This window comes from Ursus arctos, unplaced genomic scaffold (genome assembly GCF_023065955.2).
Source record: "Ursus arctos isolate Adak ecotype North America unplaced genomic scaffold, UrsArc2.0 scaffold_11, whole genome shotgun sequence".
Lineage (NCBI taxonomy): Eukaryota > Metazoa > Chordata > Mammalia > Carnivora > Ursidae > Ursus > Ursus arctos.
In genome coordinates this window covers 5,184,394-5,472,751 of record NW_026622775.1, presented here as the reverse complement: position 1 = coordinate 5,472,751, position 288,358 = coordinate 5,184,394, and the positions used below count along the sequence as shown (strand labels likewise).

Below are 288,358 nucleotides of genomic sequence, written 5' to 3'. Positions count from 1 at the left end.
CTGACTGTGCCACGCAGGTGTCCCCTAGTCCAGCCACTCCTAACCCACTTCTATTCTCCTAATCTAAGTAATTCAGCTGCACTAACATGAGGAAACCTAGGGACCAAGAATGGCTCTGATTTTGGACAAAATATTCATCCTCTGGATGCTGGTTTCCTTCTCTGAAGAGGGCTGTACCAGATGGCTTCGAAGGTGTCTTTTGACTCAAAGATAGTATGTACTGTGATTGGCAGTGGATTGCCAATTGCAGTTTGTTGTTCATCTCCTGAAAGGAACAAATCACCGCATTTTATAAGGAATCATGGAAAGCCAACTCCAACATTCTTTGTCACCAAAATAGGAAAACGAGGCCCATAGACAAAAGGTATCCCAGTGGCAGAACAGACTGAGACCCAAATCTCTTGATGTGTTGTCAGATACGTCTACAACGGGCTGTTAAGCACACTTGTCAAATCTCCTACTGAAAATGGAAGTCTGGCATAAACTAAGAGGTGGAGTCAAAGGTCCCCTTCTCTCCGTTCTTATTGCTCCTTGCTAATATTTCTTCTACCACTTACCGCATTGCATTGTAGTTAGTTGAGTGCAGGTTTGAGCATACACATAGAGTCAAGCATGCTCACCCCCACTTATGCACACTTAGATTTTGAACTCTTAGAGGACTTTGTCCACTCCAAAGTGTTTTACCCATGGTAGACACCCCATAAATATTTGCTGGATGTCACCCATGAAATGCTTCTAGGAGAATGTATGAAAAGCTGGGGGTGGGGCGCCTGGGTGGCTCAGTCATTAAGCGTCTGCCTTCGGCTCAGGGCGTGATCCTGGCGTTCTGGGATCGAGCCCCATGTCAGGCTCCTCCGCTGGGAGCCTGCTTCTTCCTCTCCCACTCCCCCTGCTTGTGTTCCCTCTCTCGTTGGCTGTCTCTTTCTCTGTCAAATAAATAAATAATCTGAAAAAAAAAAAAAAAGAGAGAGAGAGAAAGAAAGAGAAAGAAAAGCTGGGGGTACCAACAATTTACTCTTCCTCTATTCCCTTTCTACTCCCTTTCCAGATTTTGCTCCAGTAGCCCATAAACATAAACCATTGGTACATACATGAAGATAACAGTACAGCCCTATTATTGGAGGCACAGTAATCTAAGCCTACAGGACACCTTGGTGATGCTGGATTAGCAAATAAGGTTTGGGCTTAGACCAAAACGAGGCTTCGTGCTTCCTCCTTTCTTCCTCAGGAGCCACTGGGATGAAGAGCTAGATGGACAAAGATACTACGAGAATGGAGGACCGCAAACTGCCTTGACAGCCATCCTGGTGAGTACAGGGCAGACAGGTGGGTCTGTCTCCTTCCTAGCCTGGATGTGCACATCAGATAAGACCAGACACCATGGAGAATATCTGGTCCTGACCCATCCATGAGGTGGGGGCAGGCTCAGGTATGTAAGGCTGCTGCCTACAACTAGGACCCAGTTGACACTTGACTTTCACATTAGCAGTCCCCCTTTGAAAAAGAGACTTAAAGAAAGAGAGGGAAAAAAGTGAAAAAAGGAGAAAAAAATACCAAAAGGGCTCATGATAATACCTCCTTACATGAAAATATCAAGATAGAAAAACAAGCTTCCAGGGCACCTGAGTGGCTCGGTTAAGAGTCTGCCTTCTGCTCAGGTCATGATCTCAGGGATCCTGGGATGCAGCCCCACAGGGCAGGCTCCCTGCTCAGTGGGGACTCTGCTTCTCCCTCTCCCTCTGCCCCTCTCCAATATTCATGCTGTCTCTCGCTCTCTCTCAAATAAATAAATAAAATCTTTATTAAAAAAAGAAAGAAAAACAAAATTTCTCCTTTTGAGAATGAAACAATAATTTAAATTGTGAAGAATTTAAATCAAATAAAAAGAAAATCTTTAGAAAAAAATGAAAGAACAAAATTTCTCCCCTTGAGAATGAAACAGTTATTTAAATTGTGAAGAATTTAAATCAAATAAAAAATAAAATCCTTTTTTAACAGACTACTACATAAATGTTTGAATTGGTTTTACAAAATAAAAGTTACTGAGAGTTCTTGGATGATTTGAATGAACCCATTATAAATTTTTAATTAGTTTAAATACATATTTTCCTTTATAGAAATAATACATAATTATGCCAGAAAATTTGGAAAATATAAAAACACAGCAAGAGGGAAAAAATTAATTGCTCATAGTCCCAACTGTCTGGAGGCAACAACTAATAACAAATGTATTTCTTTCTGCGTATTTTTTAGAGTTGTGATCATATCATATAAATGTAAATTTTAATTTAAAAAATAACATGTTTTCTGATGATAAAAGTAATATGCATTCATTATAAAAAAAAATTCTTGGGGCACCTGGGTGGCTCAGTAGGTTAAGCATCTGCCTTCGGCTCAGGTCATGATCCTGGGGTCCTGGGATCGAGTCCCACGTTGGGCTCCCTGCTCAGTGGGGAGTCTGCTTCTCCCTCTCTTCCCCCCACCACTGCCTTGCTCATGCTCTCTCTCTCTCTAAAATAAATAAAATCTTTAAAAAAAAATTCTTGACAAATACAGAAAATAAAAATTCCTCTAAAGTCCACAATTTGTAGGTTATGTTACTTTATATAAAAAGGAAATGAAACGTGAACACATCTGTGCCAAAGTTTTGCTTTACAAAGCTCTTACAGAAGTCCCTGATTTTGAATCTTCGAAGAAATCGTAGTAAAAGTTACACTTCTCAGGTAAGCCTCTCTGTTATTTTAAGATAAGTTCATGTACTTCTAAGGTATATGGTAAGGTAAATTTGCTTTCTCACAGGAAATTATCCTGAAAACCTTTAGACGCATCACTTCTTCAAATCTCTTAAATCCATTGTCTACACAATGCACCCCGAAGGAGGTGAAGATTATTTCCGGCTCAGCGCCAAGGTCCTAGTGGTTTCTCTGGGCTCTCATCAGTTAAGATTAGAGCCAGAGATGGGAGGGTTTTAGAACTAAAATTTAGACACACAACTTTACTTGAATCACAGCTAATAACATCAGTTAGACATCGCCTAGAAGCACTAGTGCGGCGGTCTCAACCTCAGCTCTGCATTACATAATCACCTGGGGAGATTTTAAAATCATGAATAGGTAGGCCCAGACCAATGAAATCAGAATCTCTGGGGACTGGCATCAGCATTTTAAAAAACAGGCGATTCCCATGTACATTCAAGGTTGGGAATTTTGCTTTAGGGAGAAAACATTGCACTTTTACCCCCAATAATGCTTAGAATGTGTAGAATGTCTTTCACATAGATGGCCATGCACTTGTCCCACAGTGTAGGTTAGAACTAACCAGAAACCTTAAGGCATATTTTTTGATTTAGAATTATATTATTTTTTAACTAAGTTAATTCACAAAAAAATTAATTCACCAAAATTTTGGATTAATCTGCTGTCTACTTCACATCATGCATAGATTAAAACTGCATGTAAATTAAAAACTTCACAGTAAAATACAGCTATAAAAAGTTCAGGAGAACATTAGGAGAATATATATGCAATTTGAAGAAAAGGAGGAGGACTTTTTAAGTACAGTAATAAGGCCAGAAACCGTAAGGGTGAATATGAACTGATTTAACTACACAGCAATATAAAACTTCTCTAGGCAAAACACTATAAATAAAGCTAAACAGCATATGAAAAGCAAGGGAAAAATATTTGCAATATGTATAGCAGAAATACAGTTAATATCCTTAATATTTAAATATTCTTACAAATTAAAAAGGTGAAGATCAATCCAATAGAAAAATGTCAAAAATAAACTGTTCACAAAGGACCAAACAACCAAAATATATGAGCAGATACGTGTTCAGTCTCAGCAAGAAAAAATTAATTCAAATTGAAATAATAAATGTTTGGCCATTTATCGGACTGCAAGGAGGCCTTGATTCTCTTGGTGGGGGAAATAACTCCAAAATATCCTCTATCCAGATTCACCAGTTGTTAACATTCTGCCACAGTTGCATCATCGATGTCTTGCTCTTTCCAAATACATATTGAAGAATAGGTTGCATCCATCATAACATCATGCCCCTTTACTCCTCAATTTGACATGTGCATCTCTATTTTAATCTTTTATTATCCTTTGTTAGAATTTATTTTCTGCCGTCAAGCAAAAAGTTAATAATTTAGCTCATACTTCTTAAGTGCAAGTGGATATCAGAGCCATAAAACTATCCAAGAGAATCCTTGGTCATCATGAAATACCTATTAAGCAACCCTATAGGACACCTAGCAAATTGACAGAGGTGGTCGCTGCCTTCTGAGAGTTTGGCCTCTGAAACGTGACTACAATCAACACATTTGTAGCCATACATCAGGAACTCTATTTGAATTCCAAGACAGTACTAGAGGGCCAGTTTATGAAGGAGCAAGCTGCCTTGCATGCACGTAAGCACACACACGCTAGATGCACACGCATATGCAAGGAAGCCAGGAAGCTGGGACACACCCGTTGAGCAATGCTTTGAAAACTAAAACCCCAGGTGTCCAATTTTACAAATGTGCAAATTGCTAAAGTGAAACAAGATTCTGCTAAGGGTAAAAAGATACCAGGATTGGCAAGAGTGTGTGAGGAGGTCGGGGAAGGAGTCCTGAGGAAAGAGAATTCAATGAATGTTGAGTTTGTAAGTATTTTCCTGGGCTGAGGAAACTACTCCATTTGTCCAGAAGAAAGAGAATCAGCTGCTGTGTTTGGGCATTGGCTATAGATACAGTGTGTTGGGACATATGGCACAGATCATGTTTAAACAAATACCAAAAATGCCTGCCTAAAGTGGTTGTATTCTAATAATACATTTGCACCATTGAATTCTATCTAAGGATGCACCTTAATTGCATTAATATCAAAAACAATTTTCAATTTTTCATTACTTCCTAAGCATTAGTCTTCCCCAACAAACTAAGGAACCCGATTTAACCACTTACATTCACTGAAGTTCTGTTCTTTCTTACGGTACGTGCTGAATATGTGAAAAATGATTATAATCATAAACTCTGCCAACCTGAACAAAATAGTTTCATTCCAAATTTCTATCTATAATTCAGAGACGGGGCTTTAGCAGGGTTTTCATTTCCTACCTTCATTCTGATCTTTGATCTATCCTGCATTGTTTTTTATTTTTCTTACTTTGAAACAATTTCAAACTCATAAGAAGTTACAAGTGAACTCCAAAATATCCTTTATCCAGGTTCACCAATTAACATTTTGCCACATTTACACTATCAACCTCTTGCTCTTTCGAAATGTCTACGGAAGTGTGGGTGCATACGTCATGATAAATCATGCCCCTTAACTCCTCAGCATTACGTGTGCATCCCTTAAGAACACGAGTTTTGACTTTATTCCCTTACATGACTTCAGTACAGTTATTAAATTCAAAATATTTAACATTGATATAACACTTTTACCTAATTATCCTTATCCCAATTTCACCAGGTATGTCCTTTATACTTTTTCTCTCTTCAAAGAGTCCAGGGTCCAGTCCAGGATAATATATTGCATTTAGTTGTTATTTAGTCTTTAGTCTCCATTAATCTGGAGCAATTTGTCAGTCTTTCTTTATCTTTAATGACATAAGTACTTTTAAAGAATACAACTCAGTTATTTTCAAGAGTGTTCCTCAATTTGGGCTAGTCTACTGTTCTCTTGTAAAGTTCTGTTTATTAAGGGTACCTTGGTGGCTCGGCCAGTTAAGCCTCTGCCTTCAGCTCAGCTCCTGATCCCGGGGTCCTGGGATCGAGCCCCACGTTGGGTTCCCTGCTCAGCGGGGAACCTGCTTCTCTCTCTCTCTCTCTTTTTCAAATAGATAAAATCTTAAAAAAAAAAAAAAAGATTCTGTTTATTGCATCCCCAGACAGAATACTATATAAGTGAAACTGTGCCATTCTTAGGAAATCATATATCAGGGCAGGTTATGTCTGTTGCCCCCTTACCAGTGATATTAATTTTCTTTTCCCAATGGTTTGTTCTACAGTGGATACTATATAGTTATTATTTTCCCATTATTTGCAGTAATGTGCAGTCTGTGAGGAGACATTTGGAAAACCATGCAAATATCCTGATTCTCCTCAAACTTTTCCCCCTAGATTCGTCATTCATTGGTGATTCTTGCTCAAACCAATCTTCAGACTGATGATTACAAAATGGTGATTTTCCATCTCATGATTTATCAATCTGCTTTCTGCTATATGGAAGAGCCCATCTATCTATCTATCTACCTACCTACATACTTCCCTACCTACCTACCTACCTAGCTACCTGTCTGCTATATACTAACTATGGATTGACCCACGGATTTCTATTTTACTTACTGGTTTATAATTGATTACTGTCTTTACTTATTTTTATGCTCAAATTGCCCCAGGTTTAGCCAGGAGAAGAACCTGCGAAGTGGTTTTAAGGGGCTTTTGACATTACCCATCACTTTTTTTGAGAACTTCTTTATATTCTGACAAGATAAGATGCTTCTGGTTCAACTCTTACCTTCCTTACCACAGTCTTGAAATTAGCTATTTCCCCAAGGAATGTTCCTTTCAGTGGGGAATGGTATTTAGAAGGCAAGATTTGGTGCTAGATGTGCTGATTACTATTGGAGTGTAATTGCTTATAGCTGGTTCAAAAGGCAGAAAGCTAGAAGAGGCAAACGTATGCAGATGGATGGATGGATGGATAGATAGATAGATAGATAGATAGATAGATAGATAGATAGATAGATAGGCAAGGATATGAAATAATAAGTTCATACCTTCAATTCCAAATTTCAATCCACCCCACCAGGTTTTTCCTTCCCTTTCTTTTCCGCATATTTGTATCTCCCTGTGCAGTAAAAATCCTGGCTTCCAAGAACATCAAGCCATTCACTCAGCTCTTATGCCTACAATGCATATTCCTTTTAAATTATCATTATCATATTAGATATTAGTGTTATAATTGCTTTGTAAAAAGAGTTTGAAAATTTTCCTTCATTTTTTCTGAAGCGGTTTAAGTAGCACTAAAATGGTCTCTTTTGGAGAATTCCCTTATGGTATCATCTGGGCCCAGTGACTTTTGTGGGACAGTTCCTTGACAGCTTCTTTTAACTCTATTATAACTGCTCTGCTTATGCTTTCTATCGATACTTGGGTCCATTTCGGTAAATTTTATTTTCCTATGAAATGATGCATTTCATCTAGGTTTTCTAATTTATTTACATATTTGTATGCAAAGTAGTCTTCTGATCTTTAAAATTTTCTGTGTATCAGTAGCTATTTCTCTTTTGTCATTTTATGTTGTATATTTGTGCTTTATCTCTTTTTAAAATTAATTTTCTTAGTGGTTCATCTCTTTTGTTGATTTTTTTCCAAAAGAACAGAATTTGATTTATTTGATTTCCTGTTTTTCTATTTTCTGCCTCATTATTGTCTACTTCTGCCTTTATTATTTGCTTCCTTAAGCTTCTTTTTGCTTACTTTTTTGCTCTTTTTCTAATTTGGTGGGGAAATTTAATTTATTTATTTGTATTGACATATATATCTGCTACTACGAATATTCTGATTGCTTTTTAAAAGTGTCTTGATTTTTATATATAGAATTTTAAATTATCCCTATTTTTCAGAAATTCTGAAACTTCTCATATTATAGCTTTCACCAAGATTTGTTTATAGTTTTGTTTTTTAATGTCTAGGTGCGAGGTTCTACTTGCTGGATTGTTGATGATGGCCATACATTTTTTACACACTTCTATTGACAGGTGGGGTCTATTTACCTCCCCCCTTGATTTATGGATTGGGCTGTAACTACTTAGATCAAGAGAATATGTTGTTCTGAGTGTATCTTTTAAGAGGACTGTCAGTTTCCTCCTTGATGTTTTGAATCCCTGAACCATCACATAGGAGTCTGACAACTCAGCGACAGAGATCATGTGCAGAGGCCCTGAAACTATGCAGAGAAGGGAGAGACCCATCTAAATCCAGCCCTCCACTGTCCCCACCAGCACACAGACATGTGAGTAGAGAAGCAATCTTGGAGGTGTGTTCTTCAGCCTCAGCCATCCCAGCTGACCTGATAGCATCAGAAATGAACAACCCAGCTAAGCTCTTTCCAAATTCCTCCCAGACAAAATCATGTGCAAAATATGCTTTAAACCACTAAACCTCTTAGGAAAAGGGGAAAATAGCTTTTATCTTCTATAGCCTTAAAGGGTAGCTTAACTGTTTGAAAGATTCCTGGTTTGCATTTTCTTTCCCCTGAGTTTCCTCAAAAAGCAGTGCTGCTGTATATTGTTTAGTATGTTGTTTTTCAGAAGTCTGATGACTACATAATTTTCTTAACCTTAGATGTAATTTGACCTTTTTGCTTGGAAACCCGAAGGATATTTTTCTTTGGCTTTAAAAACAAATAGTTTTAATCTTTCTCTAGTCCGAGTCTTGCTATTTTTTTTTTTGTTTTGTTTTCTTTTTTATTTTCACTTGGCTTTTAGAAAGGCATGCATTTTGTTTTTGTTGTTTTAAAGGGTCTTTTATAGTGCTTTTAATTCTCTTCTTTCCTACTTAACATTTTACTATCTGGTCTGTAATTTTTAAATAGTATCCTCTGACTTCCACTTATTATTTATATAGCAGGCAACTAATCTTCTACTCTCCTATTTCTCTCTTCCTTCTCCCATTTTTTATTTGCATTCTTTCTACTCTCCGTTTGTACACTGTTCACATACAATTCTTCCACTCATGTACCCACTCTTGCTTTAGTCTTTGCTCTACAATTAAATGTATTAAATGATCAATGTCAGTGCATTTGCTTTAATTTTCCCCTTCTTGCTTCTTTCTTTTCTCTTAATACCATGTCTTTGGTGAGTACCACTTTTCTCTAGCTCCTTCTCTCCTAGAAGCATTGCTTTTCCAAGGCTTCCAACTTTGGCCGCACTCACTTTCATGCCTCCTCCCTGTAGCTCACGCTGAAACTACCAAGTCTCAGACGTGAGGTCCATATATTTGCCTTTCATTTTCTGGTGATTTTGGCTTTGCTTTAAATATACTCTCAGCTCTCTTCTTTCTTGCAGTCCTTTAACACTTCCTTCTCCTGCTCTCTGTACTCACCAGTTTGCAGCAATGGCAGGACATTCATTGGAATTTGAATTTTACTTCTTTTGCAGGCATTTTGTAGTTCACAGTATTCTCAAAACTTGCTGCTCTTCTCTAGGGACTAAATTGTGCTTATAAATTGTACCAAAATAATCCATAAACATTGGGGGAGGGGAATTCCCTGAATAATTTAGAAGTAAATCATCAATGTTATATCCTAAGCCAAAGAGAAAAAAATTACAATAACTCTTTCACCCAATGACTTAATTGAAATTAACTGCATAAAAAGAAAACAACATCAACATATGCACTGTTTAAACAAATCAAGAATCAGATGTTTGTATACAAAATGAACTTTATTCTAAATGAAACAAAAAAGCGGCTACTCAGAAATAAAAATATTAGCATTCTCTTTCCACTAAAACCAATGAATAAACTTTCATTAATATTTCTTTCCCTCTGCTAGAGTCCCAATGACTAAGCAGAGGACTTTTAGTCTACAGTGTCCTTCAGTGTCCCTTCTGTATCATCCCTGACTCTTGGAATATCCATGAATGTCCTGAGTAATACTATTGCAATATGCCTTTCTATATTGTTTTCTAACTCTGGTTGTTACCAAGAAAGATGGTTGGTTGGTTGGTTGGTTGGTTGGTTGGTTGGTTTTTTTAATGTGAAGCCAATCTTCTTTGTAATTCCAATACTGCTTCTACATCCACTTCATAGAACAGTGTTTCTCAGAGTCTTCACCTCACCTGCATCCTTCCCATGGGTTGAGTGTCAAAATGCAGCTTCCAGGGCCCCAGTCTGCTGAATCCAAATTTCTACCTGCAGAAGCTGTAGCCTCCATTTTAACAACCTAAGCAGATGTTCCTCAGCACCGTGCTCTGGGACAACATTTAGTGCCAGGTGCTGCACTACACGTCTGGTCTCCTCATAGTCTATGCTCTAGGTTCTTAACCCTTTCTTGTATGGTAAAGTTTCCAGATGCTTGGTGATCTTAGTTCTCTTCCTATGGATACTCCATAGTTTATCAAGGTCCCTATTAAATTTGGCACCCAAAATTAAATTTGCTCCCATAAAAATGGTTTATTAATGCAGAGCGTAGAGGGACTGTTACCTTTCTTGATCTATCTACTACTTATATTAATTTAATGCTACCATACTTAGCAATTACGTAACTCTGTTGGTTCATAGAATGAATGGAATCATTCTAAATCTAAATTAAAAATCTCAAGTCATAGTTTTTTTTTATCACTTGAACATCCATATTTGTGCCAATTTAAATGCACATTTTTACACTTATCCCTGTTAGATTTAATTCTGTTAATATGCCATCTTATTAGGATCCTTTTCAAGATTTGGTGTCTTATCTATCATATAAATGCATTCATTGGTGGCTTTATTCAGCATGAAATAGCCTCTAATAGAGAGCCGTAGTTCTCTGTTTTTCACCCTATTCCATTTAAGGTTTTTATGATTGATTTGGATGAAGATAAGCAGAGCATCTCAGGGGAATATGTGCCAAAGTATTCAAAGGCACAGAGATGCCAATTTTTACAAAAAAGGAAGGAAGGAAGGAAGGAAGGAAGGAAGGAAGGAAGGAAGGAAGGAAGGAAGGAAAAGAAAGGAAAGAAAAGGAAAAGAAAAGAAAAGAAAAGAAAAGAAAAGAAAAGAAAAAATTAGAGAATTATTTTATATTTTTAAAAAATATGAAATAGAGTAGAAATTCACATGGTTTTTAATTAAGACAAAATAATTCAGAGAAATGTCTCTCTTTTGGCAGCCACTTAGGATGATTGCCCTGGTTTCCCAGATGTTTACTTTCCCCTTCCATTAGGAATATTCTGTGGAGAAGTTTGAGAAGCACCAACATATATACCCTGTCTATTTTCATGTCCTCCGCCAAGCTGAGAAGTCTATGTTCATCCAGTTGTTTACAAAAATGCTAAATAGGGGAAAGGCACCCTAACAAACACTTTCTCGTGTTACTTAAAGCCGTTACTAGACATTTTTGAGAGGAAGCAACACTTATTACTCCATCAAGGCAAAACAAATAACAATAGGTAGCTACTATTTGATTTTCAAGCAGTCCTTTGATCTATCTGCCTAGTAGCCTCATAAAAAATAAGCCATACTGGTTTATTAAAGCTTCTCCTTAGTTGACATTTGTTGGCTGCTAATGGCCATAACATTCATTGCTGCACGCTCAAAAACAAGGCTTTTAACAAACTGTTGTCAGTTCTGCATGCATGAATCAAGTTGCCTATAATTTCCAGAACCCACCCTGTTCTCCTCTTCAAAAGTAAAGATGAAAGTTAGTCATTTATGGTCTGTGGTATTTTCTCCTATTTGCCATGACTTTTCAAAGACTACTAAACAGTAGCTCTGAGATTATGGCTGAAAATTCTGTTACCACCCTGGCAATTTATCTGGCCTCTTTTAAAATATCCTGGAGTTAGTTTACTAATCCCTTACCTGTCTTGGGCTAAAATTTTCACTTTTCATGGTTTCTTCTCCATATTCATTTGAAAAACCCATTTAGAAAAGAGAAGAAAAAGTAGGAGTTGAATGATTCTGCTACTTCTTTGATATACTTTCTCTTATCGTCTCTAAACAGTAGACTTATTATTTCCTTCTTTTTAACAACAACAACAACAGCAAAAGCCTTCCAGTTCCTTCTGGTCAACTTTACCATATTTTTGATCCTCAGTTTTTTGGGAGCCTTAGTTTATGGCACTTTCTTTCTTTCTTTCTTTTTTTTTTTTTAAGATTTTATTTATTTATTTGATGGAGAGAGACAGCCAGCGAGAGAGGGAACACAAGCAGGGGGAGTGGGAGAGGAAGAAGCAGGCTCCCAGCGGAGGAGCCCGATGCAGGGCTCAATCCCAGGACTCTGGGATCATGCCCTGAGCCGAAGGCAGACGCTTAACAAGTGAGCCACCCAGGCGCCCCTATGGCACTTTCATAACAGACTTGCTACACCTCTACCTTCATCCTTGATTACTCTTCCTTCTTTATATCTTCTACATATATTATTTAAACTTTAAGATGAGTAGACAGCCATCCAACTTTCCTGAGCTGTCTCCTGTTTTATTTAAATTATTTCACAATTATTCAGCTAGAAGTTTTTGGGTTTTTAAAATCTCCCTTTGTTAGCCATAATCCCTTTTTGAGACTCAAGTCTGTGGGTCAAAAATTTTTTGTCTATGAACTTTTTGTAAATTTTCCCAAAGTCCAGGGCACTGTCTGACTCTGGAGTCCAGGGTTTTCTTTTGTGGCCATCATAAACCATGAGCTTGGAGTTCTCAACATTTTTTATGTCATTGCACATCATTTATGATAGTCTCCCATGTGACACACCCTCACCATTTACCCAAGTTTTACACACCTCAGATATATCTTGTCTGGAAGTAAAACATTGTGATCATATTTAACTGTCACATATTTTGGGTATATGTCGGTTCTGATCGCGCTCTACAATGCTGGTGGCGACATTGATAAACAGGCTTGGATTATGTAGACTTCTGTGCTACTTGCTACATCCGCCTTTTCCTCCCACTCAGGACAGCATACTTGTAAGAACGTAGGAACAATATCATTGACTACCCTCAAATGTATGTATTTTTAGAAAGACGCTGAATTACAATTTTAGTTCTTTCACCATTAATAACACATCCTTGGGACTCACTTCATGGGCCAAGACCATGAAGCTGAAGATGACAGAAGTACTTTCTCCCCTCCACACCAGCAACTCGCTTTTCCTCATTGGTCCTCACTTGATTTTGGTTATGAGGGCAGTGAGTAACTTACCGCATCAGGGTGGGCCGAGTCCCCTTTCTTACCTGGTAACCCTCCTTGGTACAGTGTGGGTGCCACTTGCCTCAGTCGTCCGTAACATTGTCCTGTTGTCATTGTTTCTAATGTAGTAGTGCTTTGGCAGTCTGTTTATATGAACCTTTTAAATATGGCAGTGAATTCCATGATGTCTTTATAGTAAAGAAATTCAAGTTTTTGCGATCTTTTAATTTAAAATAAGTTGATCCCAACAGAATTTGAAGCTAGACACAAAATTGTCTGTAAAAGATATTTTTCTAACAACTCTTAACAATGCATACTGAATTTAAAACTGTTAGATGATGAGACAATGCACTCAGTGATGAAAGCACCAAGGACAAACAGGCTGGAAAGGAAAGAGAAGGAAAGGAGAGGAAATTATACAAGAGGGGGACATGTGGGCGTTTTGGACAGGCCATCCGTCCACGCTGGTCACCTCCTAATACACAGAATGTGTCTAAACTAGAATTCTTTTTCCTTTTTAATTAAGAGCCATTTGGGATGAAGGATTTTTCATTGTCCAGCTCCTTGTATTACAATATCCACACTGTGTTACATTAAAGCCAATCTATTGCTTATGCAAAATATAGGATTTTCTTATAACTTACTTCTCAGAGTATTTCAAGACTCCTGACATACCTTAATAAATCTGTTCTGTAATCCAAAGTCTCCAATGTAAAGATAATATAATCTTTAGTAAAGGTGGTGATAAACTTTTTTTTAAAAAAACCTAAATTTTATGTATGAAGCCCCTTTCCTATTTATGTGCCCCACTCCAGTTCAATTTCCCTGATGTTTTTTACCTAGAAAATTTGCCCAAATTAATCCATTGAGGCTGCTCTTCAAAATCCTAAAACATCCTTTTCAGATCTAAAAAAGACTTTCAAAGTTCTTCCCTTTAGCCAGGAAATCACAATATAACACGGCAAAAGACAAACAGCTTAGCTGTGGTCCTTTGGCTACCTGAATATCTTATACAAAGCAGAAGGGAAAAAAAGAAATGAAGAAAAGAAGAGGGAGGGAGAGAAGAAGAAGGGGGGGGAGAGAAGAGTAAATATCACGATATTAAAGAGATTGTTTCAAAATGAGCACTTATTTTTTTTAAAAGATCCATACAGTCTGTTAGCAAATGTATTAGGATGCAATGGTTACTATTTTTAGAATTGACCTTACTATTTTCATGATCCTCTTTTTAAACTTCTTTTTGCTAATACCTATATTTCTAAGAATAAAGGAAAATTTTTTCTTACAATATTAATACAACTGTACAGTCTTGTAATGCATAATGGTACCAAGAGTTGGAGCCCTCCCTCTCCATTGGGTTGGATTTAACGTTAGTGAATGCAAAATTCTGCACTTTCTCTTGCCCACCAGGCAACGGCAGTAAATACCCACAGCAAATGTCATAAAGCACTTCAAACATGATGAACATCAAGGCTTACCTGGTTATACTAATCTTTCTTCACTTCCCAGAAAAACTATCCTTTTAAAATTCAGACTTCACTTTTTTACAACTATTCTCACATGAATTTATTTTTAAGAACAAAACATTACCCTAAAACATACTATTAACTTATTAAGCACTACCCCAAAAATTATTTCTGTGGCATCTTCCACACAACAAAAATCAAGACTATTCAGAAGTTGCATGGTCAGTCATTTTTAAGTAATCTCTATACCCTATGTGGGGCTCGAACTTACAACTCCAAGATCAAGAGTTGCAGGCTCTCCTGACTGAGCCAGCCAGGTGCCCCTCACATGGTATTTTTTAAGCACAATTAAAAGCACTCCATTTGTGATTTCCATAGAGAATGTGAGGGTCTGAACAAAGTCATCCAAGCAGACCGTCAGCTGTATCCTCAGATCCTTAATTGCATGGAAGAAATTTTGTGGAGTTCACATATACCTAAGCCGTAAAACCTTAGCAATAATACTCGGGCCTCGAAACTTCACTTTTAAAAGTCACCTGAGATTCCACACTTGACCTAGAACAAAGCAGCAATTTTTCTGAATCATCTCTGTGCCTTCGCGTCCAAAGGTCCCCTACACTTTGAGACCTGGGGAACAGGGTCTCAAATTGGATATACGTTTCCTTTGCCAGATCATCTTCCCAGAAGGATTCTGACCTACATTGCAGTTTACAAACTTTGTACAACAGGAAAAAAATCAATGGCAAGACAACAACACAGGCAGTACCGCTCACGATGACAAGGAAAGACACTTGAGGATCACCTTCTTCTTTAACTCTGTCAGTAGAAAAGGTAATACATTGGTCTTTCTGGGGAGACGCTCCTTTCGGACAGACACATGCTATGTATTGCCCGCCAGGCTCCAAGCCATCTATGGTTGCTCGGTTCTTGCTGGAGTCTGCATGCAGCAGCAGCAGGTCCTTGTCACCGTACTTGGAGTACAATACGGTCATCTCAGGCTTACGCGTGGTGTTGACGATGTTCCACATCAAAGTCACACTCTCCTCAGTCTCACCGACTACCCTGAGATTTTCTATCGTGGCGTTCTTTTCCATTGGCGTCGCTTGATCCACCGACGCCAACTCTTCTTTTTTACTTGCCCCAGCTGAGGAAAGCTTACTTCCACCCATCTCCACCTTTAAATTTCTTTTCCCATCTGGGTGGAGCTGGAGTGACTGCTGGCTGGCCATGGTGGGGCTTATTGAAATTCTTGTGCTTAAAGTTGGGGCTGAAGAAACGATGGAGGAGAGGAAAGGAGATGAGGAGAAGAAAGCAGTGGAGGGAGGAGGTGAAGTAGAAGTAGAAAGAAAAATGGAAGAAGCAGGGGAGGAAGGGGAGGAAAAAGGCCAGGGAGATGACAATGAACCAGGTACAGATGTAGCTTTAGATCCTGGCTGGACTTCTTCCTCAGGGTGATCTCCAATTCTTTCAGAGGTATCTGATGATATGGTGGTCGTGACGACACCTACCACTGTCACAGTAACCACAGCTTCTGACATTCCAGCCAAATTTTTGGCCTTACATTTGTAATCTCCAGCATCCTTGTAAGAAATGCCTGTCAAGCTTATTATGGACCATCTGACTCCTTCCCCTGGAGATTCCTGAATTACTGTAAGGGGAAAAAAAAAAAAAAGAAAAAAATATATATATATACACACACATACACATGCACACGGGGAAAAAGAGGAAACTCAAGCAGCATGCTAACTGATCTGATATAACTGGTTGTATATGCATCCCTTTCACATAAACCAAGAGGGAAATGACACACTATCACCAGTCTCTGATGGCAGGTGATAGTTTGTACATTATCTACATGAAGGTCTAGGACATGCCAAGTACCATGAGGTCTGTATGGGGAATGGTATTTTAAAAAGACACAAGGCTATGAATTGGGAGACTTGGTTTTAGTAAATGTTTGTCCACTGATTAGTATGTGATTTCAGACAAGTCAGTTAGCATCTTTAGGCCTCTGTTTCTATATTTTAAAAATAAGGGGATAAGACAAAGTGGTCTCAGAGATGCTCTCCAATTTCAATTCACTGTGGTCCTATAAAATGGTTATTACAAGATCTTACTTAACTATTTCCCCAAATATCTTTTCATTGTAATAACATGCTATCTGTCTACATAACCAGATGGCCTAGCAGATCAATTTCTGGCATAGAGGAGTCATAATTAATATTCTCAGTCTTTCATTTCATATTTAATCTAGATAAATTAGTAAACCATGGATTCTTTTATTTGTAGAATAATATATAGTTTTTGCAAAATGGAATTTTACTTTCCTAAACACTAAAATCTACCGTATTACCATTCTGTCTTGACTTCTGAAGCTTTCTGATGAATAATAATGTACTAAGCAGTATCCTAGTATCCCCAAATTTAACTTACTACCTTTAGCTGTGGGCCATTTACTATCTATTTTTTAAAATATTAGGCCTTGGCTGTTTCTTACTCCATCAGGTTTCATTATTTTTACTTTGATTTACATTTAGTTTTAAGGAGTTTTTTTTTTTTTTTTGAAGATTTTATTTATTTATTTGACAGAGAGACAGCCAGCAAGAGAGGGAACACAAGCAGGGGGAGTGGGAGAGGGAGAAGCAGGTTCCCAGTGGAGGAGCCTGATGTGGGGCTCAATCCCAGAACGCCGGGATCACGCCCTGAGCCAAAGGCAGACGCTTAACGACTGAGCCACCCAGGTGCCCCACGTTTTAAGGAGTTTTTCAAATATATCACGTTAATTCTTCAGAATATCACTATTGAAACTAAGGCCAAAAGCACTGAGTTGGTCATAGTAGGATCTAAAAAGTCTATGTAACCAATATTTCTAAAAATTATACCTTTTGCCTCATGATAAGGTTTGTGGGTAATTTATTATTTAAATAATCATTCAGAAATGAGAAACTTGTATGAAAATCTTTTCTAGGAAAACTGTAATAGTTATACATTTTAAAGTGAGCCATATCCAAGATGATGCAGCAAGACAAAGGGCCTTATTTGCAATCATCCATCCCCTGCATCATGTTGTTTTCTATCAAAAAAAAAAAAATCAGATCGTCTGATTTCATCTGTGTAGTTAGATAAACTGAGGAAAATATTAACCAATAAGATGAACCTTTCAAATTCCTTTCACCCAATAATCTTGGCGTATTTTATTAGAATTAACTAGCCAGTTTTGGGGGCACCTTGGTGGTTCAGTTGGTTAAGTGCCTGCCTTTGGCTCACACCGTGATCTCAAGGTCCTAGAATCAAGCCCCGCATTGGGCTCCCTGCTCAGTAGGGAGTCAGCTTCTCCCTCTCTCTGCCCCTCCCCATGCTCATGCTCTCCCTGTCTCTCTCTCAAATAAATAAATAAAATCTTAAAAAAAAAAAAAGGAAAAAAGAAAATACCTGTATAGTTAACTGGTGAGCTGTCAGACCTGCTCCATGTGAGCTGTGGGGTAGGGTAGCCAGTCGCATCACACCGCAGCAGAACATTACTGCCCAGAGCGGATGTGATCTGGGTGGCTGAGGTCATCACAGACGGCTTCAGGCAATGCTCCAGCTCAGCCCGCTGAAACAAAATCCCGGTCAGGCGCTCAGGCTCACTACAGATCATTAGTGGGTCAAGAAGCACCACAGTAGGGTCAGCAACTTTCGACAACTCGATCATTTTGGAAATGTGACAGTCGCAGAACCAAGGGTTGTCCTGCAGACCTAAACCAGAAGGGAGGAAATGATTGATAAAAGTTATTCTGTTGACTTCAGTTTACATCACAGCCTCTTGGGCAAGCAGGTGTCTGCACTGTCTCCCTAAAAACAGAAGTGCTTTGAGAGATGAAGTGGAGTCACCTCCCTGTCAGTTTTGCCCTGCAGTTTGGCTGCCTGAATGAACATAGCCTCTCAGTTCAGATCATTAATGATTAGCCCACATTTACTGAGCATTTACTCGGGACAAGGCTCTGTTCTAAGCACTTATCTATATTTCATTTAATCCCAAAAATCCTATGAGGAAAAAGATTACTATCCCCATTTTAAAAATGAAGAAGGTGAGATACAGAGAAATCAAATGATTTGAACGAGGGCATATAGCTTAATCAGCATCCGAGCCAAGGTTTTAATCCAAGTACCATAGAATACTAGAAATACACGGCTAGAGATATTTCCAGGGTGCTAGGAAAGTACTCATATTATTGTAAATATTGGAGGGTGTAGATAGGCACCTAATTCAGACTGCACTATGTCATGGTTTTGTGTGATTTGAAGACCTATGAAGGTAGTACAAGTTCTGTGTAGCAAAAGTATAGAGTGACATGCAGGCAATGTCAGGACATTAGACTGGAGACGGGCATAGGCTAGAACAGAGCTTGGTATGAATGTCATACGTAGTGGCCAAGAAGGTGCACTGCTCAAATCCCCCTTCAAGAGAGAATTGTCAGCAAGGAATACAGTTAGCAGACAGCCTCCAGTTGTAGGACTGCCTCCCTCAGCTTTTGAACTGTTAGCAGAAGTACGTTGGCCTTCAAGGGGACTGTCAGTGATAGCTTTCAAGGAAAGTGAGGAAAATGTAACTATTGGAAACTAGAGGAAAGGAGACCCTTTGATGGAGTGGCAGAAAGTAGAGAAACACTGTCACCTGTGGTTCACATGGAAAATATAAAGTGCACTCAATTAAACGAATGTTCTCGCTAAGGATATTTCCACACCGAGTGCTGAGAGTGCTACCTGGCATCTTCCTGTTGCTCATGGTAAAATGGAAATGACAGACAACAGCTAAAGGAAGAACTGTTAAAGAGAAAGGAGCTGAAACTTGCTGGGTTCAATAATAAAACTGAACATTAAAAAAATAAATAATTAAAAAATAAAACAAAAACAAAAAAACCCTGCTTTCTTACTCTCAGCCTCTCCAAAGTTCTCAAACTAAGGAAAGGGCTTCTGAGCAAAAATCAAATCCAGGGAGGGTGAAACCATAAAATTATTTGCCAAGATCCCAAAAAGATCTAAGACGGTGCTTCAGAGCCCTTGGCAGACAAAAGTCTCTCTAAGGATGTTAAGGGTAATGATGTCCCACGGCAGCCTCACGTAAAGCCCAAGGTTGCAAGGGATTTATCTCAGAAAGTTTTGTGGTTGTGGCTTTTTACTAAGAGAGTGGATTATACATTGATCCATGAGAAAAGACAGAACTGCAATTTTAGAAAATGCTAACCATGTTGAAAGATGTAACCGTTCATTCATAAATTCTATTTACATCTATTTTTGTTTTAATATAAATTTCTATTTGTGTCTATTTTTATTATAATAGCACTTCATGATTGGTTCATATTTTTCTGCCAGTATTGGTAAAGTCTTACTGGGTTTTTTTTTTATCTTCTATCTTAGAAATTTCATTTCTTCTGTGGGTGAATTACCTTGAACTTCTTCTTCTTACATTTAGTCCTGTGAATCTGTCACCAGTCTCTAATATCCAACTTGCCAGCAAACGTCAAATCCATTCTGTCATGTAATAATTAGTATGGGGATAAAATTTTTGTTCTCAAAACACTTGTTATGCTAGATTTTTGCTTTATAAGATAATAACAAAACAAGTTGACGGTTATTGATTGTTTCCTATGTGGCAAATATTGTACTTTGTCAGGAATTGTAAAGGGTCTAAGTTTTATCCTACTTTAGAATGACCAACACCTCCCAGTTGGCAGAAGACACAAGACTCCTGGTCAGAGATGGAGGATAGTTCACAGCTCTGGAGGAAGACCTTATCTTCATTATACTGGACAGTTAACATGCCTACCATTTCTCTGGAGGGAGACATATCTTTACTTTCCAAAGCAGTTCTGTACACAAGCATCCTTAAAAAGATAGTTCAGGACAAAAGGCCATCAGTGACTGCCTCTGCTCAGAAGACATGCAGAAATGGGAGAGGCCATGGAAAATATTATCTTCCAGCAGTGCTAAGCATGCTAAAGGATTTGTCTCCCTCAGTCCTGACAATAGCATGAGGTAGATAATATTAGTATCATCCTATTTTAAAGAGGAAAAAGTCAACACTGAGAGGGGTTAAGGGCTCTGCCTGTGGTCACACAACTGGATATAGTCAGGATTTGAACCTTGGTATCCGGATTTTAAAGCTTTCATTCTCAAGTTTTATATGTCTTATACTGACCTCAGGAAGCTAGTATGATTCTTTTGAGTTTCACATCAGAGGGCACTAAAGCACAAAGAGATTACTGCCTTGATTTTTGTAAGTAGCTTAGAGTCCTGACTAAGTCCCAGATGTTTCAGCTTCTAATCTAATATTCCTTCCACCATAACCCATTTCATCACCTAAAAACATCTAGAGCCATGGGTGGCAGCTATGAGTGCTGTTATCTATAAACACATGTCAAAGCAGTGATGTCTGGAGCACAAAGGTCTACGTAGGGAAAGATCCAAGAACTGTAACATTAACAGTTTTATTCATGTTTTGAAACTGTCACAAACATGTGTTAAAGCTGAAAGAAAAAAATTTTAAAGATATATTTATTTGAGAGAGAAAAAAGAGTGCATGCGAGCAGGAAGAGGGGCAGAGACAGAGGAAGAGAGAATCTCAGCAGACTCCCCACGATCAGGGAGCCCAATGCTAGGGCTCCATCTTACAACCCTGAGATCATGACCTGAGCTGAAATCAAGAGTTGGACACTTAACCGAGCAAGCCACCCAGGTGCCCTTGAAATAAAATTCTTTTAAAAATTAATCCAACTGGTAATGTCTCAAAGTTATATCAAGCAGGAAAATATTTTTAAATCCTCAAAAATGTGTTTATTCTAGCTTTGAAACATCAAGGTCAAAGGCACAACTTTTAAAACCTGAATAGTAACAGTGACCTGAGTGTTGAGCCCATTCATCAACTGTTTTTTTTTTTCTTTTGAGGACAAAGGTATAAGAATTCCCAGAAGTTAAACTGTTATTTGTACTGCATTCCTTCAAGGCAGCATACCAACCACAATCACAGTAATTTGCACTAATTAATTTAGTTCATATAACTACTCTTGGATAGGGGCAAATCAACTTTGCCTTTTTCTTTTCTAAAAGGATAATGTTTTCCATACATCACAGTAGTTGAATTAAATGGCTAATTGTGTGAAAAGTTAGCAATAAATTCCTGTACAAAAGTAATTCTGCAGACTATAAGCTTTTGAAAGCAAAAACCATGCTTTGGTCAGTTTTGTGGTGGCAGTGGCATTTAACAAATCGGGGGGAAGTAAAGTCTTTTCGACAAATGGTGGGGGAACAACTGGACATCTGCTTGGAAAAAAACCTCAACCCCTACCTCACACGTTTTGAGACGGACCACAGTCATAAGCATAAAACCCAAGAATATTAAAGCCAGAAATTGAATATAAAAGTTAAAACTATGAGGAAAATAGAATCTCTGTGACTTGTAGGTAGGCAAATATTTCTTAGATGAGACACACAAAGCACTAACTATAAAAGAAAAAACTGAAGAATCAGATGTCATTAAAATTTAAAACTTTCTTACTAAAGACACCATGAAGAAAATTAATAAATCACAAATTTGGAGGAAATATCAATAACAATATAACTGACAAAAGGCTTGTATTCAATAATAAAAAAAAAACTTCAAAAAATTATATATTGGCATAAAGGAATATAGCAATGACCAATAACCCAATGAAAGCATGGTCAACACCATTAGTCATCAGGGAAATGCAACTTAAAATCACAATGTCAAATCACTCCCTGACCCATCACTTCCAGGAATGGCTGAAATGAAAAAATCTGACAACATCAGATGTTGGTGAGGATATGGAGCAAGTAGACTGTTGTACAGTACTAGTGGGAGTGTACAGTGGTACAACATCTTTGGAAAACTGGCAGTTTCTTAAAAAGATATATAGCCATCCTATGACCTAGCAATTTGAAGCCTAGGAATTTATCCAAGAGAAATGAAAATATGTGCTACGAAAAGCTTTGCACAAGAATGTGAACAGCAGCTTAATTAGTAATAGCTAAAGACTGGTAACCAACCACCCATGTGTCCAAAAACAGGAGAAAGGATGAACAATTCATATTTGTAAAAATGAAAATGACTCAGCAGAAGGAGCTACCCATTCATGCAATGACGTGGATGAATCTCAAAAACAGTAATGCTAGGGGCGCCTGGGTGGCACAGCGGTTAAGCGTCTGCCTTCGGCTCAGGGCGTGATCCCGGCGTTATGGGATCGAGCCCCACGTCAGGCTCTTCCGCTATGAGCCTGCTTCTTCCTCTCCCACTCCCCCTGCTTGTGTTCCCTCTCTCGCTGGCTGTCTCTCTCTCTGTCGAATAAATAAATAAAATCTTAAAAAAAAAAAAAAAACAACAGTAATGCTAAACGAAGGAAGCCAGGCACAAGGGCCGTCTTACATGATTCCGTTTACGTACAATTCTAGGGCAGATAAAATTAACCTACTGCGATGAAATGAAAACAGTGGTTGCTTGAAATGGAGGAAATTGATTGAGAAGGGGCGCAGGGGAACTTCCCAGCGTGATGAAATTATTCCATATCTTCGTGAGGGTGTGGGTTTCATGTGGGTGTATCATTTATCATCATTTACTAAGCTGTCCACTTAAGATCCACGGTATACAAATTATACCTCAACTCCTCAATTTAGAAAAGGTTTAAAAAACAAAAGAATGATCTCTCTGGAGATACACTAAACTTGAAGCTTGTCTTTGCCTCTTCACCAGCTGTAAAAAACAAGTAATAATCACAGACCCGCTCTATGGCATTGTCCTGAAGGCTGGGATACTGCCAGGGAGTCCTCAGAAGAGCACCTGGCAAGGAGTTAACTATGTGAATTTATCTCCTCTGTGCCTAGAAAAGAACAGGCATATCAACAGGGATTGAGGAGTGTTTGTTGAATTAAATTAATGCCATTTTAGAAAAATATTGTGCGAATACTCGTGTGGCTACTCCCCTTCAGGTAAATTTTTATTCTGAACAGGAAAAGAATTCATGTTTGCAGTTGAGCAAATCTGAGTACCAGTAAAAAGCACCCAAAAAAGCATTTTACGCCCTCTCCTACTGCAAGCTTTTTCCAAGACAAAGAGTGTTGGGCCTTACAGAGTCTGGCTGTGTAAATATTTGTGTATTCCTGAGGAAGAGGCCATGGAAATTTACCTGTATTGCAAATAAAAAATCCAATCTAGTTTCACACTTCGTTTAAATGTTTACTTGCAGGACATTAGTTTATGTTTGTATGATAATTAGAGGACAATTTTATTAAGTTGATATTTTTACTCATGTAGAAAAGAGGAGTAATGGAAAAGCCTCTTCCTGATTTTTTTAAAATAGATACATGACTGAAAGAGATCAGTAATGTATATATGAGGAAAAGAACTCTGGTATTATTACATACAGTACCTTGCATTACAAAGGAGTGGGGAACAGCATGAGTTCTGGAGCCAAACCACCTGTATTCATAGCCCAGCTCCATCACTGCATGATGAGTAAATTTGGGCACGTGGCTTAATGTGTGTCTCAATTCTTCTTCTATAAAATGGGGGTGAAATGATACTTACCACAAGGTTAACATGAGACCGGAAGAAGTTATATCTTTCAAGTATGAGAACTAGCTTTGGGCCTGAGTAAGCACTCCATTAATATTAGCTATTACCATTATTGTTACAAACAGAACTTCCATCTGCTAACAATAATAAACACAGGACACCAACAAATGAAAGCAGAATATATTCCACTATAATAATAGAAAAGTAAATTCTACAGGGTATCTGGAAAGATAGAATTGATACAGTTAAACACTGAGTTCTAGAAAAGCTAGAACTTGTTTTCATCACCATATTTTAATGATGAAATTGGAAGACTCAAATATAGGTAAAATAACAGAAAAAGCCAAAATTTCTTCTTTGTAAGACTCTCCCATCTCAGTCTCAGCTGTTCTAAAATCATAACCTTAGAGACTCTTCACCTCATATTCTAAAGAACTGTCACATAAACTATCTCATAATATTCTCATTACAGTCCTATGAGCAAGAGGGAGCAAGTCCTCCTAACTGCATTTTCCAGATGAGAAACCTGAGTTTTCTGTGTGAGATTCACATACGTGAGCTGGTCTTCTTTAAGAGGAGAGCACTTCTTTTCCCTTTCATTACATAGCAGGCATGGCTTTGCTAAGATCAGCTGCCACATAGGACTGGTCATGTTTCAAAATATCTTTTGTTATTTGTTATCATGATTATCATTATTATAAAAGCAATGGATGATCAATGCAGAACATTTTGAAAATGTAGGATACTGAAAGGAAGTTCCCTCACCCCAAGAGGACAGTTAACCAGCTAGTGTATTTTTCAGTCTTTTTCTTTGCACATTTTAAAATAGTTATGATCGTGTACAATTACACACCCTGCTTTTTAAATTTAATGTTATACCAAAGGCATTTTCATGTTACGCCTTTAAAGAATCTGCTTTTGAAGAATCTGAACCCTATAACATAGATAAAGCTGTTTATCTCCGTGGACAGTGAAATTTCATAACCCTTTCCATTTCATCCCTAAATTTTTATCCAGATTTAACTCACAATAGAAAAATATTAATGTCCTCTAAATCAATTCTTTATAGTGATATTAGCAATATTAGCGACTAATCAGAGAGCTGTTAACAGCAATTCGGTAATTTGATTTTATTTTCTACTATATATCTCCTTTTGGTAAATCTGAAGAAACTTAGAAGAACGTGTAGAGAAACAGAATCTCAATATTTAAATTAAGACAATTTCTAGCTATTAATCATAAGGTCTACATTAGTGGCTAAAATAGAGTAAATAAATACTACAGTATAGGCTTGCATGGTGCCTGTCACGGTGTGCATAATAAGAAGGACCCCACAACTATCATTAAATTAATGGTTTTTTCCCTAACACCGTACAATACTTCTTTTATTCTCTGATAAAAATGGCTGAAGCACTAGATAAGCAGTAGGCAAACATAAAATAGGTATAGAATAAAAAATTACATGGTTTTTCCTCTTTCTATCTGGTTCTTATCACTCATACTTTTAGTCTCATAGGCACCAAGATGCATTTACATTTCAACAAAAGCAATGCTAAAATCATCTAAGTGCTGCCATGGCATTTTCCTTTTTATCAAAAAAAATTGCAAAGTTATCTTTATTTTATTTATACTTTACAGCAAATATTTGAGGATGTGATATTAGTCAGTAGGGCTTCCTGGCACAAATTTAGCATCGAGTTGCTTCTCGCACCAAAAGGCTTATAAGTCACTTCACTGGCCAAACACTCAGTTCTTCCATCCTGAGAAATACAACCTCTTCCATGGCCCCGATGGGCATAACGAATAAATGGACAACACAGCCTTACTGGGTGAACAAGAATTTAGTAGGAGATCAAATTGATTGATCACAGCCTTAGGCTTGTGTCTCACACAAAAGTGCGAGAGGCCGCACTGCCCACAAGTACCCCTGAGAAGTGTCTCAGTTCACTGATTTCAATCTGCAACCGTATATACTGGGCATTCGCCATGTGCAGAGTGCCATGCAAAACACTGTGGGAAGATTCGAGAAAAGGAAGAGAGAGACTTACTGGAAGGAGTTTACACTTTAAGAACCCAAGACAAATAGCCAGAGAACCTAAACAAACTCAAGATCAAAGTCTACAAAACAAACCACAGCTACACTAATCCATTAGAAGATTGTCTTCATTTCTTTTTAGATTAAGAAAATCTGGAAGCTATTCTCCCTAAGTAATAAAACCACTGCCACCTCATAAAGATGCCAGTGTCCCCCTTCCATTCCTGGAGAGCCTGATGAAGGGTTGTACAGAGAACAGATCAGGTTGATTGTGGCAGAGCATGGAGCACTGATGTGCTCTCAGAATCAGGGCAGGTTGGTAGATTTTATTACTCAGCCCCAGACTAACAGCAGCATTAGTCTCCCAGTTTATGAGGCTCTCTTGTTTGCTCCAACACACACACACACACACACACACACACACACTGCTGCTCTCCAGCGCACGCACAGAGCCATTACACCTTACAAAGGGTAAACAGGTGAACTGACCTAGGTCAACCGACAAAGTGCCATCCCATCAAAAGTGCAAGTACAGAGTAGAAGCCAAATTCAATACATATGAAAAGACCAGACAACTGAAGGCATGCAAAACAAAATCTCTGGACCCGAGAGGCCCAGAGGCTTCTGAGCTTACCGAGAATGACTCTTCGCGGTGTAAGGTTCAGGCTTCGTGATGATGTCGTAAGTAAGTGGGACCAGCTCTCCAGGAAATCTGGTGGTAGTGTGGTTAGCCTGTTGCTTGATAAATCCAAGTAGGCAAGGTTCTTCAGATACCTGACCACCTCGTTTGGCACACTGGTTATTCTGTTGTTGTGCAAATCCAGGGTCCTCAGATGGGGCATGTCCCGCAGAGATGCCCAAGGGAAAGCAGCCAGAGAATTTCCATCCAAGCGCAACTCATGCAGCTGCTTTAGGTTGTAAAAGCTGCTGGCATCAAGGCTGGCCACGGAATTACAAGTCACCCAGAGGTACTGGAGCTCCTCCAGGTAGTAGAAGGCCTCTGCGGGGATCCTGCGGATGACAGTCTTCTCTATACGCAGCTTCACGGTGTCCACGGGGAAGTTCACGGGGACCTCGTTCATATCCAGGTCATTACATAGCACCGACCTAGTGTCACAAGAGCAATGGAAGGAAACCTGCTTTCCAAGACCCATGTGAAAAAATAATACTTGAAACATGCATCAGTTTTTCATTTCCTACTGGTTTTCACAAAATAATTGTTCAGCCTGACTGACCTATTCATAATTCATCATCATCTTCTTCTTCCAGATTGAATCATATGAAATGGTCATTTTTGTAGGTTAAAAGTGATCAAATATCAGCAGTTTCATGTGGTTCAACCTAATACAGACAGAGCTCTTTATGTGTCAGGCCCTGCAACACACATCACACCCACCTCGTTTCAGCAGCAGCAGCCCTATCAGGTAGATACTGGGTGAAAGTAAAGGCACAAGCTCTGGGGTCAGGCTGATCTTGGTTCAGATCTAAGTTCTGCCACTTCCTCTGTGGCCATGAAAAGCCACTTCACCAATCCCTCAACTTCATTTTCCCATATGGCACTGTTAGGATGATAATTGAAATGGATATAAAGTTTTATACCTTCCTGGCACATAATAGGCATTTAGGGGCTGTTTGCTATTTTTATCATCAATCTCATTTTTACAGAGAAGACAAGTGAGGCCCACCAACACCAGGTAACTGCCCAAGGTCACACAGCTAGTGGGTTACACAGCCGTCTTTCAAAACCACACCTGTGCAGCTCCAAAGTACACACTCTTAACCTCTTTAGGAAATGGCCTGTTTTTTTTTTTAATCCCCTGTTGAAGTTGTAAATTGATCATTTTTAAGAAGATAATTTAATTTTAAACAGGAAGGGAGGGAGGGAAGAAGGAGAAAGAGCGAGTATTCATACTAGATGCTTAAAGTTGAACTCTATTCTAATAATGTAACCGGAGCATTACTTTCAGCCTAAGGAATAAATCAGAAACTGCGAGTTTATTCCTTTTACCACTCACTAACTGAAGTGACCTTGAATAAGTCACATCGTGATCTTGTTTAGTGGCACGTGTAAAACTGGCATAGAAAAACAAGCCTGTCCCATGTGTGGGTGTAAAGTATGAAGAATCAGAGAATTTAGATTTATTTTAACCTGAAAAAAGACTCTATTTATCTCTCATTATATACTCACCCCCACTGGATTGCTGAAAATGGACAGTAAAAATTTTGCAAAGCATAGTCTAAAATGTATAATGTATAAATACATTATATGTATAAATATATTATACTTGTTGTACATAATAACAATGAAACAGCCATTCAGTAAAAACACATGACATTAAATCAGTGAATTTCAAAAGGGTATAATGTGAAGAGAGGTAGGGTATAATGACAGGGTCCTTTCCTTTCTGTAACTTGGGAGATGGCCCTAGGGAATCATTGGAATTCTCTAGGAACACCTCTTATTCTTCATCTCAATTCTGTATGACAAATTCCATTGCTGCTTTATACGGGAATGATCTTGTTTCTACTCTTTAGGTCAGCATTCCAGTGTGATGGAAGAAAGCCTACACAGGAAGCTGAAAGACCTTATCACTAGTCCCTGCAGCTCATGCTGTGACCTTGGACAAGTCATTTAATCTCTGTATGGTTGTGTTTCTTTGTCTATAAAATGACAGCAGTCGAACTAGATAATTTCTAGAGTCCTTGCCAGGCATAATATGCTATAGTTTTTATAAAATCCATCAGTAATGGGGCCATCACCAAGAAAAAAACATTTCTGTGACTGTTTTCTCAAAAGTACCCAGTCCTGAGTCATTAACTGCTTCATATCTTTTGCCAAATAGGCTTTAATTTGTTACATTGTCCTCTTTGTCTTAAACTACCTAGTAAATATCTCAAAAAGATATCATGAGTTGGTTAAGTAAAGTTCATACAATAAGACAAACTATTCAAAAATATGTTTTAATTGTCATTATTTGTTTAAAGTTGTAAGACATACATTGGGAGATTCTTTTAACAAATTATTTTCTGTAAGAGGCTCACTGTTCACTTCAACCAAGTCACAAAATAATCTTATTTTTCTATTAAATATCCTCTCCAGGGGCACCTGGGTGGCTCAGTCCGTTAAGCGTCTGCCTTCAGCTCAGGTCATGATCTCAGGGTCCTGGGATCGAGTCCTGCAACAGGCTCCCTGCTCAGTGGAGAGTCTGTTTCTCCCCCTCCCACCCCCACCCCCTACTCGTGCTCTCTCTCGCTTTCTTTCTCAAATAAATAAATAAAATCTTTAATAAATAAATAAATATCCTCTCCAAAAAAAAAAATCAAGTTCTACCATGTTTAGCTAACAAAAGTCCTGATTTGCCTTTAACCTCTATCTCAAAGGATTCACCTATATTGTAAGTATGTAATTATTCTCAATTCACAGGTAGATGTTAAAGCACCGCAGAGGGTGACTAACTTCTGTGAGGCCCCTCAGTATCTGCAACAGACAGGGCTGATCCGCATCTTTCAAACTTTTCTTTGTCAACTCCAAAACTTAAAATGAAAAATCTTAATTATGAACCTCTGTAATTTCACTCTTGTGATTTTCCTTCCTACTTTTTAAAATCTATCTAGTTGGCATGAGTAACCCTCAAAATGAAATGGGAAATCAGGGAAGCAAATCATCTGGGTATGTCAAGTACCTCCTGAACAGCCCTCCCTCCTGGGCTTGCTTTCTATAAACAAGCTGAGCTGGCCACACTCATTTCAGTGGTTTGACCTTGTGAAAGGGACATGTTGTTAATATGAGTGCAACAGATACTTTTGTAATACAGAATGTGTTTGAGAGTCTCAAATAATTTGAGGGGCTTTTAAAAGCTAAACTGCTCAAAATGAAAACAATGGAGTGGGCAACCAGTATTAACACAATGAAGTTAAAGCTTTTGTAAATTAAACCGTCTCTCCTCTGATACCTGGCCAACAATTTGCTTTCAAAATAAGGCTGTCTAGTTGGAGTCCTTTTCCTTAGAATCATTAGAACACTTAGTAGCAAGGAGAGGAGCATACCTTGATCCTGTGCCGTCATTTCTGCCATGATAATCGCAGGTGCACTGTGAAGGACATGAACAGCTCACTCCCTCCAAAAAGCTAATAAGTACAATGCACAGACATGCTGAGAGACGCATCGCTCCTTCTAGAGGTTATTTGAACAAAAAGTAAAACCTAAATCCTAAGCTTCAGAAACAGGTGTGCCAGGAATACAAACTGCCATTTAGTAATAGCAGATTACATGGGATTAGCTGAGATCTGTAGTTACTTAACCTTCAAGTGTATTTTACAGGGGATCAATCAACCTAGCCTTTGAATATGGTTCTAGCAAAGTAACACGTTCTAAGGAAAATGAAAATCAAGCACATGTCAAGAAAATTTCAATAGGTGCCCATATCCAGATTTGCAAGGAAATGCCTAATAAGTCCTTTTTCTATGGATGTAATTGCTACTATATCTTGAAGATACACTTAATGTTAAAAATAACTCAGTCTTTTAGCAGATGCTAGAAAATACTGCAGATTATTTATAACCTTATAAATTTTGGTTTTTTGCATTTATGATCTCCAAAAACGAAGTAAACAAAATCAAGTACCTAGATTTTTTTTTTTAAGATTTTATTTATTTATTTGACAGAGATAGAGACAGCCAGCGAGAGAGGGAACACAAGCACGGGGAGTGGGAGAGGAAGAAGCAGGCTCCCAGCGGAGGAGCCTGACGTGGGGGTCGAGCCCCGTAACGCCGGGATCACGCCCTGAGCCGAAGGCAGACGCTTAACCGCTGTGCCACCCAGGCGCCCCAAGTACCTAGATTTTTTTTAAGCAAAATGCTTCAATCCACCACTGAGTGTCAGGACTAAGACTCTGCTCTCCCAGGTTACTTCAGAGCAGTGTAAGGCTTATCCCAGAAGTTTGTTAGTAATGAAAGCCGTGATCTCTGTTCAAGAATATATTTTATTCTAAATTAGTTTCTCAATACAGACATCAAGCCATATCTGAAGATCAACTGTCATTTCTTTTAGCAAAATTAGGCTCTATCAGAAAATAAAAAATAAATTCAATCATTAAAAACTACCTCCATATATATAAGACGGAAAATCCTCATGGCAATTGACAGTCAAGGATTTAGGTTTTATACACATACACACACACACACACACACACACATATATTACATATATCTGGGCATATCAAATACCTCCTGATTGGCCCTGCTCAATAACACGCACATATATATATATATATGTAATTTAATCTTGTTATTGTATTGGGTGGTTCTATCAACAATCTTTAAACCGAAAACCTTTTCAAAAGAAAGTCAAATCTATAAAAATAAGAATATTATGGGAAATGTTATTTAAAATTGATAGGATGCTTATAGAAACAATAAAGTCAGAAAAATTTGCTCAATTAAAATAAAATACTGCAGATTTTAAATGTCCACTATTTAAACAATGGTTATTTAAAACAACAAATACATGAGACTACAAATGCATTCAACATTCAACAATTTTTTTTTATTGAGTGCCTACCATATGCCAGGCAAAATGCATCTACCTGCTAAGGATACATCAAAGAACAAGCATACAGCTATCAATGGACATAAAGTTTCAGTTAAGCAAGACAATATGTTCTACAGATCTGTTGTACACTAAGTTAACATTACTATACTGTACACTTAAAAAGTAGTTAAGAGGATAGATCCATGTTGTGTTCTTGCCACAATAAAATAAATTTCAGACAAAGAAAATAGGAAAAAGAGAACAAATATACAAAACCCCCCCTTTGATTAAATTAATTCTAGTGGCAAATATGTGGAAATACATATACAGAAAAATGTTAATTAAAAATGCAGAATACAGGGGCGCCTGGGTGGCGCAGTCGTTAAGCTTCTGCCTTCGGCTCAGGCGTGATCCCGGCGTTCCGGGATCGAGTCCCACATCGGGCTCCTCTGCTGGGAGCCTGCTTCTTCCTCTTCTACTCCCCCTGCTTGTGTTCCCTCTCTCGCTGGCTGTCTCTCTGTCACATAAATAAATAAAATCTTTAAAAAAAAAAAAAATAAAAATAAAAAATAAAAATGCAGAATACATAATAATATGCACAGAGATTATATTGCTATATAAAGTATATATGTGCATCAACTAATGTGAGTTAGAAGCAATAGTGTTTAATATTTTTGCTAAATAGTAGAAGTTAATAATTATATTACAATTTTAAAAGTGTGAAATGCTAAAAATGTTTTCCATCTAGCTAGGAACATCCAACAAACTCATTTCAGTAATTTAGTTATTGAAGACTATTATTATTATTATTATTAATTTTTTTTACATTTTCACTATTTATTGAAATTTGTCTAATTATGGAATTAATATATAATCATTATGGGGGATTTGGAAACTGTAAAATGCACAAAGAAAAAAACTAAATCATCTTCAATCTCATCATCCAGACATAATCTGTAAAAACATTTTGACGTGTTTCCTTCTCATCTTTTTTTCTGTTTTTACATCATGCCCTCCTTAAATTTTTTAATCTTGATTTTATTTTCTTTTGAAATTGTGAGTGCTTCACACGCGGTTATGTTATTTGAAAACATATTTTATACTAAGCCAATCAGCAAACATTTAGGAGGGAGCCACATACTCTTCTAGTTACTTAGGGTACAGCAGTTAAAGAAAGAGTCCCTGCGCTTGTTTTGTAGTGAGGGAAAACAATCTGATACACAATCTGATAATAAGTAAGTATTATTAATTTATTTTAACATTAAAATAGTGGCTACTTCTGGTCTAATGGAGAGCCCAGGCAAGTTACCAGGTCATTGATACAGTGTAATGAACACCATGATTGGGAGAAAGGGAATGGGCCTTAATCTCATCAAAGGCAATGACAGTAAGTTTACATGAAGGAAATAAACAATCACTACAATAGCTATCCCACAAACAGAAGAACTAGGAGCTACACTTGAGGAATTTAGGGTCTAATAAGACAATAATCTATGTCTGCCTCTGATCTAAACAGGATCATATTTAAAATAAAATGGAAACACTGGGGAAAAAAGTAAATAAAATATTTTGATACTGTGTACTTTTCCTCTTATTTCAGTTTCTTCCAGAAGCCAGCGGATTTTGAGATACATCCATTGGTAAAACGCTCGTCACGGGCATTGCTTGGTGAGTCTGACATTTGAACATAGCAAACATTGCCTTCCGAAATCTACAGTAAGAAAGGGGAAATCTGGCATTATCCTATAATGACTTGGAACTTTTAAAGCATTTTCAAATACGGCTGAGATGCCTCTACTGCTAACTGATATCTCCAAATAAATTTTTGCCTCCAACTTTAACATCTCCCGTTAAGAACATTCATACATGTATAAAGTATACGGTACAGTTAAAGACAGTTTTGCACCACTGATTATAAACATTGAAGACACTTAATAAAAATCAATAATTATGTCTGTTTAAGATGACATTTCAAACGTCAGTTACAATTTACTTGAACTAAGGATGTGTATTTCACACATTTGTTCTTCTGAGCAAAGGTCAGTTGAAATTAAGGGAGTTTGAGAATGACTAATCTTTCCAAAAGAACTGCCAGTAGACTCTGAATGTAAAATATGTTCTTTATTCTTCTTATGTGATCTTTTTAGTCTTAAAAGTTTTTATGTTTCTTTGTATACCTGTAGCTAAAGCTGCTCTCCCAAACATGTGCATAAAATACGAACGTTTGCATTTCAGGATCAAATTACCTGGCCCCTACTGAGATTTTTTTGGATCAAATATTTATAAGGACGATAAATTGGTTATTCCATCTTTCGGCAGTAACAGGAAGTAAAATAATCTAGGCTTCACTGAGGAGACAGAAATCTTCGCTGAGTTCCAACAAAGGGAGAAGGAAGGATTCTTTGTTACCCTGAATGACTACATACTCCTGAAGCCCTTTTATTTTAGCACTGAGTCTTTCTCTTGCATTTGAATATCTCTTTCTAATAAATATGCAACTATACCACCCACTTATGGAACCCAACACTGCCTTCCTCACCTTGTCCATTTTCTGATAATAGAACCAGTCTTTTCTTTGGAAAATCAATTCCATGTATTGGGGAGGGGGGTAACCATGAGAACTAAGCTGAGCCCACCAACCACCTTCCGGCAGCTTTTCTTCCAGAAAGCCATCCGAGATGAAACTCGAATTTGGGGAGGCTTAGCTGGTAGAACTTGGGTCTTGGGTTGCTGTAATCATCTCACCTCCACATGGGAAGAGGCTATCACAGAACTAGAGCTCTAGGCATTTAAAGGCCTAGATGCTTCTCCAGTTGCATGAGCCAAATAATTTTTACAATAGTTTAAAGTGAGTTTCTGTCACTTACCTCCCCAAAAATCTTTTTAAGATTATTTCTATATCCATGTTTTTTATTTAAAAGCTTTTTAAACATTACTTACTTTTTGTTAGCAACCACGTAAATACAGGGATTGTAGAACGTAGAAGATTTTGCAAATAGCGGAGCTATGATGGCCATTGAGGGAGGAATCTTCTTTGGGTCACCAAAAGAAGCCCATAAGCACACGATGGAGTAAGGGGACCACGCCACCAGAAACATAAGTATCATTATCACAGACATCTGTAAAGTAAATCAATATTTGGCAAACCCAATATCTAAAATATTGAAATAGCTAAAATATTTAAAATAGCATGAAAAATTATCTAGATCAGAATTTGAATAAGTTTACGTTGTTGATGACATAGAGGAAAAACTGAACTTTTCCAAACCTTGTTGTAGTTCGCTTGTGTGCCTCAAGTCCTCTATGATAATAAGAGCTTGTTAAATGGATAGAACATTGTACAAATGTAAAGAATGTCCTCTTTCTTTTAGTTTGCTAGAGAAGAATACAAAAGCTGGCTTTGATAAGAAGCAGATGAAAACCCACTCCTAACCCATTTCTAATAATTGTGCTATGGACTGCTGGCATTGTGCTTTTTCCCATAATTATATGTTAATCTAAAAAATAACTTTCTAACTTTCTAAATTCAACCTGGAAAAAAACAAAATCCTATATTGAGTTCATTGTATTCTAATACAGACAATTTGAGGCCGATGTGTATGTACAGTGCAGATAGTTTTGCAAAGAAGTTTTGCATCTTGTTTAAATAAAAAATTATAATTTTTACATTGTTCTTTATTGATTGTCCACTAAAATGATGAAAAAGAAGTTTAAAAAGATAAAACCCCAGGAGTGCCTGGGTGGCTCAGTAGGTTAAGTGTCTGCCTCCTGCCTCAGGTCATGATTCGGGGGTCCTGGGATTGAGCCCCCAGTATGTGGGGCTCCCTGCTCAGCAGGCGGTCTGCTGCTTCTTGTCCCTCTGCCCCTCCACCATGTTCATTCTCTTTCTCTCTCTCTCAAGTAAATAAATAATATCTTTTAAAAAAAGGATAAAAACCCATAAGGATTGAGAATCACAGATTAGACAATAGCTTTGTAAAAATTAAAACTGAATAACCACTGGACAAGCAGCAAATAACTTATCAGATGCAAGAATAATTTAAAAATAAATTTAAAAAATTTTTAAAAAGCCAGCAGTGAGGGAAAACTAAATACAGATGAATCCATTTCACAGAGCTACATTAAGTCCCTGGAATTGGAGGTAACAAGCTAGCTCTGAATGTGGGGCTGCACATGGAACTTAAAATAGCAGAGCTCACTGAAATCTGCAAAAAGCAGCAATTAGATTTCTGATTCCCCTCACCACTCAGCCGGGCAACTCCCTTTCCTCTCCCCAGAAGAATCCAGAGGTTCAGTGTAAGAGGCAGGAAACTAGAAGGCACTGGGCTCAGCTGAGACCTAGAGCACTGTACTAGAAAGAGGGGTGCTGCATGCCGTCCCCTCCCTGCTCTGAGCCATGAGCGTCTGGGAAAAAAGACTTGTGCTTCCCACTCAGGAACATGAAAGGGTCTTCTGGAAAATTGACCAGCCCAGAAGAAAATACATGGAGATACAGAGCATTAGGAACACCCCCAAAGGAACATCCGAATGAGGATGCTCAGAGCTTACAATCAGCTTTTTAGTGCGTCACTCTTAAATATGCAGAAGACAGTCATTGACCACCAGACATTGAGGAAACAAACTGACAAGCAGAGACAAAAATGGGGTGTGTGTGTGTGTGTGTGTGTGTGTGTGTGTGTGTGTGTATAAAATGGCATATTACTCAGCCATAAAAAATGAAGTCTTGCCATTTGTAACAGCATGGATGGACTTAGAGGGTATTATGCTAAGTGAAATAAGTCAGCAGAGAAAGATAAATACCACATGATTTCATTTATATGTGGAATCTAAGAAACAAAACAAATGAACAGACAGAAAATGGAAATACACTCATAAATACAGAGAACTGGTGGTTGTCAGAGGGGGAATGGGCATAGGGGGATGGCAAAATAGGTGAAGGGAATTAAGTAGTACAAACTTCCAGCTATAAAATAAATAAGTCATAGGGATGAAAAGTGCAGCATAGGGAATATAGTTAATAATATTGTAATAACATTGTACAGTGACAGAGGGTAGCTACAATTATTGTGGTGAACGTTGTGTAATGTGGAGAATCATTGAATCACTATGTTGTACACTTGAAACTAATATAACACTGTATGTCGACTATACTTCAATAATAATTTTTTTTAAAAAAGATACCCAAAAAAGTAGTGCAGAAATTCAGGGGAAACAAAAACTATGTGATAAACAGAAGGAAAATGTAAATATGTACATAATACCATCACAGAAAGGAGAGAAGATATACATTCATAAAATAAGAAGAGGCTATTGGAAAGGAGTAGAGGGTGTAAAATTAACTTTTTATCTATAAAACTGTTTTTATCCTTTACCGTATCTGAAAAAGAAAGGGCGGAAAGTTAAAAATGCAACAGCAAGGTTGAATGATGTGGTTAGCCAGGATTGGGGTAATGAGGTAAGTCATGCAAGCACAGGGTCAGATCCTGTCTTTATTTAAAATTTTATATTTTGTTCAATATGGGTTTTTAAACTAATTTTTATTTAAAATCAATTAATTAACATATAGTGCATTATCAGTTTCAGAGGTAGAGTTTAGTGATTCATCAGTTGCATATAACACCCAGTGCTCATTACATCAAGTGTCCTCCTTAATGTCCATCACCCAGTTCCCCCATCCTCCACCAGTTCCCCTCCAGCAACCCTTAGTTGTTTCCTAGAGTTATGAGCCTCTTCTGGTTTGTCTCTCTCTCTCTCTGATGTGACATTAAATCTGATTTTTAAAAAATACTACATTAACTACTTTGTTTCTTGGTGCCTATTTAAATTTTGCACCCAAGGCTTGAGCCTCACTTTTCTCACCCAATCCCAGACCTGGACATGGTTGAGGAAATCTTGCAGAAAGTAGAAACAAAAACAAGCAAAGTCCAAGACAGGGACAACATAAGAGAGAAAATTTAAGAAAATTAGAAGATACCTCCAGGAGATTCAATTAAAAAAAAAAAATATTCCAGAAAAAACAAAACATGGAAAGGAAATCACCAGAGAAATAATACAAGAAACCTCCCAGGAGGGGAAGACTTGACTCTTCATGTTGAAAGCATTCACCAAGTACCTAGAATATGGGTGAATAAAGAGCCCCCCTCAAGGTGCATGAGCACGAAATTCCAGAAAACTGGAGACACAGAGATGATCTTTCAAGCTTCCAGAGAGAACACATAGAACACTACAAAGGGTAAGGCACCATAATGCTGTCAGCATTAGCAATAGCAACACTGAAAGCTAGGAGACTCTAGAGCAATGCCTTCAAAATTCTTTGAAAATCATTGTTCTACTTAAAATTCCATGTGAGGCAAAGAGCCAAATATGATCATAGAATTAAGACATTTTCAGGCAACAAAATTTTTAAAATCTACCTCCCTATAACCTCAGAAATCTACTTGAGAATGTGCTCCACCAAATGTGAGCGAGTAAGCAAAAAAAAAAAGGAAGATATGCAAGCCAGAAAACAGGCGATCCAACCCAGGAGAGAGGCCACAGGCATTCCCAGCTGTCAATAGGAGATCCAAGGATGCCGGCAATGTTCTTAGAGAAGGGCCAGTGGAGACCAAGATGCTTGAGAGTGCCAGAAGGGACGGTGCCAAGAAAAGGATAAAGTCCATTAGTCTCTGGTGCATTTGAAAATACTGGGAGGAGGTTGGCACTTCTGGTGGGGAGTTTAGAGATGAATTAGTGACCACACACAGAACTGTAAGCAAACAAAACTGTGGGGGTTGGGGAGGACAGAGGGGGAGCAGAAGAGGGGACTGAGAGGAGGAAGAGAAAGAAAGAAAATGAATGATTAACCCCAAAAGAAAAAAATTTATTAAAAAATACAAATCACAGAATCCTACAGAGATCAGCAATAAACAACAGTTAGTTACAATAAGGTACAATAATGTAATCAAATATTAACATTATGCTGACAAGATGAAGAGAGAGAAAGGTTGGGATGGAGGAGTAGGAAAGATGGTGTAAGAGAAATAAATTCTCACTACCCATGGTAGGAAATCAAGAGTAATAACAAACAAAAGTATCCAAAACAGCAGATAAACACATCATTTAGAAATATGGAGACAAACACAAGAAAAAGAGCCAGAGAGTAAGAATCAGGTGTTGGGGAGAGGTGATTGTAATATGGACCACATATGTGTAAAAGCTCCATTTCAAAAACATTTTAAGGATTTTAATGTCTTACCTTTGTTACATCTACCTGATCTGACCAATCTCTGTTGAGGTACTCAGTGCAGTTTCTAGTGGTATGACATTTAATGGATCGAGTGACATGGTAATAGCAGTAAAACATCACTGTCAAAGGCACAATAAAATTTACCGCAATAACTGTCATCGTGAAAGAAACAAAAGATCTGAAAATAAAAAAAAAAGGGAATCATTAAATAACTACTTGTTTAATGTGCTGAATAGGGGAAAGGAAACAGGACAATAATTAAAAATAATCCTGGCACCGTTCACCAGTCACTATATAGTAGTGTATATAAGTAGTGTATATAAGTAGTGTATATAAGTATATAAGTAGCTTAGGAAGGATATTTAATTGGTTCATTTAGACTAGGGGTTGGCAGACTGCAGCCTATGGGCCACACCCAGTCTGTCGTCTGCCTTTGTAAATTAAATTTTATCGGAACTACATTCATTTACATACTGCCTACAGCTGCTTTCACAGGCAGGGTTGAACAATTATAACAGACACAGTCTTGTCTGTAAAGCCTAAAATATTTTCTTGTTGACCCTTTACAGAAAGTTTAAGATTTAGATTTAGTTTGAGAGGTAGAAATTTTGTTTTTCTAAGTCACCTTTCATTTTCTTTAACAAACTAAGTTACCCTCTTTTCCCTGGTAAATACAAAAGAGTATCACTAAGGACCAAGCAGATACTTGCGGTGACTGTGCCTTTGCTGTGTCATTTCAGCTTTATCACCAGATCATCCTGAAAAGATAGTAGGGAGTCAGCCTGAGCTTTCGGCTTTCAGCAGAGCCGCATGCTGTCTAGTGATACTAACACTCCGCTTTCCCTTTCAGATTCTACCCCTGAGATACCAATAGTGATGGGTGCTCTGTACCCACTTTGCTGCCACAGGAGAGAGAGGATGGAGGAGGGTAAGGGGAACAAGGTTGCTGGATGGCCTTCACTTGCAAACAAGCATAATTCGTTGCTAGAATCACAGCATCACTACCAAGAAAGCACTCGGCCACACTCCGTATGGAAAACATTTGATCTGAGCTTAAATTTGAAATGATGAGAAAATGTCTACATTAGAAGCATTTGATTATAAAATGAAAATGTGTCTCTTACACATCATTTTTCCGCCAGTTTATGGTACAGGTAGCCCCGGTAGGATCTGGGGCATAACTAGCCCAACCTATGATAGGCATCAAAGCCCAAAAGAGACCATTGAGCCAGGCCCCCAGAATCATGCTGATATAAGTGTTGGTGGTCATTCTTCTTCCTATTAACAAACAGATGAAATATTAGCATCATTTGCCACTGATGGAATTCATATCTTCACTTTGTTTTTTCTTCTTCACTTTAACTGATTATTCAAAGTTGTTGTCAAGTGGATTCTTTCTTTACAAAGCCCTTCAGTTCACTCAGAGCCTTCTACAAGAATTCATATTCAGAAAAGGAAAAAAAAGGCATTTAAGCCAGCAGCTGAATGATAAAAAGGATCAGCCAGAGGAGAAGCAGGGAGAAGCACTCTCCAGGCCTATGGAAACAGCATTTACAAAGATCCCGAAGTGAGAAAGGCCCAGGTCAGTACCCCAAAGTGAGGGGGCCCTAGCCAAAGCAGGAAAGATAGCCAGGGGCCAGACCACACAGAGCCTTGGAGGTTGTGCTGTGAAATTTGCATTTTATTCTAAGTATCATAGGAAATCATTGAAACTTTTGAACAAGAATTGTCAGAGAAATAAGACTCACTATGTTTGCAACTCATTACATTTATATTTTAAAGAGAATGTGTGTTGAGTGGTCCTTAGGCAAGAAATGGATTCATTGAGGACGTTGAGAGAAGTGCTTTACCTGTGTCAGGACTACAGATGGTCAGGTATCGATCCATGGCCACAACAGTGAGTAATCCAATACTTGCCATTCCAAAAAAGATATTCAATCCAGCATAAATCTAAAAATAAAAATTGAAAAGAATACACCATTCATACCCTCCCAAGAGACATTTACATTTTTATTCCATGGCTAGAATACATTTTAAGTACACTGAATATTTTTTACTTTAATAATTTTAGAATATATTTTCCATTGCCATATTGTAACTGGCTTATTAAAGACATTTATGGAAAGTGTTTTAGGTCTTCATTAATTAAAATAAACTTTTTTAAAACTTTAAGACTTAAAGTAAAACTTCTATACAACTATGTTTTATTCTATAAACATAGTGCAAAAACAAACCATAATTAGGTGCAGTGCATATAACTAACAAAATACTAGTGTTCACAAGATAGACAATTCAACAAGAGGAAAAGACAAACAGGAAATGGGCTATTAACACAAGAGGAAACCTGAATGTTTATGATAATAAGATATAAACCACAATACATATTCAAAGAACTGTAAATCATAAGATACCATTTTACACCCATTAAAATGATAAAAAATTAAAAGTCTGACAATCCCAAGCGTTGGAGAGAATGTGGAATAATGCAAGTTCTCTAATTGCCATACCCATTTTGGAAAGCAATTTGGCCACATCTGATGAAATTGAAGATGAATATTCTCTGCAGCCCAACCATCCTTCTCCTAAGCCATATGTTTAAAGAAATTCTTACATATTGTAGGAGACCTAAGAATGCTTATTGAAGCCTTGTTTGTGACCAAAAACAAATGGGAATAAATGCTTACTAACAGAAAAATGAATACATTGGGGTATGTTCATAAAATGAAATTACCATGTAGCAGTTAAAATGAGTGACTTACAGCTACATCCATCAACATGGATACACTTCAAAAACATAGTATCATATAATAAGAGTGCATCATATAAACAATATACTATTTATACAGAATTTAAAATATCCAGACAGTTTAGTTTATGTGCAGGTAAATATGTACTAAGATAGAGAAACATTCATGGAAGAGAAGGGAGATTGGGGATAGTATGCAATGGCCTTCAACAGTATTTTTCAAGTTTTATATCTTTTTTTTTTAAGATTTTATTTATTTATTTGCGAGAAAGAGCACATGCGCCCACGCACGCACGAGCAGGAGGGGAAGACTCTCAATCAGACTCTGCACTGAGCGCGGAGCCAACGCGGGGCTCGAGCCCACGACCCTGAGATCATGACCTGAGCCTAAGCAAGAGTAGGTCCCTTAACCGACTGACCCATGCAGGTGCCCCTCAAGTTTTTGATCTTTAAAAAGCAAAACAACCTGAGGCACATATTGCAAAACATTAAGATTTGACAAAACCAGGTTGTACATACATGAGTATTCATTATCCTATTACTCATTTTATTCTCTATAATTTTATAGCTTAAAACAGTAAGCTGTTTTAAAAACTCAGGCCAAAAGTCATATCTGCCTACTATCCTAATATGCATTGATATTAATATATTTCCTTGTCAGTAAAAATAATAATGGCTATAATTAATAACAAGTCCATTGGAGGACTCTCCATAGGGGGGAGAAACTGGTAGCTTAACTACATTACTTAGAAATTATGCTGTTGTCATTAAATAGTTTATTGTTTCCAATGAAAACAGGATATTTCTTTTTGAATTTGCAATATGCAAGATTTTTGAATATGCAGAATATTCAGATTAGCTGAATGCTAATTTTTTGGTTTTTTCCTTTGGGTTAGGGAAATTACAAAATTTCAAAAATATAATGAATGCTACTGATGTCATTTCTCTTATTTAGTAATATATTTCCCAGTCACTTCTGAAGCTATTTTCAGTAAGAGCACTTTATCTATTATCCTACATGAACTTATTTGATTGAAACCCTTGGTATTTCTTTTATTAGACATTTAAATTTATCTCCGTTTAATAGTTTATTTTGCTTTCATTACCGAGATCTCCAATACCTGGCATCCTGCATATCCAAATTTCCAGCTTCCGTGCAGATCTGAAGCTGCTGACATGGGGTATCCAATGCCACTGACCCCTATATCAGTAACAGCCAGGTTAATGATAATTGCATTTGTGGGGGTCCGAAGTTCCTTGTACTTAATGAAGATGCTCAGAACTATTAGGTTGCTGAAAATACTTATTATACCTGAAAACATATACAAAAAAAAAATCTGTTTAATTTGAATGTTTAAAAGTAGTATCAAAATTAAATATTTAAGCCCCTTCAACAACATAGCAAATCCATTTTAGTTCATTTATTTGAGAAGCTCCAATGGTTCTTAAAACTGGTTGTAATATCTTCCTAGCCCTTCTGTGAAATAGAAATAATAAAATGAAAACAAAGAATCTACCAATTGCATACAGAGCACTGAAGGCAGGTTTTAATGTCCTCACTGTTAATCATTCTGCCCTTGAAATTCCTCCCCTGTCTTTCATGATTTTTAAGACATATGTATGACCATACCATCTCTTTTGGCAGTCTAACTTTCTCCTCCTCCTCCCTGAGACCTGAGGCTTTTCTTTCTCTACAGTTTCCTTTCTCAACCCTCAACTATCATTCCACCCTAACAGCTCTTCTGTCACCTTCCAGCCCTGACCCATGCTTCACTTGCATATCCCTCTTCATTCAACTCTTTGCCATTAAACATTTACTAGGGATCTACCATGTGTAAGATCATATGACTGTTCCAATATTTCTGGAAACTCAGCATGTCCAAATCTGAGTACCTCATTCAGTGTACACACACACGCACACACACATGCCCCTGCAGAAGGCACACTGCAAGGGCTGACTGTCCAGAAAGGGGATCAGGCTGGCTTTTAGGGACATTGAGAAGCCTCCCAGGTGACACCTTCCTAGTCCAGTTTCCACAGTCTGGGATCTGACTCTTAGCCTTGGGGGTCCAGAAACTCCTTGTTGTCAATGCCCTGGAACGGGCTGGACTCAGGTAGATAGATGACTGAACTTCATAATCAGAATGGCAGTGTATTAATATACAATGAGTAGTATTGTTGAATGAACTGGACACTCACGTCAGCCCAGTTAACAACCTCTACATGCTGCAAAGAATGCCTAAATTTCCTATAAGTCGCATGTGGGTCATACGAGGTTCTAACAGTGCGGGTGTGAGCAGCCCCCAACAATTGTGGAGAGGGAAGGTTTCCAAGCACCAGCACACCAAAGGATCAGCTGAGGAAGAACTTCTATTACATCTTGGCACCTCCGTCAAAACTTCCTTTTAGCAGCCTGTGACACTAGTCTTCCAGATTCCTATTCTTTCCCGTCCGTCCTGCTGGCAGAACAAGCTGGCTACAACATAGAATTAGCCATGTTTCTTCTCAGAACTCCAATACTCTCCACTGGCTGTGGGATAAAAGCCCACATGTCCCAACGTGATATCCAGGTTTTCCCTCAATCTGTTTTCACCTTCTCTAAGCAAATTTCCGCACTTGCCAAACAAGCCCTCCATTCTAATTATTTATCAAATACACAGGGCTTGCTGTAAATTTTGACTCTTATTTCTCCCACTTGGAACACCCTATTTTTTCCCTGTACCTATACGAATGCTACCCATCCTTCAAAGTTCTATTCAAGCCCAGCTCTGCCCTAGAGCCTTTCCGTACCCACAGTATTCTCCCTCTCTAAATTCCCGGAGTGCTTGCTTATATTATACATTATTCATCTTACGTGATGCTATATTTAACTTTTAGGTAATCCTAGTCTTCTCATCTAGATTTCAGGTTCCTAATGACTTCTGTGTTCTATGAATATGTGGCATATAGCAGATTTATTTAATAAACAGACCACAACTAAAACTCGTATTGTTTAATTTCTATTATTCCTGCAAAGCATAAGTAAGGCACAGTGATAGCAAATTTGGTGATTCTTTGGCTCTATTTTTAATTTTTTATTTTTAACTAATCTCTACATCCCACATGGGGCTAGAACTCACAACCCCGAGATCAAGAGTCACATGCTGTACCAACTGAGCCAGCCAGGTGTCCCCTCTTTGGCTCTAATTTTAGCACCAAGTATTGTAGCATGAATACAAGAAGTACTCCCAAAAGCTTAATGAATTGAAGAATCTTTCTAAGCTAACTACAAATTTGATGATTTTAAGTCAGATAAAACATAGTGCAGGAAGTTGTTGCTTACCAAGTACACAACCAGAATAAAGTAACTATACTTTGGGGGAGCTCTTAGCTATAATGGGGGGTATGAGGTAAACAATTTGGCCTTTTCCTCTACTCATTTTCAGCAGCTATCTCAAGCTCTCTGCTCTATTTTCCTAACTGCAGGTATTTTCTAATAAGTAAACAATAGGTCATTTGTTAGGTCTAAATTAATTTCCTCTTGGCTTCTGTGACTTTCTTATGATCTCTTGGCAGATCCTACTTCAATCTACACCCTGGTCTTTCTTTCTCCACCTCTACCTTATTAAATATGTGCATTGTCCCAGCTTCTTAGACCCTCTTTCTTTTCACATTGACCACGTAATCTGTGATTTCATACATAGGCTATATGCTGTTCCTTTCCAGATTGATCTCAAAATTCAAACCCACGTGTCCAGCTTTTTACTGGACATCTCTCACACCGAACTCAGAGACTTTTCTCCTCTTTCCTCAAACCTGTTTTTTCCCACATGTATTCCTATCTTGGTGAAAAGCTTCAGGGCGCCTGGGTGGCTCAGTCATTAAGCATCTGCCTTCGGCTCAGGGCGTGATCCCAGAGTCCTGGGATGGAGCCGCACATCGGGCTCCTCCGCTGGGAGCCTGCTTCTTCCTCTCCCACTCCCCCTGCTTGTGTTCCCTCTCTCGCTGGCTGTCTAAAAAAAAAAAAAAAGAAAGAAAGAAAGAAAAGCTTCACCATCTAGCCACAGAAGCCCCCAAATAGAAAATTTGTCATCTTCGACGCTCCCTTTCCTTCTCCCTCAATTGCCACATCCAACCATCGATTCTAACTTCTGGCTTTTGAATATGTCTACTTCTATCCCCATCGCCACTTCTCCCTCCTCGATCCTTCTTAATCACACAGGGGCCTCCTACGTGGTCTCTTAGCTACTACTATAGCATGTTTCTAAAATGCAAATGGAATCATGTCATTCAGTGACTTATCTCCTTTATGACTTAGGCGATCCTTCATTACCTGATACACAGCCTCCTCTGCAGCCTAATATTTCTTACCCTTCGCTTTACAATTCATCCATAACAAATGTATTTCAGATCCTCAACTTACCATGTCCTTTTGCCTCCCAGCCTTACCTGGAGAAAGAGAGAGTGCTCAAGCTGGTAAAAGTTTGTAAGAGCTAAAATCTAAGAGAAATATTAAATTGAAAATTAAATTTTAAACAAAAAATCTAGAAAGCTCTTGGTAAAAGTAACAAATGAAATAAATGCTTTAACTAAATTCTTCTTCTCATAGCTTTGGTTTTGATTTGCAAATGTAAGTGGGTTTTATTAAAGGGGGGAAACTAGGGGACCTAAAGAACAATAAATCTTTCAACAGAAGCATAAAGAGGTTAGATATGCTCCCTTCAGCTTATCTACCAAAACCACAAATAACACATACCCAAGATACTCTTTAATAAAACTGACCCTTGAGGTTACATGAGGGCTCTAGAATCAAAATGCCTGAGTTCAATTCCTGGCATAGCTACTTAGTAGATGTGTGTGTTGGGTAAGTTACTTAAACTCCTCATCTATATAAATGGGGAAGATAAAATTAATTCACTTACTGACTTCATGTAAGGATGGATTATTCTGTATGTGTAAGTATTTAGAACAGTGCAAGTATTCAGATAACAGGGGCACCTGGGTGGCACAGTGGTTAAGCGTCTGCCTTCGGTTCAGGGCGTGATCCTAGAGTTATGGGATCGAGCCCCACATCGGGCTCCTCCGCTATGAGCCTGCCTCTTCCTCTCCCACTCCCCCTGCTTGTGTTCCCTCTCTCGCTGGCTGTCTCTATCTCTGTCAAATAAATAAATAAAAATTTTAAAAAAAAGTATTCAAATAACAATAGCAGTGGTATTGCTGCTGCTGCTGGTCGTCACAGTAGTGGTCGTAAAATTCCTATTATTGTTACTGCTACGGGCATGAGAACAGGGAGAACAATTTTTTTTTTTTTAAGATTTTATTTATTTCTTTAAGAGAGAGAGACAGAGAGCACAAGCAGGGGGAGAGGCAGAGGGAGAGAGAGAAGCAGACTTCCTGCTGAGCTGGGAGCCCCACATGAGACTTGATTTCAGGACAGAGATCATGACCTGAGCCAAAGGCAGACACTTAACCATCTGAGCCACCCAGGTGCCCCCATTTCTTAACAAGAAATTTTCTTCGCATGCCACTTCTGTAAACAGATAAAAAAAAAAGACAGCTTTTGTCAGTCATCTACAAAACTAAAGTTTGTATACAAAGTATTTCTGTGTAGTTGTAATAAGATTTTCTCTTTAACTAGCACATTGTTTTTTCATATTTTTTTTAAAGATTTTTATTTATTTATTCGACAGAGATAGAGACAGCCAGCGAGAGAGGGAACACAAGCAGGGGGAGTGGGAGAGGGAGAAGCAGGCTCATAGCGGAGGAGCCTGATGTGGGGCTCGATCCCATAACGCCGGGATCACGCCCTGAGCCGAAGGCAGACCCTCAACCGCTGCGCCACCCAGGCGCCCCTGTTTTTTCATATTGTTGCAACAACAAAAATAAAAAAAAAACAGAACTTGTCCAGTACTTACCATACAGAGGTACTCAAGTGAACAAGTTAGCATTTCACAAAATTTACAAAAATCAACTGAAGAACCACAATTTCTAGCACAGAAGTAATTGTGAATTATAGGGAAACTAAGCAACTATGAAGAATAAACTGAGTACAGTAGGATTTGTGATACTTTTCACTCCACATTTGAATATATTTGAGAATTTCATAAGTCAATCCAAAAATGACAATAACCCAATATAACAGTTACTTCTAAAACTCATTAAATAGCATAAAGTTGGAAATGAAGTGACTGCTTATAAAAATTATACAATTCAACGTATACATTAGAAAGATAGACAACTGCTATTTCGTTTCCCCCCATCCCTTTTTTCCAGTAAACATGCCTTTATTTTAATCCAGTATATATCAATGAGTGTGTACCCGTGGGGATAAAGAAACAAGTGTTGTCCAACACCCACTGTATGTGTCGTTTAGGTCACTTAATTTTACTCTTCTCAACAATCTTGACAGTTATCTTATTGTTATCCTGTTTTCAGATAAAAAAATGGACGAACAAAAAGCTGAAGGAACTTGTTCCCTGTTGCAAAGATAAGATACAAAAAGATGACCTCCAAAGCTCAGGAGTTTTCCAATACAGCATATTCTGGAGATGAGCTGAATTTTCAAACTCTATCCTCAGTGACAATAGAGTCTGCTCTTTTTACAACTTTAATTTTCTTTCCAAGACCTTTCCATCTTAACTAGATTCCAACACCAAAGACTATGAACGGTATATATGAGAATAGTAAAGGACATAAAAATACATTTTGCCATGGTACACACTCTTCCCAATAAAAACCTGACAATGTAATAACCAAATATATGGATGATTACAAAAGAATTATTTTATAGAAAACTTTTCTCAGCCCCACTTCACTACTGCTAGTGTTTTGTTTTTTTACTGTTACATTGTTTTTCAAGATTCAAATAACTTGTGGCATTAACCACCATTAACAATGCCTTCATTTATCCTTTCACCTATATTCTCTTACTATACGGCCAAGAAATAGGGCAAGTATTATTACCCCTATTTGCCACACAAAGGAAAGGAAAAGTGACTTCTTGGCCAACAATATGGAACTTGAAACATCTCTGAACCCAAGCTTTTTCTACTACCTTATACTGAAAACCTTTGCTTTTCTTCACCCATTCGAAAACAAAATAACAGCTAAAGGAGTAAACATCCATACCTGCTGTGATCAAGTAAGCTGCAACAATATTGTGTTCAGTCCGTGAAAAGACAGAGCCATCTTCATTTTTAGAGTCTGTACTGTTGTCTAAATTAGTCCTTAGCATTTTGGAGGGAAGAAATTGAGACAGCCTTCATAATGAGCCTTCAATAATTATGAAATATTTTTAAGAACCAATGAAGGAAGAACTTCCAGAACCAATCATTTCCACTTACAGACCTCAAAGAAGGGCCTTTTCATAGAGGCCCTCCCTTAAAAACTTAATTGGGCTGGAGAGAAAAGGATTTTAATTCTCAGAACAAGGAAAAAGCTTATTAACAAAATGAAGAGAAATACCAAGCACCACACATTTTAAACAATTGGGGCATCAGTCCTGTACCTAAGGAGATTATCAAGTGCACAGCTCCCATTCAAACAATAAACAAACTCAAAATCAGCAGGAGCTGACTTAACTGATTGCTGCTAGAAATCAGTTATGAAATTAAGAACCAGCCTTGGTCACCTGAAACTTTTCAGACTAAGGTCCCTGCTTCCTGCTGAGCCTTTCAGGTTTTTCCCTTTGTTTCTTTTTCCATAACAATTTGAATAATCAGACATAAACAGAAGTAATCTCCTTCCATCCTTCCAAATCTCACTTCCTTAAAGGTAGTAGTATTTTTTGGTGAATATCTTCTCTGTTTTTCTTTGCTTATACAAACATATATTCATACTAGGATTTGAGGTTTCTCCCACTTTTTTTTTCTTTTCAGCAAAAATGGGGATATGCATATATAATATCATTCTGCAACTTGTTTTCCCTTAAAGCCACATCATAAATTCTAGGCCAATAAACCTAAGTCAAACTTATTAACAGCTTGTATTTCATAGCATAGATATATATGATCTACTTCATAGCTCACCTTACTTAATTTACCCTGTGCTTTGATATGCCCAAGTAATTATCAGATAATAACAATCATAGCATGTATCAGCGAAGAATCTGGATTCAATCATTCATCTTGTAAGGTACAGAGCAATTCTAATATTCTGGATCATCTTGTAATAACCCAAAAAGTAGTTATAGAAACGGGTTATAATCTAGCATGAAAAATGTTAGAATAGGATATCCCTACCACCTTCCCCCATATTCTTTATGTCATGTAATATTACTAAAATCTGCTTCTTCTCAAGTTATTTTCCAAAATCAGTAACTTCAAAGAAATGCTAGATGCCCCAGTTAACAGTGTAAACATGTAACAGAACCACTAGAGGGCTATATTTACCCACTTGATTTAATTTTATAACTCTCAGAATGGCGCAGCAGGACAGGACCCAAGATGATCCTTTGCCTCAATTCTTCCAGCTTTGTATAAAATGCAGTTGAGGGGTGCCTGGGTGGCTCAGTTGGTTAAGCGTCTGCCTTCAGTTCAGGTCATGGTCCCAAGGTCCTGGGATAGAGCCCCAGGTCTTCGCTTCCTGCTCAATGGGAAGCCTACTTTTCCCTCTCCTTCTGCCCCCCACCCCCACCACTCGTGTTCTCTCTCTCAAATAAATAAAATCTTTTTTTAAAAAATTGAAAAATAAAATAAAATAAAATGAAGTTAAGCCAGGTTGATCTGTCCCAGATCTTATAGCTACCAGTACTCAAAATTTTATAAATGTAAATGCTCCAGAGTATTTATATTAGGAAAGTGAATCTCATCAGTCCAGTATCAAAATATTTTCAAATGAGCCTAAAGCAATTAACATAACCCCTAAGAGGAATCCTCCCTTTTAAAAAAAAAATCTCTCGGTTGTTGGGTTTTAAGTTTTGTTTTTTGCATTCAGTATGTAGAATAAAACACAAATTGTGTTTTCTTTGGTTCATAGGTTCACATTCCCTTTATACCTAGTTGTGGCATCCATTTAAATTTTCTAGAAAATAAGAACTAAAGAAAAATAATTCCAAATTTATCTGCTGTAGATAAAAGCTTAAAGGTATGAATGTGGTAAGTACATTCAAACTACTTTTTCATGCTTCCTTCACGATTGAGACAGAAAAGCTGTACTGGGATGAGGCTTAGAATACTAAGAAATAGAACTAGAAGCATATCAATGTTTACATATAGCTCACAATTCTTTAATCTGATAAACTTCAGCTGGCCTAAAAATCCTTTTATAACTCCTCCCAATTTTCCAAGCATATCAGGAAATACTGTTTGTATTCCACTAAACTGTTTAATTACTATAGCAACAAGTACATTTTTAACATGGTGCAAGCAATCAAGATGTTACTCAGTTAACAACTCAAAAGATTTAATATGTGACTAGTCACCAAGGTATCTTTTACAAAGGAACTCAGTATATTTACTACACCACGGTACCAAATTCATTGTTAGGCTCCCTAAACATGTGAACTTGATTCAAAACTGAATGTCCCAAAGGAAACCCAGAAAGAACTACTGTAAGGAAGAAAAGGGGAAAATAAGATCTGAAAGTAAATGTGTAAAGATAACCAATGACCAACAGATATACCTAAGGTTAAAGGGGAAACCTTCAAATAGTTTGTCTACCGACCTACACATTGCTTCCATCATAGCCATTTGAGACTTTTTTACATGTCAAAGAAAGTGTAGGACAGTTGCACTATTATTTGTCCTTTGCACAGTGCCATCATCACCCCTCTAGTTCTATGTCTCTCACAAACCAAGAGTAGAAACTCTAGTTGTAACTCTCAACCCAATTTCAACCCAACATTTCTAAAAAATCAAATAGCCTCCCTTCCCAAGTCGTAAAAGCACAACCACTTCTTCCTGTGAAAAAGTAATTTTTAACATATTTGTTCATCATATGTATTTATGGCCACATATTAATTCCACTGCAATTCCATCAATCAAAGAAGATAAGTAAAACCCAAATTACTGACACAGACAATACTATATGCTACTCAAACAAGCATTCAAGAGTTAACCAAGTATTAATATTAGGTATAGCATGCTAGAAAATTTAAGGAAAGATAATGGAAATGTCATTTTTTCTGAGAACAAATACGTGTGGGGGGGGGGGGCGGAAATCAATGGCAGGGAAATGGTCCCATGATCACGGTATTCTAACTTGCTATCATAGTTACTTCTTGATACTACATTAGCAGTGGAGATCAAAAATCAATTTCATTTGTAACATCCCTACCTAGGAATCTGAACAAATACTTATTTATAATGAATAACATCTTTTTTTTTCTTATGATAAATAACATCTTAAACCTTCAGTTTCTTTAAAAAAGTAAAATAAAACATTCAATAAAACTTTCAAGATTCCATCTATGTTGACTGAGAATTGAATGTTTCTCCAGAAATTTCTTGAACTTCACACTTCTCACATGAACAGGGCTGTTCCAACTTTAACAGATTCATAATCAACACTAAAATTTGCTAATCAGTTATTAATTGCAACCTAAGAAACTGCTTTACTAACTCTTATGTACACAAGTGAAATGCAATAAAAGGTGCTACTGTTTTCATATACAAAAGGCAAAGATTTTGAAAGGAGGTGTTAATTTATCAATAACAGTAAAGTATTGTTCCACTAACCTACTTTCTTTAAAGATCAGTTATATATGTAAACAAACCATTTTTTCTATCTGAAATCCACTGAGTTTAAGCTTAGGAGTTCCTTTTAACTTCAAAAATAGCTGTAAACAATAAACACAGCTGCTCTGTTATAACTTAAAGAAATAAAACACTTTATTTTAAAAATTCCAAGTATGCTTCAAATGAAAACTGCCCATTTATTAAGCACCCACAGAGTTCCAAACATTTTACAAAACATTAAAACATTTGTTCACACTCTTTTAGAGCAAAATCGCCTATTCTGGTGCACTCGTTTCTGCACGGCATTGACATCTTAGTTCCACTATCAGAAAATGACCAGTTCTTCGAGACTTGCTCAAGAATCAAGTTTCTGATCCATAGAAGAAGATCATGTAGGAAGTTCTCTGTCAGCTGTTACACTTAATGTCCTCTTCCTGATTAAGAGAAAATGAAAGTATTAAGGCTATAGAAAATAAATTTTTAATAGCACTATACCCAAAATCTCAGATTTAAAATCAGCATTAGTTCTCATACTGTTCAGACAACCAATTTACCAAATTTAACTGTCATTCATATTAGACCTTTTTATTTTTCAAATTAATATGGCAAAACAAATTAGAAGCAGATGAAAAAATTCAAAGGGAAAAGCAAGAAAGTTATATAAAATACAGCTATAAATTAGGCTAAAGCAAAGAACACCATGGTGTTCTATATACTCAGGAAACCGAAATAAGACTGAATAAACATTTAAAATGGTAGATAATACCAATTCAGAAATTCAGTGATTCAAAAATGTTTTTTTCACACTCACCTCTGAAACCACCACCACCCCTTCCTCCTCTGAAGCCTCCACCTCCTCTTCCACCTCTGAAACCACCTAAAAATAAAGGAAATGTTTATAAAATTACTGTAGCCTATCCTATTCTGATAAGCCTAACACCCTAGATTACCACTTTTTAGACAAGTATTCTGTTTTAATGAATTACAAAAGCTCGTTACTTTAAAGTTCCATTTAGCCCTACTGTTAAGTGTAGGAGTACCTCAACTTTTGCTTAATTACTTTTTTGACTGGACTAAGGCTTTTAATCCAAGGGCAGCAGATGGGGGAGTGAATTTTTTTCAATGTTATATATGAGACTGAATATAGAATGGGAATGAGGGGGGAATCTCATGAGATTCTCAAAACTATTTAATAGACATATATTCAGATTTCTTAAAGAGATTATCTCCTAGCTATCTGGACCTAAAAAAAGCACATTTAGAATGAAACAATTAAATTGAGAAAAGCAAAGGTGAAAACAGAGTTCTCTCTCCTTTCTGTTTTAGTAAAAGAAGATACCCAACCAATTTTCGGCTCCCCTGCCTAACCACTTAGGCTCTGCCATCATCCTGTCACCCACCCACCCCACCACTACTCACAGATCCAGGCGTACACAATGCTACACCGCACCTTATCCCCAACCCTGTTCATCATCTAACCGCCCAAAATGATGAATGTACCAAAACTCTGAGGAAATACATGTATCAAAATGCTGAAATCAAAGCAACAAATTTATTGGGAAGTCTCTGACATGACATCAGAAAACAGGGTTTTATTTTTAGACTGCCAATTGTTTGATTAGGGCAAATTAACTTTTGTAAGCCTCCCATTTCCTCATCTAAAAGAAGGCTACGAACTATCTCATAAGGTTTTACTGAATATTAAAAGAATACTGACCAGCTCTCAGCATATAATCAACACCCAGTAATATTAACTAAAAAAGTAAATTCAGTCAAGATAATCTTATACTTTATAAAACACTCAACAAAACATGAACAACCCCAAAGAGATAAAATCCCTCAAAATTATACTTTATTAGATTTTTTAAAAAATAAGCTATTGAAACTGAGCATTATTACCATGGCAATCTGCCAAGATTTGAAAATAGCCTTTCTAAAAAATAAATAAATAAATAAACATAAAGGAGTTTTGCCTACATAAAAAATTAAATTGTACTGTATGAACTGGTGCGATTTTGAAATCTCATTAGAAAATTTCCCCCAAAGGTAACTTACCACCTCTACCACCTCTGCCACCTCCTCCTCTTCCGCCTCCTCGACCTCCCCTGCCACCACCTCTTGGAGGTCCCTTCTCACCTGGAGGTCGAGGTAAAAACCTCTGCAGTGGTAGCAGTTTATATGGGTCTATATAAAACTGGAAGTAAAACAGAAACAATTAGTGTGATGACTTAGGAAGCAGTACAGTATAATCATTAAGAATCCACACACTAGACTCAAAACTGCTTGGGTTCAAATCCCAACCCTACTAACTACTGTGTAGCAGTGGGCAGAGACCTAATTTCTTTGTGCCTTAGTTTTCTGATCTATCAAATGAGGAGAATAAAGTACCTACCCCACAGTCTTTGTTAAGGTCAAAAGAGTAATGTATACAAAGCACTTAAACTTGGCACACAGTAAGCAATACAGGCATACAAATAAAAACCAAGACCAATTCAATCTCATTTCTCTTATTTATAAATAGATATCTTCCAAAAATTAACTACCTTTTCACTCAATAGAATTGCCCTAAAATGAAAGCTATTAAAAATTTAACATTAAAATTCAAAAAGAAGCACAGACATACTAGTGATTTCAAAACCTGAAAAAGGATCAGATCAGTAACTATTTGCTGAACATATAAAGTAGTAAGGGATATGCGTAAACTAAGCCCATTCTATTATTTGGGATTAAAGAGGTTATTTTTCATAATAATGAAACATAATGGGGTATATTTCACAATTTTACATAAAACACACATAAGGAGTTTCAAATGATGATGTATTACTTACAAGAAGATGTCTGAATCCCCCTTTAGATACTACTTTATCACGGATCCCCCTTCAGAGCCCATTCTCTCAAAAATATTGTCTAGCTCTGCACTGCCCAATATGGCAGCCACTAGCCACATGTGGCTATTTAATTAACAATTAAAAATTCAGTTCCTGGGTTACATTAGCCACATTTCAGGTGCTCAAGAGCTACAAATAGTTAGTGGCTACTGTACCAGGAAGGTATTTCCATCATTACAGAAAATTCAATTAGACACCCTAGGCTGGATAAGGAAGACCTGAACCTGAACAGTGAATCTAGAAACGGGGAGAGGTAGAATGTACCAATTTAGCATCCATGATAAAAAATACTAAATAATAAATCCACAGGGGAGCCTGGGTGCCTCAGTCAGCTAAGCATCTACCTTTGGCTCAGGTCATGATCTCAGGGTCCTGGAACAAGTCCCCACATCGAGCTCCCCGCTCAGCCAGGAGTCTGCGTCTCCCTCTCCCTCTGAACACCCCCCCCCCCACTCCTGCTCTCTCTCACTCACTCTCAAATAAATAAATAGATAAATAAATAAATAAAATCTTTAAAAAAATAATAAATCCTCAAATAAATAATACTGTGAGAAAAGACAGTCGTCCAGATCAAATTTAAGTGGCTATCACAGGCAAATTCTTTTTTTCACATCACTAAATGAGAAGTCTGGCTCTCAGGCCCACCTGAAGCAGTTCAGTTGCCCAGTGGGTACTTGCCAGGGTTTCTACAGCCAGTAGCAGCCATATACCAGCAACAAGGCACTGTCCCCATCTCATCTCCTATTCCAGTCTGGGTTCTGGTCCCAGCACTCCACTGGCTCCATGACCGTTTGCCCTCCCTGTTGCTAAATGCAAAGAACACTCTGCAGCAGCATTTTGCCACAACTGAGCATTTCCTTCTCCTGACTTTGGTGATAATCACTTTTATGAAACTCTCCTGGTTTGCCTCCTCCTTTATTGGTGTTACTTATCAGTCTCCAAAGGATATATAAATTTAGGAGGTATCCTAAAGCTCTTTTTCTCATTCTTTCTTCCTAGACTGTACCATATACTGTCTGTACAATGACAACTTCCAATTCCATCTCTAATCCTGGTTCTTCCTTTGAGCTCCTAACTATGTGAATATCTCATAAGTGCTTCAAACTCAATATGTCTAAAACTGAATTCACCATCTTCCCCCAGTTGCCTTCTTCTCCGGTATTTCCCATTTCGGTACATGATGACACCATCCACAAAGATGTTGAAATCAGACATCTGAAAGATGGTGATTTTTTTTTTTTTAAGATTTTATTTATTTATTTGAGAGAGAGCATGAGCAGCGGGAGGGGAGAAGCAGGCTCCCACTGAACAGGGAGCCAGCCATGGGGCTCAATCCCAGGACCCTGGGATCACAACCTGAACTGAAGGCAGACGGTTTACTTACTGAGCCATCCAGGCATCCCAGATGGTGATATTTTTAACTGCAACTGCTAATCCACTACCAAGACCTATTAATGCTACTTCCTGTTATCTCTCAAAAATCCATCCACTTTTCTCCATTTCCACTGTCAGTATTACCCTAGTCCAAAATATCATCTCTTCCAGGACTAATGCAAGTCTTCGACCCGGCCCCTTCATATACAGTACTAACCCCTTTCCAAAGTGCTCTTTTATTTTTCCAGTGCTCTTTTTAAATATACCTTAACCGTATTTATCCTAATATTTAAAAACAAAACTAAAACTAAAGTCTAAACTGTTTCCCATGAGCTGAAGGTCTTAAGTAATCCATCCCCTGCCTACCTCCTCTAGTCTTTCCTAAGTGTTCTATGTCCAAGCTATACTTCTGCCTTTTTCAGATCCTTAAATTGGCTGTCCCAAAGACTTGCACAAACTGTTTTCTCTACTTGCAATGTGCTTCCCACCTCTAGTTCCCAAGTGCTAGCCTAACTACATCAAAATTATCCAGGAGCTTGCCTTTTTACAATTGAATCCTAATCCCTATCTAAGACTTACTGGCTCAAATTTCTAAGAGTGGGACCAAGAAATACATGACCTTAAAAGCTCCCCCAGATATTCTGATGAGCAACAAGGTTTGGGAACCTAGTCAACTTTCAGGTCTCAGCTTCTAGTTCACTTCCTCCAAAATCCATTATAACAAATTTGGTCCCACTACTAACATTCTCATAGCAATCTGTATTTCTCCTTCACAGCATGTATCATAATGTTATTGAAATATTTGTGAAATCATTTAATGTCTGACTTCTCCCAAATTAATGTTTCATAGCTTAATGTTTTACTTAGAATGTTTGGTCATGTAAACTTTCCAGTAAGAGTTTTACATAAACTAAAAAACATAGCAGTTATAAAATTTGCTAATAAATACTTATTTTTAAATAAATATTAAATAAATTACTTTTAAAGATCAGTAAGTTCAACATCTAAAGTACAGAACATCTCAATTTAAGAGCTTCATTAGTGATACACTGGGGGAGTCTCAAGTACTCTAAGTAGCACTGTCCTAAGGAAGGTCATTCACTTATAAAAACAAAGAGCCTAGTTATCATCAGCTTGACTCACCTTCTGCAGTTTTTTAAAGGAAGATGCCTTCATATTTTCTGACAATTTAACAGAAAAATACTATTAGTTATATTAAGGAATAAGCAATAAGATCAAAGAAGGTAACCTTCTGAATTCAAATGTAATTTTAAAAACAAAGTTATATGGGAATACTTAGGAAAAGAAATGAGTTTCCAAGGAAAAATGAAGTTTTTGTTTTTAAAACTTCTAATTCCACACTATTCCAGTGGCATCATCATAATCAAAGCAAAGCACCTTAATCCTGTAGCACTTATCCAAATGGCAATCACTTATAAAACCTTCAAAAAAGGAAGTCACTCTTATAGGGTCTTTCTTTTCAATATATGGAAATACATTCTCTCTTGATTCTCCTTTATGGTCCAATCTTGGCAGTACTCTGTCCAATTTAATGAAACAGGAAATCTAATTAAATCAAGACTTAGCTACAGAAAAAGCAAATGGTAACCTTCCAATGAGATCACTGGGTCTTCTAATTAAAAAGGATACAAAATCTCTAAGTTGTCCAAATATTTCATCCACTTTACCAATTTGTTCTTTGTTCTCTAAATAAACTGGAGCATTGAAATAAGGCACCTTATTTTCGTCTGTAGTACATTTACAAACTATGTCATCTTCACAGGGATGCAGGAACTCTCCTAATACTGAAATATGACAAGAAAATGTTAAAATATAAAACAATTTCAAATGATATTGACCAACATCATCTGGAAGCTTTCTTCTTGGATACTTGGGATTTCACTTTATCTGTTCTCCTCCGAGACCAAAAAAAAAAAAAAAAGCTGAAAACTCCACACTAGCTATGTGACCTGGGGTAAGATTCTTATCTCTCTGCTTCAGTGTCCTCGTCTTTAATAAGGGCTAATAACAGTACCAACACCTAACATACAGTATTATGAGGAATAAACACAATAATATTGCCGAGTGCTTGGAAAAATGCCTGGCACATTAAGACCAACCTATAACAGCTGTTTTATTATAACAATAACTATTTTTATTAAACACCATGCTTACACTCTACTGTCTCTTTTCGTTTCCCCAGTCCCTAACTGTAAGTCAGTCTTTGTTCTCCTTTTTTTCCTCCCCTTTTATAACTTCCCACTACCACCTCTTCACCAATGACTCTTCACTCTTTTTCAGGGAAGTGTGCAATCTCAAAATAACTACCTTTATTTCTGACTGTTACCCCAAACTAAAATACTCATCACATCCCTGCAAAACCAATTTATCCCTATCACCCAGGCTCAAAGCCTGGAACCTTTTATTCCCAAGTCTTAGCCAAGTGCTACTGAATTTGTTTCTACTGAAATCTCTCCCCCATCAAACCCTTCCTTCTTTTTTCTCACTTCCACCACCCTCACCAAGCATCATGCATGGACTGTGGATGCCTGTGGCCTAGGACCTATGACTCTAACCATTACACTCTTCAAATCATGTTGCATACTGATCAAACCTCATCTTTATATTAAACTCTCTTCATCCTTTCTCCTTTTTGATATAGGTTTCTACTGTCAAATCTGTCTCACTTTCCATGACTTCCATCCCACCTCATTGATAATTACTTCAAATCTACTCTAATTAGGCCTTTTTCCCTCTGTAGTTTCCCTTCCAAGCAGTTTTTTTCACACTTCTCTTACTTATGAATAGCAATTGAGAGCATGGGCTTTGGAGTCAGAAAACTTGACTTTGTATCTCAAACTGATCACTTATTACTATGATCCCACCAAAGAAACTCAACTCTCAATCACAGTTTTCTTACCTGTAAAACGGGAACAATAGGAGTAAACACACAATATTACCTACTTAATAACTTCCTTTCAGCCCAAGCTCAATTCCCACCTCCATGACGCACTCTAAGTGTTCTTTTGCTTTCTTGATCTTCCCTTTACATTACAACACTACTTTAAGTCAGTTTACAGCATCTCTAGACCTGATTCCCCAACCAAGCAGCAACTTCCGTATGAGAGCTGCTACAGTTATCCTTCAGTACGTAATCCCCGAACTTAAACAAACCCACAGCCTCCGCCCCCCCGAGCAGGCTAAGCTTTCAAGCCGACATACAAACTACATGTTCCGGAGGTCCTTGGTCCTGGCCTTTGTTAAAGCCTCCGCGGCCACCTCCTCGTCCAAATCCTCCTCTGCCGCCACCGCCGCCTCTGAAATTACCGCCTCCACCTCGAAAGTGGTTGTTGCTGCCGCCGCGATTGAAGCCGCCACCTCGATTAAAGCCCCCCCGACCTCCGCCTCGAAAAGACATGCTTACTCTACCTGGTGAGAAAAAACAGGCGTACCTTTTGGTCATTGTGGCCTCTGGGTACATCACGTAACCCCTCTGAGCCACGGTCAGAACACCATACAGGGGAACAGTAATAAGTACAGCAACCTTGCCATCTCACGCACGGCCAAGCCGCCAGAGACGAACCCGAAGGGTGAGGAGTGTCACCTCCCCAGAGCCCTGTGCGCGCTGACCGACCACTCACCAGATTCGTCGCACCCGGTTAGCACCTCCTCCCCCAGCAGGCAGCAAGGTCTTCACACCGCATTCCCTTCCTTCCTCCCTCCCTCCCGCAGCTGGGTTCCGCGTCCAGCCATTCTCCGATCCTTCTGCTCCCTACCACAACTCACCCGCGCCACGTGCACCGTCCGCCCCGCGACGCACACCCACTCGCCCGGTACTTCCGCCGTACACGAGCCTCCTCGGCCGCCGTACCCGCACACCGTGAGGGCGGGGGCAACGACAAGAAACTCGGACAACTGGTTTGCAAAAAAGCCAGTCACCGGCAGAACCCGCGACACTGTCGCCTTTCCAAAACAGCCTTCAGCGCTGGAACAGCAGCAATATTAACTTCAAACACTAGCTCACGACACTCAGGTCAACTTGCCTACGCCTCCGTAGGAAATGACGTATAATGGTGGCGTCCTTTCAATCAAGAAGTTGCAGGAAGTGCCGCCGCGGTGTTGCCCTGGGAGATGGCTGGCGTTAGTGAACACCCCCTCCTCCCCTCCTGGGGACCTGGCGGTTCTCGGGGGCTGGTGACTGGCCGTGAGCCTTGGCTTTTCAGGCTGCAAAACTGTCTCGTCGTTTGTCAATTCCTTGCCAGCCGCAGCAACGGTGCTGCCCACATCTCTGAGGAGTTTTCAGCTGGGCTCTGCCCGGAGATGGATCTGGTGGCGTCTGCAACCCAGTGCAAGGGCTTCCTGCGTTCTTTTGAGCGCTTGTTTCTCCCGGACCTTTGGAAGAATGCACGATTGTGAGCTGAACTGTGCCTGTCCTCTCCTATGGTTTCACCAGTTAAAGGAAGAAAAAAATGCGTGTATGTGTGTACTTTCCTTTAAAAATATTTTTTCTTTAAAAGTATTTTATGCGACAAAAAGCCAAAAATATTTTTTATCTTTTGCACCAAATAGTTTACTCAACTTGTCAAGTGCTTTTTTTTTTTTTTTACACGTTTTAATTAAATAATCTCTACACCCAACGTGGGGGCTCCAACCAGCAACCGAGAGATGAAGAGTGGCAGGCTCTTCCGACTGAGCCAGCCAGGCGCTCCTGTCCAGTACGTTTTTAGCCCTGACAGGCTCTGGACCATCTATGCCAGAAGCCCCTCTTCCCCTTCTTTCTTTAAGCCCTTGATATCTAATTTCAGCTTCCAGTGAAATTTCTCTTCCAAAGAAAGCTAGTGATCGGTTTGTTAAATTTGGTTGGTCTCTTTTACACCAGAATCTTTAGAGACCTTACCTTGGTATTTGACACAGTCGACCGCTTCTTTGGAAGGGCAGAGATTGGTATCTACTTCAGAGGGCCGTTTTGATTCGGAAAGAACTTTGTAAACTTCACTATGAAATACTAGAAATCACAATATGTCCTCTACACTAATGTATAAGTTTCTTGAGAAAGCCCCTAACAATTCTACCTATAAAAGGAACTTGATAAATGTATTTTTTATTCAGATTTGGTAAATGTACTTTAAATTCTGTGCATCATATAGAAAATTACTCATAACTTCCCTGCTCTATTTTGCTTTGCTTCATCTAACTTTTATGTTCAGTGTTTAGCTCCATTTGGTGTCCACTATGATGAAATCAGTGAAATTTTATAAGACCTTCAGGAATATCTGGTCCCCCTTTATTTTACTTACTGTCCATAAGGATCTGACATTGAAAGAAGTGAAGCAACTTCTCCAGGCAGTTAGAGGAACAAAGTAGAACTGAAGATTCTCGGAGTCTTTGGTCCTTTTCTGTCCCCACCCCCCAACTCTTACTCTTCCCAAATTGTGCATCATTCCAGTTCCCTGTGAGCCCTCATGGTAACCTCATATTCTTGGTTTCTGAATCTTTGGACTCAGACCTTTGAGCACTCTCCTCTATCATTGTTATCACCATCCCCACTCCAGCCTTGACTGGTCTCTTCTAGCCAAAGCTATCAATTTCTGTTAGTTCCTTGGAAGATAGCTTTGTGCTGTCATTACAGGCATCCTGTTGTCACTACCACACTTCCTTGTGTTAATTCCTACCCTAAATCACTCAATACAATCTACAAAAATTCAAAAGCCCAGAAATAGTAACAAAGAACTACAACATTCTGTCGCATTCAGAGCATCTTTATTGCTTCAAAATAAATGCTTCCGTGTAACTTTTCTTCCATCTGTACTGCATGTGATGACATACCGACCTAACTTAAACGGTTTACTCATACTGTAGCCATCCTCAAGACCTCAAATAGCTCCCCACATCCTTTGGCAACAAGTCTAAAGTAAAATCTCTGCATTGATTAGGTCCTCTATGTGACTAATACCCTTTAGCAATAAGTCTAAAGTAAAATCTCTCCATTGTTAGGTCCTCTATGTGATTAATTTTATTTCCTTCCAATGTTGTACACTATCCCTCTGCTTAATCAGACAAGCACCATTGCCTTGCTTCTCTTTCTCTGTTGTTGTCATGTACTTTCTGCTTAGAAAAATTTCATTTCCCATATACCAGACCAGCTTTTTGTCTTTTTTATCCTGGAGGAACTCTTAAAATAGTTTTCATGTGTTGGAAACCCCTGCATAAAAATGTTGCGAGTGTGTGGGGGTGTGTGTATGTATTTATATATATAATAGACATATATATATATATATATGATCAAGTTGTAGACATAATGATCCAATAATAATTGTCAGTGCTCTTTTTTTTAAACTGTGGTAAAATACACATAACAAACTTTACCATATTAATCATTTTTAAGTGTATAGTTCAGTGGTTTACACTGTTGTGCAACTCATTGTTATTTTGAGTAGAAAATGATGTTTTTCTGTGAATCTATTTCTTTTTCCAACTTATTAGCTATTTTCCCCTCCTCACAAAGATTATCAATTGTGATGCAAATTTTTTAAAAATATTTTATTTATTTATTTGAGAGAGAGCACATGCAGGGGGAGCTGCAGAGTGAGAGGGAGAAGCAGGGTCCCCACTGATCAGGGAGCCTAACATGGGGCTGGACATGGAGCTGGATCCCAGTACTCTGGGATCACAACCAGAGCAGAAGGCAGACGTTCAACCCACTGAGCCACCCAGGTGCCCCAGTTGTAATGCAAATTAAGTAGGAGAAGAAACTTCCATTTTTCCTTTAATTTAGTTAAGGTTGCAAATTGGTTTTAATGAATGTTAAGCTCTTTTTATAGGCCTATATTTGGATAAAAGTGTTATTTTTGAAGTGAAAAAATAATGAAATTTACCTATTTAGTATGAAATCTTTTCTTGTCTTTTGCTGTGTATATCCTCAATTCTGAGTCGATCTTGAAACTGGCATACACAGATTTCATTTTCAACTAAAGTAAGATAATTTCTGTCTTTGTTCTTAATGCTTATTATCAGACAAGATAAAGCTTGCTCACATAAGTAAGAAGTGAAAAGTACAGTAAAATGTTTATTACTTTCCTATGAATGGTAGAATGCTTTTCTTTTACAGAAATCCAGAACTTATAGAAGGGCAAATCAGTAAATTTCATCTTACGTTTATTATCATTAATTTGCAAAATTCTTCCTCTTTCAGAGTCAGGTGCTCAGACTGAGAAGATTCAAAGAAAGGATTCCTTATTCAGTCATACACAATCCACTTGTGTTGAAGTGGAGGGAAAATACTGTTTAGTTTAGTTCTACAATTCCCTGAGGTGGTTTGGTCTCAACTTGAGACTTGAAATTTCCTCACTAAGTGCAAGCGGCAGTGGAAACCTCTAGATTTCTTTCTGCCATGTGATTTTTTCCAAAATTTTGATTTCCATTTAAAACCAAGAATCTTGTCACTTGAAATCAAAATATTTTCTCCAAGCCCTTGAATATACTCAACTAATTCAACTAGTTCATGTGATGAAAAAATGTCTACTAAGTAGGCTAGTTTCTGCAGCCCTTCTTGATCTTCAAAGCATCTGGCAAAACCTAGCCTACCATGTTCTTGGAATTATTACCACAGTTCACTTTTCAGCTCAAACATCCTGTTAAGAACCAAAATCTGTATTAGTTTCTCTTACTGTCTAACAAATTTCCCCAACACTTAGTGGCTTAAGACAATAAATGTTTTGTGTAATCTCTGTAGGTCAGAAATTCAAGAAGCAGCTCAGGTAGGTGGTTCTGGCTCAGAGTCTCTTAAGGTCTCAGTCAAGATCTTGCCTGGGGCCATTGTCACCTGGAGGCACAACTGGGGATGGAGGATCAGTTTCTAATGTGGCTCACTCACGTGTCTAGCAAGCTAATGCTTTCTATTGCCACCACATGGGCCTTTTACAGAGTACTTAAGTATTCTCATGACATGGCAGCTGGCTTCCCCTACAACAAATGATATCCTAAGCCATAGGATTTTATGCATGTGGCAGAAGATTTATGTGGTCTTTGTCTAGGTTTTCAGTTTCTTAAACATTGCTCAGTGAACTAGTCTTGGATAAGTTTAGGCATTTCTTTTTTTTTTTTTTAAGATTTTTTTATTTTATTTTATGGGGTTCCTGGGTGGCTCAGTCGATTAAGTGTCTGACTTCAGCTCAGGTCATGATCTCAGGGTCCTGAGATCAACCCCCCCCCACCTCCATCAGGCTACCTGCTCAGGAAAATCTTAAGATTTTATTTATTTATTTGAGAGAGAGAGAAAGTAAGAGCAGGGTGAGGGGCAGAGGGAGAATCTCCAGCAGACTCCTCCTGAGTGAGGAGCCTGACTGGGGGCTCAATCCCAGGACCAGTTCATGACCTGAGCCGAAATCAAGAGTTGGACACTTGTTCATGACCTGAGCCGAAATCAAGAGTTGGACACTTAACCGACTGAGCCTCCAGGCACTCCAAGTTTAGGTATTTCTGTAGCATCATCCCAAATTTTTTTCATTTCGGCTCCAGAAATTTCTGACATCAGCATATCTCTGGAAAGAAAGCAGTGTATTGTGACTATATCAGGATTTTCTTTTTTGTAAGAATGAACACTCTTAAGGAGCAATGTTCAAATCAGTGGGGCACCATCAGTGCAGATGCCAATGCACTTCCTTCCAGATGTACCTTTTGTTCTAAATACAAAGACAAAACAGTAAATGTATCTTGGTCTTTGCTTGTTTAGGGTAGCATTGTATAGCAGAAAAATTCCCTTGAATTTCACCACAATTTATGTATCTTGCAAGTGGTACCATATGTTGAAATTTGTTGATTCATCAATCTGGAAAAGTTGCTTTTTGGTTTATTACACAAAATCTCTGCATCATGTGACATGTCGCTAATTACATCTATTTATCACACTTAGGGAGTAAAGCCTCTTTAGTTTCTAATGTCTTATCCCAGCATTTTACTCTCTAAATTTACATACTAGGGTTGTGTGGTTCCTACCAACTCGGGATTTTTCCATTTTTAGTCAGAAAGTTCTGCTACTTAACAATTTACTTTCTGGATTTTTATTGAAGGTAAATCTTTTACTCTGGGGTTCCCAAGACCATTTTAAATTGTTTGCTCCTTTTTAAAAAAAAATTTTTATTGGGGCACCTGGGTGGCACAGCAGTTAGGCATCTACCTTCGGCTCAGGGCGTGATCCTGGCATTACGGGATCGAGTCCCACATCAGGCTCCTCTGCTATGAGCCTGCTTCTTCCTCTCCCACTCCTTCTTCCTCTCCCACTCCTCTCCCACTCCTGCTTGTGTTCCCTCTCTTGCTGGCTGTCTCTATCTCTGTCGAATAAATAAAATCTTTAAAAAAAAATTTTTTTTATTTCTTCTAAAGATTTTATTTATTTGTCAGAGAGAGCACAAGCAGGGGGAGGGAAGAGGGAGAAGCAGGCTCCCCACTGAGCAGGGAGCCCTATGCGGGACTTGATCCCAGGACCCTGGGATCATGACCTGGGCCGAAGGCCGATGCTTAAGCTGACTGAGCCACCCAGGTGCCCCTATTTGCTCCTTTTTAAGTGTCTTTTCAATTTTGCTGGAGCCATGGCTGTATTTATAAGTTATGATTCTTCAGTATTAATGTTATCGGAATTACCTAGGCCTAGACTTCTCTCCTACCTCCCACTTCATCTTTAAAATCACCACATTGGACTCTAAGTTGTGTTTGTAAAACAGGTGCTAATAAAGTGTAAAACGAACAAACTAAACAAGGAAATCACAAAAGGAAAATGAAATCTTTTATAATTCACTCTTAACCAACAAGCTCCATGTTTTGCAATATTTACAGAATTACAAAACAACAAGGCATCTGAGTCATAACACTTACAAAGTCTTTCTTTAGAATTTACTCCTTGATTTTTGTTATCATATCGGGAAGGCTTGTTTGCTCTCACGTAACTGTGGGTAAGGAGAGGCTGGGGGAGAATAAGGAGAGGGAGGGAGAAGCTGATGCCATCAACCTATCACTCCCCTCTCAATACAATTCAGCGCTCACCAATTATCAATAGCATGCCCTATCTCACATGAAAAACTGAGAGTGGACTCAATCAAATGGACGTAGTCATACAGATACTGCCACATAGCTGAACAACCTCTAGCAACATTACTAACAGAGCTGCTTGATCAGTAGTCATTACTGAAAGTACTGGCATTGCATGGAGAAGGAAATTCAAAAAAAATTTAAAAATTTCCCCTTTCTTTTCTGGAACTCCTAGTAACTTCTTACAGAGCCCCTAATGGCATCTGCAACACCCCAACTGAGAAATCTACACTAGACTCTAAGATCCTAAGGAGAGGACACTACATCTTATTTGTTTTGGTATCCTAAGCATTTAGCACAGTGCCTATTAAAAACAAACAGGGGCGCCTGGGTGGCTCAGTCTGCCTTTGGCTCAGGGCGTGATCCCGGCGTTCTGGGATCAAGCCCCACATCAGGCTCCTCCACTGGGAGCCTGCTTCTTCCTCTCCCACTCCCCCTGCTTGTGTTTCCTCTCTTGCTGGCTGTCTCTCTGTCAAATACATAAATAAAATCTTTAAAAAAACAAACAAAAAACTGATGCCCAGTATTTGTTGACTGAACTGAACTCTATAATTTGAATTTCTGCCCATCCATTAAGATTGTGCTTGTCAACAAATGACTACAGAATAATGGACAAAGAGATTATCAAAGAAATGGAGGGGAAAAAAGAGGATAGAAATACAGCATGATGATAAGATACAAGATCTAAGAAGGCATACATCCATTTGTGCTACTGAAAAGTTAGGAAATCTAATTAAAATACTTGGTAAGGAGATATTCTGAACAACAGAGAGGAGAAAGAGAGCTGAAAAACCTTATACTGGAACAAAATTTTAGAAGGACTAGGCCACAGTTGACTATAAATTGGAAACATTAATATGAATTCATGACTTTTTTTTTTTAAGATTTTACTTATTTGTTTGAGAGAGAGAGAGCAGGAGCAGGGGGAAGAGGCAGAGGGAGAGGGAAAGGGAGAAGCAGACTCCCCACTGAGCAGGGAGCCCAATACAGGGCTCGATCTCAGGACCCTGGGATCATGACCTGAGCCAAAGGTGGATGCTTAACCTGACTGAGCCACCCAGGTGCCGTGACTTTCTTTTGTAAAATTATTTTTATTAAAATTTCAAACATAAAAGTTCATAGTACAACGAACATCTATGTACCCATAATTCAGTTTCGACAATTACCAGCCTTTTGCAAATCTTATTTCATCTATCCCTTCATTACTACATATATAATATATATTATTATAAATTATACATATAAACTTATTTATAAAATATTTTATTTTTAAAATAAAAATTTATACTTCTAAAATACTTTATTATTTTATAATTATGAATTACTATAAATATATATATATATTTTTTTTTTTTTGCTGGAGTATTTTGTGGTAAGCCCCACATAACATTTCACCCATAAATCTCCAACAGAGGACTTTTTAAACGTGTGCAATACCATTATCACACCTAACTAAAGTAATAATTCCTTAGTATCAGCTAATAACAGTCCATGTAGGATTTTCCCTAATTATTTCAAACTGTCTATTAACAGTTGCTTTGAGCAAGTAAAGATCCAAGCTATGCCTATGCATTTCATTTGACTGATACATCTCTAGGTCTCTTATTCTTGATCAGTTTCCTCCCCTAATTTTTTTCATGGCATGTATTTGTTGAAGAAACTGAATCTTTTATCTCATAGTATTTTCTAAGCTCTTGGTGGTATAAACCATGTTTCTCTATCCTCTATTTCCTATAAACTGGTAGTTAACTGGTAGTGAGATCTGGAAAATTGATTACGTTCAAAGTTCAATTTTTTTTTTTTTTTTTGCAAGGGTATTTCATGTTTGCCACACGAGGAGGCACTTGGCATCCAGTTGTCTCTCTTGGCAATAGTAAGATTAATCAGTGGGATCAGTGTATCAGCCTAATTTGTCTACTAGAAAGTTCCCTCCCAGCTTTTCACCTAATGGTTTTAGCAACAACTGATGATGATCACCCAGATTTATTGGTTTATAAGTGGTTACAAAGTGGTGGTGATAGGCTGATTTTATCATTCCTTCTGCAGTTAGCTGAGATAAAGAACTTTCCCTCATTTTCGAATATTTATTTTTATTTCAATCCTTTGTTATCATTATTGTTTTTCAAGTGCTTAAATTGCTTCATCTTTGACTCGTGAGAGACCCTTCAAGTTGGGTCCTGTCTTTTATTACTACTCACTAGCCTCTAATAGCTTTCTTGCTTTCTGACACAAGATGTCTTTATCTGACTTATATGTTTCCTGCCTCAGCCCTTTCTCCAAGGAGCCCTTGCTTCTTTTAGTGAGAAATAGTATATAAAGAACATGATCTGGGTACAGTGGGGTGGTTTTTGCTTCTGGATTATCATAACTTCTAGGCATTATCGGTGAACACAGATAGGAGGTATATACTTTTAGAAAGAAAAAATCATGGTTCACACTGAAATTTTCAATTCAAAGACTGCAATGTTTTTGCTTCTTTGATTTCAAACTTTTGTCTCTTCTACCCTTTAATTATGACATTAACCTAATTACTTATTTACTTGAGCCTACAGACAATTGTTTGTGTGTGTGTGTGCATAAAATAGTTGTCAAGTGTTGATGTTATTATTTACAGACTGCTGAATCCTATTTAAGATTTTGTTTATATCAATTTGCTGATATTTTGTTTACAATTTTTGCACCCATAGTCATAGGCGAGGTTGATCTTTCTTTTTCTTGTGCCGTACATTCTGGTTGTGTAAATCCTTAACAGGATCTCTGTGGATGATGGTGCAGGAGAGGGGCAGGGTAGGATGTGAGGTCTCAGGAGCTTGCGCATGGCTTAGTTTTCAAATGCAGAGATTTCCTGAACCCCATGAAGTTGTATATACCTGGAATGTTTCTTTGTTTCTCCTGCCCCACTATCCATTCAGGAAGTGCTAAGTTAGAACATGATGGGCAGAGAGCCTTCTGCAGACTTTATCCTAGAGCAGATGCTGAAATAAGTTATCCCAAGAATGGGGTACTGGCTCAGGGCACCTGGCTGGCTCAGCTAGTAGAGCATGCAACTCTTGGTCTTGGGGTTTTGAGTTCAAGCCCCACATTGGGTGTAAAGATTACTTAAAAATAAAATTTTAAAAAAAGAATGTACTGGCTCAGCTGTTCTGACCTTTCTCTAATTGATCACCTCGTCCTTCACTTCTCTCAGATTTCCATTATCTCTGTTTCTTTTGTGGTCTCCCTTATTTTGGATACCTCATTGTCACCTGTGTAACTTTTCTTAAACTTTGTTAAGTTTTGCAGTTAATCTCGCCCTCTCTATTGTACATCTTCAGTAATTCTTCAGTGTTTATATCGTATTGATGGAATCCCTCTTCAGTTTTTGATGGTGCAATGGAATTATTTTTGTTTATTTTTTATTTTTAAAAAAGTTGAGACAGAGAGAGAGAGCACAAGTGAGGAGGGGGCTCAGAGGGCGAGGGAGAAGCAAATTCCCCACTGAGCAGAGAGCCCAACGCGGGGTTGGATCCCAGGACCCTGAGATCATGACCTGAGCAGAAGGCAGACACTTAATTGACTGAGCCACCCAGGTGCCCCGGAATTATTTTTATTTTTATATTTATTCTCCTTGACATGTTAGGAGGGAAGAGATACAAACTAACTATACAGAATGTCAGTCATTATGAACCATCCATTACATTTCCTTTTTAATTGCTGACAGATTAGGAAAGTCATTATCTTCTATTGATTTTGTATCCAGTCGTTTTAATAACTTTGACATTAGGTCCAATACTTTTTTAAGTACTTTTTTCTAAGTAGACAGTCATTTCATCTACAAATAATGGCAGTTTTGTCTCTTCCACTCCAATATTTATGATTTTTCATGTTGATTGCCTCCAGCAACAACAACAGTATTGAAATACAGCATCTTTGATTTTTCTGGGTTTGCCTCTAGTGTTTCACCACTGTATATGGTGTTAACTGTTGGTTTCTACCCTTTATCAGGTTAGTGATATTTGTTCTTTTTCTAGATTGCTCACTTTTTAAAAATCAAGAGTTTATGTTAAACTCATATCAGATATCTTTTCCATATCTTATGATATAATTATGCAGATTATCTTATTTAATCTATCATTTTAATTAATTAAAGATTTTAATATACTGAATTGCATTAATAGATATCCTAGTGCTGTATATCCCTGTATATTTTTTAAATGCTCCCCACTTGGTCATTATATTGTTTTTAATATACTGTGGTTTATAATGTATAATTTGCTAATATTTTATTTAGGATCATTGCATATATGGGAATAATTAATTATAATTATTAGCTTATATATTTCTTTCAGAGGCCTGTCTTACCAGTTTTGGGTAAGAGTATCAGAGTATTGCTAATAAATTGGAGGGCTTTCCATCTTTTCCTGTGTTCTGGAAAAGTTTAAATAACAGAAGAATGATCTTTCTTAAAAGAGTTAGTAAAATAAAATCTTTAAAAAAAAAAAAATAGGGGCACCTGGCTGGCTCAGTCAGTAGAGTGTGCAACTCTTGATCTCAGGGTTGTAAGTTCAAGCTCCCTGTTGTGTGTAGAGATTACTTAAAAATAAAATCTTAAAAAAAAAGAGTTAATAAAACTTAGTGTTTGGGGGGGTTAAAATCTTTAACTTTTCTATTTCTCCTTAGCTATTAATTTATTTGAATTTTCTACCTCTTCCTGAGTAAATTCTGATCATTTTATTTTCCTTGAAATTTTCATCTAGATCTTCAGATTATTTGATAAGTTGCACATGTTCTTATCACTCAAGGTTCTAAGTGACAAGCCACCAAACCAACTCTGGCTGACTTTAGTAGAAGAAAATTCATTTGGAAGATTATAGGATATTCACATAATGACAGGAGGCTAAGAAACTAGGCTTAAGAACTGAGGATAGTCACTCAGGAAGGTGAAAAGAATGACAAGAAACTTGTGTTACAACTAACAGCTAAACCATCTGACCTGTATGCTGCTTTTGCTGCTGCTGCTGCTTCAAACATTGCATGATGTTTGAAAAAGAACCACTGAGAGAATTACAATAGAAAACCCTGGGGTTCTGGAGCAAAGCCATGAATTATCTGCAGCAGATAAATATACTCTTTTTGAGAAACAACTGTGTACTAGTGGACCCTGGTAAACCTGGAATTACTGAATATTGAACACTATATCACCATGTGACCAGAAATGCCCATTGTGAGCCAGGTCTTAACAGACCCACAAAACCTAAGGTTGAGGGGTGCCTGGGTGGCTCAGTCGTTAAGCATCTGCCTTCGGCTCAGGGTGTGATCCTGGCATTCTGGGATCGAGCCCCGCATCAGGTTCCTCCGCTGGGAGCCTGCTTCTTCCTCTCCCACTCCCCCTGCTTGTGTTCCTTTTCTTGCTGGCTGTCTCTCTCCCTGTCAAATAAAAAAAAAACACAAAAAAACAAAACAAAAAAAACACCTAAGGTTGAGCAGGCCTAGCAAAAACGTATTATAAAATGGAAGTATTGCATCCAGAACCAAATACAACCCCGACCCCTCCCCACTTAATCCAAACTGTTGCACCCAAGTCCTTCCCTCAGCTCACACTTCTGGCTCTATAAGGAATGTGGTATGACCAGGAGGAGGGAAAAATGTGTTTGGTGTACAGGTGGGTTGGCTCAGTATGTAGGTACAAGCTGAAAGTAGACAGCAGCCGCAATACAGCCAAACTTAGGAGTGGTTTTAGAAGACAGTGCTAAGGGAAAGTCTTCACAATGGGCAGAGCTTCATATAATACACCTCCACTTTGTGTGGAAAAATCAGTGGCCCAAGACTAGACTGTATGTGGAATCATGGGCGATAGTGATTGCCTGACTATCTTTTTTCTTAGAATATAAAGTATTCAAGGATTAAGAACAAGAAGATCTGGGGTAGAAACATGTGGATGTACATAGAGGAGTGGGAATGAAGTATAGAAATATTTGTATCACTAGCAAACATCCGCCCAGAGAAAAGATACTAAATAACCAACAAAATGACTCAGCCAATTGATGGGCCCCTGAAGATTTATTTATCTGATGCCATCAACAAATGTCCAATCTGAAAGCAACAGAGACTAATGCGGTGTCCACATGAAGGCACAATTCATCAAGGATACCAACTAGCTACTTGTTGGTAAGTTGACACAGTTGGTCCTTTCAATCTTAAAAGGGCCAGTGGTACATTCTCACAGAAATAGATACACATCCCAGGTTAAGGTGTGCCTCTCTTGCCTGCAGTGCCTTAGCTGGGATCATACTCCAAAGGATTTCAGTGTATTTAATCTTTCAACATCCTGTCGGACAAGGGGACCCACCTGACAGCAAAGGAGATGTGAGAGTGGGTCAGTGACTATGGTCATATCACGTACTGCACCACCTGAAAGCTGGCAGCCCTACGGAGCATTGGAACAGCCTGCTGAATACAGAAGTGAGGTGCCATTTAAAGGCAATACTCCGGGGACTGGGTGCTGTCCTCCAGGAAGCAATCTATGCATTGAATCAAAGACTTTCATTTAACGTTGTATCCCCAATACAGAGAAGATGGAGGTCTGGGAGCCAAGGAATAGAAGCAGAATGACCACACATACTGTCACTCCCAGTGATTAGCTGGGAGCTTTGTGCTTCCTGTCTCCACAACTGGAGACTTTGCAGACTTAGGGATCTTGTTCCCCAAAGGAAGCATACTTTTGTCAGGAGGCACAGCAAGAATCCCAATGAATGAAGCTAAGCCTTCTGCCTTATGTACATCGATTGGGCTTCTTGTGTCTAGGGACCATCAAGAAAGAAGAGGAGTCACCATGTGCACAGGGATAACTGACCCTGCTCACTTAGAGGAAGTGGGGCTGCTGTTATATAATGAGGGAAAGGAGGAGTATGTATGGAACCATATGAGCTCCTTGGGTGCCTCTTGTGACAGTAAAAGGCTAAGAACAGCAACTATGGTCTGAGAAGGATATGTAACCAGGGGCTCCAGGAAGTTTGTGAGTCATGACATTAGGGGAACAACTGAGGCTGGCCGAGGTGAAAGGAATCTATAATGGACAGGAAAGAGAGAATGAGTATCAACTGCAGCCTCAAGATCCACTACAAGGGCCAGGGCTATAGTTTTTCTTACCACTTCCATCTTCTAAATTTTCCCTCGGGAAGAAAGGCCTCCTGCGATTTTGAAAGCCACTCTCAGAGCATATATGGAAAGTAGATCTCAGAGGTGCAAATGGTGGACTCTGAAAGACAAGGAGATGAGTTTCCCAGATCCCACTTCATGGAAGGTTTTGCTGCCCTAGCTGTGAAAAGTATGAGCAGCAGACACTTCTGATGGCAACTAAATGTCAGATCCTTCAGGGTCGGCCTCAGCTATGGAGAATGGCCTCACCTAAGGGGATGCCTTTCCTGGGCAACCCACACCAGGTGACTGAGCAAGGCAGGATGTCACGGTCTAGCCATTTCTGCCTGACTCAGAGACATTTGACAGTCCACACTCACTCCAGAGCTCCCCGTGAGTTGACCGGGGCTTTGTTAAACCTGCATTGCAGTCTCACTTTTCTCCCTGCTCACTCCTGCTTCTCCTCCCTTCTTTTCACAGGCGTTAATTTCTAATAAGTACCTTGTACCGCCAACTCTGTCTCACGTCTGCTTCAGGAGAACCCCACAAAGTTGATCACAGCATAAACGAAGCACAGTAAAGGTACTGTTTTGTTGAGGATTTCTAATGTATTCATCACAGCCTTCAATATCATATACTTTGACTTCTTAGCTCCTCATCTCCAAACTTAATGGAAAAACCATAATTTTATTTTACCAAAAACATAAGAAATTTTCTTCCAGTGTGGTTTCTGTCTTCCCTAGAAAACAGAATTGAGGCATTGTCTAGTAACAAAGTGGGGAAAATCGGTTTCCTCTGGAGGAAACATACTCCCTATTGGTCACCTCCCTCAGCTATTTACTGGGAAGGCCTTTTTTGGTTTCAGTTACGGTAAAGCTCTGGATTTTAGCCAAATTCTCTGAGTTCAAAAGTACAAAGCTCTTTAGGAGACTTGCTCTTTCTAAATGTTTTTTCAAAGGTTAAAAATTAAATTTCAAAAGAATACCCAGGCTGGGGAAGAGAGACAGACCCTGAGAGTGTCCAACATGAAGCTTGCTCATGTTATTTTGTTATATTTGTGCTTCTGCATAAGTTTTTGCAAGGTAAGTAACTCAATATTTATGTAGTCTATTTTAAGTAGATTTTTAAATATGATAAAAATGTAAGCAAAATCTTAAAGACATGGGGAAGGGAGGAAAAAATAAAATAAGATGAAATCAGAGAGAGAGAGACAAACCTTTAGAGACTCTTAACTACAGGAAACAAACTAAGGGTTGATGGAGGGTAGGTGGGTAGAGGGATGGGGTAACTGGGTGATGGGTATTAAGGAGGGCACTTGATATAATGAGCACTGGGGGTTATATGTAACTGATGAATCACTGAACTCCACCTCTGAAACAATACACTATATTGAATTTAAATAAAATTTAAAAGAATTAATAAATAAATTAAAAGTAAAAAAAGAAATCTTAAAGATATTATTTTGGGGGCGCCTGGGTGGCACAGCAGTTAAGCGTCTGCCTTCGGCTCAGGGCGTGATCCCGGCGTTATGGGATCGAGCCCCACATCAGGCTTCTCTGCTAGGAGACTGCTTCTTCCTCTCCCCCTGCTTGTGTTCCCTCTCTCGCTGGCTGTCTCTCTCTCTGTCAAATAAATAAATAAAATCTTAAAAAAAAAAAAAAAGATATTATTTTGACTCAGAGGTTACATAGTTCAGATACTAACAGTGGCAGTATATAGTCAGTAACAAAGATTTTATGTTAATATCTTGATGAAAGAGTTTTAAGAAATTGCTTTTTTCATGTGCTCTTATCTGTGCATAGAAATTGAACTGAATGAGAATTTTACTAATATAGATCTGTAATTTATAGTAACCATATTAAATAAAAAAATATTTACCAAACTCCTTCTACATGCAAGGTATAATTCTGGGCAAAAAGCATGTCTGATCTCTTCCTCCAATACCCTTTGGTACAGTTGTAGAAAGATGACATAAACATGACAAGGAGGAAACAATAAGCGAGATTTAAATAACTTTTGAGAAGGAGCTGTTGCAAGACATTTAATTCCCAAAAATATTACAAATATCATGTGCCAAGGGACTTTAATGAGAGGGAAAATCCCTTTCTGCTAAGAGGTCAGGAAGAGTTTATGGACCAAGTGGGATTTGAGCTGGATTCATAATTCTGGATTAGTGTAAAGTAACAGAGTGATTGCCACCCTTTTCAGCCTGGAAAAGTAGCAAGTGCCATGGTAGAAGGATAATAAAGCACTAGTCTTCTCCAGGTGAATAAATCCATTTGATTAGAATGGAAACTTTGTGGGGAACTTGGGCAGTCAAAATTGATATGACAGATTACAGCCAGGTTGGAAGGTCATCTATTAAGGTTAGATAGGCTTAAGATATTTTAGATAATTATTGATGATTGCCTACTTTTGTGATCAAAGCATTTTGAAACAGGATTACAAAAACTGTTTCTCTGAATGCCAGCTTAGAGAAGCAAATATTTAAAGAAAACTGCCTTAGTAATGAGAATTACTTACTTTAAGTTTCCTGTAACTTCTAAAATACATGTGCAATGCTTGTAACAGAGAACAAATGGAAATAAACTAAGTGCTCATTGATAAGAAATTTATTAAATTATTGTACATCTATAAATGAACTGTCATGCAGCTATTAAAATGACGCATTTTATATTTATTGAGAAAAAAACCCTTACTAAAATCTTATTTTTGTTAAAGAAGAAAATATACACACATTTATTTGTGTACACATACACACATACACAAATTCGCACATATAGCTTCTCATATAAACAGCAATTTAAAAGTTCCTGGAGGGTATATATCAAATAGGTACCAGATGGCATCTCAGGTAGTGAGATTACTGGTGATTTTTATATTATGTTTTATACATTTATGAATTTTCAGAATTCAGAAATTCTGTTTTATTCATTCATTTTTTTAAATATGAAATAAATGTGTGTTACTTTAGAATAAGAAAAAATTTGTTTTTGAGGAAAAGCCATTTCAGCCACATTTTTGATTCCCAGACCAAAAACAATCAAAAACAAAACAAAATAGTATTTTTCACTTACAGAAAGAGCCTCTTTTACTGAATAATCATCCAATAATAAAGTTGTCTTCTTTCCTTTAAAAAACAGCATTTTGTAGGAATTGTCATATTTGTGAAAATTTCAGAACTTCTTAAAATATTAGTTTATAAAAGAAAATGGAATGCTGAGAGATAACCATTTTTAAATGGAAGTTACCACAGACACAACGTAAATGTGTTCAAAGAAGTTTTAAAATGTCTCTACATTTTCTAAATGAAATAAAATATGTACATCTGGGAGAAATTTTTGTTATTTTGAAAGCTGGGACCACATTTCCCTCTAAGGAATAAAAGTCCTATGCCCTTTTTATATCAAAACTTTTTGATGGACTTATTTGAAGATGGATTATGTCAATGGCAGGAGTGAACTGGCAGTGAGATAGACTTAGGTTGTTCTGAATAGTGAAATAAGAATTCTGGTTTTGCTGCCCAGACATAGAGATAAGGGGACTCAGGTTTCTCTGGGAGATGAAACCAGAACACAGAGGGATTGGCTGCTGTATTAACAACCAAGGTCTATTAAAGGTAGGGAAGCCAAATGTTGCATTCAATATGGTTATTTACTACTGTGAGAGTGTTGTGCTGTAACATAAACCCTGACTAAACCCTTAAATTTTTATTTACCCTAAAAGTTTATTACAAACTTGGTTATATCAGTAATATTTTGGAAAGAAAGAACTAGGGTGATGTTCAGCAGAGTGATGAGATGATGTAAAGACAATATGCACAGGAAGCAAAATGCAATGCAGAGTGAGGTCAGCAAAAATGGCAGAGTAGGCAAATCCAAACACTGGTCTTTACAGACACACACACACACACACACACACACACACACAAATCATGCAGACTGTCAGAACCAGCTTTGTCAGGGCGCAGTTATTAATCAAAGGCCTACAGCATCCAAATGAACACTGAATGAAGGAAGGGAAACTTAAAATGGTAGGAAAGCTTTGTGGGATTTCTACTTTCCCTTGCCCTACCCTGTCCCCAGTTCAGTGACAGTCTTGAAGATGGCAATCCACATGTGGACCTCTTGTTCCTAGCTCTAGAAGGAGCAGAGCAGACTTTATTTAAAAAGAATGGTGTTTGTCTGTTCTAACCTGCCTGGGGGATACTGGAAAGACTGATCAAACATATTTGTCTTTGTTTTGCCTAACTCAGAACTCACTCAGAGTGCAAAGACTGGGCATTCCTCAAAAACATTGTGAGGCAGGGATGCCTGGGTGGCTCAGTTGGTTAAGTATCTGCCTTTGGCTTGGGTCTTGATCCCAGGGTCCCAGCATCAAGTCCCACACTGGCTTCCTTGCTCAGTGGGGAGCCTGCTTCTCCCTCTGCCCGCTGCTTCCCCAGCTTGCGCTCTCTCCCTCTCTCTGACAAATAAATAAATAAAATCTTAAATAACAAAACAAAACAAAAAACCATCGTGAGGCACCAAACAACCTACAGCTACCTGGGACAAAAGATTACACTGAGACAAAGAGTAGAGTGCCAAAGCTTGGGAGGAAAATTTAGGGAGAGAGTTTCCATGGAAAATTAGACCATTCAAAAGTCCCTGTGAATACTTGGGAATTTAAAAAGCAACACACATGCCCAGGGCAGGATGCATGCTCAGAAAAGTTCTAAGACCCTAAGGCTACACGTCTAGATGATCTCTAGGCTCAGTGCAAGCATGAAGTGAAGGCTAAGAGAGAATTGAAAATGGCCTGGCCAAGTGTTGAAGGGGTACTCAAGCACAGAGCCGATTTGCAAAGTCTAGAAGAGGTTTTTTGTTGTTGATTTGAGGAGTTTCTTATTCTTTTTATTTTATTTCTTTCTCCTCTCTTCCTTTCCCTTTCCCCTTCCCTTTTCCTTTCCCTTTCCCTTCAGCTTTCTCTCTCTCTCTCATTCAAAGAAATATTTGTCTAAACACTAGCTGAGCGCAAGGTAAAGGAACAGAAACTTCAGAAACCACACATGACAAAAAACAAACTTTACAAAAATAGTTTAGATAACTCACTAAACAAACAAACAGCTACAGTCTACGGCAAGGAAGAAAAGCCAACCTTGAGGGGATGGAAAAATCTTATTTCAAGAGTTACTACATTGTAATATTCAAAATGTCTAGTTTTAACAAAAAATTATGAAGCATGCAAGGAAACAAGAAAATATGGTCCATTCACAGGAGAAATTAACAGAAATGAGGAAGAACAGACTTTGGGCTTTCTAGACAAAGACTTTAAATAAACTATCTTAACTGCATTCAAAGAGCTAAAGGAAACCAGGAGAATGATGTATGACCAAATACAATATCAATGAAGAGACAGAAATCATTAAAATAATCAGAAATTCTGGAGCTGAGAAGTATGACAGAAATGAAAAACTCACTAGAGTTTTAATAACAGATTTGGGCAGGCAGAAGAGTAAGTGAACTTGACGATTAGTCAATTAAATTATCCAGTTTGAAGAGCAGAAAGAAAAAAATTAATGAGAAACTAACAGAGGTTAAGACTTGTGAGACACCATTAAGAACACCAAAATATACATAATAGAAACCTCAGAAGAGGAGAGAACAGGTTAGAGAGAATATTTGAAGAAATAATAGCCAAAAACTTCCCAAATTTGAAAAAATATATGAATCTACAGATTTAGGAAGCTTACCATCCCCCAAGAAGATAATGCAAAGAAATCCACACCAAGACACATCATAATGAAATTCTTAAAAGCCAAGGAACAAGACAGAATATCTTGAAAGCAGCAAGAGAAAAGCAACTCGTCATGGACAAGAAATTTTCAATAAGATTAGAAGGGTATTTCTCATTAGAAACCATGGAGGCATGAAGAAGAGAGTGCGATGATATTTTTAAAGTGCTGAAAGAAAAGACTGTCAATTAGGAATTCTATATTGAACAAAACTATCCTTTAAAAATGAAAAAGAAATTAATACATTTTCAGATAAACAAAAGCTGACAGAGTTAGTTACTTGTAGATAGGAAATTCACTCTCAGATAGTCCTGCAGCCTGAACAAAAATATGCTAGACAGTAACTGGAAGCCATAAGAAGAAATAAAGAAATTCAATAATGATAACTATGTAGGTAAATACAAAAGTCAGTGTGATTTTATTTTTTTATTTTTGGTTTGTAACTCCTCTTTTTATTTCACATGATTTAGAAGAAGAGTGTATAAAAATAATTATAAATCTATGTTAACATGCATACAATGCATAAAGATGTAATGTGTGACCATAACAACATAAAAAGGGGGATGGACCTATATAAGAGCAGGGTTAAAAACTGCTCTTGAAGTTAGGTTGGTATCAATCCAAACTAGATAGCCATACATTTAAGATGTTAAGTATAATCCCCATGTCAACCACAAAAAAAAAAAAAAAAAAAAAAAAAAAAAATCTTAAAAATATACAGAAAAAACATGAGAAGAAAATCAAAACAGTTCACTACAAACAAATCAACTAAACACAAAAGAAATCAGTAATGGAAGACATAAAGAACAATAAAGTTATAATACATACAGAGAACAAATTGCAAAATGGCAAAAGTAAGGCCTTCCTTATAAACAACTTAAATGTAAGTGGGTTAAATTAATGAAAGGCAAAATTGGCAGAATTTATTTTTTGAAAAACTAACCATGGTCCAACTATATGCTGTCTATAAGAGATTCACTTTAGATCCAAAGACAAAAATAGATTGAAGGTGAAAGGATGGAAAACAATATTCCATGAAATAGTAACCAAAAGGGAACTGGAAGTGACAACACCAATATCAGATAAAATTAACCTTAATTTTGTCTTGCTATGAGAGACAAAGAAGAACATTAGATATTGACCAAAGTGTTCATTTAAAATATATATTTATAAACATATACACCCCAAACAGTAGAGCCCAAAATATATGAGGTAATGACATAATTGAAGGGAAGAAGAGAATTCTATAATAATAATTGGAGACTTCTATATCCCAATATCCATAATGGATAGAAAATCTAGACAGAAGATTACTAAGAAAATAGAGGATTTTAATAGCACTATAAAACCTAACAACTAGACATATAGGGCACTACACCCAACAGAAGCAGAATACAGATTTTTTTTTCAAGTGCACATAGAACATTCTTCAGCATAGGCCATATGTTAGGCACAGAACATGTCTCAATAAATTTTAAAATATTGAAATCATAAATAGCTCCTCTAAAGATAATGGAATAAAGCTAGAAATAAGTAACAGAAGGGAAACTGGAAAATTCATAAATACGTGGAAATTAAACAACATACTCTTAAACAACCAGTGGTCAAAGAAATCACAGAGTATATTAGAAAATATTTAGAAATGAATGAAAGCAATAATACAACATATCAAAACATAAGAGATGTGGCAAAAGCAGTTCTCACAGGAAATTTATAGCAGTAGATGCCTACATTAAAAAAGAACAAAGATCCTTAATAAAAAAAACCTAACCTTATACCTTAAAAGAACCAGAAAAAGAAGAGCAAGCTAAATCCAAAGCTAGGAATAGCACGGAAATAAAGATAAATGGGGAGTTTTTATCATGAACAGATACTGAATTTCGCCAAATGCTTTGTATTTCTGTGATGTTGGTAATTATTTCTGTTTCATTTCTGATTTTATTTATTTGGTCCTCCATTTTTCTTGTGAGTCTGGCTGAAGGTTTATCAATTTTGTTTATCTTTTCAAAGAGCCAACTCTTGGTTTTATTGAACTTTTCTATTTTTTAGTCTCTATTTCATTTATTTCTGCTTTGATCTTTATTATTTCCTTCCACCAACTTTGGGCTTTGTTTGTTCTTTTTCTAGTTCCTTCAGGTGTAAGATTAGATTGTTTATTTGAAATTTTTCTTGTTTCTTGAGGTAGGTTGGCATTGCTATAAATTTCCCTCTTAAAGCTGCCTTTGCTGTATCCCAAAGATTCTGGACCATTATGTCTTCATTTTCATTTGTCTCCATGTATTTTTTTTATTTCCTCTTTGATTTCTTCACTGATTCATTGGTTGTTTAGTAGCATGTGGTTTAGCCTTTAAAAAAAAGAAGAGGAAGATGGTGAAGAAGAAGAGAAAGAAGAAGAAGGAGGAGGAGGAGGAGAAGGGGGAGGGGGAGGAGGAGGAAAGAATGTAGATGGAAAAAATAAATAGTAAGATAATAAAATCAATTAAACTAAAAGTTGGTTCTTTGAAAAGATCAACTAAATTGACAAACCGTAGCTAGACTGACAAAAAAAGAGATGCAAATAAAATCAGAAAGTGAAGACATCACAGAAATCAAAAGAATGAGAGTTCTACGAACAATTATATGCCAACAAATTAGATAACCTAAACGAGTGGACAGATTCCTACAAACACACACATTACCAAAATTGAATCAAGAAGAAATAGTAAATCTGAACAGACATATAACAAGAGTTGACTCAGTAATTTAAAAAAATTTTCATCAAAGAAATGTTCAGTATCAGATGGCTTCATTGGTAAATTCTACTAAACATTGAAAGAAGAATTAACACTAATTCTTCTCTAACTCTTCCTTCAAAAAAGAAAAGGAGTGAATACTTCATAATTCATTTTATGAGTCCAAACTACTCTGACAACAAAGTCAAAGATACCACAAGAAAAGGTACAAAGCAGAGGTAAAAGCTACTGTCTTCACTGATCTCCCCCTCATATCAAATATTCCCAGAGATCTCCAGTATTCATCATTCCTTTCTGTAGGTCCAAATTTCCATCCAGCATAATTCTCCTTCTGCCTGAAGGACTTTTTTTTTTTGTAACTTTTCTTGTAAGGCAGATATACTGGTGATTAATTTTTCAGCTTTTGTGTCTAAAGAGGTTGTTATTTGCCTTGAACTTTTAATGATATTTTTGTTAGGTATAGAAGTATAAATCGACAGATCCTCCACCCCACCCCCCGGCCAGTAATTTTTAACCGTTGTCCACTATCTTCTGACTTGCATTAGTGATGAGACCTCTACTATCACACTTACCTTTGTTCCTTTGCTAATGTGTTTCTTCTCTCTGGCTCTTTTGAAGATTTTCCTTTTATCACTGGTATTTGAACAATTTGAATATGATATGCCTTAATGGAGTTTCCTTCATGGTTCTTTTGCTTGGGGTTCATTCAGCTTGTTGGAACTGCGGATTTATATTTTTCATCAAATTTAGAAAAATTGTTAGCCGTTATTACTTCAAATACATTTTTTGTTCCTGTCTCACTCACTTCCTTTGGAACTCCAATTACACGTATACCATGCCACTTGAATTTGTTCCACAGCTTGCTCATACTCTGTTTGATAAATCTTTAGGTTTTCTATTCTTTTCTTCTGCCAAGTCTTACCTGTCGTTAGTTCCATCCAGTATATGTTTTTATCTCAAATATTGTAGTTTTCAACTCTAGAAGTTCAATTTGGATCTCATATATTTTTCATGTTTCTGCTTAACCCTCTAAGCATATGGATGCAGTTATAATAAATATTTGAATATCCTTACCTGCTAATTCTAAAATCTATGCTAGCGTTCTGGGTGAATTTCAATTGATTTTTCTCATTATGAGTCATATTTTGCTGCATCTTTGCATGCCTAGTATTCTTTATTGGATGTCAGATGTTATGAATTTTACTCTGCTGGATGCTGAGTATTTTTGTATCCTTATAAATATTCTTGAACTTTGTTCTGAGATGTAATTAAGTTACTGAAAACAGTTTGATCCTTTCAGGTCTTGGCTTTAAGCATTTTTACATAGGACCAGAGTAGTACTCAGTCCAGGACTAATTATTCCACCCTACTGAGGCAAGATCCTTCCATGTACACTTCCAAAAGCCCCACGAATCACAAGTGATGTGAACAAGCACTATTCATGGCCTTGTTTGAATGTGGGCCCTGTCACCTAGAATTCTTTTCGGGTGGTTCTTTTCCCAGTCTGCAGTAGTTTCTTCACAGCCACGTGCTGATGAATACTCACGAACACTCAGAGGGCATCTGCTAAGGAGCTCCAACGTTCCCCTTCTATTCCACTCACTTCTTTCCAATACTCGATTCTGAGAGCTATAGCTGCTTTGGTCTCCTCAGACTCTCAGATCTGTCTCCTCAGCTCAGGTAGTCCCTTGGGCTCAGCGCAAGTTCCCTCTCTCTGCACCACAGTCTTGGCACTCTCAAGGCAATCAAATGGAACAATTATATAGCTTCTTCATTTACTTCTCAACTCTTAGGAATCACTACCCTTCTTCGCCTGATGTCCAGTATCTTGAAAATCATTGCTTTCTATATTTTGTGCATTTCATGGTTGTTTTAGGCTGAAAGGTAAATCTGGTGCCTATTATTCAATCTTGACTGGAAGCAGAAGAATTCCTATTTAATTTACTTTTAATTAGTTTTAATTTAGATAGCCACATTTGGCTAGTGGCTCTTGTATTAGTACAGTTAACAATTGCTGGGGTGACTGAGATTGAGTTTTTAAAGTACAAATGTAAACTTCAAATGGGCATTTTTTAAAAATGTATCCTTTAGTAGATGTATTATAAGTTTAAGCTAATTCAGTCAACTCTCAGATCAGCCCTGATAAAGGCAGTCTCATATACTTTATGCATTGGAATTGTTCAAGCTCATTTAGGTACAGCTCCTGTCTCCAAACTCTCTGTTATCACATTTTTCTGAATGTAAATAGATTCAAAATAAACAGTGTTGTCACAGTGAATTATAAGGATGAAGGGATGAAGAAACAAGTTGAGTTTTCAGTTTTTTCACTCTAATGGCCATTTGGAATTTTTATTTTTAAAATATAAAATAGTAAATCAGTGCAGACCCGAAGGTGTGCCAAGTGCAAACAATAGTACATACGGGACATATTTGACCAAATTTGAATACTGTCTTTAAAATGAAACGTATTCTTTGTTATCCTTGTATTTAATTGTTCTTAAGCTGCAATATTATTGGGACGCCTGGATGGCTCAGTCAGTGAAGCATCTGCCTTCCGCTCAGGTCATGATCTCAGGGTCCTGGGATTGAACCCCATGTCCTGTTCCCTGCTCAGTGGGGAGCCTGCTTCTCCCTCTCCCTCTGCTGCTCCCCCCTCCCTTCCACTTGTGTGCTCTCATTCTCACTGTCTCTTAAATAAATAAATAAATAAATAAATAAATAAATAAATAAAATCTTTTTAAAAACCTGCAAAATTATTATTCATTAGTGTAACAGACCTATATATAGGTATAATTTTTTCCTTTTTCCTTAAATACATTTATGTAGTTAAAAATATCTGTTTTTCCTTATTTGTACTGTATTGTATTTTTTACCTTTATATTTTATAAGCATGGTTTTATATATATGTGAATTTCAATGAAAGAAAATGTTTGCTGTGTACATTTTTCTATATAATTTATTGTTCATTTCTCTCATGGTTTTTATTGAAAATAATTTTGTTGTGTGGGGTAATGTTTTAAAAGTATCTGTTCTGGGGCTGCCTGGGTGGCTCAGTTGAGCATTAAGACTCTTGGTTTCCACTCATGTCATGATCTCAGGGTAGTGAGACTGAGCCTGGCTTTGGGCTCCACGCTGGTGCTCACGCAGAGTCAGTTTGAGATTCTCTCTCTCTCGCCCTCCCCTCCGCTTGCACTCTCGCTCTCTCAAAGATAAAATCTTTTTTTTAAAAAAAAGTATCTGTTCTGTGTGTCAAATACACTAGACTGCACATTGATAAATAGATGAACAATTTTTTGCAACTCATATTCCAAAGTGCTGGTTTCTTTAACATATAGAGTTCCTACAAAAAACAAAACAAAACAAAAAAGCCAAACAAACAAAAAAACGAGACAACAATCCAGTATACATCAGCAAAAGATATGGTCAGTGCAAGGAGAAAGAAAGAAAGATCTCTCTTCATGTTTGAGCATATCGAAAGATGTTCAACCTCACTCATTGGGGAAAACTGCAAATAAAACTATACTCTGATAACATTTTTATATACCAAATTGGCAAAGATAAAAATGTTTAGTGAGGTATATGTTCTATGGTCAAGATTATGGGAAATGGGCACTGTCATATATTGATGATGAGCATACAAAGGAAAACCACCTCTATAGAGAGAAACTCTAGGCAATACCTTTCAAAGTTAAAACTGCTAATTTTTTTATTCAGCAATTACACAATTTCAGGTAAGTACTGACATATATGTGGAAAATGATGTGTATCATATAAAAAGATTTGCTATAACATTGGTTATAATAACAAAACATTAGAAAGGACCACTGGTTACATATTGTACTGGTGTTGGGGGGCAGAGTTAGAAAATAAAACATGGGCTCACATACAATGATAATGTCCAGAAAGATTCACAAAGAACTATTAAATGGTTGACTCTGAAGTTGGCCTGGGTAGGTTAAGGGAAAAAAGGCAATATGCTTTTTACAAGTACCCTTTTGAACCTGTTTGTAATATTCCTTTGAGTTTCCTATTTTTTAAAACTTAATTAAAAATGAAAACAACAACAAAATTTCAGCGACCTTACCTTCATAATAAAAAACAAGACCAATAAACAAGGCCAATGATTTTTTTTTAATCTCTGAGGCAAAAGTAATGGATTTGACCCCAAAGCAGTATTCCCAATTTTTTAAGAACAGGGTATAAGTGCCCACCCTACCTGCGCACACCATACAGCCATTTTCCTACCATTTCCAGCAACAACATACTGGTCCTGGGACAAATGGGATAGTTATTTAAAAAAAATAAAACAAAAAACAACAATAACAAAATTCTTTACATTAATTAAAGCAATTCATCATTTTGTATTAGTAAAGAAACATTACTTTTTTATCTGAATAGAATGGCTGCTGGTTAAGTATCTGGTTGTTGGGGTATCAGAGCATGACTTTATATCAGAAACAGGTATAACACAAGATGGACAGATCCAAGAAGAGGAAAAAATTATAGACGAAAGTTGCTAGCAAAGACCAGGATGAGAAGAAACTGAGGCCACAGGGGTCCTAAAACTCTTCCAATGGAAAGACTTCCCATTTGGTTGTTAACTTTCAGGATATGAGCTGTTTATTCACTTCTGGAAGACAGACAAAATTCTATATTGTTTACTCTTTTTGAATCTTTCCCATTTTTTTCCCTCAGTGTTTTCCAGGGAAATGATGATTATACCAGTTAATGGTATAATAATAAAATCACCATAAAATCTCAGTGGCATAAAACTTTATTTAGTATACTAGTCTGCAGGTTGGCTGGTGATCAGCTGACCTAAGCTGGGCTCAGCTAGAGTGGTTCTTCTTTGCTAGCCTGGCCATGTTCTTCTCATAGCCATGGCAGAGAAGCAAAAGGACAAACCCAATTGGACAAATACTTTCCAATCTCTTGTGTCACATCTGCTGACTTCCTATTAATGAAAGCAAGTCACATGGCCAGACCCAGGATCTAGAGTTAAGAAAATACACCCTGCCCCCAGTGAGAAGCACAGCAAAGGACTGGAATGCAGGGAGGGTGGAACTGGGGCCACTTGCAATCCACCACAGTTACCATCATACTTGCATTTCTATAGGGTCTTAAATGTTTATTTGTGTTTTCCCATGTATTTTTCATTTGATCCTTAGAACAGCTCTGTGAGAATATTATTTTTATTTTCCACATATAGAAGAACAGAATCAGAAAGTAAAGTCATTTACCCAAGATCACATGGCTACTTAGCCGTAGAATGGGGCAGTGGAGGCCTTTTCTGTGCTTTGGTCATAGTTGATCATTCTTTTTTCTTTGTTTATAGGACACAGATGAAAAACAAAAACGACGGACAAAGACAACACAGGTAAAGCTATACAGCTGTATACTGGGGCGAATAGGAGATTGTTCCTTGTTTTCTAATTACCAACCATCTATCTAAAATTGTGTCATTGTAGTGGTGCCTAGAACAAAAAGACAAAATTCACATCAAAATAATCACTACATCATTGCAGATACCAAGGAAAGGGCCAAAACAAACAAAACAAACCCATATACACAAAAAAGCAACAGTAACTAAAGGACTTGAGTCATGTTTTGTAGATGAGTAGACTATAGTCATAACTGCTAAAAATTTTTGAACATGTGCTTCTAGTATATATGAATGTATTTATTAATAAATAATGAATACACTGCTATATAAATAATGCACCTTAAAAACAAATATAATTTTAAGCACATAAATAATCTTTTATAATTTTCATCAGTCTTAATGGAATAATGTCATTAAACACACTTCATTATTTTTAAAATTTTTCCTTTGATTTAATGGCATATTAGCTGCAAAAGATACTTTAGAAAGAGCAACATACACAATAAACACATAGAGGAGGTTCCTCATTAATGATATTAGATATAAATCTATATTTCAAATACTCATTTTAATACTACTAATTGGGGGGCAGGGCTGACTTCCTGTCATATCTAATTAACTCTTCATTGTTTTTAACCCCATGATGTGGCTGACGAACAGTTTCTACTGGGGTAAGAAGTGTAGACTCTGCCATTTGCTTTTCCACTGGTGTTGCATTTTGGCATTATTTTCAGTCCAGCATTCATTTCACTGTACGAATCTTTAAACCACTCGCCCACTTGTGATGATTATTTTAGCTAAAACTAAATCATATAATCCCTAATCAGCACATGTATATGGTTCTCCATCCTAAAACAAAAACCCTCTGTTGACTCAATATCCGCTTCCAATTATCACCCCATTTCTCTGTGCCCCTTTACGTCTAAACTCTCAAAAATTTGCTACGCTCAGTTTCTCTTTTTCCATTGTTTCTTGAACCCATTCAGGCTCGAGTTCCCACCATTCCACCAAAATTACATTTTTCAAGGTCACCATTTAACTAGAGAAGCATTAGACACAGCTGCTGGTCACTCCTTCCTTCTCTTTGCCTCTGTACACCATTTTCTATTTATTTGTCTTTTACTTCACTGACCACATCTTCTCATCTCCTTTACAAATTCTTTATCATCTGCCCAACTTCTAAGTATTGGAGGGCTCACACCCTCCAGCGGCTTTATATTTCATTCAGAGAATAAGCTGGTCTTTATAGTAACTTATAATAAGGTCCTATATGATCAATCGCCCATCGATCCAGTTCTCTGACCTCATCTCCTCCTGTTCTCCTCCAGCCTCTTACTCCCCCCCAGCTACACCTGCTCCCTAGACCAAGAGCACATCAAATATTCTTCTCCCCTACAGACTGGGCTCATTTTTCTGACCATGACCATACCTCACATCTAGATACCTGCCTGGCTTGCTCACTCACCTTCATATGTCTGCTCCAGGTAAACCTTCCCCAAAGCTTTCCCTGACAATTCTATACAGAATAGCAGTCTTCCCCTCACTCTCCCCAATCTCTATCTCTCTTACCCTGCATAGCATTCGTCACCTTATGTTATACTATGTGTTTATTCTCTATTCATTCTTGTCTGTCTTCTACTAGAAATGTAAGCTCTAAGACTTTGTGCAGTTCAATCTTGTATCTGTAGGACCTAGAACAGTGCCTGGCACATAGTAAGCTCTCAGTAAATATTGAATTAATATGTTATGAGTGCAGGCACACATGCCGATCCATATTTGAATATTATTAGTAAGGATTAATTTCTTCCTACTTTTTTGATAAAACAAATTAATATAATTTCTGTTATTTTACCCACCTGATTATCTTCACACTCCCAGAGTATACGTAACCCACTTTAAAAGTTATTGGTCAACAGAAGTGGTTCTCAGTCTTTGGGAGCATAAGAATCTTTATGGAACTTGTTTAAGCTACAGATTTCAAGGTCTTTCCCTAGAGACCAGAAGATCTATCGTTTGGATTCAAGAATCTGCATTTACAAGATGATTCACCTTAGGTGGTTTTCATACAGATGGTCTAGGGCCACAATTGGAAATACCTGATCCATGTATTTGGTAGGTCTTTTATAGCTTGTTACTCCAGGCTAAATAAAAATGAAAAACACTTCTTTAGCATGCTTCAATCAACTCACACATAGCTCACACACAGAATGATTTAGGTCCCATACTTTCTAGATAAGTGGTTCTCCAGATTTGGGATTATGAAGACTATCTAGATATCAATAGCTATGTATATCTAGATACCTAGCCTATATTACACAGTAACCAATTCCAAAATCTCAGTGGCTTCACACTACAGAAGTTAATTTTTACTCATGCAAAGTCCACTGTGGGTCTGGGTGACTCTCTAGGAAACCCGTCCTCCATGTGTTGGCCCAACATTGTGGGCTGCTTTGGTTCTATGGTATCTCTGCAACACATGTCTCCATGATCACCATGTCAGGACAGGTCATTGAGCATGGGCAATTACATGCTTCCACCTGAAACCATTACATGTTCCTTCAGCTTACATTCCATTGGCCAAAGCAAATTACCACCATGTCCAACCTCAGCAAGGAATACAATCTTCCCATTGGCCTGGAAGTAGAGCAAAATAAGATTTTAGTAAACAGTGTTAATGTTTACCTCGAAGATAAACATTAAGAAAGCTTTTGATCCATCACCCCATCTTATACCATCAACCACATACATAATAGCAACTGTTGTTTTAGTATCTGTTATTGTGGGTGGGAAGTGACAATGTCTATATAATTTCAGTGATGATTTAAATAATTTTTCTTATTAGTCTTAGTAGCATCTATATACATTGGAAAGATGAGTTTACATAAATGTATGAGGTATAATTTATAATCTGTTTCAGGCAGACTGGAATACAAATGCATTTACAAACCCCTTTAAAAACATCTTTAGAGATCATCAGCCCACTACTCTAGGCATTGAGGACCCATAGACACACGTAACTCCTCCAGTCCCCTCAGCATTAAAGCCCGCTGTTTTACACAGCAGATAAACAAAGCTTACTCTTCTGTCCCTAGCTACGGCCCCACAATAACTTTCTAGCTAGCTCGCATTTGGTTATAGCCATTGTCGACAGCCACTGTGTTGGTGTTAGCCATTACCATCAACCTGAAATTCAAAATGTAACACTACTATAAAATTGATTCCAACTTACAATGAAAAGTTGTAAGAATAGAAAAGTGCTTAATTTCTAAGGCAATCTCCTCCACCATTCCCTGATTATACCTTCTCCTATATCTTCCTCAATTGTGTTTCAACAATATTGCTCCCTTTCTCTTAAAGCTTCAGTGTTCCCGACTCTGTTAGATCCCTGATCTTAGCCTGTAGTTATTATGAAATCTCCTATGTCCTAACAACCACAAATTCTCTCTTTATTCTGGATCCCTTTATGCTACTATCCCATCCATTTTCCTTCAAAGCCTAATGCTCAATTTTTCCTCCACTGAAAGCATACTGATATTCTTTTTTGTTTAATTATGTTTATCAAATTAATCCATGTGTATAGTTTACAAAGGCAAATAAGGCTTAAAACCATGGTAATACTAAAAATATTTAACAACGGATTGGGCATAGATACTGACCACTCAGGTAAGATCATGAATCAATTATCTTTGTTTATAAAATACCCTTATCATACCCATCACCCATCCTCACCATGATTCTCTCCATCCAGAGACAACCACTTTCAAGTCATTGCTGTTTTTTCTATTTTTTTTCTTCAGCTATTTATATCAGATTCCTTTATAATAAGTTTATACTAACATTTATTTTAAACAATTGCCTGGATTTTTAGTCACTCCATCTTCTTCAAAAGTACTAATTCCTAAACTTTTCTGGGGTTCTGTGGGGTGAATTTGCTTTATTCTTATGACCTTTCCTCATCAGGCCTCTCAGTTCCCTCTGGTCTGCTGAATCCATTACCACCAGCCCTTCTGCTTTCCAATTTTGGTAACACCTCAAGTCTGTAGTCCTCTTTTGCTGGGTGGACTGCAGAGAACTCCGGCCCTGAAGCCTTGACGCAACCCATCCATCTTACCAGCCATCTTGGGCCTGTCTGGTTTAATCTGGCTTCTTGTGGCTTTGTTTTGGAATGCTGCCAGGACAGGCCCCTGACTTTCCTGATAGCTGGCCATAACTTCTTTGCTGGCCTCCAGGCATCCTGTTAGAGCCCAACTGATTTCCTGTAACAGTCTCCCCATTCGCTTTCGTGTATTGGTTATACCTTATTTAAAAAAAAAAAATTCTTTTACCCTCATTTTAGTGGGGCTTGGGGAGAAAGCAGAGATTTTTTTTTTTTTTACAGATATATTTATTTATTTGAGAGAGAGCGAGCATGAGCAGGAGGGGAAGAGGGAGAAGGAGAGAGAAACTCAAACAGACTCTGCACTGAGCACAGAGCCCCATGAAGGGCTTGATCTCATGATTCTGAGATCATAACCTTAGCCAAAACCAAGAGTCAGACACTTAACCAGCTGAGCCACCCAGGTGCCCTGGAAGCAGAGACTTTTTTTTTTTTTTTAATTTTTTTAAAGGTTTTATTTATTTATTTGACAGAGAGAGAGACAGCCAGTGAGAGAGGGAACACAAGCAGGGGTAGTGGGAGAGGGAGAAGCAGGCTCCCAGCGGAGCAGAGAGCCCGATGCGGGGCTCGATCCCAGGACACTGGGATCACGCGCTGGGCAGAAGGCAGACGCTTAACGACTGAGCCACCCAGAGACTTTTTTAAAGCCTGTGTTCGGTCTCCCACATCAAAGCACAAGGGCAATCAAAACGGCTACCCTATACTTCTGCTTCCATTTTTTCATTTCCCATTCTGGCCTCAACTCACCCAGGTCTGGTTTCTGCCTCCAACACTTAGCTAACACTACTTCTTTGAAAAGTCCCAATGATCTTTGTTCATCTAATTCAGTGGCCCTTTTACAGCCTCATTCTCTGAAGCTCACTGCAGCATTAGACACATGGAGCAAAGGACGCCTCTCTGGTTGGGAAGCAAATTCTCTTTTACTTGTTCCACATCTTCAGCTCCTTACATGTAAATTCTCCTCCATGTTCTGTGTTTGCTGGGCGTTTTTTCACCATTCAATGAATACCAGGTCCACCACACCCCTTAAAGCAGATTTGAGCTGGGAAAAAGAAGCAGCTTTCACCTGAAATGAAAATCAGAGTTTCAATGATTACAGAGAACTGGACATTGCCATTGTTGTTATATAACTGTTCCTGGACTAAAAGTCTTGGTTTTTTGTTTTTGCACTAATCTAAGAATGACTGAAAAGTTATGACACTTGCCCATGTTTCTGTCCAAAGAGCAAGAAGAAAATGGCACCTCAGAAAGGGTTTAAAGGGATAAAGGCTGGAAAGAATCTAGTTGTTTTCTACTTGCACCCAGTTGGAATGTCTCTCCTTCAATACAAGGGGGATACGTAGAAGGGTGACAGTGCCTGCTGTCAGGGTAATTACAATCTTCTCAGTGAAAGATATAGGAGCTAAGTAATTACAAAAATTTCAACTCTAATTAAAGTGCCACAAAAGAGGTACATGGAACCATGGAAAGTATGTGAGTGGCAGATTTCTTTAAAGATCAGCGTGTCAAAAGCCAGTGTAGTGAATGACCGATTTGTCAAATTTTCTTGTTTCTGTGGCTATTTAATAAAGTTTACTGATAAGCATATTAGATGGAATGACTTTCAAACTTATGCAAAATTTTGCATCGTTTTAATTGATTGGCTTTTGTTTGTTTTCATGGCAGCATTTAAAGATTGTCCAACTTGTTTCTGCCCCCACTGGCTGTTATTGCAGCTGGAGGACACTGAGAAAGAGATGGGGGCTTGTTGCCCGGGGCTGGGGAGACTAAAGGACAAGACACTCATCCTCCAGACGGGCCAGCCAGGGGATGGAGACAGCACTGGCTTTCCACAACTCACTTTTGACCCAATTGGTCTGTTGCCAGCCCTCCACCTATTTCCCCTGGATTCCTGCAAGTCTAATTGGCCTCCTGTCTATCTGGTCTGATCTCCACGATCTTCCTCAAATGCATATTTGCTTCTTTGCTTAAAGTGGCTCTCCCCAGGACCTGCTCTCTTATCCTCCACCAGCCTCCCTTTCTGTTCTCTAGCCTCAACAAGCCTGCTGTTCTCTTTCTTACAGTCCTGCCAAAAGTGCCTACCCACCACCACCTCTGCCAGTGACTTCTGCTAAGCACCTTCAGAACTCAGCCCAGATTAGCTCTTTCTGGAAATGTCCCAGAGCCTCCTAGTCGGGCCAGGACCCAGAGCACTGTCCTGATGGCATCTCCAGCCCATCTCTATCAGAGACATTGTCAGTTAGGCTTGCATGTCTCTCTTTGGGTTCAATAGGGAGTTTTATGCCTCTGGTCCTAGCCTTAGGCCATTCTCTGGCACAGAATGGTGCGTACTAACTCATTTACTGAGTTAACTAATAAATGAGCTAATAATCTGTCTTCCAAGCTTTAGACACATACCAGATATCCCCTTCTCCACAAAGTGCTTCCAGATGCGTGTCCTTCAGACACTTCATACTCAACAGGTCCCAAACCAAATTCATAATAGCATTATACATCTTCACTATCACTCAACCTCAAAACCTAGGACCCACCTTCAACCCAACTTGGATTAAATTGTCCAATCCTATTGCTTTTGCTTGCTTGAGTGTCTTTCCAAACCATTTTCATACTCCACTCCTACTACTTCTTACCAGTTTCCCGACCAGTGACCACCCCATTTGAAGCATATGAAACCCTATATGCCCATCAGTTGGAATGGCTCATGATTCCCTAAATACATTCTGCACCCTCCCTCCTGTGTTTTGCTAGCTCCAGCCCTCTGCTAGCATCTGTCCTTCCTCACCTTGCTCAAATACTACCACTTCCATGAGGCCTTTTTAAATTCCCCTAAATAGATAAGTAAATAAATAAATACCCCTAGGAAGACTAACTCCCTTCCACTCTGGTTCTCCAAGAGTACTGTGTTGTATTTGTACCACTGCGATATCAGTTACCACAATCTGCCTTGTACCCCGGTTATTATGTTTCTGTCTTAGTGCCTAGATATCAAGCCCTTGGAAGACAAAGCCCACATACGTTCATCTTAGAGAAACTTTATACACAGTAGGAGTTTAACAAATGGTTTTGCATTTATTAATAAAATTAACCAATTTCACTCATCAATTCATTCCACAGGACTATATTTAGCACCAATTTTATTACTTCTTAACATGACTTAGGAGATTCATTGACTTCTTCCAAGGCAGATCTTTATGTTGGCTTTAAGATCATAATAGCTCCCATTGACCTCATGCCTAGTACCTGTCAACCATTATATGTATGTAATTTCTAATCCTTGAAGTAACCTTGCAAAATAAAAGACATTACCCCATTTTCCAGATGAGAAAACACACATTTCATGAGGGTAAGTAACTTACCCAAGGACATGTAACTGTAAGTACCCAAGCTAGGACTAGAAGTCAGGTTTGTGATTCTGAAAGCCACTACACCACATCATCTCACCTGTACTGTGTGGTAGGTAAGTTTGTTTTGTTCCTTTCCTTCACTTAGTCAACTTCAAAAAGAAGATTTTAGTTTGTTATGTTTGTTTTGTGTTTTACAGCTTTCTTTGGTATCACACACACCTCAAAAGGATCTGGTAGATAAAAAGTGCTTAACTGAAAAACACACACATCTCTCCTGCAAGAAAGTCTTCTGCCAACCATGGCAGAAATGCATCGACGGGACCTGTATTTGTAAACTCCCTTATCAGTGCCCAAAGAATGGCACCTTAGTGTGTTCAACTAACGGGAAAACCTACCCAACTTACTGTCAGCAGAAGAGTTTCGAATGTCTTCGTCCGGAGGCAAAGTTTTTAAATAGAGGAGCATGCAGAGCTGAAGGTAGGAAAAGCCTAGTTGAACCTATGATGTGAGAAGGAAATTGTTTACCATACTTTCTATTAGAAAATAATTTTGCTATGAAATGTTATGATGCCAATTCAAAATTCCTGTCTAGACCCTCAATTGTAATTGTGGTAATAACTAAAGAAATTAGAGTCACCAGAATATAGCCAGCCTTTGAGTCCACTGCACAAGGCCCTGAGGCCAGTCCCTCCCCTCAGTGCCTGTGCCACCCTCTGCTGCCCAGCCCTTCAAAATTATCCCCACCGTCACTTCTACTTGGCTAGCAGAACTATTCCTAGAGCCATTGAGTTGGTTCAGAACCCAGTGAACAAGTCTTTACATGAGATCAATCCTGATATGGAGCAGCATTTCTGGACCTCCAGCTTCAATAATTTCTTCCAGCATCCATCCCATCAGCCCCTATCCCTAGGGAGCCCCAAACCCATTGGCCCTGATCTAACGGGAGCTCAGGCCATTACTGACCTGGGACATTACTGACCTAGGTCATGCTCTTACCTAGCAAACTTGGCACATCAGATGAAAGAGCTTGTCTACACTCCATCCAGGTTCCTAATGCAGTGAGGAGGCTGGGATGCTAGTAGGTGAATTTGTGGAGTGGTTAAGGTTAGGAATCCCACTGTCAGATTGAGTGGCAAGCCCCTCCACCCCACCTCGGTTATTGACAAGCTATGTGACTGGCAGACCGCATTTTCCACATCTGTAAAATGTGAATAACACTAGTTCCTAACTCATAAGACCCTCATGAAAATTAAATAAAATGATGAATGTAAAGATCTTCACATAGTGTTTCACACACAGAAAGAGCTCATGAAATTTTAGCTATGACAGCAAGCCTCAGGCTTATCTTCTGGTATCAATTATCACAGGGACTTCATGAACTGATAAAAAAACACTCAAAACTTCTCCTTTTTAAAGATTTATTTATTTATTTGAGAGAGAGAGAGAGCATAGGTGGGGAGGGACAGAGGGAGAGGGAGAGAAAAACTCAGAGTCCATGCTCAGTGAAGAGCCTGACCTGGGGCTCAATCTCACAATCCTGAGATCACGACCTGAGCTGAAACCAAGAGTCAGGTGCTCAACCAACTGTGCCACCCAGGTGCCCCAAAACATTCTTTTTAAAGGTATCATGACATATGCTGACACACAGTACCTAAATATCTGTGTGATGCTGAGTGAAGAGGTTGAGGCACTGGGGAACAGGAAAAGGAGAGCTCCCTACTGCCTGTTGGAAAGGAGGGAAGCAATAATGGAGATTATTTTGTCAGTGGCAGACTTTTGTTCTCTTGAGGCATTAAATGCCTTAAATATATGAGAATACGTATAACTTTTTTACATTGTAATTATTTGTTTGGCTTACTTTGAGGAGCACACACTTGGGAGTGAGATCAATATGGTAGCTTCCAATTCCTGGCTTCCCCACTGGAGCGAGCAACTTAACCTCATGTGTAAAAATGGAGGATAAATATCAGTGTAGTCTTCACAGGGTTGCTTTGTGAAATAATTGCTTACTGTTGTTAAAATTTTCATGGTGTTCAAAGTTAATTTGAAATTATCTCTTTTGTTATTTTAAAGGCTTTTCATCAGGAGCAAAAAGGTGAATGCCTAAATATTGCTCATTCTTTTGGTTTTTTTAAATTTTAGCGCAATTTAATGTTTCCGTAAAGTATGGAAATACCACTTCGGAAGGAATTGTTGAAGTAAAACTTGTAGAACAAGATAAGAAAATGTTCATATGTAAAAAACCCTGGAGCATGGCGGAGGCTAATGTAGCCTGTCTTGACCTTGGATTTCAACAGTGAGTGCTTGTTGTCAGTGGATTTTCCCAGGATTCGTTTTATTGTTTCAACTATTTGCTTTTTTGTTTTTTTAAGATAAAATTTCTTTTTTTTTAAGATTTTATTTATTTATTTGACAGACAGTGAAAGAGCACAAGCAAGGGGAACAGAAGAGGGAGAAGCAGACTCCCCACTGAGCAGGGAGGCTAACGCAGGGCTTGATCCCAGGACCCTGGGATCATGAATTGAGCCAGAGGCAGATGCTTAACTGACTGAGCCACCCAGGCACCCCAACTATTTGCTTTTTGATTACCCAATCTTTCTCTGCCTTAATTTCCTCATATGTAACCCGAGAATATTAACACCCTGCCTCATAGCCCTGTTACGAGGATTAACTATGTTCATGCGTCACTAGCACTTGGAACACCATTGAGCACAGAGCACCTGTAAGTTTGTTGAAGTATCTGGATATGAATCCTTTGCAGTTCCAGAAAGTTGTAAATATGTTCATTACTATCTATCTCTGCTTGTCTGTAGTCATGTCCACTTTTTCATACCTAATATTATCTATGCCTTCTCTCTTTTTTTCTTGATCTACCTTGAAGAGATCTATTTGACTGTGTTTTTGATTTCTATATTTTATATGTAAATTGTCTCTTGTTCCTTTCTTTCAACCTTATTAAGGTTTTGTTGTTCCCTTTGGCTCTCTCTCTTCTTTTCTCTATTGTATTTTTCCTAATTCCTTGAATTGAATGCTTACTTAACTCATCGATTTACAACTTTTCTTGTTTTCTAATATAAGCATTTAAGGTACAAATCTCCCAGGTAATGCTTCATCTGCATGCCATAAATCTCAGTGGCATAAAAGGAGTGTTTTATTTATTGTTCAATTTGAAATATTTTTTAATTTTCAGTATAATTTCATTTTTTGATTTAGAAGTTTCTTTTTTACTTTCCTAATGAATATATATTTGCTTTTAGTTAGCTTTTTGTTATAGATTTCTTATTTAATTGTACTGTGGTAAGAGAATGGTCTCTATATGATGACAATTGTTTAAATATTCATTGACACTTGCTTTTTGCTGAATATATATTATTTTTTATTTATTTTTTAATATTTTTTATTATGTTAGTCACCATACAGTACATCCCCAGTGTGCTGAGTATATTTTAAATGTTTCACGTGCGTTCTATATAATAAATGTGCTGTCCATTAAAATAAGTAAGCTTGTTAACTGCTTTGTTCAAACCTTTTCCTACTTATTTACTCACAAGCTTTCTATGTCTTTATCTGTTAAATGTGTCCTTTATAAACAGCACGTATCTAGGTTTTTTTTTTTTAATCCAATATGACAACTGTCTGAAGAGCTTAGTCCATTTACGTTATTGTGATTATTTACATTATTGAACTTATTTTCTCTATCTTACTTTAGTATTATTATTTACCCTGCTTTTTCTGTGTACTTGTTTTTCCTTTTCTAATTTCTGTTGGGTTTAATAAAGTTGTATTTTTTAATCCCCCAGCCCCTTCTACTTGGTGTGTAAATTATATACATCCTATTTCTGTTCCTTTAGTGGTTATCTTCACATTTATACCATGAATTCTTGACTTAGGAAGTCCTTACCCTCTTAGGAATAATATAAGGAACGTCATTATTTCTACCAAGTTTCCAGTATTTAGTTCCCCATTATTTTTATATATCCCTGCAGTGAATTACTATCATTATATAATAAGCAATCATTATTACTGCTGCTCAGCCAGTGCTCGCTCAGATTTATTTCATGTTTACCAACATCTTGGTTTGTTGCTGCTTGCTGCATCTCTCAATTTTATTCTGAATTCAGTTTCCTTCTTCCTAAACCACATCTGCTAGTAGTTCATTAGTGAGAGTATCTTATTAAATTGAGCCACAAGACATTTGTGATTTTTGACAGTTTGTGACCTACAACCTATAATTCAATCTAATGGGAAACTCTCTCAGTCTTTGATCTCTCAGTATTTTGCTCTTATCATATTTTGTAGGAGCTCATGGACAGAGTTCTCTTATTTTATTTTATTTTACTTATTTATTTTTAAGGATTTTATTTATTTATTTGAGAGAGAATGACAGAGATCACAGAGGGTGAGGGAGAAGCAGACTCCCTACTGAACAGAGAGCCCCACCCAGGGCTCGATCCGAAGACCCTGGGATCATGACCTGAGCCAAAGGTAGACGCTCAACTGACTGAGCCACCCAGGAGCCCCCAGACTTCTCTTATTTTAGCCAGTGGGTATTTTCCTTACTTCTTTAAGACCTCATTGAGCCACTTGTTGGGCTCCCTGCTCAGCTGGGAGTCTGCTTCTCTCTCTCTCCCTCCGCTCCCCCCTTGCCTGCTCGTGCTCTCCCTCTCAAATAAATAAAATCTTAAAAAAAGAAGAAGAAGAACTTATTGAAAGCATTTTATCTAATAATTTTAGAAAGTTTTAAATTGAGAGGTTTTTTTCAAATTATTTACCTGTCATATTGCCCCAGTGGCTCTCATTTGTTCTCATATTTTGATGCTGTTTGGCACAGTTTTATGACTCCTTTTTATCATCATTATTGATCTGAAATCATTAAAAATGCCTTTCTTATTCCCTTTAATTGTTTTCATTTTGCCTTTCATTATAATTGATCTAATATTTATATTGCCATTATTGCTTTGTTATTGTTTATATTTACCTGATGCATCTTTACTCAACTTCTTATTTTTAACACCATTTCCTCCATTTCCTTCTAAACAGAAGCAGAGAGCAATTGAATGTTCTAGAAGAATAGTTTACTGTAACTCATCATCTCTAGGCTATTGAGTCATAGAGGGAGCACAAATTCTGAACAAATTGAGAAGTCCAAGCAATGGCATATAGATGCCAAAATATCACCTTAATACTGTCAAGGCTGAATTGAGGACATGGCTTGGCATAAAAACAAAATGAACCTGCTAGAATTAAACCAACTTAACCTCCCAAATTCTAAGCAATAATGGGGTCATCCAGGTAAGCCTTACAGCATGAGGCATGTGAAGAGGTCCCCAAAAGGAAAGATAGAAAAGGTGAGCTAACCTTGCCTGATTTATAATTCCCAAATTCCCTGATCAATTATTCACTCCCTTTCCTTGAGCAAAAAGGAATTAAGAGATGGAGAGAAGCCAAGAATGATGCATCTCAGGTTGGAAGGAAACACCAGGAGTGTGGAAGAAGGAGTTCTCCTTAACAAGAAACAGAGAAGAGGAAACAAATATTTGCTGAGTGTTTGCCACGTTTGAGCTTCGGCTAGCCAGTTTAAATTGATTGTTTTAATTAATCTTTACAAAACTAGCTGAGATTATCATATTCCCTTTTACAGGTGAAGATACTGAGGCTCAGAGAACTTAAGCATCTTGTTCAATGTATCACTCAAATGTAGAAAATCAGACGAGATTACTTTAGTTCCTTTCCTCCTACACTAAGGTTATATATGCAAAGTACTAAACATTCTACCCTAGTGTCTCACTTATTCTATTTGTAGAGGTGCTTATGATATTCAGAAACAGTTTGAGATTCCTGAAAATCTCTCTATGAATTCCACCGAATGTCTCCAAGTGCATTGTCGAGGATTAGAGACGAGTTTGGCTGAATGTACTTTTACTAAGAGAAGAACTAGAAATGACCAGGATTTCGCTGGTGTGGTTTGCTACACACAGAATGCAGGTTGGTAGAGTACTTGCCTGAAACTTCAAAGCTTCCTTCCAAATTGTTTATTGCACACCACGTCTGTAGTAAACAAACAAATGATAGATACTCAGTTGCAATAATAGAGGCAAAATCATTTTTTGGGCTTTAGAACCTAAATTGGTGCCTTTCCTCTGTTGTACCTTTTTGCATTCAAATATTACTTCTCTTCAGGTTCTTTTACGGGGAGCAAAGTTGCCTGACTCCTCTTTGCTTGCTGAAACGTCTGGATTAAAGTTAATATAACAAACATAAGTAACACGAGCATCAGAAGAAGCCTCAATATCTCCTATGAGAGGTCCGGCCTACACACTTCAAAATGTCTTTAAAATATTTAAGTGACCACAATCTCAAGACAGTCATGGCACTTTTCTCCTTGGTCCTGACATGGGAATATTTTAGTCATACATATGGTTTTAAAGGCTAATGCCTTTTTTTGGTGCTAAAAAACAAAAAGTACCATCAAAATATAAATGGCACTGCCCAAGTAAGTCATGGCATGGAAGTGAGGATCTGTGCAGTAGCACGAAAGGAATGGTTGAGCACCCGTGTTTGCTGACGTGAGCAAGGGCCCGTGATCCCTGAGCCCTCTCCTCCAGCCTCAGCAAGTACAGACCTCCACAGTAAATACCGTTTTTCAGAGATAACGAAAGGGCCTCCACAAACCAGCTTTGCCATTTATTTTCCTTATCAACCATACATGTTGTGTTGATGCTACCAATACGTTTTTTATCATTTTCTATTTGATGCCTGACTTTATCTTACTGTCCTCATTATTCCAAATGGGATCAAGATGTCACCTACAACTCTGTAAATAAATTTCACAGAGAGAATTCCCAATTTACAGCTCCTCCAGCGAATGACTCCTTTCACTGTGTGAATGGGAAATACATTCCTCAAAAGCGAACCTGTAATGGTATCAACGATTGTGGAGACCAGAGTGACGAACTGTGCTGCACAGGTAGTAGAAGACCGCCCCTGCATTTCGGACTCTGTCTTAGTGGATTTTAAATATGAAAAAATAAAAATAAAAACCTTCTTCTATTTATGTTTGTGTAGGATGCCAAGGCAAAGGTTTCTTCTGTAAATCTGGTGTTTGTATTCCAAGCAAATATAAGTGCAATGGTGAGCTGGATTGCATTACAGGAGAAGATGAAATTGGTTGTGAAGGTAATTAAGGTTTTGTGTTATGTTTTTCCATTACTTGATCTGGGGACTGTGAAACTTTCTTTTAGGTAAATTGTAATCTGAAGTGAGTTTAGGAGAGTGTTAGCAGTAAGAGTACGATTGAGTGGGCATTCGAAGAACTGTGGAGTGTTCTTCTCTCATATTTTCATTTATTAAATACATTCATCATTTCAGAAATTTTATTAGAAAAGCTCCCACATAACAAAAAATAGATTATTAGAATGAGCCAATATGTGCCTCTCTCTCAGCTTGAACAATTATCAATATTTTGCCAGTCTTGTTCAGCTTGTTTGAGTATTTTAAAGCACATTTGAGATATTATGTCACTTCACCTATATACATTTCTAATGATACAAACACTTAATACATACACAATATACTCTCATTAGTATACCTAATAATAATAATAATAATTCCCTAACCCTGCTTAAGAACAGCCCATGTTCAAGTTTTCCCAACTGTCTCAAAAGTATTTTTTAAAAGATTTTATTTATTTATTTGAGAGAGAGAGAGTGAGCCAGAGGGAGAGGGGGAGATAATCTGAAGCCAACTCCAAGCTGAGCCCAGAGCCCTATGTGGGGCTTGATCCCACAACTATGAGATCATGACCAGAGCTGAAACCAAGTCATCGGATGCTTAACTGACTGATCCACTAGGCACCCCTCTCAAAAATGTCCTTTTAGAACAATGTGTTTGAATTAGGCTCCAAAAGAATCTAACATTGTATTTGATTATTAAGTTTTTAAAGTATCTTTTATTCTTTAAGAGTTACCCACCTGGAAACACAATGGTCCAATATCTTTGGGACACAGCAAAAGCAGTTCTAAGAGGGAAGTTTATACCAATTCAGGCCAATCTCAAGAAAGAAGAAAAATCCCAAATAAATAATATAACATTATACCTAAAGGAACTAGAAAAGGAAGAACCGAAAAGGCCCAAAGTTAGTAAAAGGAAGGAATTAATAAAGATTAGAATAGAAATAAATGAAATAGAGACTCAATTAAATTAAATTAAATTAAATTAAAAATACCAATGAAACCAAGAGTTGGTTCTTTGAAAAGATAAACAAAATTGATAATCTTTAGCTAGAGCCATTGAAATAAAAAAAAAAGTAGAGTCAAATAAATAAAATAAGAAATGAAAAAGGCAGAGGAACTGACACCACAGAAATGCAAAGGATTATAAGAGACTGTTATGAAAATGATATGGCAACAAATTGGACAACCTAAAAGAAACTGATAAATTCTTAGAGAAATACAATTTTCCAAAGCTGAATCAGGAATAAATAGAAAATCTGAACAGGCCAATTACTAGTAATGAAATTGAATTGGTAATAAAAAAAGCTCCCAACAAACAAAAGTTCAGTACCAAACGGCTTCACAGGTTAATTCTAACAAACACTTAAAAAAGAGCCAATACCTATTCTTCTACAACTATTCCAAAAAGGAAGAGGAAGGAAAACATCCAAATTCATTCTGCGAGGCCAGCATTACCCTGATACCAAAATTAGACAAAGACACTACAAAAAAAGAAAATTATACATCAATATCCCTAATGAACAAACCAAATTCAACAATACATTAAAAGGATCATTCACCATGATCAAGTGTCAGGGATGCAAGAATGGTTCAATATCCTCTAATCAATCAGTGTGATATATCAAATTAACAAAATGAAGGATAAAACATATTATCATCACAATAGATTCAAAATAAGAATTTGGGGGTGCCTGGGTGGCACAGTCATTAAGCATCTGCCGTCAGCTCAGGGCGTAATCCCAGTGTCTGGGATCGAGCCCCACGTCAGGCTCCTCCACTAGGAGCCTCCTTCTTCCTCTCCCACTCCCCCTGCTTGTGTTCCCTCTCTCACTGGCTGTCTCTGTCAAATAAATAAAAAATTTAAAAATCTTTTTTAAAAATTACAAAATAAGAATTTGACAAAATTCAATATACATTCATGATAAAAACTCTCAACCAAGTGGGTTTAGAGGGAACATACCTCAACATACTAAAGGCCATATATGACAAACCTACAGCTAACATCATACTCAATGGTGAAAATCTGAAAGCTTTTCCTGTAAGCTCAGGAACAAGACAAGGATGTCCACTATTGTCACTTTCGTTCAACATAGTACTGGAGTCCTAACAATCAGGAAAGGAAGGAAGGAAGGAAGGAAGGAAGGAAGGAAGGAAGGAAGGAAGGAAGGGAGGGAGGGAGGGAGGGAGGAAGGAAGGAAAGAAAGAAAGAAAAGAAAGAAGAAAGAGAAAGAATTTAAATTTGTAAGGAAAAAATAAAACTGTCACCATTTGCAAATGACATGATACTTTACATAGAAACTCTAGGGGTGTCTGTGTGGCTCAGTCAGTTGGGCATCCAACTCTTGGTTTAGGCTCAGGTCATGGTCTCATGATCATGGGTCTTGAGATTGGTCTTGAGATGAATTCCTGCATCAGGCTCTGCACTCAGTGGGGAATCTACTTGAAGATTCTCTCCCTCTACCCCTCCCTCTCCCTCATACAAATAAATAAATCTTTTTTAAAAAGAAGAAAACTAAAGACTCCACAAAAGAAACTATAAGAACTAATAAATGAATTCAGTAAAATTGCAGGATACAAAGTTAACATTCAGATAGCAGTTGTGTTTCTATATACTAGTAACAAACCATCAGAGAAATAAATTAAGATAACAATCCCATTTACAATTTCACCAAAGGAATAAAATACCTAGGAATAAATTTAATCAAGGAGGTAAAAGACTTACACTCTGAAAACTATAAGACATTGATGAAAGAAATTTAAAGTGATACAAATAAATGGAAAAATATACCATGTTCATGGATTGGGTGAACAGATATTTTTTAAATGTCCATACTACCCAAAGTAATCTACAGATTTAACACAATCCCTCAAAATATCAATAGTATTTTTCACAGACCTAGAGCAAAGAATCCTAAAATTTGTATGGAACCACAAAAGACCCTGAATAGCCAAAGCAATCTTGAGAAAGAAGAACAAAACTGGACATACCACAATCCTATATTTCAAGATATACTACAAAGCTATAGTAATCAAACAGTATGGTACTGGCACAAAAGCAGACACACAGATCAATAGAACAGGATAGAAAGTCCACAACTAAATTGATGCTTACATGGTCAATTAACCTACAACAAAGGAGGCAAGAATAAACAATCTAGAAAAGACAGTCTCTTCAATAAATGGTGTTGGGAAAGCTGGAAATGTACATTCAAAAAAATGAAACTGGACCACTTTCTTACACTATACACAAAAATAAACTCAAAATGGATTAAAGACCTAAATGTATTTTAATTAATTGAATTTAAATTAAAAAAATAAACACCTAAATGTGAGACCTGAAACCATAAGACTCCTAAAAAAGAACATAAGCAGTAATCTCTTGGATGCCAGCTTTAGCAACATTTTTCTAGATATATCTCCTCAGGTGAGGGAAACAAAAGCAAAAATAAACTATTGGGACTACAACAAAATAAAAAGCTTTTGCAGAGCAGAGAAAACCATCAACAAAATAAATACGTGACCTATTGAGTGGGAGAAGATATTTGTGAATGATATATCTGATAGGGGGTTAATATCCAAAATATATAAAAACTTATACAACTCATTACACACACACACACACACACACATTAATTTGATTAATAAATGGGCAGAGGACTGAATAGACATTTGTCCAAAGAAGACATACAGATGGCCAACAGACACATGAAAAGATACTCAACATCCCTAATCAGGGAGATGCGAATAAAAACCACAGTGAGGTATCACCTCACACGAGTCAGCATGGCTGATATCAAAAAGACAAGAAATAATAAGTGTCAGCGAAGATGTGGAGAAAAGGGAACCCTTATGCACTGTTATGGGAATGTAAGCTGATGCAGCCACTATGGAAAACAGTATGGAGGTTTCTCAAAAAAAAAATTTTATATATATATATATATATGTGTGTGTGTGTGTATTTATAACTACCATATGATCCAGCAATTCCACTACTGGGTATTTACCCAAAGAAAACAAAAACACAAATGCAAAAAGGATATATGCACCTCTATGTTTATTGCAGCATGATTTACGGTAGCCAAGATATGGAAGTAACCTAGGTGTCCAATGACAAATGAATGGATAAAGAAGATGTGACACACACACACACACACACACACACACTCACACACACACTCACTCACAGAGGAATATGACTCAGGTCATAAAAAAGAATGACATTTTACCATTTGCAACAACATGATAAACCTAGAAAGTTTTATACTGAGTGAAATAAGTCAGAGAACTACAAATACCATATGATTTCACTTATATGTGGAATTTTTAAAAAACGAATGAACAAACAAAGAAAAGCAGAGACAGATATGTAAATACAGAGAACAAACTGGTGGCTGCCAGAGTGGGGTACGTGGGGAGGATGGGGGAATTAGTTGAAGGAGATTAAGAAGTACAGACTTCCAGTTATAAAATAAGTAAGCCATGGGGATGAAAAGTACAGCATATAGAGTATAGCCAATAATAGTGTAACGATGTTGCACAATGACACATAGTAACTACACTTATTGTGGTCAGCGTTGCATAATATATAGAATTGTTGAATCATGAGGTCATACACCTGAAACTAATATAACATTGTATATCAACTATATTTCAATTTTAAAAATGTTACCTATCGGGGCACCTGGGTGGCTCAGCCATTAAGTGTCTGCCTTCGGCTCAGGTCATGATCCCAGAAGGGATGGAGCCCCGTGTAGGGCTCCCTGCTCAGCGGGAAGCCTGCTTCTCCCTCTCCCACTCCCCCTGCTGGTGTTCCCTCTCTTGCTGTGTCTCTCTCTGTCAAATAAATAAAATTTTTAAAAAATTTAAAAAGTTACCTACTCATCCACCCCCAATTTTTTTCATGCCATTCATTTTTAGAGAAACTTGGTCATTTGCCTACAGGATGTTCCTTATTCTGGATTTATAGAGATTTGATTAGATACAAAGTTCAATATTTTAGGCAAGAATTCTTGATGGGTAGTGCTGTGTCCTTTCTATTACATAAAATGCCATGTTCCCTGGGTATGGCACTACTAACGATGCTTCAATTGGTCACTGGATCAGCTTGATCTTTCCTTTAAAAAGTTCCCCCACAACGTTTCATCTTAATGGTTTTTAGTAACCTCTGTGATTATTGCCTAGTCCAATTTGTCAATAGGAACTATAAGATGGTGATTTCTAATTCAGCATTCCTTCTTCATTTATTAACTGGTTTTCTATAGAGAAGAACTTTCCCTCATCAACTATTTTGTTTCCATGAAATGCAATTTGTAGTAGAAAGGAAGCATAGTTTTTAATTTTTTCCCTCTACTTACCAAGTTTCAAAGCAATGAGTTGATGCTCTCTGTGGTTTGGTGCTCATTGGAAAACCTCTGATGGTAAAAATATTTACTAGGTACCTACTCTGTGTCATACAGACTGACTTCTTGCTTACATCAATGCTTTCTCGAAGTTATTATATTCATTGATTTACTCAATGAATATTTATTAAGTTATTACTATGTGGGCCTGGCCCACATAGTTCTTGAAACAGAATCTAATTATTTTTATATCCCAAATGTGCCTTACAGGTAAGCATTAAATACGTGGTGGAGATATATATGAACAAATGAATTGATAATAATTACATTTTGCCGTTGCTTGGTATTATTTGACTCTACCGAAGTCTTGTTTAATTTCCCATAGACATCAGTTCTTAAATGTAAAAACACACTTTTTAGGATCTCAGATCATATTATTTCTTTTGGAATTTATATAAGCAGTTGAGCAAAATACTTTTATGTCCATTAAATATAGTTAAAACCTTAGTAAAGAGAGGAGAGAGAGAGAAACTTCCAAATGTTTTTTAGGAAGGAAGACAGTAAGTCATGACTCTTGCCAGTGAAGCTTGAGAGTCATTTCCTCCCAGTTTCACTGAGATAGAATTGACATACAACAATGTATATAAGTTTAAGGTGTGCAGCATAATGACTTGACACACATATATTGAGACGATGACTACAGTACGTTTAGTTTAACATCGTCATGTCATACAGTCACAATATTTTTTTCTTTGTGATGAGAACGTTTAGGATTTACTCCCTTAGCAACTTTCAGGTATACCATACAGCAATGGTAACTGTCGTCACCGTGCTGTACAGGACACCCGGTCACCGTGCTGTACAGGACACCCGGTCACCGTGCTGTACAGGACACCCGCAGCACTTACTGATCCGGAAGTTTGTACCTTTTGACCACGTTCACCTAATTCCCTACCCCCACCCCTGCCCCTAGTAATCACAAATCTGATCTCTTTTTCTATGAGTTTGTTTTGTTAGATTCCACATATAAGTGAGATCATCCAGCATTTGTCTTCCTGTGAAGCTCTACAGTTGATTTCACTTTTTCAGTACAATGATATTTGGGGTTTCTTCTCCTTCTCCTCCTCCTCTTCTGTCCCTTTTCCCTCCCTCTCCTCCTTCTCCTGATTCAAAACTCTAAAGAACAGAATATTAGCCTGTCAGGGAAAAAACCCCCACTGCCAGGGGGTAACTATAATATATTTTATTATAACTATAACATTAAATCAACGTCTTGAATCCATATCAAAAGTACATTTACTCGCTATCATTGTTACTTCAGTTTACCCTTGTTTAGACTGAGTACCACTTTTTGTATTTCGGTAGTGGGTCTAATTCTTCCCTTTCTAAGCAACAGCAAATGAGAGAAGAGATGTAAAATAAAAATATTAGTATATTCACTGATCTTTCAGTGACAGATCAGAATCACTAAGCCAAAGGAAGTTTGGAGTATAACTTGATTTCATGTATCCTGGAAAGCCCACCTTTTATAAATAGAAGTTTAAAAGAGTTATAAATTTTATATAACTGTATAGTAAATTTGCTGTCTGTATGTGTTCAGATATATCCAAAGATACATCTCTTTATAAAACTCAAGTAAAAATTATTTCCTTGCTGTAGTGAAATTGGTGAGTGTTTAAATGCAATATGAAACATCTCTTATATAGTATTGAAAATCAAAGAAAGATGACATACTGTGATTCCCTTTAATCTTTGTAAAAAATTAAGTTGTACTATTTCTGAGATATTAATGATTCGTGTATATTTTATCCAGGTGAATGTTATTTCTTTGCTAGAGTGAGTGTTTTGTTTTGTTTTGTTTTTAGGAACTAGACATCCTGAAATTAAAGGCCATCCTGAAATTAAAGGTAAATCCATTTTTATAATAGAAAATTTATAGTACAGAATTGAAAACAAGGATAAGGTATTATACTTATATGTATAATATCATTGATATGGTATACATTTTTCTCAAAAATTATCCTTTGCTGTGCTGAATTTTTGTGTTTTTTACATGTGGTTCAAGGTAAAAGTTTTATAAAATTCTTGGAATATTGCAGAATTGAAGCAGAACAAAGCTACTGCTGTCTTCTTATATATATATTTTAAAGATTTATTTATTTTAGGGAGAGAGAGAGAGAGAGTGTGTGTGTGTGTGTGTGTGTGTGTGTGAGAGAGAGAGAGAGAGAGAGAGAGAGTGAACTGGGGGAGGGGCATGGGGAGAGGGGGAGGCTTGTTCTCATGATCCTGAGATCATGACCTGAACGGAAATCAAGAGTCAGAGGCTTAACCGACTGAGCCACCCAGGCATCCCTCTTCTTATATTTTAATGTAGCTATTAATTGCACGTGATATGACCACATGTTAGCAATAACTCAGCTTTCACTTTAGTTTAGGCAGAGAGGCCTTTTTAATGTCAGCTCAGTACCCTTTCAGTCAGTGTTAGTAACTGTTCCCTACCTTACGTAAGGACTTTGTGAATCACAGTTGAAAAAGAAGCTTTCCTTCTCTGACCCAAGCATTTTGCCTATTCTAAATGCAGAAAACCACAGCACCATGAGTCTCACCATTCGCTTGTACCAACAGACACCTCTTATTGGTATCTGCAAAATTTCTACATAGTTCGGCCTGAGCCTTCACAATTACCTAGGTATAGAAAGGAAATACGATGGTGTGCTTTGAGGATTTGTACTGTCCTTTTTAAACAGGACAGGTTTTGAGGTGCCTGGGTGGCTCGGTGGGTTAAGCATCCAACTCTTGATTTTGGCTTAAGTCATGATCTCAAGATAGTGAGATCAAGCCCGTGTCCATGGAGCCTGATTAAGATTCTTTCTCTCCCTCGGCCCCTCCCCCACTTGTGCGCGCCCGTGCATGTGTGTGCCTGTGAGCTTTCTCTCTCTCTCTCTCTCTCTCTCTCTCATCAATCAGTCAATCAATCGAGGACAGGTTTTAAGATAGAAAATTATAATCAAAGTTTAAATAATTTTAAGTATTTAATTTTTATTATAAACACAACCATAAACGTTGGAACTTTTTGTTTTATTATAGAAAAAACAGAATTTTTGACTGCTAATATGGATGAAGGTAAATTAACATTATTCCTTTTTACTAGTGCTTCCCTGGTTTACATCTGCATTTTAATGTTGTGTGTGTATTTATGTATGTGTGTATATAAATTAATTCAAGCAACAATTACCTTTGCTATCAATGTAAATAGAAAAAAATTACATTATTCTTCTCCTTATCACTTTTAAGAAAAACAAACACAAATGTTTCTTGGGAACTGCTTTTAAAAATGGGTTAATTCACAAGGCTAATTTTGAAGTGAAAATATTTTAGACCTCCATAACATTTTTTTATTTGCTATGAGCTTTGTCAAGTCAGTTTTGTCAAAAACAACCAGATTTCGAGCATAACCCATGACATATATTTTGCAATAAAAAGATACTAGACTTTACTTGAACTAACTGGTTCTTTTTCAATGTTTTAAACCATGATAACAGAAGGTCTGTGAAGATCTGTATCCCGGCCAGTTGTGCACTAAGAGCCAAATTAAATTAAAGTATTAAGTCCCTGAGGAGACAGTAATTAATAAGAGTTTTTGGGTCAGACAGACTTGTGTTACATCCTGACTCGGTTATTTATTAACTGTGTAACCTTAGGTGAGTAACTTAACCTCAGCAACAAATTGGGAATAAAATAGCTCCCTGTTTTAGGGGGAATTTAAGCTGAAGTTCACATCAGACTCTCTTCTAATTGCCAGGCCTCAAAATCAATTAACAATTTTTTTCATCAGGCAGTGAGTGAAAGATTTAGATTTTTGAAGATACAAACATCAGTCCAAAGAGATTTTCACCAAAGGCCCTTTATTTTCTGCTCAATGTAGTGCTGGTTTTCAGACAGTGTCCAAGCTGTTTCCACGGTCCTCAGCAGATGAGGTCTGTCTTCTTTTAAAGGTCCAAGCACCAATTTAAAACTTACCACCACACTCTTCCCCCAACCCAGTTCTCAGAATGGGTAGGACAAAATAAACAACCAAAAACCCATCCATATTCACACAAGACTTCTCTCCCTTAAGGACCTACGTCCTTCTTATATGCCCAAAGTAATTGACAGTGATATTAATTTTCCTTTCTCATTTGGGGCTAAGAAGCAAGTTCATAAAAATATTCATGATGTGAAGGGGCGCCTGGGTAACGCAGTCGTTAAAGCGTCTGCCTTCCGCTCAGGGTGTGATCCCGGCATTCCGGGATCGAGCCCCACATCAGGCTCCTCTGCTGGGAGCCTGCTTCTTCCTCTCTCACTCGCCTGCTCTGTACCCTCTCTCACTGGCTGTCTCTCTGTCACATAAATAAATAAAATCTTTTAAAAAAAAATATTCGTGATGTGCTAAAATAGAAAGAATAAGGAAAAATCTTATATTTTTACTTTCTTTCTTTTTCACGAATTCTTTTGCCAATTTACATCGCAAGCCTTACTCAGCCACGTGTCTCTGTGTCAAGGGTGCCACATTTAAATGCTCACAGAGGAAGCAAATATCATCCGTGTCAAGTGACGAGAAAATACCCCCTCGCCCACTGATCCTGGATTGTCCCGGATTGTCCTGGATCCTGGCACATTACCTCTCAGGGTTAATATGATGATTGAATGAAATAAACTACATACAATGTATTTAGCACGGGGACTGACACAGAAAGTGCTCAAATGTTAACATCATTAATGTTAATATTATTGAAAAGAATTCCATATGAACAGCCTCTGTAAAGTAAAAACTATGAAAGGGAGAGGATATAGGTGCCCATATTGTCAGCTCGTTCTGATGATTTCTGAATGAGACCCTCATCCTGACTATGCCTGGCCATGTGACATCTTTTATCTATCTGCCAAAGCCTGATAAATGTTTAACCCTTCCGTTAGCCTCTTTCTGCCACCAGTATACCTTTAGGCAGAACTTCAGAGAATCAAGCCAATTTTCATATTAAGCCAGAATTTTTAAACAAGGTCAATAATACCAATTAGCATCTAAAATAATTTATTAATCAATTCAGCCTGTTTTGTTTTAGCAATGAACTTGCTGGTTTTGTGGCATAAATAATGAAGAAGCAATGGGTTTAAAAATCATAATGATACGATCTCTTCCTTTCTTGAAGAAAGAAAATGGATAAAGTCGTTTCTCCCTAAAGTGTCCTGTGGAGTTACAAACAGCGTGCCCATTCGAAGGAAACGAGTCGTAGGAGGAAAGCCAGCATACATGGTAAACGTGTTACTTCCCAGGAGCAGTCCAAGTTTGAGAAACAAAGAAAGGTGGGGAGATATGTAATAAGAGACTGGGACTCTTGCAATGGACATACCTTAGGGCTACCTGTCTATCACTGTCTGGTAGAATGGCAGTGACCACACTAATGTCTCTTACAGGGAGACTTCCCATGGCAGGTGGCAATTAAGGAAAATGAGAAAATCAAATGTGGAGGAATTTATATCGGAGGGTGTTGGATTGTAACTGCTGCACACTGTGTCAGGTAAAAAATGTTTCTGAAAAGATTCTGGATTCCCTGAAATAATGAAAGTGGGTAATAGAGAGTAGAGACTGTGGCAGATGATAGATAAAAACATGTGACAAATTCCACTCTCTTGACAGCCAAATCCCCTCCAATATTCATGATCGGAACCCCAGAGGCCATCCCCCCAGACCAAATTATGATCCCAGATGGCAAAGTCTGATCAAATCCGTAGGTACCAAGTTGTCACATGGCTCATTTGCATGATGAGAAAGCAAGTAGATACTACCTACGTTTTTGTGGAGTTAAGACCAAACTGTTAAGAAGAGTTTGTGACTGAAAAGTTTATAGAGTTGATACTGACCTTGCATTTTCTCTGGTCTCACTTCAACAAGGATGTTGTTTAAAGAGCCTCGTGCATTTAAAGGCTTCAGATGCACAAATCTTTTCTGCCCCTTCCACGTACCATTAAATGTATTTGCTATGTGTTCCAGACAGTAAAGGAACTGCTCAAAGCTTGGCGCTGCTTGTCTCACCGGCTGCTCCAGCTGGCCTGCTCGTCTTCGGCATAAGTGCATCACAGATGTCTCTTCTTCGCATAAGGAGACCAGTCATATGGGATTAGAGCTCACTTAGGGCCTTATTTAAACTTCATGACCTCTTTAAAGACTATTTCCAAATCTAGTCATGTTGGGGGTTAGGTCTTCAACATATGAATTTTAGGGGAACGCAAGTCAGTTCATATCAGTGGCTAAAGGGCAATACCCAAAAGCTGATGATAACAAGTTAAGGGGGGCTGGAGGCCAGACTTTGGGATTCCAGCCTCAGTTCTGATCTTTAGAGTGAATGAAACGTCATTTGCTGAGTGCCTCTTACAGACCAGATAATGTGTGTGGCACTTTCACATATGTTATTTTGTTTTCATATTCTTTACAGCCCTAAGAGGTAAATATTAGTCTTCCCATTTTGTGGATTAGCAGACTGAGACTGAGAAGTTACATAACTCGGCTAAAGTTGCACTCCTAGTCAGCAGCAGAAACATAGTTGTCGGTACCATCTGTCACCACACAAAGCTTTTACAATATTATTGACTATATTCTCTACGCTGTATGTTACATCCCCTTGGTTTATTTACTTTATAACTAGAAGTTTGTACTTCCTAATCTTCTTCACCTATTTTGTCCACTTCTCAGCTCCTCCCCCTTTATCTATGAATCTGTTTCTGTTTTGTTTTTTCATTTGTTTTGTGTTTTAGAATCCACACATGAGTGAAATCATATGGTATTTGTCTTTCCCTGTCTGACTTATTTTAACCTAGCATAATACTCTCTAGATCCATCCATGTTGTTGCAAATGGCAAGATCTCATTCTTTTTTATGGCTGAAAAATATTCTATTGTATACATACATCACATCTTCTTTATCCATTTATCTATTGATAGACGCTTAGGTTGCTTCCATATCTTAGTTATTATAAATAATGCTGCAATGAACATAGGAGTGCATATATGCCTTTAAATTGGTTTTCATTTTCTTTGGGTAAATACCCAGAAGCAGAATTGCTGGGTCATAGGGTAGTCCTATTTTTAATTTTTTGAGGAACCTCCATACTGTTTTCCTTAGTGGCTGCACCAATTTACATTCCCACCAACACTGCACAAGTGTTCTCTTTTCTTGGTATCCTGACCAACACTTGTTATTTCTTATCTTTCTGATACTAGTCATTCTGATGGTTTTCATTCGCACCTCCCTGATGATTAGGGATGTTGAGCATCTTTTCATGTGTCTGTTGACCATCTGTGTGTCTTTGTATGTCTTCTTTGGAAAAATGTCTATTCAAGCACTCTGCCCATCTTTTAATTGCATTATTTTTTATATTAAGTTATGTAAGTTATATATATACACATATATTAGATATACATACATACATAGATATTAACTCCTTGTCAGATTAATGATTGGCAAATTTCTTCTTCCATTCAGTAGGTTCTCTCTTTGTTTTGTTGACAGTTTCCTTCATTGTACAAAAGGTTTTTAGTTTAATATAATCCCATGTTTATTTTAGCTTTTATATTCTTAGCTCCTTTGTCATAGATTAATTGACCATATGTATGTGTGAGATTTTTTCTGGGCTCTCTACACTATTCCATCGATCTATGTGTCTGTTTTCAGGACAGCATCATAATGTGTTGATTATTAAAGCTTTGTAGTGTAGTTCAAAATCAGGGAATTTGATACTTCCAGCTTTGTTCTTCTTTCTCAAGATTGCTGTGGCTATTTGGGGTCTTTTGTGGTTCCATACAAAGTTCAGGATTCTTTGTTCTAGTTCTATGAAAAATGTTTTGGTAAAAAAATTTGCATTAAATGTGTAGATTGCTCAGGGTAGAATAGACATTTTAACAATATTGGTTCTTCCAATCCACATGGAATATCTTTCCATTTATTTGTGTCTTTCCAATTTCTTTCATCAATGTCCTATAGTCTTTCACTTCCTTAAATTTATTCCTAGGTGTTTTATTCTTTTTGGTGCAATTGTAGAAAGAATTATTTTTATTCTGACAGTTCATTATTAATGTATAGAAACGATATCTGTATGTTAATTTTGTATCCTGTGATTTTACCAAATTCATTTATTAATTCTAATAGTTTTCCGGTGGAGTCTTCAGAGTTTTCTGTATATATTATCATGCCATCAGCAAATAGTGACAGTTTTACTTCTTCCTTATCAATTTGGATGCCTTTTATTTCTTTTCTTTTTTTGTTTTTGTTTTTTGGGTTTTTTTGTTTGTTTGTTTGTTTGTTTTTGGTCTGATTGTTGCAGCTAGGACTTCCAGTACTATGTGGGATAAAAGTGGCAAGAGTGGGCTTCCTTGTCTTGCTTCTGAACTTAGGGGAAAACTTTCACCAGTGTGTATGATGTTAACTGTGGATTTGTCATGTGTAGCCTTTATTATGCTGAAGTACCTTTCTTCTATATCCACTTTGTTGAGAGTTTTTATCATAAGTAGATATTGAGTTTTCTTTCCTGCATCTTTTGAGCTGATCATATGATTTTTATCCTTTGTTTTATTAATATGGTGTATCATATTGATTGATTTGTAGATGTTAAGCCATCTTTGTATCCCTGGAATAAATTCCACTTGATCATAGTGAACAATCCTTTTAATGTACTGTTGAATTCAGTTTCCTAATATTTTGTTGATGATCTTTGCATCTATGTTTATCAGAGATACTGGTGTGTAGTTTTCTTTTCCTGTAGTGTCTTTGCCTGGCTTTGGTATCAAGATAATGCTGGCCTCATAGAATGAATCTGGACGTGTTCCTTCCTCTGCAATTTTTTGGAGCAATTTAAGAAGGATACGTGCTAACTCTTTATATATTTGGCAGAATTCACTTATGAAGCTGTCTAGTCTTGAATTTTTGTGTATTGTAAGTTTTTAAGTTACTGGTTTAATTTCATTACTTGTAATCAGTCTATTCAGATTTTCTATTTCTTCAGGGGCACCTGGGTGGCACAGCGGTTAAGTGTCTGCCTTTGGCTCAGGGCGTGATCCCGGCGTTATGAGATCGAGCCCCACATCAGACTCCTCTGCTGTGAGCCTGCTTCTTCCTCTCCCACTCCCCCTGCTTGTGTTCCCTCTCTTGCTGGCTGTCTCTATCTCTGTCAAATAAATAAATAAAATCTTTAAAAAAAAGATTTTCTATTTCTTCATGATTCGGTTTTGGGATGTTTATGTTTTTAGGAATTTATCCATTTCTTTTAGGTTTTCCACTTTGTTGGTGTATAGTTGTTCATAGTAATCTCTTATAACCATTTCTATTTCTGTGGCGTGAGTTGTAACTTCTCTTTTGTTTCTGATTTTATTTATTTAGGCTCTCTTTTTCTTGGTGAGTCTGGCTAGAAGTTTATCAAATTTTTTATCTTTTAAAAAATCTGCTTTTAGGGGCGCCTGCGTGGCTCAGTCGTTAAGCCTGCTTCTTCCTCTCCCACTCCCCCTGCTTGTGTTCCCTCTCTCGCTGGCTGTCTCTCTCTGTCAAATAAATAAATAAAAGAATCAATGGTTGCTTTTTTTTAAAAAAAGATCTGTTTTTAGTTCTATTGGTCTTTTTCTATTTTTTCCCTCCAATTCATTTATTTATACTCTAATCTTTGTTATTTCCTTTCTTCTACTAACATTGGCCTCTGTTCTTTTTGTAGTGCTTTTAGGTGTAAGGTTAGATGGCTTATTTGAGATTTCTCTTGTTTCTTTAGGTAGACCTCTATTACTATGAACTTCCTAGAACTGTTTTGGCTGCATCCCATAGATTTTTGGACTGTTGTGTTTCCATTTTCATTTGTGTCAAAGTGTTTTTTAATTTTTTTCTCCTTGGTTTTTCATTGACCTGTTGGCTGTTTAGTAACATAATGTTTAGCCTCCATGTGTTTGTGTTTTTTCCAGTTTTCTTCTTGTAATTGATTTCTAGTTTCATACTTATGTGGTCAGAAGAGAAGCTTGATATGATTTCTATCTTCTTGAGTATATTAAGACTTGTCTTGTGGCCGAATATATGATATACTCTGGAAAACATTCCTGTGTGCTTGAAAAGAATGTGTATTCTGTAGTTTTTAGATAAAATGTTCTCTATATATCTATTAAGTCCATCCGGTCTAATGTATCACTTAAAGCCAATGTTTCCTTATTCATTTCTGTCTGATTGCTCTATCCATTGATATAAGTGGTATATTAAAGTCCCCTACTATTATTGTATTCCTGTATCTTTCTTTATGTATGTTAATACTTGCTTTATATATTTAGGTGCTCCTATGTTGGGTGCATAAATCTTTATAAATGTTATATCCTCTTCTTGAAGTTACCTTTTATCATTATGTAATGCTCTTCTTTATCTTCTGTTACAGTCTTTGTTTTAAAGTCTCTTGTCTTTTGTCTCTTGTGAGTATTGCTGCACCAGCTTTCTTTTTGTTTCCATTTGCATGGAACATCTTTTTCCATCCCCTCACTTTCAGTCTGTGTGTGTCTTTAGATCTGAAGTGAGTCTCATAAGCAGCATGTAGATGAGTCTTGGTTTCAACCCATTCAGCCACTCGATGTCTTTCAGTTGATGCATGTAATTAATTTACATGTAATTATCGATAGGTATGTACTTATTGCCATTTTGTTAATTGTTTATTGGTTGTTTTATGGTTCTTCTCTGTTCCTTTCTTATTCTCTGCATCTCTTCCATTGTGGCTTGATGGTTTTCTTTAGTTTTATGTTTGGGTTCTTTTGTCTTTACTTTTGCATATCTATTGTAGGTTTTTGGTCTGTGGTTGCCATGAGGCGCATCTATATTCACCCGCATACATAGCAGTCTCTCTCTCTTCCCATACACACAGCTGATAGTCACAAGTTTGAACACATTCTAAAAGCACTACATTTTTTTACTCCCTCCCTCATATTTTAAGTTTTTGATGTCTTAAGTAAGAAGATGTATCTTTTTATTATGTGTACCCCTTAACTGCTCATTTTTGTTATAGTTGATTCTACTATTTTTGTCTTTTAACCTTCATATTAACTTTGCAAGTAGCCAATTTACTTTACTGCTTTTACTATATATTTACCTATATCAGTAAGTTTTTTTTTTTCTTTCATATATTTCCTTATTTCTAGTTATGGCTTTAACATTTTTCATAAGATCAGTTTAGTGGTGATGAACTTCAGCTTTTTCTTGTCTGGGAAATTCTTTATCTCTTCTTCAACCCTGAATGATAATCTTGCCAAATAATGCATTCTTGGTTATAAGCTTTTCCTTTTCAGCACTTTAAATATATCCTGCTACTCCCTTTTGGCCTGCAAAGTCTGCTGAAAAATCAGCTGATAGTCTTACGAGATTTCCCTTGTTTGTAACTTTTTGTTCTTCTCTTACTGCTTTTAAGATTTTCTCTTTATCTTTAACTTTCGCCATTTTAATTATAATATGCCTTGGTATGGATCTCTTTGGGTTCATCTTGTTTTGGGACTTTCGGTGCTTTCTGGACCTGGGTGTCTGTTTCCTTCCCCAGGTTAAGAAAGTTTTCAACTATTATTTCTTCAAAGAAGTTTTCTGCCCACCTCTATTTCTCTTCTCCTCTGTGGACCCCTAAAATGTGAATATTAGTATACTTGATGTTGTCCAAGGTCCCTTAAACTACGTGTTTTTTTTATTATTATTTTTCTTTTTGCTGTTCTACTTGGGTAATTTCCACGATTCTGTCTTCCAGATCTCTGATCTGTTCTTATGGATCATCTAATTTGCTACTGATTTCCTCTAGAGTATTTTTTGGTTCAGTTATTGTATTCTTTAGCTCTGTGACTTCTTTTTAGTTCTTTCTTATATTTTTCAACTCTTGGTTGAAGATTTCACTGTGTTCCTCTGTTCTTCTCCCAAGTTCAGTGAGCATCTTTATGACCATTACTTTGAACTCTTTATCAGGTAAATTACTTACTTCCATTTCATTAGGGTTTTTTTTTTAACCCCTGGGGTTATATCTTGTTCGTTCTTTTATTTGGAACATATTCCTCTGTCTCCTGATTTTGTTTGACTTCCTCTGTTTCTGTGAATTAGGCAGAGCAGCTACCTTTCCCAGTCTTGAAGGAGTGGTCCTGTGTACATGCTTCCCTATGTAGACTGTGTGTGCTGGAGGCTTTGGTTGACCGGCCAAAGTGGGAGCCAGCATGGACCAGGGGGTCTTAGGGCATGCTACACTGAGGCCACCCTACAGAAACAGCTGGAGTGGGAGTGGGCATGGGTCTGGGGGTCCCAGGGTGCTCCATGCTGGAACCACCTGGCTGGAAAGCTGGAGCTGGAACTGGCCTGGGTCAGCAGGTTCCAGGGTGTTCTGCACCAGGGCCACTATGGCAGGCTAACTGGAGCTGGGGCAGGCAGGCTGGGGCACTCCACATAGGGAGTGCCCTGGTGGGATGGCTGGAGCTGAAGCAGGTGCAGGCTGGAGGTGTCCTGGAGTACTTTCTACCTGGGCCACTTTGGTGTGATGGCTGGAGATATAGTAGGCACAAACAGGGGGTATCTGAATGTGCACTGTATTGGGACAGCCTCAGTGAGATAGCTGGAGATGGGATGGGTGCCGGCAGGGGCCCACCTGAGGGGGATGGCTGGAGCTGTTAGGGCTAGGAATCTGGGGTTACTGAGACTATAGCCCAGCCAGAGTGTCTGGTCCCTGCTCCCATCTGTGCTATCAAGGTGGAGGGGAACTATAGACAATGGCACTCACCAGCGCAACATCAAGTCTGGAGTTCCCATCATTACCATGTCTCTGTCTCTCCTGCCATTCTCTGTGTGGTCCCCCTGTTGTTGCTGTGCAGAAGCTGTTCAGTTAGCCTCCCGTTCTTCTTCAGGAGGCATCGCTCTATATGTAGGTGTAGATTTGGTGTGTCCGCGGGATAAGGTGAGTCCAGGGTGTTCCTGCACTGCCACTGTGGACCACCACTCTCAGTAGTCTTAATCTACGTTGTTCCTATTTGTTTAATGCATATTCTCATGCATTTTGGTGGAAGGAAGTGCCTACTTCTTCCTCAGAAAGGCAGAAGATGTCAGACACTTCTTTGCCAGGCTCGTTTGCTTCTAGAGTATCTAAACAACATTTTTAACATGGCCCCTTAGGCTCCATATGATCTGACCCCTAATTACCTTTGCCAATTTCATCTTTCCCCACAGCTTCAGCTCTTGCTCTCTGCTGTACGTGCTGTGGACTTCTTTCAGTTACTCATGTGCACCTTGCTCCCTGTTGCGGAGAGATCTTCATATGTTATTTCTCATGCCTGAAATGATTTTTCCTACCCTGTTTCTCTAGTTAGTGCTACTCTTTACTCAGATCTTAGCTCAGTCTTCACTTCCTCAGAGAATCTTCCCTGACTCCCTTAAATAAAGCCTTCTTGATAAGTTCTCAGAACCCCGTGGGCTGTTCATTCCTCACTTTACACAGTAGAATACATATCTTCATTATTGTCATTATCCATTTAATACTGCATCTTTCCCTAGATCCTGAGCTCTATGAAGGCAGGAACTATTTCTGATTTTGTTCATGTCTATATCCTGGTGGCTAGCACAGTGCCTGGTCATAGTAGGTGCATACTAAGTATTGGTTAGTAAATTGAATGAATAAACAGAGTTAACCTTTAAACAATATTCAGGACCTCTGATCCTAAAAAAAAAAAACAAAATTAATATGATGCACAGCATTCTTGGAATATTAAGTGTAAATAAAAGCATCCTGAATACCTTCTTGGTTCCTAGAACAACACCGTTTAACTGTTAGGTGATTACCTGAGAAAATGATGGTAAATGCCAATTTGCTGGAAACCATGAGGTAAAAATTAGTATGAAAATTGAGTGAAGCATAAGAACAAGCAATATTTAGCTCATTAACCATTTCAACTAAATTTTAAAACAGCAAATATATGCCAGGTACAATGCTGGATGCAGGCATCTATCCACAGATTAATTAGACCCCATCTTTTTTTTTTTAAGATTTTATTTATTTATTTGACAGAGAGAGAGATAGCCAGTGAGAAAGGGAACACAAGCAGGGGGAGTGGGAGAGGAAGAAGCAGGCTTCCAGCAGAGGAGCCTGATGTGGGGCTCGATCCCATAATGCCGGGATCACACCCTGAGCTGAAAGCAGACGCTTAACTGAGCCACCCAGGCGCCCCATAGACCCCATCTTTGACCTCCAGGAGCACAGTCCAACAGGAAGAAGGGCTTGTGAGCAAGTAAATACAATGCAATGTTAAGATGAAGTCAGTCTTAAACACAGGATAATGACTGCTATGGTCTCCACCCTGAGAACCTCTGGGGTTGGCAGAGTAATGAGAATGTGTGTCCTGATTTCCCTATTCCCTCAACCACATTTCTGGCTACATGCTTTCTGGTCTCTGCTTGAACACCTTCAGTGACGGTACTCTCACTCCAGAGGTAGCCAACTCGTTCCACTTCTGGGCATCTCTGGTTGTTAGTGAGTTCTTTATGTCCCTGGTATTGAGCAATTAGATGGATTATTCCTCTTTTCATTTACCCACTGACTTTAATTCTACCCCATAAATGTAATCACACTGCTACATGACAGCAAGAATTTTTAAAAAAAAAATCTAGAAAAAGGAAGAAAGTCCTTTAAAAGGGAAGATATAAAGATAAAGCATCAGATGTTCATATTTATAGTTGGTATTTTTCCTCAATATATCTTATCTCTCTTTTCCTTTCTGTTATAGCGTCAGTAAAATGTACCATTACCAAATATGGACATCATTCCTAAGTACGTTAAGACCTGACAAAGACGTAATTGTTCACTACGTAAAGCAAATTTTTATTCATGAAAAGTACAACGGAACCACCTATGAAAATGACATAGCTTTGATTGAATTGAAAAAACACGCAAACCGAAAAGAATGTGTGCTGAATAATTCCATCCCTGTCTGTGTCCCCTGGTCTTCATATCTATTCCGACCTAACGACAAATGCACTATTTCTGGCTGGGGTCGAGAAAAAGGTATATGTTTTAAAATTTGTTAGTCAGAATCCAGGGGTTGAAATAAATGGGAATAGAAATGGATAGGAGCTAATTTCCTAGTACTCGGGGAGAAACATAGCATCAAATCCAGAAAAATGAGCATTCAGTCAGGGCTAGTTTCATGGGCGTGAGACCTGTGCCATTGCCCAACATCCCAGGCTCCAAAGGGCCCCTTGCTTAGCATACTGCCCTGCTGTCATCATCATGAAGTTCTTAATAATTTTTGCCTCAGCCCCCATCTCACATTTTTATTTTTCACTGGGCCCTGAAAATTATGCAGCTGACCCTGATCCAGAGTTTCTAAGGACAGCTACGCTCTGTGACCTTGAAGCGTACATTGAGGGGTAACCATTTACACACACACACACACACACACACACACACAAAAGTAGAGTGACAGGGGAACATATATAGCAATGATTTTCTGGATTTGTTAGAGAGACATGGATGGAAGATAAAATGGCTTTCAAAGCAATAGTCAAAGTATGGGTGAGTCAGTAATCCCACCACCCTCTGCTATCTCCTCCCCTCCCCCATTCTCCTTGCCCCACCCTCTCCATCACATCCCACAAAGAGGAAGAAAACATAAAGAATTATTTCTTGAGCTTCTAAGGAGACTTGAGGTGAACCTTTGTATGGATAAGCTATGTAGACACTTAGGGACAAATTATTAGAAAAACTGGCTAAATAAGAAGTTAAATTAGAATTAAATTAGCCAAAGCTTTTGCCTTTATCTTGAAGCATTGGCTTTGAAATTTAGCTTCCTTTTGACTTCCTACATTCTCTTTGTAAATAACTTCACTATGTTGGTCTTATAGACTCATACTCCAACACATTATTTAAAATTGCCAGATGGAAAAGTATAAAATATGTGTATAAATTAACCCAGATTTGTAGTATGTTTGAATACCCAAGACTAAATTTTATTAGTAACTAGTTTATCCGGAATGCATTATGTCCTTACATTTGTTCCTCTTAAAAAAAGTTTATTACGTACATTTACAAGTATACAGAAGAATAGAGATAAAAGTATAATAAACCTACTTATTCATCACCCAGTTTCTGATTATCAACCCTCTACCATTCTCATTTTATCTCTCTGAATCAATCACAATCTCAATAAGATAATTAGGAAGGGTTATTTATAAAGGGATTAATTACAGGGATGTGGATAGGGGGTTGGGGAACCACAGGGGCTATGCAGCAAACCGGGACCAACAGTACCAGAACATCCTCTCTGAAATCCGAAGATGTGAGGGGAAGAAGTGACCAAGAGAAAGAGACTCGGTAGAGCACTGAGAGAAGCAATGACTTTGGATTGAAGGTTACAGCCAACCCCAATCTCGTTATCCTCTCTTCTTACCCCCCCTTCTTCTGCTGGGGTTTTATGTTGAAAACCAGAGGCTAAGAGATTCCTACTGAGGCAATCCCTCAGATCAGGCTCTTTGGGCAGGGGGCAGGGCATTGAAGGGTGGAGAATGGATCTGAAGAACAATTGGGAGCTGTTAAACATATTCCCTCTACCCCACACATTTTTTTTTTCTGGAGCATAGATATATGTCCATGAATATTCCAGTAGATATCTTTACCAGGTAAGGACTTAAAAAACAAAAATAAAAGCAAAAACACAATGCCATTCATACACAACAAAATGAAAGTGATCCCACACTATCATCTAATAACCATCCCGTGTTTAGTATTCCTCAAGTATTTACAAAATATATTTACAGTCAGGATTATTTCCATTGGGATCCAAAGTCTGCACATTGCATTTGGTGGCTATTTTTCTTAAATCTTTTTAAATCTAGATCAGTTACCCCTTCCTTTTATTTAAAATGTATTTAATAAGGAAACTGGGTCATTCTTATTTTGGAATTTTCACACCTTGAATTTGGCTGATTGTATCCTTGATGTGGTATTTCACATGTTCTTTTTTTTTTTATTATTTAAGCTTTTATTTATTTATTTGACAGAGAGAGACAGCGAGAGAGGGAACACAAGCAGGGGGAGTGGGAGAGGGAGAAGCAGGCTTCCTGCCAAGCAGGGAGCCCAATGCAGGGCTCGATCCCAGGACCCTCGGATCATGACTGAGCTGAAGGCAGACGCTAAACGGCTGAGCCATCCGGGCGCCCCTTCACATGTTCTTCTATTCCATGTATTTCCTATAAACTGGTAGATATGTTCTTATGCATTGTTTTACTTGTTAATCAAATATAGTTTAACACATTTCTTGAGCCCTTACTGTCCTTGCAAGATAGTAATGCTAATGTGCTAGGATTTCACTGATGAAAAGTATGGACCAGGGCAACAAGGAGTATAGAGGTTACAAGACTTGAGAGACAAAGACAAGTTCTCAAGGACTTACAGTACAGAGGAGCCATCAGATGTGAATGCCACCATTGGACAGCAGAATGTGACAGGTGCCTCAAGAAATATACAAAACAATGGGGTGCCTGGGTGGCTCAGTCGGTTAAGTGTCCAGCTGTTGATTTTGGCTCACATCGTGATCTCAGGGTTGTGGGATCTAGCCCCGCATCAGACTCTGTTCTGAGCATGGAGCCTGCTTGAGAGTCTCTCTCTCCTTCTTCCTCTGCCCCTCCCCACTCACACTCCCCCTTTAAAAAAGAAAGAAAAAAGAGGAAGTATATAAAACAAGAGTTTAAGGGAGGGAGAAATCTCCTGAGCCAATAAAAATTGTTCACACGGTATAGGAGTTCCCAGTTTTTAAAGGCTTCCCCGGAGTTAGAAGAAATGATAAATTACTAATTAAAAAAAAAAAAAACTCTCAACCTGAGAAGGTAACATCTTAAAACTAACTTGAAGGAGAAAAAAAGAAACTCTTTCCTTGTTTGCCCTATACTTTGGTGGATTTTTGTCTCCCCCTGCTTCTCAGAAGAGAAGAATATTAGTTTTACAGTTTACTACGTACCCACTACAGTGCTAGGGTCTGAGGAAGTGTCCTCTCAAGACACCAGAAGCCTCTGTCCCCTGAGAGTTTATACATTAAGTGAGGGGGTAAGTCATTTGGCATAAGATGTGTAGTGTATAATTGGATTATGGAGTTCATGGATGAATTAATTACATAAATATTTATTAAGCAACTACTCTGTGCCAGCATGAGGCTGGGTGCTAACATAGCAATCCACCCATCAGGTCCAGTCCTTGCCCTCCTAGAGCATAAAAATTGCTGAAAGCTTGGGGAAAAGGTGGAGGGGAGATGGGGCAAAGACTCACTCCTTATACCCAAGACATTTCACCCCATATTCTTACGTTTTTCTCATCTTCCTGGACTGTCGATCAGCAGCAGTATCTGCCCCTTCTCTCTCCTTAGATGAAAAACATTCAAGCTCCACATCTCTAATTCAAATGAAATCCTAAATCCTCTTTCGAATCACTTAGGAGATGAACTTCTTCAGACACACAAAAACGCATACAGACTGATAACTTCATATGTATTTTCTTCATTTAACTTCTTATATTAAAAGGACGTTTTCACTCTAACAAGCACTTTCAAGGAAATCCAGGATGTAAGATGATAGGAGCTATTCATGTGAGAAAATGCTGATCACTGACTCCTACCCAGCTCCCTCCCCTAGACTCAGCAATCAGAGGGGAGGGGGTTTATCTTGTTCATCTCAGAGCAGCTAGGTCTCTGAAGTGAAAATGACTTCAGTCAGGAATGTGTTCAGAAACGCTCCCTTAACTATTTTTAGCAAGACAATAGGAGAAACAGGGCATAGGAGCAGCGTGTGATTAAATATGCTAATGAACTCTCCTCAAAAGTTGATTTATGTGTTAAGGAATATATAGAATCTTCTCTGTGCCTCCTGGTTTACTGAATGATGAGAGTATTTATTTAGATTTCTCATTTGTGACTTCTAAATGTGTGCGTGTTCTCTCCCTTTGCTTAGATAACCAAAAAGTCCATTTACTTCAGTGGGGTGAAGTTACCCTACTCCACAACTGCTCCAGGTATTATCCGGGTCGCTATTTTGAAAAAGAAATGGAATGCGCAGGTAAGCCCGGAGTGGTTTCTCTAAGCTCTGTACCTATACCCCCGACCCAACACCTCTTCTCCTCGCCAAACCCGCCCCCTCACCCCTCGCTCTGCGCCCTGGGCCCTTGCATCGGACCTCCTGGCTGGAGCTTCCCTTGCCCTAGCTCAGTCCCTCCTGCTAATACAAAGAGGAAAGATCTTCCTTACTCCACGGTATAGCAGGGTGACTAAAAGCACAGACTCTGGAACCAGGCTGCGTGGGTTTATATCCCGGTGTTTACCAGTTACGACTCACTGACCTTGAACAGCGTTCCCCATCTGCAAAATTGGGGATCTTCATAAATAAGGAAACTGAGGTACAGGGCAGTTACATAAATTTCCCAAATACAGACAAGACATGGCAGATCCAGCATCAAAACCCAAACTTAAATGATCTCATTTCAGACGCATCCGCTTGGAAGTAAATCCTCCCTCCTCAGCAATCCCGTGGCACTTTTTATGACCCCTGCCACCGTCCTTTACTATCAGAGTGGTGCTAGTGCCCCTAGCTCATGTTGCAGGCTCGCAGGGTTTGCACGTCAGAGTGGAAGAAGGAATCTCGCGGACACAACAGGGTGAAGTGAAGTGAAAGTTTATTAAGTGAAGGTGAGAGCAGAAAGGAAAGAAAAGCTCCCTGGAGTGAGAGGGGTCAGGGAATGGGTTGCCACGGAGGCCCTTAGTGGCGGGTTATTGAGAACTGACCTGGAAGCTTGTGGCCTTGAGATTCTTGTGTCTTGGTTTGTTCCCTTATCTCTTGTTTCGCTCTGTCTCAGCGTCTCCAGAGCCCAGTCAGGGGAGTCAGGGCCTCCTATCTCTCCCGTCTGGACCTTAACCCCTTCCCTAATCCTGGGACAGACCCTGTGGGCAGAAAGAGCTGTCTGAGATTGTGAGGAATGGCTGATTGTGTCCTTTCTAATTAGTGGGGGTGAGGCATAGTGTGAGTCTCCAGGGAATCTGGAAGCAAGCCTTTCAGGACCTTGAGGGGCCAGCTGCTGCCGAGATAAGCTTACTTTGAACATTAAGGCACTAAGGCAGCCACCAGTACCTTGAGGAGGGTCACGCTCTGCATGTCGCAGTACCTATCAGTGGGCTGTGAACTGTAAGGAGATTTTCATGTAAGCTACATTTCTTTTGCCTTTGTTTCCCACATTACTAACACAGCTCCAACAGTTCACTTATGGTGGTGACGCAAAGGCAGGGAACCAGCCAGGGTAATGCATTTACAATGCTTTACTAGAACCATTTATAAATAGTGTATTCCAGAAAAAGGCAAAGTTATTGACATCCTATAACTTTTGGGATCAGTGAGTTAAAAACCTTAGAAAGTCCTAAGAGTGAGAAGAAAGGAAACAGACCATCCCCTGTGCCCTCCCTTCTTAAATGGAGTTCCGGATGACAGAGGACAAAACGGGAGAATAGTACAAAACCCACCAGGAGTCAGTTATCACAGTTAAGAGGAAAAGCTCAGAAGATCTGCCTGCCTGAGTTCAAGTCCAACCTCTGCCACTTAGTAGCTGTATGACCTTGGATAAATTAGTTAACCTCTCCGTGCCTTATTTGTCTCGTATGAAAATAAGGATAATAATGATACTTATCTCATAGGGTTGTGGTTTAGGATTAAAACAATGAATGACTAATACATATTAAGCCCTCAGTAAGCACGAAGTTTTTCCATTATTTTCCCACTTAGCATTGGATGCTACTTTCAGATTGCAATCTCGTCAGAGTATAAACTTGCATGAAACAGAGGAAGCGCGGGAAGCACTCACTAAATATGGAGAATGAGCAGAAGACAAAGGGCTTCCCAACCTGCACCTCTCCACCTCGGTGGGGCCAGCAGGGCCCTGAGAGGGAAAGTACGCCTTATTTCCGGTTAGCGAAGTGTGAGAAAGCCAACGTTGGTACACCCCTTGGTGGAGGAGACAGGAAGTCGGCATGGCAGCCTCGACAAACAGAAGTACATGTGTGATTTTCTTCTTCCTTTGTCTTGTTCAGGTACAGATGACGGTTCCATCGATGCCTGTAAAGGGGACTCCGGAGGTCCCTTAGTCTGTAAGGATGTCAACAATGTGACTTATGTTTGGGGTGTTGTGAGTTGGGGTGAAAACTGCGGAAGACCAGAGTACCCAGGTGTCTACACCAAAGTGGCCAGTTATTTTGACTGGATTAGCCACCACGTGGGAAGGTCTCTTATTTCTCAGTACAATGTATAAAATTGTGATCTCTCTCTTCTGCTCTTTTTCTCTTGGTAGTTGGATTTTAGTTGAAATGATACTGCATAATTAGTACTTCCCTAGGAAAAAAATAATAAAGCACGTTTTATTGGATATTTTTAAAGGTCTCTGCTAAACTTCTTCCATATCGGAACTTTGCTGTATAATTATCAAAGAAATACTTGAGTCGGGCATACATACTTTATTTATTAGAAAATGTGATTAAGTTATCTCTTTTTACAGGAAGGATATATTGATTATGCTAAAGGTTTTGCTAGTTGAATGACACTGGATTCACATAAGCTTGTGTTCAAACCCCAGTTCTACCATCTACTAATTACTTGGCCCCGGACAATTTACTATCTTTGGGTCTTATTTTCTACCTTTAAAATGGAAACTAGAATTTTGCAAAAATGAAACCGCATACTAAATAAAATGTTTGCATAGTACCTGTCACAGGAAAATAACTGACCTCACGGCTCTTGTCCCATTTCTCTGCTTTTTAAAGTATTAAAAGTTCTCTTGAAAGATTTGTCTTTGGTTCCCCATTTCAAAAGTCCTCCTTGACCCTCCCTTTAAACTCTCCACAGATACTGCCACACAACCACTGACCTCCTCGGTGTCAAACCCACAGTCACTTAGCTACTCTCTTCTCCCCTGCCTAGCAGCAGTAGACACAGTCCGCCCCTCAGGACATCACACTCTGCCTGGCCCACTGCCTCCCTGGCCGCTCTCAGCCTCCTTCCCAGTCTCTTCCTTCTGGCCATTCCTTTCACATTGTGCTTTCCCTAGTGATCTTACCTAGAGTCCGTTCTAAATCCCACCCGCAGTCCAATGCCCCACCAATCCATATCTCCAGCCCTAATCTTCCTAAATCCCAGACTTGTATTTCACTGAGCACTTAACATCTCCATCTGGACATCTAACAGCATTTCAAAAGAAACATAGCCAATGCAAAATGGCCCTTTCTTTATCCAGGTCCTCCCTTCTTAGTAAATGGCATATACTCAGGGCTCTCCTGTGGACCCACTGCACGGTAGGCACCAGTGTCTTTCTATCATGTGACCCTACTTTAATCTCAGCATAGCACTTGCCATCATGCAACATGTCCTGTTCTCATTGGTTTGTCTACTTCTTCGCCACGATGCTCACCCACTACTGCCCTCTATGTACTACACTGTAGGACACGAGAGAAGAGAGACTGTCTTCCTTCTGTCTGCCCCCTTAGCACTTGGCTCATAGGAGGTGCACAGTGAATAAACGTAGCTGCTTTTATTATGATGATTTAAAATGCAGCTATCATCATTCTGAAGACTGAGGTATATTTTTCACATAAATATTACCTTCAATACCTGGGGTTCAGTCCTGGATAAAGCCCAGTTGTTTTAATAAGAGAAATGTCCATTTCTATGTATATTCCAAAGTAGCTAACTGCTCAGATTTTTTTTCCTTTTTAAAAAATATTGGTAACGGGGCGCCTGGGTGGCACAGCGGTTAAGCGTCTGCCTTCGGCTCAGGGCGTGATCCCGGCGTTATGGGATCGAGCCCCACATCAGGCTCCTCCGCTATGAGCCTGCTTCTTCCTCTCCCACTTCCCCTGCTTGTGTTCCCTCTCTCGCTGGCTGTCTCTCTCTCTGTCGAATAAATAAATAAAATCTTTAAAAAAATAAATAAATAAATAATAAAAAATATTGGTAACATATGCATACATTTTTTTTAACTGCTTTAAGTATTTTGAAGGGCACAGTTTAGGAGCATTAAGTACGTTCCCCTTGTTGTGCAACCACACTGTCTCCAAAAAGTTGTTCATCTTCCCAAACTGAAATTCTGTGCCCTTTACACACTAACTCCTCCTCCCCTCCCATGCTGCCCAGATTTGTAATGCCTTTTATCATTGAATGCAAGAGAGTATTTGGTCATCTATGGCTGTGTAAGAAAGAACCCTCACATATTTATTTAAATAACCATTGTTTATTATTTTGCTCACATGTCTGGGGATTGACTGGGCTCAGCTGGCCATTTCTTCCATCCTCTGGTGTAGTTGCTATCAGACAGGGAGGGCTGGGGAAGGGTCATCTTGAAGGCCTCACTCACGCGTCTGGTGCTTGGGCTGACAGAACTCAAACACCTGGGGCTTCTCGGGCTTCTCTCTCTATGTGGTCGTCTCCACTTGGGCTCCCAACATGGGGACTCAGGGGCACTAGAGTCTTACGTAACAGCTGACAAACCAGAATAGCCTTTATAAACCCAGCCTTGGAAGTCATTTAGCCTCGCTTCCATCACAAGACCTGACCAGATTGAGGGGAGGAACTATAATCCATCTCTTGATGGGAGGGGTGTCAAAAAATCTGTGGCATGTTTTAAAACCTCCACCATGTCCTGGCCCAGCAAACCTGGACGCCCGGGTATGAGCACGAAGGGCTGCAAGCTGGGAGAAGGTAGCGTCGTGGCCCTTGAAGAGCCAAGCCAGTCTGCATGGTGACCTGGGACCTGGAGGCTTCACAGCTGAGTGGACCAGAATCGGGGCTTGAAGAGTGAAGAGCCAGCTTCTCCGTAGTGACTCCATGTGACAGAAACAGGAACAGCAGGAGTGAGATGACTGGACTCCAGGGTTCTCTCAGTCAAGAGGTCTACATAAGGGCTCCTGGCTGCAGAACACAGAAGCCAATCTAATTGGTTTAATGCAAGAAAAAAAAAAAAGATGTGTTCCAAGATACTATGCAGTTCACAGAATCTCCGGGACAGCCGGTGAATTGGCTGTGCATCTGGGGGTAGCGCTCAAAGAGCACTGCAGGACTCCTTATCAGAGACCACCACTGCCGCAGCTCGGGTCCCAGGCTCCATGCAGAGGCTGCACACTGGGCACTACTGCTGGGCCCTCCGCCACTCCTGCTGCTGTGAGTTAGCATGATGTTTCCTGAAGGTGGTCAACAAACAGAGCTCGCTAGACGTGGAGCGCTGCCATCATCTTGTATCGACCCTGGCCTCAGAGCTCACTATCCTATGAGGGAGACAGAGAAAATTATAAAGCTGCACTTTGCCAGGGATGACGGAGAGGAAAGCTCACGGGAGACTCATAAACCAATCTGAAGTGTCAAAGAAAGCCCCCCCAGAAGTGAGCTTAATGTGAATTCCAGAAGACATTTCCAGGCAGATGTAAATGCAAAGGCTTGAGGGGCCAACCAACCACGAAAGGGGACAGAGAGCAGTGCAGCACGACGGCGGGGGTGCCCAGGGTGCAACTGACATGCTGGAGAGGGAGAAAAGGACAGATCAGAGAGGGCTTCATGCCAAAGAGTTGGGACCACCGAAAGACTTTGGAAAGCTCCCCCTGGAGGCATCGAGGAAGATGTATTGGAGGGGGTGAGATGGGGTAGGAAAGACATTGAAGAGACTATTGGAGCAATCCAAATGAAAAATGACGAAGGGAGAAACTATAGCAGGGCACTTTTAAAGAGGATGGCACTGATCCCAGATATATTAAGGGCTGAAATAGATGGCAGCTGGGGACAGAAGAGAGGACAGGGCACTAGGGAGAGGGATAGGAGTCTAGAATAACTCCCAAGTTTTCCCTTGGATAATGAGATGATTGCTGTTGCCATTAATTGAAGAAATAAAGGAAACAGAGAAAGAGAAGCAGGTTTCATTAGTTAAGGATATTTTGAAGCTGTGAGGTCTATGGGAGCCTAGGAAAGATGTGTATAGCATGCAGTAGGAAATATGTCAGAGGTTTGGAAGTAGCAGAAACCCACCCTAGAGAAACCACACATCTGAATTTATCCTGATGGTCTAAAACCCTGCAGTCGTACCCAAGTGTGTTCCTTTCCATCCTGTCCAGCGCATCCTCTCTGTATGCCTAGTAATCTTACATTCTACCCACAAAGATCCCTTGAAAACCTCTTCCCTGATGGCTGTGCTTTGACTGTTGTGTTCCCCAAAAACTCATGTTGAAATCCAGTGTGATGTATTAGGAAGTGGGGTCTTTGGGAGATACTTAGGTCATGAGGGTGGAGGCCTTATGATTGGGATCAGTATTTTATAAAAGAAACCCCAGAAATTCCACCCCTCTTCCATCATGTGAGGACACAGAGAGATGTCAGTCGTCTGCACACTGGAAGAGAGCCCTACCCAGAACCTGACCACTCCAGCACCCTGATCCTGGACCTCCAGCGTCTAAAAGTGTGAGAAATAAACTTCTGCTGTTTATAAGTCACCTAGTCTGTGGTACTTTGTTACAGCAGCCCAAACAGACTAAAACACTGATCAACTTTGCCTGATAGAACATCTAAAATGGCAAGCCGTTATCTTCAATATAACACGGAACCAGCCCACGCTTACAGACCTAGCGTAGCCATCTTTTGTCCTTCACTTTGTCCCCGGTTTGCAAGCTATTCATGCTATTAATTTTTTTATTTTTTTAAAGGCAGAGGCTGGAAACACTTATTTCCCCTTGATTTGAGCCCTTTTTAGAAACCAATGTTCCAGCCTTCTGCCTTAACACTGGCCAAAGACTGATCATTATGGCTGGAATGGTTTCACCACTTGGCACTTATTTTCATCTCAATAACACTGCTCAGGCCATTTGCTGAGACATTGGAAAAGACTAAAAAATAGAAACTGCCCTTGATCATTTGTATTTTGTTGATTTTGTGTTGTTTCAAATAACACAGAGGATTCTCCTCTCCAAGCATTGAGTTAATATGTTACATTAAACCCAATACATTTGGCATTCTTACTCATTAATATCATCATGTTCCTTATGTCCATGACAGTGAAGAGACCATTTGGGGTTTCCAGATGATGTATCTGACTGATTATGCTTATAACTGGACTGGAAAGCTCTGTAGAGAAAACACAGCCTAGGGACTCCTGGGTGGCTCAGTCAGTTAAGCGTCTGCCTTCGGCTCAGGTCATGATCCCAGGGTCCTGGAGTGGAGCCCTGCATCAGACTCCCTGCTCAGTGGGGAGCCTGCTTCTTCCTCTCCCACTGCCCCTCCCCCTGTATGCTCTCTCTCTGTCAAATAAATAAATGAAATCTTTTAAACAAAACAAAAACACAGCCTAGTCTCAGCCACCTAGAAGATCCCATTCCAAGGCACATGTATCATGCAGACAAGAATCTGCATACATACAGCATATTTTATATTTTCATAATTTTGTTTGAATAGAGGAAAATTCCTCTTCCTTTTTTTTTCTCCTCTCACTACAAGTATGTCTTGTCCCCAGTGTTCCACTGAAACTTTTCTTGTGAAGTTCACTGTGACCTCCATGTTATTAAATTCAGTAATCAATATCAGGTCCTCATCTGCCTCCATACCAACCAAATCGGTGGTTCTGCTTTTCTTAGACCCACTGCAATAAAGCACTCTCTTCCTGCATTTGATGCCCCTTCTGAGCCTCTTTTGCCACTTCTTAGTTCCTCAACCTCCTACGACTTAGACTTCATTCTGCTTCTCCACACACACACTTTTTAGAGGATCTCTTCTAGTCCCGTGGCTTTAAAAGTCATTTCAATGCTGATGACTTCCAAATAAATTTCTAGTCCTTATCCCACCTCTGAACTACAAATTCAAAATAAGCTTCTCAAACATGGTATGTCTGAAATTAATGTCCTAAATTTTCCCTGAAATCTGCTCCTTCTGGAATCCTCCCCATTTCATTTTGTGAGAACTCACTATCCTAAGTGCTAAAGCCAAAACCTCAATGTCATTGATTCGTATACCATATACCATACTCAATCCAATAGTAATTCCTGTTGGCTCTACCACTAAGTTCTATCTAGAATATGACCACTTTCGCACCTCCACTGCTCCTTCCCTGGGCCAAGTCATAATGATGTCTTACCTGGTTCATTACATCCTAACTGGCTTCCTGGCTTCAGCTCCTGCACATCCACAAAGTATATCTAGACAACCTCGCCATTTTCTAGCAGGAAAGACCTGGAAGTTGTGGGTTTGCAAGCAATAGTGTCTGTCACAAGGAGCCCTGCATTTTTATTTTGTACTGAGCCCTGCAAGTTATGTAGCTGGTCCTGTAGTCAATGCCAAACTCTAGTATCTAGCAGCAGGAATTATGGGGGAAAAGTGAATCTTGGAATTACTGCAGCAGAACAACAAATATCTAATGATTGAATATGAAGTGAAATGTAAAAATAAAACTTAGAATCTTGTTTTCTGGAAAGATGGTGGTGATTCCTTTGGGGAACACAGTGGAAAAGGAAATTTGTTTCAGAGAAAATGAGAACAACTCTCTTAGTCCAAAGAACTGGAGTTTGAGAATTTAATCCCTAAAGAGAGATGAAACAGAGAAGACTAAATCTGAATCCTCAGAGCAGAGGCTGTAGTTAAGGCATAAGAAATTAGATGAGATCACCAAGGAGTAAATGTATAGAGGAAAGGCAAAAGGGAGACCCTTTGGGGCTTCAGTAACTGTGGGTTGGAATCAGGTTACTACATTCTCTTTTGTTGTGGAAGATTTACTCACGTATCTCTGAAGACTTGAAAGAACCAAACCTAGTTTAAGGGTTTGGGTGGTGGAATTAGGTGGGACCTCAGAGGTAATCTAATTCAACCCCCACACTTCAGAGATGAGAAAACCAATGTTCCAAAAAACTTTAAAAAATTCGATGTTCTCTTTTCTCAATGTTTTGAAATGTGCTGTCCAAAAATGAAGGAAAAAAAGTCTTTGGCATCTCATGAAGGTAGGAATAGCCCCCAGTTTGACTGGATACTGACTCCTCTGTACTTCGACTCCTTCACCTTAAAAGGCGGACAATACCTGCAGGGCACAGGTCTCCCCTTCCTCCATTGTGGTAGGTAGATCACAGCCCAAGGGCACCTGGTGAGGGTTGCAGCATGGGGTTGGGCTACATCTGTCTGCGTCTGCCAGGAGGGATTCCTTTTTCTGTTTCTAACTCACCTAAACTCTGCATCCCTGTAAAGTGGTGTTCTGAATGTGAGATGGTGTATGTGGAGTACATGACACAGAGTAAGTTCTCAATAAAGAGGGATATAATTCTTAGCAACTCTTTAGTGCACATTTATTATACTTATGGAGCTGGTAACAAACACAAAACGCCAAACTAGAATTTATTGGTAATTTTAATAAGGAAAGACGCATCTATTCCCAACACTTGCAATACTGCCCTGGATCTTACTATAAAATTCTTGGAAATTTCCGGGATACAATATAACGAGATATTTATAGCTCTGGTAAAGAACTACTGCAATTATTATTTAAGGATTCTGCACAGCGCAGGGGAAAAAATACTGAGAAACATCACCGGCTATCAAATTACAAAATATGGTGAGCAGAAAAACAGTGATTTTCAATTAAGATTTTTTTTTTTAAACTATTCAAGTGTAGAGTACCCTGTCTTCCTTCTCAAGAAAGAAAACACAGTTTTTATTGTCAAACCATTTTCTTCTTCCAGAATTTCTAAGTGAGGATCTAGCTTATGCCCGTCAGTCAGGCACCACCCCGCCCTTGGGTCGACGGGTCTGGTTCCTGCTCGCCGCCGCGGGTCCAACGGCGAGTACGCGCGGAGGTGAGATCCGGAGTCCGGTCCACGTCTCACGCAGAACCGCGTTTTCAAACCGAAACTTAGCTGGACCCCTCGCAGCTCGCCCTGTTAAGGGGCGACGGGAACTCATTTCTCCCACGGCGTCCACACCCAGAAAAGCTTGTCGCTACGGACGGGGGGCGGGGGGGTGGCAATTGCTAGGCTGGCCCTGACAGGTCAGGGGCACTCTTCACTTGGCTGCCCCCTCAGGCAGTACTAACTAGAGCCCGGGCGGAGGGGCGCCGCCGGCACTGCCTAGGCGTGAAGGTCGCCGCCATCACCCCACGCTCCCGCTACGCCGGCCTCTGACGCACCACGCTGGCGCGCAGGCGCACAGTAGGGGCCGCGGGCCCGGGCCAGCGCGTGCGCCAGGCCGCGCGTCTTCGCGACGGCGCCGCCTCCCGGCCAGAGCGCCCAAAAGGCGGAGAGGGCCCGCCTCCCAGCGCGGAAGGAGGCGTGGGCATGGAACCGGCTGGGGACGCCGAGCCCCGGGCTGGCGCCGCTGCTTAGGGCGCCCCGTGGGCTCCGTGGGGGCACGGCCCGGTGCTGCGCGGATGGCCCTGCTCCCGCGGCCCGCGCTCGCCTTCGTCCTCCTCCTCTTGCTGTCCGCCGCTCTCAGGTGCCAGGAGCAGGCCCAGACCACCGACTGGCGGGCCACCCTGAAGACCATCCGGAACGGCGTTCACAAGATAGACACGTACCTGAACGCCGCCTTGGACCTCCTGGGAGGCGAGGATGGGCTCTGCCAGTATAAGTGCAATGACGGTGAGAGGGAGCCCAGGCCCTGCGAGGCCCTCGCTTTCAGGGTGTTGCGGGGACAGAGATAGTGGAGGTGTGGGATGCAAGGCAGACCTTGACGTTGTCCTGTGTCCTCTAGCTGTGGAAAAACTTAACCGCTGCTAGAGTCTTACCATTTTTGTGATTGAGCAATCAGGTTAGAAGTTCGCACCACTATTGTTAGAATATAAAAGGTCACCCGACGGTGTACTCCCCGTTCTGTTTTCATTGCTTTTGAATTACTACCTTTTCTTCTCTCTTCTTTTCTTTTGCTATTGCACGAAGTTGCCTCAGGACTCTGTGACGTACGCATCATGGGAATGGAGTGGAACAGACCGGTTTTAGCCCTATATTTTAGCGCCCTTAGTCAGCCGAATGTGCAGAATATACAGAGAATTTTAATCATGACGTTTTACCTTTCTCAAGAATTGCTTTTAATTTTTTTTTTTCCTGCGGAGCTACAGAAAATAAATTGCGACCTTTGTACAGACTTTTGGTGTACTCTATTGTTGAGAAAGAGTTCCGATAACTCTTCTAGAAATTGTCTGTAATGACTTGATAGGAATTTTCTTTCCTTGGATATCAGTGACGCCTCCTCTCCATTGTTGGTTAATACCAATATAATTGTTTTGATTTACTTTTCATATTTTTGAACTTTAATTCTTTTTTAATCTGAGAACTTGTTTGGTGGCATTGTTGGTAATAATAAACTCAGTGTCTTAGCAGAGATCTTTCTTTTCAAGCACTTGCTTTTTTTTTTTTTTGAGTGTTTAAATATTGTAGCAGCTCAGATAAAGTACTCAGGCTTTTCTTTGGAAATTCAAAATGTTAAGGCTTTGGGAGATCATGTTTCCAATTAAGAGTAGACAAAGTCGGGACCTACTTCATTTAATGCTTGGCAGCTTAAAGTAATGGGGAACTCAGTGACTAATGGTAAAACCAGATTGCATGTAGGTGAATTTAAAAGAAATTTGTGTCATGTAAAACTGTGATGCCACTTGCTGCCTGTAATTCTCAAAATAATTTCTAGTTTTATGTTAATGGAGGTAAAGAATGAGCCATATCTCATATGCTATGAAGTGCTAAGTGTTTCCTTCCTAAATTTATGCCTAGATGTTACCACCAGTATGCAATCGGGAAGGATGTTTTTGTCCTTGTAGAGCTTGTTAGGAGGAATAAGTGAATTATTTGAAAATTAAATGGTTGCCTTTCCTGAGGCAGATGTCATAATTTTACTTAGTCATCCCCATTCATTATACAAATATTTGAGTGCCTGTTACGTCTCAAGTGTTCCACCAATTGGAGATTCAGCAGTAAACAAAACAGACAAAATTCCTGTCCATGGAGCTTACATTTTGGTGGGGAGAGTCAGTAAACTAAAAAACAAGTAAAATAAACCAAATATACACTATATGTAGGTCTGAAGTATGCCAGTGTTTTGAGAACACGAGTAAAAACAGCAGTCTCAGTGTTGGGAGGCAGTTCATTCATTTAAATAGGTTGTTCAGGGAAGGTCTCAGTGATAAGATGGCATTTGAGAAGAAATCTGAAAATGCTGAAGGTGACGCTCTGATGACCTGGGGATAAAACCCTCCAGGCAGAGGGAATGGCCAGTGTGAAGGACTGAGAAGAAAGGCCAGTCAAGGATGACTCTGAAGATTTTGGCCTGAGCCAAAGGAAGGATGTAGTTGCCATTTACTGAGATAGGAAAGGCTTAGAAGGAGCAGTCTTCTTTAACTTCTGATGAGTCAGGGGTGCTAGAGTTTATTTACATTTAAAATAGCTCTGAAGTGGAATGAATACTGTTCCTATTATAAAGATTATTTTAATCTTTTGTTTTACTTAACCTTGTTTATCTTTAACAAGACTCTGTAAATTTACCATGTGGAGTCTCAAGCAAGACCTCCAGGATAAAATGTGCAAATGAACTTGAGAATTTAGGAAATGGTATGCTTCGGTGAACATCGTTTTGTGACTTAGTAAATGCTGTCTGCTCATAGGACTGTGGTTCCAAGTCACCGTGTTGATAATGCCAACATAATGAAAATAGTTCTTTAATAGCTATTATTTGAGAAGTCTCCCTGGAACACTGTTTCAGCCTTTCCCTGATTTTGGAATGCGAGTGATCAAATCAGAACCAAACAGAAACCGACAAATCCCAAAGCTAGAGGAGCATGGCAGTTAAGGGGTGTTTAATAGTTGCAGTAAAGAGGTAGCAGTAAAGAGGTAAAGAGAGCTTAAAAAAAGACTTGGTGGTAGGGAGAGTGTGATCAGATTAAAGGGCACACACTTGTTGCATTCGGTTATCTCTGGTTTATCAAAAGAATTGGCTTTATGGAGACTTGCTCCCTTCTGGGCACTGTCGTCCCTCGGGTGGGAACAACGCATTACTGAGATTGAAGTAAAGTTACTTAGGGTAGTAAATTAGATGGTTGCTATTTTTTTTCTTAATTTTTTTCTCCCTGACAGCAAAGAAGATTTGAGAAAGAAAACTTCCTGATTTCTTTTGAAAAATAGAAAACAAAATTGGCTTGTAAAAAGTTTTAGATTTATGAATAAGTAGCTCATTCAGTGATTTATGTTTTAACAGGATCCCTTTAGCTGTTGTGCAAAGGATAAAAAGAGTCCATGGAGGTGGGAGAGCAAGAATGGAAGCAGAGTGACAGGTGTAGGAATTCAGACAAAAGATGGAGGTGGTTTTGTCTAGGTTCATAGCAAGAAAGATGGTGAGAAGTGGTTGGATTTGGGGATATATTTTGAAGGAAGAGCCTGAAGGATTTGCTGATAGCTTGGAAGGAAGGTGTGATTAGGGTAAAAAAACGATTCCAAAGTTTTTGGCCTAAATGATTAGAAGGATGGGGGTGCCATTAACTGTAATAGGGCAGACCGTGGAAAAAAGTCACTAGGAAAAAAGAATAGCATATCTGTATGCTTTTGAGAACGATGCAGCAGAGAGTAAAAACACTGTCGAGGGAGAAATGAAGGAGGATTATTGGAGTCAGGTCCTTAGGTAAGTGAGAGGCGTGGGTCCCAGCGCATAAATAGATTGGCCAAGAGCACAGATGGCCTGTCCCTGTTACTATAGGAACAGGGTAGAGGATACGGGCACCGATGCTGATTAGGTGGATAGATGTCCCGAGTTCTTTTCTGATTGCCACAGTTTTCTCAGTGAATTAGGAATCAGGGTCATCAGCCGAGAGCAAAGATGGGAATGGAAGTGTTGGAGATTTGAGGAAAATAGGAGTAGCACAAGGGCCCTCCGCAGATTAAATCATGAATTAAAATCTCAAGTGTTTGGGAAAGCAGGTTTGGATTCTATGCTGCATTTCCTGTAAAGCACAGTACTAAGATCTTTGACCCAACAGCCTTCCCTTTCTGTTTCTCATATGCTTCAGTGTCATTCATGTGAAGGAAATGGGTCTGTGTTGGAAGTATTTACATCAAATTAAAAAAAAAAAAAATACGTAGAAAAGATCTGTCGTTATGTCAGTCCAGGCACATCTTTAGATTTTATCTGTCCATACAGATTTAGATAAAACATCAAGAAAGGAGCATTTGCCTAAGTCAAAAAGTAGAATCAGTGAATAGTATTTCCATTAGTCGTACCCAGTGGGTTTGGTTTGTTTTTTAAATTCTTTTTGTCTCATTTTTTTCTTAGCTTTCTGTATTTGCTTATGAATTTTAGGGGGTAGTGGCTCTGATACATCATGGATTTTGGGTTGACTTTGATGTTGCTTCTTCTGTTATTCAGTGTTTGCTTGCTTTATGTATTAGTCTGTTCAGACTCCTGTAACGAAATACCATACACTGGGTGATTTAAACAGCAGGAATTTATTTCTTACAGTTTTGGAGGCTGGAAAGTTCAAGATCAAGGTCTGGCCAGCACTGTTCTGTAGTGAAGTTTCTCTTCCTGGCTTGCGGACAACTAACTGCCTTCTTACTGTGTCCTTACATGGTTGGGAGTGGGAGAAGCAAGTTCTCTGGTGTCTCTTCCTTGCCCTACTCTCATGACCTTGTCTATACCTAATTACCTCCCAAAGGCCCCAACACCAAATCCATTGGGAGTTAGGGCTTCAACATAGGAATTTGGGGCGGACACAGTTCAGTTCATAGCACTTTGCAAAAATTGGCACCCAGCAGAAATGCTAATTTTTTTTTAATGTTTAGCAGCTTACAGCACCATTTACAACAACATTTAAAATAATATTAATATATTTATAATTTTTGGAGTGTATAGCAACTTTCTATATAACTTGTCTTGCTCAGAAATAGTAATTTCAATTTAAAGGTGAATTTAGAACTTCAAAACACTTTAAAAGGTTTTAGGAAATCTGTTATTTCCCAGTTTTCTGGGGCTTTTTGTGTTTTGGGGGGGTGCTTTTTGTTTTTTGTTTGTTATAGATAAAGAATAATTTCAGGTAGGAATTTTCCCCATTTTTTTAATCCAGTAATTCCACAGGGGCCTACTGTGTGCCAGGCGTCTTCTAGGTGAGCAAGACAAAGTTCCTGTCCTCATAGAAACTGGCTATTATGTTAATTTGGTCAATGAATGTTAGAAAGAAGAATAAAACCAACCAAGGGTATATGGAATGGTTATGGAAGGGAAGGGGCACTATTTTAGATGGAGTGAGCAAGGAAGGCCTCTCTGATGAAGTGACATTAGCAGGTTCTTCAAAAGCCAAACAAAAACCAGACACATGCCCCCTTTCCACTTATGCTGGGGAAACAATTTTATCAGCATTTATTTTGTGGTGTTATTATTCAGTAGTTCACCTGCGGTAGATGTTGGTTCTCACTGCATTTTGTCAGTTTCACTTCTAGGAGTAGTTTTAGACACTAGCTCTGTTTGAAACATCTGCCTCCCCCATTGTCGCACCTCCATTTTCAGGTTTGCTGACACATTTGCTTCTGTACCATCTCTGTTCCTCTTCATTCTCCTGTAGCAGGCAGGGCCTGTTTTGGTTTGGTGTTTCTCCCTGACTTCACTTGTTTCTGATCATTCTCCCACTCAAAGGTAATTATCTTTTACAAAATGAGAAAATACTTATGTTAATACATACATATGCAGACGCCTATGTATCATTGTCATTACACACACCAGAATGTTAAGAAGTGTTTTATAGACTCAAAATTAGAAGAAAATCCATAGATTAATATAAAATACAAAGGAAGGGAAAAATAGAAGTACTCCTGTAGTATAAATATTAGAATATTGAGGGAAGCATCTTCCCAGAAAAAAAAAAAAAAGTAGACACTTGAGATTAGAAACCCACATGCCTTTAAAACTCTAGGCCCATATCAGTTGTCTGAGAGAGATAATCTTTGATTCTCATGGAAAAGGGATAGGTGCCAGAAATCTGGAGACTGGCAGATGGGGAATATACAGGGTATCCAAAAAGTTGAAAACAGGATAAACAGTATGTTAGTTACATTTTCAAGTAATGTGCCCAATATGTGTTGCTTCAACCTTCAGATACCGTTTTAGGTGATACATTTCTAAATTGAGAGCAATGAGTCCAGTCATTAACCTGAAAAATACGTTTAGTAAGTACACTGCTTTTCCCATTTCCAGACTTTTTGAGTACTCTTTGCCTTAATTATTGTACTTTTTTCAGATTAAAAACTCAACCCATTGCTTAATGTCTATTGCTAGATGAGTTTCTAAACATTTTACTGTTGATTGTTAAAAACCCCTGACAAGAGAGCATTGTGATGAGGCTTCAAGGAACTAGAATGGCTCCCCCAAAATATCATGCCAATCCAGCCTCCCTCCCATTCAGTGAAGAGATTTCTAGTGTGGTAGGACAAAGAAAACCATAAAGCAGATGGCAAGTTTCTCATGATACTCTCATGAGAAATGTAGGCTGGATAAAACTTGATTTAAATGACATCACAACTGGTTGAGTGGTCTACCCAAAATGTTGGGTTGATGACTTCATCGCTGCTTATAGAGAGGGCTTATTTATGGCAAGGTGTTGCAGACCTCTGCCTTGGTTAATATCTGTGTCTCAAGTTTGTAAATGTCTGGGAGCAACAAGTAACACGGGGTGAATAGCTCTAAATTTAAACTGTGCTGAACAGTCTTGAATGATGAGCTAAAACTAACAAGACAGAATTTCACAATCTAATATTTAGGCTCAAATTTTGAAATGTAGAAGTGCTGAGTCTCCAGCAGTAGCTAGAGTTTATTTTAGAAAGAACTGGTGGTTTTTTCCTACTGTCTGATGTGTCTTAGCACTGAGACGCAGCTAAAATATATGCTAACAATCTTAGGCTCTATTAATAAAAGTACTTTGTCTACTTCAAAATAGGCCCATCACACCTACTGGTGTTCAGTTTGGGATGGCACATTTTAAAGAGATGTGAGAAACTAGAAGTGATCAGTCTTTGGAGGTTGATTAATACTCGCCAAACTCAAAGGAGACTGAAGGATAAGCAGCAGTACCAGTTTATTTTTGAGTATGAGAATTGCCACGGGATTTGCCTTCCAAGTCACCTTCTCATTCATTCATTCATCAACAAATACTTATTGAGAACATAACCATATGCTGGGCACTGTTCGAGGCTTTGAAGGTACGAAACAAATTCCTTCCGTCACGGAGTTTTTATTTTAGTATGGGGGGTCAGATAATAAATAAGTAGGTTAATAATATAATATATTTGATGGTTATGTGTGCTACAAATGGTGTGGTCAGAGAAGGTGAAGGAATAACTAGGTACCAGCGGGAAGAGCATCCACGTAGAAGAACAGCGGGTTTGGTGGCACTAAGGCAGGAGCAGACTTAGATGTCAGTGGAACAACGAAGAGGTGGGATGTGATGGAATGAAGTGAGGAAGAAAGGAAGAGAGGAGAGAGAACAGTAAGGAGATGAGGTCAGAGAAGTCATGGTGTGTTGTGTGGGGTGCAGATGATACCGAGTTCATAGGCATTGGAAGAATTTTGGCTTGTATTCTGAATAAGGTGAGAAGCCATTGGAGGAGTTTTGGCAGAAGAAAAACTTATCTTACATATTTTAATAGGATCACTCAGGGTTGGTGTTGAGAATAGACGATGGCTGGAGGTGGTGTGGGGTGCTGTGGAGTGGGGAAAGCGGAGTAGGGAGACATTAGGAGATTATGGCAATAATCCGTGGTGGCTTGGAGCAGGATGGTAGCAGTGGAGTTGGGAAGAAGTGATGAGATTCTGAATATTTTGAAGGTAGAGTCAGCAGGACATGCTGTGGAAATGGATGTGGGATATAAGAAAATGAGAGAGTTGAAGATGGCTAAGGTTTTTTCCTGAGCACCAGGAATGTTGGAGTTACTTTTATCTGTGAAGACAGGACTATGGATGGAGCAGGTTTGGGGATGAATGCCAGGAGGTACCTCTTAAGTCTGAGGTGCCCATTAGACATCCAGGTGGTTAGTGTATCCTCCCTCGGTGGGCCCTTTAAAAAGTGGAAAGCAAATCGTAAACAGTTTTCTTAAGAATGAATGACCAAAAGCAGGAGTTGAAGGATCACAGTGACTCATCTGTGACAGCTTGAGGTATGTACCTTCATATTCCAAGGGCCCCGAAACAACCATGCTTCTTGGACAGTGCTGGGGAAACAAGACCAACTTCTGTCATTGGCCTCCTCATTCCTCGATCCATCATACCGTTCTCTTCGTCCGTGGTTCTTCAGACTGGGCAGAGAGGCTAACGCTGTGTATCTTCATGAGGTTATCCTCTCTTTAGGCTCTAGTTCCTCACTGCAGCAGAGCGTGTGAGGCTTAGCAACTCACTTAAACCATTTTTAGATCCTTACTTGAGTGTGTTACTTATTTTGATGGTTGATTACTGGAAGGGTTGCTTTTTTTTCCCCCTCACTTTACTTTTGGAGGGTAAACTTATCTTTATTTAAGTCTTCTAGTAATAAATATTGGTTGACTGAAAGTTGGTGGATACTTTATGTTTTTCCTAAGTAAGGAACTATGGGGAGATATTTGGGATAACAAGAGATGTTTTACTTTTAGAATTGAAGATAAATGGTAGTCCCAAATGTTGGAAGGATTATCAGGTGAAATAGGTAATTGGCTTGTTTTGTGTTCCCCAGGGGTAGAGGATTGCTCATAGCAAAACAGGAAAGAATTTAACAGTTGGTGCCATTCCACAGTGGAATAGGCTGTTTCTTGATACTGTAAGAGGATTGTGGGAAACAAGAGAAAGTAGGTGACTGTTTGCTATCTTGAAGTGATTTGTATATTTCATGAGGAGAGAGATTTTTGAAGTACTTTGCAGCAGTTAAGATTGCTGAGATAATGTCATCTTTCTCCTTGTTCCTGAACCATTGGTGCTATTAGGGAGAATAGAACTGGAGTAATATGGTTCACCAAGCTATCTTTATTCCTGACGTTTTTCCTTAGCTGGCAAAGAAGTATATTTGTGAAATAGTTGGGTGGAGTCCGGGCTAGAATGTGTGGTCCTGTAATGTCTTATAATGGCGTTAAGGCGATTAAATGTTCCTTGGATGACCTTGTCTTCCTTAGATTTAAGCTCTATGAGTAACCTGGTTAGCTAATGGTTATTGACGTTTGCGTGCAGCGGAGTATTGGCTGAAGGTTGGGAAGATACAGTTCTTGCCCTGTAAATTCTTAACCAAAAAATGTAAGTGTTAGGATGTACAGGGGAACAGGGTGGATTTATCTTTCATACATATGGACCCGGTCTGGCATATAACCTCTGAAATCTCCTGAAGTCCAGAGTAAGCTTTTATATGTTTTGTATGGTATAAGCTTAGAATAAAGACATTCACTTATGTCAGTACCCAAATATTAAATATTTCCAAGGCTAGTCTAGTAGTACATCATAGACCTTTTTGCATGTTTTTAATCATATGATACCGTTTATATTTTATAGGATCTAAGCCTTTCCCGCGTTACGGTTATAAACTCTCCCCGCCGAATGGCTGTGGCTCTCCACTGTTTGGTGTTCACGTAAATATACTGTTTTCTTACTTGAGAAGCTTTATGACCAGTAGGCTATGTAGTACTCTTTTTTTTTTTTTAATTTATTTATTAAAGCGAGCATGCACAAGTGGGGGTGGGGAGGGGCAGAGAGAGAGGGAAAGAGAATCTCAAGCAGACTCCCTGCTGAGTGTGGAGCCCAGCGAGCAGCTCAGCCCTGAGATCATGACCTGGGCCAAAATCAAGAGCTGGACACTCAGCCGACCGAGCCACCCAGGCGCCCCAACTATGTAGTGCTCTTAATAATGCAGGCTGTCAGTGTGTTCTCAGGGTCACAAATAATTTTGCTTGTTGTAATGGTAATTAGGTTTATTATATTCTTTTATAGCTAAAACACATTTAATAAGTCCTAACAAAACTAAATGGAATAAAATTCACGTTTTATTTTTTAATCTTGTAGATGTTAATACTATTGAAAAGACATTTCCTCATGTCACAAACATGGTTTAAAAATTTGGAGTATAGAAGTAATGCTACTTACGATGAAAAAGTACAGATAAAGCTTAATATTTTCTATATTAAAGCAAAGGTAAGGAAGATAGCTGTGTGTTTTTTGTAGGTGAAGCTGAATCTGAGCCCACCGTTGTGGGAAAAAAAATGTTTATGAGTGATTCCTGGACGCAAGCGTTTTGCATATAAAGTTATTTAAACCAGTTAAAGATAAGTTATAGATTTGAAGGAACAGTATCTTTAGGGAATGGATACTTAGAGTCGAACCACAATAACATAAAATGTAAGTTGTAGGAGCTTTAAAGTTTTCAGTGATATTTCATATAAAGTACATTTTATAGGGGGAGGGGAATAAAATACTTTGGAATGTCCAAACATCAGTCTTTGCTCTTAGCCTGACCTGTCTGTTTTTAAAACTATGTTTTGTGTTTTGGACAGTTGGAAGTTACATTTGTTACCAGCAGGTAACTGTGAATATTGCAAAATAGGGAGTTCTGAGGCATGGCTGAGAGGGAGAGAACATGGGTGCATGCGGGTGAGTGATGGGCAGACGTATAAATAACATGGAAAACATTTGTAAACAGAAATGGATTTGGGAAATTACACAGCAGTCATCGTCCTTGATTTCTAAGTCTACCTGAATGCAGTACTTCAGAGAAGTTTTGAATTTCATCAACAATAATCCATTCAAATGCCTCTTTCAGCTTAATATTGGCATCCCTTCCCTGACAAAGTGCTGCAACCAACACGACAGGTGCTATGAGACCTGTGGCAAAAGCAAGAACGACTGCGATGAGGAATTCCAGTACTGCCTGTCTAAGATCTGCCGGGATGTGCAGAAGACACTAGGACTAGCTCAGCATGTCCAGGGTAAGGAGGATCTGGCGGGATGGAGACGAGAGCAGTTGGTCAAGTTTTATTGACTGCTTTATGTTTCAGTATAGGATTTACTGCTAGAAATCTTTCGCTATGTATTACTGTACCTGTTGTGACACAGCCCCTTCAGTTTTCTGAGATGAGGAGTCATGGATTTTGTCATCTCAAATGATCTGTAGTCATGGAAGCAAAAAGTGTTAGGAAACCTTGGGGAGAGGGTATGCGAGGCAGAAAAGAGTTCACCCAAGATCTTGTGCCCTGTAGTCTCTCTCTAATTATCCAGAGCCTAAAGTTTGAAATCCTGGATCCAGTGATTTTAAGGGTATAACATATGATTCAGAGTGGGAAGTTCTAGAAGATTTGAGCTTTAACTCTGTCTCCTCATATGTATCTGTGTCAGGAGGGTCTCCAAAAGCACCCCCAGGTTTGCTAGGAGGCCTCACAGGATTCAGCATATAGTCATACTCAGAGTGAAGGGATACAGAGCAAAGTCAGCAAAGGGTAAAGGTGCATCAGTGTCCTCATTATAAAATAATACCCATCTCATAGAGGTCTCATAAAGATACAATAAAATATTTGTGGAAATACAAATCACTGTACAATTACTAGAAGTTACAAAATCTTTTCTCTGTCAAGCTGAAGTATTTATCATACGTTGAAATCGGAAGACAAGGTGCAAGAAAGGAAACTATAGATTTTTAAGCATTTTTCATAAGAAACTGTGCTAGCTATTTTAGGTATGTTTTCCTCAATGTTCACAAACCTAAAGAAGTTAGGTAGTGGTATACTCATTTTTCAAGGAAGGAAACGGAGGTTCAAAGAAGTAACTTGTCCTAAATTGCATTCTTCTGATTTTAAAACCTGTGTTCTCTCTACTGCAGTATTCCCCAAGCACTGTCATAGGTCTGATTGTGAATTCCTAGTTATAACTGTCAAGGAAGAAGTCTCTGCTCCAGGGGCAGCTTGAACTCTCAGCCTCTGAATCCCTTTGCCTGCTTGCGGCTGAGGCAGACTAGTTGCACAGCGGAAGTGTACGTGGATGTATTTCCTGTCTTCTGATCTAAGGACATACTAATGTGGCTAAATGATGAGCCAATTTCCTTGCAGTGCCCTACTGAATAATTATAGCCTTTACACTTCTGTGGTGGTTGTGTTCCTTAACGGCACAGCCTTTTGGAGAACTTTGAAAATGTCAAGATTTTGCAATGAATAGTTTCTTCCTTAACTTGAGTATTTGAAACTGGAAGTATTTGGACAACTAAAAGCTACTCTGTGCTGTGTCTCTGGAAGTGAAGTGTATGAAGACAATCTCACCTGGCTGTTCCAGGCTTCTTAGAATAAGAAAAGTAAATCCATTATCTTTTTTACAGTCCTAAAAAAAATTTCCAACCCTGCCAGAGGAAAAATACTGTTGATTCCTAGGTCTCCCTTCCCAGGCTAAATTGGGGTATTGAGAAAAAGAGAGAGACTGGGGTTCATTTACCTTAAGCATCTTAAATGATGTGTGATCAGTTCTTAGAAGTCATTGGCCATAATTAAATGTTTTGAAGTTTCTCTGTTTTTAACCTTTATTTTTTCTATACCTAAACATCTTTCCTTGAAATGCAAAATTTAGAGTGTTCTAAGGCATCTTTATTAGTGGTATTTTTCAGATAAAAGGAAAAGTAACAGTGATGAGCTAATCAGTGTTACTGAGAGAGACTCGTTTGCCTAGTAGAAAAAAATTGGGTTGAACAGTTGCGAGCAAACAAAAAAGTAGATACATGCTCAAGATGCCGACACTAAAAGTCTGTATGCATGTGCTTCTGGCCTGTGAGGCTTTGGGAGGACGTTGACGTAACATGTTTACGTGCCCACCGAGGATGTGCTTGACACGGTGCTGTAACATGTAACGTATGTGGAGGGAGCGCGGTGCTTTGCGGTTGCTCAGCAGTAACAGCACTTGCTTACTCTGCAGCCTGTGAGACGACAGTGGAGCTCTTGTTCGACAGTGTTCTGCACCTAGGCTGCAAACCCTATCTGGACAGCCAACGAGCCGCTTGCAGGTGTCGCTACGAAGAAAAGAGTGATCTTTAAAGAAGATGCTGACAGTTGATGACAGCAGATAAGGACAGAAGGATATAGCCTTTAACAAAGAACTGCTGTTTTTACAGCATAAAGCTGCCTTATTTTTGTGAAAGGATTATTTTAAGACTTTTATTTTGACATTAAAACTAAACTAAAGAAAAAAAGGGGGAGGTGATCTTCCTGGACCTTGCTTACCTTCGTGTACCAAATTGTCTTGACCAATCTCAGAAAGAGGTGCATGTTAAGGGGAGAATATTTTAAAAGAAGGAGTCTGTAACTCAGTTTTCACAACTGTATTTACCAAAACAATGAGGTCAAATGTAAAATTGATTACAAGGTATGTTGAATATCATCTTATTTGGAAATACGGGAAAATCTTCACTTAGAAGTATATGTTTACTTTAAAATTTTAAATATACATTTATTCCTGGAAAGATCTGTTTTTTCTGTGTTTTAATTAACACATAATATACTATTTTCCTGTAGCCCATTGAGCATATGAATAAGTCTCACTTCTGTTAATGACAAGACTAGTTACAAGGACAAGGTTTCCATGTCTCTTTTTCTTATAAAATTGGAACTATCAGCTGGTGGCCTGTTAGGACCCAAAACCAGGATATCTAGGTATTATGTAATGTGTCTAGAGGGTGACATGAACAAAATTCAGAAGCACAGTCACTCCCATTTTATGAACCATTCCTATGACAAATACCATATTTTGCTGTAACCTTTGCCTAAGTTGAAGAAAAGATGGATTTCACGAGACAAATGAAAAGTTATCTTGCATACACATTAGCGCATTATGTGCTGCTCTGCTTTGGTGTTTATTCCCTAGCACTTGGTCCTCATACTAGATTCAGGTATATTTTTAGAAGTCTGTAACCTTTTCCTAATAGTGGTCTTAATAAATATTGTTCTTGATACTTTTTTTTTTTTAAGTCTTAACTGTGGAGTCAAAAGGGATGGTAAAGCAAGATACAAAGAACTATCTTTTGTAGATTTCTTATTTACATTGAAAATTATTCGGAAACGTTTACAGGAAATCCCAGGACCTCAGCTGCTTCTGAAAATGTCTGTGGGTGCTGAAAGTTTCTCCGCCCTTTGGGAAGCGCAGCTATAGTCCTCTACTGCTGTTCGCCTACCACTGGCTGTTGGCTTTCCCTAGCCTAGGATCCCAAGCCATAGATAGCTTTTGAGTAACCTATAGCCTAAGTTGTTAAGATAAACTGCTTGGGATATCAGAGGACAGCCACAGGAGAAGTGGTTCTTTTTAATCCTTACAGGCAGAAGTGGGCAGAGAGAAAACTGTGTTCTGGGGAAAGGGCCACATTCCTAATTTTGAGTAGATATCGTTTGTTAAAAACCTAATAACTTCCCAAACTGAGATGACGGAGCTTTTCTGCTAAGAGATGTGTCCTCTATGAGACAGGGCAAGTGTATCCCTGTGACTAATAAGCAAACTGGGCTCTAACTTAAATGTTGGGAACCCTTGGGGCGCCTGGGTGGCACAGTCGTTAAGCGTCTGCCTTCGGCTCAGGGCGTGATCCCAGCGTTCTGGGATCGAGCCCCACATCAGGCTTCTCTGCTAGGAGCCTGCTTCTTCCTCTCCCACTCCCCCTGCTTGTGTTCCCTCTCTCGCTGGCTGTCTCTCTCTGTCAAATAAATAAATAATCTTTAAAAATGTTGGGAACCCTAAATTGATACTTTTCAGACTTTTTAAAAGGTAACAGTTTTATAAGCCATTATCCATATTTAATCTTTATCAGTATTTACCATTGAAATACTTGACCAGGTAACTCTAAACTTACAATAAATTCATGGATTTTCTTGGCAGGATTGGCTTTCTCAAGAGGACAGACTCGGAATTCTATAAAACATTTAATTCACGGTCATAAATTATATACAAAGATCAGTAGAAGCTGTTCTTATATGTTAAGATTTTTATCTTGGAATCATTTTAGATTTACAGAAAAGTTGCAAAGATAATACAGGTTGCTGTGTACTCCTTACCCCTAATGTTGATATTTTACAGAACCGTGAAGCATTTGTTAGGAAACCAACACTGGTGATTGCTGTTAACTCTAGACTTCGTTTGGATTGTACTGGTTTTTCCACCGATGTCGTTTTTCTTTTCCAGGATCCAACCTAGGATGCCACATTGCGTTTAGTCATTATGTCTGATAAGCCTCTGGTCTGTGATGGTTCTGCAGGCTTGTTTTCCAAAATCTTGACAGTTCTGAGGAGTACTGGTCAGGTGTATTGTAGAATGCCCCTCAATTTGGGCTTGTCTGATGTTTCCCTCATAATTGGACTGGGGTTATGGATATTTAAGAAAGAAAACCACAGAGGTGTTGAAGGGTTCCTCTCATCAAATCATATCAGTAGTTGAATGTTAATCAGCTTGGTGTGTTAACTCTGAACACTTGGTTAGGGTAGTGTCTGTCAGGTTTCTCCACGGTAAAGTTCCTGTTTTTCCCTTTCCATACTCTGTTCTCTGGAAGCCAGTCCCCAAGTCAATCTGTGGGGGGTGGGCAAGATTCTGTTCCACATCCTGGAAGGGGGAGTATCTTTATATAGTACTTGGGATTTTTCTGTAAGAAGGATTTGTTTCCTTACCCCTCCCATTTATTCAATTATTTATATTGGTATGGACTCATGTATATTTCTTTTTGACTTTGGGTAATGTTTATTTTATTGCTCAGATTGTTCCAGCTCGGCTGTTGGAAGTTATGTCAGGTTGGCTCCTGTATGTCTCTAATATGCCCCCATCCTTTTGATTTTTGAGCACTTCCATACTTTCTGGCAAGAAAGCAGGAATGTTGCTCTGGGCTCATCATGTGTATTTCCAGCACTAGAATCAGCTTCTCCAAAGAGCACTGGTTCCTGTTATTGGAGAATGGTTTCTGGTGGAACTTAGAAACCAGTATCTGGGTGCTGGATGTGCTCGTTGCTATTGGGGTGTCACTGCTGCTAGACCCTCCCAGCAAACAGCTAGGAAGTATGTGTGTATGTTAACCCGTGTACACGTACAACCTATAATGATCTCTGTGTGTGTGTATTTTTGTTAAGCTGAACGTGCGTTCTTACTCATGTCTTCGCTTGAATCGTGTACCGCAGGGCATGTATGTAGATTTTGAGAATGGTATTTTCTCTATCCGTAGAATAAATTCATAAAAAAACAAGCAAAAAGAAAACCCCAAAACTAGCTTTTAGTAGCTCTCTGCAAGAAATACAATACTGATATTTTAAAATAAAACTGTATTGCCTTCAAATAATGCTTATGTCTTTAAAACCTTTTAACACACTTCTAGCAACAGAAAAGGCTGTGTTCACTTCATAGGTGGAGAAACTGAGGCACCAAGAAGCTCTAAGGAAGACAGAATTGAAATACAAGGACAAAAGCAAATGAAACACAGCTGGAACAGGCTTTCCTTCAGTGAACCTGTAAACTCTACTAGTAATATTAATTAAAAAGTTGTTTATTAGCTTCTAATTTTCCCTACGATGAAAAACTGGTATTTCTGTCAGTATTTATAGAAGTACAAGATTATCAAGAAATCAAAATATATTATTTTATACTGGTACAAAACAAGAATAACATCTAACAAAATGAGGACAGTGGAGTCTATAAAAACCATGTAGTAGACCGACTTCAGTGACTGTGGAGTAGAATGAAACCTATTAGGTAAGATTCTTCCACATGTATTTCGTTGCATTGTTCAGATTCACAGGTACTGCTCGTAGTATATTCATTCAGGTTGTGTATAATGACTGGTTACAATAACTGAAGTTGCCCTTTTAGTTTGCTGTTTTTCCTCATGGCTTAACCTTAAAAAACCAGCCATCTGCTCACATCATAAAAGCAAGAATGAGTTGGTGTAACCAGTATATAAAAAATAACTAAAACTGGATCAGTAGTATCCTCTTGGCATACAAGCCACAGTGATGTTAGGATTTTTTGCCTCAGGCTTACAGGTTTCCAAAACATCCTTCCAAGTCTCCTTGCTGACAACTTTACAAACCTTTTTTGTTGGCTTCAACTTTTCTTAAGTGTAGGAATCAGGATTATAGAAATCTAAAATTTCTGTGATTTATATAGGGTAACCAGAAGGTTTAGTGGGGTAAGCTGGAAAAAAAAGCGACCAAAATTGAGGATTATCTCTGAATTTTATTCTATAGGTTTCATTTCTAGGATAGGTGACAGCTAAGACCTTCAGTTTCAGTAAGTTCTGTGACAGTGACGTTCAAGCCCTCTGTCAAGTAACTTTCAGTCTTTAGGGTATCTTACTTTAATAATATGGATTTGCTTTCGGTTCTTTTTTTTCTTCTTTGAGAAGGTAGGATTGGTAGGATTCTAATTAGTCTATGTCTGGTTTTCAAACATGAGCGTGCAGTTGAATCACTGGATTCTGGCATAAAAACACCTACTGGGCCCCACCCCCAGCTCCTCATTCAGGAGATCTGATTCTGTAGGTCCCAGAAGAGTGCATTTCTAGTAACTTCCTAGATGATGTTGATACTGCTGGCTTAGAGACCACAGTTTGAGGACTGGTCTAGATAGTCTTCAGTAGCTAAAAATAATATACTGAAAGCTTACTGTGGGCCAGGTACTGTTCTAGAAGTTTGACAGTTACTGTCTCCAAATGGAGTAAGCTTAGTCCCCATTTTACAGAGAAGAATTTGAAGCTGGGGGAGATTAACTTGCATTACTTGTGCAATGTCTCACAGCTAAGAAAATGGTGGAGCCAGGGTTAGAATCTAGGCAGCCTGTTGTCCGGTCCTAGGCACTTACCCATTTTACTTTTTAAAAGGCTGGCTTACCCTAGCTTTTACTTTAAAAGGCTAAAATCACACATTTATAATTCTGAAATAAGTATCTCAAAATGCTTTGTACTTACATCTTAAGATAGACAAAAATCTTACTTTAAAATATAACCACATGCATATGTTACAAAAATACAATTTTCTGAGCTAACAAGATACTGGGAGGGGAAAGGTAAATTCCTTTCATCTGCTCCTTTCAGATAAGTGGAAGGTCAGCTGTTCACTCTTATAGAGTGTTTTAAGGACTCAAGCAGAGGAGACCCTTAAAATTAGGCAAAAGGACAGGAAGTTCTGGTGGTCAGATAACGCATTCAAACTGGATAAAGTCCAGAGTGCAAATGCCGAAATTCTGGATCTCATTCAATGGATAAATATTTACCGAGCACCTCCTACATGCTAAGCGACTGTGCCAGGTAATGGGGAAACCTAAAAGAAGGCCAATCCTCTCAATGAGCTAAAGATGGTGGTGACAGATAATTTGAGCTCTTCAAAGCCAGGCTTTAAGTAGTCAATTCACTTAATCGTTACAAAATCATACAAGACAGAGTATTTCACGTCTTAACTACAGAGTAAGTTGCTAAAATAGATTTCTGAAATATGCATACAGCGAAATGAACAGAAGTAAATGGCATGGGATGAGGAAAATCCTCAGATTTCATATTCTAGTTAATGACCGAGCACACGTGGGAAAAGTTATCGTTAAATTTTATTTTCTTCACCCCAATAGGGTAATATTTATAGAAGACGGATCCCTTACGCTTCTTAGGTATTCCTTATACTTAAATGTATTAGAAATGCTGCCTTAACACATTTTTTCCCAGTCTGAAGATGGTTACTTTTTATGTAACCAAATGACAAGGCCCAGAGAAGTTACAAAAGAGGACGCCACCTTTTCATCCGATCTCAGAGTTGTTCGCTGAAGCAAATTTACACAATAGCCAACCACCGACGGCGGAGCTCGGTTAAATGCAACCTCGAGCGCCCCGCCGCGCCCAATTAGCGCATTGTTCGGACACTATGGGCGAGGACAACAGGCTGGGTGGCTCAACCAGTCTTCATCTATAGACTCCAAAGTTCGGGCTCCGAATTTCTGCATGATTGCTCCCCGAATTAACTTTACTTATGAAAGCCAGACATAATCCTAGGGTTGCCTCCAGTTTTACCTTGTCCCGAGTGCCCCAAAGAGTATTTAAAAGAATCATTACAGGTCCAATGAAGTAACTGTCACTGGGGAAGGACTGCCCGGGAAACAGGAAAACACGACACCCTCCACCTTGGAGGCGGTCGGGAAGAGTAAGCCCTGGGGGCGGGGACTGCGAGCCTCGGCTCCCCACAGGTGCTCTGAAGCCGCCCGCCGCTTCCCGATCCCCGGCCCGCCGAGTGCCCTCGGGGTGGCAACAGGCATTTCCCGAGGGCCGGGCGCGTCTCCAGGCGGACGAGACCACGTCCCTCGGCCCTCCCCGGGCGCTCGGGTCCCCGTGAGCTCCGCAGTGAGGGGCAGGAGCCTGAACTCGGCGGACCTGAGGCCCCGAACCGAGACGCGGCTCCCAGCCACTCCCGGGAGCGGTTGGCGGGCGGGCGGGGGCGGAGGAAGGGGCGGGGGCTTGCGGGCCTCTGGCTGCAGGAAGGGGAGGCCGCCTGGGCGTCGGCGCTGCGCGAGGGGACGCGATGAGCTGCGGGACGGGGCTCCGCGGGGCTCGCCGTGCAGGTAGGCCGGAGGGACCGTGGGGCCGGGGCAGAGCGCGCGGGGGGCGCCAGACCGCTTCCCGAGGGCGGCGCGGCGGGCGGGGGCCGGGACGCAGGCTCTCTGCTGGACGGCCCCAAAGAGTTGCGGTCTTGGAGGGAAGCGCTCAAGTCCGGTGGGGGGCAGCTTATTAGATTTTTGGTCTAGAACTTCGCCGCCGCTCGGTGCGGCCCCGGGGAGCGGTCTGGGGCGCTGGGGCGTGCCCGGGCCGCCTTTGTCCCCCGGCGGTGGGTTGTCCCTTGTAGATGTCGGGCCATTTAAACCTTGGAAGGCTGGCCGGGCCGGTGCTGGCGCCCCCTCGCGCTTGTTCTTTTGGAAAGTTGACTTTGGGAAGTTGGATCTCGTTTTCTACTCCTGAGTGAAAAGTAAAAAGAAGTGGTTGCATGCGTAATAATGGAAGCATAACCAGCCCGCAGGAGCGTCCGACAGGAGCGCCTGGTTATGCCCCTTCTTGACTTGGGGACAAAAACCAGGCCTTGGCAGGCTGGGCAGCCCCAGGGTCTCTCCCACATCCACGCTGTTTGTGGATTTGAGTTAAGCCCCATCTTTCCCTACAGAATAATCCACGGCTAAACGTGTACTTTAGAACTTTCTTGTCACTAATTATATCACTGATAGCTTTAGAAACTTCGAGCCTGGCCATAGTAAAAAAAAAAAAAAAAGAAGGAAGGAAGGAAAAGGAAAGGAAAAGAAGGAAAAGGTCGAAACAAGCGGTTGATGCAGAATACCTTATTTCAGAGCTTTTTATTCCTTGCTGCAGGAAACCAGGCTTGCCCCTGGGGCAGGTTGTAGGAAGTCACCTTGGCGGTTCAGGGAGTGGCCTTGCCCTGGAGGGACGGGGCAGGGTCCGGTGGCCACTCCCATTTTGGATTCAGTTGTGAGGTGTGGGCAGCAGGGGCAGGGCTCCAGGATGCGGAACACTAGTGGGGGCACTTCCCCCTCCATTCTTTTTATCCCCTTGCTTTCCTTTTCCTACCTGCGTCCTTCCTTTTTCTCCACCCCACCCCCTTCTCAGTGTGTTCTAGGCCTGACACAGCTTACTCTGTATAGGATTATTAAACAGATTCTTGATAAGAAATCTGGGTAGATTTTCACAGGTAATGCAATGAATGAAGACGATGACCGTAGATAATGGAGAAGGTTGGAGAAATGAACACTTAGTTTAGGAAGGTAGCTGGCCTCTTTGGTAGGAGGGGTTTAGCCTGGTGGTGACCAGAGTGCACAGACTTTGGAGTTTCTGGGCAGACCTGGCTTTCAGTCCCCACTCGGCTGCTGTGTCCTTGGACAAGCCTGGCGTACTCTCCCTATCTGCCTCCTGGGCTGTGCAGCTGAGGGCGAGAAAGTCTAAAGTGTCAGGCCATCAGCAAATGCTCGCTGGCAGGATTATCTTTAAGCATTATCAAATTAAGGTGAGAAAAAAAGGAGGGATTAGTTTTGTTAAAATTAAATGGTTTAAGGAGCAAAGAGGTGATAGGTGCATCATGGTAAAAGGAAAATTGCCTAAATCAGAGGCAAGGGGAAGTGTAGAAGAGTCAAGTTTAATGATGGACCCATTTTTGATAAATAGATTGCAGGAATTTACAAATGTGTTATATAGGATATCTCCATTGAAGTTTATTTTTTCCATGACGACAGAGCCATTTACCCTTTTAGGCAGTTCATTTGTATTCCTGCAGTGTAATGATGACACTTGTGAAAGTGTGCCCTTCCTGCAACTTTGTCTGCTGAGTGACCACAGCAGAGGCATGGTGCAGTATTTTTTGTGGAACCTGGGTAAAATTTATCAACTCCAGTAAAAGTTTTGGAACTTGAGTTCTAACGGCTGTGTCCGTCACTTTCTGTTCTGATGGAACAAACTGCTAGAATAGAATGGCAGCGGGACCTGGCCATTGACTGCTACTGCGGGATGCAGGGTGCACACGAGTATGAGAGCGGGCTTTGAGCTGGCGAGGGTCAGAGCTGAAGTTCTCAGAGCCCAGTTTCTTTCTGCATCCATGGTATTAACAATAACAACAAACCCTTTTTAAAAATCCCTCAGAGATTGCCCTGTTAACTTTGGAACTGAATGTTATTTTAGGTTATCTGGAGCTACCTGAAACTAGCTGTTTCCTAAATCTGTAGGTCACGTCTAAGCTGAGGGCAGTGTTCGAGACCGTCCACATCTACAGCGGAAATTACCCCTAGCCAGGAGGCACGGTGCATTCCTTCCTTAGACTATAAAATGAGGATTTTTCTTTTACATAGATGTTATTTATACACATATCTGTGTCCTATATTAGCCTGAGAGAAACTTAAGGACATTTCTCATTTATATAAAAAATGAATTTTAAAGACCCAGTCGAGTGCCTGTCTCCCAGTGCTTTCACCCTCGATGACTTGAGTTAGTTTGGTGACCGGCCGTTTGGCCCAGCTTCCACCCGCTACCCTTCAAGCTGCCATCGGCTCGCTAGGGGATGTGGAGCAGACGCCGGAAGAGGTGAGCGCCCGGGTCTGCGACCTTGTGCGCCATGTTGGAGAGAAGTGCTTTCCTAACTGGGCGGGAATGGGGGGGATGAAAGGGGGGGTTGTCCTTAACACGGGGATTGAATGTGTTTAGTTTGAGATGTTCTAGTTCTTTTTTTTTTTTCCAAAGATTTTATTTATTTAACAGAGAGACAGCCAGCGAGAGAGGGAACACAAGCAGGGGGAGTGGGAGAGGAAGAAGCAGGCTCATAGCGGAGGAGCCTGATGTGGGGCTCGATCCCAGAACGCCGGGATCACGCCCTGAGCCAAAGGCAGACGCTTAACGACTGAGCCACCCAGGCGCCCCAAGATGTTCTAGTTCTTTATCATATAACTGGTTTAAAGATAAAAGAGGCAAGGTGATTAAAAGGAGATGGATCCTGGACCACTTTTGAAAATGGAGAGACAGTCCCTCTGCGTGCGGGGAGTAGGTGGGGTGTGCGGTAGGAAGTATTCGGGAAGAGCAGTGTGGGGAGGAGGAGGTTTCCTGGGTAGAACTGTGTGGGGGAGGAGGTCTCCCCAGAAGAACGGTGTGTGCCGGGGGAAGCAAGGTCGGGTAGAGTGTCCTAGTGGACGTGCGTCTGTCGGCGTGTCCCGAGTGCTGCACTGTCTCGCGGGGAAGATGCCGCGTAGAGCGACACGGGGAGCAGGCTGTCTGGGGGAGCCGTGCGTGGAGCACAGAGTACCCCGGTAGCGCAGTGTGTTCCCAGGGCGCTACCCCCGAGTAGGGGGGAGGCTGAGTGGGACGTACTCCCCAGCGGAGCCGTGTGTGGAGCGCCCGACGGGGGCGCGTGGGGCCGGAAGGACGCCGCCGAAGCCTGCAGCGGAGGAAGGGGATTTGCTAGAGCGGTGAGCGCAGTGGGAAGGCTCCCGGGAGCGCCGGTGCGGCGAGCGGGTGTGGCCGTGTCGGCGCAGCAGTGGCGGGTGGGAAGTACCCCGTATCCCGCAGGCCGGCGCGCGAAGCAAACCGCGCTTGGGTAGAGCTTGGTTAGGAGGTGTTTCCCGTAGGGCAGGGTCTGGGGTAGAAGTGTCCCAGGGAGAGCAGAATGTGCAGCAGTGTCCTGGATACTCGAGCGGGGTGCTGTCCCCTGCAGAGCAGTGTGTAGTGTAGACGTTTCTGCGTCGAGCGGTTCGTGGGGTAGGAAGAGTAGGATGTAGCGTCAGGTGAGCGGCTTGCGGATTAGGAAGTATCCCCGGTAGGAGAGAGTGTCGAGAGGGAAGCATCCTCCCTAGAGCAGGGTCCGGAGTTGCAGGGCTTCTGGGTAGAGGAGTTCGTGGAGTGGGGAGAGTAGAACATACTCTTCGTCGTGTAGGGTGTGTAGGTTGTGTCCCAGGTCGATCAATGTGTGAACGGTATTTCAGCAGAACAGCGTATGGGGTGCAGGTAACCTTGGTAGGGCAGCGTGTGGGTGACCGCGGATCGCCCATAGAGCAGGCTGTGGAGGTGGGGGGTGCGGGGGCCACGGAGCAGGCCGGCTTTAGGAGGTACACAGGGAGAGCGGTGCGTGGGGCAGGAAGACGACCCTGGGAGGCTGCTCTTGACTCCTAAACTTTGGTGTAAAAACCGCCTTGTTAAAAATGCAGGCTCCCCCTCCCCTGGGATTCTGGCTCTGTAAATCTGGGTTAGGATCCAGGATTTTCTCACCCAGGCCAGGAATTGATGCAGAGGTTGAGAAAAACTGATTTAGGGTCTACTGGACAGCAGAGGGCCTTTGTGGGGTCCTGGCTCGGTGTGGATGCTGGGCAGATTCCAGGAGGAATAGCCTGAAAGTGATGGTGAAGGGCCCGGAGTTGAATTCCAGCCTCCCCCTCCCAGGGCAGATTGCTGTCAGTGAGGGGACTTGAGGCTGGGACAGTCAGGTGTTGGGGAGAGAAGGGAACGGGAGCCTCCTGGTTACAAGGTGACGGGTGGGAGGGTCTGTCTTGCTTCCTTCGCTGACCTCAAGGGAGAGCACCTTGCTATACTGTTAATATTTGTTTATTCCTTCTTTCCCTCCCTTCTGGGCTGTTAGGTTTATCAGGTAAAGACAGAGTCATGGGTGTCTGGGCCTTTCCTGTGGAAAATGCTAGACTGTGCTGTCCAGTAGAGAAGCCATTGGCCACATGTGGTTACTGAAATTGAATTAAAAATGGAGTTCCTTAGCAGCACGAGCCCCATTTCAAGTGCTTACCAGCCACCTGTGGCCCGTGGCTAGCATCTAGGACAGCACAGGTGCAGAAGGAGTTCATCCACGGAGAAAGTTCTGCTGCACAGCACCATTCTAAGGAGTAGAGGGGTCCAGTGAAGGGTGGCCCAGAGGGTGGGGAAGTCCGATCACGGGTCCAGAACAGAGGGTCCCCATCATGGATGGGATGGGTCGTAAGTGCAAATGTGCCATTTGGGAGATCCAAAATTTAAGCCTTAGCCCTTGGCCCTTCCCTTCTCTTCTCCAAACTTCTACCTCTTACAGGTCATAGGGTAATCCAGTATTATCCACACAGTTTCAGTTTTCCAGTGTTTTTTAATTCCTTTAATTCCGTATTTCATTTGCGCTGGTCCATAATCACAGAACCATGTTACTGTAGGTATATTTTGGAGTGAATGCATTTGCATAGTATTTTCTCCATGTCTCTTGGTAATACTCTTTTCCTATTTTGCAAATAAGAGTTCAGGGTGAGAAAGAATTGAGCTGTTAATTTATAGTTCATTTATTATTAAGTGGTTTCCCTTCCTTTTCCCCCTTCTTTTCATATACTATGACTTTTAAACCAAGCAAAACTCAAAGGGTTTAGAGTGTGGGATCCTGCTGTGTTTTACAAGTCAAAAAGTAAATTAACAAAATCCAACCTTTTTTTTTTTTTTAAATAGGTGAGGAACAAAATGTGACAGAAACAGACGCCTTCCATAAGAGGTAAAAATGTGCTCTTTCCTAATGAAGGCCTCCTCCTTTGCTGATCACTATCAGTCTACAAGAAGCAAGAACGGCACCTGGGAGCAAGTAGAGCGGAGAACGGCGAGTGTTAGCATTGGGACAGGGGGCTGGTTGACCTGCGAGTTGTGGCATGACCCACTGAAAGGACCTACAGTGATGTTCAAAATATCTAGTAACTGGTGTGGCGTGGGCCCTGGAGCAGAGCTGGGGCCTGGGCAGGCTGCTGTCCCTGGTTCCTGGAGCAAAGATGCCCCTGGAAGGACTGGGGGGTCAGGGTGCTCAGGATGGCTGCTGTTTACCAGTCAGTACAGAAATATTTCAGGGTTTTCCTTACCAGTACGGCTGTGGGGCTTTCCAGGGCATGCCAGAAGCATGTCAGCCTGGCAGAGAAGCCGCAAACAGCGGACCTCTGTCTAGCCTCCACACTGATCTTGGGCATGGAGGAGCTCATTATTTAATATGACTTAAAGTGATTGTTGTTTAAACTTTTCATTAACAGTGAAATGTTTGATCCGGCAGAAAAGTACAAAATGGACCACAGGAGGAGAGGAACTGCTTTAATCTTCAATCACGAGCGGTTTTTCTGGCATTTAATGCTGCCGGAAAGGCGGGGCACCGGCGCCGACAGAGACAATCTCACGCGCAGGTACTAGTGTTACGTACATGGCAAGATAACGGGACATTTAAGTGATACTTCGCCAGAACTTGTCCGTCCTGAGGAAATAACAGAGCAGGAGTATCTGGGGCTGTGCCTCACTTGGGCACAGGGTCCCTTGTGAACGTGCCAGAATTTTCTTCCTAACCCTGTTCTATTAAATGCGAACAGGCTCTGCATGGTTACATCCGTATTTGCATAGCAGATGGCAACATTCTACCTCGAATCAGTTATGAGTAAGTCCCCACTGTGGATGGTCAAAGAAAACCATCATTGTCACATCTCACTTTTTCTTTCCCCCTAAAGGCCAGTCTGTAGGTCATATAAACCTGTACAGACGTATGTACCCCTAGTAAGTAGAGTATGTGACCACTTGGAATAGCTCCTAAGCTCATCTCCGGTTTATCACCAGGTTTTTAGAACTAGGATTTGAAGTGAAATGCTTTAATGATCTTAAAGCAGAAGAACTACTGCTCAGAATTCATGAGGGTAAGTAGCTTTCCTATTTACCTTCTGGGGGGATGGAGTATCCTGTCGATAAAGGCATCCAAATAATTGTGTTGTAAAAAAGTCTCCCCAGATAATTTAGGAGGTTCCGTTGTGCCTTTGCTCGTATGTTACCCACCAGATCAAGAGAGTCTTGCAAAGTATTGTGCCCCCAAAGTTTATAGTTACCATATACCACTCATTACACTCGGTTATTCTAGAAATGAATGAAATGACCTTCTCATTTGGCAGTTGAAAGTCTAAAATGCTAGAAATGCTGAGCAGTCATATTTTAACTGACTCCAAGTTTTTTACTGGCTTCAAAATACTGTGGATTTATTTAAAAAAATAATTAAATTGTCGATTTACATATATTGTCTCTAAATTTCAACATCACCGTGCAGTGGATAATCTAACTTATGTTTATCGTAATCACTGTGTGCAATAGATTTTCACGTCATTTGCAATGGACAGTTATATTTATTTAAACTGCAGAACTTTTAAAAAATTGAGGTGTAATTGATATATAACATACCAGTTTCAGTTGTACGATTCAATATTTGTATACATTGTAAAATGTTCACCAGTGTCTGCTTACCATCACCTTACAAAATTACAAAAAAGTTGCGATGAGCATTTTAAAGATTTACTTACCCACGTTCAAATATACAATATAGTGCTAGGACAGGCGCTGTGCGGTACGTTACATCCCCATGGCTTGTTTTATAATTGGAAGCCCGTATCTTCTGAGCCACTTTACCCCACCTACCAGCAACCACCAATCCGTTCTCGTCTGTACATTTGTTTTTTTAGATTCCTCATATAAGTGAGATCAGATGGTATTTGTCGTTCTTGGATTTATTTCATTCAGCATGCTGCCCTTAAGATCCATCCGTGTTGTTGCGAAGGCCAAGATTCCCTTTTCTGTAGCTGGATACTACCGTGTCGTGTATGTGTACATCCACACATCCATACATCTGTGTATCTGTACCCCATTTCCTTCCTTCACTGATGGACACTTAGGTTGCTGGCATATCTTGGCCGTTGTGCTTCTGTGAACTTGGGGGATGCAGGTGTCTTTCCAAATTGGTGTTTTCATTTTCATCAGTAAATACCTAGAAGTGGAATTGCTGGATCGTATGGTAGCTCTATTTTTAATTTTTTGAGGAACCAGACTTCTCTAACCTGTTAATCGTCTTATTTGGGGCTGCTGAGCACGTTTTCGGCTTGCTCTCAGTGCTGCAGACGTAGGGCGACGCCCGCATGCCCAGCGGAGGCGCATGGCACACGGCAGTTGTCAGAGTAGTCGGGGGCCTTTCCAGGCCGCTCCCAGCTCTCCGCTCAGAGGCACTTTGATTGCCACAGTCATCCCATTTTGTTTTCCATGTCATCATTCATTGTTGTAGAAAAGCTAATAAATGTGTTTAAACTCTTTGAGCTTTTAGTAGGTTTTTAAAAATCAGATACAGTATAAATTACTGTTTGAAGACTAGGTTGTCTCATTACATTTTACAGTTATTATAATAAATTTTCCTCCTCCATCAGAGATAATTTTATTCTCGTATTAGTAAACTGAATTTTTCTATGTACATAATCAACATCTCCTCTTCATTTCTCTGTGAACTTCTTGCGGCCTTTATAGCGTCAATCTCTAGCCACACAGACGCGGATTGCTTTTTATGTGTTTTCCTGAGTCACGGCGAAGGCAATCACATTTACGCGTACGATGCCAAAATTGAAATTCAGACACTGACTGGCTTGTTCAAAGGAGACAAATGTCAGAGCCTAGTTGGAAAACCCAAGATATTTATCATTCAGGTAAGACTGATTATGTTACGATCTTAATTGTAAAGTCCATGGTATTGCACACATGATTATAAAGAACTGAAGCCAGTTTTGAAAGTAACTCTCCAATAATTGGAAAGGCGCTTTTGGCTTCCTAGCTAATCAGAGCTGCAATTAATAGTCATTCCTATTAGTAGTAATTCCTTCTCAACAAGGAATAAATAAAGATGATTATCAGTTTATTAATAGATTGACATTTGAAAGGACTTAAAATAACCAAAAATAACTCTGGCCTGGCCCGGTGTCAGGTGGAGCTGCCAGAGGAGGGGTCTCTGCTGGAAGGGAGTGTGCGGGGAGGCCAGCGGGCAGAATGCAGGCGGAGTTCTGGTCCTAGCTTACTTCACCTCGTCACCTTTTCCCCTCAGCCAAACTGGTATTAGGGATAAAAATACGTTTGGGCCTGAATGATGCATTTGGCCATCAGTAAGGCATTGGAACAATGTTCTGGTGCTGCAGTTCTGTATTTCCACAAACAGCACGGGGGCATGGCCCCATCCCCCCTGCCTTGAAGCCTTGAGGGGAGGGAGCAGGGGGCTAAGAAATTAAGGAGGAGCCGTGATTTCTTGTTGGGACAACTGCTGAGGAGTATCCATCACATACAGGTGGCGTTGCAGCTCTAGAACTTAAGACGGGCAGCCGGGCTGGAGAAATACATTTGGGGGTAATGAGATTAGTGGTGATGGCAGCCACGGGAGTGGATGAGTTTACGCATACCAAGTATAACTTGAAAGGGGAGTGCAAAACAGAACCGAGGGCCAGCAGTGTGCTGAGGGAGATGACCCAGCGAATAGGGGGAAAGGGGGAAATAATGACGTGGTTGCTTCATGAAAAAGGGAGTGACCAGCACTGTCAGGGACAACAGAATTAGAAATAATTGGCGAGCTACTACGCGGGGATAGCCACAAAGGAGGAAAATGTTTGGCCAGGTTATTTCTCTGTGCCTCCGAGTCTTCATCTGTGAAAGGAGATAAAACAGCACTGCCTCATGGGGGGGCTGTGAGGATAAACGACCTAACAAACAAATGAACACGCTTCGAACAGCGCCCAGCACACGCAAGCCCTCCGTTAAGGCCAGCTCTCCAGCCGACTGCGACTGAGCTGGCAGGTGAGAGCATTGGATTCTAGGTTAGATAGGAAGACGGTGGAAAGTAAGTTCTGAAAAGAAGCCTGATAATATGAAATAGATTAAAATCTCCCTGTAAAAATGGAATGTTAGAAATCTTGTTTACTGAAATCCCTCACGACTTTTTTCTTTCAAAGCTAACTCTTGGCAGCTCTTTCTGCCCACAGGTCCTGTCCCTGTGCTTTAATAAAACCACCTTTTTGCACAACCAATAGCTTATAACTCTTTAGCCATTTTCAGAATGAGGGATGCATTTAAAATACCACTACCAAATCTTTTTAGGTCATTGTATTAAGTGTATTAGGTCCATCAGAACAAAGTACACAGCCTGGGTGCCTTAAACAATAGAAAATCATTTTCTTAGAGTTCTGGAGGTTAGAAGTCTAAGATCAAGGTATCCGTTCTCCTTGGCTCGGACATGCTCTGTCTTGTGCCTTCTTCGTCCTTCCTCTGTGCAGGTCTGTGTCCTGATCTGACACCAGTTACAGATTAACATCATAGTAGACCTCTTTATATCTTATCTCCAAGTACTGTCACATCTGAGATACTGAGGGTTAGGACTTCTACATATAAATGGGAGATAGTAACAGAATTCAGCCCATAATAGTCATTTAATAGTAGAAATTAATGTCAGCCTTCATGTGAGTCAGGATTAGTGGATAAGAATTTGAGACTTCACTCTGTAAAGTAGGAGCAAAAAGAAAAGGGCCCAGTAAGAGAGGTCTTTCTCGGGTCAGGTGGTGTCCTTTTGACACCTGATGGCAGCAGCAAGCACAACCCACGCTGGTCACCTACTCCCTGATTCCATAGAAACACCAGGCAGAGGCCGCAGCTTTTCAAAGAAGGGCTGCGTCCTGGGGCCGCCGTGAGGTCGCGCCTTGGACCCTGCAGCCAGAGGCTTTCAACTCGTAGCCTGCCTGTCAGCGCAGTGCGGTGCGCGGTGGAGGCGGCCGGGTCTTTGAAAACACGAACGAGAAGCCGAGCTAAGCAGGAACAGCGGTCAGCTCCATTTGCTCCGGAACTCGGCCGACCGCACGGGGTGGCTTGCGGGGCTGCGGACGCGACCGTGCGCGAGATTCCGCGTTCGCCGCGAGCCCGGAGCGCCGGCAGGAGGTGAGAAAGTGGTTCTGCTCCTCGTCTCGCAGGCGTGTCGGGGGGACCAGCACGACGTGCCGGTGCTGCCGCTGGACGCCGTGGATCACGGGGCGGGGCAGCCGGAGGCCAACGTCACCCAGGTGGACGCGGCGTCGGTGCACACGCTGCCGGCCGGCGCCGACTTCCTCATGTGCTACTCCGTTGCGGAAGGTGGGTGCGCGGGCGGCACGGCTGGCCTCGCGGGCGCGGCTTCCGCACGGGTCCCGGGCTGGCGCCGGTGTTTGTGGTGCACGCGGTGATGGAGCCTGCGGTCTCGGGTTTCGTGGATCACGTGGCACAGGGTGCTCTCCGAAGTGCAGAGTAACTGGTAGAGGAACCATTCCTGGGAGCCATGTTAGCTTACAGTTATATTGAATATTAGCTGCTGTTAGCAGTTGATGGTGATAGCGTCATGATACGGTTCGTGGAAAGCTCTGTTGAAAATACCTTGATGACCGTTGCTCCTTGCGCGTGCAGCAGTGTTTTTCTTTCCAATCTCCAGTCAGAATCACTGCCTGGCTACCAGGGTCTTGGGAATTTTTAGGAAATGGAGGAAACGACATAGAACTAATCCCATTTTTATAAAACTATATAAATTAATCCCTTTTCCCATATGAGACTAGTCAACTGAGAGCACTTTTGAAACCTTCAGGGTCGCATCTTAAGAATTCAAGCAGTTTTTGAGAAATTACATTTCTGTGATGGTGCATTATAAATTCTAACTGAAAGCCAAAAAAACCCCTCAGTGCCCTTTTCCCTCCTTTTCAGGTTATTATTCTCATCGGGAAACTGTGAATGGCTCATGGTACATTCAAGATTTGTGTGAGATGCTGGGAAAATTCGGCTCCTCCTTAGAGTTCACAGAACTCCTCACCCTGGTGAACAGGAAAGTTTCTCAGCGCCGAGTGGACTTTTGCAAAGACCCAAGTGCAATTGGAAAGAAGCAGGTTCCCTGCTTTGCCTCAATGCTAACTAAAAAGCTGCATTTTTTCCCAAAATCTAAATGATAGGAACTATTTTGTTTTATGTATCTGTGTTCAAAACAGATTTTTTATATCAGTATCACTAGGTTGAAATTTATGATACAGCAATTTAACATGTCTTAAAGGTTTAATGAGAACTTTAAAAAATAGTTCATATAGATATTAGCATGGTGAAAGGGCTTGATATATGTGAAATGAAATCCTCAGGGAATTACTATAAAAATCCACAAGCATTTGTTATACTTGATTTTTATAGTAAATCACAAGGTTACTCAAAATATCTGGCTGATTTAACTTGTATTTTGTGAAGTTTCTTATAAAAGTTTTATAATGTTTTTAAAGGTTTTTGAAACCCAAGAATTGTTTTCCCTTAATAAAATTCACATTCTTATTCATTTGTGTAATTCAGAGTAGACTTGTTTTACTTGGTCAAATTCATCTGCATATGAATTTCCACTTTTTAAAAAATTTTATTAGAAATCACAAGTGGGGGTGGAGAGGGAAAAGCAGACTCCCTGCTGAGCAGGGAGCCTGAGGTGGGGCTGGATCCCAGGACCCTGAGGTCATGACCTGAGCCAAAAGCAGATGCTTAACCGACTGAGCCACCCAGGTGCCCCTGGATTATCACTTTTTATATAGGACTTCAACTCTCACATTAAAAAAAAAGTCTTTATGGAAAGATATACCATGATCATGGATTGGGGAAACTGGTATTGTTAAAATGGTCCATACTGCCTAAACAATCAACAGATTCAGTATTATCCCTATATAAATACCAATGCCATTTTTCACAGACGTAGAACGAAGAATCCTAAAATTTGTATGGAACCACACAAGACACCAAATAGCCAAAGCCATCTTGAGAAGAACAAAGCTGGATGTATCATGCCTCCTGATTCCAAACTATAATACGAAGCATGGTATCATCACAAAAACAGATTAATGAAACAAAATAGGCAGCCCATAGTCAAATAACCTTTGACAAAGATGGCAAGAACATACAATGGGGGAAAACACAGTCTCTTAAAGGGGCGCCTGGGTGGCTCAGAGGGTTAAGTGTCTGACTCTTGGTTTTGGCTCAGGTCATGAGCTCAGGGTTGCAGGATCAAGCCCTGCATCGGGCTCTGTGCTCAGCGCAGAGTCTGCTTCAGATCCTCTCTCCCTCTCTCTCCCTCCCACTCTATCAAATAAATAAAACCTTTAAAAAAAAAATCTCTTCAATAAATGGTGCTGGGAAAACTAGACAGCTACATGGAAAAGAAGGAAACTGGACCACTTCTTACACCATATATAAAAATAAAGTGTTTTGAAGACTTGAATATGAGAACTGAAACCATAAAACTAGAAGAAAATATAGGCAGTAAGCTCTTGTACACCTGTCTGAGTACCTGCCCTCAAGGGCAACAAAAGCAAAAACAAATAGGACTATATCAGACTAAAAGCTTTTACACAACAAAGGAAACCAACAAAACAAAAAGACAACCTACTGAATGGGAGAAGATATTTACAAATCATGTATCTGATAAAGGGTTAATATTGAAATTATATAAAGAACTCATTCAACCCAATACCAAAGAAACAAAGGAAAAAACCCAATCTGCATAAAAAACAGACAGAGGACCTGAATAGACATTCTTCCAAAGAAGACATCCAGATGGTCAACAGACAAATGAAAAGGTGCTCAACATCCCTAATCAGGGAAAGGCAAATCAAAACCACAACAAGCTATCACCTCACCCCGGTCAGCATGCCTACTATCAAAAAGACAAGAAATAATAAGCATTGGTGAGGATGTGGAGGAAACGCAACCCTTGAGCCCTGCCGGGGGGAATGGCAACTGGTGCAGCCACTATGAAAAATAGCATGGAGGTCCCTCAAAAAATGAAAAATACTAATACGTGCTCCAGGAGTTCCACTGCTAGAATTATCAACACAAAACCACTAATTCAAAGAAATATGATCACTGCAGCATTATTTATAATTGCTAAGCTATGGAAGCAACCTCAGCGTCCATCCAGAGATGAATGGATAAAGGTGTGGTGTACAGGCATATCTCATCTTTTCGTGCTGTGCAGTTTTGTTTGAACAAACTGAAGGTCTGGCAACTCCACTGGGCAAGTCTATTGGCACCATTTTCCCAACAGTATTTGCTGTTTTCGTGTCTCTCATATTTTGGTAATTCTCACAGGTCAAACTTTCTCATTCTTATATTTGTTACGGTGATCTGTGATCTTTGAGGTTACTATTATAATGGTTCTGGGGTGCCACAAAGATACCTATATATGACAGCAAACTTAATAAATGTGTGTGTTCTCATTGCTCCACCGACTGGCCATTCTCTGCCCTCCTCGGCTTTCCTGAGACACAATTCTGAAATTAGAGGCCACTGTAGGATTACTAATAGGCCTAAGTGTTCAAGTGAAAGGAAGAGTCACGGGTTTCTCACTTTAACTCAAAGGGCAGAAAGAAGCTTGGTGAGGAAGGCGTGTTAAAAGCCAAGATGAGCCAAAAACGATGCCTCTCGTGCCACACAGCCAAGCCGTGAGTGCAAAGACAAAGTTCTTGAAGGAAATTAAAACTACTCCAGTAAATACAGGAGTGGTGGACTGGAACAGCCTTCTTGCTGATATGCAGAAGTTCGAGTAATTTGGATAGAAGATTAAACCACAACATTTCCTCAAGCCAGTTAAAGCTGAATCCAGAGCAAGACCCTAGCTCTCTGCAATTCTGTGAAGCCTGAGAAGTGAGGAAGCTGCCAAAGAGAAGGCAGAAGCCAGCAGAGGCTGGTTGGTTCCTGAGGTTTAAGGACAGAAGCCGTCTCCATAACATCAAAGTGCGAGGTGAGGCAGCTTGATGGAGAAGCTGCCTGTTCTCCAGAAGATCCAGCTAAGATCATTAATGAAGGTGGCTACTCACAGATTTTCAGTGTAGATGAAACAGCCCTCTTGGAAGAAGATGCCTTCTAGGACTTCCAGAGCTAGACAGGAAAAGTCAGCGTCTGACTTCGAAGCTTCAAAGGACAGGCTGACTGTCTGGTTAGGGGCTAACTCAGCTGGTGATTTTGAGACCAGTGCTCGCTCACCACACGGAAAATCCTAGGGCCCTTCAGAATTATGCTAAATCTACTCTTCCTGTGCTAAATGGAAAAACAAAGCCTGGATGATAGCACATCTGTTTACAACATGGTTTACTGAATATTTTAAGCCCATTTTTAAGACCTACTGCCCCCACCCCAAAGAATTCTTTAAAATAGGACTGCCATTGACAATGAACCTGGTCACCCAAAGCTCTGATGGAGATGTACAGTGAGATTAAGGTTTTCAATCCTCCTAACACAACATTCATTCTGTGGCCCGTGGATCAAGGAGTCATTTCACCTTTCAAGTCTTAATAATTAAATACATTTTGTAAGGCTGTACCTGCCATAGACAGTGATTCCTCTGATGGATCTGGGCAAACCTTCTGGAAAGGATTCATCATTCTAGATGCCATTAAGAACGTGTGGTTCACAGGAAGAGGTCAAAATATTAAAATAGGAGTTTGGGAGAAATTGATTCCCACCCATATGGATGACTTTGAGGGGTTCAAGGTTTCGGGGGGAAAGTAACTATAAAGAGGGTAGAAAGAGCAAAAGAACTGGAGTCCGTCCTGGCTGAACACAGGACGGAACTGCTGCGATCTCATGACAAAACTTGAACAGATGAGCTGCTCTTTAGGGATGAACAAAGCAAGTGGTGTCTGGAGATGGAATCTACTCCTGGGGAAGATCTGTGAAGACGGCTGAAATGCCAACAAAGCATTTAGAATATTACATAAACCTAGTTGATAAAGCAGCAGCACGGTTTGAGAGAACCAACTCCTAATTTTGAAGTAAGTTCTACTGTGAGTAAAATGCTATCAAGCAGCATCAGATGATAGAGAAATCATTTGTGGAAGGAAGAGTCAATCGATGCAGCAAATGTCATTGTCTTAAAGAAATGGCCACAGCCACCCTGACCTTCACCAACCAGCACCCTAATCAGTCAGCAGCCATCAACATCGAGGCCAATCCCTCCACAAACAAAAGGATAAAAACTCACCAAAAGCTCAGATGATGGTTAGCATTTTACTTATCCATGAAGCATTTTTTACTGAAGTCAGTATAGTTTATCCTTGAACAACCATGGGTTTGAACTGCACAGGTCCACTAATATGCAGATGATTTTGATAAATACTATAAATATATATATATATATATTTTTTTAAGATTTTACTTATTTGAGAGAGAGAGCAAGCACAAGCAGGGTGAAGGGTGGAGGGAGAAGCAGTCTCCCTGATGAGCAGGGAGCCCGATGTGGGGCTCCATCCCAGGACCCCAGGATCATGACCTGAGCCAAAGGCAGACGCTTAACCAGCTGAGCCACCCAGGCGCCCATAAATGTATTTTCCTTATGATTTTCTTAATGTTTTCTCTAGCTTACTTTATTGGAAGAATACAGTATGTAATACATATAACATACAAAATATGTGTTAATTGACCACTTATGTTACCGCTAAGGCTCTGGTCAAAAGTAGGCTATTAAGTTTGGGGGGAGGTGGGGACGCCTGGGTGGCTCAGTGGGTTAAGCATCTGCCTTTAGCTCAGGTTGTGATCAGGGTCCTGGGATCAAGCCCCACGTCTGGCTCCCTGCTCAGCAGGAAGTCTGCTTCTCCCTCTGTCTCTGCTCATGCACACATGCTTTCTTTCTCTCTCTCAAATAAATAAATAAAGAGAGTCAAAAGTTACACAGATTCTCAACTGCACAGGGGGTGGCATCCCTAATCCCCGAGTTGAGGGTCCACTATACATTGCTTTTTTAGACATAATGCCACTGCACTCTTAATAGACTACAGTGTAAACATAATATACTGGGAAACCAAAAAATTCATTTGACTTGCATTTTATGCAATATTTGCTTCACTGCGATGGTTTGGAACTGAATCCACAATATCTCTGAGGTGTGCCTGTATAACATATACAATGGAATATTAGCCAGAAGAACGAATGCAACGTTGCCATCTGTAACAAGGATGGACCTGAAGGAATGCAACGTTGCCATCTGTAACAAGGATGGACCTAGAGGATATTATGCTAGGTGAAATAAGAGAGAGAAAAACAAACACTGTATGATCTCATTTATACGTGAAATCAAAAACAAAAAACCAAGCTCACAGATCCAGAGACCATCTGCTTGTTGCCAGAGCGGAGGGGTGGGGGGATGGGCAAAATAGTGGAAGGGCATTAAAAGGTACAAGCTTCCAGTTATAAAATAAGACATGGGAACAAAATGTACAGCACAGGGAATATAGTTAATAAAATGTGATAATATGTATTGTGTGGTGACAGACGGCAGCTAGATTTACCGTGGTGAACACGGCATGATGTATTAAAATTCTGACTCACCGTGCTGTACGCCTGGAACTATCCGAACACTAGTATTGTAGGCCAGCGACACTTCTGTAAAAAATAAACCTAACATTTAAAACATCGCCTTCAAGAACTGCTATATGGCATTGGGAGGAAGAAATACAAACCACACTTAGTTCTTAGTGTAGGCTGAACACTCGCGAATGGGAATCTGTCGTCCTTCCGGGTCAGGTCGCTAAACCCGCTCCAGTCATCGGTCCCCCTCACGGGCCTTCGTGTTAAGGGAACAACATGTTCCTTTCAAGATTCCATGCCTACTAACGTGATCTGTAAAACTGGAGTGACTTTGTTAGCAGCCGACCAGCGGCTGAAGACGGGTAATATTTGGGCTCTGAGGACTAAACGCTCAAGTTGCTAGTTCAAAATCAATCATTTGGGGCGTCTGGGCGGCTCAGTGGGTTAAACCTCTGCCTTGGGCTCAGGTCACGATCCCAGAGCCCTGAGATCCAGCCCCTGCACTGGGCTCCTTGCTCAGCGGGGAGTCTGCTGTGCCCTTCCCCTCCCCCCTCGCGCTCTCTCAAATAAATAAGATCTTTAAAAAACAAAAAGCCATCGTTTGCATCTGCCGTCTCAACTCGCTGCTCCGGTGAGCGGGGACGGGTGTGCCTCGGCCGGTCAGGCCAGGGCCCACCGCAGACACTGCCGGCGCTGTGGCTCCGCTTCCCAGGGCTAACGGCTACACGGCTGTTCACCTCAGGGACACTGCCTGGCGCTCTAGGCAAAGATGACACAACTCTGGTTACCTGAGGGAAAGCAGCCAATGGTATCGAAAAGCTCTGAAAGCAAAACCAACACAACCACTTTTTCCCTTGACTGTGATCAGTTGGACCGTTCATCTGAGTAGCGCCGTCTTCCTCAGACGCAGGGGTACCGGTGGTTCCCGCACCCACTGTCTGGGCACCAAAATGCCATCAAACCTGAGCTATGGAAGTTGTAGGGATACGACTGAATTTTAACAGTCGTCTCTAAACAAGACAACATTTTTGTAATAAAATCAACATGTAATGTTTGGAGTCCTTTAATTGTGGGTCCAGTCTGTTTGGACTTCCAACCTGGAATTGAGTAGAAAGACCACACTTTGTTTATATTCCTAGGTAACTGATCTAGAAAGTTATAATATAAACATAAATGGGACAGAACATATGTCCCCTTTAGAGAAACTACAGTTTAAATATTAAAAAGGCTGGAGTGTCCTGCCTCTTACCACTGAGTTGTCCCCTTGGCACTCAGAAATGAGTCTCCCCCGTTGTAAAGTACAATGTGACCCACACACAGTCCCTTATCTGAAGAATTAAACTCTGTTTTACTTTGTCAACTAGGATGATACAAATCAAAGGAAACTATCTTCTCTAAGAATTCACTTTTCAGACAACGAACTTTCTGAAGCCCTAAAAACATAGATGTATTCTTTGATAATTATCTTCCATATTCCCGTGCAGGGGGTCATCAAAATTTTTCTGTAAAAAGCCAGCGAGTAAATATGTGAGGCTTTGTGGCCACATTGCCTCTGCTGTATCCGGTCAGCTCTGCTGCTTGTAGCGCAGAAACAGCCAAAGTCAATACATAAACCAACACAGCTGACTGCCAGGAACGCCGCATTTACAAAAGAAGGCATGTGTAGTAGTTGGCTGACGCCTGCCGACGCCTGCTCCAGTCCACCCATCTTCCCAGATTGCCTGTACACCACTTGCAAGAATTCAGAAGCCATCCTTGCTACTCTCCCAGTCTAGACTCTGCCCAGCACTACACCTGAAAATGCCACAGGCCTTTCACCTCTCTTTCCCGGGTATCTGGCATGAGCCCGGCATCATTCTTTTTTTTTTTTTTTTTTTAAGATTTTATTTATTTATTCGACAGAGATAGAGACAGCCAGCGAGAGAGGGAACACAAGCAGGGGGAGTGGGAGAGGAAGAAGCAGGCTCCCAGCAGAGGAGCCTGATGTGGGGCTCGATCCCGTAACGCCGGGATCACGCCCTGAGCCGAAGGCAGACGCTTAACCACTGTGCCACCCAGGCACCCCCCCGGCATCATTCTTGGTACTGGGGACGGATCCCTCAGCGAACAAAGCCAACAACAAGCCCTGATCTCCTGAAACTTCAATTCAGGGGTGACATTTATAGAGTAGCTTAGATGAGGCAGTGTTCAAAGGATTTCATCTCCCTTCACTCTCAATAAGGTCAATGGTATTTTCTAATTATTTTAATAAGGAGAGGCCAGGTTAGTTGCCTAATATCTCCAGCTAGTAAGTGGCAGAAGCTGCCTGACCCGAAAGCCCACACACTTTCTATCCCCCACTGGACCCACTCTGCTGTTTTCCATGTTAAATCCAGAATCCCGATTCCGTGATCTGACCCCATCCTCCCCGTCCAAACTTGTTTCAAGAAATCTACTCCTTTACACAAGAAATACTCCACCAATACTGAACCAAGACCCATTTCAGGACTCCCCCACCCCACTCCCCCATATCCCTGCCTGAAATGCTTCCCCCTCTTTCCAGATTCCACCCAAAAGCAAGGCCCACCTTTCCCAAGTGGCTTCTCTTAACTTTGATCGTACTGATGGTCTTGTCTCTCCCTGGGAACAGAGTTCAAAGGCAGAACATGTCCTAAGGCTTCATCATAACGCTTAACCTGGGGATATTCATTATAAAAACATATTAGTGCAAATTCTTAACACCAATATAGTAGTGATTCAATCCACGTGTCAGAGACGAGGACACCAACAGCAAGAGGTCACTGTGTGCTGCTCTAGTTAGGTGTAGGATGTTTGACTCGGATTTGATCGAAAGATAAACTCTGAGAACATTGGGGGCTTTGGGGGTTTTTTCTTCTTAATAGCAAATCCCTAGTATCAGGGGATCATCATTACCCTTTCTGGGCCACAGGCCATGAAATCCTGGACAATGGACTGAACACCGTTAGTTGTAAATGCACAAAGATTCATCCTCTACTCTGAGTAGGTGCTGAAATCTGGCTCTGTGCACTCGGCCCAGCTAGCCTCTCCGTGCCTGTTTCCTTGTTATTAAACTGGGATTAAAAATAGCTACTCTCTTGGGGCGCCTGGGTGGCTCAGTCGTTATGCATCTGCCTTCGGCTCAGGGCGTGATCCCGGCTTTCTGGGATCGAGCCCCACATCAGGCTCCTCCGCTGGGAGCCTGCTTCTTCCTCTCCCACTCCCCCTGCTGTGTTCCCTCTCTCACTGGCTGTCATTCTGTCAACTAAATAAAATCTTTAAAAAATAAAATAAAATAAAAATAGCTACTTTCATAGGATTACAGGATTACAAATAATACACAGGTAAAGTGCCGACATCAGTACTTGCCATCATATAAACAGTCTCTATCTCAGTATTAGTTAAGATGAAACATTTCAAATGACATTTTATAATAATTTTAGCTATGTTTCATGATAAAGGTCTTCTAACTATCATGTATTTAAAAATAAATGACAAGGCAACTCTAAAGGAAGTCTAAGAGCAAGAGTGGATGTCATGCAGGGTGACCACCCCCCTTTGCAGGGGAATAACCACAACGTCGGGGACGAGGACTCTTAGCTCAAAGGCCAGACCGCAGCCGCAGCTGCTCTGACTTTGATGGACGAGTCCAAGCTCCTGCGGGCATGATTCCTGCACAAGTCGTGTGAATCCACAAACCAGAACCTCAAGTGAGAACTACAAAGAATACCTGTGTTTTTGCAAGGTTTTTTTTTTTTTTTTTTAATTAACAAAAGAGACTGAAACAATCAAATTCAAAGGAACTATGGGACTCAAAAAGTTCCGGTTCCTCAGTCGCAGAATCAACACATACTGGAAAAATTCAATGACATTTAAAAATGTAAGATTAATTCTTTTCACTGAGTTCCTCCCCTTGCATTCTCAAAGAGAGAGAGTGGCGCACCTGTTTCAGGGACTCCGTAGCCTGTCAATGGGAAAAAGATAAAAGTACACGATCAGAGAGAAGGAGAAACAGTGTTACTGCACAAGAGGAATTCTATACATTTAATGTATCGTTAGGTTAATAAACATATTTAAACTACTAATGGCAAATGTCTACAGTATTTCGATAAATAGGGATCCTTTCTCAAAAGAAGAGTTTAAGTTCTAATATATTAAGTTCTAATATATATTAAGTTCTAATATATCTTTCAAGTTCTTGCTGTGTTCGCTGTCCCCTTTATAATGGTTTCTCTAGCTCTTATGGGAAAAGAAAAACACTCTGTGACCTATCAGTCTTCCTTCTTCCTCAATGTTATTACCTTAAAAAAATACTTCACAGGTGCTATTCTTTTTTTTTTTTTTAAGATTTTATTTATTTGAGACAGAGCGAGCCAGAGAGAGAACACAAGCAGGGGGCAGTAAAGGGAAAGGGAGAAGCAGGCTTCCTGCTGAGCAGGGAGCCTGATTCAGTGCTGGGTCCCAGGAGCCTGGGATCATAATCTGAGCCGAAGGCAGATGCTTTAACCGACTGAGCCCCGCAGGCGCCCCCACAGGGGCTACTTTAAATCTGAAATGCCCAGGGCTATGAACTAGTTGGAAGAACATGCACCCCTTAGCCTTCTTGGAGTAGATCATTCAAATGTAAGAGTACCTACTAATTAAAAATAAAATCATAATACTTCTCCTAAGTAGTGATTTTATAGAATTTAAAAAATTGTTAAAAGTTTTATCATCCCCAATTCTTGGATTACAAATTTAGTTCTACTAATAACTGTTTTTTTTTTTTTAATTTGAGGGATGGGCAGTTTAGAAGGTACTGGTACCAAGAGATATTATGAATATTGGCTATTAAAGGAGCATGCATTAAGCAATGGAGGAGATCTTTACCAAAACTTTTTTCTTCTAAAATTAGTAAGAAAAATTAAAAATCTAGTCAGTGTGTTGAGAAGCTACCATCAAAACAGAGCCAATGGGTCCACTGGGAGGCTGGAGCAAAAGCTGAAGACAGAGGCTGTGCGGAAGACCTTCAGAGCACAGGCTCCAGGCTCAGACTGCTGGGGTTCATGCCCCGATGCCCCCACTTTCTAACAGTGTCATACCTGGCCAAGTAACTAAGCACCTCTGTTCTCTCACCGGAAAGATGGAAAAGATGAAAGGAGGAATACCACATTGATTCTTTCACTTTTAAGGAGAAGAAACTTATAAATGCCTTTAAAAAGCTTAAAATGTTTTATCCGTGTTCACCTTCCTAAAAGTCTACTTTCTTCTATGTTCTTAAAAGTTGAGCTTGAAAGATGCCTGGGTGGCTCAGTTGATCGAGCTTCCAACCCTTGATTTCTGCTCAGGTCATGATCTCAGGGTTGTGAGATCAAGCCCTACGTCCAATTCCACGCTGGGCATGGAGCCTGCTCAAGATTCTCTCTCCCCCTTTCCCTCTGCCCTGGCCCTTTAAAAAAAAAAAAAAAAAGTTGAGCTTGACCTTGGACTGTTTTCTTTAAAAACACACAGTGAACAGAAATAAGACTGTTACTGAAAACTATTATTTTACTATCCCAAGTCACTTACAGACATTTTCCCCACACACATTAAAAGATATCCCCATGTCTTTCTCTGCTTGACTTATTTCACTGAGCATTATCTCCTCCAGTCACATGAGAACTAGGAAGATCGGTAGGAGAAGAAAGGGATAAAGAAAGGAGGGGGTAATCAGAAGGGGGCATGAAGCTGAGAGACTATGGACTCTGAGAAACAAACTGAGGGCCTCAAAGGGGAGGGCGTGAGGGAATGGGATAGACCGGTGATGGGTAGTAAGGAGGGCACGTATTGCATGGTGCACTGGCTGTTATACGCAACTAATGAATCATCGAACTTTACATCGGAAACCGGGGATGTACTGTATGGTGACTAACATAATATAATAAAAAAACATTATTATAATAATAAAAAAAGATATCCCCATGTAGAATACAGTCAAAACCAAAACTGTATGATATGACATTAGCATCACATAGGTCAACTGTGTCACTGAGCAAAGCACAGTACACTGAAGTCTATCGAGGACCAAGATTTAACTTGGGGATTTCGCCAGTACTATGCTCGGCTCCCAAAGACCCCAGCAGGACCAGTTATTAGAGGTCGTACCTTAGCAAGGTCTTCTTTCAACTTGTTATACCGCACCACATCGAAATGCTGTCTCTTGGATTTCTTATGGAAGAAGTGAAGAAACTGCCTACTCTTAACAGCTGAGTAAGTATAATCCTAAAAGGAAAAAAAGAAGAAAAAAAAAAGAACACGTTTTAAATGAACATAATGTCTGTGCAAGGCAGACACTTGCCTTCGCAGCACTGCAGCAGAAGACGGCAGAGGAGTAAAATGTTTGCAGCGGCCAGCAGCACGAGCATAAGGCAACACAAGTAAAACGTGTCATCTTGCTCGAGATCAGCTGCTGCTCTCGAAAGCAAGCAGGCTGGGAAGAGAAATCACACATATTGGGACAGAAAGGAGAAAAAGAAAACTGTTTTGGCAAAATAATCGTGCAATAAAGCTAAAGTTACTGGGTGTTTTTGCAACACATATTCAATTTTATTTATAAAGACACAGAACAAAATTTGATGTGTTTATCTCCATGGAGAAATTCATGCACTGTGCTATTTCTCTATTGAGGTTATAGGTTTTCTGTGTATATAAATCTATAGCCTTGTGAAAAACAACAAAATTCATCAGCTTAGAAAAACCCAGAGAGCAATTCCGTAAATAAAAAAGACTTTATTGCTCATTACTTCAGCTGGATAAGGAATTATTTGCAAAACATGTTCTAACTTAGCATTTTCCTAACAAACTACTCACCTGCCGAGTGACAATAAAGTATGCAAAGAAGACCATGGAATTTGCAAACGTGATGAAGTATGTCACTGGCTCCATAATGTCCCAGGAATACACCCACCAAGTGAGCCAGGCCAGCGCCCCGCCCTGAACGGACAGCAGCGCCAACCCGGCCCACAGAAGTCCGCTGGTCTTGGCTTCTGAGCGAGCTTCGATGCCAGCTTTTACCTGGAGGGCAAAAACAGCCTGGTTCAGTTTACAGTGTACCGACTGACGGGGAAAGAAACGAAGGAACAAAAGTAAAATTACACCTGTCTGCATTATTTTAATGAGGTCCGATTTAGGGACAAGCTATGAAAACACACAGTCCTGAGTGTTCACTTATTTCCAAATCAGTTCATTAAATGAGTCATTTTTTTAAATTATAAAGGTAACACCTGCTTATGGGGGGGGAATTAAATAGTATAGAAGGGTCTACAATGAAACACTCAAGACGCTGTCCTCGGAAACCTGAAATTATATGCCTATTTTCTTCACCCCAGCAATCGCACTTTTGGAGGTATCCTCGCCCACACACGGTTCCCCACAGATTCTCAAGAGTAAAAGACACTTAGGCATATGACTACCAAGCTATTGTGCAGAAGTAGTGAGCAAACTATGCACAATGTGGAGATCCTTCCAGGATACAGTTTGTTAAAAAAAAAAAAAAAGTGAGATTAGTATGTAACAGTGTCTGCCCTTTTCTGAAAAAGGGAAGGAAATGTATGTGTACTTGTGTGTACACAGATGAAGAAAATCTAACACGATCCATGCGTGTCAGGATATGGTAGTAGGAGGAAAACTCTCCATTGGCACCTTTCCAGATTTTCAACTCTTAATACGAGTAAATACATCACCAACACTTTAAAAAGTAAAAATAAAAACATGGGTACACAATCCAACAAATAAAATTTAAAAGTCCCTCACTCTGCCGTCTCCTAAGTATCCTTAGAGGATACTATTAAGAGTTTGTTTTATTTCCAGAAACTTCCTTTAGATACAAAGATACTGAGAAGACACCCACCTGTTTTTTTTTTTTTTAAGATTATTTATTTATTTGTGGGGGGCGGGGGAGAGTACGGGGGGGGGGGGGACAGTAGGAGAGGGAGAAGCAGGCTCCCTGCTCAGCAGGACTAATCCCAGCTTGTGGGGGAAAAAAAATTAAGTAGTACAGTAGGGTCTACACTGAAAAACTCAAGCCGTTGTCCTCAGAAACCTGAAGGATGACAAGGTAACGGTGCCAAACATACAGGCTCACTGTGAGGCCTGAGGGAGAAGTCGAGCCTCTGTAGAACGTTCGCAAGACGTGCACTCAGCAAGAGCTCAGTCAACAGTGTTATTGTCAACCACACTCAACGGTGAAGCTTCCTAACCTGTTCGAGAGGCTGCAGCTGTCCCTTCAGGTGGTCAATTCTCTCCAGTAAGTGGTGCTCTCTTTTTTTCTGAAACTCTTCTAAGTGCAAAGCTGTGAACAGTCTGTGAACCAAGGATTTCACACTGTCCATTTCCGCAGCATGCTCCATACTCAGTTTTTCTGAGGAAAGACACAGAAGACACATAAGGCGGTCACCACACTTCCTCCTCCAGGCTCTCGGAGTCCAGGGAACCCAACCTCGGCCCGTGGCTGGTGGCCTGGGCGCTGAAAGTCCCAAGGAGGCATTTGGGATGGGCCTTTCTTCCTGTCTCAGGTGATTCGTCCCTCCCACAGAAACAAATTCTGGAATGATAAATTACTGGACAGTAAGCTCAAAATTCATTATTTTTTGGTCTTTTTTCTTTTGTAATATGACTTTACTGTTTCTTTAAAAATCTTCATACAGGGAAAAGTAGCCATCTACCAGAATCCAGGTGCATGCCTCACCTTAGTTTCTGACACTTTAGTTTATGGGTTTATTTTGTTGTTGTTTCAAGTTTTTATTTAAATTCTAGTTACTTAACATAGAGTGTAATATTGGGTTCAGGAACAGAATTTAGTGATTTGTCACCTACGTACAACACCCAGTGCTCATCACACCAAGAGTCTTCCTTATGTTCATTTTTATACCTGACTTCAACCTAAGATCCCTCCCTTAGACCCCAGCCATTTCTCCAAAAGTTACTCTAGGATGCGCTGGGAGGGAAGCTGGTGTACAAACATGTAAACGAAAGTATAATATACATTTGAAAAGCAGTTACAGTCTAAGTTCTTTTCAACAAGATGTAGATCTGAAAGGAAGTTCACACTGAGAAGAAAGGAAGCCAGTTTCTAAGTTTTTCACAAAGTTCTTTTGCTTATGGATTTCTCTTACTCCTCCGCCTCTGTGGATCTATAAACTCCCGCAAGAACTGGGCTGCAGTGCTCCTTTCCTGAGGGCTGTAACTGCCCCCAGTGTGCCTCCAGTGCGCCCCCAGTGCGCCCCCAGTGCGCGCCACAGACCTCAAGTTATTTCCCTTCCATCTCCATCCACTGCCTTCAGGACTTTATTGTGGTCTTTAACCCCTTCTACATTCTACAGCTGCCATGAAGAAGTGAGAAGGAGAAGTTCCCTTCTAGGCTTCTGAGGTTTGTAGAACAGTCAGAGCCCTTTTGTTTTGATGAAAAATGCACTGCTATTTAAAAGGTTTAAAAAAATTTTTTTAAAAAGTCAAAGGTCTACATATAGAAGAAAGGTACAGATGGGGCACGATTCTGCCCCAAGCTGTGGCGCACACTCAGGACAAAGCCAGACGCTCAAGTGATGACAGACTGTAATCGGTAACCACGATACGGACAAGGATCCAGTCTGAACTGAGCTCAACTTCTATTTGCGCAGAGGTGGCTGGCGTGACCAGGGACGGAGGGGAACGTCAGGGCCTGAAGCAGAGTCATGCAAGTGGAAATCTACAAACGCTGGGTGTGAAGGTTGCTGGTTACTGACTAGGCCGCTTGTGTTGTTAATGAGTGCTTAGGCGGAAGGAAAACAAACAGAGGGCGGTGTGCAAGTCAGAGGGAGGCAGCCACCCCGCTGGGAGCGAGAGGCAGAGTCCCCTCCCCTCCCCGAACCGCTGCGTTTGGAAGAGTAGTTTCTCAGGTCCTTGAGATGACAGTTCTGGGCGGCAGAAGCTATACACTTCTAAGGCACAGAGAAAGGATTTGTAATTGCAAGCTTTCCAAAGTAACTGCCAGAAGAGGGGGCTCAGGGACCTATCTGCCTATCACCAGGTTTCCCCTGAACAAACGGGAAGCTCTCCTGACAGTGTTACACTTTCCCAGGCAGGCATTTTAGGAGGGCTCTAGTCACAATCCTGAAAATAGGCCCTTGAGCTGGCAGAAACTATGCCGGTGTTTGTTCAAGTCTCTTAGGGGCCGGGGGGTGGGGGTGAACAAAATCATTTGTGTGGAGAATCTGCCATCTTTATAGATCAAGGCTGAGGTCTAGTCAAGAAGAGGGCTCAGAGGCACCTGGCTAAAGTCTGTTCAAAGGCAAGAGTCTTTGTTAAGTCACATGAAACATTTATCTGAGTTCAGTGACAAGCTACGGTCTTTCAGAAATGGCACCGCATGGGGCGCCTGGGTGGCTCAGTCGTTGAGCGTCTGCCTTCGGCTCAGGGCGTGATCCCAGGATCAGGGCGTGATCCCAGAATCCTGGGATCGAGCCCCATATCGGGCTCTTCTGCTATGAGCCTGCTTCTTCCTCTCCCACTCCTCCTGCTTGTGTTCCCTCTCTCGCTGGCTGTCTCTCTGTCAAATAAATAAATAAAATCTTAAAAAAAAAAAAAAAGAAAGAAAGAAATGGCACCGCAAAATTCGTATGCTGTATTACCAATTTAAACATTTCTCTAAATAAATAAACAAACATTTGTCTGTGGTATCACCTAACAAAAACCAAAAACAAGAGACAATTATTTTTTCTTCAGAAGCTGTTTATTCCTTTTATAGGTGTCTTCAATGTGGATTTCATTTTCATGTCCTGAATTTTCAAACCCAAATTTGCCAATGCTTTAGAAAAGAAATGGAGTTTAAATACATCTTTTAACTCTAAATTTATAATTTTACAAGCTGAATTTTCTATTAATCCAGTGTAATTTCTCTGTCATCGACTGAGCCAGTCGGACTTGGTGTTCAGTGGGGCATCTGTGAAGCCTGAGGACAGGGAGGTGCTGGCCCGGTGGGGAGCACAATCCCAGCAAACCGCCCCTCCAGGCAGGGAGAGGACCCCTCCTGAGCCGGCAGGAAGGAGGTGGCAACTGAGTCGGCCTGGACCTAAGGCTTACGGTGACATGCTGGGGCTTGCAGGAGAGGAAGGTCAAGTAGAACAATGAGACGTCTTAAAAAACATTTATTTCCACTTGTTTCCTCCAATACTCAACCCAGACAGAAGCAGCATAAGTATTGTCCCCAGAGTGTTGGGGACTCCCTGAACATGAACTTTCCATCTTAACAGGGGTTTCCATTTCCGTATTTCTCAACTTCTACCATCCTTCTCTCTCTGCGGTTAAATACTGCCCTGATTTTTAAGAAGAATTAACTGTAGAAGAAAGTTCACAGTTGTTGAAATGACGGCTTCATTTTAATTTGTCTATACTTATTTGAAAATTTTATGGAATTTTCATACATTTCATACAATTAAAATTTAAAAAGATATATTTTTCTTCAAAGGATCTTCGGGGAAATCGCTGACACCCATGCTGGTGTACAAGATCAGCCTGAATCATCCAGTTACACCAGAAAGTAACAAAAAGCTTGAAATACAAATGGGGGCAACTCACAACACATAGGAGCCATGGTGTTCAATTGCACCAGTTATCATTAGCGGGAGCTCCCTTAAGCTCCTTGGGACTTACTCCCATTTCTTTGTGTTAGCACTTATTCTTTGTTAATCTAAATCCCCTCCCGTCCCCTCTTCCCTTCTGACAACTACTGAGAATTCCTGGGATGCAGTATGGTGACTTTTCGATTCCAGCAGCCCTCCCACATTTACCAGTGAGCACTTAGCATCCTAACTATAAACAAGAGCCTTCCCTTATTTATTGATCTGTTTATTTTGTCATCTATTTATTGAGCCACAGACTTAATTCCTCCCTGCTGTCCCCAACAGTCTACGGTCACAGCTTACTGGGAACAGAAAAGCCTGGCAGGAACACTGGAACAGAACTGGTGAACTGCTGGAGGCTCGGTGCTGACCAGCGTGAGAAATAAAAACAACACACACATTCACGAGTTCTACCTCCGGGAGCCCCACCGCTTCTCGCAGTGAAGGGCAGAGATCAAGCATAACCTGGTGCCTGGAGCAGGGAGAGGGGAGAAGTCACCATTCTGAATCAGCGCTGAGCAGAACTTTCTCCACAGCAAGGGAACTACTTTACCAGAGCCTTACCTGGTTGGAAGAAGGGCAATGAGCCAACTCCAAATCCCTCCCTCCTCTTCGTCTCACACAGCGGAGGGAAAAAACAAAAAGACTAAGAAACTCCTCTGAAAGCTGCAGCCCAGGAATTCTGGCCCAATACAATACCCAAGACTCAATCAGGGGTTTAGAGAATGCTTCTCTCCCACCCCCAAGACCTCACCACCACATCAACAGGCCTGCAGCTCTGCACAAGACGTAGACTCTAAGAAAGATTTTCTAGGGGAACTACTCAGAGACAATAGGGAAGAGAAAAACAAGGGCACTAGAAGAAACTCAAGTCTCTCATACCTACCGGTACAGCCAAAGGCAAACAGCCTCTTAGCCAGACACACACAGAGCCTCACGTTAAACACCCACTTGCCTCAGTTTCTACTACCCAACACATCAGGCCCAACTTTCAACAAAAAATTATATGGCAAGGGAAAAAGCAAGAAGGCATATTATATTCAAACCGCAGAAAATCAAAGATAAAGAAAAACCCTTGAAAGAAACCGGAGGAAAGAATGCCTTACCCACCCAAGAGCACAGATAAAAATCACACCTGACTCCTCCCGGAGATGACACCAGCAAGGAGGAGACAGAGGGAAAACCCAGCACTGAGAGTGGTAAAGGAGATTTTCAATTTCATGTCCTGGACTATACTTTACCATTTACCAAGGTCAACGTGACTTGGCAAAACCTCAAAGGGTGGTCTATTTCTGCCCTCAGCACACACTGTTCACCTGCTTCGTTAAAGAAAATAACCCCAAAAGAGCATTCTGAACACAGAAGAGAAAGGAAGAAACTTCCCTAGTTCCCATAGGATTAAAGTCTGACAGCCCTGAATATACTAGAAACTTAAGGTTGGCAACTTTCTGAAATGTCCTTTGTCTAGTGACTTGTGACTTTTTATGCAAAAAAAAAAAAAGGTAAATAACCTGCACCAAATGTCCCTTTGAAAGAGCACCCTCTGCTTTGTGAAGACTGTGTATCCCAGGCAGCTGTCCTAACCTGGACTCCAATAAAATCCTCTTCCTTTTAGAAATTCTAAAAGGTGTGTTCATTTTATGTCAACGTGAGAAAAAAAGAGAAACGCAGAATTCCGTATCCCACCAAATTTATCCTTCAAAAGGGGAGAAATGAAGGTTTTCTCAAACAAGAGTTGAGAACTTGCTGACTTGCGAGGAGTGTTATGAGAGAAGGGAAGGGCAATGATGCAAGGTCAGTAAGCTAGATCTACATAAATAAAGGAATGCTACGTTAAGGAAGGAATAAGGGAAGACAAAATTTAAACTTTTTTCCTTTCGCTTATTATTGATCTACCAACAGTCTGTTCAAAATAATAATGGCAAAAATGTATTCAATGCTTATAGCTTATATATGAATGAAATGAATGACAAGGGATGGGAAGAAAGAATTAGAATTATATGGTTATTACAAGGTACTTGCAATGCCTGTAAAACAGTATATCTGGTGTTATTTGAAAGTGGATTTGGGGGCGCCTGGCTGGCTCAGTTGGTAGAGCATGCAACTCTTGGTCTCAGGGTTGTAAGTTCGAGCCCCACAGTGGGTGTAGAGATTACTTAAAAATAAAATCTTCAGGGGTACCTACATGACTCAGTTGGTTTTATCAGCTCAGGTCTTGATCTCAGGGTTCTGAGGTCAAGCCTGGCACTGAGTTTAAGCCATGCCCAGCGTGGAGCCTACTTAGAAAAAGAAAAAAAAAAAAAATTAAAAAAAAAGTGGACTTGGATTAATTGTAGTATATTGCAAAATCTAGGGCAATCACTAAAAAAAGTAAAATTTTTAAAAGTATCACTGATAAGCTACAAAAGAAAATGGAATCATAAAATGCTCAATTAAAACCACAAAAGGCAGTGTGCCTGGGTGGTTCAGGTCGTGATCTTGGGGTCCTGGGACCGAGCCCCAAGTTGGGCTCCCTGCTCAGCAGGGAGTCTGCTTCTCCTTCTCCCTCTGCCCCTCCCCCTTTAGAGAGTGCATGCTCTAATAAATAAAATCTTAAAAAAAAAAAAAAAAACCACAAAGGCATTCAAAGACTAGAAGACAAAATTAGAAACAAAGGGGCAAGAAATAGAGAAAAGTAACAAATGTGATAGCTATTAATCACATTAAAATATCAATGGTCTAGAACACCAATTAAAAGACAGATTAGACTGTATTAAAAAAGAAGGACCAACTACAGGCTGCCTATAAGAAATCCTCTTTAAATATAAAGACATACATAGATGAAAAGGGAGGGAGGAAGACAGACCATGCTAACACGAATCAAAAGCAAGGTGGAAAAAAAACTTTATGTAACTATATATGGATGGATACCAACTAGACTTATTGTGGTGATCGTTTTGCAATATATAAAAATATTAAATCATTATGTTGTACATCTGAAACTATATTAAAGCTTCTATATCTAAATGAAAAAGAAAGCTGGAGTAACTATATTAACTTTCCTTACTCTGAAGTCGGCAGTGTCTGAAATTATCAAGGATAAAGAAGGGCAATATGTAATTACATAAAGGAGTCAATTCTCCAAGAAAACACAGCAACCCTTAATGTGTATGTAACTAAGAACAAGGGTCAAAATATGAGAGGCAAAACTGATAGAACTGCAAGGAGGAAGAAATAAATCCAATAATAGTTGGAGACTTCAATACTTATCAGAGATAGAGAGATCTAGCCAGCAAAAAAATCATTAAGGACACAGCTAAACTCAACAGTACCATCAATCATCTAGATAGAATTTTTATCTATAGACTATTTCATCCAACAACAGATAATACACATTCTTCTCAAGCTTACATGGAACATTCACCAAGATAAACCTCATTTGGGGCCACATCCACACAAATGTAAAAGAATATAAACCATACAGTGCACGTTCTCAGATCACAATGGAATTGAAGTAGAAATCAAAGAGAGGGCTGGAAAATCTCAAAAATATCTGGCAATTAAATGACACACTTATAAATAACACGTGTGTCAAAGAAGCAATCAAGAAAAGTCACCAATATTCTGAACTACATGAAAATGAGAACCCAACTTATCAAAACTTGTAGGATGAAACAAAGCAGTGCTCAGAGGAAAATTTATAGCATTGAATGCATACATTAGAAAAGAAAAAACTAAAACTAAACTAAAACTAAAATCAATAATCTAAGTTTCCACTGTAGGAAACTGGAAAAAGTGCAGCAAATTAAATTCAACATAAGCAGAAGAAAAGAAATAAAAGAGCAGAAATCAATAAAATTGAGGCGTGCCTGGCTGGCCCAGTCTGAAGAGCATGCAACTCTTGATCTCGGGGTATGTGTTCAAGCCCTACGTTGGGTGTAGAGATTACTTAAAAATAAAATCTTAAAAAAGGGGGGGGGGATCAGTGAGAACAGAAAATCAATAAACAAAATAAAACCAAAAGGTAGTTCTTTGAAGAGATAAATAAAATTGATAAACCTTCAGCCAGGCCAAGAAAAAAAGAGAAGACACAAATTACTAATATCAGAAATGAAAGATAAGACATCATTATAGATCCCATGAATATTAAAAGGTTAATAAAAGGAAACGATGAATAACTCCACACTCGCAAATTTAATAACCCAGACTAAATGGATCAATTCTTTGAAAAGACACACTGGCAAAACACACACAAGATAAAAGAGACAATATGAACAGGCCTTACCTATTTAAAACACTGAATCAATAATTAATAACCTTCCAAAATGGAAAGCACTAGGATCAAATGGGTTCACTGGTGAATTCTACTCAACATTTAAGATATTATACCAATTCTCTACAAACCCTTCCAGAAGACAGAATCCTAACTCATTCTATGAGGCATTACCCTAATGCAAAAATCAGACAAAGACATCACAGGAAAGGAAAATTAAAGACCAATACCTCTCATGAACAAAGATGCAAAAATCCTCAACAAAATATTAGCAAACTAAATCGAATAATGTATGAACACAATTGTGCACCACCACCAAGTGGGATTTATTACAGATATGCAAGGTTGGTTCAACTCTCCAAAGTCAGGGGCGCCTGGGTGGCTCAGTCATTAAGCATCTGCCTTCGGCTCAGGTCATGATCCTAGCGTTCCAGGATCGAGCTGCATCCGGCTCCCTGCTCAGTGGGAAGCCTGCTTCTCCCTCTCCCACTCCCCCTGCTTACGTTCCCTCTCTCGCTCCCTTTCTCTGTCAAATAAATAAATAAAGCCTTTAAAAAGAAAAACAAAAAACAAAAAACTCTCCAAAGTCAACTAATGCAATCCATTATATCAACAAGCTAAAGAAGAAAAATCATGTGATCGTACCAATAAATGCAGAAAAGCATTTGACAAAATCCAGTACCTATCCATGATGACAACCTCCAGCAAAGTAGGAATACAGGGGAACTTCCTCAACTTGATAAAAACATCTAACATCATATTTAATGGTGAGACACTTGAAGCTTTCCTGCCAAGACCAGGCAAAAAGCAAGGTGTCTCCTCTCAGGACTCTTTTCAAAATCACACTGCAAGTCCTAGCTCAAGCAGTAAGTAAAAAAAGGATATAAAAGGTGAACAGATTGTGAAGAAATAAAATTGTCTTTGTTTGCAGATGACTGTCTACGTAGAAAATCTGAAAGATTCGACAAAACAATTGCTGAGTGTAATAATCAATTACAGCAAGGTTGCAGGATACAAGGCTACTATATAAAAAGTCAATCACTTTATTACATACCAACAAGTGGAACTGGAAATTAAAACAATTTACCATTTACATCAGCACCTAAAAAACTGAAATATTTAGTAGGTATAAATGTGACAAGCTATGATCAAGATCGTTATGAGGAAGACTATAAAACTGGTGAAAGACATCAAAGAAGAACGAAGTAAATGGAGAGAGAACCCATGTTCATGGGAAGCAGACTCACTGACAAGATACCAGTTCTTCCCAACTTAAACATTCAACACAGTCCCAGTCAAGATCCCAGCAAGATACCTTGTGGATATCAACAAACTGATTCTACAGTTTATATGGGAAGTCAAAAGACCTAGAATAGCCCACTTGGTATGGAAGAAGAATAGTCAGAGAACTGACTCTACTCAATTCCAAGACTTACAGCTACAGTAGTCAAGACAGCCTGGTGTTGGTAAGAGAACAACGAACAGGTCAATGGAATCAACAGAGAGCCCAGAAGCAGACCCACCTAGAGTCACCTGATCTTTGACAAAGGAGCAAAGGCAGCACAATAGAGCAAAGACAGTCTCTTCAACAAGTGGTGCTGGAAGAATTAGACATTCACATGCAAAAACAAGCTAAATCAGACCTTTGACCCGTCACAAAAATTAACTCAAAATGGATCATAGACTTACACGTAAAATGCAAAACTATGCAACTCCTAGAACGTAGGCGAAAACCTAGAGGACTCTGGGTACGAGGAGGACTTGTTTTATACACCAAAGGGACAATCCATGAAAGAAAGAATCAACATACTGCGCTTCATTAAAATTAAAACCTCGGCTCTACAAAACACAATGCCAAGGGAATGAGAAGGGGAGCTACAGATTGGGAAAAAAAATATTTGCAAAGGAAAGATCTGATAATGAACTGTTGTCTCAAATAGGCAAAACGATCTCAAATCAACAATTAAAAAAACAGACAACCTGCTTAAAAAATGGGCTGAAGACTTGAACAGACACCTCACCAAATAATACAGTACACGTCTGAAGTCCTATGCCATTAGGCAAGTGCAAGTTAATACAATAAGCTATTACACGCCCATCGGCACGGCCATAGTCCCACCCACTGACAAAGCTAAAAGCTGTCAGGATGTGGTGCAGCAATAATTCTCGCTCACTGCTGATGGGCGCGCAAAACAGTACAGCCCCTTTGGCAGGAGTTCGCCAGTTTCTTACAAAACCAAACATACTCTTAACATACCATCCAGCAAACATGCTCCTTGATACTTACCCAAATACATCAAAAACTTATGTGCACACAAAAACCTACATATGCTACATACTGATACCAACTATATAACATTCTGAAAAAGGCAAAACTACGGAGACAGTACACAGATTAGTGGTTGCCAGAGGTTGCCGGGTGGAAGGGACGAACAGGCAGCTCACGGAGGACTTCTGGGTAGTGGAATTACTCCGTACGATACTACAGTGGTGGATATAGGTCAGTATACATTTATCAAAACCCAAGAGTGAACCCTAATGTCAACTATGAACTTTGAGTAATAATGATGGGCCAGTGCAGGCTCACGGATTGTAACAAATGCACCACTCTGGTGCCTGACCGTGCAGGAGGCTACGGGGTGGGGGACAGAGTATATGGGAACTGCATACTATCTGCTCAATCTTACTATGAAACTACTAAAACTCCTCTAAAAAAATCAAGTCTATTTTTGAAAAAAGAATGAACCGCTATACGACACACACTTGGATTCATGATTTCAGGCCCACTTCTTCTTAGCCCGATGATGTCAGGTTAAGCATTCAAGACCCTAATGTGAAGTCTTAAAAGCATTAAAAAAAAAAAGTATCCGACACTAAAAAGCCCCGCTGGGCAACTGCTACTGATCATTCATACCCCGCTCAAAAAGCTTAAACATCGGTTCTCCAAAGTCCTCTTGGTCATCTGGTGAATTAAGAAGGTTCTTAAGCTTGCTCCCTGTAAAAGTCCCACAACCAAAGGGAAATGTGAAGACAGTTGCATAGCTGTGTCTCTTACCTTTCCTGGGGCACTGTACATCATACGTTATTTTGTTAATGACAAGCTTAAAATCATTCATTAGCAAAATTTCCATCAAGGTTGAAGCTGGAATTTCACTGCCATCTGAAAGAAAAAGCATCATGTAACAATATGTCCTTGTTTTAGACAGCAAGAACCATTTCTCCAACATACAGAAAAATATTTTTGAACCCAGGTCTTGACAATACAGGAGCGGACACTGTCATCTGGGGGGGCTCTCCAATACCCGATACTGTTCCCACGGTGAGGAACCCTCCCCTGCTGCTCTGCCTCCCATTACACTGGACCAAGCAGGGCAGGCAGGTGCTCCCTCTCCCACGCTCTCAGCTGGGCTAGGATCCAGACAGATGTTCCTGGAGAGACTGTATCTGCACAAGGTCATGCAAAGCTTTGGGGGTGGGGGTGGGAACTCTTCACAGTGAGGCCAGAGCAGCGGAGGTGACACTTTGCAGGGGGGGGGGGGGCGAGGGGGGTGTAGGTGTCAGCAGCAGAGCCCATCAGGTGGACGGATCCTAGGTTAACTTTGTCTTTGCTCATGTCCTCCCTCGGTTTCTGCCTTCTTCTGAGCCTGGCTTTCTGTCAATTCCAGTCTCCAGAGCCTACTGACATACTCCTTTGCTCAGCCAGAGTCCTTACCTGCTGCTGACAGCTAACCCCCTGACTGGTATGTGTAAGGCACACAGCTAGTAACATGTAAAAGCCTTTTCAGTACTAGAGGCGACTGATTTGTTCCAACTTGGTAGCCAAACTGCACCCCCAACCACTCCCACACAGGGCTCCCTGCTGTTCTAGCTGGGGGGGGGGGGGGGTGGTGGAGAGGGGCGAACCTTCCAGGAGCTGGGGGTGGCGGTAATAAACGGAATGAAACCTAAGGAGTCCATCAAAGTGTGTGTCGTTTCTATGGAGGTCGAAAACGGCAGGGGAGATTCTAATAGTAATTTCAAATATCCTAGGAACAATTCAGGGAAGGAAAAAAACCCCTGGAAAATGTTAACCTCAGTGTGCTTTGCATAGTCTCTCGGATAGCCTGGTTTTTATTTAGGAACTAAACTTTAATGGAACCCAGGTGTCGAGAAAGCAAACTCACTGAACAAGAAGCAAAACACTGGCAATGGGCTGGAGTTTCTCTATCAGTCTCCCTTTAGAACAGTCCACAGAGAAGTGATAAAAAGTCCAGGACGGGCACTTCCGCCGAGCCTGGCACTGGCCCGGCTACATTCAACCAGAGCTGCTACAGCTACGTTACTATGCGTGACAGTAGTCATGCCGCTAGTAAAACCGCGGAGAACCTGCTCGTCTGCCTCCCGTCTGGCTCTCTGTAGTGCTTTGTTCGGGAAGGCAGCGAGTCAAGTCTGCACCTGGGTCTGTTGCTCGAATTCGGCTGTTTGGGTTCCTGTTCATCAGTTGGGGTGACATCATTTTCCCAGGAATTGCCAAATAATTCAACCCACACTATGGGCAAAACTGTGACAAGCTTGGAACACTCTTTTCAAGCCCAAATTAAAGGCAGGCAAATTCCACCCACAAAACCTCTCTTTTTAAAGATCGGCAACACACCAATCATTTTATGACTTTGCAAGTGTCATTTAAAATCTTACATTTAAATAACTTCAAACCTACTCCTTAAAATAGGACTATAAAAAGCAGTCAGCTGGGTACGGCTTCTCAGTCGAAGTACTACATTATCCTCTATACTGATACAGGAACGGCAGAAAACGGACGCCAAACACTCGTAAGGCGCTAGAGCCACAGTCTTGAACTCTTCACCAGTTCTTGGCTAAGTACTGATTTAAACCCCAAGAAAGTGTTTTCACTCAGTCTAAAGAGCCCCTTCTAAGATTTCTAGTCTTTTCCTTTGTGCTTTATGTTTCAAAGCTACTCAGATTTTAGAAACAAGCAGGGTACATGTCAATCACCGCTTGTAACCTTGATTATTTCATTCACTTAAGGGGCACTTACTGAGTCCACACCACCCGGCAGGGACTGTGCTCAGCGCCCCCCAGGCACGCGGCCTTGCAGCTAGCTGCCGGCTCTTAGCAGCTGAGGAAGGCAGGTGCTGGCCCAGCGGAGAAGGACCATGGGTGTTCCGTGCTCCTGGGACTGTTCAGTCTAGTTCAGAGATGAAGTGCTGGGGCCACTATGGCCATAGGACTAAAACCTTCTTCTCTGATCCTGGTTTTATCAGGAAGAAAGCTGCCCTTCCAGTTAAATCCAAAGTCCCTACCACAGCGTACAATAAAGCTTCCCCTGGTCTGTCCCTCCGACCCTACTTCACCCAGCTGCCTCCTTTGCAGCCACAGTGGCTCAGCTCCTCCAACCGGGCAGAGGCCCGAGCAGCTCTCCCATCTACACAGCTCCCTCTTCTCTTCTAGGTGTTCCTAGAACCCGACCTTAGTGAGTGTTCCCCCCACCCCACCCTGCCTCCCCAAGAGCATCTCCTCCCACATCCCACTCTGCCCCCACATCTGAAAGCACCTCTTCTCACAGCACACACACCCCCACTCTGCAAGCATCTCCCCCACCCCACACCCCCCCACAGCACACTCCCCAACTCTGCGAGCATCTCCTCCCCCCATGCCACACTCCCCATTCTGTGAGCACCTCCCGCCACACAACACCCCCCCAACTCCAGAGCGCCTCCCCCCACACCACATAAACACCCACTCTGCAGGCACCTCCCCACCACCACGGCCCCCACTCTGCTTTTTCTCTGTAATATTCATTATCTAACATACTACATATTTTCTTCACTTTTTTCTTTCTCCTCTTAAAATATAACCTCAAAAAGAGCAGGATTTTTTTACCTCTGTTGTTCTTTGCTCTGCCTCTGGCTGCTAGAACAGTGCCTGGAATACGTTAGAGGCTCAATTTGGTTTTTTTTTTTTGTTTTTTTTTAACTTAAACTGAACTAATTAGTATATAGTGTATTATTAGTCTCAGAGGTAGAGTTCAGTGATTCATCAATCTTATATAACACCCAGTGCTCATTACATCACATGCCCTCCTTAATGCCCGTCACCCAGTTACCCCCATCCCCCCACCCTCCTCCCTCCAGCAACCCTCACTTTGTTTCCTACAGTTTGTCTCCCTTTCTGATTCCGTCTTGTTTTATTTTTCCCTCCCTTCCCATATGATCCTCTGTTTTGTTTCTTAAACTCCACATATGAGTGAGATCATAGGATAACTACCTTTCTCTGAGTTATTTAGCTTAGCATGAGACTCTCTAGTAAATAAATTCTTTTTTTTTTTTTTTTTAAAGATTTTATTTATTTATTCGACAGAGACAGAGACAGCCAGCGAGAGAGGGAACACAAGCAGGGGGAGTGGGAGAGGAAGAAGCAGGCTCATAGCAGAAGAGCCTGATGTGGGGCTCGATCCCAGATCGCCGGGATCACGCCCTGAGCCGAAGGCAGACGCCCAACCGCTGTGCCACCCAGGCGCCCCTCTAGTAAATAAATTCTTAACCTCTATTTTTCCAACTTCTATATCCACCCCTTGTTTGTTTCTGAACTTGGACAGGGAAGAAGAATGTTTATTTCCTTTTCAAAACTGCAACAGTAATCACTAATGCCTCAATAAGTTTATTCTAAGCATGTCATACTACAATAAAATAAAAATGCAACTTTGGTCATTTCTCTCTGTTTGGAGCCTCTATGTTGGGCTGGGGTAAAGAATGTTTTATTCTATTTTAGGGGCAGTAGGTCCAAGACCACTTAAGACCATGAGGACATAAAAGCTAAATCCTAAAACTTGAAATGTCTAGTGATTAACCACCTCTACTGGTATTAAAAAATATATATATTCTTCCTGAAAACTAATTCCATCAGAGAATATATGAGACCATCAGAAAGCATATGAGATTGCTTTATAATAAAGATTAATGAATTGTTTGTGTAATTATTCACTAGCTATTTTAATCATTAAAACTGCATTTTGTTTTCTAATTATTCAAATTGTGCTGAAAATTACACGGTAATGACTATCACTAAAATTTTCTCAGAAAAAAATTTTGGGCTAAGTTTATGAAATAAGTAACTGAAATTTACATTAAACTTATTCCATTAATTCTTTATTCAATAGTGTTAATTTTTTATATTACTGATATACAAAAATGAAGGGCACAGTAAAGGCCAACCATTTATTATATAATGAATTAAAGAATCAACTGTCTAGAATAAGAACAAAATAAAGGTTCAGAAAAAGAAAAAAAGACAAGTGGAAAAATATATACATACCTGCCGTGAAGACGGCTGCAGTTTTGACACCTTTATCTTCACTTTGTAGGTCCTGAAGGAATGAACCAACTGTTGATGACATTGGTTTGACCACAAATTGACAGCGCTCTTTTCTGGATGGCAAAGTAAGTGTTATCAAGGGAAGGCCATGTCTATAATTAACTGTTATTTCTGTCGAGGAAAAAAAAAAGTAGGAATATAAGAATAGATACAATTTAGTTTTTAAAAAACAACTTTAAAATACAAGATTCTATAAAGAATGCTTAAACATGGAATTCATAACCCTCTGAATTCCTACAATAGTGCTTGCATTAAACTACAATTTACCTATTCTCTACCATTCTATAACATTTCATTAAGCATGTGTCACACTTTATTATAATTATTTGCTTAGAGTCTTCCCAGGTGAAGAGTTAAGCTCTTGAGGGCAGAAACTGCTTCTAATTCATCTAGAACTCATTTGTTGCTGGGGGGGGGGGGGGTTGCCGAAAGACATATTATGGCAGCAGAAAAGGGAGGAAGTGAACTGGGGGCGAGAGGAGTGGGGGAGAGAATGGAGGGGCACAGGAGGAGTCCATTTTGCTCAAAACTCCCACTTAGTTTATTTGGAAGAATAGAAATACATCAGCATAGGAATCAAAGAAGTGATAAGAAAGCTTACCATCAGGGGGCACCACTGTACTATAGAGATGGGATTGATAGTATTTTAGGTTTCCACACTTCACCTGCAAAACCTGTAAGAAAGATGATTTCTTCTTTTAGAAAAAATGGGAAAGTTGAAATAAGTGTCTTTACCAGAAGATTTTTCTAAACTTACAGGACAAGCATGATAAACACTTGCTTCACACACATACCCAGATAAGCCCTTAGAGAAAAGCTTGCCAAACCTTTCTGACAGCTTTATTGTCCCATATGGTAGGTACTAGTCACACGTGACCATTAAAATTAAAATGAACACTAGTAATTCAGCTTCTCAGTCACCTTCACCACCTTTCAAGTGCTCGACAGCTCCGTGTGCCCTAGCAGCCACCGTGTTAGCACAGAAACAGAACATTTCCATCATCACAGAAACTTCTATCAGAGAACACTGCTGGGCCGAGAACATCTAACATGGCTACTTGACTATGGGACGTGTCTTAGAGTTTGTGTTGGTGGTTGGTTGACAGTTGTGCTGGTGCTTAAGGAAGGCCAGATGGCATCATGGCGCACTAGCACACAGAGACGCTGTGGTCGCTGAAAGGGCCCCGAGAAACTAGATCATAGGCATCTGGCACTCAAAGAACCTATACCAGAGGAATCAGTAACATAGTCACAACACCCAGGGTTTTTTTTCTTTTTAAATAGGCTCCACATCCAGCATGGAGGTGATCCTGGGGCTTGAACTCATGACCCTGAGATCAAGACCTGAGCTGAGATCAAGCGTCGGGACGCTTGGGGGCGCCTGGGTGGCTCAGTCGTTAAGCATCTGCCTTCAGCTCAGGTCATGATCCCAGGGTCCTGGGATCCAGCCCTGCATCAGGCTCCCTGCTCAGCAGGAAGCTTGCTTCTCCCTCTCCCACTCTGCCTGCTTATGTTACCTCTCTCACTGTATCTCTGTCAAATAAATAAAATCTTTAAAAAAAAAAAAAAAAAGAGTTGGGACACTTAGCCAACTGGGCCCCCCAGATGCCCCAACATCCAGTGTTTTTTTAACATATCACTTGCAAAGGGTTCATTAAGTTTGCCAGGAATTATGCAATGAAGAATTCTTTTTCTGATTTTTTTTTTTAAAGATTTTTAAGTAATCTCCAGACCCAACCAATGTGGGGCTTGATCTCACAACCTCGAGGATCAAGAGTTGCACGCTCCACTGAGCCAGCCAGGAGCCCCAAGAATTCTTTTCTAGATTATATTTTTTCAAGTTTTCATTTACGTAAGGGTGCACTATTAAATCAAATAAAATGTGCTCACTGCTATGAAAAATGAAACAATGACAATGACCAAATGATGTTCCATTATGCTCAAAATCAAAGCAATGTTATCAGTAAGTTAAACAAAACATTCAGATACATATTTCTAGTATTAAACACAACATAGGCTATTTGTTACAAAAAAAATATCATCTGTCACGTTAATTTAAGGCGTTCATTTAAATTTTATTTCAAAAAATAACTCACTATTAAGATGATAAGGAAGAAAACCCTGACTATTTCTTAAAATAGATGTAGCTCTCAATGAATAAAGATATGAGGAAGTTTTCCATGTTTGGGTAAGGGATAGTACAATACTGTTGTTTTTTTTTCTACCCCTTTTAAACTACGAGAAAGTGAGAAAAATATATCCACTTGAAAACATGTCAGAATTCTTTACCAAAATACTTAAAAATATTTAATGATCTAAACGATTCTCCATGTATAAAAGTCAGATATAAAACCGCAGGGTGTCAAAGTTAAAGCCCTCCCCTTTACTTCTGCACCATCCCACAGCCGCCCCCCCCCCCCCCGCGCCCCCCCCGAGATGATCACCGTACTGGTGACAAAGACTCTCTCCTTGACTAAGCTCGAGTCCGCTCCTCTCAGCCTGCCTGAGCCCCATCCCGGGCGTGTCCTCTAAGAGCCCCTTTTAGTAAGAATCCGGGCACTTTAGCCAGAATCCTCCCCGTCGGCGTCCAGTCAGATTCCTCATTCTCCACAATCCCCACCCCCACCCCGCGTACAGGTATTACGTCATCACCCTCATCTGCCTTCAGCAGGAATCCTGACAGTTTAGCAAAGAACGACCCTCCCCTCTTAGTTTTCCACCCACCCTACCTGCCCTTTGATGTAAATCCCCATTTTTCCTTGTTGTATCTGGAGTGGAGCCCAATCTCTCTCCCCACTGCAAAACCCCACTGTCATAGTCCCCCTGAATAAAGTCTACCTTACCATTCTTCGACGAGTGCCATGAATAATTTTTTAACAATGGCTGAGTATGTCTCCTTCCAGGCTTTTTTCCTCTATATTACACGTTCACATACCAGCTACATTCTATGCTAGAGTCTATGTAAAGCCAGGCAGCTTATGAGTCAGGTTCCTAGATGCCAATGGTAATTCCCGATCAGAAAGTATTTATCATTTAATGTGCTGATGAAGGCTCTGGTCTACTACTGAGGAAATCATTTTCGAGGCAAGCACCTGACAACCAGGAAATTCTGAAAGGCGGAGTAGCCAGAGAAAACTGCCAGAGCTTTCTCAAGCATTTGCACGCCTCTAAAAACCACCTGAACACTACAATACCATCTACTGTTGCGTAGACAGGGCTTGCTAAAAACACCGACTCCTGGACTCCACCCTGAGATCTTGGATCCAGCAGGTCTGAGGTAGAGCTGTGAGAATCCGCATTTTTAATAAGCCCCAGGGTTATACCGGAGTTAGAGGCGTGAGGATGACACTGCGAGCAGCTGGGACCCTCTGTGGCTTTCAGGGCACTATGCTAAATTTCGGTAGCATCAATTTGATTCATGATACTCATGAAAGCCTGTTCTTTATTTCTGCCTAACAAATCCCGTCATTCCCTCAAGGTCCAGCTCAAAAGCCATTTCCTCTTTAAGTCCTCCTTCGAGGTCATGTGGTCACAGTGGAAAGAACACAGGCTTTGCAATCAGAACAATCAGAAGCTGGAATCCCAGCTTCAAGATACACCAGCTCGCTTGATCTTTGATAGAGTGTTCAGGAAGATATGGATTGTGAGAATAAGGAGGAGCCGGCTATGTTAGAAGAGGACAAAAGGGAAAATACCATTAACATAGGAGAGGTCTGTTTCAGCTTCAAAGTAAAAGGCAGGCAGGTGTTAGTAGAAAGAAGATGTGTAAAGAGCATGTGTTGGGGCCAATTAACAAGACCAGAGTGCTTTTAAAGCTCTGCCGTATTTTCAATTACATATCTTTATTATTGTTTATAAAATCAAGATGCGGTTTTTTTTAAAAAAATTTTTTTTAAGATTTTATTTATTTGAGAGAGAGTGAGAGTGCAAGATAGGGAGAGAGGCAGGAGAGGGAGAAGCAGACTCCCCGCTGAGCAGGGAGCCCGATGCGGGACTTGATCCCAGGACCCTGGAATCATGACCTGAGCCGAAGGCAGACACTTAACCGACTGAGCCACCCAGGCACCCCAAGATGCAGTTTCCATTCAAGATGGTGTTGTGAATTCACATTTAAGGGACCCCTCTCTGCTCCATTCAAAAACATATGTATCTCCTTGTACCAAAAACAACACAGAGAGACAACATGATAAGCAAGGCTTAAGTGGAGAGTCAGCTAGGTCCTGGGTCCAGCAATAAAAAAGTGTTTCAATAGAAAAATATACACTGTCTACAGCACAGTTAACACAGTCTAGCCCTTTTCACAGGCAACTACCTAAACTGTAGGTAATGGACAGGTATGTAAGTTTTGTCCAATCTGGTAGTGATCCCACTGACTCTCACACACCCCCAACCAGTTTTATCTCTAACAGAAATTCATCTTAAAATTCTTTTCTCCATATAAATTTGTACAATTTTCATTTTTCCTTTTGGCTGGATATAACATCTGCCTGGTTCCTTTATATTATAAGAGTAAAATAAATTCTTTCATATGTGTTCATTTTTATAACTCTATGATGGTCATATTCTTATTTTTCTGAAAATTTTAAGAAGTAACTGGGGCTTTGGCTCTTTCGGGGGTAGAAGAGACTAAATGTAACACATGGTAAGCCTTCCAGTGATGTGATGACTTGATCTGTGATATCTCCAATATCACGGCAACATTCCAGGACAGGGACCCGAAGGTGGCAATATTTAAGAACCGATTCTGTGCTTTGGCCACAGGATCCCAGTTGGAAGCAATGTAAAATTACTAGCCAGAAAGGGGTGAGTACAGAATGAAAGATATACTCGTGGAGTCTGTAATCCAAAATTCTACTGTATGAGAAATTAAATATTAAGAAGGAGCTAACAAATTTTGAAGATTAATTCCATTCAGAAAAAATAGAAATAAGAGTCATTCAAAATTGACTTTAACATTTATATTTAGGGGGGGCGCGTGGGTGGCACAGCAGTTAAGCATCTGCCTTCGCCTCAGGTCATGATCCCAGGGTCCTGGGATCGAGCCCCACACCGGGCTCCCCGTTCGGCAGGAAGCCAGCTTCTTCCTCTCACACTCCCTTTGCTTGTGTTCCCTCTCTGGCTGTCTCTCTGTGTCAAATAAATAAATAAAATCTTAAAAAAAAAAAAAAGTACAGGAGATTTGGGCACAGACATGCACACGCACAGAGGAAAGACCATGTGAGGACGCAGTGAGGAGATGGCCATTCAGAAGCCAAGGAGAGAGGCCTCAGAAGAAATCAAACTTGCCAACACTTTTACCTCAGACTTCTGGCTTCCAAAATTGTAAGAAAACAAAGCTGTTGTTTAAACCACTCAATCTGAGGTACTTTGTCATGGAAGCCCCAGGAAATAGATACAAACACCAAAGCTATAAAATACGATGGTAAATAAACTATTCACTTTAAGAAGTTTTAAACCATTTTTTGGTGTTGAAATGAGTGGAAAATTCTAAATAAGATTTGGTATGTTACATTGAGTGGATTCTTAGAACATGTGAAGATCCTTGTCATGTTCAGGAGGAGGGCAAAGACAATGAAAAACTTAAGACTTTGTTAGAAAAATTGTAATTACATGTGTATGTTAAACACTTAAAGGAAACCACTCAATCTACAGTTTCTAAAGTGGTACCAAAAAAATAGACCAAAATTTTTCAAAGAAAGTAGAAAAAAGCAAAAAGCTCTTTAAAAACCAGAAGAAAAAAAAAAGACTAAAAGAAGTGTAAAAAAAAGTCACTGTGGCAACTTGAGAAATACAGAAAATAAGCATCTACAATCCCACCAACCCCTGACGTTGTTTATGCCAGCGTTTCTTCAGATACATATGCTCTGGTAATCACAGTCCACTGAGAACTGACTGTTAATGTTTTATAAGCATTTACCTACCTCAAAAACTTTTCATAAACAAAATAATTTTAAATGCCCCATAACCACTTACCCTACAGATGTACCAGAATTAACTATTTACCTATTATTGGATACTTCCATTTTATACACCATTTCTATATATTTTTCCTCATCAGAAAGGAATGCATGCTCATTTTAGAAAATCTACGCATCACACACTCACAAAAAGAAAAGTCATCAAGAAAGCCATCATCTAGAATTACCACAGTTAACACTGATGTATACCTTCCAGGTTATTTTCTATGTATTATATCCAATTTTTCACCATTACAGCTAAACTGATTCTAAACATCTTTGCACATAAATCTTTCTTTGCATTTTTTTCCTTCAGAGTAGACTGCAGGATGATTAGATCATAAAGCAGTAATAGTTTGGGGTTCCTGATAATGTATCATCAAACTTCTTGTTGGGAATATTTTCTTTGCTTAATGTTGTTTTACTCAGTACAACTCCAGATTAATAGTAGTCTGAACCCAAACAAGCAAATCTTCATAAGGTTCAGAATCAAACAATAACAGACACATCTGGGCATCCCTGGAGGAACCAGCTTCCTGCTGGAGGCTCACCAGATGTCCTCATTGGGACAGCCCACTAGTACCTCAATCTCAATACCTCCTGAACCGAGCTTCCTCGTTCCTCCACAGACCTGATCCTCTCCTTTATTCCTTATTCCGATGAACTCACACCACTCATGACCAGTCATTAGAACCAGAGCCCTGAGAGCTATCCTCAACAACTCATATTCCATAAAATCAACTGGTGGACCAGTAGTAGTTACACATGAACTACCACTAAGGCATGCTGGTTCTAATTCACACAGAGCCCCTGAGTCCAATCCTCTCCCTCCATCTCCACCCCCACTGTCCTTGTTCAGGTCCTCATCGTCTTGCCTAGATCACAGCAGCAGATCCTAACTGGCTCCTGCCACCGATCCATTCCACGGTAAGATCTATTCCAATCTTCTGAAATCATATAAAATCAAACTATTTCTAGATATAAAAACCTCTCTTTGCTCTCTATTAGAAAGAGAAACAATTTCAAAGAAAACTTTCCATGAGCTGATTCTTGTCCGGTTCTCTGGTCTCACCCCACCATCACTAGCACCACCCACTTCCCAACCCTGGATTTCAGACACGGGAAACACTGCGGTTTCCAGACTAGCGCGCACTGTTGCATATTTCCTTGCCTTTGCACTCCTTCCCATCCCATAAAAACTATTCGTATTGCCATAAAACTATAGAACTCTATTCTTACTATCACTTTCTTGCCTTCTGCAATCAAGTGACCTTCCTCTTCAAAGGCCAAGCTGTGCTCAGCTGCTCTCCATCTTCTACATCTCAAAATCTTAACTTCCTATCACTACATCTCACACTACAGATTCAGCAGGCAGATGGGATCTGCTATCTCTCCTCTTTAAAAAGTTCCAATCCCTCCACTAACCACATATCCCTCCATCTGCCCCATTCATAGGCTCTCCGTAGCCAAGCCTTTCAGTTTATCTACACTGGCTCATCCTCAACTCCCACTCACTCTTTACCATACTTACTATCAGGTTTCTATCTCCAGCCCTTCAACTCTCTAGCCAGACCTTTCCCAAGGTCCAGACTAGGACATCCAAATAATGGACTAACATGTCCCCTTCCATAATCATATACATCTGAAACTGGATTTATACAGAACAAAGCTCTTGATTTACCCCCTGAAACTTCTTCCTCTGGTTTCATCTTCCCCCTGCAGTAACTGACCCACCATCTCCCTAGCTGCTCAACTCAAACCTGGGAGCCGTTCTTGATGCCATCAATTCCAACAACCCATCCATTCTACCTGCATAGTTTATCCACTTCTCTCCATTTTTACTGTTAATGCTCTAGTCCAGGCCACCACGATCTACTCTAACAGTTTTCAAACTCAAACGTTTACTTGCTTCCACCCTTGCTCTCCTCCATGCTACTGTCCTCAAAGCAGCAAAAGTGATCTATTTAAAAAGTACACAATCACCCCACTCCTCTGCTTAAAATTTTTCAATGGATTCCCTTTATGCTACAACAAAATAAAAGCTTATCATGGCCAATGATAAGTGAAGATGCTTCTTGTCTCATTCCCTTTCTTCCTTGCTTGCCTTCCTCTGATCCTACTGGTTACCTCTCAATTCCTAGAACGTGACAGGTTTCTCGGATCTCAGGCCTATAGCACCTGCTATTCTCCATCTCGAATGTTCTTCTCACCCTCTTTGTATAGCTAGATGTTTTACATGCAATGTCGTATTTAATCTTTCTAGCAACCATATGAAGTACATACTATCACTTCCCATCCTTTTTTTCCCATTCACGTGTATTTATCACTTATCAAGAAAATAAGCTTAGCATTGATGTAACTGGAAGTAACGAGAGAACCAGAGTTGGTAAACAAGAGCCTGTGGGACTAATCCAGCATGCCCCTCCCCCAGTTTTCAAAAATCAATTTTAAATTTTAGATCAATTTTAGAACAGCAAAATTGAACAAAGTACAGAGAGTTCTCATACACCCTCACCCCTTCCTGCCCCCATCCCACCGGCTCCTCCAATATCAACATCCAGCACCAGAGTGGTCCATTTGTTCCAATCTGTGAACCTATATTCATACATCATTTTTGTCCAAAGTCCATTGTTGACATTAGGGTTCACTCTTGGTTGTACATTCTATGGGTTTTAACACCCGCACAATGACTTGTGCCCACCACTGCAGTATGACATGGAACAGTTTCACTGCCCTAAAAATCCTATGTGCCCTGCCTCCCTCTCACCCCTGCAGCCCCTGGCAACCACTGATCCTTTTATTGTCTCCACAGTTTCACCTTGTCCCGCAAGTCACACAGTCAGAACCATACAGTATGTAGCCTTTCCAGATGGGCTTCTTTCACTTAGTACACATTTAAGGGGGTTCCATGTCTCTCTGTGGCTCGATAGCTTATTACTTTTTTAAGTTTTTTGTTGAAATATATTTGATATACAGCGCTGTGTAAATTTCAGGTGTACAACATGTTGAATGATACATTTCTGATTGCCATATCATTAGTTAGCATCTCTTTGACATCACATAATTATCATTTCTTTTTCAGGGTGGCAATAATTAAGACCTAGTCTCTCAGCAAGTTTAATGATTATAATACTATCTATATTGCTCATTTCATTTTAGTGCTGAGTAACATTCCATTATCTGAAAGTACAATTTATCCACTAACTTACTGAAGGATATCTTGGATGCTTCTCAATTTTGGCAATTATCAATAAAGCTGCTATAAACAGCTGTGGGCAGGTTGTTTCCCACATCTTAATTATTAGGAGATTGAGTAATCTGTCTAAAGTCAGTTAATAAGTGAGCACAGTCAAGCACGGAAGATCCCATTCTTTAAACTACTTCACTGTCCTGTCTATAGTGTCACCCGCGGGAAACAGGATGTGGAACCACCCCCGGCCCAGGTTATCGTACCCTGTGCCCGCACCTGTGCGGGGGAGCGAGCTCTGTTTCCAGACCAAGCGTAAGGAAGGGGACCCTGGAAGGCCAAACAGTAGTTGTTAAAACTAGCTCTACACTGGTGAAACCCATGTGTTTAAAAAAAAAAAAAAAAAAAAGCCTTCGTGGCACAAGTGGTCTCAACAAGAGGAAAAAATATTAGGTACTTCTACTACAAACAAATCTTGAGAAACTGCATTTATATGCTGATGCTGAAACCAATTTATTAATCATAAATAATGTATTCTTAAGCCCATATACCCTAATACAGGTCAACATGCTCGGTAACAGACAAGCAAATTAGTCTAGTATCATCCGTATGGGTTGTAGTCCTTTGTTATTTGCTCTCAAAAGCACTTGTTGAAGTGAAGAGAGGAAAGGAATGAATGAGGAAAGAAGGAATGAAGATACATATATATACATACAAATACACACACACACACACACACACACACACACAAATTTTTAGGGATCCTGCTGAGGTCAGTTCAGACAATGGCTTAAATGCCAAGTGCTCAGAGGGGATATAAACACGTGAGATATCATGCTCAACACGCGAAATTATTGCTGGTTACTAGCCAACTGCTAGATGCATTACTTCTATTTCTGCTGTTTCAGTCATGTTAGAAACTACTCTTCGCGGACTATACAGATCAAAAAGAAAAATTTATTTTAACACTGATGATTCACATAGTACCTGAGAGACTGAAGCGCTAGTTAAGATAACTGCCCGTGTGTGCTACAAAATGCAATTTGTTAGGCAGATTTAAAACGTGACCTAGATACAAGTCAGAAGAGTTCATAAAAAATGAGCTACTATATATTAGTTTGATTTGGGGGGTGTGGGGAGGAGAGGGTACAAAGAAGCGAAATAAATCATGAAAGCTCAAGCACTTAGTGCGAGGTGTTACAAAAAATGATGAAACACTAATGAACCCAAGGACAAGTTTCAACGCTAAACAATTAAAACAAGGAGTTTATGTGCCTGCTTCACACGTTCCACCCAAGAACTCCACATTAGGTGGTGCATAAAACAGGGTTTAAAATACCAAGTTCTGGGGCACCCGGCTTGCTCAGCTGGTAGAGCACGTGTCCTTGATCTTGGGGTTGTGAGTTCGAGCCCTACAGTGGGTGCAGAGTTTACATTAAAAACAAAACGACAAAAACCAACAAGATATGAAGTTTTATTAATTTTTTATTCTTGTATTTTACTCATTTCCTTGTTCGATATTTCTTCTGCATTCCTATTCCTTCTGTGTTAAATTTTTCTCTGTAAGTACAGCTTTGAGTAATGTTTCCAAAGAGATCTTTGGTACAGGTGAATCTCAGTCTAGGTTGTTAATAAATTTGGCAATTTCTGTCCTTTTCACTGTTGAGTTTAATCTGTTTACATTTATTCTCTCAGATAAATATTGGTATCTGGGGGCGCCTGGGTGGCCCAGTTGTTAATGGTCTGTCTCAGGTCATGATTCCAGTGTCCTGGGATCGAGCCCCGCATCCAGCTCCCTGCTCATCTCCCTGCCCCCCCCCCATGCTCTCTTCCTCTCAAATAAGTAAATAAAATCTTTAAAAAATGTTGATATCCGCCATCCTATTTTGTGTTTTCTCTTTATTCTAATTTTCCTTTGCTTCCTTCTTCTTTCTTGTATTCTAATAATGTAATTTAAAAAAAAATACTCCTGTATCTCTCTCTACTGGTTTGAAAGTATACGGCTTTTTTTCTATCCCCCTACTGTTTGTTTTTTACATTCTGCAACATTCTTACTTGGTTTAGTGTGTGAAGGTAATTTCTTTACCCTGCTGTGAACAACAATAAGGGACTCAGACTGTATCAATCACGATTAAGAAGGAATGAGTCCCACTTTTTCAGAAACCCCAAGCTGTCATTACGGCTATTGTTTTATATAATGACTGTTTCTTCAATTCTCCTGTATGCTTTCCAACTCTTTTGCTCTCCATTTCTGCTTACATCCTGTTCTCTTAGGTGTTCAATTTCTTCTTCCAGAGAAGAACTTTCAATAATCTTTTAGTCTCTCGCCTTTAGTTTGTTGAAACCTATGGTTTACAGAACATGGTGCTCCAGGTTATCTCCCCTCAGAAGTCTGAAGATACTCTTTTCCCTCTGGCCTCTGTTAAAACATCTTCTGGGGGTGCCTGGGTGGCTCAGTCGGTTAAGTATCTGCCTTTGGCTCAGGTCATGCTCCCGGCGTCCTGGGATCGAGCCTGCGTCAGAGCTCCCGTCTCCATCGGGCTCCCTGCTCAGCAGGGAGTCTGCCTCTCCCTCTCCTTGCCCCCCACTTGTACTCTCTCTCACTCTCTCAAATAAATAAAATCTTTAAAAAATAAAATAAAATAAAACACCTTCTGTAAATTTAGGATTTTCTGTGAGATTTTCTTCGGCCTTTCAGCATCTGGGTTCTGCAGTTTCACCACCGTCTGTCAGGTACAAATGTGATTTTGTTTTTCCTGCTTGGGACTCATAATGCTTCTTCAAGCTAAGGATTCCTTCTGAAAAGGGCACTCGTGGAAGGGGAGAGGAGTGGTGCAAAGATGGGGAGTCGGCCTTCGAGTGTGGCTGGAGGGCATCCCTGCAGAGGGGCAGCCAGCATGGGGGTAAAGCAGCCTAAGCACAGTGGAAGGGGGACTCGTGTGGGATGGCAGGACTCGAATGGAATGAAGAAGGAATCTGTATGGAGGGTAGGCTCAGAACAAGCTGTCAGAGCCCCAGTCAGGTGAGGAAGGCATCTATGTAGGGAAAGGAGTGGTGGCAGAGATGAGAGAGACTGTCGCATACAAGAAAACTGATCAAATAAGTGAATATATGAAGATTAATGGAAGCTAGATTTACCCTGTCCAAAAAAGAGCTACAAAACGTAAAGGAGAAAACTAGAATGAATGCTGTGGTATTGGAACGAAATTGGAAGCACTGGTAGGAGTTCATGGTTTTTAATATGTAAAACTATAAATAAAACCAACAAGATAAGTACATTTCGAAAAATTCAAATGTTTAATGTATATGTGCTTATAAAATATATGTAAATTTCATATATTTATATTTTTTACACTTCTGTGTATCCTCTCCTTCTGAGGGGGGCTACGAGCAGTAACACTCCCAATAATGAGCGTATCTACCATCTAGAGCTTGGCTTCTAAATACCATTCTTACCCAAAGGGAACCAGGGTTCCTTAGAGAAATGGCTCATTTCACGGCTGGGACACAGGAAGGACAAAACGAGCCCCAAGCATCTTGCTGTACTGAAATGCAAGGAGGTTCTCAATGAATAACGGGACACATATCAAAAAGATGCAGAAGTCACCTTGGAGGGAGTTCTCAATGGTCAAATCTAGAACAATTTGAGCATTAAGATAATGATAGTAACAGATTATAATCCATTGAAGAAAAGAGGAAACCCTGAGTCCATTCTAATTAAGTAAATGAAAAAAAATTAAAGTCTGATAAGGAACAAGGTACTCACACACAGTTTTAAGATGCTCCACACAAAAGCATAAAACCCAAGGGAAAAACAGTAAGTTCAAAAGAAAGAGGTCTTTCAGACACCACTTTACTCAAGTGATCAGAATGACCAGTATCACTAATGGGGCCAAACTGAAATCATGCCCTGAGCGAGACTACCTGCAACAGGTGGGAAAGTGTTAACAAAGATAACATAACCCGATCAAATCACAAGGAAACGCCAGTCAAACCCAAACAGAGACACTGGACAAAACAACTGTAATCTTCAAGAGTCAAAATCGTTGCAAGTCAAAGAAAGAATATTTCAAATTGACAAATTCGATTGTGATTCTTAACATTTTGCAATAAAGGACATTAATGGGAAAATTGGCAATATCTGAATGGGGTCTACAAACTGCCGGGTGGTAACGTACCAACGCTAATTCTCCGATGTGGATGGTCATTTTGTGGTTAAGTTAGAGAATAAGTTTGTATATGAGGGGGAATGGCATCACATCAAGGACTTATTCTCAGATTGTTTTGTTTCTCAACTTTCTTCCTACTGCATTTAGCTTCTTCCAAAATAACACAATGCTAAAAACAACAGGTTAGACAAACACTAAAATTATCATTTCCAGAGAGAAGTAACCAATTAACAAGCGGTCAAACACCAAATAAACTTTACTTTTTTAGTGCATGCCAGTAAAAAACTATGGCTACTTGGGGAACTGAAAATTTTTTTTAAAGAAAAAAAAAAACAAACAAGCACAGAAACCCATGTACCCTTTACAAGTTCTTATTTAGAAACTACAAGAATACCAGCATTCTCCTGACATGTTAGTAAGGTATAAGAGAGAGACTACCATACTCATCCTACGACAACCCTTTGTCAGAGGGATTTTATTAAGAGACCATTCTAAAAATCTTATACGAATCCACCACACATGCAGAGCTGAAGCACTTCAAGACTGCCTAACCCACATTCAGTTCTTCTTTCAATTTACATTCCACCTGTGACCCATATGGAGACTTCGAGCAGTTACTAAGCCTGTCAGAGGGTTCACATTTTCGGACAGCATCAGTTTTCTGTAAAATAAACTTACCTATCTAGTCTAATTCAAGTAATATTGCTTCTCTTAGGTACAAACGATAAATTATTTTCGGTATGAAAATCTACTAGAGAATAGATCAATAACCCCATGACAAGCCATGTATTTAAAAATGACACACAGAGAGAAAAAAAATGAACACACCAGGGAGACTGAACAAAAAGTTGAATTTTCTTTTAGTTCACTGTTTTCATCCACTTAAAGTAAGAACAGTCTTTTGTGATCCAACCTTACATCCTAACATTAAGAAAATGTCAAGTGTCAAGAAGCAGAAAGTGCGGTATAAACAGAAGTCTAGCCCAGCAGAGAATAAAAAAGCAGCAGCAGCATCACTTCGAGAAAGAACTATTTGACGTGGGTGAAGAAGAGCTGATGTTTAATGGGCAGCAGCGGGAACCAGCATAATGTGCATAGTGAATATAAATCAGAGGGGAGCAGTTTAAATTTCTTAGTTGAAAGGCAACAGTGCTGTACGGATGTGGAAAAATAAATAAAAACAGAGTGCTTCTAAATAGAAGCCTTTTCAGGACAACTTTAATGATCCTGCCACAAAAGCGCTCGGTGTGACAGCAGTCCCAGGATGGGGCTTTCAGCAATAACATGGTGCCCGGTTGGCCCTTCCCACATCCACAGTGAGAGCTCTGTGATTACTGCCCTTTTCAGGGATGTTCAGTTGTACTCCTCAGATATCAGTAGGTTATGTAATTAACTTTAAAAGGATTTAAGACACATACTGGAAATCAGATGAGAGAAAGCAACAGACCTGGCTGTCTGAAACCATCCAATTTCCCTTGAAAGGACGAAGGCTTTCCACCATTAAATACATTCAAATTCATGTGGGCCAATGTCTGAAAACAACTCCAAAAATGCAGTCGTAACATTTTGTAAAGTCGATACAAGTATTTTCTATTTTCCCAAACTAAAGATAATATTTGGATACATATGGTCTAATGTGTAAATATATACATATGAGAATATACATATTATATATGGACACACACACACACACACACACACACACACACACACACTGACTGAAATCAGTACACCTGCTTAAAGTCACAACTTCTCCATGTGCCCGAGTACGTGAAGATCTCCACATGGCATGTTTCCTACTGGGAAACAGCTCGGCACCATATAAGGGGAACACATTTGGATTTCTTTAGCAAGCAACCCTTCCAAGCTACTACACATTGTGTGGTGGTAGATGTGGGAACTGCTCTCCCAAGTACAGAAGCTAGCAGCAGATCCCTTTTCACTGGAGATCTGGAAGCACAAAAAAAGTGACAGATGAGACTGCAGGATATAATGCCTGAAAAAATAAAGTCATTCAGTCAATTCGACTAATATTTACTGAGCACTTCCTATGTGCTGACTGACAGACTCTTTCAAATTGCTACCAATCCGGCCACCCTTCCCTTCCTTCTCCCTGTTGGCAGGACAAGAAGTCTTTGTGTCCTCCTAAGGCTAACACATTTCCCCGAGCGTGGATCCCAGGCTTTCTTACCACCAGGGGAGACCTCACTTGTCTGAATATTGTCTCTCTCAGACCTTTCCCATAAGCAGGTAAGCGCGTCCCAGTCTCTGCTACTTTCTGATTGCCTTCCCTCACACTCCACCTCCTTGGAGCCTTCTTCACTAAGTGACTTGAGAGGCCTGGCCACAGCTGTTCTACCACCCGTGGCTCTCACTCATCTGTACCTGTTGCACTCTAGCCTCTGCTCCACCATTTCACTGAAATTCCTCTCAGAAGGCCACTGACCTCATCTCTCGATCAAGTAAAAACTTTTTAATCACTGACGTCACAGAAGCAGTCACCAACTTTGACTGCTGTCTTTCAAGGATTCTTGGCTTCCATGACACCACATTCCTTCGGCCCTCTGATCACACCTTCTCGGTCTCCTTTAGAGGTTCTTCTTGTCATCCTATAATTGTTGGTGTTTCCCAGCGTTCCACCACGAACCACCCGCTCTCATCTCACTCTCTGAATTCTCTTCGGGCACGCTCACCTAGTCACATGGCTTTAACTATCTTACTTTGCTGAGGACTCAAAGCTGTATCTCCAACTCAGAGCCTCTCTTTGCGCATCTCATTTGCAAATACTATGTTGAAACCTTTTAGGAGATCCACACAATTCATACAATCTCTCATTTTCTAGAAACTGCCTCTACTGCTAGAGCATATTGGTGGTGGGCTTTCCCAAACCATATCTGTATCAGGTGCCCTCCCAGCCCCCCACCCAGGTCCCCTCATTGTAACTGACCAGACATCTGCTCCAAGTTGGGCCAATCAGGCTCCCATCCTAGGAATGTGATTGACTAAATCTGTGTTCAAACTGGAATTCTTGTACGGTGCTGTTGACACACATACCTAATGACCCAGCAATTCCACTCTAAGGTAAACTAAGAGAAATAATTACATGTGCCCAAAAGACAAAAGATACATTCATAGAAAGACTCTTTAAGCAAAACCTAGAAACTACACAAATCTTCATCAGTGCAACAAATAAACTGAGGTATATTCATCAGATGGAATATTACAACAATGCAACAACAGGGATAAGTCTCACAAACATATTAAGCAAAAGGAACAAAAGAGTGTATGCGCTAAGATTCCATTTGTATAAATTCCAACAACAGGCGAAAGTAATCTATGGCACTGGAGGCAGGATGATGATGATACTCCCAGGTTTAGGTGGAGACTAAAAGAGAGCACGGGGGGCTTCTAGGGTCTGGTAATATTGTTTCTTGCTCATAGGTATGTTCACTTTGTGAAAAGTCATTAAACTTACAGACAATGCACTTGCTATACGAATATTCTTTAGATTTCTCAGCTAAATCTGAACTGGACTCTTCAATTGAGATTCAATTCTCCTTTGTGAGACCTCCTTCCAATAATAGGCTTAGGGCAGGAATAAATACAGTGAGAGTAAGTGTGATAGTGGAGAGAACAAATGAAGTGTAACAGAGCCCCAGAGAAAAAAATAAGAAGGAAAACTTTACATGGGAGGTGCCTTTCAGATAAGAATACACCTAAGCCAATTATTTATTTATTTAGTTTTTGCTCCTAATCTAAGCCAATTATTATCAAGAACTATCTCAAAGGAGGTGTGCCTGGGTGGCTCCGTCGGTTGAGCGTCTGCCTTCAGCTCAGGTCATGATCACATGGTCCGGGGACTGAGCCCCTCATCGGGCTCCCTGCTCAGCGGGGAGTCTGCTTCTCCCTCTCCCTCTGCCCCTCCCCCCTGCTCTCGTGCTTGTTCTCTCTCAGATAAATAAATGAAATCTTTAAAAAAAGAGAGAGAGAGAGGGAATTATCTCAAAGCAATGGAATCGAGCCTCTGAGGTGTAGCCAGATGGTACCAACAAAGCTGTCTTCCTTGCTTTGATGCCCGGGGGTCTGGGATGATAGAAGGCCAAAAGCCCCACGGGGGAGCACAGCTGGCAACTCTACTCCAGCCAGCAAACCGACACATCAAGTACTTACAAATTTATTCCTCTGCAGGCATACTTAAGGATTCATGTTTAATAAGTTTAAAAATTTCTTATAAAATATTATATCCTATGTTAAAAATGCAAAACAAGAGACTTTTAACTGAAAGCTAGGATGATTTAAGTTTGAATTTAACAGGGCTCCTGGGTGGCTCAGTCGGTTAAGCTTCTGCTTCTGGCTCGGGTCATGATCCTGGAGTCCTGGGATTGAGCCCCGCATCGGGCTCCCTGCTCTGTGGGGAGTCTGCTTCTCCCTCCTAAAATCCAGTGTATTCCTATCTCATAGGGGCCCCACATCTCCTTCTAACCTCACATCTTTCTGCCTACATTATAGTTTCACAGTCATTATTCTGGCCGATCAGCCTGATCAGCCTCGGGACCTGACATTCATTGAGCCACCACACCCTGACGCCTACCGCAACAGGGCTGACACAGAGACTGAATGACAGGAATGACAGAAGACTCAAACAGGGTAAAATACAAAAACCAACTAAAAAAATCATCACTACTCTTTCACCTCTGAAAATAATATATGGCAGAACACACCTTATAGCAAGATGCTCTTCTAGGTCCACTGGCAGCCGGTAATATTTTTTTTAGGACAAGAAGAAAATAAAAAGGAAACTACCATTAAGATCTAATTAACATAGAAAAGTTTTTATTTTTTTTTTAAAGATGGTTCACTGAAACCATAATATGCAAACCAATGACAACTAATCCCACGCATGACGGCGGCATGAAGAGGACTCGAGGACCACAGGAGGAACCATGGTAGGAACAGAATGCTCTCTGTGCCCTCAAGAAGCCAGCCCTCTGGCTGTGTAGAAAACACAACCTCAGAAGGAAAAAATTGAATTTCTAAAGCACTGGTCTTCCAAGATTCTCTACTTGTTAACACTTAATTGGTAATTGTCGCCAAGGGGCATGGAGCAGATCCCATGTGCAAACTGCTAAGAGGAGGAAAATAATTCATCGAATACATTGGCCACCATGCTGGATCTTGAAGACATGTGAGAGCATAAAGGAAGAAAAGAGGGGGGAAGGTATCTGGGTAGAAGATCAGCAGAGCCAAAAAACAGGAAGCAGGCATTCACGATGTGGGTAGGCAGAACAGAGAACTGATGGGGCTTATGCAGGAAAAGATGAAATAAAGGATTTTAAAAAGCATAACAGAGTTTAATTTTGATCTGTCATAGGTCAAAATAGCATAGTTTTTTATAACAGAATCTCACTATTTTCAGTATAGTAAAAGCTCAGTAGCTTAAGATTTCTTTCATTTTTCAATGTAGCAAGATTCAGTTAAAGTGTTTTAAAATGCAATGTAAGATTAAAGGACTTGTAAAGAAAGGAATGGCCCAAAAAAACCAAAACAAAACAACAAAAAAACCCACCCCACCAGAATTCTCTCCAACTATTTAATGTACTGAGGGGAGAGAGCACAGTGAAGGGGACAACACTGTAGGGGCATCACCTCATCGAGGCTTTTATCCTGCTGGTTCTCAAGAACTGATGGACTCTAGGCTATATTCCCTCGGGCAAACCCAAAACCTCTTCCAGTGTCTGTTCAGGGGTATAAATGTGAAACCCAGGAATGTCCAAACGCATTTCTATCTAGGAGGAATGTACGAAACAAACACACGAGAAGCTGCTCTCGAAGATCACAGCCCTCTGAACACCCTGTAACTCTGCAATCCCATCCCCACACACCCCCCCATAAACATGTAATCCCAGAGACAGTTTACAAACCCCTGCGGCCCTCCGGAGCACATTATAAATCCCCGACTACACATTGCCAAAGGCCTTTCTGCTTTAACATTGGGAGTTTCTCATCAAATGCAATCACAACCACTGACTGGTATTCTGCAACAACAATACGCATAGGGTATCCTCTGTCATTTCCAAATTCTTTAGAGAAAGACCTTTAAGATATTTGAAAAGCAATCTGAGTTTAGAATTTCTTTAGACTTTCATGATTTTTCCTGGACTTGCATTGTTGACTTGCCAACATCTAATTCAACAATAAATCTAATCAAATTATCCAGAGTATTTAACTTAATTTTCACGGAGATAATTCATATTCACAGTTCTTTGGTTTATGTACTACTTAAAATATATAGAGTAACAAATACAATTAATATAACCATGCTTGGGAACAAACACTTGATTCCTGGCAAGTCAACAATTCAACTGATGGGAAGAGCCTCAAGAATTCAGCATGCCTAAGTGACTCACTCTATACATATACACACACATACACACACACAGAGCCATTAAAAAGGAAATCTTGCCATTTATAACACTATGGATTGACCTGGAAGGTATTATGCTAACTGAAATAAGAAAGAGAAAGAGAAACAACGTATGATCCCATTTATATGTGAAATCTAAACCAAAAAAACAAGCTCACAGCTACAGAGAATGAATTAGTGGCTGTCAGAGGCGGGGCACTGGGAGGTGAGGGATGGACAAAATGGGTGACGGGGATCAAAAAGTACAAACTTCCAGTTACAGAATAAATAAGTCCTGGGGATGTAATGTGCAGCATGGTGACTATAGCTTTAATACTGTATTGTATATTTGAAAGTTGCTAAGAGAGTCGATCTTAAAAATAACAAGAAAAAAATCTGGAATATGTGTAATGATGATGTTAGACTTATTGCGGTCATTTTGTAATATGTACAAATATTGACATTATGTTGTACACCTGAAACTGGTATCTGTCAATTATATGTGAATAAAAAAAATTTAGCAAGATATTTTAAAAAAAAAAAGAATTCACGTCTATATGCTTTACAGATGGAAAAGAGGTTTATGTGGAATTTGGGTAAGAGGAACTTGATTAAATGGAAGCCACAGAGCATTTTTACTGTACACAATTCTATCTAACTCAAGCTTTTTAGAAGCTGCTGTTTTTATGTAACTTAATTATATATTTCATTAATTGAATTTCTAAAGCACTGGTCTTCAAGATTCTCTACTTAAAACACTTTATTAACTTAGTCAACATCACTGAATACATGGAGAAGTAATTACATGTAAAAGTCTTGTGGTAGAACAGCTTTCAAAATGGTCCCCAATAATCCTGACCTCCTCACAGTCACATCCTTGTGGGGTGCCCCCCCCCACGAAATTATGGCTGACCCGTGGGGCCACAGGAATACTGTAGAAGTGCTGGGGCGTGACTCCCGAGCCTGGGCCCTAAGAGCACCGTAGCTCCTGCTTGGTCTCACGGATCACCTCCTCTGGGGGAAGCCAGCAGCGAGGTAGGAAGACAGCAAAGAACCCAGCGCAGAGGCCCGTGGGAAATGGCGCGGAGGCCTCCAGCCAACGGCCGGCCGTGTGAGCCTTCGGACGCCCGCAGTTCTGACCCGCAGCTGCGGCCTCATGCAAGACCTCGAGCTACCGCCACACAGCCAAGCTGCCCCCCAATTTCTGCCCCACAGAAATCATGAATGCCAATAAACTATTATTGTTTTTAAGTCACTAAGCTTTGGGGTGATTTGTTATGCTAAGTCTAAAATCCAGACGTCTGTTGTAGGTAACACTTCTCTAGTTTTGAGAAGTGAAACTTTTCTTTATTCATACATACCAAGGGGTCAAGAAACTACAGTCCATGAGCTAAAAAAATTTTTTTAACATTTTCAAAAGGTAGATTAAAAAGAAAGAAAGAAAGAAAGAAAGAAAGAAAGAAAGAAAGAAAGAAAGAAAGAAAGGAAGGAAGAAAGAAAGAAAGAAAGAAAGAAAAGAAAGAAAGAAAGAATAACAATATGAACAAGACACCGTAGGTGGCCCACAAAGTCTAAACTATTTACTATCTGGCCCTTTACCAAAAAAGTGTGCTGACCTCCCCAGAAACAAATACCAACACTGGAGGGAGGTACTGTGTTCAACTGTAGTCTATGGCTCCTAGCGGTCTGTAGTAACATTCATCTAAACTGAAGAAGAGTGGAGGGCTCAGGAGAGGCCCCCCCTTCCAAGAGGGTGTGGCTGCCTCCAGGCAGCTCACCAGCTTGCAGGAGAGCAGCCGCCTGGGCCGGGCCATGGGAGGGCTGCCCCTTGCTGAGGGTGCAAGCCGGGCCGGAAGCCAGGTCTCCCTGTGCAAAGGATGCAGCCTGAGGACACAGCCGGAGCGGCCTCAGAAACAGCCAACAGGTGGGCAGAAGGCCTGCGAGAGTTGCCGAGGTTGGTGCGGGAGGACCACAGGGTTCTGGCTCGGAAGAACCAAAACTGGGGACCGAGTAATCCCTGCTGCCATCACCTTGCCGTGTGACGCCACTGCCCAGTCCCCCTCCTCGGACAGAGGCTGACACTGCACCAGCTGCCCAAGGGGAAAGGTTCACAGCGGCCAACTGTGTCAATATCCTGAAGTCAAGAAGGGTAGAGTGGGAGCGGAGAGAGAATGGATTAATCACTAACTAGCACTATGTTCCTTTTCTCCCTCTCCACTTTGTCCTACGTTTTTTTAAGATTTTATTTATTTAGGGGCGCCTGGGTGGCACAGCGGTTAAGCGTCTGCCTTCGGCTCAGGGCGTGATCCCGGTGTTCTGGGATCGAGCCCCACATCGGGCTCCTCCGCTAGGAGCCTGCTTCTTCCTCTCCCACTCCCCCTGCTTGTGTTCCCTCTCTCGCTGGCTGTCAAATAAATAAAATCTTAAAAAAAAAAAAAAAAAAGATTTTATTTATTTATTTGACAGAGAGAGACAGCCAGCAAGAGAGGGAACACAAGCAGGGGGAGTGGGAGAGGAAGAAGCAGGGTCCCAGCGGAGCAGGGAGTCCGATGCGGGGCTTGTTTCCGGAACCCTGGGATCACACCCTGAGCCCAAGGCAGACGCTTAACGAATGAGCCACCCAGGCGCCCCTGTCCTGCATTTTTTTTTAAAAGGAAGCACATGTAAGCCTGCGTTGTGTCTCAAGTATATAATGATGCTCGATATTTATCACTATATTTAGTAAACATGCCACAAGCACTCAGTTTCATTCTATTATGTAACTTGTTTTCTGAGGAAAAAAGACCTACAGTGAGTTGAAAGAGTCTCATGTTACTTTTTTTTCAAATCTTTTTAAAGTAAAAAAAATTTACTTATTTGAGAGAGAGAACACAAGCAGGAGGGGTGGAGGGAGAAAGACTCTCAGACTCTCTGCTGAGCACTGAGCCCAACATGGGGCTCAATCTCACGACCCTGAGATCACAACCTGAGCCAAAACCAAGAGTCAGACACTTAACCGACTGTGCCACCCAGGCGCCCCACGTTCCTATCTCATTATCCAGTGCTGGGGGAGAAAAGTCAACAAGGGGAGTGTGATAGTTGAAAAACAAAGTCCTAGACTCAAAGCATAAGAGACTGGTAATGCTCACAAACCAGAAATGTATTGTGCATCATCAAAAGCCACAAATCAAGGGCCACACCATGTGGAGTGTGGTGTTGGGCTCTATACCACAGAACCATACTGACTGGTATGTGCCCAGTGACTGAGCAGAAATCACACGAATCGCTTCCTCTGGAAGACCGTCCTCTGCGGCCAATTATCCCAGCTTGGTCCCGTCTGGGAGGCCACTGGCCTCCACCCAGAGATGGACTATTTCGGCAGAAAAGACGAGGAGGAGAGCAAAGTATTACATAACGAAAAGGAGCTTGACAGGCTCTGAATCCCATGCAGTGGGGGAGCTCGGGAGCTCTTCTGTGTAACAAGAGAGTCCAGGGAGAGCAGTTTGTACAATGCAGAGGAAACAGGGGACCTCTGTGTAGCTGAAAATTAGATCCTCTGCCTGAAAATAACCCTTAAGAAAATCTTTAGAGGATTCTTTTTTAATCTGATGAAAGACAAAAGCAGCTACATCCCCTGAATAAGATTTCTAGTAAACAAGATGTCTAGCCTGGAGAAAAAGCTCTAACTTAAGCTCTTAAAGATGCTCAAGAGGACAGGAAGAATTTTAATTTGGGGAGATCGAGAAGGAAACCGGATCTAGGTCTCCCTGGGACCCCACCAACCAGGACCCACAAATAATTGTTCTTCAGCAATAAGTCCCAAACGGCTGCTCCAAGTATTTCGCCCTTTTCTGGCTCTATGGCTCTGCCCTAAATGCCAGCTCCTCGTAGACTGTACCCTTAAAGTTTTAGCCAAGAAGCCAAACAAGCGTGTGCAGGTCAGAACCAGAGTGACTGAGTTCAAGCCCTGATTCTCGTGGCAGGATCCGGGCCCAGGTCCTTAACCTTTCGGGAACCTCACTTCCTTCTCCCTCAAGAAAACCCCAGTTTAACAGAGAGGCAGAAGTTCTTCTCTGTCCCCTATCAGCCCCTCCTGTTGCTTCCCCATCAGTAAACAGTCACCAGCCACTCAGCTGCTCCAGGCAAAACCAAGGAACCCTTCGTTACCCTTTCCTTTCACACACCAACCCTCAGCAAGTGTCTCCAGTTCTACTTCCAAAACGAACCCCAAGTTAATCAAATTCTACTTCCACTGTTGCCACCCTTCTGCAAGCCGCCAGCATCCCTCCCTAGGTACTTCCGCTACCACCTAAACTTGTTTCCCAGCTTCCACTCCTGCCTTCTCCCATCTGTTCTCCCAACAATAACCTCAGTGATCTTCTAAAAGCATAAATCAGGTCCTGTTCCACCCTCGCTCAAACCCCAGGGGCCCACCATTGCGCCTGGAATGACATTTACATTCCTTCCCGGCCCGGCTTCTGCCTGTGTCCTGACTTCACCCTCTAGTTCTCTCCTCTTCACCCCGTCCACTCTGGGCGCACTGGCCACCTCTGTCTCGGAAATACATCTGTCCCATTCCTGCTGGGGGACTTGGCACTTGCCATTTCCTCCACCTGGAATGCCCTTCCATCAAGTCAGGGCACCACTGACTCCTGGTCATTCAGCTCCTGCTCAACGTCGCCTCCTCACACAGGCTTCCCCACCACCCCGTCCAACACCGCTCCCTTCCCCCGGCTTAACCTCCTCCCACTTCTTACCGCGGCCTGCAGTTAAATGAGCAAATGAGCGCGGGCTCGCTGCTCCGCCGGCCTCGCCCCGCTCAAGCCGCAAGACAGCAGCGATCTCGACGCGAATGTTCTATCGTCAAGGCGCCATAGTTCAGGTAACGTGTTCCAAACCGCAACAAAAGCTACTCATTTCCTAAATTAATGGATTCCATTTAAGGAGGCAAAGCTTAGACTCTTTAATTCCTGCCAATCAGGCATATCACCTTGTACTCAATCACGGACGTGAATTTAATTCTTCCTCAATACCTTCATGCTTTGTTATTCTAAATATTTCAATGAAAAATTAAACTTCTTTCGTCGTTTCTTTCAAATGCTTCCAGATGCATGCCAGTAAACATTGATCATCCTCTACTGGTCTCAGAAAACAAAGAATTATGATGTATTTGAGGATAAACTTGTTATCTTTTGAGATTTTTTTAAATCTCAAAAAAACTAAATTTAGAAATAATGGTAATAGGGGCGCCTGGGTGGCGCAGTCGTTAAGCGTCTGCCTTTGGCTCAGGGCGTGATCCCACCGTCCTGGATCGAGCCCTGCCTTGGCTCCTCCGCTGGGGGTCTGCTTCTTCCTCTCCCACTCCCCCTGCTTGTGTTCCCTCTCTCACTGGCTGTCTCTGTCAAATAAATAAATAAAATCTTGAAAAGAAAGAAAAGAAAGAAAAGAAAGAAAAGAAAGAAAAGAAAAGAAAAGAAAAGAAAAGAAAAGAAAGAAAGAAAGAAAGAAAGAAAGAAAGAAAGAAAGAAAAAGATAATGACGGTCAGGAAATTAAACTGAAAGCTGTAGAACATCTTGAGCAATGTTAATTTTATTAGAAATAAAAAAAATAAAACTAACTTCCCTGGCAAAAGTGCATAATGGAATCATTCATCCATTACTTCTTTTTTTTTTTTAAGATTTTAATTTATTTATTTGAGAGACAGAGTGAGCACAAGTAGGGAGAGGGAGAGGGAAAAGCAGACTCCGCACTGAGCAGGGAGCCTGACCCAGGGCTGCATCCCAGGACCCCGAGATCATGACCCAGGCTGAAGACAGACGCTTAATCAGCTGAGCCACCCAGACGTCCCACATCCATTACTTTAACATGTAAAATCAGCAGTAGCTTTCACATATTAACCTCCACGGTTCTTCCTTCTTTCCTCATCTTTATTTTCCAATCTTCAACAAAGTATCTCCAAATAAAAAATCTGTTTTGGGGGGGGGGGGAATCAGCCTGTTTTAACCACAATATGATAAAACAAAACAAATGCACCTCAACTTGTTCAGTATAATCTCACGAGTGTGAATGTTACCCAGGCCTCCTCAAAATAGAACTCTTCTTAGAAACACAAGTAATTAACAGCAAATTCTTAACACTTCTGCCAGCTTCTATTTAACTTTATATTAAAGCCCAGCTTTAACTTCCAATAGCTGTAGACATCCGCATCCACCCTTTCTTTACTTTAGCTGTTTCTTTGAAACCCAAACTTTAGCTTACAAAATGAAAATAAATTAGGCAAAGCACTCAGACACTACCCTTGAGACCATAATTAATTCTAAATAGCTGAGCCGGTAAATACACATTGTTTGGCAAATAACATGCCATTCATATGAATTCCTAAAGAAAATATCAGGTATTAAGACCAAAGTTTACCTCAGTTAAAAAAAAAAAAAAAAAAAAAGGTGACCATTTAATGATAGTAACTATTGTGTAAGAATTTTCTCAGAAAAATTTAGTACCTGCTATACCTTCCTATTTCAGAGGTTTTTCATTTCTACTCCACATATCCTTATCCCAACTACCTGAAAATTTTGATACATGGAGGAAAGGTTGGATTTCTGGAAGAGACTGCACTGAAGGGGGTAACAGCCTGAGCACCAATTTTGATTCATGAAGCAGAACACAAGAATTGACAAGTCACCTAACTAACCACTTAGGGCCTCAATTCATTCATCTGAAAAAGATGGAATGGCCATTAAAATAGACACATAAATCAATGGAACAGAATAGAGTCCAGAAATAAATCTACACATATACGGACAGTTAATTTATGACAAAGAAGCCAAAAATATGCAATGGGGAAAGGATAGTCTCTCCAATAAATGGTGCTGGGAAAACTGGATGGCCACATGCAAAAGAATGCAACTGGACCACTGTCTTACACCATACACAAAAATGAACTCAAAATGGATTAAAGACCTGAATGTAGGCTCTAAACCACAGAACTTCTAGGAAAAAAAAAAAAAACACAAGGGTAAGCTCACTGACATAGGTCTTGGCATGACTTTTTGAACCTGACACCAAAAGCAAAGGGAACAAAAGCAAAAATAAGCAAAAATAAGACTACATCAAATTAAAAAGCTAGTGCACAGCAAAAGAAACCATCAACAAAATTAAAAGATGGGGCGCCTGGGTGGTTCAGTTGAGCATTTGACTCTTAATTTTGGCTCAGGTCATGATCTTCGAGTCGTGAGATCAAGCTCTGCTGATCGAGATCAGTGGGGGGGTCTCCTGGAGATCCACCCCCACCCCACTCTCTCTCAAATAAATCAATCTTTTAAAAAAATGAAAAGGCAACCTGCTGAATGGGAAAAGTATTTGCAAGTTTTTTTTAAGATTTTTAAGATGATCACAGATTCTGTTGCCTTCCATGAAATGAATTTTAATTAACACAGGAAAAGTACAGGATAATACAAATATACTATATTGCTTTTACTGTACTATTAAGAGTTGAGAAAGGTGCGACCTATTGAAAATCTATACAGCAGCACTTCACCTGTGTTTCATGATTTAATTCTCGAGTAACCCCCAGGGGGTAGGTGTTGTTCTTCTCTGTCACTAATGAGACACCAGTGTTAAGTAACTTGCAGGGCCCAAGTCACAGGGTCCTAGTTCACACGCAGGTCAATCTGACTTCAAAATCACGAGACCACAGTGTCTTTAATAATTTTTTTTTAAAGTCCTGACTTTCAAAGAACTTTTCATAAGTCTGAGTATTCAGAATTATAGTTACTTATCTGTGTAATAATTGATAGATCACTTATGTACTAGAGCTAGGATTTCTCAATATTAAATTTTTGTGTATTAAATTTACTAAATCTCTTCTATAAAACCTCTGCATTCTCCTTAGAGGGAACATCACTGGAAAAGAATATTGTGATGACAATTTTTTTTCTTATAAAATTTCTTCACTGGAAAAATCTTCAAATTTTACATCTTTTCTGTAAGAAACTTCTAGAAGGAATTTGAGATGGGTGAGAACTGTAAAGTGAGTCAAGAAGCAAATAACGTAGGGGAAAATTGAGTGCTGAGAGTGTAAACAGTGCTGACAAGCCAGTGTTGGCACAGTCTCAGACACCTAAATTTCATTTGGGGTGTTACCTCAGAATGTAGGACACTGGCCAATAAGAACCCTAATCTAGACCACTCATTTATAACTGAAAGAATAACAGCAATAGGTTGAAACTCAATCCATTCTGAGCCTTAATAACTGAGGACCAATGCACTGTGGAAAGATCATGAAGGAAAGGACTAGGGCAGATAACCTAAATGCAGATTTTTCTGACTATACTCAGCGGAAATACTGCATTCCATTCAGAATGAGGAGGTGCCTTATCTCGCCCTGTGTCCGGTCTCCCTTTCTCTCAAAGCCATTTACCGAGTACTACTTCTCCTCTTTGCTATATAACGTAGCAGACAGCGGAGATACATGGATAAACAAGGTATAGTCCCTATTCTGTGAGACAAAGGAGTAAACAGACAACTGTAACACTCTGGGAAAAGGTCTATGATGGATTAAGTTGTAGGGTGCAGTGAGTGCCGCCCACAGAGGCATATATACGATTTAATCTTGAAGTGACTGGAGCATATTTTAACAAAATATAATAACTGGTTTTCAAATGCCTCAGATGATCCTCAAGTTTAAATCATATTGATGCTTCTATTACAAATAAAACATCCTTAAAGTCGCACAACTGGTTTTTGAAACCCGAATTCCTTTAAGATCTTTCCTTGTAGGTTTAACTTTTTAGTTTTTGTTCATTCAAAACTCTTTGCCAATAAATAATTTGGTTATTTTACATATTTCATCCCAAATTTCAGAAACATGAGCTTTTATATTCCTTATTAAATTTTGCTGTTTAAAATAAACATGCATTACGACACGTTAGCAGTGGATGCGGAGTAAGTGCATATTCCCTTTGTAACTGAGAAACGTTTTTATTTTTTACTAATAACACCATAAAATCTACACGTTGTTTCCTGTTCATGTTTTCTATGGATCAAGTGCAGAGGGGCAAGTACGCTGAAGTTCTGCCACTGAGATTTGGTGGGTAACAACTCTAGTAGTGACATTATAATTTTGTGACTGTCATTAAGCAAAAACAAGTATAAAACGATTATGCTCTATTTTATGTACTCTGTCCCTTATCGTATTATCGTCCGTACTGTAAAATCTAGAGGGATGAAACGTGTTTTCTCTCTCCGGCGTGCAGCTACCACAGAACACTGCGCGCCTCTCTCTCAGGACATTACAACTCAATACTGCCCCCCGAACTTCATATACTTTTCCTTCTAAGCATTTCAAAGCGCCACACAGCATCCATTTCATCTATCTTGCAACACTTCTGCACGTACAGAAGAAATAACTAAGGTAACCACCCCCTTTTCTCACATACACAGGATAAAGACAGAGAAGAGTATATGTACTCTCTGTGCCACCCAAACTCTAAGAGGTGCCTTCAACTGTATCGTTTAGGACAGCTGTAGAATCAAACAGACTCCTTCTAGTCTCTAAATCTTACCTCCTCATCCCATCCTTTCTTTCCAAACAATCCAGTCTATTACCAGTCATGGAAAAACAAAGACAAAAATTCAACCAAACGGGTCAGATTTGCTACGGCTTACGGCTAGAAGAATGTGAAGGCTCCAGCCCCTTGGGCAAGTGGCTCAGTGTCTCTGAGCTCCCGCTGCACCAGGTGCAAAGTGGGGATCGAGGTGCCTCTCTACCACTGGGAGTTGCTTGAAGGCACAGGGGAAGAGGGCTTGTGAATTACGAAGCGTCACAAAGACGAATGTGGTACTAATGTAGTAAATGCTCTTTATTCTTAATCAACTCCCAACCTCTTCAGATCAGGAACAGAGAGAAGAGCATACAATTTATTGCCATCAAATCATTTGTGCACAGAATTAGTTACGATGAAAACTGAATGTCAACCAAAGCCTGTGTGAGATTTACAACACCTGGCATTTGGGAGACGCGGCGGACATTCCCTTCCTCACTCTGCTCTCGTTTTATATCTAGTGAGTTACTTGGAGTTTCTTCGTAAATAGCTCATTAGAGCACTTGTAAAATAAATTATAGTAGTGTACGGAACCAACTGAAATCCCTCTATGCTACAACTTCTAGTAAAAGGGCTAGAAAAGGAAGAAAAGTCTGATGAAATAACTCACCATACTTAGTACTGTGCAGGGATGAACTATTTCCTGCCCACAATACGCAACCATAGAAGAACTCAGGAGGCGGTGGGGAAGGCCTCACTCCTGACCTGTTGCTGGGGGCTGGCCAGCCAGGAGTCCTTCTGCTGCGGGGTTCCAGAATTTAAATTTACACTGGTGTTAAAGGTTATTAAGGCATCTCTCTGGCATCGCATGGTCTGTGCACAAGAGGTAAAGGAACAGAACACTTGGTAGTTGACCATGAATTCACCCAGCAGTGCCTCTAACACTGTCCTCAGGAACATTATGTCAATCCCCGAGGCCCTGGACACTCTCTGATGAGAAAGGAACCAGAATGAAGTATTTAAAAGCAGAGCTGAGTCAGGCAGGCAAGGATGGGCCTCCAAATGGTCACTCAACAGTTATGAGACCTAGGCACCTCAAGTGTCCTCATCTATACAATGGGGATAACAGTATCTACCTCACAGAGTTAACATGCGCATTACAGGTAAGTAGGTGTGTAAAGTATCTTAGCACTCCGTAAGTGCACCGACATCACTACGACTCTATTATTATTATTGTAATTTCTCAGGCAGAATCAACATAACCTTGAAACACTATTATAGACTAACTCCGCTAATGACCTAAGAGCTTTGTTAATTTCAAGAGGAACACAACACAGAAAGAGATTCAATATTCAGTAGTGGACTTTGAACCAACTGGGATTCCTGGTACATCAGTTTGGGAAGAGTAGTAAGTGTCAACTTAATAAGCTTCTTAGAGCATGCAGTTTCTTTGCTGTGTGGAAGTCAGTCATGAGCAAGAAAAAGCAGCGGTCTTTTTCCATAGGCTCTAAGTACTTTTTAAACAATACAGCTATGTAAAGTATTCATGGTATTTAGGGGCAGCTGGGTGGTTCAGTCAGTTAAGCATCTGCCTTCGGCTCAGGTCATGATCCTGGGGTCCCAGAATCAAGCCCCATGTGGGGGAGTCTGCTTCTCCCTTTCCCTCTGCCCCTGCTTGTGCTCTCTCTTTCTCTCAAATAAAATCTTTTTAAAAAATAAAGTATTAATGGTATTTATAAGAAAAATCATGCCTCCAGTCACATCTTATATTTTATTCTCCCTGGGGTTCCTTCCTACTTTGGCCCGGTGGTTGTATACCTTTGCTAATCATAATTTGTTACCAGGCTGTTTTCTCACTTGCAATTTAATTAGGTAAAAGTGCAACATATGCATTTAATAGGAAACATAGTAATCAAAAAAGCCCATCACTATATGAGTCTTCGTTTGGGTTTCTCCGAAAACACCCTAAGACAAGATCTGGGTGCAGTAATTTACGTGGAAGGTGATCCTCCAAAGGGGGAATCAGAGAATAGAAGGCATGAGAGACAAGGACAGAAGAAAAGCCAATCTAAAGAGCATTACTGAGGTCACTGCTACAGACAACAGGAGACTGATTCTGCCAGCAGTACCCATGAGAAGCATTTAGAACATTTCCCAGAACTGTCCATCTGAAAAACAGGAGTGTTTATTCAGCCTGAATGAGGGTTGCACCCCTCGGGGAACGGAAGGAACATTAACACCACGGCCTTTCCAGGCTGCACCTGGTACAAAGGCTCAGCAGACTCCCTACTTCCTTTGCTACTAAGAATGTATTGGGGCAAAAGCAAAAAAACCGAGTGGACATGACTTTGAAGAACACCAGCAAGGGAAGGTGTTTCTGGATTTGGAAAAAACGATCCACCACAGCTTCTACTGAAACAAGAGGTGAGCAGAGTGAATGTGTGCAAGGACCAGAGGCAAATGCTGCTACACAGAACATAGCAAGAAGTTACATATGAAAAGATGTCACAGGCTTCTCCAAAGAACAAAGGGAAATTACCCTTATCCGGACCTTCCCCAAATACTTTTGAGAGCATCTTTAACTAAAGTAGGTATAAAAATAGATCAAAGTAGGAAAATCAAATCTTTGCACATTCTTTATTGTGGGCTTAATAAATATCTAATTTGACTTTATCTGTACAGAGATTAAAAACATTATAACAAAAAAATGGAAACAACCCAACTGTCCAATAATAATGGAAGGCTTAAATAAATTATAGATCTGTAAAATACATTATGCACCCACTAAAATTGTTTTCAAGAAAACACTGACACAAGGAGAGTATCCTGGTAATGATAACTTAGAAAGAGGTTAGATCCAGATGATATAAAGTGTTACTGCATTTGTGTAAAAGCATACACAAACGGTCTTCAAATTTCTTCTATTTCAAAACCAGCACTTTCTTATCTATACATTTTCATTTCGAAATTTCCTTTACATCAAACTTAGCTTCCAATGCATCAGCTAACCAACTGTGTTTTGCTGCCCCCTGCCCCCAGTACCTGTGGAAATGTGCGGGGAGCCTTTTTCGGTTGCCATATTGACTGGTGGGTGCTACAAACAGTGAACAAAGCCAGAGATGCTAAACATTCTGCAATAAACAGAACAACAACAAAAACACCCTACCAAAATGCCGACAGTAAAAGTGATGAGTTATGAGGCACCTGGGTGGCTCAGTCAGTTAAGCAGCTGCCTTCAGCTTGGGTCATGCGTGATCCCAGGGTCCTGGGATCGAGCCCCGTATCAGGTTCCCTGCTCAGTAGGGAGTCTGCTTCTCCCTCTCCCTCTGCCCCTTCCCACCCCTGCTTGTGCTCTCTCAAACAAAATATTTTTTAAAAAAGGCAATGAACTAAGGAATAAACACTTAGACTAGTCCTATGCCAGACAACAGCTCAGTTTCATAAACATTTATGCCAGAAAGTTGAGGCAAATTTGGACTACTAAGTTGCCTGTATCATTACTATTTTATAAGATCAGTGGAGATGGGTAACTCAGAGTGCTTATATAAGTGTTACAAAGCAGAGATTACAACATGGTGGGAACAAAGGAGGAGGACATTAACAGAGGTTCATAGAGGGGTGAATTTTTTTTAATATGAAACTATATGTTTAGGCTTTGGCAAACTGAATATGTATATATTTAGTTATATCAAAAGAACAAAATTAAAGCCCATGTTCCAAACACTGGAAATTCAGTCACAAATTGTGTCTAAAAGATACAGTACCATTTGCAATTTAATAACATGTTCTCACTGTCTTGGAAAAGAACAAAAACACGTTATATATTTTTGCACTTTTGACTTAGGGAAGTTTATAAGAACTTATGTGGGAACATGATTGTGCAAACAGAAAAGACTGGAAGGAAAAATATTAAAATACTAGCATGGTTTTTTGGTTGGTTTGTTTTTTTTAAGACTTTTTATTTATTAGTTGACAGAGAGCGCACGCACACGTGCAAGCACGCACGAGCACAAGCGGGGGGAGCAGCAGGCAGAGGGAGAGGTAGAAGCAGGCTCCCCGCTGAGCCGGGAGCCTGATGTGGGACTCGATCCCAGGACCCTGGGATCATGACCTGAGCTAAAGGCTGACGCTTAAACAACTGAGTCCACAGGCACCCCGAGCATGATTATTTCTTACTGGAAGAATTATCACTTTCTTCTTTACTGAAATGTTAATAGCTTAAATGAAAGCCGTAAGTCTGCACTCAAGAAAATCCAAAAGTTGGCAAAAGAGGCAAAGGCATACATGTTTAAAGTGTCAGGTCCAAATGAAAGCAAAATAAAGCTGGGCTGGATGAAAGGGAGGAAGACAAAATTCAGAACTGGGTTTCCTCAGAGTTGCTTATTCTGTTGGGTAATAATCGGTAGAGGCAGTGGACAGTGCAGCCCCATCGGACACACTCTACTAGAGGTAAGGTACTGCCAAAAATTTAGTTGGCAAGACTTTCAAAATCCACAGAAGCAAAATGTACATCAGTCAAGATATTATACATCATACAGACCTAAAAGTATGTCCTGTTGCTAAGATAAAACAGTAAAAATAATAAAATTCTCTAGCATAAAATAGTTACGATTTAGCAAAGCTGATTACTGGAAAAGGAGATAAGATGATTAGAAAGGCAACTTAGAAATACACACTGAAGGGGAAAAACATATCAGAATATTCATGTATTCTTTCCACAAATGTTTGTTGAGTCAGAAGTGCAAGACACTATGGATCTATCACTTATATTTTACGTATATCCTTTTCGGACTTGAAGTTTTGGTTTATGCCCGCTCTGTAGCTATCAGTTTCGTAAGTTACTACTCATCATGTTAGAGGTATTTTTTTTTAATTGAGATATGACTGACATAACATTATAGGTTCAAGTAAGAAACTTGATTTAATATTTGTATATATTGAAAAATGAGCACAATAAGCTAGTTAGCATCCATTACCACATATGCTTACAATTTTTTTGTGATAACTTTTAAAATCTACTCCTGTGGAGTGCCTGCCTGCCTCAACCAATAGAGCATACAACTCTTGATCTTGGGGTTGTGAGTTCAAGCCCCAAGTTGCACCTGGAGCTTACTTAGAAAAACAAATCTACACTTAACAACTTTCAAATATGCAGTACAGTATTAACAATAGTTGCCATGCTGTATATTACATCCCACTTATTTTATAACCTGTAAGTTTATACCTTTTGACCATCTTTGCCCATTTCCTCTACCCCTACCCCTGGTAATCACCAATCTCGGCTCTCTGTATCTCTGAATTCAGTTTTGTTTTTTTGTCTTTAAGATTCCACATATGAGATCATACAATATTTGCTTTTTCTGACTTATTTCACTTAACATAATGCCTTCGAGATGCATCCATGTTGACACAAATAGTTAGATTTCCTTTTATGGTTAACGTTCCATTGTGCGTGTGTATACACACACCACCATATATGTATCCATTCATCCATCAATTATGGTATATCTCATACACACGCACACACACGCACACACACGCACAAGCACCCCACATCTCCTTTATCCATTCATCCATCATGGACACTTAGGTTGCTTCCATGTCTTGAGTACTGTAAATAATGCCACACCAAACAAGGTAATGCATGTATCTTTTCGAGTTAGTGTTTTCATTTTCTTCAGGTAAATATCTAAAAATGGAATTGCTAGATTATATGATAGCTCTAATTTTTTAGGGAACCTCCACACTGCTTTCCATAGTGGCTGCACCAATTTACTTTCCCACATTTGTGCAAGGATTCCCCTTTCTCCACATCCTCACTGATGTTTGTAATTTCTTATCTTTTTGATAATAGCCATTCTAATAGAGGTGAAGTGACAGCTCATTATGGTTTTAATTTGCATTTCCCTGATGCTTAGTGATTCTGAGCACCTGTTCACGGATCTGCTGGCCATTGGTATGTCTTCTTTGGAAAAATGTCTTTCAGAATCTCTGCTTTTTTTAATCGGATAGTTTGCTATTGAGCTGTATGAATTCTTTATATATTTTGGTTATTAACCCCTTTTCAGATATATGATTTGCAAATATTTCCGCCCACTTGGTAGGCTGCCTTTCCCTTTTGTTGATGGGTTTCCTGTGCTGTGCTGAGGCTTTTAGTTTGGTGTGGTCCCATTTATTTATTTTTGCTTTTGCTGTCTTTGCTTTGGTGTCAAATCAAAAAAATCATCTCCAAGACTGATGCCAAGTTTACTGCCTATGTTTTCTTCTCGGAGTTTAACAGTTTCAGGTCTTCCATTGAAATCTTTAATTGAGTTAGTGGTCATGTATAAGATAATAATAATCCAGTTTCATTCTTTTGCATGTGGCTGTCCAGTTTTCCCAACACTATTTATTGAAGACTGTCCCCGTTCCCTATTTTATGTTCTATGTTTCTTTGTCATAAGTAATTGACCATATATGCATGTGTTTATTTCCGGGCTCTTCATTCTAATCCACTAATTTTTATGTCTGTTTTTATGCTAATACCAAACTGTTTTGATTGATTACTATAATTTAGTATAGTTTGAAATCAGGGAGTTCAACACCTCCAGCTTCTTCCTTCTCAAGATTGCTTTGGCTATTTGGGTTCTTTCATGGTTCCATACAAATTTTAGGATTATTTGTTGCATTGCTATGAAAAATGCCATTGGAATTTTTTTTTCCCAAAGTACATGAGTTATTTTTTTAAGTTTTTAAATTCTAGTTAACATATAGTGTAATATTGGTCTCAGGAATAGAATTTAGTGACTCATCACCTCCATATAACACACCCAGTACTCATCACAAGAAGTGCTCTCCTTAATACCCATCATCCATTTAGCCCATCCCCACCCACTTCCCCTCCAACAACCTTCAGTTTGTCCTGTGTAGTTAAGAGTCTCTTAGGGTTTGCCTCCCTTTTTTTTTTTCTTCCCCTACGTTCATCTGTTTTGTTTCTTAAATTCCACAAATGACTGAAATCATATGGTATTTGTGTTTCTCTATTTCGCTTACCATAATACACTCTAGCTCCACCCACATCGTTGCAAATGGCAAGATTTCATTCTTTTTGATGGCTGAGTCATATTCTGTTGTATATATATACCATCTCTTCTTTATCCATTCATCCGTCGATGGACATTTGGGCTCTTTCTATAATTTGGCCATTGTTTATAGTGCTGCTATAAACACTGGAGTGCATGTGCCCCTTCGAATCTGTATTTTTGTATCCTTTGGGTAAATACCTAGTAATGCAATTGCTGAATCAGAGTAGCTCTATTTTTAACTTTCTGAGGAACCTCCATACTGTTCTCCAGAGTGGCTGCACCAGTTTGCACTCCCACCAACAGTGTAAGAGGGTTCCCCTTTCTCTAAATCCTTACCAGCATCTGTTGTTCCCTGTGTTGTTAATTTTAGCCACTCTGACAGGTGTGAGGCGGTATCTCATCATGGTTTTTTGTTTTTGTTTTTAAAGATTTTATTTATTTATTCGACAGAGATAGAGACAGCCAGCGAGAGAGGGAACACAAGCAGGGGGAGTGGGAGAGGAAGAAGCAGGCTCATAGCAGAGCAGGGAGCCCGATGTGGAGCTCGATCCCATAACGCCAGGATCACGCCCTGAGCCAAAGGCAGACGCTTAACTGCTGTGCCACCCAGGCGCCCCTCTCATCATGGTTTTGATTTGTATTTTCCTGATGCTGAACGATGTTGAGCATCTTTTCATGTGTCTGTTGGCCATCTGGGTGTCTTCTTTGGAAAAAGGTCTATTCATGTCTTTTGCCCAATTCTTAACTGGCTTGTTTTCTGGGTGCTGAATTTGATTAGTTCTTTATAGATTCTGGATACTAAGCCTTTATCAGGTCATTTGCAAATATCTTCTCCCATTCCATAGGTTGCCTTTTAGTTTCATTGATTACTTCCTTTGCTGTGCAGAAGCTTTTTATCTGAATGAAACCACTGAAATTTTGTTATGGATTTCACTGAATCTATAGATTTGCTTTGGGTAGTATGGATATTTAAACAATATTAACTCTTCCAACCCACAGGCACAGAATAGCTTTCCATTTATCTGTGTCTTGTTCAGTTTCTTTCAACAATATTAGTTTTCAGTGTACAGGTCTTTCACCCCCTAGGTTAAATTTATTCCTACGTGTTTTATTCTTTTCAATGCAATTGTAAGTGGGATTGTTTTCTTAATTTCTCTTTCTGGTAGCTTGTAATTAGTATACAGAAACAAATGATTTTTGTATATTGATTTTCACATCCTACAACTTTACTGAATTCATTTATTAGTTCTGCTTTTTTGGTGGACTCTTCAGAGTTTTTATATATAACAGCATGTCATCTGCAAACAATGATAAAGTTTTACTTGTTCCTTTCTGAGTTGGAGACCTCATTTCTTTTTCTTGCCCAATTGCTCTGCCTAGGACTTCCAATCCTATGCTGAATAAAAGTGGCAAGACTGGGCATCCTTGTCTTAGAGGAAAAGCTTTCAGCTTTCCACTGCTCAATAGAATGTAAGCTGTGGGGGTACTTCCTTTCCTGGACTAAGTGGACAAAAGGTGCACATGGTGAGGCCGCTGGTCACTCACTGATTGCTGGAACGAATATTACCGATACGTATCACTAGCCAAGAGTGTCTTCTTCCTCAGCACTCCATATAGTGACCCTTATCAGATGTGCCCACGGGAGAAAAAGATGGTATTTCGCAGATAAAGGAAGATTATTATTCTTTGAGGAATATACTCAGAAGGAATATACCACCTTCTTCAAGTTTTTATTCGTTGAGACCTAGCAAATAAATTCCTACTTATGACAATCCTATTGTTCAGGATTTTATACAATGCCAGCATTTTCAAGTCACTTCTTTTGGGTTGGCTAGATTTCTTCTAAGAAGCTCCCCTATAATGTGCTTGGAGGATGTCATCCTGAGGGCTTGCATTCCACAACGCGGGTAAGGAAAGATGGCTGGAGTCTCAACTTTGGTAAGTTAACTTTTACTCAGTTCTCCTGTTTTCTACAGAGTATGCCGGTTCTCACTGGTACCCGATGTCCCCAGATTTAAGAACTACATCTCTGGCATGCCTTCCCGGTGGCAGAGGGGGCACCTGCCCACCTATAGAGAGATTCTGGGGTCTAATAGCTTCTTAAACAGATCTTCAACCAATCCTCATGTTTATAACCCATGATTTACCCCATATTTCTGGAGGCACTTGTTCCATGATATAAATTCATTGTTTCTTAGTGTCCTGATGGTCAGCTTTTTTGGACTGTGTAGGAGTTGGGGTTCAACCAAAGAGGCAGACCACGGAAAACGTGTTGTGTGACTACACAGATTTGCTATAGAGATCTGACCTTGGGCAACTGTGGGAACTGGTCAAGCGTTCTCTGAGGCTGTGGTCATCATGTCTGATTCTGGAGCTGAAGTCCACAGAGCGGGTAGTCAGGAAAGGAAGATGGATACAAAGTGGGGGAGAGAAAACAAGCTAAGAACCACAAGCACAACCTGGAACCATGAGGATGAACTGAAATCTGTGTCAGTTCCTGCCGCCTCTGATCTTGATGACAAGGGTATTCTGCAGAAGCTGGAGCCCTTCCTCAGAGAGGCCAAGTCATGTACCCGGCCCAGGAGTCAGAGAGGCTGAGGAGGACCCAGGAGAGAGTGGGGGAGTTGAAGGCCCAGCTGCTGCTTCACACTCATCAAATAAAAACCAAAGTGTGTTGGGGCAGATAACTGGTCTCCTTCACAGGTCTGCAGATGGAGAGGGACTATACCCAAAAGGCCTGGACCTGACTCAGATGACACCATTTTGGACTTCGAGCTGATGCTGAAATGAGATGAGGCTCTGTGGGCTTTGGATGGAGGTGAATGCATTTCTTGCACCTTGGAGGTATGTAAGTCATTAGATGGTTTGTTGTATGTGGTTTGCAAATATGGTCCTCTACACAAAGGACCCATGACTGCAGTGGAGGATACACAAACCTACACGTGACACAACTGTACAAATTTGTACAGAACTGCACACACACACACACACACACATACATCCAAACAAGTACAAGTAAAACTGGGAAATAAAACTGGTGGATTATACCAATGTTAATACCAACATCCTGGGTCTGATATAATACTAGCTTTGCAAAATATTACCTTTGGGGAAAAATTGGTAAGCTACACACCAGATCACTCTGTATTATCTCTTACTAACTACTGGTGAATCTGCAATTGTCTCAATAAATATTTCAATTAAAAAAAAAAGACGCCCACAGGGATCTCATTCCCAACATTTTCATCCTTTTATGACCCCTACCCCTTGGGTGTGAGCAGGACCCAGTGACTTACTTCTAACAAACAATATGGTAAAAGTGATGGGATGTTACTTCATGGTTAGGTTCTAAGACTGACTTATATCTACCGGACTAGCTCTGCTGCCTCTCAGCCCACATGCTTTGACGAAGCAAGCTGCCATGGTGGATAGGCAAGGAATCGAGGGTAAGCTCTGGCCAAGAGCCAACGTCATGATTTCAGCCTGGGAGAGATCCCCAAGCATGCCTGGCTTCCTGACCCACAGAAACTGGCAGATAAATGTGCACTGTTTTAACCACTAAGTTTTGGTGTATTTTTGTTAGATAACAATAGAAAATACAAGCTTGTTATTAATTTGTCTGCTTTCTAGCACCAGTATTTTGTGATTGCCTCTTTTCCCAATTTCTTTATCCTTGTGGGCATATACCATTTTTATTCCTGTATCCTTGTTTTGTTAGGATTTCAGGAAGGAAACTTGGTAGTTGTTGAATTTGACATCTTTCACTGAAGTCACACTCAGATCTTCTGTTACGGACTGAATATTCGTGTCCCCACAAAATTCGTATGTTGAAGCCCCTAATCACCAATGTGATACAAGGAGGTAGAGCCTCCGGGAGGAAATTAGGCTCTGATGAGGTCAAGAGGATGGAGCCCTCATGATGGGATTAGTTCCCTTGTAAGCAGCCCAGGACACCAGAGCTTTCTCCCCCTGCCATGCAAGGATGTGATGAGAAGGTAGGGGTCTGCAGGCTGAGAAGAAGGTTCACCAGGAACCAAATCTGCCGCATCTTGACCTTGAACTTCTCAGCCTCCAAAATTGTGACCGAAAAATGTCTGTTGCTTAAACCACTCCATCTATACTATTTTGTTATAGAAGTCTAAGCTGACTAATACACCACAAGACCAACAAAATTAATGGGAAAAAGATGACAGTTATTTTATTCTAAAATTTTCAAGTCGTCAGTGTAGTAAAGGAGATCAGGAGAAAGTCTGTGCCCCAAAATGCACTCTCTTCATTTTAATCCCTTGATCAATGCAGCATAATCACAGGGCTTTATGTTCTTATAGTTTTAGCTAGCGGTGGAATTTAAAATGCCCCAGTTTGCCATCTGCTTCCGTTTTGCCAGCATGAGCGATACCAATAAAAGGAAATCGCCTTCAAACCATCAGCCTTTTTTCTAACAGAGAGAAAAAAAAAAAAATACATGCCTGGAATTCTATTTGAATCACAGTGAGATCTGACCCTAATTTCTAGTCATCCTCACTTATATGGTGTATAAGCAACTGAACTACCCCCTTTTACTTCTCTATTAAGTCACTACTTCAAAAAAAAAAAAAAATAGGTATTATCAGAATTGTGGAAGCACCTCTGGTGGATGTGGGGAAATAAAACTTCCCTGGATTTCTCAGTGTTCTTATAAAAGCCGCAGCCTCCCGGGACAAAGAAAATAGAAGATGTAAAGTAACAGATGTTTGCTTTCACTTCCCTTAGACGCACTCTGCTTTTCATAAACCGTGAGGATTAGATCTGTAGCCAGTTGTCTAGTGAACTGCTCAATCCAAAAGGGATGATAAAACTCATCCCCACAAGAGGGCCAAATGGTCACAGCCCAGACTAGGCACCTAGGCTCAATTCCCAACATGCCAGGAAGGCAGAAGCATTATCTTCCCAGGTATTTACAGAAGTGCAGACCCTGGAGACATCACCTGGACATAAAAGTCCGGAAGACAGGGATGTTTATCTGGCCCTTGGAGAGAGGCATCTGTATTCCAAATGGTGAGGGTAAGAAAGGATCAAAGGTTTTTCTCCCTCCTTATTGAGAGAGGAGGGGAACGACTGCCTCTCTTCTGTATATAAATGGAGACAATACACCAGCGTCACCTCCCGTCTATGGGGTCAAACCTGCCACCTGCACAGAGAAATTCCATGAGCTTTCACTGCTTCATGCTACTCTAGCTGTTGATCTGGTTGTATCAATAAGGAATTCTTTTTTTTTTAAATAAAGAATGATTCTCCCTGACCCAGATGTCTTGTCTTTTCCCACAGTATTCATACACGCACATATATGTATATGTGTATACAGAGGTATCGATCACGGGGCGCCTGGGTGGCTCAGTTAGTTGAGCATCTGACTCTTGGTTTCAGCTCAGGTCATGACTTCGGGGTCCTGGAATCGAGCCCTGTGTCAGGCTCTGTGCTCAGCAGGGAGTCTGCTTGAGATTCTCTCTCTCCCTCTGCCCCACCCCCTGCTCGCTTGTGCTCTCAAATAACCTTTAAAAAGAGAGAGCGAGATCTCAGTGACACAAGTAGGCTAACATCTCAAACCCTGTACAGTTCTTGACGAAAGAATGCAGAGCAGCAAACCTCAGAGCACGCACGCAAGTTAGAAAGGGAGAATCCACTAGAAAGCAAACAGGACCCCCTTTATGTATTTTAGATTAGTCTTATAGAACAAGCCTCCCCAGAGGTGAGAGAGGCACACGGGGTCCAAAAATTAAATATGATGAAAACATGCGTCCATGCTCCCCAAGTGCCCCCCACGGAGGAGCTGTGGGTCTCTCAGTTCCAGCCCATCCCCTCTAGTTCTTGTTCTCAAAGCTAAGCTCAGAGATTAGGATCTTTCTCAGCTCCCTGCCAGACCTACTCCTACCACCAGCTGACAGGGACCCAGGGACCCAAGTACCTAAGGCAACATCTCAGCCCCAAAAAGCTGGCTGTTTTTAAGTCCGCGTGGGCTCCCACAAGCATCAGATGGATGACTGTGTTGGACTGATCTTTAAAACAGCTTTTAATCTATGAATATACCATTTTACTACAGCAGCACAGAAAAGTACAAAGTGGAAAATGTAGGATACTCAACATCTGGATGAGAGTTGGAGATTTATTAGAAGCACTGAACACTAGTAAGGAAAGAAAAAGGTACAAAGCCCACCTACTTCCATCCCTTTTTTAAAAATAAGGGCACCAGAGCCCCAAAAGATGAAGGAATTGCTAAGGTCACACAGGTAGTAGCAAAACTAGCACTAGAACCCACACCTCTCCTACATCACAATAAAGTATTTTTGCCATTTCACCACTAAAAATCTGCATTTCTTATTGTGGAAATGGGTTTGCTCATCACAGCCTAGATAATATATCCCTGAAGCCCTTGTCCAACGAGCCAGTTCGGATCGATTTGCATCTCCAAGCTATCTCAGTGCTAGGAAAACACTGCCCTGCGTATGACATACATTTCTAACTATAAATTAATGTTAACATCATCTTAATAAGAGATTTAAGTTTGACCGGCACAGCTTCGGTCTCACTATGGCTGGACCCGCACCATGCACTGACAAAAACCAAGATTCTGAATCCTCCAGACCACTCACAGAATCCAGCAAAGAACATTCTAAAGTAGAGCCACCCCCAAGGACCTTCTAGACAGTGTTCCCTCAACACTACTGCAGTGTAAAGACCATAGATACTCTGGAAGTACATGCTTTGGGGCTAAAGTTAAGTTTACTTAACTTCAGAAAAAAACAGTAAAGGCTGAAAAGTTGTTTCTTGTAGTTCGGGTATTTTCCATAACAACTCAAGATTTTTTCTATCATATAAGACATGCAGCCAAAAGAGGTCAAAGAGGATGGAACAAGAGCTGGGAGGGATGGAATGGGGTTTTGAATGCAAACTACATAAAACAAGTTTCACCTGATTTGAAATTCAATCCCAAGCAAGGCTCAGCATTTAATTAAGCCTTCAAATTCCACTGTGAGCAATGATATCCAATTCTGTTCTTGGACCACAGTACTTAATTAAATATCCATCATTAAGAATACCTTCTACCTTCTCCCACTTTCACCTTTTTTCCTCCCAAATAAAGTGACAGGAAAAAAAAAAAAAACAGCCAAAAAACCAGCTTTTTCTTTTTTTTAAGCTGGCTCCACGCCCAGCATGGAGCCCAATGGAAGACTTGAACTCACAACCCTGAGGTCAAGACCTGAGCTGAGATCAAGAGTTGGACCCTTAACAAGCTGAGCCAACCAGGCACCCCTTGGCTGTTCTCTTTTTTAAAACATATTAAATGTCAAGGACATTCAATGCTTTTCATTCTAAAGTTAAAATTTAAGCATTCTTCCGAGATGATAAATGCCCAGTCTATTTATTCTGACATATTTGGCTGATATAAAAGAGTTGACTGGCTGTATTCTGAACAGCTGAATATATATATATATATGGTGATCTATTGAAATACTTTCACAATTCTCTTGGTGCCAATTCAGAGAACAAAATAAAATTAACCATTTGACTATGGAAAGAAAATTGCACATATGTTATTTTAAAAGAAAAAGGAATTCAATGAGCAAAGCGTTAGCTTGAAGTTTTCAAACAAATCTCCCTTTTAATCAGGCCTCACTGGCAATATGAAAAATCGAGGACTCAGATCATAATTAAGAGAATTCGACCCAATCTTCCTGCAATTTAAACTCCCTCCAGAAGACCCGCTTTCATATTCATGCAGCTGCAGCCCTCCTCCACCACCCCTGCGCGGCCCAACCTGGGCCGCTTGTCCTTCTGGTCTCCTGCGTCCATCCTCACTGCAGGCGGAGCTGCGCTCTCTCATGAGGCATTCTCTCCAGGGGCTACTGAGGCGCTGCCTTCTCTCTCTCTCTTTCTAATGCCAGCATCTAGTAACCCAACAATAAGCCCCAAAGTACCCCTCAGTTCTCCTGGAAAGCTTAAAGATCTCATGGAATCGGCCGTCAGGTGGAGGGCTGTGACATGCCAGAAGAACGCATGCAGACGGGACCCCACGCCAACCCTCACAACAGAACCATGCTTTTCAACAACCCACAATGAATCTAGGAAGCAATTTTTTAGACATAGTTACCAAGTGCTCCAAATCCACACAGACTGTATCCCTTGGTAAATACTCAGTTTTAGAAATTCTCAGGGCTTGGCTGAATTCTGAAGAGCAGCGGCCTTCTCGGCAAGCGGGGGTCATTAAATATAAATGGAGGAAGGAAGGCTACACCTCTTCCCTCAGGCTTTTCTCCACTGGTGAGACCGAGCAATACTTGGCCAACGATCGTGTCTGGGAATTAGTCAAGCTGACACCGTACTTTTGGAGTCCCGACATTATCCTTGGACTCACTGTGACATTCAGAAGACAGAGAGGGGGCACCACGGAAATTTACACAGGCTTAAATATGGCCTCCCTGCCCTCGCATCTCTGATACAGTGCCAGGGAGCAATCGAGTTCAATGATCTAGAAAAAATATTTACTGCATTATATTAATGAAGATGATGAATTAAAGAAAAATACTAAATGGCTAAAACTTCTCACGTGGCACCACAGTTTATTACTAGATCCAAAGTTGGAGATACACGGGTATGTTGCCTTAACCATCGTAAGGAAATCAAGTTTTCTCAATTACGGTGCCAGTTTTCAAAGAGGTCTTTCCACTTCCCCAAATAAGAACATTCACACTGGTGTTCCAAATAAATTCTAATAAAATACTCATTTCATCCACTCGCCACCTGACCTGCTGATCATTATGCATAGAAAGGAAGGGGACATACTCTAAGAAGGCCCAGAAATGACCTCAAATAAACATTCAGTCGCTGTCTTACATATGCTTGAAAGGCAAGAGGGCAACACACACTAAGTGGGGCTTAAAGCTCCAAGAACTACTCCCCCAACTCTGCTGGCAAACTGGAAACAAAGTATCTTTCCTCCAGTTTGCTTTTTAACAAAAGACTAGACGACTATGTTTTCTTATTACTCTAGTGATTCCCTGCATCCTGTCCCCAGTTTTTAGGGAAAACTATTTTTTCTTAATTATGGAAGAAAATACTGACATAAGATTACCGAAATACTGTTGGGTATTATCCCAAAATGGCCATTTTGAACCATCACACACAAGAAATATGTGTGTTTATATTTGCAAGTCCATACTTAGCCAATCTGCTCTAGCCTTGAAGTGATTACTGGTACTTTCAAAGAGACTTTAGTGTGTTACACCTAGAAAGAATGAAGAAAATACTAGCTCATGAGTGGAGTCTCTCAAGTAAATGCCTAAATAGGACTGAATTTATAAGACAGAACATACCTTAAAAACTGTTTACTCCTGGCTCTCTTACTGTCAGTATATCCACATGTACATCACTGCTTTTTAATTATTCCCATGACTTATCAAGAAAAAGCATGGGGGGGAGGGGCGCCTGGGTGGCACAGCAGTTAAGCGTCTGCCTTCGGCTCAGGGCGTGATCCCGGCATTGTGGGATCGAGCCCATCAGGCTCCTCCGCTATGAGCCTGCTTCTTCCTCTCCCACTCCCCCTGCTTGTGTTCCCTCTCTCGCTGGCTGTCTCTGTCTCTGTCGAATAAAAAAAAAAAAAAAAAAGAAAGAAAAAAGAAAAAGCATGGGGGAACTTTCTGGTGTGATGGAAATGCTCCTGTATCTTTACAGGGGCAGGAGATGACACAGGTCTACGCATGGTCAAAAGTAGCAAGTATGCACACAGGACGTAGGTCATTATATCTAAATTTTACCTACAAAAACAAAAAACAAATATTGGTCTCTAGTGAGGTTTGCTTTTTGCAGTGGCACAGAAAAGAGATTCTACAACTACTATTTTCTGTGTATTCTAGGCTTGAACAAATGAAATAATGCAGACACGTCCCTCACTGTTAGAGACGTAAACCTTGGTGCTGGGTTGGAATGGCAGGAGTCATATGAACTCATAGTACATACATGTGTGTTACATAAAATACAGTGTGCTATAAAATACACACGAATAATATTTTATGTCTATGTATATATTCCTAGCCACCAGTTCTTGGTTTTTAAATACCATCATCCACTAAAAGAAACTTGGGCTCTTTGGAGAAAAAGCTAATTCTTATGTTAGGGCAGAAAAGAATACAAAATGAGCCTTGGAACATCTTGCTGCACCACAAAAGCAGTGCTCAGAGAATGACAGGGAAGGCATCAAAATAATGCAAAGGTCAGACTCCACTCCCACTGGCCAAATTTGAGCACGATAATAAATAATGATCATAAGAGATCATAACCCATTTATTAAGATCAGAACCTTTCAGTTCCTACTGATATCGGCACTTTGAACTCAAGATTTTGGAACTGCAGATCAAGGGATTGTGTGCTTGTACCAAAAAGAGTGTTGACCATGTTAGATAAATGCCATCTAATTGCACAGTTTCCCATCAGCTATTTTAATACCACACACCTAATACGAAAGAGGGAGCAACAACACAAGCAATGTGGAGCAAACAGGGCCTAGGCAGGAAGAAGATAATAAAACCTCACATTAATATCCTCAGAGATAAGATATATTACATCCAGAAAGAACAGGATGTCATTTTTTTTAAGGGAGGAAATTTAGGAAATAAGAGTTCTTAGAAAATACAGAATTCAACAACAGAAAAGGAACACCTCAAAAGAACACTTAAAAGAGCAAGAAAATCTCCTAGAAAGTAGAAGCGAAAGACCAAGAAATGGAAACTGAGAAAAGATTAGAAAAGTAGAGGAGCGCTCCAATCTCTAAGTGAACAGAAGTTCTAAAAAGTTCAATTACAGAGAGGAATGGAGGAAAGTATGGAGGAAACCATCAATTAAACAAAACAATTCCCAGAGCTAAAGGACACAAGTTTTCAGATCAAGAGGGCCTACAAAGTAGCCAGGACAATGACGGAAGACATCAGCCACAGGCCCATCTTTATGAAATCTCTGAACACCAAGTTTCCTCATAGCACAAAGAAAAGGCCCTATGTAAGCTTCCAAAATGAAAAAAAATTGGTTCATACTGAGGCTTGAGAATCAGAATGGCACTGGACTTAACATTGGAAGCTAAGATAAAATGGAGCAATGCCTCCAAATTCCAAGGAAAACGCTCCCCCCTTCTAGAGTTCAATACTCGGCCAACCCTATCAAACTACCCCACGTTGTCTTTACAACCTGTATCATTCGTCTATGTACCCCTCCCCCAAACCTACTAGAAGAGGTGCTCTATACCTGAAGGAGGATCCAACACAAGAGAAGGGGGGGGGCGTGGTAGTTGGAGATCAAAGGTGGCAGCTGAGCAAACAGACCAGAAGGGCAGAGGCTCCAGGAAAGAGTTTCTCAAAAAGAAACTGTTGAAAGAATGTCAAAGGAGTTTCGGTGCAATGAGGTTTACAATACTGAAGGAAGTCCCAGATTGAATTACTGAGTGGCACAAAGAAAACCAAGTACAAATGCGTGTGCGTGCACACTTGTACATGGACCAATAATTTTACACTAAGGGCAAGACTGACGTTGTACAGAAAAGGAGAAGTAGGGGCGCCTGGGTGGCACAGCTGTTAAGCGTCTGCCTTCGGCTCAGGGCGTGATCCCGGCGTTATGGGATCGAGCCCCACATCAGGCTCCTCCGCTAGGAGCCTGCTTCTTCCTCTCCCACTCCCCCTGCTTGTGTTCCCTCTCTCGCTGTCTCTATCTCTGTCGAATAAATAAATAAAATCTTTAAAAAAAAAAAAAAAAAGGAGAAGTAATCACGGTTTTCTACATGGCTCCCCTGTGACGAGCAGTCACGTGGTCACAACAAGGTAACCCTGAACACTGAGCTAAGACTACAGCTTTAGGGAGAGAATGAAGAGACAAGAAGGTATAGGGCAGCAGCAAGAGCTAAATCCTCATTCTCCTAGAGGTCAACAGAAAATGCCTAAAACAAGTATCAAGTAACAGCAATAAGGCCTATCTTCTAGAGCAACGTAGGGCAACAAAACCTATCAGCTGAAAGAGTCTTGAGTGCTTGCTTTTAGGTAGTGATGAGAGCTTTTCACAGCAACTTGTGGAACTATCTGACCCAACGTATGCACATATGAATCTACTAAAAAACCTAAATTTAAAAACTGGGTTTTTTCTCTACTCTTTTTATAAGACCTTTCTAATGAAAAAGCAGCTCAATTTTTAAAGTCCATAAAACATGGAAATCGCATTAGATATAGTTTTCACTGTTCTAATCAAACAATATTTTAAAACTGGAGTAGAACGGACTTAAACCACTATATGGAAACAAAAGCAACAGGGAGTCAATTGGGGCAATAATTGTAGGCACCCTGCTGTAATCAAACACTTTCAAAGGTATTCTCATTTTTATATATCTCTAAAGTCTTTTTATAAAGAAACCGAGGATCCAAGGGTTACTTACTCTTAGAACTCAGAGAAAAAAGACTAGTGATATTTTTCTTAGCCTAATTCTAACAGCCTTCCACTAGAAAATCTTTAAAGACTATGCCCTTCTCACAAAATAACAAAAACGAAACAGGAAATGGATCTGAATTTGTCTTAACTGAAGGGTACTTCTAATTAAAGAAAAAAAAGAAACAGTGTAAGGAGTCTAACACCAAATAAATTGGTTGATGGTAATTTTTTTTGCATCTGCATCAATGAGAGGGAAGAAACCCAAGGCCTTCCCAACATTCTCATCTAAGCTATGATGAGGCACTTCTGAAGAAGGGCCATTACGACGAAGAAACGGGATTCCTGCATGGCCAGGCAGATGGACAAAAGTCAGTCCAGTGCCAGGCACTAAGTCAGGCCCTGCGGGTACAAAAGAGACATAATCCCTCCCCTCATAAACCTTAATGATCAGCAGAACTAAAAGAAAAAGACAAACACCATCAGGAGCCAGTTTCAGGAAGCAGCCATTAGAGCTCACTCAGAAATTCACTCGCCTGAGCGACAGCAGCTTTGAGACTTCAATTTAATACAAGAGTCTGTATGTAGGTCTCCGTTTCCATATCCCAGAACAGGAGATGGTGACTGAAATGACGGTTTTGTAGAAGAGAGCCCTGCCCCCAATACCCAAAAACTCAGGGGCTTTCTCTACATCTGTAAACGAAAACAAGTGCAGTGAGAGCAGAGGCAGCCTGCCCCGGATCTGGGCCTGCAGACAGGGAGAGCCTTCCTGAAGCGCCCAGCACGTCCTGGAGTAGGGCGATCCAAGTGTTTCTCTGCTCAGACCCCCGTGGAAGTTAGTTCCAGAGGAGAGGGAGGCGCTTGCACGGAGACAAGGAACGGGATGAAGGAGACACACCAGCCCTGCCCCGCCTTCTAACAAAGACTCAGTCACAGAAAGGTACTTGTTGGGCCAGGCATGGCCCTCACCTTGAGGCAAAAGTAGTGGCTAAAAATGTTTTGTACTTTAGGCTCCACCTTCCAAAGAAACTGATGAGGGCATCAGCAACTGTCACTTGCCGGGTGGTTAGAAGAATGCCAACATGGGGGACGCTGGGTGGCTCAGTTGGTTAGGCGTCTGCCTTCAACTCGGGTCATGATCTCGGGGTCCTGGAGTTGAGCCCCGTGTCGGGCTTCCTGCTCAACGGGGAGTCTGCTTCTCCCTTCGCCTGCTGCTCCCTCTGCTTGTGTTCACACACGCGTTCTCTCCCCCCCCCCCTTAAATAAATGAATGAACGAATGAATGCCAACATGGCTACACAAAAATAACTTCAAAAAGCACAACGCATTCCCTTTAAAGGAGACTGGCACTTAAATCCTGCGAACCTCACTAGGGCCATTATTCTAAACCATACGCCCTTTGTCCTTTTCACCTGAACACTGCTACTATCAGTGGCTGTCAAAGCATGTTCCACAGACCTGGTGGGGATGGCCAGAGGCAGACTAGACAGACAGGAGCCTGGAACGCCAACACCATTTCCCTCAGGTATGCATTGGATCTGGTTTACATTCTGGGTTTCACCCAAACACAGCCCTTGAAAAGAAGATTCCACTACCTAATTGTGAAAGTCTTTTCATTCTAAGTTGTTGATACTTTGCGAGATTCCTGACGGTTTAGCACAGCAGTCACCAATAAAATAGGGGAGCAAACACATTAAGAACAAGAGAATTCTAAAAGCAAATGAATTAATAGAGCAATGTTAAAATGTAACTTTAAAAAGTCACTTTTTAAAAAGAACAAATGTAAAAGGGTGTATCTTAAGCCAATCAGAATAACAAATGTGAAACTAAGAAAGAAGAGTATATGGGTGAAGAGGGTCTTCTAATTTAATGTTTTTCCTGGATTACCTGAACCCAGTTCAGAGGACCAACTTGTAGAAAACATAAATTCGCTCAAGGTTTTAAGAAATGTAACTAAGAACGTCAACTATACAATTGTACAGCTGCATTATGTAATATTATGCAACTACTAAAAATAATGATTAAGAGTTTTACTAATATACTAATAACTGCACAAATCTTTTTAAAAACTGATTACTTTGGTATATTAGTTTAACATGAAATTTACCAATATTTTTATTTATACCTCATAGGCAAGATTATATTCTCCTGTATTTTCTTCTAGTACTTCCAAAGGTTTTCATATTGACCTATCCAAATCATATGAAATTTTGTGAACATATGAAGTACAAATTTACATTTCTTTATCTTTCCAAACGAATAATCAATTACCCCAAAACCATTGACCAAATAATCTACCCTTTCCTTAGTGCTGAGCAAGGAACGGGATGTGGGATTCGATCCCAGGACCCCGGGACCATGACCTCAGCCAAAGGCAGATGCTTAACCAACTGAGCCACCCAGGCGTCCCAGATTTTATGACTCTTGATCTCAGAGCTCTAAGTTCAAGCCCCATGGTGGGCACAGAGATTACTTAAAAAATTTAATAAAATAAATTTTTAAAAAATAAATAAAAGCTTAGAATTGATGGTATGGGCTATGGAAAGCTATCAATAGTGAGGCACAAAACATGGCCCTTGTAACTCCTCTGAGGCATGACGGGGCGGGGGGCGGGGGGGTCAGGCTGACTCACTTAGCACTTACTACTAGCAGAAAGGCATCAGTTTGTCAGCAGAGGAATTTTTGTTAGTATTGAACTAAGAAATGTAATCCTTCGTAAGAGATAAAGAAAAACACAGACAAAATCTCAAAAGCGGGTGGTGGGAGATAAAACAAGATTTTCTTTCACTTGGCCACTTCAAATATTCAAACCCTGCTAAAAGCTTGCAACTGCAGCATTGGAGTGCAAACCTCAAAAACTCAAAAGAAAACATAAATGTCAGTTTAGCTGACAGGGAAAAACACAACTGAATTCAGTGACTCAATCACCAAACCCCCCCTGCCGTCACACCCAGTTCCTTGGCTGCAGCCCAAGGCAACAGAACGAGCTACCTGGCGACCAGCATCACCACAGCCAAATGAGAAACACGTCTACTACTGGCTCCAACACTTCACCCTCACTTTGATGTGCTGCCCTTTAGCGTGGAGATTTTCAATGATGAGAAACGGAGGATACATTTCAAAGATGTATTCTTGCCCGTTCAGCCACAATCCTACCTTATCTTTCCATTAGGACGTTACGGTAGAGAGACCATCACAAAGTTGTGATTTGGCTTCTACAACTGGAAAGGTGAAGGTTACTGCTAAACTCGGTAGTTTTTATTTTATTTTATTTACTTTAAGATTTCATTTATTCATCTGAGAGAGAGAAAGAGCTAGCATGAGCGGGGAGGGGCACAGGGAGAGGCAGAAGCAAGCTCCCTGCTGAGCAGGGACCCTGGGATCATGACCTGAGCTGAAGGCAGCAGACACCTGACCAGTTGAGCCACCGAGGCTCCCCTAAACTCAGTAGTTTTTAAACACCTAACGCCTTTAATGACGAATTCTTTTTAGATCTGTCCCTGAGGTATTGATGTAACTCTTTAAAGAGTCTGTATTTTAGACCACATTATGGCATGAACCACATAGGAGTTCGCTTCTAATTATGTCGAATCTACCAATCGAAATAACAAACAAGTTTTCATTTCTACTGGCTTAACTTTTTCAGTACAATAAAGGCAGCAAAATTACCATTCGTAAAGCTTGAGAAAAGAACTAAATACTTCTGAATTTAATTCATTTACAAAGCCTCCAGCATAGGTTGATAACTATTTTTATATGCACTCGCTTCTTAGAAAAAGTTAAGATTATGATCTCAGTAATTATGCAACACTTAGAACACAGCTTTATATATTAGTCATTTAATCACTGTTTCCTATTAAAATCTGTAACTTTCTTTTAAGAGAATACTCTCATTTCCCATAAACTCTTGTTTCGAGCTTGTTGTGAAAGTAATTTTCAAATCTTGTTATGTTCTTTTACAGGAATTTGCTTATTTCTTCTGTCCTCTAACTGCCACTTTCAGCCACACTTCATTTTTGACTCAATCTCTGAACAAACTCAAAGCGGACTGTAATACAAATCTCCTCTATGTGGCAGTGGTCAGGATTTTTGCACTGACGTAGCTGACCTCAAGTGAATTTAAAAGTCAGCCTCCCTTCCTAGATATTAATGGCCATTTGTCAGACAAGCGTCAAAATTTACCGACCTACAACATCTGCAACGCAAATGCCGCCTCTTGGACGCAGCACCGTTATGCAAGTACAACGCCTGCACAACTCTACATGGTGGTCCTGCTTTGCTTTAAATGGGAGGTTTCACTAGAGTCCCTACAACTAAAATATGCTAGAGAGAAAAACACAGAAACCAACGCCACCAGACCTATGCGTTTCAGAGTACAGAAGTATCACACAAGGTCCCAGACTTCAGAGAACATGCAGTCTAACGGAACAAGTACAAATGCTATCATCAACTTTGATAAAAACAACGGAAGCAAGAGTCAAGTGGCACCCTACCAATGAAACTGAAGACCTGAGGAAAGGGAACAGTTTGTCAAGGAATACGGGAAGCAGGACACTGAGGGACTGGATCTGCATATGCAAATGAAGGAAACTGGGATATGAAAATGAGGGGAGCTTCAAACAATAGGCTGCTTTTTCTTGCTACTTGTCCTGTTCATTTTTACTATCCAGAAAGAGAGCTCCCTCTTTAGGATTAATCTTGGGTTCGCCCAAAAGAAAGAAGAAAACTAGCGTACTTCAGGAGTTAGTTAGAAGTATGGGGTTCGAGGTGCCTGGGTGGCTCAGTTAGTTAAGTGTCTGCCTTCAGCTCAGGTCATGATCCCAGAGTCCTGGGATTCAGCCCCACATCGGGCTCCCTGCTCAGCGGGGAGTCTGCTTCTCCTTCTCCCTCTGCCCCTTCCCCCCAACTCGTGCTCTCTCGCACGTACTTACTCTCAAATAAATAAAATCTTAAAGTATGGGGTTCATCATCAGAGCACCTGGATTTAAGTCCTCGCTCCCCCACCAACTCATTATGTGAGTAATTTACTTAACTTTTCTGGGCCTTAGGGTTCGCATTTATAAAAGAGTATTACCCACATGACAAGGCTGTAGAGAGATTACACGAGCTCATGTGTACAGAAAGTACTTTTTAAACTTTTAGGTAATAAGTTATTCTTAGTGACTTTATCAAATTTTTATACATCGACCACCTTCAGAGTTCAAGAACTATATTACTAAGTATTATTTTAAGATCACTCAAGGGAATAACTTTAAAATTTAAGACACTGGACTATTTTTGGGGTGCCTGGGTGTCTCAATAGGTTAAGCATCTGCCTTCAGCTCAGGGCGTGATCCCAGAGTCCTGGCATCAGGCCCGCATCGGGCTCCCTGCTCAGTGGAGAGTCTGCTTCTCCCTCTCCCTCTGCCTGTCCCCCCTTGCTTGTGCATGCACCTGTGCTCACTCCGTCAAATAAAATCTTTATTAAAAAAAAAAAAAAAAAGTGGGACTACTCTTGGGGGGAGGGGTGTGGATAGATTTTAAGTGACAGGAGACAGCTATATGCAAGTTTAACTGATTTTGCTATAATCTTTCTACAAAATAGGATGCAGACCCAAAATGTCTTTTGAAGTTCCTTGACCAACATTCTTGGATTATCTGAACTCACACCTGACCACTGACTTTGAACAATTAAAGTCTCTTTTAATTAATCGATGTTAATTTCCTCTTTTGAAAGCCAACTGCTAATTTTGGAGGAAAAAAAAGTTTCATTCTGCAGTTTTACTTGGAAACCTTTAAAAAAAAAAAAGTTTCAGAAAACTTTATACTTTTTCACCATAAACAAGTTTCCATAGGAAACTGGGGCAACTGGGGCAACTTTTGTGGCACCCTTCAAAATTTAATCTCACAGCTCTTATAAAATTCAGGTATCCATTTCAGACTACAAAACAATCACATTTTAGCCGTGCTGGAAGCTCTTCTTCAACTGAATCAGCATATTCAAACCCTGAAAAGACACTCCAATTTTTTTTTTTTTTTTCAAAAGTGAGAGAGAACTTAGCTCAACAATAAAAGCAGAGTGGCTGCTGGGGGGTGCAGTCCTGAGAGGCCACAGGCCGGGTTTGAGTCTCAGCCGCTGCCCCAAGTGATCAGTAAACAAGGGGGCAACGTGGGCACCCATCCCCCAGGACTCCGGTGAGGGGGACTAAACGAGACGGTGAGGAAAGAGCGGACGGCAGCGTCTAGCACAGGCTACGCATAAGGCTATCATCACCCCCCTCATCAACCAAACAAAAGGAGTGGGGACTCCAATAGCAGCTGGCATACAGAAAACACTACCGAAAAGCTAGACTCTGAAAAAACATAGGCCTCTTCATTAAAAATGATTTACTAAAGCACCTGAAGTCTTCACCTGGGCCAGGACGACAGAATTTCGCAATTACAGTTTCAATGAATGTTAACATTTAAAGGAACAATAAGGAAATAATTTATGAGTGACTATCTGGCTGGGTCCTGCAGCCCAGGGGAAGGGGGGTCCCTACTCCCCTTGAGGTGGTCTTGGGTCCACCGTCCCCGACCCCCCACTACTAGCCCAGGCTTACTGTACCACCTCTGGCAGTTCCCCTGCCCCACACCCCCGTGTAGAGTCCTTTCTGTATAAACTCTCTTCTGATTACCCTTATCTGACTGAGCCATCTGTTTCCTGTTGGGATTCTGAATTAGACAATCACCTTATACTCTGACTAGCAGTCCAGAAGAGTTCTCACATCATGACGTGCTTTACACTTTGAGTATTGTTCTCTGCCAATTTGATAGGTCAAAAAAAAAAAAAAAAAAAGAGAAAATGTACCCATTGCCCTGTTTTTACATTTATCAGTGATATTTACTAGTTTTCATATGTTTATTAGGCATTTTTAAATTCCTTTTCTGAGAATCACTTATGACCTCTACCCATTTCTCTACTGAGATCTTAGTGGGTTATTTACTTTTTAAAGATTTTATTTATTCATTTGAGAGAGTGAGAATAAGCAGGGGGAGAGTCAGAGGGCCAGGGAGAAGCAGACTCCCCGCTGAGCAGGGAGCTGGACATGGGGCTCGATCCCAGGACCTGGAGATCATGACCTGAGCCAAAGGCAGACACTAAACCATCTGAGCCACCAGGCGCCCCTCTTAGTGAGTTTTTTAAAATAAGTCTGAATGATCTTCATGGCTGTATCTGCTATTTGGATAAAAGGAACAAACATCTACTTGACTTGGCTTAAGCGAGGATGGAATTTTCTCTAAGGGCAAAGGGATATCTCTCATGGAGCCTCAATGGAAGGATTTAATTAAACCTTGGGAATGGACTAGGGACTGGAGTGTCATATAGAGGTTGGTGAGTCCTCTTGACCCCTATTTCACTCCTCTCTACATGTCAGAGTCATTCTGCTTGATCACTACGAAATGATTTCTACTGCTTCCTAGTCCACAAGGTAGAAAATGATCATTACCAACCAGCTCCAAGTGAACTACTCCACTGTTCAAAAGAGCAGCCACCAGGGACGGCAATCCTAAACCCCATTCCACATTCCGGGGTCAGGTGACCAGCTGAATGCAAGTCATGTCCTAAGATGGCCAACTGTGCTGCAACCATGTATTGAAGAGCGAGGAAGACAGCTGAAAAAGATGACCAGCAGAGACCACAAAGATGTGTTCCAAAGTTTCAAAACCAGTAACATTGCTATGCTCAAATCGTTTCAACGCTCACTGCTGTGCCTATGAAAAACCTTTTACGACGTCTACCTAATAGTTTTAAATAAGCAAAATTATAAATACAGTATTAAGATATTTCATCCTAATTCAGTTCCAAAGGTACATTCAAGTAATAGAATTTCTCTCCGAGAGGTCAGACTTGAATGTTTCATACAATTGCAGGCATAACAACAACTGTTGATTACAATGCTTAGTCACTGGCATAAATTCAGACTTCACTAATTAATTGTGGCACAGTCCTACTAAATGAAATAAACTAATTAAATGAAACTGCCTGGATTCATTATAAAGTGAATTTCATATGCAAAGAAGAACTATAACCTGTTAGCAGAAGATCCGTGCTTAAACTCAGACTGACAACAGTTATGAGTAGCACACCTAGGGGGGTGACTTCCAGGCAAGAACTCACAGCAAACATCCTAAACCCAAACCTTTCCAGAAAGAATAATATTCTATAAAGGGCCAAAACACAAACCACCACAGCTAAATAGTCATTACACTCTAACAATCCAAAGGTTTTTTTTGTTTTGTTTTGTTTTAAAGATTTTATTTATTTGACAGAGAGAGAGACAGCCAGCAACAGAGGGAACACAAGCAGGGGGAGTGGGAGAGGAAGAAGCAGGCTCCTAGCAGAGGAGCCCAATGTGGGGCTCGATCCCATAACGCCGGGATCACGCCCTGAGCCGAAGGCAGACGCTTAACCGCTGTGCCACCCAGGCGCCCCCCCCCCCAAAGTTTTTCTTGATAGAGAAGGCAGACAGTAAGGAGGGGACAACAAGAGCTACTAATTTTTAGCCAGTTTGTCAATGTCCAGACTTAGGCAGTTTCTGACTTTGGGATGGATAGCAAAGACTGCAGACCTAAGGGACCTCACAGAACATTAGCAGTGAAAGGAACCTTACAGGTCACCTCAGCTGACCTCCCATTTTGACCCTGACCTGCCCGAGGTCCCAATGAACTCTTCTCAAGCCGACTTCTTGGCTGCTCAATCATCCACACCTTATCTTCCTACTTGCTCAGTCTAACTTCCTGGTGCACGTGTGTGTGTGTATGTGTGTGTGTGTAGCTGTATTACCTGTTCCTCTGCGGGTTGGAGTCTGTGTTCCTGAACAGTCAAGTGCTGCTTCCTTGATTTCTGATCTAGACTATAAGCACTATAGCATATCCAAAATTACCAGCCCTTCAACCAGTGACCCAGCCATGGGCTGGCCTCTTGTCTCCCATCCCACCTTGGCTTTACCAGGTTGGCCATGCCCACGAGAGCAGCTGTCACTTTCAAGCACTGCACAGGTGCTGCCTCATCCCACCTGTGATGGTTATTAACTTAACTTCCAGTAAGTTCCAAATTCATCCTTTTTGACTTCTCCGTGAAAATGGATCTGGGCCCTTTAAACGGTTTTACTTTGCTGGTTGGCACTAAAGTTTTGTCAGTAGGGGGCACTAGAGAGACACTGGAGGAGGAAAAGAGTTCTGGTCGGCCGTGTTCACTGAGCAGGCTCCAGCAGTCCTTCTCTGGCGTCTGCCCAAGTTCTTCCAGTAACATAAGAGTCCTGTGCTTTAAGAAGCAGCCTATCCGTTGGTGAACAGCCAGAATATATATAAATACTTTCTTAAACCGAGCTGAGCTCTGCCCACCTAGTCTGCCCAATCTCAGGTGTGATTTCCTTGCTCTGAAGCAACACAGGATAACAACTTTCTTTCATAAGAAGCCTTCTTAGATATTTGAAAACAAATATTTGCTGCTTCTTTGCCTTCCTTTCACCTGATTGAGAATATCCGGTCCTTTTCATCATCTTTTACAGAAATCCCCAACACCTTAATCCTCGTCTGGATGTACCTCCCTCCCCACCAGCTTGTCAGTGTCCCTTCTAACGTACCGCCTCAGAGACAAACCATAATGCCCTGAGGCAGATGCAGCAGGACCGTCAGTCCTGATACGATGTAAGGGACTAGGGCTTGAGGCGATCGCCATGTTCCACTTCCCCTCAGTTAAGAGTCACACTCATCCCACACATTTTTCCCCATTGAGAGAGACTTGCTTTCAGAAATCTAGGGTTGATGCATGCTTACCAGATTAATCTGTATGGAATGAGAATAAGAAGCCTCCAGAAAAAGAGAATTCCACAGGACCTAGGATGATCATTCATGATGTAACAATGCCGGGCTAAGACACAGGCACCATTATTATTATAATATGTTCTGATCAGTGGTAATAGTATTATCCATTTCCAATTATATGTGTATCTACATAATATATATTGTATACTATATATTACATATTAAAAATATCTCTCTATACATATTAAAAAATAGGCCCTTTGGACAACTGTTTCATTAAAGCCTTATTAACGTTTCATGGAAAATTAAATATAGTGCCCAAGTTCAAGGCATGCATGAGTATCTATGGTAATCTATCCATTTCATGATATAAAACACTAATTACACTGAAGTACATGAAAAATAATGGGAAAGGAAGACATTTCTTGTATCTCAAAGTTAATCAGAGTAACGCATTCAAGACTGATCGACAGTGGGAGCACCTGGCTGGCTCAGCAGGAGGGGCACGGGACTCGATCTCAGGGCCGGCTGTGAGCAGTGTGAGCCCCGTGTGGGGTGTAGAGATTACTGAAATAAATCTTAAAACACAAACAAACAAAAATGATCAACAGTGATATCCAAGCCTGGCAAATTAAAATTAAAAAACCAGCATATAAGCCAAAGAAAGGCGAGTAAGTAAATAATGTGGTGAGGAGGCATGATACAAGGTCATATTAATAAAACACCTTCTGAATATAACCTGAATTACAGATTATTCTCAATATTATGTTATATACTAAGCTATAGTTCATTCTAAAACACAGCATCTTTCAACAATCCTAAGTATCCAATTAAGATTGCCCTTTAAAAAAAAAAAATCCCTTTTTTAGACCATATCTCTAACAGGCTAGCCTAAAAAATGCAATTAAATTCATATACTAGATAGTCATGGTACTTTTATAATTTTTATCTATTAATCATCACAATTCCTCTAAAAGAAGTCCTTCCCTAAAACCATACTGTCAGCATCTCTTCTCTACTTTTTCCCCCCTCCTTATCAAGTGTCATTGCATAAAGTTGAATTCTGGCTTCAGCTTCTAATTGAACCAACAGAACTTATTTCTCTTCCTTAGCTTCGAGTGTGCAAGTGAGACTACACCCTTTCCTATTAAGCTACAGCCCGGAGGGCAGCTTATAATGAACCTAACAAGGTGTCAAATGTTCCTGTTCTAGCCCAAATTAAAAATGCTACATTTCCATCATTTCCTTTTTAAGTTTTCCAGAAAGAAGTAAAGCTTCCCTGTAAATATCTATTGCTGAGGAACACATATAAACAAAGTTCAACAGAGCCTTGGAAATTCAGTGCCCACAAAATGCAAAACTCTGTTTCTGGCCAACAGGCCTGCAGCCGAAACAGCTAAACGTCCATGGAAATCCACCTCTCTTCTTCCACACTAATCAAATTTTAGCTGGAACTTGGCTCCCTGCCAGGACTACATCTCTCAGCCCCCTTGTAGCTAAATGTGGCCATCTGACAGAGTCAATGAAATATTCAACGGAATGTGAGCATGGGTGTTATGTGACATCACCAGCCTCACCCATTTACACCTTGCAAATACAAAAACAAAACAAAACCCTACAGTCCTTTGACTTCGGAAGCCACATGTTGACAATGACAGAAAAAAGGGTCGGCTTAAGGTCCCTGAATGACTGTGTGGAGCAGAGCTAGTGCTGACCTAAAAAAATCACCTCGGAACCATTTCCTAGAAAGAAAAAACTATGGCTTAAAAACTGGGTTTAATTATTGCTGGGTCTTTTGCGTCAGCAAAAGCTGAACCTTATAGCTTATTCTACCAATAGAGATAATAGAAAATTCATTTAGAAAATGATCTGAGAGTGAAATAAGTCAAGCAGAGAAAAACAATTATCACATGGTTTCACTCATTTATGGAACATAAGAAATAGCAGAGAGATTGGTAGGAGAAGGGAGGGAAGAATGAAGGGAGGGTAAAGAGAAGGGGGAATGAACCACGAGAGACTATGGACTCTGGGAAACAAACTGAGGGTTTCAGAGGGGAGGGGGTGGGGCATTGGGCTAGGAGGGTGATGGTATTAAGGAGGGCATGTATTGCATGGAGCACTGGGTATTATACGCAAACAATGAATCATGGAACACTACATCAAAAACTAATGATGTACTGTATGGTGAATAACATAATAAAACATTTTTTAAAAAGAAAAAAGAAAAATAAATAAAAAATAAAGGTAGGGTTGAACAAAAAAAAAGAAAAATGATTTGAGAAAGGAAAAGGAAAAACAGTATATACACACGGACTGTAAATTCTAACGGTGGATTCAGATTAAAGGCAACCAGTACCCATGGTTTAATGAAAATTCCAAAGAGAAATAAACCCATTGGAATGAATGCATGTGCCAATGCACCGCTTCCTGAACATTCCCTACCCAAGTCTTCACCTCTTCACCCATCATGTTACTTCTCCCACAAAATTAGAACTCACCACAGGACTGATTGTTCCCCTGCCTTCAGACAGCAACTCATCATCTTGGTCCCAGTCTTTCCATTCTCTTCCTTCTGTTGATCCCGCCAGGCACTGTGGCCTCATGATTAGGTACAACCCTGATCTACTGAAATCTCCTGAAATCCCTATATGTCTTCACATTCTTCCTTTTGCTCCTCCCATTGTTCTACTTCCGGTTATTCCAGCTCCATGTACAGTAACCATGACTTCATGATTGGTCCTTAGTAATGTACTCACTCACATCATCCCACTAGACACACACTGGATTCTCAGATCCAGATGCATCTTCTAGAAGAGCATCTCTATTACCAGTGCCAAAATCCTGGTATACAGTCTACAGGCCAGGGATTGGAAACTATGACCTATGGGCCAAATCTGACCTATTGCCATTTTTAAAAACAAAGTTTATTGGAAACAGTCACACCTATTCATTTATATATTGTCTACAACTGCTTCACATTACAACACCAGAGCTGAGTTAGTTGTGACACAGACTGTAGGATGCAAACCCTAAAAGGTTCACTATCCAGACGTCAACATAAAAAGTTGATCAAGGGGCTCCTGGGTGGCTCAGTTGGTTAACTGTCTGCCTTCGACACACGTCATGATCTCAGGGTCCTGGGATCGAGCCTGCTTCTCCCTCTCCCTCTGATGCTCCCCCTGCTTGTGTGCTCTTGCTCTCACTCTCTCAAATATTTTTTAAAAAATAAAAATTTTAAAAAAGAAAAAGTTAATCAACATGTGGTATAGACCAACATCATTGCTCATAAAGACAATGGCAACTATCTTCTTATCCCTTATTCATTCAGCACCACAAGACCTGTACTGGCAGAATAAGAAACACAAACATATATGCACCCAGAGATATAAAATATATGCCACCTCCCTTAATCAGCCCCTAAGCTCTGCAAGACCATAGACGGTAATCTTACTCATGGCAACTCCACACTACAAAGTAGGGTATGCTTCTGAATAGTAATAAAAAGATGGCTAAAGGAAAGGACCTGCAGGTTTCTTAACATCAAAAATTATATTCTTTTCCTTGGGGTTTATTTCCCAAAAGGTTAATCTTGTATTTTGCCCGGGAGCTATATCATACAAATAAACATTTTTATCATTGATTATAAATAACTTATTTAAGTTTTAATGATTGAGCTTTTAGTACTAACACTAATAATTTTGGCAATCCCAATACCTCACTTTACAAGTCCAGAACTAGTATGATCTAATACTTTGAGAATCCCATTTAGGAAAGCCCTTGTCTATGGAGACAAGTGCTATCTTCCTCACATGTAAACAATCCTCCTAAATCAACACTACACCTTAAGAACAGCCAAGACCATTATTAAAAAGGAAAAACAAGTGTTGACGAGAAGGTGAAGAAAAAGGGAACTCTCGTGCACTGTTGGCCGGAATGTACATTGGTGCAGCCACTGTGGAAAATAGTATGGAGGTTCCTCAAAAAATTAAAAATAGGACTGCCGTATGATTCAGCAATTCCACTTCTGGGTATTTAAATGAAAAAAAAAAAACAAAACACACAACTGCTAACCTGAAAAGATCTCTGCACCCTCATGCCCCCTGCAACCTTATTTACAATACCCAAGATATAGAAACAGCCTAAGCGTACATCGATAGATGAAGAAAATGTGGTGCACACACACAGTGGAGTATTATCCAGCCATAAAAAAGAATGAAATCTTGCCATCTGCAGTAAATAGATGGACCTTGAGGGCATTATGTTACCAGGTTAGACAGAAAAAGACAAATACCAAGTGATCTCACTTCTATGTGGAATCTAAAAAAGAAAAAAAAAAAAAAAAACAAGCTGATAGATACAGAGAACAGACTGGTGGTTGCCAGAGATGGGGGACAGGTGAAATGGGTAAAGATGGTCAAAAGACAGACTTTCAGCTATAAAAATACATGTCACGGGGATGGAACCCACAGCATGGCAACTATAGTAACACTGTATTGCATATTTGAAAGTTGCTAAGAGTAAATCTTAAAAGTTCTCATCTCAAGAAAAATACTTCTCTAACTATGTATGGTGACAGATGTTAACTAGACTTATCATGGCGATTGTTTTACAATATATATACAAATATCAAATCATTTATGTTGTATGCCTGAAATAAATATAATGTTGAAGGTCATATACCTCAATAAAAGAATAAAAACAGCCAAGAAAACTCACAGCCTTACACACCAGGCTGTACTTAATTTATGCTTCATTAAATTATGTTAATTATATCCTTTAAAACTCCTGATTTGAAAGCATATCTGAAATAAAACCACTTAAAATATGATTTAAGATTACTGCTTTCTTCTGATAGAAAATACAATAAAGATTATTTTGATTAACTTTTTAAAAATCTTCAATTACTCAAGGCTCATATCACAAAAAGTAGGGAAGAATGCTTCAGGTGTTCTCCCCCCTTAAGTGAAGAAGAGGAAATCGAGAAGACCTGAAGAGAGCACACCATTAGGAACTCTGTAATATTTAGTTCTTGATCAGCCATCCACTCACCCTCTACCAGACAACCATGTATTATGCACCTACTGTGGCAGGGCAGAGGCCATTGGAGGTGAGGAGAAACAATTCTGACCACAAAGTACTGAGAGAATCCAGGTCGGAGAACCATATGAGCACAACTAGAACACATGGTGGGATGCTCTAAGTGCCTCGGGAGGGAAAAAAAGGACGTGGTTAATTCTGTGGGCACAGACAGGTGGACCTCAGCAAAATGGAGATCCAGGCAGTGGGTGGGTGGGTACCGGAACTCAGCCTTGGAGGAAGTGCAGAATTCAGGAGTGAGAAGGAAAGGTGATGGACGGGGGGGGGGGGATGTCAATGCTACCCAGAGAACATCACAGACACCAATTACCGGACACGGAAGGCACGGAGTAGAAAGTGGGACAGAAGGGATGAGGCCACAGGATTTCTGGATCAACTCTACCTTCTGTTTTAAAGCTTTCTTACCTTGGCTTCATGAATAACCAACCCATAAAACGATAATTTATAAGGTCAAAAGAAACCATACTTTCTCCTGAAAAGTGGAAACTGCTTTATTATGTATTATCTGAAACATTCTCAAAGCAGACTTGCAGAAATGAGTCATCAGACTGTAGAGTGTCATCACAAATATCCTCTAGCAAGGGCTTAGAGAGCCAATACTATGTTGATCTGTTTGCAGACATTTTCTAAAACAATGTTTTTTCAGGTTTATGGTCACAATCCTGTCAGCCTCTCTAATAAAAATGTACACTTATATTCCAGCTGCATTACTGGTGCAAAGAGCAGTTATTCATCAAACACCTTTTAAAATCCTCTCTTCAAATAACCTATTCAGCCTACTGGGGACACTCATACCAAAAACAAACAAAATATTTAACAAGAGACAGCCACACACCAATACGCACACACGCAGAGTCAGGAAAAAAAACAAGGGTTTGTCAAAAAGAATAACTTCTTCCTTCCTCCAACTAGATTCAGGACGTTTATGTACTGTTTTGCCTAAGAGGTTAAAAATAAGCTAATTCATCAAGTCCCAGAAAGGCGATTTGAGCAATGTGTTCATTATAAAAGCACTCCTACAACAAAATAATTACGCGTTCCCAGAGGAATTAAAATAATGGGATTACCACTTGTGTCCGCAGTTTTCTAAGCCAAACCATCTACTCCATCTAGTAAGTATCCAAAGACCCTCAGGTACAACACCTGCTTGGGAGATGACCCTTGCCAATCAGGAAGACTCTCTGCTCCCTAAAGTTTGCCACAGTAAGGCTCTGTGCACTCTCCATTTCTTGCTAGGAGGTTTAATGGTTCGGGTCATTTCTTGTTTCTGCTCACAGGCTATAGACATTTCAACTCCGGCTCCCTCTCTTGTTGCTCTTTTCACGGCTCCCTACTTCTTGCCCTGAAATCTGAGACAAATTCTCTTCAATAAACTTTGTTTATAGTGCAGATTTCATACATCATTTCTCACCAGTATTGTGAATCCTGAATAGAAATCGAATTATCCCCAGGAAATCTGCGTGGCTCAGTTGGTTAAGCATCTGCCTCAGGCTCAGGTCATGACCCCAGGGTCCTGGGATGGAGACCGGGTATCAGGCTCCTTGCTCAGCAGGGAGCCTGCTTCTCCCTCCTCCTGCTTGTGCGCTCACTCACTCCCTCCCTCTCACAAATTTTTTTTAATCTTAAAAAATAAAATAAAAAGAAATCTAATTATCCCCAAAAGACCTGCCAAACAAAAGCCTGGACTGCAATGCTCTCTAGTCCCTTTCTAATGAAGTTGCATCTAAGATAAAAATCATGTACAATCAAGTAATACCACCTAGGAGACTGCGTGGGGACAGGTGCCGGTTGGCCACACTTCCGCAATTAACTACTTAGAACATATTTGTTCAAACACCAAGAGCTGATTTTTTTAATTTCTTAAAACCTTATTTATGGGGCGCCTGGGTGGCTCAGTTGGTTAAGCGTCTGCCTTTGGCTCAGATCATGATCCTAGGGTCTTGGGATCAAGCCCCAAGTGGGCTCCTTGCTCAGTGGGGAGTCTGCTCCTCCCTCTGTCCTCCCCCAAACCCTTTCCCCCACCCCCGCTTCTGCGCTCTTGCTCTTGAGCACACGCTCTCAATTTTTTTAAAAAAGTTATTAATGCACCACATTTTCCCATTAAAAGACAATTTCAGAAAAATGGGTGAGGATGTGAACGGAGGAAAAAATGAGGGTAGAGACGATGAAATCATGAGTATGGTAAACACGTAAAATGCTTATCGTCTCACATTTGTTAGAAGGTGGGTTGAAAATCTGGCCCTAGGCTTTCTGGCCGCCAGTGCACAGGGAGAACAGCACTGGCGACACATTCATTTCACTGCCAGTACCGTAAACCCAGCAACCAGGCAGGAGAAACCAACGACTTAAATACTAAGACTAGACAGCAATTTCTTCTGGGCACCTTTTAATTGACTACCGTGTTTCATAGGGCTGTTTTTTAAAGGTATGCTAATGTGGAAAATTCAGTAAAAACATTTGCGTGAGGGATCCCAGGCAGTCTGAACGTACAGCTCAGAGAAGAGAGAGTTTGTATTTGTTTAAAAAAAAAACAAAAAAACAGGAAAATTCATACTGTGGTCAATTAAATGGGATTTTTAAAAAAGAAGCTACTTCTAGAATATGGCTAACACTGTTTATTATCTATTGGTTTATAGCCTACAGGTTAGCTCAAGATGTCTATTTTATAATGGTTTTAGGGTTCTAATGCTAGATACTCTTGAATAAGCAACATTTCACAGATGAAAACACTGCTAACAACAGAATGAAGTATCAGAGCAAGACAATTCTGACATGCTTACCCAATGCAATAAATTTCAATTCCTTCTCAAAGGGAAAACAGTTATTACAATCACAAGGTAGAACTGTCACTCTACTTTACTGACTGCCCAAGATCATACAAGAGGATTGTTCGACCTAATTAAGACAACCATTCTGACACTGACAATGTTTTATTCAGTACTATACTTACGTCTCCTGGTAAAATTACAAAATGGCAATTTCAAGATGGAAAGCGCTTTGGGGACCAATGAGATAAGTCTCCTTGTTTTGAAAAGGGAGTACAACAGGCCCAAATAGACCGAATGACTAGGCAAAGTTCAGGGAGCTCTGGGATGGCAAGGCCAGGTGGGCACTCAGATGTCCTAACCGCCTAACACCAACTAAATTAGCTGCTCATTCTATTCTATGACCCAAACACAGTTAGTTTATATATAGCTGTCAGATCAACCAATATTTGCCTCAGGTTTTCTACCTTAGTTTCACAGGGACCTCATTCCACAAATATTTATCTGCCAAGATACAAAATTATTTTCTAGCTTAGAGTTTGCCATAAAACAGCACTAATAGTTTAACTGCAATAAATAGTAAAATCTAAAAACAAAAAACTGAGCACGAAAACCTAAGTGTTAGGAAGATGGTAATGTTTTATATTTAACAAACTGTTCTAGAATTACTCTGCCCCAATGTCTTCTATAGTCTAAGTACAATCAGGAGAGAGCTCTGAAACCAGGAGTACAAAATACAGTGCACTAATTACATACCCAAGAGGTAGTTTGGGAGTGAAGTGTCAAATGGGACTGACCTAAATTCAAAAGGTAAAAACAATTTCTAAAGTAACCTTTGGTGGTGGAATGAAAAGCATTGCTTTGTTTCCAGATGTTTAAAAAAAAAAAAAAAAAAGCATATCCAAACTTCTCTGCAAGGTATGCTTGATTTTTTTTAACTTTTATAAACACAGCTTATATAGAGACCCAAATGCTGTGCTGGGGGCCTGAAATCTTACCAGGGAGTTTCTCAAAGCAAGCAGAAAACCCAAATTAAGAAAGTCACAATTAGGGAAGGGCTTTCTGTTTAGAGAGAATTCCCCAGGTGCCATCATCACTCAAAGCTGTGTCCTGTAGAACAGAAAGGCCAGCAGGAGCCACAGATTGCCCTGACAACCACGCAGCCTCGGCCAGCGAGCTGCTGACAAGCCGCGATGCTGACACGGATCCTGACCACAAACACCCGGGCATGCCTTGGCTAAAGGTAACACAACACACTCTTGCTCGCTTCTGCTTCAGATTAAATGTGTTCTTTAAAAAACAATTCTGGTATACGAAACATATCCACGTTGACAAACATATCCAGTGTTGACAAAACACTGACAATTACTTACTATATGAAGGATGAGAATTGTATATTTTCCAAAATTATCAAATCCTCCTGTAAACCACACTCATACTTTCAGAAAAGGTCACATGTAATTGGGAATGCTTGAGAGACTATTAATGACAAGTCCTTGCAAGCTAAGATTTTACAAGCTGTGGGGTTGCAAATATCACTTTTGTTGTGTGTGTTTTTCCTGCTTTCATGGATCCTAGGAGTCTGAATGTGCCAAAAATATATAAAATACTTGTCTTTAGCCACAGGACTTTTCATATCAAATGGGGAGTCCACAAAACTGACTGTAGAATGAAAAATGTCCCTACGGCTAGTGAATCTGATTTGCAGAAATGGCTTAGTAGTCCCAGCTAAAACTCCTAAGTGGCCAGGATATCGGTCAGTTTCTTTAAGGTATGATTTCAAAGAGGCATAGAAAGAAGCAAACTCACAGGCTTGTCTTTCTTCTTTCAGGGGTCTTTTGTGAAGCAACTAATATGATGGAAGCATTTCCACTTCTCAAGTTCAGTAAATTGACTTAATAGAATGGACAGTCAAGACTTAAATATTTGCAAATTAGAAACAAGCCAACGTAAGGCTTAAGTTGATTACCTAGAGGCAAAGTGCTAACCACTGTTCCCCTATGATTAAGCCTAATAAGCCCCCACTGTGTCATTTTCTTTTTTTAAAAGGGCATCCATATTCCTGCTGGGGCATGCAGTGGCACCAGGTGAGACTAGCAACAGGTGGGAAATGTAGAGAGGGGCTTAGAGATGATCATTTGAGAAAGGGCAGCGAGTCTTGGGCTCTGTAACAATTCTACTCCAAATGTTAGATGGACTTAATAGAAAACTGAATTAATCATTTACGTTTAAATGGTGGTATAGTGAAGGGGGTTCCCCCTACTGGGCTGTTCCATTGTTGGGTATATTTTTAACCATGAAGTGCAACACTTTCTAATAAAGTACAATTTCACAAAGTGGAAACCCCTCTCTCCAATTCACTGCTAAATCTATCATTTTAAGGAGCTGGCCCCTTTTCCTAGCTGTTAGTAACAAAATGCCCTTCCTCATTCTCTCTCAAACACTCAGGGAAGGAATTTTAAATATGTATTTAAATATTTCCTCCAGCATTCAAAACTGTGAAGCCCTGAAATAGCTGGAGGGGGAAAAAAAAAAACAGGAAGTGAAAGTGACAAGATAATGGCATGGCTTCTCTGTTTTTCTTGCAAACTGCACAGCTAAACGTATTTTTCTCTTTAACGATCTGAAACTAATGGGGGGAGGGGGGCTGAGAATTAAAACTCAGAAACAACGCGCGCTGCCCAACCACACGCACCTGGAAGGCTCTTTCTAATGGGCTGTCTTTCCTCCTCAAGCTCAGTGAGGGCTCCTGTCAGGCTCCATCCCAATCCGAGTGGCACGCAGCATTTTCCCCCTCTCTCTGTCTTTCTAGGACACATCCACTCTCTTCCCTCTCCTCCAAGCAACGGTTCTACACAGGCCACAAGACCACTGTGTCAGGCCAGCTGTTACTCACCGACACACACTCATGATTCACCCATGTCTCAGAACGAAACGCGAGTTTTTCTTCCCCCTTTAGAAGGGAGGGGCTAGTGAGCACACTCGGGGCAGTCACTCTGCTCGGTCGTTTTCTTAGCCCCCCTCGCCACCCACGACCGAGCCGACGGCAAAGTGACTCTGAAAACTTCCTCTTGAGCGCGTTTTGGCCGCGGAGAAACTGCCTCCCGGAGAGATTTTGCAGCTCCCCGGGGCGCCGCCTCATGGTCCCCGCACCCCAACTTGGCGGAGGTGATGCTCGCCCTCGCCGCCGCGGCCTCGCCCTCCCTCGACCCCTGGGCGTGACTGCGCCTGGAGACCTGGGGACCCACGTCTGCGGCCCGGGCGCCCACTTGCCGGGGTCCTCCCGCTGGCGGAGCCGGGGGCCAGCAAAACGCAGTGAACTTGCCGGCCGCTCGGCTTTCGCTCCCGCCCAAGCTGCCCTCCGCAAACTTTTCCAGCCTTCCCCCATACCACCCCAGCCGCCCCCCGCCCCCCGGAGCCCGGCTCAGTCTCACCTGAGGCAGCGGCGTTCGCGGCCGCGGAGGCGCTCGGCCCCGGGGTCCGGGGGTCGGCAGCAACAGCGGGCGTCGCGTCCAGGCGCCCCTCAGGAGCATCATCGTGCCCAGGCGCGGGCTCCCGCACTTCTCAGCCGGCCATCGTCAGCGCCCGCAGGCTGGCCGCCGGCGCTCTCGGTGCGCGCAGCCCGGCCCGAGCCTCCCGCCTGCCCCCGCCTCCCCGCGCCGCGCCGCCGGGCGGGGGGCGGGCTAAGGGGAGGGTGTGTCCCGCTTCCCGCGGCTCTCCGTGCGCGCCCCGGCGCCGGGCTGTTTTCTTTCCTCCGACCGAAAAAAAAGGAAAAAGGGGAGGGGCGCTAGTGAACCGCCCTCCCCCATCGTAGATTTCGAGGGGCAGCGCGAATGCTTGGCCGACCCCTCTTTTTCCCGTGAAAGCCCCTTCTGGAATGGACGAGAGATAGCGATCACACCTGGGGGCTGTTGACTTCCACACCCACCGTTAATTCTGCGTACTTAGCGTCTCCATTCCCGCCCACGGGGCAGGGAGGAGTGGGGGTGAGGGGAGGAGAGTGGCAGGGATCTGGAGACAGGCAGGCAGGGTCCCTCTGGAAGTTAGTCTCCAGGACTGAGGGGGAGAGAAGCAGGTCCCCAAGGCTCCACGCCTCAGTTGCCTCCGAGGCTTGTGCTAAGGACAGCGGTGGCCAGTGAGCGTCCGTGAGAGGGTCAGCTCAAGGCCTACTTCTGCCGGAGGTTTGCTGTTCTCTAGAGGGTGGCCCGCCTGGAGCTCTTTGGGACAGTCTCTGCCACAGCACACCTGGCTTCTCTTTTCAGTCACGTTTTTAATGGAAAGAGCTAAGGAACCGGAACTTAATCTTTCCAGCAACGGGGAAATGTAATGTTTTGTCAGAGACTTTTTATTTATAAAAACGAATAAAAAGGGGATGCCTGGGTGGCTCAGTCGGTTAAGTGTCTGCCTTCAGATCAGGTCATGATCCCAGGATCCTGGAATCAAGTCCCCCGTGGGGCTCCTTGCTCAGTGGGGAGCCTGCTTTTCCCTCTGCCTGCAGCTCACCCTGCTTGTGCGCCCTCTCTCTGACAAATAAAATCTTAAAAAAATAATAAAATAAAAACAAATTTAAAAAAAATTTCAGAGCAACCTAATTTTTCACATAGCTTGCTTACAATATGGATTCTTAGATGAAATACAGGATGCCCAGTTAAATTCGAATTTCAGATAAACAACAAATAATTTAAGCATGTGCCAAATGTTGCGTGGCTCACACTCTTTAAAGGAAAATGAGATATTTGGGGTATACTCGATTAAACTATTTGTCATTTATCTGTAATTCAAATTTAACTGGGCATCCTGTGTCTTAATTTACCAAGTCTGCAAGAGGCTTAAGTCAATGAATCAAAGCTGGCAAACAACGCAACAAGCGGCAAATCTCTCCTGATAACGATCTTTGTTTATTGAAAAAAGCTGGAGGTTTCTATGGCAGCAAAAACTTTGCCACCATTTAAGTCTAATTCATAGGTGTTAACTCATGTGTGCATTTCAAAATACAAGTGCCCTGGACAGATATACTGACACATGAAACATTAAGTCCACAAGGGAAGGTAATTTACTTGAGTTCTTTCCTAGTGTTGCAAATAAAGAAAAGAGTTTATCTTGGCTATTGTGAATAAGACTGCAATGAACATGGGAGTGCAGATATCTTTTGGAGATACTGATTTCATTTCCTTCAGATATATACCCAGTAGTGGGATGGCTGAGTCTATGGTAATTCTTTTTAAGATTTTATTTATTTTAGAGAGAGAGCACTTGCACGCGCAAGCGGGGGGAGGGGCAGAGGGAGAGAGAATCTCAAGCCAACTCCACACTGAGCAATGCAGGGCTCAGTCTCACAATCCCAAGATCACAGCCTGAGCTGAAATCAAGAGTTGGATACTTAACCAACTGAGTCACCCAAGTCCACGGTAGTTCTATTTTTAATTTCTTGAATATCGTCCCTAGTATTTTTCATAATGGCTGTACGAATTTACATTCCTACCAACAGTGAACAAGGGCTCCCTTTTTTCTAATACCCAAGATATGGAAACAACCCAAATGTCTATGGAGGGATGAATGAATAAAGAAAATGTGATGTATAGTTATGTATCTATTATACATGCTCTATTATATATTATATATCTAGTATAGTATATGCTATTTATATACATACAATGAAATATTCTTCAGCCATTAAAAAAAGGAGGAAATCCTACCATTTGTAACATTATGGATTAATTTGGAGCTCATTATGCTAAATGAAATAAGTCAGACAGAGAAAGACAAATACCATATAAACTTACTTATATGTGGAATCAACAAGAGTTATCTTCATAGAGCCAGAGATTTGAACAGTGGTTACCAGAGGCTGGGAGATGGGGGAAATGGGGAGCTATTGGACTAAGAGCACAAACTTTCAGTTATAAAATGAATAAATTCTGGGGACCTAATGTACAGCACGACGACTATAGTTATTAATACCATATCATATGCTTGAAATCTGCTAAGAGAGTAGATCTTAACTGTACTTAGCACATAAAAAAATGTAACTGTGAGAGATGACAGATGTATTAACTTGTGATAATCATTTACAATGCATGCATATATCAGGCCATCACACTGTACCCTTTAAATATATTCACTTTTTATTTGCCCATTTTATCTTAGTAGAGCTTGGGGGGGGGAGAAAAAGGAAGAAAAGAGTTTTATTAGGGGGAAAGTGGAGAGGAGGGGGAGGAAATATCTATTTTGGAGCACAGACTCTGCCCATACACATCATTGTAATACTTTTTTCCCAACAGTATTTTGACTATATCCCCTTATTAAATTTTTGTAGCACAACAATTTTGCAATTCTTTCTACAGAGAGAATAGGAAAAACAGCTGTCTTTTCTCTAGCATGTTGATTTGTTTTATATCATTGATCATTGAGAAAAGTGTCTCTAAGCTTTACAACTCACCATTGATAACGTCATGTTAATTCTTAGGATTGTTCTTAAATTGGGGAAAACGTCCATCAGGTGTTTTTCATGTATGTAATAACTGGAAGAATATTCCACAGAACAGCTTCTGGGTCCATTTATTTCAAATGCCATTTTTCACTAGCCACAGCCTTCTGGTAACCTGGCACTGTAGGACACAACCACACTGCAGTGCAGTCTCTGGCTCTGTACTTTTGGGTCACAGCGCAGGGTAGGTTGGCCCAGTAGGTGACAGGAGTATTCTTAGAAGCCACTTCTACATGGGTGTGGCTAGCAATAATTTAGTAAACTTGGAAATTACCTGTGAGCTACATAAAAATATCCCACTAAATCCAAACTAGATGTATCTCCAAACTGACTTACTTTTTGCTGGATCTTGAAAATGGCCATAACTCCTCAACTACCTGATACAAGAAAATGTGTGACAGAGGAGTGGTTGAACAAAAAAAGAGATAGTGTTGGGGCGCCTGGGTGGCTCAGTCGTTAAGCGTCTGCTTTCAGCTCAGGGTGTGAACCCAGCGTCCTGGGATCAAGTCCTGCATCAGGCTCCCTGCCCCGCTGGGTTCCTGCTTCTTCCTCTCACACTCGCCCTGCTTATGTTCCCTCTCTCGCTGGCTGTTTCTCTCTCTGTCGAATAAATAAATAAAATATTTAAAAAAAAAAGATAGTGGTCTTGAATCCAGTTAAAATGTCTTACTTTTAGAAAAATTACAAAAACATAACACCAACACATTGCTAGGGACCCCTCACTCCACTGCAACTGTGTTGGAAGAAGCTTGTGTAAGTGAAACACTGAAACTTACACTAAATTAACTTTGCTGGCACCTAAGTCCTCAATAAATGCTATTATTATTGCTACAAACCATTCCATACCTGGCTATTTTGTAGCATTTATCACACTATTTATTTGCCTTATGTCTGGCTCTCCAGCTGGATGGTAAATGCGGGAGCAGGTACCTGGTTTTATTAATCCTTGTGGGAGAGTGCCTAGCACTTTATCTGCTTTAGAGACTTAGTCAACAATGAATAAATGAAATTATGCTAATGGCAAGGAAGAGATGTTGCAAGAACAACTTAAAACAGATGTGACCGAGGAAAAGTCTGGGAGCTGTGGATGCAGGTAGATGGGAAAAAAACGTTCAGAGACAGGAAGTACTTGTGTCAAGTGCTTGAGGATAAGGAACAAACACCTCAGAACTAAAGAGAGGGGCACCTGGGTGATTCAGTCGGTTGGGGGTTCGACTCTTGATTACGGCTCACATCATGATCTCAAGGTCATGGGATTGAGCCCTGCTTTAGGCTCTGCACTGGGCATGGAGTCTGCTTAGGATTCTCTCTCTCCCTCTCCTTCTGTGCCTCCACCCCCTCTCTCTCTCAAAAAAAAAAAAAAAAAAAAAGAGAGAGAGAGAGAGAGAGAGAAATGCAGAATTATAGGAAGGGTCTTAAAAACAGCCAGTGTAATTCCATTTACAGAAGATGTCCAGAAAAGGCAGATCTATAGAGAAAGAGAGTAATTAGTAGTTGCCTGGGGCTGGTGGTGGAATTGGGAGGGATGTAAATGAATGTGGGGAATCTTTTTGGGGTGATGGAAATATTCTAAATTGGATGTGGTAACTGTTGCGTAAGTCTATAAATTTGCCAAACAATTATTTGTATACTTTATTTTTTTTAAAGATTTTATTTATTTATTTATTTATTTATTTATTCGACAGGGAGAGAGCACAAGCAGGGAGAGCAGCAGAGGGAGAGGGCAAAGCAGGGCTCCTGTTGAACAGAGAACCCAATGTGGGGCTCCATCCTAGGACCCCAGGATCATGACCCTAGCCAAAGGGAGACACTTAACCGACTGAGTTACCCAGGCACCCACATTCGTACTCTTGAAATGAGTGATCTTACAGCATGTAAATTATATCTCGATAAAGCTGCTTAAACTTTTTTTTTCTGAGAAGTGAGATCAGAGATTCAAATATGAAAAAGCTGTAATATCTAAGCAGCATTTATGAAGTAGCTCCCATTAAGTCACTGTTCTCACCAAGATTCCCATACATTGTGGAGAAGTTTGTCCTGCACCAAAGAGATCGTGTGCTGAGCCACTGTGTGGACAGAACTTCCACAGTAAGCCCTTTCCATCTGCGGTGTCCAGAGGCTCTCTCCCAGCAGTGCGCTGGCTTCCCAAGTTACCAGAAGCACGTGGTTAGTAAAAAGAAAAAATGTTTGAAATAAATGGACCCAGAAGGTGGTCTATGGAATATTCTTCCAATTATTACAACTCATATATGAAAAACACTTGATGGAAGTTTCCCCAAATTTAAGAACAGTCCTAAGAATTAATACAACATTACCAATGATGAGTCGTAAAGCTTAGAGACACTTTTCTAAACTATCAGTGATATAAAACAAATCAACAAGCTAGAGAAAAAAATGATCTTTTCTATTTTCTCTATAGAAAGTATAACAAAAATTGTTGTGGTATGAAAATTTAATTAAAGGGAATGTAGCCAAAATACTTTTGGACGAAAGTATTACCGTTGTCATGTAGGGGCAACGGATTTTTAAAAATATTTTCCTTTGAGGGGTTTGTGCTCTTAAAAAAATTATTTATGATTTATTATCTCCCTCTAACTATTCATTACCATGTTAATTTTGTATTCCTAACTTCTTATTATTTTTCATATAAAGGGTCTTCCAAAGTATATAAACTTCATGCTCCACCAAAGCTGATTCTGCGTCTGGGGATCAGGCATAAGTACCTTGTGTTATCTTGTTTAGTCATTGCAAAAACCTTATGCGATAGGTATTATTCGCTCCCTATTACAAATGAAGAAGCTGAAGCTTGGTAGGTTATACAGTCAGAATTTAAGTATGGAATTATATAACTATGACCCCACGATGTTTGGACTCAAGATCCCAAGATAACCTTGTCACCTGACCTTCCCATAATCACAGCTAGGATTAAGGTGAGGTGAATTGTTGAAGTGAAGAGTCAAATTCTGTCTTTATTTAAAATTTTGATGTTCTCTTCATTATGGATTTTATCCATCAATTTTGATTTTTAAAAATATTACATTGAACAACCAGCTCCACAGAAATACAGTTATAAGAGAATATTATGAAAAACTATAGCCAAAAAACTGTACAACCTGGAAGAAACAGATACATTCTCCAAATAGGTAAATAGAAATAGAAATTTAAACAGACCAAAAACCAATAAAGAAATGTAATCAGTAATCAAAAACTCCCAACAAACAAAGTCCAGGACCAGATGGCTTCATAAGAGAATTCCATCAAACATTTAAAGGAGAGGTAATATCGGGTGCCTGGGTGGCTCACTTGGTTAAGCATCCAACTCTTGATTTTGGCTCAGGTCATGATCTCATAGTAGTGAGATCGAGCCCTGCATCGTTGGGCTCTGCAATGGTCATGCAGCGTGCTTAAGATTCTTTCTCTCCTTGGGGTGCCTGTGTGGCACCCAACTCTTGATTTTGGCACGGGTCAAGATTTTAGGGTCCTGGGATCAAGAATAGATAAATAAATCTTAAAAAAAAAAAAAAAAAAAGATTCTCTCTCCCTCTCCCTTTGCCTTCCCCCCTTGCTTGTGTGTGTACATGCACTCTCTCTCTCTCTCTCCAAAATAAATAAATAAAATAAATAAATAAATAAATAAATAAATAACAAAAAAAAGTGGAGTTAATACCTATTATTCTCAAACTACTCCAAAAAATAAAAAAGGAAAACTTCCAAATTCATTCCATGAAGCAAGCATGAACCCTGATACTAAAACCAGATAAAGACACCACTAAAAAAGAGAGCTATAGGCCAATATCCCTAATGAACATAGATGCAAAAATTCTCAATAAAATATTTGCAAAGTGAATCCAACAATACATTTAAAAAATCATTCACCATGATCAAATGGGATTTATTTCTGGGTTGCAAGTGTGGTTCAATATTCACAAATCAATCAACATGATATATCACATTAATAAAAGAAAAGATAAGAACCATATGATCCGGGACGCCTGGGTGGCTCAGTCGTTAAGCGTATGCCTTCGGCTCAGGGCGTGATCCCGGCGTTATGGGGTCGAGCCCCACATCGGGCTCCTCCGCTAGGAGCCTGCTTCTTCCTCTCCCACTCCCCCTACTTGTGTTCCTTCTCTCGCTGACTGTCTCTATCTCTGTCAAATAAATAAATAAATAAAATCTTAAAAAAAAAAAAAAAAGAACCATATGATCCTCTCAATAGACGCAGAAAAAGCATTTAACAATGCATCCATTCATGATAAAAACCCTTAACAAAGTAGGGTTAGAGGGAACATACCTCAACATAATAAAGGTCATAAATGAAAAACCCACGGCTAATACCATCCTCAACAGGGAAAAACTGAGAGCTTTTTCTCTAGAGTCAGGAACACGGCAGGGATGTCCCCTGTCACCACTTTTATTCAACATAGTACTGGAATTCCTAGCCACAGCAATCAGACAACAAAAAGAAACAAAAGGCATTCAAATAGGCAATGAAGAAGTAAAACTTTCACTATACGCAGATGACATGATACTATATATTGAAAATCCAAAGACTCCACCCAAAATCTGCTAGAACTGATAAACGAATTCAGTAAAGTCACAGGATACAAAATCAACATAGAAAAATCTATTGCATTTCTATACAACAATAATGACACAGCAGAAAGAGAAATTAAGGAATCAATCCCATTTACAATGGCACCAAAAACAATAAGATATCTAGGATCTAACCAAAGAGGTGAAAGACCTGTACTCTGAAAACTATAAAATACTTATGAAAGAAATTGAAGATGACACAAAGAAATGGAAGAACATTCCATGCTCATCGATTGGAAGAACAAATATTGTTAAAACGTCTATACTACCTAAAGCAATCTACACATTTAATGCAATCTGTATTGAAATACCACCAGCATTTTTCAGAGAGCTAGAACAAACCACCCTAAAATGTGTACAGAACCACAAAAGACCCTAAATAGCCAAAGCAATCTTAGAAAACAAAGCTGGAGGCATCACAATTTGGATTTCAAACTCTATTACAAAGCTGTAGTCATCAAGACAGTATGGTACTGACACAAACAAAAGACACCCAAATCAATGGAACAGAATAGAAAATCCAGAAATGAACCCACAATTATATGGTCAATTAATCTTTGACAAAGCAGGAAAGAATATCCAATGGGAAAAGGGCAGTCTCTTCAACAAATGGTTTTGGGAAAACTGGACAGCTACATGCAAAAGAATGAAACTGGACCACTTTCCTATACCATACACAAAAATAAATTCAAAATGGATTAAAAACCTACATGTGAGACCTAACACCATAAAAATTCCAAAAGACAACATAGACAGTAACTTCTTTGACATCGGTCATAGCAACTTCTTTCTAGATATGTCTCCTGAGGCAAGGGAAACAAAAGCAAAAATAAACTATTGAGATGACATCATTAAAAAAATGTTTCCTTCTGCAGAGCAAAGGAAATAATCAACAAAACTAAAAGGCAGACTACAGAATGGAGAAGATATTTGCAAATGACATACCTAATAAAGGGTTAGTATACAAAATATTATAAAAGAACTTAAAAATTCAACACCCCAAAAATGAATAACCCAATTAAAAAATGGGCAAAAGACATGAATAGACATTTTTCCAAAGAAAACATACAGATGGCCAACAGACACATGAAAAGATGTTCAACATCACTCATCATCAGGAAAATGCAAATCAAAAGCTCAATCAGATATCATCTCACACCTGTCAGAATGGCTAAAATCAACAGCACAAGAAACAACAGGTGTTGGTGAGGATGTGGAGAAAGGGGAAGCCTCTTACACTGTTGGTGGGAATGCAAACTGGTGTAGCCACTCTGGAAAACAGTATGGAGGCCCCTCAAAAAGTTAAAAGTAGAGCTACCCTATGACCCAGCAATCACCCTATTGGATATTTACCCAAAGAATAGAAAAATACTAATGCAAAGAGATACATGCACCCTGATGTTTATAGCAGCATTATCTACAATAGCCAAGATATGGAAACAGCCCAAGTGCCCACTGACTGATGAATGGATAAAGAAGAGGTGGTATATATTTACAATGGGATATTATTCAGCCGTCAAAAAGAATGAAATCTTGCCATTTGGAAGGACATGGATGAAGCTAGAGAGTATTAGGCTAATTGAAATAAGTCAATCAGAGAAAGACAAATACCATATGATTTCACTCATATGTGGGATTTAAGAAATAAAATAAACGAGTAAAGGGGAAACAAAGAAAGAAAGGCAAACCAAGAAACAGACTCTTAACTATAGAGAACAAACTGAAGGTTACCTGAGAGGTGGGTGGGGAGGGATGGATGAGACAGGTGATGGGGATTAAGGAGAGCACTTGTGATGAGCACAGGGTGATGTATGGAAGTGCTGAATCACTGTATTGTACACCTGAAACTAATATTATGCTGTATGTTAACTTAAAAAATTACATTAAAATATTATCTTAATGACTGAGTTTTTAGTGCCCCATTTAAATTTTGAGCCCTTGTTTTAACCCTGTGTCATATTCTCCATTAGGACATCAATATTCATATTCGTACTTTAACTTCTAATAAAGCTGGTCCACAGATCTCATCCACTATTACACAACCTGCTCTTGCAGACACTATTCACTCATACCCTCAAACTACCTTCCATTTGCAGAACTCAGTTTTTCACAGATAAGCCAAGCAAAAATGAAATTGGATTATCTAGTGTTAGTACTGCTTGCCTGCTACTGGCAAAGAGGCTAGCCTCAGGGGCACCTGGCAGGCTCAGTTGGCTGTCTGCCTTGGGGTCAGGTCATGACCCATGAGTCCCTGGATGGAGCCTGCTTCAGGCTCCCTGCTCAGCGGGGAGTCTGCTTCTCTCTCTCCCTCTGCCCCTCCCCCTGCTCCTTCTCTCTCTCTCTCTCTCTCTCTCTCGCTTTCTTTCTCTCAAATAAATAAATATAATCTTTTTTTTAATGTTTTTTTTATTATATTATGTTAGTCACCATACAGTACATCCCTGGTTAGAAATTTAAATGAAGCGGGGGGGGTAAACAGAAGGGGCAATGAACCATGAGAGACTATGGACTCTGGGAAACAAACTGAGGGCTTCAGAGGGGAGGGGGGTGGGGGAATGGCCTTGGTGATAGGCAGTAAGGAGGGCACGTATTGCATGGTGCACTGGGTGTTATACTCAACTAATGAATCATCGAACTTTAAATATAATCATTTTTTAAAAAAGAGGCTAGCCTCAGTCAAGGTGGAAGGAAAGTTTATTTATAAAAAAAGGTTTATATTTTTTGTCACCGGGTCTTACTGATAAAATCATCTGAATTGAACAATCTCAAATATATCCCCTGAAGATGTGAGCTGCACTGGATTGTAGATAGACAGGCAGAACGGCTGAGGGTCCCCTCAGGTATCTTTCTGGGAGGCCCCCCTCTGACTGAATTCCAGAGAAGGGTATTCCTTTTCCCTATTCTGCCTCCAGCCCCTAGGTCTTCTTCTTCTTTTTTTTTTTTTAAGATTTATTTCTTTATTGAGATCACAACCTGAGCCGAAGTCAAGAGCTGGATGCTCAACTGACTGAGCCACCCAGGCGCCCCTAGGCCTTCATTTTTAACAATTAAAGTCATAAAGGACTTTGTGCCCAAATGAGAATACATATTTTCAAACACTATGGAAGATTCACAATATAATGACTGTACATCAGGCCTCAAAGGAACTCTCAAAAAAAAAAATTTTTTTTTTTTTCATTTGAGAGAGGGAAAGAGAGAGAGTGAGCACGTGAGCCAGGGGAGGGGGCAGAGGGAGAGATTCTCAAACAGACTCTGCTCTGAGCGTGGAGCCTGATATGGGCCTCAGTATCACGACCCTGAGATCATGACCTGAGCCGAAACCAAGAGTCAGATGCTTAACTGACTGAGCCACCCAGGCGCCTCTCTCAAAAATTTTTTTAAACCCAATAACAAAAAGCTGTGTTTATGAAATTAGAAATTAACAAAAAGACAAAGCATAACACACAAATAGTCATGGATTAAATAGAAAATAAATGGCAATTAGGAACTATTTTAAAACTAAATATTTTTAAAACTTCACTACTCTGGAAATTGCACAATCTTAAATGCATTTATTAGAAAACAGAAAGGTTTGAAAATAAACTAAGTTTACAATCCAGAAGCTCAAAAAACAGCAGCAAAAATAAACCCAACGGAAGAAGTGGAAAGGAACTGATAAAGGTAAAAGCAGAAAGTGAACCAAACTTCCTCTACGTTTCTTCTAAAGCAACCTCTCCCCAAAATAGAGGGAGTCAATGAGACCAAAAGGTTTTTTTTTTTAAGGCACCAAGACAGGCAACCCTGAACAAGAATGATCAAGAAAAAGAAAGAAGGAATCCATAAACATGACAGAAAGGATGAAAAAAGCTAATCCCTCCCTGAAAAAGAGAAGAAAAAAACTAACCCCCAATAATAATTACTTATACCAAGCAAGTTAAAACTATAAAGACCAAACTTAGCTCAACAAAGAGAACCTGAGTAGATCAATGGTCATAGATTAAAACAGTGGTTAATGATCTACCTGGAAATTATGCCCAGAGGCATAACGGGCCAGTTCAAGGCAAACTTCAAGAACAGATAATACCTACCCTATATACCAAAATCTATACAAACTGTTCCAAAGCATGCAAACAGATGGGATGGATGCCAGCCAACTCATTTAATAAGACAAGCATAACGCTGAGGAAAATTAAACAGGGGAATACTATAAAAGCAAACTACAGACCGATCTTAGAAAAGTGGATAAAACAGATCCTCAGTAAAATATTAGCAACGGAACCCAGTAGCATAATAAAAGAATGACCGAGTAAGGATTCATCCAAGCCGCTGAAGTCAGTTCCCAAATTTCACAGTCTCTTAACACAAACATGTCCCATTTAAACTACGCCGAGGGCCTGACTTATTCATCAGCCGTTCACCGCATCCACCTTAGCCTCTGCAGGGCCACCTGCAGGCCGGCTGGACTCCTGGGAGGCGCGGGTCACGTTGCTCCTCTTCAAAGCCCTTCAAAGCCTTTGCCCTTCTGTTGGAGTGAGACTCAAAGGCCTCAGCATAGCCAGTGGTGACCTAAAAGACGGGCCTGGCCACAGTGGTGACCTAAAAGACGGGCCTACTCTGCTCTAGTTTTCTTCCTAGCGTTTAATCATCACCTGACATATTACATATTTATCCTTTATCTCTCCCCGCAGCTGGAGTGCAAGCTCCGTGGCAGAAGGGACCTTGTTTGTCGTGTTCACTGCGCTAAAACCGTTACCTCACAATGCCCGTCACACAGTAGGTTCTTAAATATTTGATGAAATGAATGAAGGAAAGGATGAAAAATAAAACAAAGTTCAAAGTTTGAACTTCAAACTTCAAAACAGCAACCACCTTTAAGAATAACACAAACATGGGGCACCTGGGTGGCTCAGTTGCTTAAGCGTTGGACTCTTAGTTTTGGTTTTGGTCATGATCTCAGGGTCCTGGGATCGAGTCCCACATCAGGCTCCCTGCTCAGCCGGGAGCCTGCTTCTCCCTCTGCCTGCTGTTCCCCCTGCTTGTGCTCTGTCTCTCTGTGTCTCTCTCTGATCAATCAATCAATCAATCAATCTTTAAAAAAAAAAAAAGAAAAAGAAAAACCTGAGTTTCTTGCCCACACAGGACATAGTAGGAAAGCTAAACAGAACAGGTAATTAAATAAAGTGAAATAAATACTGTAATAGGAAAAGTACTAGGGCCTCCGGACCCATGCAGCAGGGAGACCCCCATCTAGGCTTGGGGTAAGGTTTAAGCTGATGTCCATGCATCCTAATAACTGAAGGAGTAATGGGAGCTAGCCAAATGAAGAGGTGAAGATGTGTTTCTAGCAGAGGGAACAGCATGTTCAAAGGCCCAGAGGCATAAAAGTTCATAACTCTACTAACAAAGAGATTATCGTGTGGAAAGTTAAAACTTGATATCAAACAAAACTTAGCATAATAGTTGTGGCTCACGGGGGAGCATCCAATTTTGAGGTGTGATGGTTTATGATCGAACGGACTGAGACTGCATCTGTGTACCCACGGTGCTGGGTGGTCTGAAGCAAACATAGGCGTGGTTAATACATTGATCATAGGAAAAAGGGAGTTGTGGTGGTAGTAGCCAGCACTAAGAGTTTTGGTCCTAGTCTCGGGGGGAAGAATTTCAGTGAGGGTAGAAACTGGTAGGTATGAGGCACACTGAAGGTGGTGATGAGGGCAAAGAGCAGGCTCAAAATGGGAGGCTCATCGCTGCTGCTCTTTTGTCAAGTCATTGACTGCCATTTACTGAATATAGACCCTTAAACAGGGATTTGGGGCATCAACCCCACCCTCCATCCCCACCCCATAGTCAAAAATCCATGTATAACTTTGGCCTCCTCCAAAAACTTAACCTCTAATGGCCTACTGTTGACCAGAAGCCTTACTGATAACGTAACCAGTTAATTAACACATATTTTGCATGTTCTATGTATTATATATGGTATTCTCCCAAGTAAAGTAAGCTAAAGAAAAGAAAACGTCATTAAGAAAATTAAAGACAAAATACATTTAAGTAATATACTGCATTTATTGGGAAAAACAAAACAAACAACAACAACAACAAAAACCCACAAACCACCAACAACCCTGCTACCAGCAAAGAAATGAAACAGTACTCAAAAATCTCCCAACAAACAAAGTCTAGGCCAGGTGGCTTCCCAGCGGAATTCTACCAAACGTTTAAGGAAGAGTTGATACCTATTCTTCTCAAACTGTTCCAGAAAATAAAAATGGAAGGAAAACTTCCAAACTCATTCTACAAGGCCAGCATTGACTTAATTCCAAAACCAGACAAAAACCCCACTGAAAAGGAGAATGACAGGCCAATATCCCTGAGGAACATGGATGCAAAAATTCTTAATGAGATACTTATTCGATTTACTAGTAAATCGAATGCAGCAGTACATTAAAAAAATTATTCACCAAGATCAAGTGGGATTTATCTCTGGGCTGCAGGGGGGGGGGGTTCAATATTTGCAAATCAACAGCGTGATACACCACATTAATGAAAGAAAGGACAAGAACCACATGATCCTCTCAATAGATGCAGAAAAAGCATTTGACAAAATACAGCATCCATTCTTGATAAAAACCCTCAACAAAGTAGGGATAGAGGGAACACACCTCAACATCATAAAGGCCATATACAAAAGACCCATAGCTAATATCATCCTCAATGGGGAAAAACGGAGAGCTTTTCCTCTATGTTCAGAATCAAGACAGGGATGTCCACCCTCATCACTGGTATTTAACACAGTACTAGAAGTCCTTGCCTCAGTAGTCAGACAAGAAAAAGAAATGATACTCTATGTAGAAAATCCAAAAGACACCACCACAAAGTTGCTAGAACTGATACGTGATTTCAGCAAAGTTGCAGGATATAAAATCAATGTACAGAAATCTGTTGTATTTCTATATTCCAATAATGAAGAAGCAGAAAATCAAGGAATCGATCCCATTTACTATTGCACCAATGAATGAAACTGGATCACTTTCTTACATCATACACAAAAATAAATTCAAAATGGATGAAAGATCTAAATGTGAGACAGGAAACCATCAAAATCCTAGAGGAGAACACAGGCAGCAACCTCTTTGACCTCGACTGCAGTAACTTCTTGCTAGACACATCTCCAGAGGGAAGGGAAACAAAAGCAAAAATAAACTATTCGGACTTCATCAAGATAAAAAGCTTCTGCACAGCAAAAGAAACAATCAACAAACTAAAAGGCAACCCTCGGAGTGGGAGAAGATATTTGCAAATGACCTATCTGATAAACGGTTAATACCCAAAATCTATAAAGAACTTCTCAAACTCAACACCCAGAAAAACAAATAATCTAGTTAAGAAATGGGCAGAAGACATGAACAGACATTTTTCCAAGGAAGACACCCAGATGACCAACAGACACATGAAAAGTGCTCAACATCACTCATCATCAGGGAAATACAAATCAAAACCGTGATGAGGTACCACCTCACACCTGTCAGAGTGGCTAAAATTAAGAACTCAGGGAACAATAGATGCTGGTAAGGACATGGAGAGGGAACCCTCTTATACTGTTGGTGGGAATGTAAGGTAGCACAGCCACTCTGGAAAACAGTATGGAGGTTCCTCAAAAAATTAAAAATAGAACTACCCTATGACCCATCAATTGCACTACTAGGTATTTACCCAAAGCATACAAAATACTAATTCAGAGGGACACATGCACCCGGACGGGTGTTTATAGCAGCATGATCGACAATAGCCAAATTATGGAAAGAGCCCGAATGTCCAACGACTGATGAATGGAAAAAGAAGAGGTGGTATAGATATACAATGGAATATTAGCCATCAGAAAGAATGAAATCTTACCATTTACAATGACGTGAATGGAGCTAGAGTGTATTATGCTCAGTGAAATAAGTCGGTCAGAGAACGACAAATACCATATGATTTCAGTCATTTGTGGAATTTAAGAAACAAAACAGATGAATGTAGGGGAGGGGGGTAAGAGAGGGAGGCAAACCATAAGAAACTCTTAACTATAGAGAACAACTGAGGGTTGATGGAGAGAGGCGGGTGGGGGATGGGCTAGATGGGTGATGGGTATTAAGAAGAGCACTCTTTGTGATGAGCACTGGGTATTGTATGTAAGTGATGAGTCACTAAATTCCACTCTTGAAACCAATAGTACACTATATGTCAAAGAACTAGAATTTAAATAAAAATTTGGAAAAAAGGAACTTAAAAGAACCCAAAACTTGACTTTATAAAAGTAAAAAAAAGAAGAAAAAAGTAAAAAATCTGCATATAAATGGACTTGCACAGTTCAAACCCACTATTGTTCAAAGGTTTACTGTATCTACTATGTCCAGACTTTACACAAGAAACTTTACATATTAGTACCATATAATTCTCACAAGATTCTTAGCATAGAATTATCTCCCGTAGGATGACAAGGTTCAGAAAAGTTTAGGGACTTGCCCCAGGTCACACAGCTACCAGGGAGACTAGAATTCAAATTTTGTTCTGTTTGGCTCTCACACCCTATTCTTTTCACTATAGTTGGTCTATTATAATGTGAAAGATCCAGGACTAGAATCGAGTTCTTTTTCACTGTGAAATTTGTTTGCACTATACCTCTCAGATCATTTTCCAGTTTCTATTCAGCATAGTATAGAATGCTAATTGGCATTCTTTACGTAGGGGAGACAGACACCTTAACTTTCGAAGAGTTGGATCATCAGTAACACCCCCTTTTTTAAATGAGTTCCTGCAATATTCCACTAACTTTTAGAATTGAACACAGAAATATTAAGAGGCACTCTGGAAAATCCTGAAGGTCCCAGATATAGTCCTCCCTGCCCCATTGTACAGCAGCAAATTAATTCCTCTTCACAATCAGAATTGGTCCCTTTCTGGCTGTTGGTATAAGAAGCCAAAACGGCTAGATGGTAGTCGTGTCTTCCAATTCAGTGGGGACATTATTGTGTCCCCCCAGTGGGAGCATCTTGCCTTTGGGAATGAAGACCCCCCAAAACTCTGTAAATGGGCTAAGAGGCAATGCTCTCACTTCCAATCTTGATTCTCAGACCTGTGTGTTCTGGCGATGAAAGAAAAATTTTGGTCGCAGACGTAAAGCACATACCACATCTTATGGGACAGTACACCAGCCGTCACTGTAACTGCGTCTTTGGTAGGGCATTCCACGTCTCTGTCAGGCCAGCTGCTTTCTGAGGTGACAGGCTGTGGTGACGCCAGTGAATTCTCATTGCCATACTTCTTTTGCCGTGGGATGGGTTATTTGATCAGAAGCAATGTTGTGGCGGTCCCGCGGTAATGACGAAGGCATTCTGTAAGCCCACAGATGGTGGTGTTGACAGACACCGTGCAGGCAGGGCAGGCAAAGCCACACTCAGAGTATGTATCTATTCCATCAATGACAAATTTCTCCATGACGGAGAGGTCCGGTGTCATCCTCCTCCTCGTGGGTGGTGGCTTTGTCTCCCCAGAAATGATGCCACACCGGGAAATCAAAGTAAGTCTCAGCTGGAAACAGGTTGGGAATACAGCAGTGGTAGCCATTTACGTAGTGCTCGCATAGCTCCTGTTCTTGCAGACACGGCAACTTTGTACACAGGCCACTGAGCCAAATACTGGGCAGGCCAAGGAAACGGCTGACATTCAGACGGGTCACTCTGTCCACCTCATTGAGGGGCACAGTTTTTGCTGCAGATGTCCTTCGGTGTACATTCGTATGGAATACAAGTATCTTCTCACTCCGTGTCCGTTTTATGAAATCTATCCACATTCCTGTTCTCCAAACCTATTTGTCATCAATTTCCGATCTTGCTCCTTCCAAGTCCCTTACCATTTAACTAGCCCACAGCTACTGCCGGGGAAGCTGTCCAGCCCTCCATCTCCTGGCCATCTCGGTGTGGACAAATGGACGGCTTGAATTCTGCGCATGTAGAGCACTTCCCTTCACCACTAGACTGGTACTGTAGCCGTCCAGCGGGTGCCAGGTTCTGACTGTTTTCTTCCTTAGCTAGGAGGTCCTAGGCAAATACCTCACGAGGCCGCAGATGTGAAGTGAGGGACGCCCCGAGGCAGCAGGCGCAGCTGCCCCCTGCGCACACCACTCTACCTCAGGACCCGCGGAGCCCGAGAGCTTACGCACTGCGTCTAACGGTGGACTGCCGCTGGGCATGCGCAGTCTTACTGCCCAGGTCACACTGGTTAGCTCAGATCGCAAGAGCGCTTGGTGTCTTGTAGGAGAAAGCCCAGATGTTCGCAAAAAGAAAAAGAATTTTCTTGCAGAAGATCCAGCTGCTCGCAAACCCCAGAGAGGTCCGTCGTTCTCCGCTGAGCCTGCATACGGCGTCTGTATTCGCCGTAGACACTCCAATGGGGTCTGCAGGGCAATAGGGCTCAAGCGGCAGAGCGGTTCTCACGGCGGCCTGACTCCGTGCGGAGCCGTGTGCTGGTCTGGCTGCGCGGCACACACTCAGCCCTACAGTTTACTCGGCAAGGGGCTCAGAGCGGCCCACTGAAGTGTGGGGTGTGTGGCTCCCGAGAGCCCCCAAAGCGCTGTACATAGTGCTGCGGAAGCTGAAGCCGGGAGCAGCCACTGGTCTTCGGTTTGGAGGGCGGCTGGCACAAGCTCCGGTCCGCTGCTCCTCCAGAAACTGCAGAGGTGCTGCGCTCCTGAATTTTCACGGGCTGGTACCCACCTTCTGGAACTCTTCCCATTCTCTCTCTGACTCCTTCAAGTTCTAGCTAGCATTGTATAGTACGTTTCTTCTTTAGCCCAGAGACTGTTTAACTTTTGTTTCCAGGTTTTCAACTCATTTTATCTCTAAGTAATAATCATTTAACATCGATTTGATTATTTACTGAATACCACGTGCCAGTAATGGTGGGGGTGGGCGCTAAGACAACACAGCTGCCTTCGTTTAAGGGGGAACGTCAAGGGCAGCACAGGACGGGAGCTATGACAGACATGGCAGGAGGGCTGGAAACACACGGGAGGGGCATCTCACCTAGATGGAGTGGTCAGGAAAGGCTGCCAAGAGGTAGTGAGTGATCTCTAGGCTGAGCTCTGAAAGATGAGTGGGGCTCCTTGAGTAAAGCCAGGATGGGGCTAGAGGGTTTTCCAAGTAAGGGGAGTAGCATGTGCGGAGCTCGGCGTGAGCAAAGGGCAGCTCCTATCATGTACAGTCTTCTTTTCCTTTCAGACTTCCCCTTCTGGTTCCCACCCATTCTCCAGTCCAATTGTGCTCCCATTTCTTCCCTTAGGAGGACCCAAAAGTTGCCGTAAGTTCTACGAAGACAATTTAGCCTCACTTCGTTTGGGGGAAAAAGACCCTTTCAGACCCCTTTATTGCTTGGGGATACAGAGCTCTGGATCCTAGTTACTAACTCCGCTTTAAGCTTTGACCCTTCTTGCTTCAACAACTTATTCCTTCATTTCTGCCTGTTATTCTTGACTCAGCAAATAATTATTTCTCAGTTTCTTATAATAGGAAGATAGTCTAGGGGCACAGTATCTTGCATTCTAGTAAAACTACTCACCTTTCAATAGTTAATAGGCATTTCCTACTGTTACTATGTAAGTCATAAGACCTAAGTCCCAAGAAACAAGATTTGACTGGAATACAGAAAAAAATATTCCAGAAAAAATGGAACTGGCTTTCCAAATTAGTACAGTGTTTTATGGCTTTCTCAAGGGTCATTGTGAAATGACTCCATTGTAAGAAAGCCTTATCAGTTTTCCAGTCACTTAATTAAATAAATGTGTTTCTGTTATGTAGCCAGTCCTGGGATAAGGGCTCAGAAATATGTGAGGTGGGATAAGTACTAAAAAACCCAAGATAAAATTGTGCCTTAAAATAACTTTCTCTGTAATAAAGAACTGAGAGGAATATATGGGGATTACATGATTTATTTCTAAAGAAAAGAATAAGCTTAAGCACATGATTTAATATTATAAGGCCACAGGCTATTAACTTTAAAAGAACCTTATTATATTGCACTTACTCTCCTTCTACTTACAAATTACTTAAATTAGCACATATATCCTAGCCATACCGTCAGTAAAGGGTTGCAAGCTAGGGAGAGGTGTAGATCATACATTATTTCTGTTTTGCAATGAGAGTATAATCCTATTATGTCTATTATGTACCAAAAAATATACTTAAACATGTAGTTTTAAAAAACTAGAAAATTATAGGCTCTCTGTGGCAGGTATCTGCACTTTCGGGAGTTTTTGCAAAATTATGAGACTTGCCTGGGAACCAAGTTTCTTAGAACAGAAGTAGAGAGTCTCAAGTAACTCTAACAACATTGCTTCACGCTTATGATTGTTTATTAAAAAATGAGTGAATACAAATTTTAGCAATCTTTAACAACTCATCAGTGGGCTATGAATACGTAATACTTTTTGGCCTCAGATGGACATGAAAATCTACATAACTATGCATTGTTTACTAATGGAAACTAAAGAAATGGCCTCCACTTTAGGATTGGCTGGTGCCCTATCAGAAGGGAATGCATTAATAGCCTCTGTGTCCCCGAGTCACACGACCTTCCTCCTGCACTCAAGCCGGGTACACATCCCCTCCCCGCCCACTGGTTTTTGTCAGGGGCCACGTCTCGTAGGTATTATAAGGCAGAAGTGAAGAGGAGACCCCAATTTGCTGGTTGGTACAGATTCTATCTCTGAATTCAGAGATAAAAACTGAGTGCATCAGGGGCGCCTGGGTGGCACAGCGGTTAAGCGTCTGCCTCCGGCTCAGGGCGTGATCCTGGCGTTCTGGGATCGAGCCCCACATCAGGCTCCTCCGCTAGGAGCCTGCTTCTTCCTCTCCCACTCCCCCTGCTTGTGTTCCCTCTCTCGCTGGCTGTCTCTCTGTCAAATAAATAAAATCTTAAAAAATAAATAAATAAAACCCTGGATTCTAAGTTCCAACCTCCTGTGATCTTTTACACTACCTCAATCACCCACTCCCACAGACAGACCCTACCTCTTGCCGTTACCAAAATCTAAACTTCCCTCAAATCTCAATTTCAAGCATCCCATATACTGACACCACTTCTTATCTTTCCAGCTCATTCCCTCTGGTATCTATATTCTAACAGCCCTTTGACCTCACCAGGACCTATAAGCTACTAAGCCTACTTCCCTTTCTCTAGTCATCCCCCATTTTATGCGCCTGTCCTTTAAATGAGTCCCTCCCTTGTATGCGTCCTCAGTTCCCTTGTACCAGCCCTGCTGAAATCCAACAGTCCACCACACAGCTGAGCCAGCTGGCTAGAGGAAAGAGGCACAGCACAGCTAAGCTAAATGGTTTCACTTAAAGTTCATGACTCATATCCCAAGATGGGTCCTCAGTGCTTCCTGACAACCCCACTTCATGCCACTAGTCAATTCGCTCACTCCCCTGGCCACTACTTCTTGAAATCTCTCCTACTTTCCCCTTTCTCAGCTGATAACTCTGCTGCTTCTTGTATAGAGAAAACAAGAGCAATCTGAAGGTAATTTCCACATTCACCTACCACTTGGATGCCTCTTCTTCCAGATATCCGTGTAGGTTTATGTCTCTACTCAGCGGTCACCTTTCCAGAAGGGTCTTCCCTAGTTACTATCAAAAACGGCATTCTTGATTCCCTTATTCAGCTTTATTTTTCTTTGTAGCATTCATTACGCCCGACATATATTGTCTTTGCCTCTAACCATTACTCTAAACTGTAAGCTCTATGAAAGTGGGGATTTTATGTTTTGTGCCTAGGACAAAGTCGGACAAGTATTAAGTGCCTATAAATATTTATTGAATGAAAAACAAAATATCCAGACAAAAGATTTTTGTCTTTCTTAAAATAGAAACATGATACTTTTTGTTATAAAATTACAGTATTTAGTTGTCCTTAAGAGTACTGTAGTTTTTCTTAATGTTCAGTAAGATTCACTCTTGCTGGAGGCAGCATGGTACAGAGACAAGCACAGTCCTGGGGATGAGGGTGGGGGGGGAGTAGGCGGTGGGTGGAGAGAACATTTGGCTTTTACTATTAGCTCTGTCATTAATTAGTAATGTCATTTAGGGTGAGTCATCTAACCTCTCATTTCCATCAGGGAATGTGAGAGAGTATTTTTATTTTTATCTAAAGAAAAGAGAGCCACCAAACACAAACCCAGTAAAAATCACTCACTACACACACCAAGAACGTTTTTCCTTTCAAAATTAATTGATGGGACTTTCATAGTTATAAAACAGAATTCCATTCCACAATCTAATAGATTAATAGTTTTTATAGTAAATATGGTGTTAGCAAATGAGAGATTTTTTCATTAGAATAAAATCGGTCTCAAAATTCAAGATGGTAATCTTAACAGTCACATATAGAATAGTCAATATGTCATGAAAATTTTCTTGCTATGAATGTACAGGAAAAAAATGCCTACTTTAACTGAGA

At 40.4% G+C, this 288,358-nt stretch overlaps 7 protein-coding genes and 1 long non-coding RNA gene across 13 annotated transcripts; 3 read left to right on the top strand and 5 right to left on the bottom strand.

Moving 5' to 3' along the window:
- Positions 1-14,788: 14,788 nt before the first annotated feature.
- On the bottom strand, positions 14,789-30,119 carry LRIT3 (leucine rich repeat, Ig-like and transmembrane domains 3). The gene is made up of 4 exons (XM_026499082.3): positions 30,001-30,119; positions 26,588-27,060; positions 17,783-18,088; positions 14,789-15,998 (listed from the first exon to the last, which is right to left on the bottom strand). Exons 1-4 carry the CDS (start codon positions 30,117-30,119, stop codon positions 14,842-14,844), a joined length of 2,055 nt encoding a protein of 684 aa, XP_026354867.3. The 3' UTR covers positions 14,789-14,841.
- A 2,960-nt stretch (positions 30,120-33,079) lies between these two features.
- On the bottom strand, positions 33,080-48,677 carry RRH (retinal pigment epithelium-derived rhodopsin homolog). Its single transcript, XM_026499109.2, has 7 exons — positions 48,562-48,677; positions 42,576-42,766; positions 40,559-40,658; positions 39,833-39,986; positions 38,718-38,886; positions 34,424-34,602; positions 33,080-33,194 (listed from the first exon to the last, which is right to left on the bottom strand). The coding sequence occupies exons 1-7, from the start codon at positions 48,665-48,667 to the stop codon at positions 33,080-33,082; spliced, it is 1,014 nt and encodes a 337-aa protein (XP_026354894.1). The 5' UTR covers positions 48,668-48,677.
- A 3,565-nt stretch (positions 48,678-52,242) lies between these two features.
- Positions 52,243-60,433, bottom strand: GAR1 (GAR1 ribonucleoprotein). 2 transcript variants are annotated; one of them, XM_044384241.3, is made up of 7 exons: positions 60,158-60,433; positions 59,594-59,800; positions 58,022-58,176; positions 57,515-57,574; positions 54,165-54,303; positions 52,921-52,986; positions 52,243-52,543 (listed from the first exon to the last, which is right to left on the bottom strand). In XM_044384241.3, the coding sequence occupies exons 2-7, from the start codon at positions 59,787-59,789 to the stop codon at positions 52,530-52,532; spliced, it is 630 nt and encodes a 209-aa protein (XP_044240176.1). In that variant the 5' UTR covers positions 59,790-59,800; positions 60,158-60,433; the 3' UTR covers positions 52,243-52,529. The 2 variants fall into 2 exon arrangements, with proteins under 2 accessions (XP_044240176.1, XP_044240175.2); XM_044384240.3 differs by having other exon boundaries at positions 60,013-60,168.
- Positions 60,434-70,780: 10,347 nt separating this feature from the next.
- On the bottom strand, positions 70,781-74,308 carry LOC125281000 (uncharacterized). The gene is made up of 3 exons (XR_007187961.2): positions 74,072-74,308; positions 73,583-73,691; positions 70,781-71,860 (listed from the first exon to the last, which is right to left on the bottom strand). It is a non-coding gene; the product is annotated as an uncharacterized LOC125281000 (long non-coding RNA).
- Positions 74,309-74,450: 142 nt separating this feature from the next.
- CFI (complement factor I) lies at positions 74,451-128,969 on the top strand. Its single transcript, XM_026499181.4, has 14 exons — positions 74,451-74,652; positions 87,411-87,452; positions 95,156-95,435; positions 97,101-97,254; positions 100,762-100,943; positions 101,812-101,925; positions 102,024-102,134; positions 109,395-109,436; positions 110,617-110,652; positions 112,719-112,822; positions 112,984-113,087; positions 122,308-122,585; positions 126,518-126,622; positions 128,638-128,969. Exons 1-14 carry the CDS (start codon positions 74,515-74,517, stop codon positions 128,853-128,855), a joined length of 1,908 nt encoding a protein of 635 aa, XP_026354966.1. The 5' UTR covers positions 74,451-74,514; the 3' UTR covers positions 128,856-128,969.
- A 7,870-nt stretch (positions 128,970-136,839) lies between these two features.
- PLA2G12A (phospholipase A2 group XIIA) lies at positions 136,840-152,843 on the top strand. Its single transcript, XM_026499180.4, has 4 exons — positions 136,840-137,181; positions 146,072-146,148; positions 147,333-147,498; positions 149,462-152,843. Exons 1-4 carry the CDS (start codon positions 136,971-136,973, stop codon positions 149,578-149,580), a joined length of 573 nt encoding a protein of 190 aa, XP_026354965.1. The 5' UTR covers positions 136,840-136,970; the 3' UTR covers positions 149,581-152,843.
- Positions 152,844-155,989: 3,146 nt separating this feature from the next.
- Positions 155,990-168,183, top strand: CASP6 (caspase 6). 3 transcript variants are annotated; one of them, XM_026499175.4, is made up of 7 exons: positions 155,990-156,103; positions 161,490-161,532; positions 162,053-162,199; positions 162,621-162,697; positions 164,337-164,512; positions 166,808-166,967; positions 167,565-168,183. In XM_026499175.4, the coding sequence occupies exons 1-7, from the start codon at positions 156,064-156,066 to the stop codon at positions 167,801-167,803; spliced, it is 882 nt and encodes a 293-aa protein (XP_026354960.1). In that variant the 5' UTR covers positions 155,990-156,063; the 3' UTR covers positions 167,804-168,183. The 3 variants fall into 3 exon arrangements, with proteins under 3 accessions (XP_026354960.1, XP_026354963.1, XP_026354961.1); XM_026499178.4 differs by having other exon boundaries at positions 156,058-156,103; positions 162,073-162,199; XM_026499176.4 differs by lacking the exon at positions 155,990-156,103 and having other exon boundaries at positions 161,494-161,634.
- Positions 163,155-266,480, bottom strand: MCUB (mitochondrial calcium uniporter dominant negative subunit beta). 3 transcript variants are annotated; one of them, XM_057310004.1, is made up of 9 exons: positions 266,238-266,480; positions 197,017-197,089; positions 196,356-196,526; positions 192,100-192,204; positions 181,394-181,554; positions 180,006-180,209; positions 179,301-179,417; positions 175,747-175,855; positions 163,155-173,939 (listed from the first exon to the last, which is right to left on the bottom strand). In XM_057310004.1, exons 1-8 carry the CDS (start codon positions 266,337-266,339, stop codon positions 175,766-175,768), a joined length of 1,023 nt encoding a protein of 340 aa, XP_057165987.1. In that variant the 5' UTR covers positions 266,340-266,480; the 3' UTR covers positions 163,155-173,939; positions 175,747-175,765. The 3 variants fall into 3 exon arrangements, with proteins under 3 accessions (XP_057165987.1, XP_048068125.1, XP_057165988.1); XM_048212168.2 differs by lacking the exons at positions 163,155-173,939; positions 175,747-175,855 and adding an exon at positions 176,913-177,141 and having other exon boundaries at positions 266,238-266,473; XM_057310005.1 differs by lacking the exons at positions 163,155-173,939; positions 175,747-175,855 and adding an exon at positions 177,969-178,605 and having other exon boundaries at positions 266,238-266,479.
- Positions 266,481-288,358: the final 21,878 nt, after the last annotated feature.

Excerpts from the sequence above, each read along its gene's own strand:
- GAR1 (XM_044384241.3), bottom strand. The coding sequence starts at position 59,789 with ATGTCTTTTCGAGGCGGAGGTCGGGGGGGCTTTAATCGAGGTGGCGGC. Across the intron at positions 58,177-59,593 it reads ACCTCCGGAACATGTAGTTT|TATTAGGAGAGTTCCTGCAT; the intron begins GTATGTCGGCTT and ends GTCATATTTCAG. Across the intron at positions 57,575-58,021 it reads TTGGACAACTTAGAGATTTT|TATTTTTCTGTTAAATTGTC; the intron begins GTATCCTTTTTA and ends TATAACTAATAG.
- MCUB (XM_057310004.1), bottom strand. The coding sequence starts at position 266,339 with ATGATGCTCCTGAGGGGCGCCTGGACGCGACGCCCGCTGTTGCTGCCG. Across the intron at positions 197,090-266,237 it reads CGCGAACGCCGCTGCCTCAG|GTTTTGCAGGTGAAGTGTGG; the intron begins GTGAGACTGAGC and ends TCTTTCTTACAG. Across the intron at positions 179,418-180,005 it reads ACTTTATTGTCACTCGGCAG|GATTATACTTACTCAGCTGT; the intron begins GTGAGTAGTTTG and ends TTTTCCTTTTAG.
- CFI (XM_026499181.4), top strand. The coding sequence starts at position 74,515 with ATGTTTTTTCAAAGGTTAAAAATTAAATTTCAAAAGAATACCCAGGCT. Across the intron at positions 113,088-122,307 it reads ACTGCTGCACACTGTGTCAG|CGTCAGTAAAATGTACCATT; the intron begins GTAAAAAATGTT and ends TTTCTGTTATAG. Across the intron at positions 122,586-126,517 it reads TGGCTGGGGTCGAGAAAAAG|ATAACCAAAAAGTCCATTTA; the intron begins GTATATGTTTTA and ends CCCTTTGCTTAG.
- LRIT3 (XM_026499082.3), bottom strand. The coding sequence starts at position 30,119 with ATGCGTCTCTCAGCATGTCTGTGCATTGTACTTATTAGCTTTTTGGAG. Across the intron at positions 18,089-26,587 it reads ACCGCGAAGAGTCATTCTCG|GTCTGCAGGACAACCCTTGG; the intron begins GTAAGCTCAGAA and ends CTTCTGGTTTAG. Across the intron at positions 15,999-17,782 it reads CTCACCAGTTAACTATACAG|TAATTCAGGAATCTCCAGGG; the intron begins GTATTTTCTTTT and ends TTCCCCTTACAG.
- RRH (XM_026499109.2), bottom strand. The coding sequence starts at position 48,667 with ATGCTAAGGACTAATTTAGACAACAGTACAGACTCTAAAAATGAAGAT. Across the intron at positions 39,987-40,558 it reads CATCTGTAGTCCTGACACAG|GAAGAAGAATGACCACCAAC; the intron begins GTAAAGCACTTC and ends GTTTGTTAATAG. Across the intron at positions 34,603-38,717 it reads ATCAGGTAGATGTAACAAAG|ATGTCTGTGATAATGATACT; the intron begins GTAAGACATTAA and ends TTTACTTTACAG.
- CASP6 (XM_026499175.4), top strand. The coding sequence starts at position 156,064 with ATGAGCTGCGGGACGGGGCTCCGCGGGGCTCGCCGTGCAG. Across the intron at positions 156,104-161,489 it reads CCGCGGGGCTCGCCGTGCAG|GTGAGGAACAAAATGTGACA; the intron begins GTAGGCCGGAGG and ends TTTTTTAAATAG. Across the intron at positions 164,513-166,807 it reads CCAAGATATTTATCATTCAG|GCGTGTCGGGGGGACCAGCA; the intron begins GTAAGACTGATT and ends CTCGTCTCGCAG.
- PLA2G12A (XM_026499180.4), top strand. The coding sequence starts at position 136,971 with ATGGCCCTGCTCCCGCGGCCCGCGCTCGCCTTCGTCCTCCTCCTCTTG. Across the intron at positions 137,182-146,071 it reads CCAGTATAAGTGCAATGACG|GATCTAAGCCTTTCCCGCGT; the intron begins GTGAGAGGGAGC and ends TATATTTTATAG. Across the intron at positions 146,149-147,332 it reads CTCCACTGTTTGGTGTTCAC|CTTAATATTGGCATCCCTTC; the intron begins GTAAATATACTG and ends TGCCTCTTTCAG.